Below are 204216 nucleotides of genomic sequence, written 5' to 3' on the forward strand. Positions count from 1 at the left end.
TAAAGAAAAAGATGAATTTTGTCAGGAATCAAAAGATCCTGAGTTCCGTTCCCACATACATTGACTGTTGTTTGACTTCAAAGTCCTCAGTACTGACCTAAACCTCAACCTTCTACCTAGAAGGAGGTCAAGTGTAAGTGTATTACAAAGAGCATGCAGCGCATCCTGTAGTGTAAGCAATAGCCTGTAGAATTCTTTAATGGTTTGCTGGAATGTGCTCATCCCAGCCTTACTGAGGTAGTGTTTGTTTCCATAGGAGTCACTTAAAAATGGCACATTTTTTTTAATTTGAATTCTCAGTGGGTAGTCTTCTAAAATTCGTATCAACTCAGAGTTTTAGCTTATCTTCTTCAGCAAAGTATTGCCCGGTGCCACCTACATAATATGGTGCTAAGCTAGTTTAATCAGCCTAATGAGGATCATACAATCACAGGGATAATTACCAGTAATGCAGGTTCTCTGCAGTGGCTCTAATGATTCCCATCAGATGAGGATGTTTGTAAAATTTCATAAATCTCACCAGCACTCAGACTGCTTCAATAAGTAAAAGTCTCCCACTTTGTAAAATGATGCTTCCCCAATGATGCAAAAATGAGAGCATATGTTTCTGTAGCCCTACACAGCCTGACTTCTCAACGTAGCAGCACATCCAGACCTGGGGGGACGTGGCCATATCAGCACCTGCAAACTGTCGCTGCTCTGTGTAGACCAGGAAGAGGACTGAAGAAAAAAAACAAGACTGTCAGCAATATGAATAGAAAAGAGAATTTATTTAAGGGGGTTTTAAAGATAGCATAACTGTCTAGGTTGCATATTGTACAATTAGATAGATGCTAAGATCTCACTGTTAAAACCTCATAGTTTTGAGGATTTCTGTGTTTTGGTTTGGTTTTCCTTTCTTCCCACTGAATGGCAGAATGGTTGAGGTTGAAAGGGACTGGTCCAAGCCCCCTGCTACAGCAGATTCACTTACAGCTCGTTGCCCAGCCCTATGTCCAGATGACTTTTGAATATCTAGCAAGCTGGATTTCTTTCGTGTCGTAATTCTTTTGCTTCCTTTTTCCCTAGACCATTTTTCCTTCTCTTAATTCTCACCCAGACATATAATCTAAATTTTCTAGTTGGCTTGGGAGACACAGTAGCAGCCCTGCTGTGGCTGGGAAAGCTTCTAAGGCCAAATGTAGAATTAGCTTTCCAAACAGACACATCTTGTAACCCCCACAGCTCCCATGAGACTTAAGTGACAGGTTATCCTTTGATATGGATTAGGTACTTTGGGGAGACATGAACACAGACAGTTCCTTACCAAGAGCTTCATGATACTGTTACCTAGTTGAAGGTCTTGAGCAGTTCCCTGACAGTAAAGCTTTCTGAGTGCTAAAATATGGGAGTTCAGGTGTCTCCTGCAGAGAGCATAGGCTGAGTGACATTGTATAATAGGAAAAGGAGCTTCACTGATAGCACTCTTTTCTCTTTTTTTTTCCAAGAAAACACAAAAACTGTTGCTAGGTTTGCAACAAGCCACACCAAATTAGCAATCAATAAATACATGTGATTTTCAAATAAGCACAGAAAGCTGGATATGTCCCTGCTGTCCTCTTAGTTGTTAGGAGAAAAACATTTCCAAAATTTAATTACAATATTTTAAGTTTTTAAAACTGGTATTAATATAGTCTTTTTTAATTCACTTTCATCTTAATACCAAAGGAAATAAATCTCTTGGATTAAAATTACTGGTTTAGGCATGCCTGAATTTTTTATTACTTTCAGCAACATTTTTGTATGAGCAAGTGAACACTAAATTACTTTACAACCTAAGTAATAAAATATAGTCTCTGTATTGCACTTTGTTATGGTCCTGGTTTCATTTCATGGATATTTTTCTTTCAAGAGCAGTATACAGCTACATAACACTCAGCCGTGAACTGCAAGAATAGAAATGACTGAAAGAATTTGCACACAGGCACCAAAAAAATTAAAAGTATCCCAATTAAAAAATATATTCCCCTCACAAAACAAGATTTCCTAAAAAACAAGGAGAAAGAGTCAAAAGAACAGGGCTAATTTTAAGATGCTCATGACCAGTTCTTATCAGTTCTTATACTCTGTCTGTGATATCTGAGCTCCCTGCTTCCTACCATCATTATGTTGGTGGGTTTCTCACCCTTCAGTCTTTTCTCCAAGAGAACAGTGTGCATTTTTGATAGGTCATTTCTAGTTTGACTTACTCAGTTCAAGGACTTTGCTAGAGTAGGGACCCATTAAATAATTCCATAGAATTCTACATCATTTCAGTCCTGCCATCCATTTTTCAGTTTTTCAAGTTTGCTACAGTTCCAATGCTGAGCACTGAATTTTTTAAGTTACAGTCAGTTGCAGTGCCCATTCATCATTGCCAGAGTTAAGTTACCCAGGCTTCACATGCAAAGGTGTTCTTCAGGAGTCAAAGCTGCCTCTGCCTAGCAGAAAAGGAAACTGATGACTTGGCTGGCTGTAAAAGTACTCCGTGGGTCACAAATACCGAGTGCCAAGTCAACAATTTTTTCCCCTTCTGGCTAAAATGTGATCCATATGCTCTGTACGAAGTTTATTTTTTGAGATGGCATCTGGAGTACAAAAGAGACATTACAATCTAAGAGAAATATAGTAGCAATATATGAATTTATAACAAACCTTTAAATGGCTTTCCAGTTCCCATTAAGTTTCAGCTATCAAAAATCATCCAAAATTTCTTAACCTTTCGAAAACAATTACAGAGACGAGGAAAAGTAGCAGGCACTTCAAAAGAGGTAGTATTCATCAAAACCTGGTGATGTTTTCCTTAGAAAGCTTTCTGTATTGCCAGTGTTTCCTTTCATGTAATAACTCTACAACAAAGACTTCTTCTTCCATTACTGTGATTGTTTCTATTGAGTTTGATATTCTATGCAAAGTCATTATCTGCTTCATGAAGAGCTATGAACCATTAGTCAATAGCTGACTAAATGCAGTTCTTAAAGTATCCTTGTACTTAAAAAAAGGAACTGAAGTTACATCCAGGAGAATAACATCCCTGGGTTCCTGCACTTTATAAATGAGACATTATTTTTTATTGCCAAAGCATAGCCTTGGAACATTACAAACCCCTGTTGTAAAATTTTCTGAAAAAGCACACATGCACACACACACTAGCTAAATATTGCAGTGCTCCAAGCTGTTTAAAATAATGAAGGTCTAGCAGTTCCTGACCTAGAAAGCTGTCATCTTGCTTTTTATTTAGTATTCCCCTAAAAATGGACCTGCTCAGATGACATGTTCTCAAAAGAAATTGAAGCATCTTACTTATGCTGAAATATCCAATTTACCTTTTATCCCATATCAAGTTATCTGACAGAATTGGGAATAACATCACTGGAGGGCTGATTTTGTACACTTCAAATTTATCTGGTGGGGTTTTTTTAAATGTACTCAGTAAATGATAATATATCCACAAGCTTCAGTTCAAGCAACTTCAAATATCTTTTGTATGGTTTTCTATTCACACCAAGATAGAAGCCATGCAACTTCAAAATCTGGACTTGACCCAAACTTGTTGTAAAGAGCAAGAATTTCTTTGCATCTTCATTCTCATAGAGAATTCAACCTGTGTTTTGGATATTTTGTCCTTTATACACTGTGATCTTGACCACAAGCAGCCTCTGTGGTAAAAGATTTCCTATTCTCTGCAGGGCAGGAGCTCTTGGAAACTTGAAAGTTTGCATTATCCTCAGGGTCTCAATAAGGACAAGAACAAATCACTGGAAAATCCAAGATTCATAAACCCCCACTGTGCTTAAGGAGGATGAGTGTCTACCTCTCTGACTCCTCTTATTTTCAGATGTATTCTGTAGCTTGTTTTCATTTATCATGTTCACTTTCCTGCTTCCAATGATTTGTTCAGGAATGCTCTCATCCTATTCAGAAAAAAAATTCCATCTCAACTTGAAGAATCTAGCTCATATCATATTAAAAATGCAACCATTAATAGAAACCACTGCTCTTTCAACACTTTAGTACAGCTTATATCCATTTTTAGCACCTTTATAGTTGTTTTATTTCTGTTTGGCTACACATTAACATAAAACATAAGTAGAAGTAGCAGTACTTATGAGAATATTGGTAATAGAGTTGGCTGTATATATTAAATACATTTCAATGACAAATATGCTCTGAGAATTTACTTTTATTTGCAGTATGGAAGACTGCAGACTGGCTTTATTCAGCGTTCTGCTTTGCAGTTCAGCCGCAAAGCAGAACTCTTAGTACCCTCCTGGAGATGGATTGGCCAGGTTCATATTCAGCTTCACTGACACCCAGGCACTGAAGTAATTAAATAAAAGGCTTGCAACACGAACTGACAGTTACATTCTTCTTCCTTTCTGAGGGATAAAACTATTAATTTAATTCCTTGGTAGTGACTAAGAGCATAAAATTTCAAAGCTTCAGAAACTGTTCCTTTCCCCCTCCTTCTGTATCACTGCCAGAGCACAGACTATTTTTCTGTGCACTATTGGCATTCGGGTAGTGTGGATGGCAGGAGGGACTGAACCAAAACCTTTTGGCATGTCCTGCTGTCCCAAGAGTCTGGTCTAGTCCTTCTAGCCCTCATCCAGTAACTAATACTATGCAGACTAGCCACTAGAGGGGAATAAAGAATCATACTGTTCTAACATAGGTTACTGCATCACAAACTGCTTTGCAGGGACATCTCGGCCATGGCCATGAACAAGTGCTGTATCTGACTCAGCTAGCAATGCTGCTTCATGCTGCAGCCATTACATCTGTATTCAGACAGCAAGTTTACTTAAGGGTCTTTAAACCTGTAATATGTTTGTACACTCACTGCATAATTATTATAAATGTTTGTACTGCTAACTGTATCCTAATTATTTGCAGTGGTAAAGTTTTGTAGGCTCTGAACCACCAAGCATTTCACATCCAATTTAGGTTTTTCAGGTGCTAAGCACAGAATATGGTGTTTTCAAGGGCAGGGAGGTATGGCCATCAGAGATCAGTCACAGCTAACTAGCCTAGGAGGGCTATCAAGCCTTAGGTGCCTGTAAGACCCTCATTTGGGAAGCTACTGAAAGCAGGTAATGGTACTAAAGCTGCTGAATAGTGAGTGAATGGTGCAGAAACCAATCTAGATAGTGGAAGTTTAGGACAACTGATTTTCAGGTGGTTGAGTTAGATTTTGCCTATACAACTTCAACTTCTGCTCTTAACAGTGCAAGTTAAGACCAGTGAATAATTCTTATTACCCACCAGGAGTCCATAAAAGACACAGAAGGCTCATTTTTATTACCAGAACGGACCTAAGAATGAGAAGGATTATGTTAAATGAGCATACCAGTAATGACATCCTCCAACACTTCAAAACAAAACAAAAGGAGCAGTTCTAATCCAAAATGAGGAAGAGATACCTTGAAATAAATTTTAAACCTTTAAATTTCACCATTTCAAGGCCTCTGAACTCCCCTTCTCTCCTGCTTGCTCTCCTGACACAGAGCTGTGATCTCTAGTAACTCTTTCTTTTAATAATGAAGGCAAAGATTCTGCTATAGCCATTTGATTGCAGGAAGTAGAGTCAGAGGAAAAAAAAAAAACAACACAAAAGGAGTAGTGGTAAAAAAATATATGAGTTGGCAATGCCACTCTATATTATTTTCCGGGCCTAACAGAGCTGGATTTGAAGACAATATCCAGGGACAAGAGCTTAAAAATGGAAAATTTACTACCGTAAAGATTCATATCTTCACACAGAAATCCAGGCAGGAGGTATGTATGTATTGCTTTTTAGTAAGAGGGAGGCCAGCAATGATCCCATTTAATTTCCTGTAGTAGGAAGCTTAGCAACTATTCAGTAATAATATCTCCTTAGGTGATTGCTGCTTATACTTGGAGGGATGTGAAATTAGAGGAAGTCCTTGAAATATTAATGCCATTGCCCATTACAGTCCTTGAAGAGGAAGACAAGGACATTGGACTGAATGTGCCATTGAATGCTTGCCCTTGGCAGTGTTTCAACGATCACACACACATCTGATTCTCTCTAAAGTGGAAAAAATTCTTGGCTTGGGACACATTCTCTTGGGTTGTTTCTCATGGAAAATACTGGACACAGGGTTACTTCATCATGACTGATTTGCTTAATTGGAAAGAGAGAATTATATTTCTGCTGTGAAAGTAATTGGTGTTTAACATTTTTGCATCTAACTTCTTTCAGAAAGTTTCCACTGATTTTCCTTAAGCAGGTCTTCATAGGCTGATGCCTTGATAATGAGTTGTATTTTCCACCTTAGCCATACAGCTGTCTCCCACTAGGAAGTATGAACTTGAAACATTTTAAATAATATGCATTACAATAAGAACATACATCAGACAATTAGCAAAAATGTAATTGAATTTGTCTCCTGTCTGAAAATAGAGGGAAAAGGTTGGCTTGTTATTAGTAGCATGACAACCCTAATAACATTTTAAAATGTATTTTTAATCTAGGATTAATTTTCCAGCACTTGATAAAGCAATTTAAATTTCATAAGCTTCATTGTCCTAAACAATTTGGAAATAAAGGATTATCTGCAGCAAAATTGAAAGGCTCATTTGGAGACTACCTGTGTGCCTAAGCTTTTCTATGAAAATATGTAGAGAGTTATTTTGCTGGAAACTTTTTTCATGCAAATAGAGGGATGTATTGTCTATTTCACAGGAATATTTTTGTTTGAATCATGTTCCTATCAGGAAACTTAAATTCCAGACTGTATATGAAAAGTAATAAGTGGGTTGGTACCAACTTTCCCTCAAAAGAATAAAGCACGGAAATATAGACCGCGCATAATGATATTAATTCAATGCTTATAAATAATACTGCAATTAACTATTACTTTTATTTTATAAGAGTGAGACAAGATTTATTTTTTGGTAATCACTGGCAGATCTGCTTTAAATCTTCTTACTAGCGTATTTACATAAATTGTTTATGAATGTTTACAGAGTTGTATTCTGGTTGGATTTGTGAAGTCAGTCTTGAATGTTTTGTTTGAAATATTTATGCCAATTGACCCATGTAGAATTAATGTGGGCTTTCCATAATGTGCTACAGAAATTTAGCATAGTGTCTGTCTTTACAGCAAGATCTGTTTTCTAATTACTAGGTAAGCATTTGTTCATGATTTGCAAAATTGTAATTTAGGGACTTCAGTATATTATCAAAGATAAGCATAAAAATTTGTCACAATATTTCTGGCTTTCAAGGCTTTTCAGCAAATTCTGTAGAGGAGAGATTTTTTAAAAAAGAAATGGATATTCACAATTGTGAATTTACATAATGACTTTTTGACGATATCTAAATGATGGCACTGAAGCTAAAATAACATGGAGAGAAGCATAAAGACTAACTGATAGGGAAACCACTAAGGGAGGTAACTGTGTGAGTACATAAATACCATAAACAGAGTGAATGAGAAAAGTACTACAATCATGAATTGTACCAAATTAATTTGCTGGAGAATGTGGAAAGGGTTGTAGACAACATATCATGGTTAATTTTAAAAGATATCTGCCAAGCTTGCTATACTGTGCTATGAAGACAGTTCAGCCAAAATGACAAAGGGGAGGAAAATATTCCAAGAGATTTGGAATCATACCTGCAAGATAGAGACTATGGATCAGTATCAGGTCCACAGTAAAGATAACCGGTAAAAATAACAGAAAACCTGAAGTTTTGAACAGAATTTTTAAATTTATGTTTCTGCCAGATCTGTTGGTGCAGCCTTTTTTTAAAGTAGCAATATGCTGCACTTGAGGGAGGGAAAAAAAGCATGAATGAGCAGTCTGTTGAAACTAGAGAAAATGTAAGAAAGATAACACTATTGTCAGTATCATCAACATATTGTGAGCATGTACACAAGGTACAGCTATGTACACAAGGTAAAGCTATTACTGAGCTTTGGGAAAGTGGTATTTAGAGTACTTCAAAAGGATTGGAGAATCAATTCAGATAGTTATCTGGACTGATACAAAGATGGAGGTGCTGGTAAGCATTCTGCAAAACACTTCATCCACAAGGCTGTTCAGAATGCAGTACCTGTTTTACTCATGTTTTTCCTATTTCTTTTCCTCCTGTTCACTTCCTATTTAGAATTTATGACTACTATCAAGAGTTACTCAGAATAGATAAGTGCATTTTCTATCAGACTAGAAAAGTGCATTATCTACTTTATTGTTTATTAGTAAGGATGTTCTTCAAATTCAATAAGAACATGGGGGTAAAAAAGAAATAAAATTATTAATTTTTGGAACCCAAGCACATCACACAAAATAATCCAGATGTTCACTAATAATGCTTTTTCCTGCAGTAAAATCAGCATCTCTCTCTCTTTTCCTACTTTTCACTGAGTTTTCTGTCTAGTCAGAGTAAAGGCTTCTTACATACCCCACTATCTCCTCTACCTCTTTCTTTGGCATATATAAAGCATTCCTCCCACTGAAAAAATTCTGTATCCCAGGATCTATCCTAAATATTCTTAATTCAGGCACTAAAATTGGTTCCAAGCATAGGAATCTCAGTTTTAGTTACTTTAGGCTTTGTTGTGTCCTTCTCATCTGCTTTATGCTGAAACATTTGTAGTAAAGATACTTCTGTTTATCTTTAAAGTCTCTCTTTAAAGATACTTCTGTTCTGCTTGGCACTTTCTGCAGATGTGATGTTTCAGTTCAATTATAAAGAATTTAATGAGCTTCAGTACAACTTTGTTCCAATGATATTAGGAGATATTTCTTCAAGAAATTATTTATTTAGTCTTAGGTCTCTACCACCGGTAAAGTTTGGTTTCAGTGAATCACCATTTCTGCCTTTCTACTCAAGGTCCTTAAGTCAGAAAAAGAATTAATTATCCCATAGCAGCTCTGTGGAAAGAATTAATGCGTTGCAAGTGTCCTACTCTGTCATGAGGCTCCACTCACTTCTGCACTTGTATTGAAGTTGCACTGAGGCTGAAATCCTTCAATTGTCTTTTTCTTCACCATTCTTTACTACAATGTTTCAATCTCGGTTACTGCCCTTGTTCCCTCTTTGTGTCCTCATTTACCTGTTCCATAATCTGCAACAATGAAAAGTTTATATTCTGCCTCATTTATTGGAATATTAATATTTGGCATATTTCTCCAAATAATTTCTTTCCTATCATCCCAACAAAATGTTTACTTATTTTTAACTTAAAAATTCATATCCAGTTGTTTCATTATGCACGATCATGATGACATTATGCAGAAATATATTTTCTTCATAGAGTTATGATTGACTGGTCCAAATTGATGAGTTGTTTTCTACTGCAGTGCATTTTAACAGAGATTCCAATATTATATACACCAGCACAAGTTAACAAGTTACAATCTGTTTAATGACAAAAAAAAATTTTCTTCTTAGTTTAAAAGTAAATAAACAGTAAGTATTATCTTTCTAGTTAATGTTTCTTGCCATCTGAATAAACTACTGTTTCAAATATGAATCCCCTTTCCATTATAACCCCCATTTTATATAAGTACGTTCCAGTCAAAAACTGGATAGCATGTCGACGTCTTTTACAGATTTTCTTTCAATATATAAAAAACAATTAGACAAACAAAAAACCATAACATTATGTTTCAAAATTATCTGGTTCAAATTTCTGAAAGATATTGAAATTACTTCTACCTCCTATAAGAATAATACCTAAAGAGAACAGGAGAGAAACTGCCAACTGGGAATTATTTTAAAAACATTTTTAATGTATCCTAAAGAATTTGTAAAGTAATTTTAAATGTTCACAGAAAGCAGTGCATTGAAGAGGAAGGAAATGGAAAGAAGACATTTTCCTTTACGAGTACAAAACAGAGTGTAATTTCATTTCAGTTCCCATTTGAGAAGCTTGAAAAACAACATATCAAAAATGCAAATGTATACAATATGTTTAAAGACAAATATAATGCAATTGGTCTGTGTAGTAGCTAAATCAGGAAATTGACTGTAATTGTAGTTTATTTTATGAGAACATAATATAATTACAAGACTGTTGAAAGAGAAGCTTATATACATCAAAATCAGTGGATTAAGACATAATGTTCTTATATGAAATTCTGCCCTCAGACTCTGAGGCACAGGATGAAGTGGCAGTGTGGTAATGGAGTTAAGAGCCCCACAGAGGATTAAAGAAAGCCATACTGCCAGCAGTGCTCAGCAGGCATGTGAGGAAAGAATCAGAGTATAGATTCAAAATGAATTGACACACGAACATGGAGTGAAGAAACTGCTTGAGCCCTAAAACACAACTTTTCTTTTTATAGGCTGTAAATGAGCCTTGCTCTATGACCACACAGAAAGTCAAGAGTATGAGGACACATGCAGCCTTCAGTGTCCAGCCTGGACTGGAGGATAAAGTTCCCAATGGACAAAAAGATCTCCCAACTGATTCAGAGATGAAAAAATAATATTGTTTTCTTAGAGCTCAACAATTACAGAGGATAAAACTTGCCACTAGCACTGATCACTGAGGGCAGGAGAAGCAATGCTTTTAGATTGCTTGGACATAAAAGTGACATGTAAAAGGATTAGTTCATAAGTCCTACGGACCTTCCATTAAATGTGTAGATCAAGTGAAATAAAAATTATAGGATGATTAAAGAAATTTATGTGGAAGACGACAGTGGCAATGAGCTGAGGGATAAGATCAGTTGTGTTTGCTCATATGAGCTACTGGAAAATAAGATCAGAGACTATTTTGGATATAGTCCAAGGTGCATGCCAAGCAGAGCAAAAAGATTACGAGTCAAAGGAACATTAAGAAGTGAGTGATTACAATAAAATCAGATATAAAATATGTGCAAAATGGATGCTGCAAGAAGATCTAGTATGCTTTTAATAAGTGGAGTGGAACTGAGGTTTGGGAAGATATAAATTTCAGTGGTTGGTCTATGCTAATGACAAAAGTAATGTCGATTTGGACAAAATAAAAATGAGAAATTGGGACATATAGATAAAAAATTCTCCAGTGGCAGACTAGGAATCAAATAGGTTTCATATATATTCTGTAAAATGAACTGTGATTAAAATTTGCAGTCTGATATTGATATGCCTCCCAAAAGATTTTTAAAATGCTACCCAAGGCTTTGGCAAAGTGACAGCCATAGCATAATCACATTTAAAACATGGCGTGAAACCTTTCAAAGGTGCAATCCAGCTGAAAAAAATTTGCTACTTGTTACAAAGACATTTCTGTGATGCTGTATTTTCTATCAGCACTTTGTATATGCTCACCTGAACTTCACTTCTGGATAATGCAGGAGAGCTTTTCAGTTTTTCAGAAATTTCAAATTTCTTGGGTCAGGATTCTAGAAAGAACAGTTTTCCTGTTCTGTGTTAGACTAGGCCATTTTATACAGAAAAGTCTGCCAGGGCTGACTTTTCTATATAAAAGTGTTACTTTCTACCAGCATTTGAAAAAGGCATTACCTTTTCCAGTTAGGAATTTCTAACATGTGTGCAAAGTAGATATCTTCCAGTAGGTTATAATGTGTTGAGGGTAGTAAAGGTCTTTGGTATACATGTTTCTCCTTGTAAAGCAAAAATGTACAGTTAAATGCATTACAAAAGGTGTTGTGAACTTTCCACTCACCCTACTGTTTTGTCTCTTTTTGTAAGTTAATATAGAGTAAACCACTACTAAAACTACAACTATGTAGACTTGGAAAATATATAGATTGCTTGGATTGGCCTTGTCTTGCCAAGTTCTGCAATGGAGCACATATTTATATTTTCAATAGAAATATGCAAAATCCCTTAAAGTTTAATTAAAGATCTAAAACTTAAAGAGTTTTCAGTCAGCACCTTTAACAATAACTCTTCTTGTCTATGCATGAGGTCATTTATATGTTCATTCCACAGAGTGTGGCAGGAGCTAGCCAGGAGGTAGGAAAGGATTTGGCTTTCAGAGGTGTAACTGCCTCAGGGAAAAAAAAACCAAAAAACTTTCTGTGCCCTATGTCTCCCTTTTTACTTTCCTCTGTCTGGCAGTCAGCATGAACTTTCAAATTCACAGTGAACAGCTATTGTCATATTTTCTACTACAAATGATTACTTTATTTTGCAACTTTTAACTATTGAGATGGTACTATGCATATGTTCATATTTAATTATTTAGTGTAATTAGCAAGTCCTTATGGCTTTCCTGAGTATGGTCATTGTAGTTTTTACGTGGTGGCAGAAATGAACAATAGTTGTTGTTTTGTGATCTCATCAGCTCATACAAACTAATTTAGATCAGGCTGCACCCGGTTTGGATGCTCATCCAAAATCCTTAAAGGGGCTTCAGATTTGCAGCTTGAGAATTAATCTGACATGATTTAATGCCAAATGACCTAGAAGGTACTAGATTGCTGCGTAAAGTCTTTGTGAGGTGAAGAGTTGATTCCAGCTCCTGACCAAATTCAACTTTTTTATCTAAGTAATATTATTACCACCCACACATATAATAAAAATTTACACTCACACATATATCAAGAGTTCCTGTGGACAAAGATGCTTTCTTAGGTGAATAAAGGTAGGAATTTGAGGAATATGACAGAGAATACAATATAAATCTAATAGCAAAACAGCTATTCCATAATAACTTATGGAGTTTGGTAGATTACTGATAAATATCAGAACTGGAAAGGTGAATCATGAGACAAATTTTTAAAAAAGATTTTTCTTTCAAGTGGAATTAAAAGTTCTAGCACAATAGTTTCAGTGTTTCCTTTGGGTAGTTATTTCAACAGATAACATTTGTCAACAGACAAAATTTATAACAACTTACTACCTTCAACTTCATGGTCATATATGCATTTCCTCTAATGTGCATATATGTTAATTTAAAAATCTTTAAAATCTTTTAAGGCAAATGTTCTCTATGCAAGGAAAACATATTATTAAAAGACATATAGATGTACATATATGGCATTTCTCCAGAGCTAATGCTTTTAGTAGCAGTTAGACTTTGCTTTGGTTGGGGGTTAAATAGCAAAGGCAAACAAGTTCTGCATCTGGAGAACAAGTGATACTTTGAAAAAAAAGAAACTGACATCATATAACATATAAAACATCCTAAACACTTTTTAGTTTAGATTAAAAATGAGAAGGAGAACTCAGTAATTAAAAAGTGATGACAAATTGAACAAACCTTTTGGTCATTAAAAGATTCACTGCATAATTCAGAATGGTTAGAAACTCCTAGATACAAGGCAAAATACAAAGGCACAGAGACAGAAATTGCCTACCACAAGTAGGTGGCAATCCACAGTACATGTAATGCATAGTATTTCCAGTATCTAATAGGGGAATCAAGGCCAGTAGGATCACATAGGCAATTAGGCTAGCCTTGTTGTAATAGAAGTCATAGAAATTGCAAAATTAAATAGAAGTAATATTCAGATGTTTACATTTAGGTGCCTAGAGACAGCCAAGTCCTTGTTCCTTGGAAGTATTTGTATATGTGCTTAACTCTACAGAACTTGTGGCTTCATGAGCACAGAGTGGTCAGGAGCTGAGTGATCTGCATCTCAGGAAAGGTGATACCAGGCCACGGGTACAAACAGGACAAATGGAAAAGAAAAAAAGCCAAGGCAAATGCAAAAGAAAAGATAATATTTAAATATGTGCATACACACATCCATTTATGTACGCGTGTACATATGTGTCTATATATATGGATGTATTCATGATGCCTGAGGAATAAAAAAGAACAGATAAAAAAGTACAAGATTCCATGTCTGATTATAAGTTCCTTGAAAAAATAACACCAAACACAGTTAATTTGAAGGGTCTCCATATCTCACTGGCTAGACCAACTATTATTAATATTTCCAACAGAATGTGAGTCGGAACTTTCCAGTTCCTTTTGTTTTCAACTACAATCTTCACACAAGGTAAACCTATACTTTCCCCCCCCCCCATCTACATTTGGCTGTATTTAGATCTTATATACTACACAATTTATGCAAAATCCTGGTAGGTAAAACAACAAGAATCTTCCCAAAAGCCATGACAGACAATAATTTTTATTCCTACCATGCACACACAGTTGTGTTACAAAGTGCTTAAGCTGAAATAACATTTTGGAGCAGACAGAAATGGTTTCATTGATTTCAATAATGCTGCTCTTACATATAGCAGGCAAAATTGTGTGTCTTCACATTTCTATTTTGCATAACTTTAACACAAAGTAAAACAAAACAAAACAACTACACTCAAGTCTTAAAAAACACTTTTGTGGTACTGGTTGCTTTGGTAGTAACTTTATGTTTTTTCTAAATAACCAGAAACTGTTAGTTTCAATACAGAACTTTCAACATTCAAAGTAAAAAATGAGCTTTTCTTTTCTATTGATGCCAGCAGATGTGTGAACCCCCAAATGATACAACATTAACTTTGACTGCATTTCATTATCAGGCTGTGGGTCGGGGCAAGCTCAGGTTCATGCTAGAATGTCATAACAAATTTGAAAATTAGTACTAAAAAGGGTTTTGTGACATCCTTTAAGCCATTCTGTTGTCCAAAGGCAAACTAAGCCGTATCTGTAACATATGAAATATACTCCTTATGATTTGCAGTGTGAAAGACTGCACACAAAAAAAGGTCCAAACAAACAAGCAAGCAAAAAAGAAATTGTTGAGTTCTGGTTGAAAAAAAGATTTAACAGAAAAGTGTACTTAGAGTAAACCAACTTTTGTTTTAAAAAGTGCATTTTTCTTTAAGTTAAAAAAACAATGCTTATTCTTGGCTCTCTAAGTTTCATTGAATCATTGTGCTGTCACTGGTTGCTACACTGTTTGGATGAAAACATGTATACTTTATCATCACTATCTCAGTCACCTATTGAAAAATTAATAATAGAATACAAAGACCCTTCCAAAAAGGGAGGAAGCCGTGTTTTCCAGTCCTCACCAGGAGGCCATATATTAGCCAGATTCCCATCTCTGGATTCCCTTGAGGAATCCTGTTAGTTATTTTTATTGGCAGCAAAGGAAACTAAGTTCTCAAATACTTTCTGTATTTATGTGCATACCTTATCTTCTTTTAAAGCTCTGGTTTGGGATTCTGTTCTCCATCTCTCATCCAAGCCTAAAACTTAGAAGATTTGTTACAGCTCTTTTTTTTCTGTATGCTCTTGGATTGAAAATTTTTATTATAGTAATGATATTCTGACATCTTAGTCAAAAAGTCACGCTTTCGTTGTTCAAGTAACTACTGTAGGGAACTATTTGATGGTTGTTGACTATAGTTAATAGTCTGGATTGCCCTGTTCCTCCTACTTTTACTCTTTGTTATGCTTTTTCTAAGTTATTTACTACAGAAAATGAAATCTTTCAGCTCCCATGTAGATGTCAGGAATATTTGAGAAGGCCTGAAAATGTGGTATTGGTTTCAAAATGGCATTCACCTTTCTACTTCATTTGTCATCTAATAGTTTTATCCAGAAACTATTATATTCAATATTTTTCTCTTTTTTTGCCTTTCATCTGACAGTTAAATGAAATTGCTGACACATTCACCACACATTTGAAGTCAATAGTAATAATTGGATAAGTGGCATGTATTCTGCATTCTTGGCATGGAAAGAACCATAAATATGTGTCTCCAATATCTCTGAGATCCATAAAAGGGCCAAGAGCCCAACTACTTATGGGAAGGTCAAGTTAAAGACTAGATCTTTGCTGAGCAGCCTGGCTTCACCCACTCTGCCAAGCAGCTGCAGTGCAGCTGGCACAGCTCTTACCTTGCATCTCTGCACACCTGCACAGAGGCTGCTCACCTGGCACCTGTAGAGCATCAGGGAAGCAGCACAGCCAGAGGTATCCACAGCTGCCAGCTGAAGGGCAGAACTGACTGCTGCCTGCTCCTGCCCCTCTTCCTCCTCCTGCTCAGGGGTCCATGCCATTTGAATTCTGTCTTTCTGAGTCTCCACCATTGCAGAGGATGAGCCATTGCTATGTAGACAGGAAACTTTCTGCAACAGCTGGTCTTTCAGCCCAGGTATCCAACCACTAAGCAGTTTGACACCATTCTAGCCAGGCTTCCCATCACAAAGTTTGAATCCAGAGGAGCAGGGCCACTTGTTGAACACTCCTGATGCAACTCTCCTAGCAAGAGTTTTCAGAGGCAGACATATTTGACACTGTGGCTCATGACATCTAGCACCTGCAGGAGGCCTGCGGAGCCTACTGATCAGCTGGCCACCAGTGCGGGGTCAGTGTGACTGGAAGGAACATGTGGGTGGCTGAGGGCTTCATCTAGTGGCAATTGATTCAGCAGCCAGAGTAATACAGCTCAGAGGGGACACCAAAGCCATGCTGCCTTCAAAGTTAGATCAAAGTGGTTGTGGTTTTCCAGCTGAGTGCTGAAAATCTCCAGGATTTTTTAGCCTGTTTGAGGTAGAATGTGCCAGGGGTTAAGGTGATGCATGTAACACTAATCACATTGCATTTCTCATATTTTATCTTGCGCCCATCACATCTTGTGCTTCAACTCTAAACTTATCTGAAGAATCTGGCTTTTCTTCTGCAACCTCCTCCTCACACGGCTGCATAAGTGGCAATCCTTCAACCTCATCTTGTCTGCCATGAGCTCCAGCCCCGTCTTCCTCTGCTGTACTCTCTACAGTTTGTAGACATGTCTTGACTCCCATCACTTAACCATGATATGAAGTCAGTCAAAGTTTGAAAATGCTAAAATATTTTAAAACAAAATCTCAAGTAAAGCAAAACACATTACAAAAGTACTGTAATTGTTTTAAAGTTTGGCAGAAACAACTTTCATCCTATTTTGACTCTGTCCCGTTGTTGACCTCAAATGTCAACATTTGGCAGCAACTTTCTTCATGAAAGGCTTTGGACTCAGTTTGGCAATATATAGAAAAAAAATTGTTAGTGCTAATATTTTGCACAATGAGCTGTTCTTTATAGAACTGGCCTTTACAGAAATCAATACAATAACAACCTAATGAGGCTTGGTCTAGAAAAATCTTATTTTGGAGGAGAGGATGCATTTCTGTGATTGCTTGATAGAAAATTTTATTATTTGAGTTTATTCTTCTCTTACACTTCTTTATATTTTAAAATCTTTAATTGCATTATTTCTTGTATTGAATTTGGAGGTCTCTCAGTAAGACAATATATATACATATATATATATATGTGTATATATATGCCTTATACCTTCCTGTTCAGTTTTTCACCAAGATGGAACTGTCTGCCATAGGGATATTGATTAAATCAGTGGAAATTCTCTTTATCAGTACTCCTCAAAATTTGATCATAATGAGCATATGCTGCTGTCTGGTAAGATCTCTAGAGTATATGGAGCTGTTCCATAGAAGAGTATCACCCAAAAAAAAACAAGCATAAGTGCATAAGCATTTTTTTCCTATTACTACATATATTTTCTAGAAAATGAAGGAGTTTTTTTAAAATACAAAATATAAACTGAGACAGTGGTCACAAGGGTTGCAGGATGAAGAGAGAGGCGAGAATGTTGACCTCATGTTCAGAAGGCTTGATTTATTATTTCATGATATATATATTACATTAAAACTATACTAAAAAGAAATAGAAAAGTTCTCAGAAGGCTAGCTAAGCTAAGAATAGAAAAGGAATGAATAACAAAGGAGCTCTCTCTGACTCTGTCCCAAAGAGAGCTCAGTCCTTCATTGGCCATTAACTATACACACCCAACATGGGCCAATCACAGGTGCACCTGTTGCATTTCACAGCAGCAGATAACCATTGTTTATATTCTTTTTCTGGGGCCTCAGCTTCCCAGAAGGGAAAATCCTAAAGAAAGGATTTTTATGAAAAGATGTCGGTGACAATAAACCACCTTCTCAATGTGACAAAGCTAAGAAAGTACTAGAATATCAAAGAAAATCCTACCTTCTGTCTGGCAAAAAAGCCTTTACAGTGAGAGCATTCAAAGTGTTGTTACTTAATACATAGCAGAACACAGATGCAAGATGTGATATTGACAGTGAATCATTTTACTAGAAAAATCTGTCAGACATAGTTGTAGTTTGGTTTTATAGCCATCATGCTGCAAAAAAAGCCTTGCCTCAAGAAGCTTTTTTTTTTGCTACAGGCCTAAATATGAAAGCTTATGGTAAAATACTCTGGAGTTTTTAAAACACAGCCCTGCACAGACTCACAAACTCAGCTGATATGGTCTGTTTTCAGAAATAAAAGCGTTCAGGGGCCTAAATCTTACTCCTTTTCACTCAAGACTTGAGCTCACCATTTAGAGATGCAAAGTACTCCTGCATCCAGTAAGAGGCCATGGACCATGCTGACATCCAGATTCAGTTCTGCATTATAAATTCCATCCAAAACAAGCATCTTGACATTCTGGATAAGTGCCATGACTAGTATTTCAACAAGGTGTAATAAAACTGGAGTTACTTGAGACATTAATGAGTCAGAGCCAAGCACACCTACTCTCTAAGCTAACTACCCCTTTCTCTGCTGCTTCAGTAGAGCCAAGCAGAAATAGCTTTGCTAACACTTCTACTGCACAAAAGGCAAATCCATAGAAGGATGGTGTGTTTGCCTCTGGAACCACTGGAATAGCAAACTCCCTAATCTATTGAGGCTCTTTCCTTTCCAGGGGCGATTACAGCAATCTAATTCAGATGCGTGCAGCTGTTTCTAAAGAACAAAGCTCTGGTATTCATTAGCCAATGTTCAGCTCTAGGAGACACTCCCCAATAGAGTCTGAAAAACTGAAACGATTGATGCAGTTTCCATCTTACAGCTTTATTTAAATGCTTAGCAAGTCTGCTGAAATGACAAGTTACAAGGATTTTTCAGCCTGCTCACAGCTTCTAAGATGCCAGCCCTGAGTTTTTTTCTGAGATAGGTAGCAAGAAACTTTAACTAATACAACTTACTTGAATAGAGGTGCCTGCAAATTCTTCTAGGGATGACAAGATGTGACAGCTCAGCTGCTTCCATTCATATTGGTTCCTTTTGCAACCATTGAAATTTTTAAAAAAACTGTAAGAAGAAGATTTCTATTCGTGTGTTTAATTTAATCTTGAAGTTTGAGCCAGGAAACTTCATGCAAGGAGTAGAATCTGTAGGAGCAGACATGTCTGAGAATTTTGAAAATACTGTGCAACAATGAAAAGGTATCTTTATGGTTTTTTCTAGAAGGGGTGACCCTTGATATTTTAAATGCTTCACTAAAAATATAGGTATGCACTTCAAATGAACAATGCCAGTCCTATGTACAGTCTTCATAATTTCAATCCCAGATACTTAGTAATTCAAGTTTTTCAGTAGTTAATAGTCCTTGTCTCAAAGGAGATTCTCAATATCTTGTTTATTATAGAAAACAAAAAAGTTGTTGGATTTTGTTTCCAGCAGATAAAGTTACTTGATGTTACACAAATTCTACTGGGGAAAAAACAGAAAGGAAACATAACTGGAACTAAAGTTTTATTTAGTACACAAAACTTCCTGTTCTTCCCATTTCTTTGTTCCATCACTTGCTTTTGCATTTGTAATCCAACCATACTGAAATTTCTACCTAAGTTTGGCTGGGTTTGCAGAATTACAGAATTACAGTTCATAATATTTTCTCAGCCCAAATCATAGTAAGACTACAATGCTATTATCTGAGCAAATTTGTTGAGAAAAAAGTCACCCTGAATTCAATCCAAACCCTATTGAAATCAAATTTTTCCTGAATATACAATTCTTTGTGTTCTTGCTTAGTTTCCAATCCCCATGAAATGCAAGAACTGAACTTGGAAGTATTTTATACTGCCATTCTGATAATTCTTGTAGTTTCATTTGTCAGATTGAGAGCTTTCTCTCATCTTCTCATTCAAATGAAGGCTCATTTAGCACCTGAAGACGAAAGAGGTTTTGCCACTGGATCTGAGATTTGAGCATGGCCTCTGTCTAAAGACCTTACTCATCTTACCTTACTTACCTGTCCCTCCCCCTCCTCCTCAGCTGCTCTCTTTTCCTTGCCAAGTCCTAAGTAATTTATTTCGAGGTACTTGAGGAAAGAAAAAAAGATTTTGTATGCTTAGAGAATGAGACCATGCTAAATAATTAGTACACTGATGTAAAACTTTACTTCTCTTACTTACCATGTAGACAGAATACAGAAGTATTGCTGAACATTTTTTTTCTTTTTTTGCACTTCACCCATTTTTTAGAACATTTAGGGCAAAGCAGAGCTAATTATCACCAGCAGAATTATAGACTCAGCAAATTGCACAGCTTCTCCTTTGATAGCTTCAGAATAAATACTAACCTAGTAGCCTAAGAGTATTGACAAGAGCCTGACTAGGCAGGTCTGGTCCATGAAAAGCCCTTATTATAGGAATAATCTATAGTTATGTGCTGAAATAATTGGGGCTCAGCTGTTCCTAGAAGCCTCTGCCAAAAAAACTGAGTGATTCATTACTGCAGCCCCTCTCTCAGTTGGGGCTTCTGAAAAGTTATTGATTCTCCAGAAAGTCCAGAGGACACAGATCTTCCTCTTCCGTGTTCATGGAAGTGCATATAGTGCTTTACTCATAGTAAAATCAATACACACATGTGGGCTGGATTCCCTGGAGGATGACCTGGTTATACTACCTCAATCTCAAGACGGCATGTGAGCTCTGACATTTGTATTCTGGCAAAGATCCTTCTAATTAAATATGCAGGAGAATGTCTACTTTGTGCTTTTAAAGAAGTTAAATAGATTACTAGATTGCAGTTGAGACTTGCACAGTTTTGGGCATGCCCCAAAGCCGGCAAGCAGGCAGGCAGTTGACTACAGAAGTTTACTGGTGCAAAATAGCAGAAATTTAGATGTTGGTATGAAGAGCATCTAAAACTTGGATAGAGATGCTTGGAAGCTGCATTTGAATGCTTTTATGTAGAGGAAAGAGAAAACTTAAGGAAAAGTATTATTTATGTTTTACAGATGTTGAAGCAGAACAGATTCCATGAATTAGGATTTACTCTAAGTAAATACATAAGTGCATGTTAGGTCTGAAAAGGCTTTCTAATTCATTTAAAATAATGAACTATGCTCCTTTCCTAAGTTAGTTACAACCCTGCAATAGGATAAGGAAAATATATGTGATATTTCCAGGTGGATCTAAGAATGATGTAGTACCCAAAGGACTGAACAACATAAATATGACAACTGTCCAGAAATACTTTCAGATTATTATGATGCATTTCATTATCCTCAAGGAAAACTAGTTGGGGATCTGTTCTATCTCTAATGTTTCAACAAATAACTGACCTATTTGAGTTCTGCTCTTCCAGATTATGCACAATTTTTAAAAGTCTTTGGATAGTTGATGTGTCTGATAGTGCATATGCAGCATGAATAATAAGGTTCACAGTGAGTGGGAGCTGGTCAGAGAGCCTGTCATTAGGTGTTTAGCTGAGACATTCAGATATTCAAGGACATTTTTGAAAGAAAGAGAAGAGGAAGTTCTGAATATAAACCAGAATCTTTGATTAAGAGAAAATTTTGCCAGTGAGCATTTAAATATAACTTGCCTTACACTCGGATTGGCAGCTAAGGGGAAAGGTCTCTCAACAATGAGTCAAGCCAAATTAGACAAATACATAGTAAATGGAGTTAAATACTGGAGTTTCATGTGAGTATGAAAAATGTGCATACATAATAAATGTATGTGAAAGATCAATAAGTGAAAGATCAAGCTTGTTTAGAAGAACTGGTATTTCACTTCTATTTTGAAGGTAGTTAATGACACCATTAATATTACCTCATTCATCTTACATGTTTTAGTCATCTAGATGAGATTCTTAAAGCTACTCCTTTAGAAACAGTGCAGATAGCCTGATGGGATTTTAAAAAGCATTCTGATGCCTAAGTACCATGGAAATATTTCGGATTAGGCTTCAGAAATTTTAACAAGTGTTTGTGTTTATGATTGGGTAACCAAATACAAATGCCTCAAAAAAGGATTTAAGACTTTTCTTGCAATAAACCAGAAGAACTTAGGTGCTCACTGTAAAATTACTGGAGTTTGCTAATGGACAGGAGAATTAACTTTGTTCTCAGAGTGACAGATATATCTGGACACTTAGCATTTGTTGACACCAGCACCTAAATGAGGAAAAGACAGGATGCCCATCAGAATCCAAGTTCAAAGTTTTATCCATATCTAACACCAGTTGGATATATATGTATATACCCAACCCAGCCCCAAGGCACCTCTGAAAAACATGACACAATTTTTGATTTTACTTTTATATAACTACAATTTCAGTACCTATACCATCATTTCAATGTTGCTCAAAATGGCTTGTGAGTCTCCCTAAAATCTCCAGATGCCTCCCTTCTGACTGAAAAAAAAATCCTTTGTAGCTCTGCTCAAATAGGTTGCAATCTAACTCTCATCTAAGTGCTTCTGGAATCTGAAACAAAGAAGGTCTGATCCCAAGTACATACATTCATAACATCTAATGCAAATGAGGATATAAAAATCTTAAGAGTTTTTGGCCTGGCAACTGGAAGTTTATAGTCCAGATTAAACAACATACACTCCTGTGAAGGTGTTTATCCCAAGACTGCACCCCAGTGGACTGGCTGTGCTCTGGAAAAGGAGCAATTTTTTATCTCTCCTGCTGTACCTATACAGGATATATACAGATATACAGCACTGGACTAACAAGAGCTCAAGACAGAACCACCTCAACAGCTCCTCTGCTCTGTCCTACCACACCTGCATACTATTCTGCAGTAGCTGAAACACTACACAGCTGTCACTGCAGGATGCAGGAAGCAAATTATTTTTCAGCAGACAGACTGTTAAAATCTAGGTTGACAAAAAGTCTCGTTTCCCATAGAAGCATAAAAAGTCCTGCATGGGAGGCAAACAGCAAATTTCACAAGAGAGGCAAAAGGGAAGCAGATTTCTTCCATTTCACCCCATTGCATTCAAAGCAGATCTCCTTTCATGTATCACAACTTTAAAAAACCTGTCAGAGCTTTGTATTTCCACCCTGCACTGACAGCTCTGCTCCACGACACACTTCAAACCAATTCTGAATGAAACAGAAAATGGTTGTGGTTCAGCACGTTTGAAATGCCCTCAGCATCTGTGATTTTGTTTCCTTTGAACATGAGCAGAGTCCATTTTCCATGCTGGCTCATTCTTAGTCCTTCCCGCTGAGTCTGTTTTAAGGAAGGTTCACAGGGATTATTAGAATTTTGAAACATGGAAATAGAACTCAGTAGAAGAAGAGTAGAAGGAGTTCCTCACTTTATATCAAATTCTCTACTTCTTTGGAGAAAATTTTGAACTGCTTTGAAATTTAATGAAATCCTGACTATCATGAGGGATATGTCCCCAGTTCTTTTGATCTAATGTGGCCTAAGGCAAATATAATTGTTGAGAATATCTAGGGAGAATGTAGGAATTTCCACTGGTTTTCTGCCCTTTCATTCTAAAATACAATACAGACAGTTGTCCTGCTTGTATTGTAGCTGGTATGGAATATCTGTCCTGTTCTTCTGGCAGTCAGATATCTATCAAAGACCATCAGGAAGGCTCATATTCTACTTTTATGACACTGAAATGAGTTTTTTTCTGATTAGGTCATTTAGATCATAGAACTTAGAACATTCATGCGCATGGGATGCATTTTTACCCCATTCTCAGCAGAAAGCATTTCAGTCACACCTCCATCTTCAGAGTCCTCTCTTTGCCTGACTGCTCACAACTTAGAAAAGTGCTCATGCAGGGAGCTCCAAACATACTTTGGCCATCAAGAGAGGTGTTGAAGGCACAACAAGCCCATATGATCAGTGTGACTGGAATATTAGCTTCTACTGCTCCTCTGGAAGGCATTTCACCTGGCTGAATAAATGAGTTTATTAAATGAAAAAAAAAAGGAAAATTTCTTATAATCTCATTAAATATCTTGTTTTGTTCCTGAAGAAAGTAGAGGGACATTGTTTCTCACATTAGATATAAAAATAAGAGTTATGATTAGGTAGGGGATTTGTGTTTATTTAAATATAAGGCCTAAGACTAAATGAAATTCTCATTTTCCTCAGGACTGCTGTGTGGTGAATACCCAAATAATGTAATTTAGTCCTATGCTACAAATATTAATGCCTTCTGTCAAAGTCGTGGGAAGTAGTCCAGAAATGAAAGCCTCCTGTCTGTTCTATCTGTATCAGGCCCACAAATGTCCTTTAAAATTGGCACATGATTGTAATTATTTCCCTGTTTCCTAAGCTACTAATTTTCCAGGGTGTGCTGTCAAAATTCCAAACACCTACTCAACTTCTTAATGTATAAAAGCTTTATGTATTTTCCTGTTTTGGAACAGCATCCTATATATTGCTAAGCATTCAATCAAGCTTCACTTTGTCTTGACTTTGAATTCAGCTGCCACTCAATGTATTTTGAAATGTATTACAATATGAGCAAGTAGAGCTGATTAGCATCAGACATTATTTCCCTCTTAATCTGGGTGATACTTTGTCATTAAGTTTTGTGATGATGCACTGGCTGTAGATAATACAGTGCTGATGTTAATTTGCTTGCAGTCATGTCCTGTATTAGTTTGATTAGACCCACTCTATGGCTGGTTGATGACAAAACCTCATTGATTACATGTGGTCTGCTTCTCATTTCCAGTCAAGCTTTCTGTCTTGAGACATGAATAGTTTCATTAATTAGGTGAACTAAACACGCTGACAGCCATTCAAGCTAGTCTGGGTCTGGCATAATAGTGCTGGTATTATGGATTCGTTCTCTGCAGTCAATGAAAATTTGGTTATTCATTTAAATGAAAGCAGAATCAAAACCTATTGGTGTTCCTTTCATTTGATTATGCTCTCAGAATATATCCAGTACAATTTCCTCCTACTTTAAGAGGCTGTTATACTTCACAGGGATAGATACTGATTATTTATTCCAGATGCTAAAATCCCTCCTGCCCTGATAAAGAACTCTAAATAATTAATGACTAGCTACAACCCAGAGCTTAAAAATATCTAGATAGAAGTTAAATTCTAACAATTTATATTGAGTCTTCTATAAAGCATGCAGTTGTTTATAAAACATCACCTGTGTTAAATACTTGGAAAAAGTAATGCCAGATCTTCAGGACATTCCACTGCTATGTTTACACTGCTCAGCATTTGCCTTATCTTACACTCCTCCTAAATACCCAGTGTCTTTTTCCCCTCTCTCCAATCCTGATTACATTCTGGAGGTCCATTTTAACATCTTTTTGCCAAATTCGGGATATACACATTTTTGGAAGCTACCCTTAGTCCCAAGGTTAAAATCAATGGAAGAAGCCTACCATCTATGTTGGGACTGGAAATTGGGGTTTCCCCTTCCTCCCCATTAATCTAACTAATGGGTCTGCTTCAACACAAGCCAGGAGTATGTTACACATGGACAAACCTGTACCAGCACTGGATATTCCTCCTGGGAAGCAGTAAGAGCTGGTCCACTCCCTGAAGGAGGACAAGCTGGCACTTGTGGGTGAACACAGTGCAGTGGCCTCCCCCTGAAAGGACCAGGAAAACAAAAGGCTCTGCTTGACAGTCCAGGGATGATCAGACAGGGCAAAATACTGAAGCAGGTTCAGGGTCCATCCAGAAAGTCCTATCACAACCAGCAGAAGGTGGGACTACAGGCAAAGCTAGCCATAATACACGGTCAGTGAGTGCAGGGATGAGGCTGTTTTGGGCAGTTAGGGCATTTTAGTGTCCTCAGAACCCTGGCAGCTCCACAAAGCAAAATGAATATGGAAATAAGGGGGGGGGGGGGGGGGGAGGGGCAGAGAACCAAGTACTGTCTGGGAAAGTAGTTTCAGACAATTAAGATTCTACAAGCAAGAATGAAGTAACTGTTAGCAATTCCACTTCATTAGTATAAGCCAAGTATGAGCTTCATCTATCCTCTTTCTGCATGACATAATGAGCTATTAAAAAAGCCTCCAAAGCAATCAAATGCATACTAAAAGTAAGTTTATGAGTAACATTCAAAAGAAAGTGTCTTTACTGTCAAAGCTTAGCAGACACATATTTTGATGGGAGGCAAAGATAAATTTTCTTTTTTGAGTCATGAACTCACACCGTGCTCATTTGACATGTAAGTGTATCAAGTACCTTTGCAGGCTTTTTGACTTTCAAATCATGATGATAGCAACACTATCTCATGAAAGATGCAAAATTACTGGACACCCAAGTACTACAATGGTCTAACTGATTATCTTTCTCAGCAGTTGTTTCAAAGCACTATTTATTCCCATTGTGTATACTGGTCAGGAAAATAATTCTTTGGACTTTATTTTTGAGGTATTCACAGCAGCAAGACCACAGAAATGAGGAGCACTGGAAAAAGAAAATTCACATATAATGGTAGAAAAGCAGACTGTATTTGAAATCCTGTGGTCACTTCTGCTGCTCAATACTTTAACATGTCATGCTGCCTTCCTTCACAAAATTAGAGAGATGAATACATAGACAGAATAAAAAAAAATATCTATTTTTCAAATCTAGTTATCCAGAAATATTTACATCCTCCTCCTTGCTTGCATAAGGTGGAAAACAAAAGGGATTTGACAAAGTAATTGTAGTTGCTTTCAGTCCTGTCTCCACTGTTCCTGTCAGTCCTGAACATCCATTGATCACAACCATGTAGAAATCAGAACTCATTTAATATAGAGACAACTGCTCTGCAAGGTCTAATAGTTCATCAGCTTTCAGTCCTACAAAAGAAACAGTGCAAGTGCTACTCCTCAACCCCCTGGCATCCCAAAAGGTCCCTCTAAAGGATCAGTCATTTATTGGTGTTTTTTTAGTGCAAGGAGTACAACACTCCACACTATGTATGTCAGATTACCCCTTGTGCACAGCAGTAAACAGAAAGTCCTCAAAGAAGTGCAGGAGTGGTGAATATTCTAGAGCTTCATGGAACAGTGATGGCACCACAGGGCCAAAAAGCAATTTCCATGCCTGTGTCTCTTCCAGCCTTCACCAAGTACAGCTGCCCAAAGCCATGGTCTACTGCTCATAGAGGATTCAGTTTTCCAGTGGTTATAAAGATATATTTTAATTACCATAAATGAGCCTAGGTTGGACCTGGGTTTGCAGAAGAGATTCTTATTATAAACGTTTATTTCTAGAAATTTAATTTCTGTTCTGCAGCAGAATTCCTAGGCAGGAACATAGAAAGGGCTAAAGGCTCTCAACCCCCTCCCTCCCAACTTCTTGCTTACAAATAAAGAGTTTTGCAGTGGCCATATTATGAATGGTTTTATTGCTCTCTGACATTTTGTAATACATTGTTACTGTTCCAGTTTTTACTGTGTAACTAAAAAAATAAACCATAGATCTAAAAGTACACAGTGTTAGTTTAATCCATAATCCATAATAGTAACTGATTCAAAGTATGCTACAGAGGCACTTTACAAAATAAAGGAAAAATTAATTTAAATCCATGTTCCAAGGATTTTAATTCCAACAAGCTCAACTACCCACAGAACTGCTAGTTTGATTGTTTTCAAACAAAAGCTGATTGAAACATTCTGTGTATGGCTATACTTAAACCTAATATTTCAAAGCAGTCTCCTTCTCATAATATTTCAAATGCTCTCTTGTGCTTAATGAGATGTTACAAAATATATTCATAATTTGAAAAATGTGTGCAATATGCAGAAATTAGGTTCATTTTAAAAGTGTAACACAAGTATAACCAAATACATACACTATATACATGGTGTAAAGAAATTAATAAGGCTGCTTAGATTTTTTAATCTGGCATATGGTACTGCAGATAGGACACACATACACACACAAAAGGTGTTGTGGGTATTCCCATGGAAGTCCAAATCAAAGTACTTGCAGAAATGTCCCAACTACTTTGAGCACTATTTGACTTGGAAACTGAAGTAGAAGTTATTTCTAAAGTAGATTTCTAGTATGGAGATCTATATTTTTAGAGAAGAATTTAAAAAAAAACTTGATTAGTCTCTGGACAATCTGAAATTTCTCACTGATGTTAACATCTACATGACTGTGCATGCTGTATATTCATTTATACATACATAGCAAAAAGACATATACCCACATCTAGCAGGAAAAGGGAAACATTCATAATAATAAAATTTCTTCAGGAAAACTTGGTTGATATATACAGTATGTAAAAAACCCTACACAATTGTCAGCATACAAAAATATGAGTTCAATATCTTTTTATACTTCAAAACCTAATGATGAAAAATCCAGGTATCCTGAGTCAGGTATGTACTGCACATCTAATTTACCAATGCCAGAGTACTGTTGGAGTACAATTAGAAAAGCACTATCTGCATTTATCAAGTACAGAGATAAAATACATAAGGCATTATCTTTTCATACTGTTAAACACAAATGGCACAAAACATGTGGAAAATGCTGGAAGACAAATTCATGAAGGAGCTGTAAAGAGTATGGAACAATATGTAGATGTATACTACAGTTACTGATTTTCTCATTTAAATGAAGTGAAATGAAAGACACTTTCCTTTTCTGAGCATCATGCTTAACCATGATGTGTATACTCACATTCAGGCAATTGTCTTAAATACATATACATATATAAATATACACACATACACTACATCTGACAATCAATTAATAAAACATGTTTGCTTGTGAATTTCTCTGGCTAAAAACAGATCAATAAAAGTGGTTAATTTTTTTTCCATTAAAGGAGTCTAACAAATGAAATTAGGTATGACTACTGTAAATCCTTGTTGACTGAAGTTTAATTGTCTTGGCTCTAAACCAGTAGAAGAGGAGTTCTGACCACTACTGACTGCATTAAAATAAACAAATACAAACCAATCAAAAAACCTGATGCATTTGCTAAAACCCAGTGAAATCTACCCAAAAAGCCACTAAGGATTCCAACTGTCTCAGTAGACATAAAATTGGTTGGTTGCTTCAGCTGACAGCAGGAATATTTACTTTAAAATGGGTGTCTAAACATAAAGTTTGACATTGAAAAACTGGACTATATACATTTTTATATTTATTTACATTTACAATCTACAAGGAAAATCACTATTAAAAATAACTAATTTGGGGAACTAGAGTAGATCAATGGCCCTTTCAGACTAAAGACTGTTTAACATCCTATTATTTATAAATGATGGTTACAAAGACAGGCCAAACATCCTCAGCTCTACTTAAAATCCCTGTTTTCTCCAAGCATGGATGCTGTGGCAACACAGGGCAACACATGGCAGCTCAGCTGTTCCTGGGCCTGTAACCTTCCCTTCCCAGGCTAGGAATGAATCATGGCAGTATTTGGTAATGTATGCCTCTAGATCCTTGAACTTATTCCCAGAAGAATTACACTTTCCTTGGGGGAAAAAGTAAAAAATACATACAGAATGCTTTCCCTTAACCAGTACAAGACATTGTTATAAAAAAAGGCTACATAACCTGTTTCTGTCAAAACAAAGATTTATGAAGCTATAGGTGATACAATTCTTGTAAATCATCGCTCTTGGTCATCTCTTCTTGTCACCTGCGACTTTAAAGATTTATAAGAGGATAAACATACTGTGATGAGAATGGATATTTTTTTTACTCTGCAAGTGCATCTTGTATAAGGAATAAATACGTCCTATACATATACCAAACAAGATAAACAGCTTTAATAATGAACATATGTAAATTTATATTTTAAGAATGGACAATTAAGTCCATTTAATGTAATTAGAAGTCAGTAGAATAGTGTTAGAGTGTGCAGTGTGCTCTGAAAGCAGAAGGGCAAAAAAAGCAATCTGAATACTACACAATGTTTCATACAGGCCATTGAAGAACATTTTGAGAAATCAGGTCCCTACTTCTAATTAGACAGCAAGGGGGGAATTTATGCCCCATTTCCTCTGAAAATAGGTTGGATTCGATCTATAAGTTAGAGTCAAAGATCCCAGAGGTCTTTTCCAACCTAATTGATTCTGTGTGTTACTGTGGAATCATGTTTTTATGTGTTATCTGTAATCCCAGAAAACCAGGGCTTAAGTTTCTCAGCTTCTTTGATATCAGGCTAAATAGACACTTTACTTGGCAGTATGGGTCACCAATAAAGCTCATAATGCTTAACAGGTTTTTGAAAACTGTCTCTAGAGGGGGAAAAAAGGAATAAAGGACCAAAAGCTAGATATAAAATGACCAAAATAAGAGGTCAAGATTTCTGATGCACACTCATGAAACAACAGCTAAAAAAATTTGTCCAGTGACTGGCTTATAATTATTTGTCCCTTACAAATGTCTATTATCCCACATTTTCAACAACAAAATGAAACAGGGAATTATCATATTATACACGGAGATTATTTTGGAGCATTTACACTCCTACCATTTTCAATGCTATATAAAAAAACAAGCAATTGCTAGTTAAAATAATGCATGTGCATGCAACAGATTTTTTCCTCTAGGTTATTTTATTGTATACAGGCTCAGCAGCTCCATGCAGCCAACAGCTGACTTCCCTCATAGTAAATCAAACCTCCTGTGGGGAAACCTCACAGGAAGATGTGAGCTCAGAGCTGGGCTGACAGCAGCACGCCCTTGGCTTGAGGTGCTTATGGCTTCTCTGGACTTCTGATGTCTGAACAAGCAGAAACAGAAATGACTGGTGCTTTTGCCTGGAGCAGGAATTACCACAGCCAATACTGCTGCTCTGAATGAAATACATCTGAAAGTATGAGACCCTGACTAGAACAGCAATTATGGAAAACATAACTCTTTCTTATGTGTAAGCATTAGGTCATGCTAGACAAAAGCCTTTAAAAGTAATTTTTTTGTTGTTTTGTTTTTTTGATTTTGCTTTTGTGTATTAAGTATTTTAATCAAAAAGATCATGGTTCAATAGCTTCCAGCAACTATGAAAGAGAGTAAACCTTAAAGCACAAAGGTGAAGTTGTTACTGGAGTACTCATTACTGCATGCCTTTGTCATATTTTAAGGCAAACATTACCTTTTTATTGATATGACTACATATATATATATATACATGTTAAAATGTACATATATGCACAGACATTTGTATCTGTGGATATATAAAAATATTTATTTTCTTAGCAAAGTTAAGGTCTATGTAAAAACATTTAGAATACTGAAAAAGGTAGGACCTCTAATTCCTCCTTTGGAGAAAAGTAACAAGTTCCCTCAATATCCTCTAAAAAAACCCACTCTGTTCAAGACTACAATTCCTTTTGAATCCTCACTTATTTAATTGTAGATTGATAGGTTCATAAATATTTAGATCATATGCAAAAATTATGTTGTGAGGTTTGATTGCTACAGCATAACTACAGGCCGCTGTTGTACAAAAAATAAAATTTATTCAGACAGTATGTGTCTTTCTCTAATGGATTACATAGCTACTGCTACAAGTAGAACTATTTCAGAATACAATTTTTTTTTTAATGTGCTCATATATAAAATCTCATTTGGGGGCATTTGAAAATGAAAATTCTTTGGCCAAAAGAACAGCCAAATGCAGATAAATTCTCCCTGGGCGCTCTAAATAGTTAGTACAATTCAAAATAAATCTATAACAATTACCACTCCAAGAAGTGAGATGCTATACAAAACAATTCTGACAAAATGTGGAAAATGGTAGCATAAAACATCAAAACCCCAAGCTATGCTTGAACTTGAACCAGTCCTTTCCAGTTTAACAACACTGACTCCTCTCTGCCTTATGTAGATTTGTTAGTCCAGTACTCTAGAAGAAAATACACAACTCTGGAAAACTCTGAAGTGCAGAGATGTAATAATGTAAAACATCTATTATAGAGTCTGAAGCTCAGCCTAACAATGGATGAAGATCAGACTCATCCTTCTCCTTCATTATAACGGCAGCTGCAAAAGGGCAGAACTTTAGCTTATATGCCACACCATCAGGCACTCCTAATGCCATGTAGGCCCTCCTTCCAAGCAGTGTGTGTGACAAGCACTGCTTCAGACCTGGCTGAGTTCACTGAGTACAAGCACACACCCACAGCAGCTGCCTGCAGCCATTAAACGCAATTCTGAAATGAGCATTCCATCTCTAAACCTCAATTACATTCTTGAAACAGTAAAGTTAACATTCCAAGAAATTATGATGGTGACAGGAGAAAAGCTTTCTCAGTGCAAAGACATTCCCTCTGACCAAGACTGTTTTTTCAAGCTGCTGGCTATATCTATCATGTGGCTGAACAAGACACATCAAATTAATCTGATTCCAGTGTTAAATTCCCAAGGAAGACTACTGTCCTATGAGTGTAAGGCTGGAGTGCACAGATTTCTGAAATGCTTTTGGGAAGACATCTTTCAATACCAGTAGGTAACACTTAGGGTATTTCTTCCTTTGTCCTGAGTAAAAGATTTTTTTTTTCTTATTTAGCAAAGCTGCAGGGACATTATGCTATAGTGCAGTTAGATTTTTGTCATATAATCCCAGTATCCTAAAGGCCATTACTAAGTTGTTTTCTGGAGCAGATCTCATTCTTCTCCAACAGGTGGTGGTGGTTGGCACAGCTTGTATAATCTGATAATGACAAACAAACAAAGCAATTATTATTCTGAGAACTTGGTCATTATTAAAATGAGTAGATTTAAGGAACACCAACTAAAGCTACATCTTTCTGCACTGCAAAACAAAAGGTATGAATTTAGTCTAATACTATCAAGGTAAAACTAATAAAATCTTTGTTTACATTGAAAGTGGAATCATTAAAACACATATCTATAAGCAGTCTTATAAACACATTTTAATGCAGAAAATTTTCATATTTCTGCACTAAAGATGGCTTAATTAATCCTATTAGCAGGTGTTGCCCTGGATTTCCCAATTGAAAAAGCTTCTTGGTGAATGTAATTGCCTCCAATTCTGTTTTGCCTTGGCCCAGTCAAAGCTCTCTAAAAATATTTCCCTGAAGAACTGGTGCTGTTTGAAGCACCTGAGACAGGTGTCAGACACGGGACACTAAAATGCAGATTTTAAATTCTCTCTCCCTCTGGTTCTTCGTGGATGAATTCAACAGCAGTAAGATTTGGTTCAAAATATTACCCCAGTACAGATTGAAATAGCCACTGATTTTATAAAGGTTTTTGGACTTCTATTAACCCCTTTTGAAAGGACTTGGTTTTTAACAGGTGTTTGAAACTTTACCCTAATAACAGAAATACTGAAAATAAAAGGCAATCATTCTGACCTCACACCCCTTGCTCTGTACTCCTGTCCAGCATACAGTATCTCCTCTGGAACCACAGCAATTAGAACCAGCCATAGACATGATCTCATTTGGAGATTACACATATTCCTCTGGGAAAATGTATCATTGGAGGAAAAACAAAGAGAAATCTCCACCATAATGTGTTCTGAAGATCATTGGGCTCTTCACATAGTCATATGGTAGACTCAGAAACATAAATCATTTCAGGTCACATTGTGCAGACACCAAAACATCTGTTGGGAGCCATATATAAGGCAATACACATATCTCATATTTTTATACTGATGAGAGGATAAGGTCTGATCTTTATACAGACAAGGGTGCAGAGAAGAATAAACAGGGGTTGAATTATTTGATTCTGCTGGCATAATAAAGCAGTAATGTTCAAAGCTGGCAGAAGACAGATAAAATCACAGTCAGAATCTCATCTAGAATAATTGCAGTGGGGTTAATACTTGATGATGTTTTAACAATATTTAATTCCTATGGAGCAAAGTGCAGAAAACTTCAGGCCGAAGTACTAAGGTCTGTGTATTCTTCAGGTTATAGCAGTAATCACTAAGATTCTCTTCAGAGTATGTGATATAAAGGAACTGTGAAGTAAACTATGATAACACTGCATAAATCTCTCAGGATCTGAAGTTGCCAAAGGGCAGAAACAGCCTGTTCTGGGTCAATATATATGGAGCAACTATTTGAGATGGTACAAACATCAACTGAGAAAACAGAAACAATGGCAGTTGCAGACAACAAGAGAACCCTGTCAAGTGATGTTAATTGAAACCAAATATAAAATTGTTTTCAAAGCAGAGAACTAAGAAGCCATAGTATTGTTTAGCTATACATCAAAAGCATCCTGCTGATGACAATTCTGACTTGTGCATCTAATGCCCTGACATGGAGGTCTGGGATATTCCTGTGACTTTGCTATTGCTGCTCACTGGCAAGCATGCCAGGTACTTGTGTCTATTCTATGTCCTCATCATTCTTCAGCATTTCAGTGCTACACTGTGGGAGTTTCAGCTGCAAAGAGACAGTCTTTTTTCCACAGATGCAATGCTAAAAAATCTTATTGCTAAGTTTCCATTTTTGACAACTTAGATTTTTCCTTTATCACAAAAACTCTGAATCTAGATAAACATTCTCTCATGTTGGGATGGGAAAAGTTTGGGTTGTAATGATTCTTTGGCTGTCTCCATAATTATATCATTAAGGAGTTCATTTAAGTCCCAAATCATACTGTTCAAAATATGAAAAGTCTTCACCCACTAATGCTTTAATTGCTTTTAATGTAACAAAATGCTACTTTATTGCCATGGATTCCCACAAGGCAAGACAGCTGATCAGGGATCTTTGGTCCTGCACTGCCTCCAAGCTAATCAAATTCACACAGTCATCTCTATCAGGTTTTACTAGTTCCCTATTTCCTTACTGAAATTTAAACACCACAGTGGATCAGTTTTGTATTTTACATATATGTTTAGCTCATCCAATGTGTTCTCATTTTTCAACAAAAACATTATGTTTAAATCAGTAAAACCCAGTTTAAATTAGTTCTGGATTACTCGAACCATTTTAAGATCAAATTAAGAATTTTTTGGTTATTACTATTTACAAGTATTGTGCTTTTATAAGTATTGTGCTTTTAAAGAAACATTTTTAGCACCTGCAATCCATCACAACATTAAAAAAGTTGGATAAATATAGAATAACCCATTTTTCATTGTAATGCATGTTTCAGAAAGAGACAAAGAAAGACTACATCATCCCCAAAGGCAACTAGAACATGATTTTGCTGAGATACTGCAGTACAGTATTTCATTAAAATGGAGTTATGGATCTAGTTAAGAGTATTTACCCAAACCCACTAAATATTAGAAGTGATGAAGGACTGACTCCAGTGTTTTCATAATTAACATGAACTAAGATTCATTTTTCAAAAATGGGCACATTTTGAAGTGCTACATAGCCTGGACTTCTGCAACTAATCACCTGAAGCAAAATTGTACGGCTAATAGTGCAACTGATTTTATGAACATTAAGAGCCAATGTTTACTGTTAGCTTTTGAGCAGCTAGGACTGAATTTGGTACAAAATAGACAAAACCATGGTCTAGGACACAAAGAATCAGTTACCTTGGCACAGACTGTGGCGTTCGATCCCTCACTCCTAAATTCTTGGCTGTATTTTGTACTCTCGCACCCTGTGGAAGAAGAACAACAATTTTACTTCATTTATCACACAATAAATTAGGAAATTTTCTGAGCTTTGTAGATGAACATAACTATTGATTATAATTAATTAACACATATGTTTCATCTCCCAAAACAACTAGTATCTCTAAGGTGAGGAAGAAATTAAAGCAATAAAGAAACAAAAATCTTGCCACTTGTCACCAAATAAACGCACATATATAGATCTTACTAATTTAAAAGAGAATCATTAGAAAAAATAACATTTAAGGTTTAAAACAATACAAACACATCTTGTTTCAATTTGTTTGATTTTGTCACTATTCCGTGTAGAAGTCTTTTCTGACAGGTCACTTATTTCCTATGAACTTTGGAACAAACAAATAATACAGATTCTTTTCTATGAAAATGCTCAATGAAACTAACAAAGAATGGCGTAAACTCAGACACTAAATAAGGATTAGAAAAATGCAGGTCCTGATCTTCCTTTATAATCAGAGAATCTCAAAAACAAACCCCGAAGAAATGGGCAGGAACCTCTTGAGATTGATTAGTCTAAAATCCCCACTTAAAGCAGGGACAAAAGGAAAAGTTGGTCTCTCTCTATCTCAATTGATCCTTTCAAAAACAATAATGAAAACGCTGTTGTCTCACTGACTCATCTAGTAAGGAGGAAATGGATAAAACATGCACAATATTTATATACCATGAACCATTGTGTGAAAAACACCCTCTTTTGCAAACATATCAGCTTACATATATCAAAGAACTTAGTAAAATTTATTTTTGAATGATGAAGTCTAGCTCTTAAATTTCAGTTTTGTTGCTGTAAAGTAGTCACAATAAGGAAATATCTGCTAGGCTTACAATGTTTTATATAATTTTAAGGGAGATGGAAACTACTTGTTCTACCAATAAAAAATATACTGACTCTCCATTTATTTCTCCTGTACTATGTAAATTCAGGACAAAATAATAGAGAATAAAAATGTATAACCTCAGAATTCTTACTGTGTAATCTTTAATTGATGTGAAGTATCAAAGATAACTTATATTTCTAACAGAGCTGCAGTGCCAGGTGCACATGATGTAAAATAGTTATAATACTTGATTCCAATCATAGAGTAAAATTAGACCTTTCATTTGACTGAAATCAGGTACATAGGTAATTGACATGGTATTGATTTACTGCCATAGGCTGAAACAGTATATGAAAAAGGCTAGCTGCTTACACACAGATAGGCTCTCAGACTGTCTGTAAATCAACATGTGCCACAAGAGCATACTGTGTCCTTACATTTATTTAAGGCAAAGAAAGAGTGATAAAGATAGAAAAAATAACTAGAATACATATAAAAATTAAGGCACAATATGAAATTATTTTACTTTATATGCTTCCATCTCAGTAAGATTGTCTCCAACAATTGCAAAGGCACATAACTATAGACCATGACAAACATGTCTTTCCCCAGAAACTCCTCCAGAATTCAGTCATTAGTCATTCAATACTTCCTCTCTTCATCAGAAAGTATGTGTTTAATTAACTTTAGTGATTCTCTTCTCTTCTTTCCCATCTCATCTTGTACTCAGTAATAAATACACATCACTAGCCTTGTGAAAGATCCACATCTTTGGTACAGTCTTAACTTGCTATATCAAGAATGAGAGATGGTTGGGTTGCTAAAATTTTAAGTGGTCATCTAGTCTCAACCTCCCACCATGGGCAAAGTCCCCAGATATTTCCAGGGATGAGTCATCTATGGTTTCTCTGTGTAACATGTTCCAGTACCTCACCACCCTCACAGTAAAGACTTTTTAATATACCTAAATTAAAAATTTATTCTAAAATAGACTCAATCTAAGCCCACTGTCACTTTGAAGCTATTACCCCTTCTCTTTCACTACATGCCCTTGTAAAAAGTCCCCTTCCAGCTTTCCATTCTTTTAATTTGGTTTAAACCTGACAGTTTCATTTGATGTGTTTAGCTCTGCACTGGAGAGGACAATGGTCAGTCCATACTTGTGGCACATGTTCTTTAGAAGTCTGTTATCCCTCTTCATGAAGCTGAACAGTCCTACATTATTTTGTCTTTCTGTCTGTTCTGTCTGTAAACCTTTCCCAACCATTAGCCAATATTCTCCCGACTTTCTCTGAATCTTTTCCATTATGCTATATCCTTATGGAAGGGATAAGAACATTAGATAGTTCCAAATGCAGGGTCATGACAGCATGATTTCTACTTTGTCCTCTATCCCTCCTAAACCATTATAGCTTCTGCTTTACTGATAACTGCTGCAAATTGAGCTGATGTTTTCTCCTCATATCCTCAGGTCTTCAACATGAAATGGAATGGCAAACTCACAGTCAATTATTTTGAATGTGAACTTAGGGTTTGTTTTTTCCCTAGTGCCCTTCACTTAAGAGTAATCTATGCTGATTTTCATCTATTTTATTGCTCAATCACAAAGTCCTGCAAGATTATTATAATAAATCTAACTCTTCAGAGTTACTGCTCATCTTTAATAAAAGAATTGAAAAGAGTTCAGTAAGAAAATTCAACTGAAAAACAATAGATCAGATGAATTGATTTCTTCTATCTATACAAGTGATAGCTTACCAGGGACATGATAATCAAATTTGGAATAGACTTTTTTAGCAGAAGCTGTAGCAATAGGACAACAAGTAATGATTTTAAACTAAACAAAGGTATATTCAGAATAGATATAAGAAAGAAATATTTTATGATGAGGGTGGTAGCAGGTTGGCCAGAGTATGCTAGATGCCCCATTTCTGGGAACAATAAAAATGCTAAAAGTCTACTGCTAAATAGGGAAGAAAATCTCGTTGCTAAGTTTATGGTATACTGGACAGAAAATGGGAATTGAAGGGGGAAAAACAGAAGAAAAAAGCCACTTAAATGAGGCACGAAGTAAAGCGTTGTAATGAAAAGGTTAAAAAAACTCTGGAACAGACCACATGAGAAACAGCGTGCAGGAGTCCCTACTGCTGGTGGCTTAAGAACAGATACAACAAACATCTGTCAGGAATGACATAGGTATAGATGTTGGTTACAGTTAGACATGTTGACTCCAGACCTTCTGCATCTCCAGTAGCCTTTTCTCAGTGCCATTTTCTAAAATTTTATCATAATAAAGAATAATAAATTTTTTCTAAAATTTTATCATAAGAAACCCCACCATGCTGAGACTGGCACATAATTAACAGCACTGAGAGCCAGAATATTCATATATTTGCAAAAACAATCTAAATTAATCACACGCTGATCCTGGACGTCAGTGCTGTGACTACCTCTGAGAACAAAACCAGCCTATTTTTACTTGCATCACTCACTAGACAAACTAATTTTAGCATCTTGCTCACATAATAAATCAAATGTATTGATTTACAAAGGAGTCTAGCTTTACATAGCCATGTAATTTATTGTTTAGTTAGGACACAAATTAGACCTTACCTTAAAACCACCAAATTCTTATTTCTTTTGAGGAAAAGCCCCCAAGAATTACTAGCAACTTGTTACATGACCTCTTTTTGTAACCACTGAGCATCATTATACCATTTCTATTTCAATATACTGCTAATTTATACTTCTCCAATTCTATTCTTAATTGACACTGTCTCACATGGGCATAAGGGAGAGCTGTGTTACATGACTCTAGACTGCTACCCTCTGCATACCAGTACTGCCAGAGCACTGGTGAAATATGATGGCAGTTCTGAGATATCAATCTGGACTCTCCTATATGGACTAGTATTCTCATTTCCATGTTTAAAAATTATAGGCTTATTTTCAAGCTACACACTAATTTAAGGGTCGCAAAAACCAGTCACATAGAGAAAACAATCAAAAAGCTCTAAATCAGTACAATACTTACAATAATTATTCACAGAATCACAGAATTGCTAGACTGGAAGAGACCTTCAAGATCATTGAGTCCAACCCCTGCCCCAACACCTCAACCAAACCATGGCACCAAGTGCCATATCCAATCTTTTTTTAAACACATCCAGGGATGGTGACCCCATCACCTCCCCGGGTAGGCCATTCAGTACTTTATCACTCTTTCCACAAAAAACTTTTTCCTAATATCCAACGTGTATTTTCCTTGGCCCAGACTAAGACTGTGTCCTCTGCTTCTGTCAGTTGCTGCCTGGAGAAAGAGACCAACCCCCACCTGGCTACAGCCACCTTTCAGGGAGTTGTAGAGAGATAAGGTCACCCCCGAGTCTCCTTTTCTCCAGGCTGAACACCCCCAGCTCCCTCAGTTGTTCCTCACAGGGTTTGTGTTCCCAGCCCCTCACCAGCCTCGTTGCCTCCTCTGGATGTGCTCAAGCCTCTCAAACTCCTTCCCAAACTGAGGGACTGAGAGCTGGACAGAGCACTCAAGGTGTGGCCTCACCAGTGCCCAGTACAGGGGCAGAATGACCTCCCTGCTCCTGCTGGCCAGGCTGTTCCTGATGCAGGCCAGGCTGCCCTTGGCCTTCTTGGCCCCCAGGGCACACTGCTGGCTCATGCTCAGTCAGCTCTTGACCAGCACCCCCAGGTCCCTTTTTGCCTGGGCACTGTCCAGCCACACTGTCCCCAGCCTATAGCATTGCAGAGGTTTATTGTGGCCAAAGTGCAGGACTCAGAAGTTGGACTTATTAAACACCATCTTATTGGACTCTGTCCATCCGTCCAAACATTCTAAGTCTCTCTGCAGAGCCCTCCTACCTTCCAACAGATTGACACACACTCCCAGCTTAGTGTTGTCTGCAAATTTACCAACGAAAGACTCAACATCCTCATCCATGTTTTCAATAAAAATATTGAACAGAGCTGGTCCCAGCACAGATCCCTGAGGGACACCCCTGGTGACAGGCCACCAGCTGGATGCAGCACCATTCACCACCACCCTCTGGGCCTGGCCATCCAGCCAGTTCCTAACCCAGCACAGAGTGCTCCTGTCCAAGGCATGGGCTGCCAGCTTTTCCAGCAGTGTCCTGTGGGAGACAGTGGCAAAGGCCTTTCTGAGGTCCCAACAGACAACATCTACAATCTTTTCTGCATCCACCAGGCACGTCAGCTGGCCATAAAAGGAGACCAGGTTGGTCAAACACGACCTACCCCTCCTAAACCCCTGCTGGCTGGGTCTGACACCCTGGCCATCCTGTAAGTTCTGTGTGATGACATTCAGTATAAACTGTTCCATCACCTTACCGGGTACTGAGGTCAGGCTGACTGGTCCATAATTACCAGGATCGTCCTTCCCACCCTTGTTGTGACTTGGCATCACACTGGCCAGCTTCCAGTCATCTGGAACCTCGCCAGTGAGCCTGAACTGTCAGTAAATGATGGAGAGTGGCTTTGCAGGCTCATCTGCCAGCTCCTCATCACCCTGGGATGGATCCCATATGGTCCCATAGATTTGTGAGCATCTTAGTGGCTCAGCAGTTCTCTGACTGCCTCCTCCTGGATAACAGGGGAACCATTCTGCTCCCTGGCACCATCTACCAACCCAGGAGGACAGCTGTCCTCAGGACAAACCATCTTCCCACTAAAGACTGAAGCAAAGAAGGTGTTAAGAACTTTTGCCTTCTCATCTGCAGTTACTGAGTTCGCTCCTGCATCCAGTAGAGAACAAGGATTGGTCTTGCCCTTCCTTTTGCCATTAATATATTTGCTAATAATATAATGAAAAGTACTTTTCATTATTCTTTACTAAAGTTACCAAGTTAAGTTTGAACTGAGCTTTGGTCTCTCTAATTTTTTTTTCTACATGCCCTAGCAACCCCCTTAAATACTTCCTGAGAGACCTGACCCCCCTTCCAGAATGATACTTCCTCTTTTTATCCCTGAGTTCCTTCAAAACCTCATTGCCCATCCATGCTGGACATTTGCCTCATCGACTTATCTTTTGGCACACAGGGACGGTGTGTTCCTGTGCCCTCAAGATCTCTGTTTTGGAGCGTGCCCACCATTCCTAGACTCTTTGTTTTTAAGGGCTGCTTCCCAAGAAACTCTCTAAATAAGTCTCCAAAATAGGCCAAAGTCTGCCCTCCAGAAGTCCAGTGTAAAAGTCTCATTGATGCTCCTCCTGATTTCACCATATATTGAGAACTCTATAATTTCATGATCACTATGCCCCAAGCAGCCTCCAACCACCACATCTCCCACCAGCCCATCTCTATTTGCAAACAACAGGTCTAACATAGTCCCTCCCCTGGTGGGCTCAAAATATAGTGTTGTTATTATACTTTAAAAAAGGAATGAAAATATGATTAGTCACTTAAAAGACAATATAAATTCTCTTCTGGCCTTTTCTGTTCATCAGTCTTTTAGTTATTTTTTTTCCTCAGAGCTCTCTACCTTCCCGTAGCTCCTTTCCTAGGCTTCTGTTCTCTCCACTCTGCTGCATCCTGAATTCACACTGCTGTCAGGATGCTTTACATAGTATTTTGTGTGTGCAGTTGTTTACATGAGTATATACGTAAGTTTAAAATTTTACCAAAAGATAGTTGGGATGTTTTGATATTTTTTTCTCTATTTCATAAATAAATCAAAACTGCTTAAGTAAAGCCATTCCACAGACCCACGTTCATATCCACTCTCACAAGTTTGTCTCTTTCCTTTAGTTCTCACAGACCAGGTGCTTGCTGTCTTATTATAACTGACAAGACAATTACTTTGAACATTGTTCCAACAGTACAGCTGGACCTATTATTAGTCTTGTTCAACATGATCTTGACCTCATTCAAATAAAAATAAAATCATTCCTGAGGTTATCCATTCAATCAGGTGTCTCTGGTGCACCAAGTTGGAAAACACATCAGCTTCAAGTAGAGATAATTTCCTCTTGTGGAAAGCTGATACTGACAGGAGTTAATGCTGCTGAGTAACAGATGGAATAGATGTCCTTTGACTTGCACCTCCCTGTGGCTAATATCTTTATTCCACAAAAGGTTTAGTGTGTAAATGGGATAACAAATTTTTTTGTTTGTTTTATGTGGAAAAGGCTCTTATGTATGTATTGCTCTTAACTAAATGTTCTGCATTAAGCCCCAAGAAACCTTTTTATTTCTTTTTCTTCCAAGTTTTATTGCCTACATTATGATCCTGACAGTTAAATCCTACAGATAATTTAAACATTAAATCCGAACAAGTTTCTAGAAAATACCATAGTGTGTTGTTGAAATTACTACAAAACATTTAGAATTTAATGGAGGGTTATATTTCTACTACAGAACTCCAAGACTGATTGAAAATTACGACAAAAGATTATTACTCTATTAAATGCCATAGTAATTTCCTGCAAGAGAAAGGATATGTGAAAAAAGTCTAGCTATACTAGCACACATTTTCGCAGTATCTGTGTGTGGTATTGAGATATTGGTATCTTTAACAGCTATTGATCACCTGCTGTTTTACTTCAAAGAATGCAGCCTTATCAAAAGGCCTTTTTTCACATCTGTATTTGAGCAAGTACAGCTACAGCTGCTCAAAACCATGTCAGTTTCTTTCATTTTGTCTTTCATTTTCATTACATAAATGCAGAAGATACAAAAATGAATCAGCATTTTAAAAAATGGCCTAGATCTGCATTTTGAAAATGTACAATTTGACAGAATACATCCTATAGATTTATGCAAACCCCTACAACCATATTTTTTGATTGCAAAATACACAGATCTGCCTTTGGTCTAAATCTTCAGGAGCAGACATTTAAACCTATCCATGCAAGTTCATCCATATAACTCGCATGTATAGGTTGTATATAAAGCATATATACTGCATATAAAGCAGTAGCCTTCTTTTCAAGTCAAGTTAAACTTGTAATTCCTGAGCAGATGTACATTCAAGAACCTCGAGGATGATTATTCATCACAGAAACTTAATTTATGCTTCAAAATAAGTGAAAGCCCAATACAAAAAGGAATGAGACTAAATACTCTGATGTACTAATGCTCAGCAGCAACACTTAGATACAACTGATGCAAATCTATGGTTTGAAACTCTTCACAAAATTGCTTTAACAGACCAAAGGTCACACTTAGCATACGCATGTCTTTCTCTATAGCAAGTTAGAAGCAAAGTACAGCTTTTTAATCATCTTCATAACTGTGATTGCTGCACAAAATATGTAGTAAAGTTAATGAACATAATATATTAGGTGCCATCTAGAACCCAGAAATTATGAATCTTGTCTTATCAGTGATTAATTGTTACAATATTTGATTACGGTTTTTTTCACTTCAAGATTGAGTGCATCCCGTATTTTGCTTATGATTTGTTGTAAGGTTGAAAGCTACCACAGGCTGGGATATATGTTCCATATGCATGCAGAGTGATTAAGTCCCCCCTCAACCTTTCTTTCATCACCTGAACAGATTGAGCTCTTTAATCTTCAGTTTATAAGTTTTGTCTAACAACCTCTGTATCATTCCCTTGAATTCCTTCCAAGATACATCCTTGTCAAAGTATTTTCTGATAACGAGATACTCTAGAAAATGTTGTGTTAATACAGTAGAGTGTAACTCCCCATTTTCAGTTGATATTACTTTTTAATCTAGTATTTTTGGCATACCTTCACACCAAGAGTTCATGTTGAGGTGGTTATCTATGCACAACTGCCCCTAAATACTATGATGGCCAAAGAGTGAAAAACACTGTTTTGTAATAAGGACATTGTCCTCAGGAATCTTGCCTGGAAATGAAAAACAATGGGGTTTCTTTCTCTCCTTCCCTTCTACACTTTCCCTTAATTCAGTGCATGAGTCACTTTTTACTGGCAATAGCTAATAATCTTAAGCTGTTTTTATCAATCATATATATTAAGATAAAAATTGTCTTACTCAACAGACTATTCTGATCTAAGGTGACACCAAGGCAGTTACTATACAAAAATCACTTAGTAAAATCATAAGAGAAAGCAAACAACTGGTTAAAGATAGCCTGTTTCTGTATTAAAAAATAGTAAAAAAACCACCTTCAACAATAAGGGAAGAAAATTTAAAAAAAAAAGCCAAAACAGAAGACCAAAACACAAACAACAAAGAACCCAAACTAGGATGACTCAAATAGACACTGCACAACATTAGGATAGAGGCTAAAAAATGCTTGGTCGAATCATTCCATTTTGATAACTACATGCGTTGTTTGGAAGCATGCAGGTCTTCCCTGTCACAGCATACACTGCAGTTGAGATATCCACAATATACAGAGTATCATCATACAATGTCAGAAAGCTCCAACCCATACAGAGTAACACCATATCACATCAGATATTCAGCTGTCTGCCCACACAGAACAACATTACATTATCTCACAAGGCTGCAAGCATCTGCCCTTCTTTTTCTTTAGCCCAACCTTTTACACCCCTGATTGTCCATGCATTGCATCTGTGTGCCCTCTGTTCCCTTTGGTGGTTGGTCAGTGCACCTGGGCACTCCATGGCTCGTTGCTTTCAGTGCTGTTCACCTGCTTTCCATAGCTGTAGCCCACTGCCCTAGGGTGACATTATGATGCTTGTATCCCCATTCGTGTATTCTGTTTATGCTGGATATTATGTTCTGTGCCTTCAAGACTGGCTCTGAAGAGTGAAAGTTTTGTTTTGGTTTTTTATCAACCGCTCCCCCACAGCTAGCAGGACACACAGACAGGGCAGTACATAGTGCTGCTTTTGCTTTTTGCTTGGCTTTTGGCTTTGCTCTCACTCTTGCTTCTGCTTTGCTCCTGCTCTTTGCTTCTGCTCATTAGTTAGTATAGCTAAGCAGTCCGAATTTTTCCCTGGACTGTTTTTCCTTTCCTTTTTTTGGAACAACCCAAACCTGCTCTGGGCTGGGACCTGAGAAACACCAAGAGTTTGCACCTTGTGGCCTGCAGCAGCGACCCCCAGCACTGGAGGGCCTGATAACAGAGCGACCACCCCCAAGAGAGACTTTCTGAATTTGTCATCTTTTTAGGAGCGGTGAAAGAGTGTTGTCATCCGGTATTGTTCATTTTGTGTGCTGGGGGGTGCTGTGCCTGTTAAATAAACAGGTTCCTTCCACTTGTCTCGGAGGAATCCTTCCTGAACTGGTTGGGGGGAGGAGCCGTGTGAGTTTGCTTTCTGGAGGGGCCCCTTTTGGAGGTTTTCTCCCAAATTTGCCCTAAACCGGGACACCCACTCCCCACTCCCAGTTACCACAGCTGTGTGCCTGCACTGTGGCACAGCCAGCCCCTCACCTGTTTGCGCATGACGTCGGTGGCCTGCATGATGTAGCGAGGGGGCAGCCCATGGCTCCGGGCCAGCGTGATCGCCTGCTCCAGGGTGACGCTCAGGGTGCAGCTGCAATGGGGGAAAGAGGTCAGCTGTCTCATATCTCCTCAAAATAACTGCTTTTAAATCAATCCTCTTCTTAAAAAAATTATACATAAAAAGATTACATAATAAATGTGCCTCCTATATCTCCCTCACCCATGTAGGTATTAGCCTGAACAGTATAACTTTTCTAAGATTTTGAGTGTAACAAGTGTCCTTGCTGACTTACAAACAAAGGCATTCGTTTTGTTCTTTCTTAAGGAAAAAAAACCAAACAAAACAAAACTCAACTCCCCAAAAAGCACAAAACCATACAAAACTCCCCCAAAACACAAAACAACATACAAAAACCCACACTAAAAACTATAGCTTGGCAAGTGCACAACTTGGAGAGTAACAATCCAAGAAAAAAAATGTTTTGCAATTATATAAATCCCTTTTCAGGTGGTTTCTGCATGTTCTACCTCCCCCTCCACTCTTAAAGCAGACCAAGGCTTTGTACGAGGATCCCAATCTCTTACAATTAATGTAACTTGATTATTGTCTTGGCACATCAGTGCAGTGCAGAATTAAGAGACATTTACCCCTTTCATAAAAGAAAATAGATGAAAACTGCATTCCTTCAAATGAACTGTTTTGTGCTGGTTTGCCAATCTTTTTCAAAAAACCACTTGAGGACAAAAATTGATTGTGGTTCCTCATCTAACAGAAAGGCTGTCACTGTTGTATCAGAGCAACCAGAAAAGTTTCAGGGCAGTAGGACAGACAACCTGCCAGAACACCGGGCATGAAATACTAGGGAAAGTAATTTTGAAGACTCCATCTCATTTTCATTGTTATCAGGACAAAAAAAAAAAAGGTTGTTTTCTCATGCAACCAAGATCACAGCTGTAGAAAACTCGTGGATAGAGACAAAACACCTGAGTAGAAACAAGTGCTTTTAGAAAGAACATGCTTGAGGGCTGCTATAACCCAAGAGGTGAGAGTAGCTCTACTCTGCACCAGTAAATCGCTCGATTTTTCTCTTCACAACCAAAGTGCTGCAATAATCAAATCTCTTAAACCAGAAAGATGGGTTGTACACAACATTATTCTACCTCAGCAGAACCTAACAAAAGCTGTAATTTTCGAGCTCAAATAATAAAACTAAGACACATTATTAATATATAATTTTGAGCACCCGTTTGGTGCTTCAAATCCTGACCAAAGTGTTCTGCATAGTTTATAATATGCATACAGAACAGAAAATATGTTTCAATCAAACACTTATCTTGCTGAGCAGAAGATATGTAGGAGGAAAAAAATGTGTCTGTTCTTATTTTCTTATTGAAAAAAAACCCAAACCCAAAATGACACATTTTAAAAACTGCTTAAGCTAATTTCTGGACTGCAAGAAGTTTCACAGAAGTGAGCATAGAGGATACTAAATTTGATCTGTAGCTTTATTAATGGACTTTCATAAAAAATTTATAAGCTAAGTGATTTTCCTTAGTAATGAGATCATTTTCATTCCCCAGTTTCTTGTATACACTGGCCTCAGTTAACTTGAGGCAAGAGTGTATTGATCTTTTCTTTTATGTGTTTGATTAAGGTGTAAGATAGCTAAATGTTAGATTAGAAATTCTAAACACTGTTTTCATCTTGTCTTTGAAAAGTGAAATATTGCACAAAATACATGTTCATAATATTTGCCAGCACCAAAATTTAAACATCCAACCTTCAAGACCAGATTGCAAAGGAGGCTTTGTTCTACTGACAGTGGAAAAAAGCAAAAGTATCTGAAATGTAGTTTGACAGATATAATCTAAGCCAAACAAAAAGGGCAAAAAGTTTCTCAGTAGGTATAATATGTATTAATGGGCTCAAAGTAAAGCTCTCAAGCAAGTAGTTCTCGAGCCAAGTTTCCCAGAAATCCCATCTTCCTGGAACCCTAAGACCGAAAGCATAAAAAAATTATATTCCGCATGCGTGAATCAAAACTAGCAAAGGAACCTTCTAAATGAAGGTCATATTGAAGAATTAAGTGCAATTTTGTGATTGAACGAAGGCTGCCAAGCTGCTCCCTATCCAAACCTCATGAAATGGCTGATGATCACGGACATTACGAGGCCTCTACATTTGGGCAATTCCAACCATGATTCAGAAATAAGGCTGCCAAGTGTGTAGATAGAGACATAACCAGAGTGAGAAAAGCATAGACAGAGCAAAGCAGTATAATAAAGATTTCTTTTAGAGGCTGTTATGGAGGTAGGCAACAACTACAGTACAGTTCTGAAACACATATGCTAAAATTGAATATCCCTCTCCACAGCAAGTAAGAATAGCAATTCTAAGGATAGTATTTTTAACATGTCCTATGAAATTAGTAGCAAAGACACTCAAAATGACAGCAGTGATGATGTTAATAATTATCACACCTCTTCAATAGAACATTTTATGTTTGAGGTGAAATCCTAGAGTAATGCTGGTTTGATACATCTATTTTCTCTTTTAAAAAACCTTCTTATTCATTAACAGATGTTAAAATTTGTTAAAATTGCATCAGAGACTTGATTGCATTTGAATATACTGTTTCATTAGAGGTGGAATTTAATATCACCAGATTTTGTGTTTCTCCTCTGGCACATAAAAGGTCTGATGAATGGCAGAGTTAAATATAAACTATAGATTACGGCTTTTGTCCCGTGATTAAGAAATAAGGTCGCTACTTTCTAAATAATAAAAAACAGTAACACTCAAATAGTGTCATCTTAGTCGAACACCAGATCAGTGAGATGGCATCTTCTAACAAAACTGATCATATTAACCTTCCACGAGACTATGCTGAAGGGACTCATTTATCTACATACTGGTGCTTTCTCCCAGCTCTTCAAATAGTTTTTTAAATTAGTACATATCCCTTTTCACAAATCAAACTCCCCTAGACACCTGCTGTGAAAGAAAAAATGCACACACAAAACATCAGATGGTAACATGGAAAAGTCATAACTGGAAGTACCTCAGCAATAGGGCTGCCAAGCATGGAGAGATAAAGCAAATGCAAATTTAAACCAACATAACTTCTAAAATTTTATTAAGCAATATGAAATCTGGTTATTCTCCATCTTGTAAAGTTATGATGGCCTGAGCAAAGTTCAATATCAAGGGCTGTCAGTAAATATGTGCAGTAAGTAATAACCCACTTTTCTCCTGCATTTTGAGACCTGATAAACAGATGGTATTAAAGTTTACAAAGCAATCTGGAAGCAGTTCTGACCTCTGAAAGTATCTGGTCATTTGGATGCAATCAGCCCAGACAAGCCAAACAAGGAAAATATTTGGGGAAAAACCTTCATAACATACTGTTATGGGAAGCATAAAGCCCAAATCCATAGATTTAACAGTGTAAACAGATCAAAATCTGTTCTGACTCCCTCTCTTTTCCTCTCACCTCTTTTTTATAATGTGAGAAAAACAAAAGACTCAAATTCATCATTTCAGAATTTATGTCAGTTAGAATGACAAATTCCCTGTCTTGACAGATTACAACAGCAAGGCAGAGACATTTGGATTTCCCAGGACAACAGGGCTGAGAATTCCTCATTTCATCCATTTGGTTTCCAAGAAACAGAAGGGGCTGCAGCTGCTCCCAGCTCCTGCCTGCTATCCCCAGTCTCCCATCAGTCATGACAGTATTGATGTGAAGATTAAATACAAACTTTAAAACAACTTCTGGATCAAACCATTCTGAACTTGGCTAAAAATGTAAGACTAAATGATTTTCTATCACCAATAGTCCTTTTTTTTCCGACTAGATGTGATTTTCACTAAAGGGCTGCAAATCAGCTGGACAGATGCACATCAATCCTGAAAAATGGAGTTGTAAAATACAAATACAGACTGAAATTTTCCGAGAAATTGATTATTTCACAATAGCTTGCCTAATGTCACTGAAAAGGAAAAATAATTTTGAGTTTGTGTTCACTACCTACAGAGGTGCCGTGCAGCAAAGTGCATATTTAGGTTACCAGAGTAAAAAGGATCTAAATCATCCAATTCGTTCTCAGGTTTCAATTAGGCTTTCAGCCATTCTACATCCAAAAATGCACCAAAACATCCCTTAGAAAAATGCCCTGAGTAGAAAAGATGAGGTGAAACAAATTGGTTTAGTAGTTACCACAGTCAGAGATGTCAAAATTAATTATGTTCTATGTGAATAGGAAAAAAATATGAAAAGGATGCATGTATGCTTAGTCTAATTAAAAACTAAAGCTTCTCTCAACATGTAATTTAATGCCATTATTATTATTTTAATTACTTTTCTTCCCGTGCATCATAAGCTAATCAGTCCTACATTTGGCCACTTTTTACATCACTATACTACAAGTAATCTTTATTTTCTGCTGTCATTTAAATTAATAAGTATAGAAGGAATATTATTTAAATCAGTGCATAAAGTAATAAAAAACTTAGTGTTAAAGTAAATCAATCTGGGGTAAACATTTTTTGGGCCATTTGTCTATAATTAATAGTGATAGCTGGGTAATACGCATTGATTCCGATGAACAATCTGAAGAAGAAAATAGACATGATAAAACTAAAAAGGAAGACAAATGTTGTTCAGGACTATAAAAAATGGTTGGACAAAGTATAGGCAGGCCTAATTCTAGATTTTTCCACAAGCTTTAAGATGTTCGCACTGTGGAAATGTGTCTCCATGCGAATAAAACTGAAGCTTGCATTCTCTGCACCCATAACTGAAACTCTGCTGAACAGCCCTGCTTTTCAACAGATGTAAATTTCGCCAAACATTAACTATTGGAGAGAAAATGAGCATGATGCTCATACACTAAACTAAAATACTGTTTTTCACAATTACAGTGAACTCTGCTGGAGTTCAGGACTTAGTTTTAGTCCCTTTATGAATCTCTGTGAAGCTGAGTGTGGAAAGGCCACTATAAAATCAGTGTTGGATGGTACCTGTCCACTGAAGGCCAGTTTAACATACAGAAAGCAATTATTATGCACATAAAATGTATTAATTCCACTCTGAATAAAAACCAACACTTCAAAAAGTAACTGTCTGTGGAACACACACCATCACCACATAGAATGGCCATGTGCAGCCTGTGTTAAAGGGATTTTCTGCCTTTTGTCCATTAAGCATCAGCATGCAGGGGTTTCATTCACAAAAGGCACCACTGTGGTTACACAGTTGTGCAAACCTCAGAATAAAGATATCCCAACTCCCTTATCAGGCATACCTCCACTATTCTACAACAGGATAATCAAACCCAGCTCTACCAGATATGTGCAGACACAAACTAGCAATAGATTTCTGACTTATTTAAGTGGATGGCATGAACTTATCAAGCCAGAGAATCATTCTTGGGAGGTTAGTATCTATTAGTCATATATCAAATCTACCCTTGGTTACTGAATTTTTTTGTAGGTTAAAAACATATTTTTATCAGGGTTATTTGATTCAATATTAGTAATTTTTAATAATGAAGTATGAAACACAAAGGAAGTTATGTTAATATTGTTTTCCTGTAGATTTAAAAATTATTGTCATCCCGTCTATTTCTATAAATAAATGTAAGTATCTACCTCTTTAAAACAGAGAGGCTTTCAAAGAAAAATTAGGAAGAAAAAAAGGCACTTCTTTTCACTGCATATCATCTGTCAGTGTTAAAAAACTGCAGGGACCATCTTTTCACAATCATTTTTCCTGTAAGGTCTTAGCACCTCTAGTCAGCTGGAAGTGTTGCAAGGAAGAAATTTCATTATTAAATATTCCTTGCTTGGTGAGAGAACAGCATTTCCAAAATTTTGAGCTATTCCATGCCTTTTATTTACTCATTTTTCATCATACTTGCAAAAATAAACACAATCTAAAGGCATCTGAAAGCCCAGCTTTGGCCATTATCTCTCATTCTGTGCAGAAAGTCTTTCCATTAAAGGCTTCTTCCTCTGTAAGGAGGCAAGTAAATCTGGTCAAAAATTGCAATTTACTTCTTGTCTTGTAATAATTCAAGCTCTTCACTTACCTCTCTGCCAAAAATTAAAGCAGATCTGGTTACATTTTTAATTTCAGATTGTTTGAGAGGCCCCATTTTATTTTGATTGTAAAGTAGATTTTGTACGAAAAACACAGGTTTCAAAGAACTGGACTGCAGATAAGGCAATTGTGCAGGAACTGAAGCACAAAAAGAGGATGATTCCACAGAGCACAGTAATAGCACTGTATTTCAAACCTGCTACTAAACATCCATAATGTTAAAAGAAGACCAAATAGGAAAAAAGCATACCTTGAAATCCATACTAGTAATGACTTAGATCCATCTTTTCTGTCTCACTGCATTTAATGCATTTCTCTGCATTTTCAGATTGCATTTTAAACAAAATAGTGTCACAGAATTTAAAACATGCAAGACAACAGTAAGACTATAATCCATCCAGCGTATGTATTAGACACACTAGAAGTGACAAAGCAAAAATGTACCAGATTGCCTATGAAAGACAAATATAGAGCAAAATAAAACAATTACTGCTGTAGGAACAGCATAGCACTATTTGTGCTAAGCGTCTTGCCTATTCTATTTTAAAACAAATTTTCACATATTTCAAAATTATTTAGTTGGTTTTAGGTAATAACCAGCACAGAATGTAATACCCTATTATCCTAAACCCTAAATTATCCTGCTCTACTATTCTAAATAATACTCTATTATCCCAAATAATTATTTTACACAAAGAGAAGTTTGTTTATGCCTCAGTGGGTATGGTATCATAAAAATATACTAATTAGAGGCAGACATAACATAACTACTATTTAAAAAATAAAAGAGAATCTTGACTAAATGGGAAGGTAGCAGGACTAAAAGCCCAGTTTGGACCAGATGGCTGGAGAAGGGTATGGATTAGTTTTTCAGTCTGTGCTAACCTGAAATTAGTCCCATTGATCCCTGAAAGCTTTCTTACTGGGGAGTTTATAGCCTAAATACAGCTGCAAAACTCAAAGGATTTTCTTTGTAGCATGCACTCACTGAGCTCAGAACTAAATTCTTAGAGGAAAATTTCTGAATCTAAGAGGAAGAATTCTTATGCTAGAATGTCAAAAATACAAATTCAGGGTACCTATTTTTCACCTTGTTTCATTTGATTCACAGAAAGGCAGCTGGCCATGATGGACAGCTTATGGTGCTACTCTGCTTTGCAATGTGGAAGATGAAGCAGGTTTGGCTTGCTTGCAGGATCACTGCCAGCTACAGGAGACAGCATAATCAACACTTGGCAAAACCTGCCTCATTCTTCAGCCAAGTGTCTGCCAGCCAGAACCCCACTGCTTGAAGGATGGCAACACTAAGGAGAGAATTTCTGCAGGGGAAATTAAAATTCAGAAAAGAAAATAAGACTCTGATTTTTCTGGGTTTCATCAAGATTATAGAAGATTTTTCCCTTGATCCTCCAGGAAATGCAAAAATTTAAATAAACTTGGGATTTGTTTCATTTGGATGCTTTAAATTATTCCTTTGAGCCTGTAAGGCCTATGGTCCCTGAACAGACTTCTGCAGCTGCTGCACCTAATTTCATTTTGGCACAGAAAGAGGCTAGGACATGTCTGTGCAGTGCAGTCTTGCTCTTCTCCCTCAAGCAGGAGCTAGAATCATGATTCAATAAAATTTAAAAGTGCCTTTCATCGCCTGCATTTGTACAGACTGATAGCAACTTCAAACAAAATGAACACAAGCAAAAAATGCAGAATGTTGTTTACAGGGTGACAGCTGGCTGGCAGGCAGAAATATAATTATGAAAGATAAAAAAGGTAAAATAAAAATGCAAACTATTGATTTCTCAAACTAATTCAGAGCTCTGTTCCTCTTGTTGATCAACAAGGCATGTTCGCTTATGATAATCCAAGGGGAGGTTTGTAGCACTCACACATCACTTAGGACAGTGAAGGTTAAAGGGACTTATTTTCCCCCATCCTTGGTTTTCTGGTGCTCAAAATGTATTTGGAAAGAACTGCTGTCTGAAACAGATATAGGATTGCAGGCTTTAATGTAAATTGGTAAACATATTGTCGTAATAAAAATCAAAGAAAAGCAATCACCAGCAATTCAAAATCCCCAGCATTATCTTGGATATAGGGATGCAAGTATGAACTCTGTCAAGCTGTTTTAGCCTAGTGCAGCGTAAAAAGCAATTTAATATGGATCACAGAGAAGTCAGAAACCAAGATACTGCTGATCCAGAGATCAGCAATCACTGTCAAAGCAGACAAAGCTGCTGTTTCATAGTTCTTGGCCTCTTCTGCATTGGACTGTCACCCAGTGCCTCACTCACAAGCTATCTGGGACCTGCTTCTGGTTAGAAGGAGCAGTGGCAGAACCTCCCCCTGCCCCCTTGTCAATCCCTGACACCTAAATTCAGAGCACACAGAAAGGGCCCTCCAATCAGTTCAGTAAGAGATTAGTAAATTGAGTGAGGGAAGGTGTGTGTGTGCGTATATATATATATATATATATAATTCTATTTTAAATTCTATTAAATGTATTTAAACTTTGACAGATTAATGTCTTGCTCAGCTCCCACTCCCCATGAACAAAAGAAAGATGCTGATGAGTAGAGCACCCTGTACTCTTCCAGACTCTCAGACATTCGCTCCCTTAAAGACCAATCATAGAAACTGAGTTAAAATGAGGGCTTTTAAAAAGAAAGTATGGGGGAGCCTTGCTCCAAGTTGAGATTCATTTTTAAGCTGGCAAGACTGAAAAATGAATAGATTTTGAAAATTCAATCTGCAAGAAAAATTCACATCTTTCCCCCATGTGTTCATCCAGTAGCATCTGTAGATAATGCCAGTTTTAACTCAATTTAGTATCCGTGGCTAGTGTTAAAAAACAATCATGAGCCATTGATTTGGGCCTACAAAACGTGAAGTTCTGCAACTGATCACAGTCATGGACTCCACAGTGTTTTGTTTCCAAGACCACAGAAAGCCAGATACACTGCTGAGTACAACCAGAGATAAATATCCCCTCTAACTGAAAATCAGTAGCTGGAACTCTAAGGAACTAGCTAACAAGCTAAGGAGCACGATTTTGCAACATTATCTGCCCTGATTAAATACTACTCCAACAAACAGAAGAATTTAGTCTTCAAGATGGCAGGCATAAAGCAAAATCCGACTGTCTATGGGACTTGATGACATGCAGCATCTTACTCTTTCCTCTTGTGTCCTCCTCACAGGACTTTGTGTTGCTGCAAGACAGTTTCTCTGAGAGCAGCAAGGACAGGAGGTCCACAAAAATACTGCAGAATTTAGCACTAGAAATGCTGGGCACAAAATTCACTGAGCAAACCTACCAGCTGGAAATAAAGCGAGCTTTCTATCTGGGCAAGGGCAATTTCAGAATGTCAAAAAACCAAAGCCCACTTAGTACTGGACTCTAGAGATGTGTCCTAGGGAGACCAGAAAGAGAAAACAGCACATGAAGTGACTTCATATGACTCCAAATACTAAGGAAAGTCTTCTTCATCCACCCAGTTTGCATCTGCAACAGCAATTTCAGGAAAATGTTATTAAAAAACTTTCTTAGCTTTAACCACTCAGAGGGATTTATTTCCCTTAGAAGAGTGAATTAGTCCCTTCTTGTCTCTAGATACATGAGCTTTCTTCTGAACTTCCACGTACAAATCCCTGACCCCAGGTACAAACTTCCAGGTACCTATACAATTTCTCAAGTAGCCCATTCATTTTTCCTGGAGGGCCCATCTAGAAATATCTCTGATAATGCCAAGAGTTGGTGTTATTTCTCTGAACAGATGGTAGCCACAAAGGCAGTATTAATGCACAAATGAAGTAGCAGTACCAAAACTCAAGTGGACTCACTGTAAAGTAGAACTAGTCATGCTTTAGAGAAAAGTATCTTGCATCTTTATGTAAATAGATGATGATGAATCCTTTAACATCTAGACAGAAACCCACACATAACACTTTAAATCCCATTCCCATGCTCATAATACAGTCTTTAAAACCGATATGGTTTTATACTTGGTTTTCTATTTTTTTGTGGTTTTAAAATACACTTCTATAGATATTTTAGGAGTTTTTACCTTTGAATTAGCCCTAGTTTTGAGCAGCAATTTGATGATGATTTAATTTTCATCTTAGAATAGCTCATATTCAGATTTAAGCAAACAAGATCTTATTCAGTCGCCAAATAATTCTGAATAATTTATGACCCACACACTACAGGATGATAGTTTATTTTGGTAGTTCTGACTACAGTCTTAAACTATCAGAATTTTTGGCACTAATGTATTGACAAATTCATGAAATGCTGTTCAAACACAGAAGCAGTCTTTTTTCAGCTAAAAAAAACCCGTCAGAATTATGCCCAATGCCTTTTCTGATCACGTAAGACATGAAACTGAAAGCAAGACAAAGAGAAAAGCTGTACAGCCTCATGATCTTCTGAAATAACAGTGTCATGACAGCTCCATAGCATTTGCATCTTCCTCTGATATAGTGACTAATGTTACATAGCAGAGCTTTTTCCTGCTATTCCCTAAAATTAAATACAGTATACAGTATGTTATATGCACTTGTATCATTGACAGAGAGTAATACAAATACTCTGTTGCCAGCTCTCAATGGCAAACACTGTCTTCATACAACTTAATTTTTTTGGCTGTATATGAAGCTTTTCCTTTTTTTTCATGCCTGATAATCTGCATTGCTTATGTTGCAATTGCCCCTTTTCTTCTTCTCTCCTCAAAATCTTTGGAAGAAAGGATTTTACTTAAAATCAGGAGAAAGTATTGCTCATTCTAACACAAGGTATTGGTAACCATGTCTGCTAAAATAAGGATTGCATAGATCAGAAACTAAGCAGCATTTTTAACATACTGCTACCCCTGATCTACAGTTTGGAACTCTCATGAGAAGAGCATATTTTTAGTATCAGATTATTTGTTATGTTAATTCCTTTGTTTGTTGGGATTTTTCCCCCTCTCAAATTTTAGTCTTTACTTTTTTTGGTACACTGTCCCAAAAAATTGTAATCTCCCCAGCTGAAACATAAATATATTGCTGCCTGAGACAAATATGATTAAGTACTAGAGAGTTCTGTGGTGATACTATTGTCATATATATAACTGTCTATTAAAATCTCTTAGGGTTGATGACAAAGTTCAGTTGACTATAGGTCAGACTATTTTTTGGTATTGTATTAAACATATCAACCATCCTTCAGGCTGAACCTCTCATTATCATAAGGTGTACCTGCAGAAATGCATGTGTCTTATGTCCTTGAATCAACCATCTTGTTTCCTTGAGTCAAGCTCTACTATTATTCCCTGTACCATACAAGGTAAATAAAAATTTCAGCATTTCTTGCCTGTATTAAGAGTTCAATATCATACTTACTATTCATCTAGGTAACATTTCTCTTTCTGCTTCAGCAATTAAGATTTCTGCCTTTTACTGAATTGAACGGGGAACAATTTCCTTACAACTGCACAAACCAAAAAAATTGTACTTTACTTTTCTGTCAATCACTGCAAACACATCTCTAGAATTTCCACAAATCTTTCAAGTGCACTGGCTGTTCCATGTAAGAAATTCGATATTTAGTGTAAGATCCATCTCTGAAAAGAGCAGCAGTCTCCAGCCTGCAGTGACGGAGTGACTGACTGCCAAAAAAGGAGGGGGAAAGCAATTTTCCTACCGATGGACCCCGCTGTTGCACATGATGATGTGGCAGGCTCCCAGGCGGCTGCAGAGCTCGGAGGCCACGGAGAGCAGCCCGACGCCCGAGGCGCTGCAGGCGGTGTAGGCGCAGGCGGCCGTGCGCTTGGAGCGGATGAAGGAGCCCACGAGCCGGTACAGCTCATCCAGGCAGTTGAGAGGCCTCATCAGCTGCGAGGGAGGAACAGAGACGTGTCTGAATATTTGCTCCTGAGAGCACATGAAATACTCTATCAGAGCAGGTCATCAGAGATGCAGAGAGGTAGAACACCAGGTCTGGCTGAGAAAACCAAATTCCATTACATTAATACCAAACACAGAGTCTTCTGACACATGACATATGACAACTTTCTAAAGCTTCTTCCCATCACTGACTGCTTCCTTCCCAGTCCTGCCTATGGAAGTGTTTTTCACTTCAATAGACTCGATTCAGCCATGACTGCTGTATCCATTAATGGACTGGGAAAGAAGGGAAGACATAAAGAAGCAACCCATAACTGTACACATATACAGGAAGATACCAAGATTTGTTAATTGGCTTGTTGAGAAAATCATCTTACATTTATGACAACACTGTCCTTTATTTGTCAAATGTCTAGTTCCTAATCCTGACTAACATCAAAAAATAAAAATCAACAGATGTGACAAAAACACACTACAAAGCAAAACTGGTTAACTTTGTAGTAAAACTTAAAATAATCCCAGCATTACTGTACTAAGAAGGAATGAAGTAAGGAAGGCAGCTTTCAAGCGAAAAGCTTTTGTCAGAAGAGAAGCCTTCAAAAGTGGCCAAGCAATAAAAACCAGTATCTCATGGTGCTTTGTGTAAATGAGATGTTCATAATACAAATTTTCAGACCACCTAATTCCAAATTCCCACTTCTCTTTATTCCAGAAACACTTAAAAATTGCAGCAAATCCCCATGCTACTCAAAGAATTAATCTATTGAAAGACAGATTATTTCCCTAAAGACAGTTTTAACCAGTTATAGAAACACTAGCCTCACTTGGTCCTAGTTACTTCATTGAAAAGCATAGATGTCAAGAAAATCAGCTATAAAATAAAATATTTTAACTTGGGTGCAAACAGATTTAACTTGGTTTAGGTCCTACTGGATTAACTTGCATCTATCTAAATTGATTTTAGCTAGTGTCATCTACTAAAGCAAAGCTATGGACAATGAAGTGCAAGGCACAGCCAAAAGTGGATCATGCACTCACTCTTGGCTTGCTCCAGCTGCAAAATAAATGCATTAGCTTAACCTAGCAACCCTTGGTCAGATGTGGATTATGAGATGCTTTTCTCTTGCCCTCGAAATTTTTGCTGGAATAGATAGAGAACAGGTTTAGGAGCAACAAGCACTTCCCTCACAGCTAAACGTCCCCTGCTGCACCTGTGACTGCCAGGCACGCTGCTGACTCCCCAGGGAAGGAGTGGCAAATGTCCTCCTTCCCCTGGGTGCAGCCCTGCATGGATCCAAGCAACAGGAACCACCAGTCTGTTAAAACCAGGGCTGATACTGACATAAAATTTTAGTCTGACATAGAGCTCAGCTGATGAGCACTGTTATTTCTCAAGCCATAGTAGCTCAATCACTTTCACAGGCAAGACCCCGGGAATTTCTTTATTCCCCCTACTGGGGTGCAATACAGGAATTAACTCTTCAATGAGAGAAGAGAGCATTAAATGAATTTTTATAGCCCCTGGGATCTCTCTGCCACAGAGGTTTAAAGACAGATGAAAGCATTTGAAGAAAGCCTAAATAAGAAGATTCAGAAGAAAGTCTTCTGAGCAGGATGCTGAAGGAGTATTTAATTTGGAAAAGCACTTCCAGCTTTCAAAACAAAGAATTTCTGCCTGCACCTCACATGCTCCTAGGGCAGCAGCATTGCTCTGGAAGCACAGTGAAAAAGGAAGGTAATGATTCCTCTTCTCAAATACAGATACCCAGATACCCTCCTGCCACACCTTTAAATCAGAACCACATGGTACCACCCACCCAAAAAAACACAGGGGGGACAAAAGGCTGCAAGAGAGCTCCTCCTTTCCCTGCCCCTCTCCCCCCAGCTTTAAACAATTCAATTTTTGATGGAATAAGTCTCAGTAACACAGTGTGTAACATGCAGAGTTTAATTAGGCACTTAACATTTTTATTTACCTTGTCTATATAAGCTGCTTTAGATGTAGAATTTGGAGGCAAGTTTGACTTGTCCAGGTAGAATGCCCTGAAAGAACAAATAGATAGAGTAAGGCAAAAACTAATTGTTTCAAGTCCTGAACAAAATTTCTACAAGGGACTATTCTTTGACAACATCCTAAGGTTGGAGGGTGTTTTACCTTATGGAAAGAGAGGGTCAAGGAGTAATACAATAATCAACAGGCACAATCACTCCTTCTTTTAAATTAATTAAATAAAAAGCAATAAAATAAAACCTTTTTATTATTCTGGAGACAAAAATCTGTCCCTCTGCCCTTTGGAAATACCGTGCAAAATTTTAACATCTAGTCACAGGAAAAAAAAAAAGGGGGGATCTCAAAGTGATTTCCAACAAAGCTACCCCTGGAAAAAAAATGTCTGTGGCATCTGTACAGATTTTAAGGGTGACTTTGGGAAAACTGGCATAGAAACAGTGCCTGAGCTTCACATTCTACAAGCTTTTTTTATATCTTCTGTATATAAGTGCAGTAACATAAAAGCAGAATATCCAATATGAAACACAGTACTGACAGAGGAAACATATACATGTTCATAATATAAAAAGAAACAAAAAAGCAGAAACCCTACAGGGGACAAATTGCATTATACATGCCTTCAATTCAGGAACCCTAGAGGAATTTTTGTTTTAACTTTTCAACTTATAAGCACATTAATTGCTCACCACAGAGATGCAATCATTAAGCATCTCATAGGTAAATATCACACATATCTTTGTGATAAGATAACAGGTTTTATTGCCTCTGCAGCAAAACTGAAATAAGTCTGTCACTGCCACAGCAGTGAAGTTGGACCAGATGATCTTTAAAGGTTGTCTAACCCAAACCATTCCATGTTTTTCTGATCACAAAACTCATTCTGCTGGTAGTAAAGCTCCTAAAATCTCCAGTGGTAGCTGAAAATAGAAATATTTGGTAGGCCTCCCTACCTACCAGTGAGAACCAGGCAGTAGCCACTAATGCAGAAACTCTGGGCAACATTTAAATGAAACAGAACAAGAGAAACCCAACTGAACTGTGGCACACATAGGGAGAAAAAGAGATTCTCCAGTGACAACCTCAAGGTATCACTGTGATCTATCTCCACTGTGTGTGCCCAAGGCACAGACCTGACTGAAGGCCACAAGTGAGCCACAACCCAGGCTGGAACTAAGGAGTTTGGCAGCCAAATTTCAGTTGCTCTATAGTATGAAAAAAAAAAATTAAACATTGAAAAAATTTGTCTTCTTGCATCCTAGCTCTCAAACAAGAGGATCAGCTGGATCCCCCAGTCATTAAAGCACTGAATCATGTAGTACACAAGCCTAAAAATTGCTCGCCCTCTTATTTTATTATTTCATCTAGGAGAGAAGTTACATTGCTGCACACTTCCTGGGCAAGGGTGCAGAATGCAGATCTGAATACCTGTTACTCTTCAATAATCTGGCATAATTTACTTGATTAAATAAACCCATCTTTTATTTGTTTGTTGTTTGTAGTTTTGAAAAACAAATTCTCCCAAATTTAAGGCTTGAATTAATTCCCTCAGAAAGCACAGCAAAGATAATCTAGTGCTGTTATTCCATTAAGCCTGTTGCATGATCTGCAATGCACTCTGTGTCAAAGGAAGCCGGACACCATTGAAAGGAAAAGAGGTTTGTAGAGAAAATTACTCATAAATCACTTTGAGTGGCCGCAGCACATAAAAGCTACCTCAGCAGCAGCAGAACAACCTTTTTTCTTTGTTAGCAAAGCTACAAAACAAAGCCTCATGCTGCTCTCCCCTGAACATTATCAGACTGGAAGCCTATACTGCCTTTTCCTGCCATACAATAAGAAAATCTGCTTCATTCAGATTCTGTTCAGCAATCCCATCTCTTTGGACTGCAAATTCCAGCAAATTCATCTGCATTCAATAAAACCAGAAACCAAATATGGAACAGTACACTAATTAATGGAGTACATGGAATATAATTAACTCAAGAGTATAAAATGAAGCAACACGGACACTGGAATGGAATATGTGGTTATAGGAATTACTCCATTAATTCAGGCAATTATTCACTAACCTAAAAAACCCAAACAAAAAATCAACTTTACACAACATTCATTTAAAATATAAAAATATCCTGTTACAAGTGAAACTATTCCTTCCCCATCAGATAACACTCCCAGATGTTTCTCGAGTGCTTTATTTTTATTGCTTTTCATAAAAACTGTCTTCAGTATTTTACAGAACATGACAACCTGTGGACAGCATATAAATTTCCAAAGCACTTCGCTTAATTACTAAATGCTTGTTAAGGTCCTTAATCATATTTTATGGGAAAAGTTAATGGCAATCTTGGCATGGTGCCCAATTTGGACAATATTTTCTAATCCATTTGAAAGGAACCAGAATGAAATCATAGTTCTTTGTCTCCAAATGTGATATTAGTTTAGCTTTTAAAGCCTTGCAATTTCTCTAAGATCCAGCAGAAAAGCCTTCCTTTAAAAAAAAAAAAAAGAAAAGGTAGATAATCCAATACACAATAAATCTACTGAGGATTATTGCTGTGTTCGACTTTTGTAAGATATCCCCTACGCAGCAATGTCAAATAAGAGGGACAAGTATCTCAGGGAAAACTAACACCAGGATAAGGTAACAAACATCTTAGGGTTCAAAAAGTAAAATCTTTCACAAGATAAAGGCTTTCCCAAGATGTCTTCCCACAACCTGAGTACAAACGAAATGCAGAAGTACTGATGTTTTCTTAGTGATGCATTTTACAGGGTACCCTCCAAAGCTGACACAGACATGTATGAAGTCCTGAAAATTGAAATTTTGCAAATAGAAGCCTAAGAAGGTTTCAGACCTGTAGAGACACGCATTTCTGAGTAACTTGGAACAGAAAGATAATTCAAGCAAATCCAAGTGTTTAGTCTTATTCTAAATTTCTTGTGCCAGTAAGCTCACAGGGTTATCCTAGGTATTGCTAATCTTTTTTTTTAAAAGGATAGTAAAAAAGTAATTGAAGAGGAGTAGGTAACTGGGTTATGGCATTAAATACCACCCAGTTTTTGGTTCTGCTCTAGAAAGGTTTTGCTTTGATGTTATAGCACAGAAAAATTAAGCATTTTATTTCCAGAACCTGTGTGGCAAACATACAAATTAGTTCCTACTGTCTTCAACAGAAGCATGGAAATGGATCTCAATTCTACTAGATTATTTTATCCCTCAGTCACAAGATATTAAAGACCAGCTAGAAAAGCACAGTCAGCAATCTGAGAAAGGACACATCAGATCTGAGGTGGGGAGTAGGGAAGTGTGGGAATCCTTAATTATTTTCTTCAGCTCAAATTAAAAAGCACTGATTTATGACACAGATAAACAGTATCTCTGTATTTCTGCATCTATGTGCACACATACAGAATTGTTCTTAAAGAAATACAAAAGTATTTCTTTAATAACAATTCTGTATGTGTGCAAAAATACAAATACAAAAGTATTTCTTTAATAACAATTTAATAACAATGTTCTGCCATCTAGCTTTTAACTACACAGGTGAGAGTGTGTATAACATGCTTATGTATATATGTGTGTGAATATAAATTAGTACATATACATTTGTAAATACATTTATATACATCTAATATATATGTAAAAATTCCATTTTTTCTGTAGTAAATGTGTCCGTTTTCTGTTATAGAAAATTATTTCATGTATTCTTGCCACTAAATGGCAAATCTCAATAAATTATGATTACCAAGTAGAATTACCTTCTCAACCCATGCTAAGACTCAGCAATTTTAAACCAAGTCTCCTAGCATCTGTCAGCAATACAATCCTACATACAGCATCACCAGCATCCTTAGTAGTTAGAGAAAGTTTTAATTTTAACAACTGAAAAGCTTTGTGAAAGTACCATGATATTAAATTGTCAAAGAGCATATACAGTAATATTTTGACCTCTCACAACTATTGTGAAAACTGAAGTACAGAACAGAAAACTTTAGTACCATGTGACTTTAGTATCATGTAACTTGTATTTCATGAGTAAGCACGTCAGTAAGCCCTACCCTAGTACTTGTCACTGGTGAGGCCACACCTCCAATCCTGTGCTCAATTTTGGGACCCTCACTACGAGGAAGAAAGACCCTGAGAGGCTGGACTGTGTCCAGAGAAGGGCAATGAAGATGGAGAAAAACCTGCAGCACAAGTCATACAAGGAGCAACTGAAAGGTGGGGTGGTTTAGCCTGAAGAAAAGGAGGCTCAGGGGAGACCTTATTGTTCTTCTTGTAGTGAGGTGGGGTTGGCCTCTTCTCCCACACAGCAAGTGACAGAACAAGAGGAAATGGCCTCAGTTTGGGCTAGGGAAGGATTGGATTGGTTATTAGGAAAAGCTAGGACAGTCTGCCCAGGGACATGGTTGAGTCACTATCCCTGGAGGTATTCAAAAGATGTGTAGATATGGCACTCAAGGACGTGGTTTAGTGGTAGACTTGGCAGTGCTGGGTTAACAGTTGGACTCAAAGGTCTTTTCCAAATCTAAATAATTCTGTGATTCCTGGCACAACCCCATCACAAAGTGGCAAACCAGCTTTTGTCAGTCCCTACTGATGTCATGGTTTAGGAATTGTATTCTCCAGTTTAGCCTTCCCTCTGAAACCACTCCAAGCCATGCACCATCATTCGCTCCCCCTTCCCCTGCATCAGGCTGGAGAGGAGAATTGGAGTCACAAAAGGTAAAGATCACAGGCTGAGACAAGAACAATTTACTAGAAACAGCAGTGGGGCAAGAAAACAAACAGTAAGAGCCACAATATTAATAACAAAAGTGTACAAAATGGTCACACAAAAATGGTCTCTGTGGAGCCCACAATCCAACCACAGCATGCCCCCCCATGCTCCCCCTGGCGCAGGACCAGTGCCACATTTACTCCAGGAGAAGGAACCTCTTCTCCTTGGAAGAGACTCCCTTCCCCTGAGCCTGGCAATGATGGAAGGTGGCCTAGAACAATCTCCAGGTCCTAGCCATGTCCTTCCTGGCTGCTGCAGAAATTAACCCTGTCCTGGCTGGGAACAGGACAACTATTATTTCCCTCTATTGTGGGAAATAGTGCAGGCTTTGGTGAAGGAGATGTGATTGTATGGTGAGCCAAGAAATATACATAGAGGAGAGAAAAATTAATCAGATTTAATAATGCATTTAAATACTTACAAGTGGGGAGGGGTATAAAGAAAATGTCAAGAAATGAAACTTAAGGACTTCCTTGGCAAACATCTGCTTTAGTGGATTAGACTGGGAGTACAGCAGGGACACAAACTCTCAGCTCTTGAAAACCAAATTCCCAAGAAACTAGACACTTAAACTATGGGGGGGAATCTTCATATCCTGATTTTCTTTCAAGACTGCAGTATCTGGCTAAACTACTGGTCTCCCAGCAATTTAAACTATCTTCAGCCTATGAGTAAGGTATATTGAGCAACTGGCACTGAATGAGCACAAGTATCTGAGGTAGAAACAGAGGAGGATGCTTGCAAAGCAACAGTCCTGCTATCGAAGCAGGCCTTTCACAGCCCTGCTCTTAAACCTTTGTAAACACAAGAGCAGGGGATTACATAAATGTAAGCATAGAAATGTGAAGACGGAAAGTCATGGATGACCAAAAAATGGGAAAAAAGGTCCAGTTTGCTCAATGTAACACTGCCCACTTTTCACCTGTTTTCCAGAATTTAGTCTCCAGTGTCTCTACCTACATCCAAGGGCACTTGAAACCATCCTATTTGTGATGTGAAATGGAAGTTCTTCAACCACAGACCAGTTACAGGTGCCCTCCTGCTTCTCCCATCACAGTCAAAACAGCCAAATCCACACTGAACCAAATAATGCCAAGCAATTGCTTCCACATTTCTCTTTCAGACAATGGATATCTCCTTTTTTGCTTTGGATATTCCAGACATGGAATACACTGTTTAAAGAGACAACATGCCAAATATTCATCATGTGGCTGGGTTTCGACTACTGCAGGCTTGGATTCCTATCAGTGACCAGGAGTGAAAGAAAAGGTTCCTGATCACTGCAGATCCACATTCCATGTGCTTGCAGCAGTTAAGGAAACAGGATGAACCTGATGTCCACCTCACTGAGCAAAGAGTCAGTACATATAATCAATCAAGACTCATAACTTTCAATTACAGAACACTATTGATAATAAATACTGATCCTATTCTGTCTAAAGTCTAAAGAAACAATTAATTTACATTCAGTGAATGAGCACAGCATGGAAAAAGGAAAAAAAAAAATCCCAAAGCTAAATTCAAGCCATCTGGCAATATTTTTTAGACCAGCTAGACAAATTTCATTTACTTTTCCCAGGATCTCTCTATTCTCTCTGGTCTTGCTTCACTTACATGCAATGAATCTTAATTTCTGTTCTATGTAAAGAACTTCTTACTAAGTTCATCAGGAGACAAACTTAGCTAGTATTTCTTTGTTATATCCTTCAGAGTGAATGCTTAATTTTCAATTAAAGACTCTACATTTAGAGAGAGTTATGTCACAAATTTCTATACATTTGGAATCACATCTTAAAAATCAAAGAGCCATTAGATTTCCAATGTTTATAGTCTTAGGAAATACATGATAAATTTGTAGTATTGCAGTCCTGCTTTACTGCTGGCTGCTGCTTTGAGTACAAAGCTGCGTATCAAATAGGTAGTATTGAAGGCCAGGAAGCAGTTTTTCTATGTCATTTAGAAATATCTCACTGTAACAAAAAGAAAATATTATCACTGAATCGCTCTCTGACACCCCTGAGTCTCCTCACATCACTCTTCTGAACTTGATGGCAATGACAGAAACTGCTAGTTGCTCATTAACATGTCACTCATTGAGCAGAACAGACATGAAGGAAGGACCCACCACAGGATAAGAGTAGCACAAGGACAAGCAAGATAAGCTCCTTGACCACTTGAGCATTTGCTTTGGAAAAGCTTTCCACTGGAAACAGTGGGGCAAGGAATCTGTCAGTCTTAAGGTGGATTTTAATGTATTTACTACAGGAATTGATAGATGATCTAGCCTTTTTGATAATGCAGGTATTGCCTAGAGGCTTCATCATTTTGTTTCAGAGACAAACAAGTTCTTTCTTTCACAGTAATTAACTACCTTTAAGTGGATACATCCTTTATGTCATTGTTACTCATTTACAGCAAAGCAACTATTAGAGAATTTTAGTTGAGCCTGAAGCTATGAGTGCCATCACATCTATTTTCTGCCTTGACTAAATTATACAGGATAGAGAAAGCATCATCCTGCCAAGAAGCCTGCAGCTTGAGAGGCTGTTGTGCATTTATACATGTGTGAATAAATAAAAAAAGATGTTACATTCCTGAGATTTTGTTCCATGTTTGCAGATATTCTATTTTCTTTTCTTATCTTTCTGAAAATCAAAAGAAACAAGAAACCCCAACAACATGAAAACCTCCTGAATTGTAACATTCCTGAATAAAGAATTCAATTAAATTTGCCATTGCTCTGTGGAGGATTACTTATGTCATATAATAAATACAGGAGGCTTCAGACAGAAAAATTGTTTGAAGTTACACTGTAAACGAAACTCTTTAAAATGACAAATATTACCTTCAGTGTAATCAGATGTTCAATGTAATGAGGGTAGTTAGCTAAATCATTTGTCGTTAGATTCACTGATTATAATTGCTTCCTTAGCATAACAGACTTGCATTTACCTCCCAAAATGATATCCAAGAAAGCAGCAACATAGGGACAAAAACCCAACAAAAAAACCCAAGAAAACTCAAACAAAATCCACTTCCCACCCCCCCCCCCCCCCTTTACTGCTTGCTTTAATTTTTCTTCTATTATGGCTGTACAACAGAGTACAGAAGTAGCTGCCAATAAGCCTGGACACAGCTGACTTCAAAGAATAGTTCCAAATCACACAGAATGGTAGGCAGGAAGGAAGGAACATTTTTTCCAGACTTTCTTTCTCTATTGATGCACAGGCGAGTTAATTACTATCCAGTGGTAATTAACACCCACACCAGTGGTGGGGATGTGCAGCAGCCCTCAGCTGTCTTTCCCACAGCATGATCCTATCTTTGGAGTAAATAACTGGGTCATCACATAATCAGGGGTGTCACAAAGAAAGTGCCATGCTGAGGATAAGAGAAAATTAATGGAAAAGCAGAACTCTCCTGACCTCACCTTCATCTATTATTTTTCTCATTTTGTCTGTACATTCCCAATCCTAGCCACCATAACACCAGAAAACAAATTTTGAAGGGGTTTAGATATCTAAATACGAGCATACATTTCTGAAGAAGCATTAAAATTGTTCATCTATCTAAAAACCATTAATTTCTCTAATTTCTTATTAGCTAAAAATGATCTGCATAGACAGTTTTGGAATCCAAGCACGTCTATTGATGTGCAGTTTTCAGCACCTATAGACCACTGTCAGCAATGAAAGCAAAGCACACTGCAGAGGCACAGAAGCTGGAAGGAGGCTTGGTACAGCCACAGCCCTGCACCCTGCTGAATGACCTGTGCCCTGAACATCCTCTCTGCCTTTGTGATACATCCCCTCCGTGCAGACGTATCCAGGAAAAAACCTCCAATGGCACAGTTGTGCGTGGACTTTTCTGATTAAGCAGCTAACCAGAAGCACCTGTAGAAAACTGCATTTTAATAGAATGTCATAGGAGGGACACCTTTTACCCAGAATGAGAATTCACACTACAAAAAAACCTAAACAAACTATTACCACCAGCAAAAAAAAAAGATTAATCTGATAAAACGTCAAATACAGAGATAGGAAGACTGAAAGATCAAGTTCTTTTTTTTCCTACTGCACACTCAAATTCCCATTCTGGGCCAGCAAATCCAAACCTATAGTAACTTGGACAAACATTACAGAAGTTTTCATTCTGACACTGAAAGTCCATTTTCAAAAATGGCTCATTTTTTGCAGGAAGCAAACCCCAAACCCCATTTCTCTAAGGATAAAAACTGTTCTCATATCCAATTAAATGTTTTACTTGGAAGTCATTGTTCAGTCCAAAGACTGTCTGAGCTATGGCCATGCAGCTAACCTGTCTGTCAGGGTCTGCCCCAACTTCCAACAGGCTTGCATCACAACCAATCTGACCATCACAGCACAGACCATAAGATTTATTTCTATTCAATGCAGTAAGGGCTAGCATACTGAACCCTGCTGCAGGAAATAGACCTCTATCAGTTATGAAGACCATATTCAAAGGACAGAATGTATTTTAAACAAATAATGCTTAAATTGTAATTTTGAAGCATTACTACTTTAAGTTTACCCTCATGTTTTTACAATTACATGGCTCAAGACTTGCAAGACAATATTTAAATCAACCAAGCAGTCTGAGTAAATATAGTGCATTTGTGAGATTTTGTTATTCCTACTGGCATTTGTAATAGTTATGGATTTGAATACCATTGTGTCCTGCACTGTTGAAGCAAAATAAAGCCTGGTATCTGTAACAGCAAAAGGATTGATTCAGGACGAAAAAAGCCTGTTTGAAAGTCAAGGAGTACCAAAGGAGGGAGATGGGGACAAGCAGAAGGAGGAAGGAGAACACAGAAAGGTCTCACTTAACACTGACCTCCATAGTGATCAGATACACAGGTACTTTTTAGTCTGCTGCTAAATCAGAAGACAATTGCTGAGCTATCAAACCCATAGTAATAAAGATCTTGAAAATCTCTGCTGACCTAATTACTTTCACTTGGATGTACTGAATGTTCGTGATTAGCAAAAAATTTGATCAGGTTCAAGTTACATTGCTGGCAACTACTAGCACCAGCCCAGTTCTCAAACAGAATTTGAACATAATTTTATTTTCCTTACCAGTGTCACAGAAACAGAATTGGTGAACTATAAATATTAGTGCAATTTGAAAAAAAAAAAAATCCAGCATGATCAAGAATAATTGTGGGTTAGATGCCAAAAATTTTTCAACAGATTGAAATCTCATAAACTAGATATTGGTTGTTTTGTTGATTTTCTCTAAATAACATTTTTATTTCAATGAAGCACTTCCCACATACTGCAGGCATAGAGGATGTTGCCTCAGGAATTGTATAAGAACTTGACTTGAGCTCATCTTGGAACAAAAGTTCCCTTATTTTACTAATACGATTCAAATAGCTAGGGTTAATTCCATTCCAAAAGATGGAGGAACATTTCCTCCATTCCACATAAGCACGAAATTCTATAACCAATTTTCAACTGTCTTTCATGCATTCTCATAAAAATGATGATCTTATCAATGACTATTTCACAGCTGAGGTAGTATTTGAAAAAGCCCCAAAGCAAGAACCATGAAAGACAGAGGGTTTTTAATGATGTTCAAATCAGTGTCAAGGAGGACAATTTTGCACCTGGATTTATTGCATCAGTTCTGATACTGTAGAAAAGCTGGTCAGAGTTCCAGAGTTATGAATGACCTCTGCAATAAAAGCAAAGGTTCAGCTTCTTGACTTAATGGCTATCCATCCTTCCTGAAATCCACTCAAAATTCCCTAATATATCTTTTGATTCATTCAAATAAATAACCTGTATATTAATCCTTTTAAAGCACATATCAGTATGAAATCCATTACCCAAAAATATTCTATGTACTAAAACTTTAGGAAGACTTTACTACAAGAAATTAAGAGGTAGCTGAGCAAAGATGCTACTCATTTTTTAATTTACTCTCCTGCTTGGATACATACCAAGCTAGGTCAACATCTCTGTTTGCAGCTGGGACCACACACAACCAAGGGGTCTTTTTTATTTCACTATATTATTGGAACATTATTAACTCAATGCATCAGGAACAAGAGAAGTAGACATTGCTTCCTGAGTTCTCATCAAGGGATGCCTGGGCTGCAGAGTCACTGCCAAACATTGCTTTCTTTCCCACTAGTCCCACACTTTTTCTTCTCCCACACTTTTTCCATTGCCATTGCTCCCACTTGCTTTTGGCTGCTGTAGTGATGGAGAGATCATAAAATGGTCATCAGATGGTCATCAAACAAGCAAGCAGCACATTCCTTTTCTATGGAGAAAGAACAGCTTCAGGGGTCTGTCTTAGATGACTTATTTTATTACTGATTAAGAGGTGCTGCATGGAGGATTTCTTCCACGTGAAGTATTATTGCACTTGAGTATATTTCTAGGGAATATTTAATTTCCTTTTTTTGTTTTTCTTTAGAGCAATTATCCAAATGTTAATATCTTTTGCTGCTGTAGTTACTTCATTAGATTCTCTTGGCCAAACACCTACACAGGCTAGCAAATAGCAGAACAAGAATGAAGCATCTGCTTTTCTGTTTTTCCTCTTCACATTTTGTCAGTTATTTCCTGAAGCTGTTTGTGCTGCACTTAAGAAATGGGTAGAGTTCACCAGAAAGCAAACAAATCAATTACTGAATGTTCTAGTCAGACATTAGAGAACTGAAAAAAAATAAATTCTTTTCCTGTTCTTCTGCCTGGGCAGAGATACCCATGGTAATTTTTGTTAATGATAAGTTTTTCATGATAACTTCTTATGAAACTAGGCCTTGAAGCTTAGCAACTCATCAGAGCTGTGAGTCACAACACTGTAAAGAGGAATGTACCTCATTACAGCCACAGCATGAATGAAGGACATAACTCATGAGGTAAGCAAGGTCAAGGAACATTAGAGCATAGAGTCAGGAAGAATTTATTTCAAGGATTTTCATGGGAGGTTAAATTGGTCCTATTCATAGAAAAAAACCAACACAAAACGTCTTGCCTTGTCTAACTGATAGACTCCCTTTCCAAAACTAGCTGATTTCATCTAGGCCAAATACTGGCATGACCAAAGTTCTCTGTAAAACTGATTTATAACAGAAACCTATTTTTTCCCCAATTGGAAGTGTGAATACAAGAAGATGGAAAACAGACTAAAGGAATACATTTATCATTGACATACAAATGCAGACAGAGATGTCACACAGAAAAATCAAATATACCATACCTACTGAATGAAATTGGCTTTAAAATCACTTTTGCTATAGCAGTACTTAGATTAAAACAGAATCTAGAAATCCCACTGCTTTAATAACAAATAAGATAAATGACATTGCAAGGTCCATGAAGAAGAGCCTCCAGAGAGAACCAACAGGTAAAGGAATTGCAAAGAGATCCTCATTTATCTTCTTCACCATTCTCCATTGTCCTTGAGATTTTTTTAACTCCTGTTCTCTGCTGCCTCTATAAACTGCCTAATTGTCCTGGTGAAATGACATTTCCATCCAATTCAAGAATTTTAGAAGTGAATAGATGTGGTTTTACCACAGTCCTTTGCACTCTTCAACTCACGTGGCAAGTAAGAACACTCAAACAGGTGTTTTGCACAGACACAGCGAGACACAAGAGTCATCTATGTACCCATTTTCCTTACTTTACTTCATAACTAACAGATTTTGTGAAATAGAAATTCTGTCTTAATGAAACTCCTTAATGAAATATGTACCAAAACACACAGCTGCATAATTTCTACATACACTGGCAAGTATGCACTCTGTAATCCATAGCCATTGCTGATGCAGGCATCCAAATATGTCTGTATTCCCATTAGTATGGTGTGGTGTGGGGAGAAAGAGCAGGAAAAGAACATTATTTTTCAAGTCCTATTCTGTAGAAATTAGGTAAATACAGTCTATAAAATCAGATCATAATGTGTAGCAATTCTGATACTCCACTTGTGATCAAGTAGACATTTCCTTCTCTACATGCGTTATTACAACAACCTGGAGGCAATTACAGCTAAAACTTTTAGGATTAAAAAAATTTTTGTAAAAGTAACTAAACAGTACAGAAATCAAAAAAGTCAGAATCATGAATCTTGGATCTTACTCAATTGTGAACCCAAAGCCAATCACCATACAACAGATTTCAGTTTAAAGCTGTGTCACAGAAACTGAGTTGAAAAACAGAACTCTGTAAGCTAATTGCAGGAATGCTGGTTTATTACCCACCGTAGCTTCTGGTTATACTGCTTGACTTTTTCTAGTGAGGCAGCATTAATCTGAGCTTGAAATTCTTCCACTGAGACACTGTCCCTGTAATAGTATCCTTCCATGCTCTCCAATGCTGCGAAAAGAGAAAGGAGAGTGGAAAAGAGAGAAATCAGTATTAAATATTTAATAATTGCCTTCTTTGTAGTTTTGTTCACACAAAAGTGAATTACTTTTTAACCCTGAGGCTGTGACCCTACTTTGAATCACTGAGCTGTTTCCATATGTCATCAAATTCATACAGATCTCTCTTAAAAATTCCATTTACAAGAAAAATTATATTTCTTGCCCTGTGGAAAATATAAGAGAGAGCACTAATTTGAGTTCCTTTACTTTAATTAAAGTACTCCTGCCTTTTGAATGCAAATGTGAGGTTTAATTGTGATACATCCTGGAAGAAAACAGTAGAATGAGCTGGGGTAGTGGAAATAAAGGATCAATGTAACTCCCTAACAGAGGGAGACCTAATAACTTCTCATGAAGCCTGATTTTGGGAGATGTGGAGCACCTCAGAGGCCTGGGACTCATTACCTAAGGGTTCCTCCAGTTATAGTCACTGATAATGTGAAAAATTTCTTCTAGATCAAGTAAAACAAATTTTTCTGGATCTCTGAAAATTACCTAGAAGTTCCTTTTCAAGGTAAGTAAAGTCAAATACTTGTCTGTGTCCACCAAACCAAGGATGAATATTGCTACAATAACTCAGGAACTAAACAGAAACTTCAATGAAAGGATTCTCATGAAAATTAGGATTGAAAATATTAAGATCTTCATATTAAGAGGTCAACCACATTAAAACATAGACTTCAAATCTTGGTGAAATATCTTTTTTTTTTTTTTTTTTTTTTTTTTTTTTTTTTTTTTTTTGTGGAGAAGCATTAGAGGCTTCACAATTGGGAACAGTGCCACTTCAGAAATCTAAACACATTCTAAGAACTCATCACCCCATCAGAAAATGCAAGCCATAAGCAGAGTTTTCATGGAAACATGCTGCTGCCTTACAGCTTCAGCTGCACACAGAATATTAATTCTGCTTGTATTGCTTAATATGACCAGTTAATAAATAATTCATTCATTGTGAAAGAACATGCAAATTGCACTCCACTTCTGTGCTTTCACAGTTTGTAATTCTACTTCTGTGCAAAAAATATTAAGTTTCAACAGTCAGACTTGATTCTTCTTTGGTTCTAAGTCACACCAGAAAACTCAAACAAAAATATCCACTGAACTCAATTTATAACAGCATGTTAACACGAACAGAATTGATAATCCTTACTGCTTATTTCACTGGCATGAAGTTGGTTTTATTCAATTAGATTATCCAACCGGGAAACTCAGTCATCTGTGAGGCCTGGCAGGAGCACAGAGCTCTCAGAATTCTGCCTCTGTGGGGCCACGCTCACAGGTGCAGCAGCGACTCCCATGCTCTCTGCTTTGTCCCTGCCCTCTCTGCAGGATTCAACATTTTTCTACCCAGTACATCAGCAAGTTCTTTTGTAAGGAAGCTTTCCTTACAAAAACGCTTTCTATGGCAGTCTTCAATCCAGGATAGGATATTATGGTGTGAAGGCACAGAATTGGGAAAGCAACCTGGAAGAATGGGTGGAATCAGTGGCTAATGGGACCTGGTCTGCCCAGGGGCCCACTACTGTGCAGCCTGAGCAGGGCATACCAGGTATCTCTGTTGTTCAGTGCCTTTATCACCGACATGGAGGAGGTAAGACAGGTTTGCAGCTGATGCCAAACTGGGATAAGCAGTGGATTGCACCCAAGTGCAGGGCCACATAAAGAGCCAGGCTCTTCACAATGGAACAAGCCGACAATCCACACAAATTGAAACAAGAGACATTTCAACTCAATAGAAAGAAAAACCTTTTCACCACTAGGGCAGTAAAGTAGAGTAACAGGCTGCCCAAGAGGTTTTACAGTTTCTGTCCCTGAGTGCTTGCAAGACACCCAAGCCACCTGGTTTCATGCTGCAGCTGTTGCTCTTACGAGTGGGAGGTTGGAACAGAGGTCTCCTGAGGTCCCTCCCCATCTGAATTATTCTAACACTCTATGAAGAACTAAAAAAAAATCTAAAACTATATATAATTACAACACTATGTAACAATTTTAAATAAACAGAATTTTCATTTTATATAGCGTCTTTAAATTTATCGTTGGGATCTTAAGTCTAATGAAGGAAAGGAGAGATCTAAATGCCAATAGCAATATCTCAACCACCCCAGTCCTGCAAGCCAGGATCCTTTTGAATGTGTACGCATTTGGGTATACGGTTGAACAAAACTGTTTTTTACAAATGGAGAGACAGATAATACAGCCTGGGTAAACAACAAAAATATGATAGTGCAAATAATGTTAAATGTTGACTTGTAATTTTAGGCATGGAGCTATGACACTCCGAATAGAGAAACACAGAGATAAACAGTCTGATGTGCACTGACCTGTGCCTCTGACAAAGTATCCCAAAAACATGATTTTCTAAATGTTCCATTTGAAAATAACGTCAACCTTTGTGTTTTAGGCAGGAAACAACTTATTTATGTTTAGATTGGAGGAGCAAAAATTCACTTCACAAAGAAACTTAAATAAGATTTCTACATTAGTAGCTAATAAATTTCAGTTACAGGTGGGAATCTACTGAGTTAGTTTGATGGCAGGTCAACCAAACCTCATAGGAAAAAAGTGAAAAGTAGAATCCCAATCCACTCATTAATGAGGTAAAAAACCTGCAAAATAATGATTTTTACACTAGGATTTAAAGACTTATCCAGGACTTCTTATTCTTGGAGTCTGTTGGACTATTTTAGAGGATGCACATTGAAAGTTAAAGACATTTGATATGATAAAGAAAGAAGAAACTTTCCATTCTACTGAAAAATATTAAGCAGTTGTAAACACTTGAATGGGTCCTTATCCTTTATCTGACTACAGATATGCTCATCCTAAGAATCAAAATTTTTTTGACTATTGGAAACAGAAGTGGAAAAAATTTTGCTTAATAAATCCCATAGCACACTAAATCCCCTCCCCAATCTAAAAAAACCAGCATTTCCAGGAATTCAGCTGAACCAAGGTATTTTCTGTTCTCTCTAGTGCTTTTTTTGTCTGCTCTGCTGAAACTTGCCTCCTGCTCAGTGTTCTCATTTCTCCCTATGACTGAAATCAATCTATTCAAAAGAAAACCACTGAAGTCTTCATTAGCTTGTTTAAAAATCTAACTCCAGAGATCTTACTTGTAAAAAGTTGTGTGTTCTAACTTTATTATAAGTTCATCTATGTATTTATGTTTCTGTGCACTATTTTCTTTTACATCCCCCTTGTCTATCAGAGACCAAGCTCCCCGCTAAAACTTCATTTGTATGCCTGACTTCTGCCTGTGCCACAGAGACCCTGGAAGCCTTTCACAAGGTGTGGAGTATTTTCAGCTCCCTGTGAAATCAAAGGCGGCTCAGGGCAATCAGCAGCTCACATTCACCATCTCAGTGGAGCAAACTTCACACTCCTCATGGCTGTAATGACACTGCAGCTAATGCAGGCTGCCTGCAATTTATGAACAGTCTGAGCATCAGCGCCACCATTCCTCACTTTGTAACGTTTGCAGAGCAATAGCTACACAAGCCTGAAAATACTATTTAACTCTTCTTAACATTTTCAGGAGACAGAATTCTCAGGGGATAACAATTTAGTCCTCAAATATGAAGTAATGGGAAAAGATTACGATAGCATTTGAAAAGCAAAACACTTTTAAGGGCAAGTTTCATGGCCTGACTATTGTCCATTAATGGCTAAAAAGAACAAAACAATGTTGATAAATGAAGATTCACTCTTTGTGGCTGGAATCATGTAACTGGCATAAACTTAAAAAATAGAGACATGGTTATAAATTTCTACTGCAGACATCCGAATTTCTTCAATTTACATTTTAATTCCAAGTCCTCAAAAAATGCCCACATTAAACAACATCTAAATATAAGCACTGTACCCTTATGACTATGGAGGATTCAAATCAGAGTAAATAAGTGGGAGTTTAAAGAGAGTTAGCTATTATGTGAAAAAAGCAGGGCAGGGTGAATTTAACCTCAAGTTACCTTGTGAAAAAAGCACTGGGTGGATTTTAAATCCTCCTCCATTCTTCAGCCTTTGTGGAAGCTGTTCAAAGTGGTAACCATCAAGGTAGAAGTAAACCTTCAGTGTTTGCCGGCTTCCTTCTGCTTGGTATGTGATTGGTACATCTAAAAATACAGTCAGTGTTACAATTCGATTGTAAGCAATGACACATTCTTTTCCAGAAACTGCTGCACACAAAATCCATGCAGTTAGATTAAAAAATCACTGCAGACACAACATTCAGTATTTTTCATTATACATTGTTTCCATAGATGAGTCTCCAAGTTGAAAACAGTAACAACAAACATAGTGACTTGTATTAGTATTATTATTACTACGCAGTTTTTTTTACTGTGAGCATAAATCACATTGTACCTAAATGGTGAAGATTACAAAGGAACATTTTCACCACTTATGATATTAAGAAAATACTTTTCTCTCATAGATTATGGAGAATCATAAGCGGAAAAAAATAAAACTCTGCCAGTTCTTGGGCTACTGTAAACATAGAGTGACTGTGGTGGCAGCATTTAAACCAAAAGAAAATACAGAATTCATTACAATCCTTGAACACATGGTGTTCCTGTTTATTAGCACAGACACCTCAGTTGAATGACCCTGCAATATGAACAGTTCATGACATAGGTACAGCATTAACTCCACATTAGGAGGCCCCCCTGGAACTGCATTTCCATGTTGTTATTGGATTTAGCAGGGCTTCTTTCGAAAACACTCTGAGCAGGGGTCATACTTGAATCAAACCGAAATAACTATGGTCTTACACAGGCTAAATCCTACCTGACTATCAGCCCTGAGCTACTGAATTCTCCCAAGCAGAGGCAGCTTTGTGGAGAAGCTTTCTGTCTTCTGGTTTTGGTTACTGCAGAAGTTCTCTCCGGTGTGGTCTTAATCCAGCAAAGGAATTGTTTCAGAAGGGCTTGATGTGAAGCAGACGTGCTTTCCTCCCTTCTCAGGGGACTTATGAGACAGGAAAAAAATGAGGCCTTTTTGCTCACTGAACAAAGTTCACTGCAGGACAATATCTACTGGCTGAACATATATTAATAAAGGAATGGCTGAAAATGAGCAAAGTGTACAAACAGGAGACTGCAAAGACAGTCCTTTCCTGCTGAGTTGGGCAAGTTTTGTGAGGAAGGGTTCAGGACCCTGATCATCTGCAGCAGCAGGTCTCAGAGAAAGCTTCTTGCCCAATTTAAAGTGGTCCTAATAGTGCCTGTCCTATCCTCTGAAGGAACTCTTCAAAGAGTCATTTATTTTTCACACAACAAAATGAAATGTGGTTTATGCTTCTTCGTCTCATATCAGCTGCGTTTCCCTACCAAGACCTTCAAGCTATTTTTACACACTTCTTCAACAACAGCTGGGTCTTCCAGGGACTTTCCTGATTCAGTCACATACTCCCAATGTTCATACTCCCAAAATTCAGCTAAGCAAACAATTTTGCCCCCAGGGTTACTGACATTGCCAGATAATGATTCTGCAGTGTCACCCATGACAGCAGTATTTCAGCACATTTAGGAGTACCAGGAGAGCTATACACATACTTATTCTCCATAATTCCAAGTTGTATAAGATTCCCTGTGGGAGGTGATGTTCTAGGAACAAAAAATGTTACAAAACCAGAAAAACCCAGATATTAATTACTCACTTGCAACTAGTGGTTCTGGCTCTGATTGTCTGAAGTAGAACGTAACTTTTTCCAAGTCAAACAATGCAACCAATGTATCTTCTAGCATAGCTTGTTCATCAGCCTAAAAAGGGCAAAATAAAAATTGGAAAGGTCATCTCAGCCAGATGTTTTCCCTACCAGAAATAACATAAGAGAGCAGAACATAAAATTAACTAGAGTGTTGCACAACATTACCCGCTGCAGCATATAACTATTTAACTCCTAGATGAGGTAAATACCTTTGTTTCCACTGGCATTTTCCCTTTTATTACTAGTTCAGGATTATTAAAATAAATTTTATCACACCATTTTACCACACCAATTAATAGGTAATTTATAGCTACCATTATTTCTTATGTCTTTCAATTGAGTCATTCTGTCCTTATTCTGTAAGACACCAGATTTTGAATACCATAGACCTTGTCTTGCCACCACATCTATCTTGTAAAGCAATAGAAGGGAAATGTGAAAACTATAGTTTTTTAGCAATTTTCTTCTAAAATTTCCATAACTTTAGGATTTCACTTACAAACAACATATAAGAGTTTATTGTATCCACTCTAAACACCAATAATTGAATCAGGGGCTCAGAGAATTTACAGCTCAGGATGACTTGCACTTCACCTGCAAAACTCTAGGCACAAATCAAGTACACAGACGTGCCAATATTCTGATTTGCACCTATAGTTCACTCTGTGTACCCCTTAGCTAAAGAGATAGTTAAAGAGATCCAGGATTTCTCAAGACAATTAACTGAACCTTTAAAAAGGAAAATAGTAATCTACAATTACGTTTATCTTGAGTTAATTATGCAGACCAGTTATAGCTTAAATCAATAATCACTTAAAGTAATTCTATTCCTTATACAACCCTCCCCTGGCTCTTTAGATTAGCAAGAGCCAAAAGGAAATCAGAATTGCCCGTTTTTCCCCCTCTAAGAACTGAAACAGTAGGATGACCAAGAATAATAAAAAGCTGTCCATAAATTGACAATAAATTACAGTTTACAGAATGATAGAACAGAAGAAAAAAACCCCATTATTTTCCCTGATCTATATAGTGAAACAGCTTTCCCCCTGGCATTTATGAAAAAGCAAATCTGCTAGAAATATCTGTCTTCTGGTTCAATTTATGAAGTCTATGGACAGAGTGATTTTGTCAGCAGAATAGTCTGAATACCACAGAGCAGCGTGGGAAACTCTTGCACAACTGCTCATTCTTTGCTGAGGTCTGGCCATAATGAGTGTAATTTCCTTCAAATACCCTTGTTTAAAATAACACAGATCATTTGTAAGACAAATAGTGCTGAGAAGGTATTGAAAAAGCTGCCTTTAAATACAATTCCCTTGGTTAAAAACTGTTAGGCAGAAAAGACTGAACTTAATTTTCAATTGGACAGTGCGCATTGCAGATATCTGATTATATGAAAATAGTTGAGTAGCAGATATTTTCACTACAAAGGAAATCACTGCAATCTGCAGTGAAAAAAAATCATTATTCAGAGCTGTAAAGACAACAATTGCTTTGTGGTAACATAACAACAAAGCACAAGGAAAACATTAGACAGACACCAATGGAATTTACTCTTGAGCTATAAGTATTGCACCACCTGTTGCTACTACACATTGTCAGAAAGCATCCAGGACTCAAGACATGACTCCAAGTGCCTTCTCTTTATCCACATGCTCCTCATGTGGACAAAGAGTTCCCCTATTTCTCTGAGGCCCTGATTATATCCGCACACACCCATGCAAACCCACGTGCCACAGCTGCCTGTGAGGTAGTTGGTCACACTGGCTCACCAACAATAGCATAGACTGAGACTCTATGACTGTGATTTAGAAATACCTTTATTTGTATTGTTTTTTTCCTGCTTCTAAGGTTTCTCATGTCAGCAATTTGCTGCCAAGACAGACAAGGACATCTTTGATATTAAGAACATCATCTGTTATTTACACAGTGTTTAATTTTTAAGGACCAACTGCAGAAGTAGACAAGACTGTCATGGAAAAGGCCATGCAGACCGTTTCACAGTTCCTCTAGTTAGCAGGAACCAGTCTAGTGTGAGAAGCATCTTAAATAGCTAAAGAAGCACTTTGGATAACTGAGGATTAAGGGACTACAAAGCCATGTCCCATTTTTAATTGTTTCTTAAGCCACGGCTCTTTGCCAAGCCTTGTGAAGAAACAGTCGATTTCCAATTACTCTGACAGGCTACAAGGATTTTCCATATGACAGGAGCAAAACAGACCAGCACGTTGACTCCTTCAACTACTATACACCTATAGTTTTTTATGGAAAAGGGTGATAAAATTACCTAAAGCAGGTATTTTATTTATCTTGTATTGTTGCTAATTGCAAAATGAAGTTCTGCTAATCACCTAATACTACATTCAATCCCAGGGAACAGCTACAACAGCAGTGGGGAACCAAGGGTAAACTCGCTATCTGCTAACTCAAAGCAAAGAGAATACTGTCTTTGTGGAAAACTTAGTTCCCATATCATAGCCAAGCTGTAATTATGTGTATCAAATCCCAAATCTGTAAGTATTGGAATGGTAACTTTTCCAAATAGCCGCTAAGTACCAAGATTAGCAAAAAGGACACAGAAAATCAGATTTACATCTGAGACTATTTAACCATGTCCCTGGTTCCGGGAATGAAAAGAGGCTCTGACCAAGCATGAGACATGAAGAGTCTTACCAGGTTTGGAGAGAGCAGGGACTGGAAATGAAGGAGAAGACCTGCACTGGCAATCTGTTCCAACCACCTTCTGCTGGCCTCCAGGGTCTCCATCTCATACTCCTTGTTGTTGTCAAACATGTGATTTAAGGCCACCATCAGCTGCTCCGAAAAGGCGCAGACTGTGGCCACCAGGCTCTGGCAGAAGACCATGTCTCGCCTCAGCTGTATCTCACTATCTGCAAGGTGTAAAAGCCAAAAGCAAAATTAAACAGGAGATAAGTTAACATTAAAGAAGCTAGGCTGGAATTCCTTATCTAAAAAACATGAATTTTTTATGTCACACAATTTGCAAGTTTACAGCCTCATGTTATCTCTAGTTAATAGTACTCCGTGACCCAATTTGCCATTTTCCTCATTAAAATATTATAATACTAAAATTGCATATGAGTGCATTTAAAATCTGGAATTTAAAGTATTTCTTTATAAACAATGTACATTTCTCTCCTAGATTTTGATGAACATGCCATAAATTCTATGTACTTTTAATGTCACAGGACAACGGAGGCAAGTCAGATCTGTTTGCTGCAATGTGGGAGCAAGCTGGGCCCACAAACATTTACTTACCACCAGAAAGCAACAACATTCAGAAGCTCTTAACATGACTGCATCATCTGGCCTATTCCACAGCTACCAGCTGGGGAGGGCAGATGAGGGCTGTCTGCTGGAAAGCACAGCATTGTTACCAGAACACAATCTATCCAAATAAAATTTATATGAATGTGAATCTATAAAATAAGTACAGAGCAGCACCACACATCCAAAAAACAGCAGAGATTTATGGTGCCAAGAAAGTCCAGAAAAGGTCTGTAGGTAGATAGCTATGAAACATTAGCAGGTGATTTAAATTAGGGACTAGCTAACCCATCAATTTATTCTGAAGGGCATAGGTATTAGATTAGTAAAAGGTCAAAAGAATTAGAAAGGGAAACATATTCCCAATAAAGAGCAAAACTGTGATGATAAATATTCAGTGCTTCTTTCTCGTCCTCTTTTCTGAAGGTCTTCAAGTAATTTTATCATTATAAGCTGTTAGGCAAACATCAATCACAATGGTACAGGTAGACTTAATCTTTCTCAGAGCAAGAAAAGCAGATCAGGTGATACAGAGGTCTTTCTGAAGCCTAAAACATTTGTCTTTGCTACTAGATCGCTCTGCCTCTAAGAGGCTTAGGTCCTTTTCCAACTTTTCTATGGAGCTGGCAAGAATTCTGATGACTGGATAAGTCAGCAGAAATTATTCGGTAGTCACAAAGTTACTACCAAATTTAAAAAATGTGCTTTTTGGACTCCAAATATTTCTCAAAGTAACCTCATTCTGTCTGTTTTCCTCTGAGATCATCTTCGGTTTTTTTTCTCAGCTACTGATAACAGTGAACACTCTTTTGCTATCATTTCTATTCTACTTGACAGTTTCTCAGAACCTTGGGAGTATTTTCCATAAATGGCCAAATCACTACTGTTTATGCACTATGACTCAATGGTTTTTGTTGTTGTTGGGGTTTTTTTCTTGTTGGGTTTTTTTGTTTTGGTTTGGTTTTTTTTATGGTTGGGTGGGGTTTTTGGGGTTTTTTGATTGTTCAAATCAACCTGTCTCTCTCAAGTTGTGCAAATCCAGAACAGAGATTTTCATCTTTAAAAACTACACAAATCTCCAGCTTCAAAAATCCCACTGGCTTCTCCACAGTCAAAAAACTTCCCAATGTTCCAACAGTGCTCAGGATTTGAGCCCAACACACATTGTTTCCTCACTTTGCTGAGTTTTATCTCTTTCTTTCTAACAGCAGCTGGCTTCCTCTCTATTTCCTGCTCCTGAAGCAGCCCTCCTGTGTCTCAAACACATTTCTGAATCTCATTTAATACTACTTGAACGTCAGATACTGAATACAAGAGCACTTTGGGGTCCTTTTACAAAAATATTTTTATACAAAATAAACCAGAGAGTCTACCAAGTTATAAAACAACATAAATAGGGAAAACTACTTTTAAAAAATCAAGTCTAGGACATTTCCTCAACTCACTTCCTATTTTACTAAAAACTTTTCTAATATTTTGAAGAAATCTGACAACAAAGAAAGATTATAATCCCCTTTATAAAATTGCTTTTGTGTGTCATAATAATAATTAAATCACACATTCATGCAGTGCTGTAAGATGGCCAAAATAATGAGCTTTTCCAGTTGAATTGGACTGCCTACTCGAACATTTAGGCACCTACAAACTGTAGGGAAACTTGTGCCATAGATATTATTTTTTAAATACCGATTCAGTGACACTAATTTTGCAGACACACATCCCTATTTTGTGTATTTTAAGCTGTACGCTGTATGGCATGATAGTAGAATTAATACAGAGAATAATCAGAGTCCTTCCAGAAAGAAGGAATTTAAATATTCTCTAAAAATAGATAAAAGGAAAGGCACAGGTTAAAATAGCAATACAAATCTGGAAACAGATGGGAATGAAAAGAAAAACAGCAAATAAGGAAACGCCCAAAGAAGAAAGACAGCTGAGACACTGTGCTAAAGCTGAGTGTTTAGTTCTTGCTTTATCTGCCAAGATCTAGAGTAAGTGACCAGATAAGGTATTTTGCATTGAAAGAAAAAAAAAAAAAGAAAAAAAGAATGTGCAGTGTTTGTTAAAAAAATCTGAAGCTGTATTCTTCAGAAATCCTTACTCTAAGCAGTGGGCTGAAGTTGCTGATTATCAGATTTTATCATATCTGGGATTTCCCCCCTTAATGTAAACAGAGTATTTCTGTTCAAAAGCAAAAATTATCTCAAAACCATCCACATTCACTTCCCTCCCTCCCAAACAAGCAAAATTACCTGTATATTCCAGAAGTGCCAAGAGTATTCGTGCCTTCACCTCTTAAAGAAAAAGAAGAAATTATTGTCAGGTAATGGTTAAAAGTGTTTTCATCCACATAATATTGCATTTTCAGTTTCTCATTTCATACCAGCTAAACTCCAGCTTCTTTCTAGGCAATGCTGATTCATACCTACAAAACAGTAATGAGTCTCAACTTCACTTGATTGTACATATGGCTTGATAATAACTGATAACAATCAAAAGCACTGAGAAAGACACACAAAAAGGCAGCTGCTATCTCAGAGCATGGCCAGACCAAGTCCATACATGATGAATTCCAGCCCCAAAACTTTGAAAAACAAGATTAGTTTTCACTGATTCTCACATTATCCTAATTCTTTCTTCTCCTTCTCTTGCACTCTTTTGTTCACACCCAAAAATCTCAAATTATCCCTATTTTAATGTGTACTAAAGCCTTTAGGAAAAATACATCAGCATTTTCACTTTGCTTCCAGCCTTCAAAGGCTGCAGACAGCTGAAGGAAGGGCACCTTATGTACCAGATCGCAAATTTAAATATGTTAACCAGTGCTGCAAGATACAGGAAGGTTAAAATGTGCCATAACCTTATAGAGTGCCAAACTTGCAGCACATCACTTGTCCTACAGGCACTACCTGGAGGAGCACAACACTACTTCACATGCTTTCACATCCTTCCAAACCTTCTTTCACACACCCAAGTTTCTCTACAGTCCTACTCAAAGCCCTGCTCAGTGCACAAGCAGGGCTGAAATTGGCTATATGTACAAAAATATAATTTGATAATGTATTTCCCCCTACACTGTGACTGCCACAGTTTCTCAAATACCAACTCCCAGACATTAAAAATTACTAGTTATTCCTGAAAATTCCTGGTTCTAGGTCATTGTCTTCTGTCTTTTGAAAAAGAAAACACAACCCCTTACAGAGATTTATAACCGGGCATCTTGGAGTCCAACCATAACTTAGTAACTGAAAAGAGAGTGTGGGGAAATACAACTTTTATCTGAATAACTTAGATACATCCAGGCTATTACTTGCAGCTTGTTTTACACAAGATTTGCTGGATCTCTGTATTCAGAAGAATTTGAGGTATCTATAAATAATGATTTCCTGCTTATGGGAAAATCACAGGACACTGCAACTCTCTTTTATCACTGCTATAAGTCTTCTGTGCTTCAAAATATTCCCACAGGCAAAAAAGTATTTTTAGATTATTTGTCTACTTACCTGGGGTTAAAAGTGAACCTTGGATGTCAATCATTTGCTTTTCAACAAATACCAAATGCTATGAAAGCTCTCACTCCTTCTTGCTACATGGTGTATGGAAAGGAATAACTCCCTAGCAGTTTCTCTTACATTCTGATTTGTAATGCAAGATACCTTCAGTTTCTTTTATTTTTAAATATTCTTTTGTACTTTATTAAAAAATAAAACCCATGTTATCCTGCTATTCTGATCTTTGCCAGGGAAGGCTAGATTTTAGTTTTATTTTGTTTTTCACACCTGAAAATGTTTCAAAAAGACAGATATTGCACTGCATGGTTTATTATTTAAATTGAAATACACTTTTTATACCTTCATAAACCGAAAGGCTCTGTCATACCTCACTCCTAATTTAAAATATATGAGAACTTTCTCAATTGCATCATATTTCCTGTTTAAACTTAAAATTACAGTGCTAGAAAAACAACTGCACTTCCTCATGTAGTTACATGACTAGCTGGCTAGAAATCTGACTTGTTCCAGAACATCTCTTCCTTTGATCAAAAATCTTTCCGATTTTTTCTGCAGGAAAAAGCAACTACAGAAATGTTTCCTTGTCTTTATTTTGCTTACACCCTTCTGTTGTTGAGTCCCTTTCTTTCCATCCACCTTGTTTGTTTTCCTGGTTCCTACTCCAGTCTTTTCCTCCTGTGCTTTCTGATTCTTGTGTTACATATCTCACACAGATTCACAATCAAGTACCTACATTATTCTTCCTCTGTTTGGTGGCTGTCCAATCCCTGCGCTGACTGCTGCCCTCCCCACCAAAATCAAGTACTTCACCATCAAAGTTCTGCCAGTGCCAACAGCTTATCTTTAGCTTGAATGGTTTAACAATTTATTAGGCCCAGTCAATCCAAGAAACAACTTAATTCTTTTCTTTAGTTACTTAGCTCCAGATAAATCCTCCTAGAACCTGCATATTACTTCAGAGACTCTTCAATGCTAGCAACTAGATTAGCTCTCTAGGCTGGACTTTCAGTGTAACCATTGAAGTTTTTTCTTTCTGTAATGATATGATAAGTCGAATGAAATGAGACAAAGCAAGGTACAGCTAAATTTTAATTTTACTGTCAAGGAAGGCTTGGTTGGTTTGATTCTGTTTTGTTTTCTTTTTTTTTTTTTTTCAATCTGTGCAAACCTTCATGGATTTTTTAGTAGTTCTCTGAATTTAAACACTAATAAACAGAAAACTGACAGACCAGAGCAATCATCCTCAAGGCATTCTGAGTTTTCCCATTTCATCATATTTATTAAACAAAGTAAATATAAGGAATCTTAGTATCTACGACTTAAAACATTTCATCTTTGGGAGGCTCCCATGTCTCCTGCTTTAATGCACTAATCAATCGAATCTAACAACAGAACAGTGAATAAAAAACTAAAATATCCTGTGATACTTTTATAAAAAGAAAAATGAGTCAGTTTTCAACAAGGAGATGAATTTATTGGATTCATCCTTACTTCAGCACTGAACAATAATGGTTAAGTATGTTTATAACAACTGGAAGTTTTAATTACATTTTTTTGCCCACAGTGAGTGAAGCTGTATCTGTGGTCTCCTTTGTCTACTTCCTCTTAGAAGAGAAAAATGTATCTGCTTTCCTCAATTACTGACATATTGTCTTTTACTCAAAAACAAACAGGAAGATTCTTCTAAAATCCAAAGACATTGTTCAACTTGTTCTCATAAGACCAGCTAAACTGTCATATCAGGTGGCACCCTTTGGGTTTTTTCCTAAATCAAGTGAATAAGAGAGGAAATGGGGAGACGAGTCTCTGTGCCATGTCTTAGGTTTCCAGCCATACATAGCTCAGGGCAGTACTGGTGGCTCTCCTAGGTACCCAGACCAGCTGTGAACACAGTGTATGATGGCAAGACAGGAAGGAAGAAATCAAGAAATGAAGATACAAAGGGAAAATGGAGCTGTTAAAAACATTGTGAACCCTGGTTCTTGTTCACCTGATTTCAGGTAAATCCAGTTGCTGGTTACTTCTCAGTACTGAGCTGAGTACAGTAAAAATAATTTTTATAGTAGAAAGAGACAGTAAATCATTTGGATTAGATGAACTCTCCCACAAGATTTTGAATAATCTCAGCTCAATATTGAGAATATATGACCACTGCTCAAATGGGTTAGGTCTACTAATTCTATTCATGGGCAAACAAGTTTTGTGAAAATGATCTGGTGAGCTTAGCTTCTGAAAGGGGCCAAGGAAGGATTGTTCACAACACATTTCCCTTCCTCCTCAACTTTGAAAGAAACCCTGATAAATACTTGAAAATACTTCCGTTTAAGCTGAAGAAGGATCTGTAGAAAAAAAAAGGGATTCAAAACTATTTAAACTATTTATTAATTTTTCACTCAGTGACAGCCACCATTAAACTAAAAGGAGTATTCTTAGTATTAGAGAGTCAACCCACTGTGATTGACTTCAAAAAAAGAGACATTTATGTGGTTGTTTTTATAATTTTCTAATGCAGGATCTGAAAATATGATGTATCTCCAATCAGAAATTCCAAGTCAGAGAGGGAAGAGTTTGTTTGATTTGGCTGGTTGGTTTTTGAAAGTTTATAATAATAAAACTTATCACAAAGTTCTATCCCATTGGTCTGATATTTAACAGTTTCTCTAAGGGACACTGTAGAAACCAGCCCACAAACAGAAGAAGCTAAACACACACACACACACACAAATAATTTGAAGCTAGTCCTAAATTTTTGTTCCCACGCAGAATCCTAGCACAGGCATTTTTATAAAAAATAATGTTAATTCTTTATTTCTGTTTCTTTATCAAGCAGCACAGGAAATAAAGCAGGAATTAAAGGCAAGAGATTCTGGAGGGAAAAGGCAGTTACTTTCTTATGAAGACATCAGAAAAAACCTAAACCTCAGCTCACACTGTCACTTGGTGATGAAGAGAAGCAGAGTACTTGGTAACTTCTATACACTGGTGGAAGGGAGGCAGAGGAAGAGTCCATCCACCAGTTGGGATGGATTGAATGAAAACCAAGGCTTCACAGCAGAAGGAGAGATAATGGCTCCAGAAAAGCACAGAGAAGAGCAAGGTACAGGAGAAAAGCTGCAGAGATTTTATCTCTCCAGTTAAGACAGTGGGGAAAAAAAAGTTTAATTTCAACAAAAGCCTCATTCTGGTGTATCAGTCCCATGATGTTCTGTGATAAATCAGACAAGCCTACTAGACTGAAAAACCTAGCACACTGAAAGACTTAGCACATCCAACATATGGTTCCTCTGTTTCCATTTGTCAGAAGAGTATTTTCTCTTCAGAAGACTATTTTCTCTTCATTATCTAAAGCCAACAGGCTAAGTACAAGATAGCTGAGATAAACTCCACTAACCTTGTTATTGAGAGTACAACCTGTCTACAACTACACTGCGTTCCACAAATCTTGCCTAGAAGCAGCAGGAAGCAGTTGCACCTCTCCTCTCCCCTTCCCTTCCCCTCTTTATCATAAATGAAGTGATAATTTAGGATCAGGTTGCACTTACTAACCTTCAACAAATTTCCTGATATTCTGGGCCAGGCCCCGGACGCTGCTGGGGAGGTTCCAAGGGTCTTGCTTGATGTGGAGTCGCAGCCTCTTCGGACAGCTTAGCTTCGGTTCCATTTCTTGCTGAAACTCTAAGCAGGGACAAAAATAGTATTTTTCTGCTGAAGCCTCCTGAGAAAGTCACAGTAAGACATTTATTTTTTTCCCAAATGTTTTCACTGCTCAAGGAGTTGGCGAGTTATTTAACTCTAGTTAAAGCTAGACAGATCTAACAGTCATCTGAGCTCCCTGTTCAAGTCTAAGGAGAGAGTGAGCATCCCCAAACATGATTCTTTCTGAAGCAGGTACATAACACAAAAGGTGCATGGTAAGTGGAACCCTGGAACTTTCAGAGGCAAAATTGTTTTAATCAGAAAATTAAATTGGAACCAAAATGACTTAGTAAAAAAACCAAAACAAAAAAAAAAAAAACAACCAAACAAACCAACAAAAAACCCACCCAAAAAAAGAAAGAAAAAAATAAAAAAGTTATATGCTCTTTCATGCAAATTCATTTAGCAGTTAGTAATTCAGGCCTTGTAAAACCTCATAATTGGGGTAAAAACCCTCTGACCACCTAAAACCAGTATTCTTTGCTAAAAGACGTGTGGAATCAATACACTTTACTAGTGACATTAATAAAACATTCAGGTTCCCATTGAACTTCTTTTTTTTTAAACTCAGTCTACTGAAAGAAGTCCTTTCTCTTTTTCATCACTTATGACCACCACCTGATGCTTATTCACACCTTTAGACTTAAGCAACCATACAAGTGGTAGTGGAGTGCCTGAATTTACATACAGGATATTTCTTTTTAAGCAATCAGTAATATTTACATAAGTATATATTTGGCATAAATATTGCTGTGACTATAAATCACAAACTATTTATAAAACAACTTCAAACATAATACAACTACAAAAATTATAAAAATATGGTATTAGTAATAAAACAGATCAGGAATGGCTTCAGTAGTTCTGACAAAAAACCACCTGCAATATATATAAAAACACTGCTTCTTGCTTCAAAAACCTCAGCAATACAACAGTCAGTTTAGAGTCTAAAATTCAGTTGAATTTTAAATTTTTTTCTACATTATGCAATAAAATATAAGGAGTCAGTTTTCAACCAAGAATTAATATCTATTTAAAATAAACTTCAATAATCAATTATTGCAGAATATACTAAGATTAAGCAAAATCAGTCCTTTAACACCAGCTCAAGGAGTGGACAGCCATTGCCATGGACCCTTCAAGCTGCCTTTTCATTCTCATAGCTGGAATTAAATGTTACCTTGGAGGCCTCGACCTGGTGTGAAGTACTTTGTCTGCTCAAAGGCTCTCATCACAGCCGGTCCTTTCAAAAGATTGACGATTGAATCGACCTGTTGGGATCAAGGTTCTGTGAGAAAGATGCTTTTTTTACAGCAACAATTAGAAATTCTTTCTGTAAGAAATGTGGACTCCTGACCAGCAACTTGGGATTTTTTCTTACCTAATGGCTCTAGTTAAAGTAACAAACTGGAGAATGTTAGACTAAATTTAAAGGCCTGTTTAATTTGCAGTTTTGGACTATTTACAGAAAACTGAGGGAAAATGAGTAAATACATACCATCTCAGTAAACAGTAGGAAGGAAAATTAAAAAGAAGAAGTATTTTCTAAAGACATTTTAGCTCAAGCACAGACATCAATATCAAAGCCAAGAAAAATAATCTCATACTTGACCAAAGAGATGCTCCAAGCAGCTATGGAGCTTGTCCTGTTTATCATGTGAGATTCGAACACTTATGGGAAGCTCATCCCCTGAAAAATATTTTAAAATGAGAAACTGTTTAGAAGCTTCAGCATGTTTCCCAAAACCTTTGCAGCTTAGATAATCTGCTTTGCACACAGACTGATGCTAACACTGTCAGGACTACAGTAACTGCTCTCCCCACATATTTTGCATTTATTAGTTACTTGATAATACAGAAATAGCTCTTAAAGAAAGGACTATATTCTAAACCCAACTGGTAATGGTTCTGGAAGACCTGCTCTAGATGAGCCTGCTGGAAGGGGAGACTAGACCAGATCATCCTAAAAGGTCCCTTGAAACCTCAAGAGTTGCGTGACCAGAACACGCAATTCTTCTCTTCTAGAACATACTTCTCTTCTAGAGAACATACTAGAACTAGAACTCCAGACTAAAGGGCCAAGTAGTGTGAACCTAACACAGCAGACCACAAAGTCACTGAAAAGCATTCAGTGTGAAGTTTTTATAAGGACTCTACAGATAATTCACAGTCCTAATGCTCTTGCTAACTGAATGGTTCTGAGATTTTCGCAATTCAGCAAAAATACAGCACCCAAATTATTTGACATGAAGCTTTTAGCAACACAAAGCACATAATTTCCTAAGAAAGTGCGAAAGAGAAGGACTCTTTTAGGTCACTGCTCTGTCACTTGCTCTTTCAGACAACAGGCAACATACCTTGAACTCTTTCAAAAAAGGTCGAAAATTTGAGCTTAAAATTGGTTTTCCTCCCTGATATTGGTTACAGACAAGAAGTAGCCACTTGATAATTTATTATTCAAATTTATTCAAGGTTAATCTAGACTCATTTTTCTTATGTCAGTGAAACACTTTAACGGCACTTTTTTGTCCTTGATTTTTTTTAGCTCCTCTAGTTCTTACAACCATTATACTTCTTCACAGGATTTAAATTGCAAGAGAACACAGTGCCCAAAACCCCTGGTCTGGAGTTGACCAGATTAGCATTGGAACCAGCTGAAAATTAAGCCAGCAGAGAGTGTGAGTTTCCCTGAGCAGCAGTATTTGTCATCTAAAGCACTGCATCTGTGCTTGGCTAGCCAAGACATGTTCTTTTAGGCATCAGCTTGAGGCTACACAAGACTATATCAGCTCATTCTTATCTTAAGCTGAAGATATGGACCCTGGGTCTCTCCTCTTTTATTAACAATTATTATGTCCTTCATCCTTTACTCTGTACTAGCTTTGCTGTCTAAGTATGTATCATTTCTGGAAATGAAATTCTGTCTTATTCACATTACGCTGCATAATTCAGAAGGTATCTCAGATACCTAGCATAATGTCTTAATATTTTCCTGTTCAACTGAAAATATCTCTCCTGGTACAATGAACAATAAAAGATATGGCCAGGCCTCACTGGGGGTTCATATTCATAATATACTCAGTTTTTTTCTTTCCCTACATCATTCCCAAATGATAAACTCCCAACTTAGAGCAAATATTTTTTTATTATTAGTCCCTGAGTATATGACCTCCTTCTCCATGCAGTTAAATTCCATCCCATTCCTATTAGCAGCTGCAATTACTTAAATGCAATTTGTCGAGGCATAAACAAGAACGTGCTCCTATGTGGTCTCACATTCCTTCCTATAAACACACACAGAGCCATATCCTGCTGCCTAGGTGCTGACACTGGCCAGGAGAGCATTCCCCACTCACCTAAAATGCTCCTCACTCTGTGCAACACACTGCACTGTCAAGACATGGAAGACACGAAAAACAGGACTCCAGGAGCTCTAATACAGCCTATTCACAGATATAATGGAATGTTGCCTCTCTTTTACAGAAGGATTCCTAAGTGCAGCACTAGCTAGGCAGAAGCAAAATTATGAGCTTCTATTGCTAAGGAGGATGTGATTTTTAAAATGAAAACAATAAAACTGCCTGGCGAATGAAAATAATAAAATTTAATAAAAGGAAAAGAAGACAGATTCATAGATGAATTTTCTAAACATACCTGAATCCATTTCATCACTGTGAAAGTAAGAACTGCACTGACTGCTACAAATGCTGGTGAAAGAGGCAATGGAGTTCCTATTGCTGTTGCAGTCGCTAGAAAATAAAACACAAAACAAAAAAATAAATAAAGCTATGTCCTTTAACACAGGCTTTGTAAAAAAAGTTATGGAAATTCTTTCCCCTTCCCATCCTAAATTTAATGATGAGATGGTCTGTGTAATTCTTTATACACAATGAAGGTCCCTGTGCTTACACTTTCATTTAATCTGCAGTCCTGCTAAGACTCAGGAGACCGGATTCCCAAAATAGATGCTTCAATTATCTCCCTTCCCCTTACCTGTGAACAAGTACTTGCAGAATAGTAATACAGACTTTGAATGCAAAACAACCAACTTTTCTTGCATGAGTGGTAGTTTTTGATTCTGTGGCCTCAAATGTTTCAGTTACTTCACGTTTTCTCCCAGTGCACGGCTAATACAAACATTGAGTCTTTACAACTTGCATAACAGAGTCTCACTGTGGGTTTACAAGAGATTTGATCCATTTGAGTAGCACCAAAACTGAAATTACAAACTATTTTCCTTGTCAGCCAAAACAGTTCATGATCCCATCTCTTCCAGCTGTTCCTTTTTTTAGAGATGTATAGACATTTACATCTGTGGCTTCAGTCAAAACTTCTATGCATATGAAATCTCACCCACATTGGTCTAATAGGGAGATTTTGGGATCTAAATTTGTAATTTTTTTCTGTTTTCTCTCAAAAAAATTTTTTTCTGTACAGAAAATACATGGAGATATACCTACTCCTGCAGTAAAACCAGAGTGAAATACAGACTTTTGTAATAAAAATCCTATGAAGATATATTTGAATTCAAAGTCTTCAGAGTTGTTTAGCCATATGAAAATCATTTCATTTCAATGCAGGAGATGCTTAAGTAATTATCCAGCAGAGGGAGTCTTAAAAACCCAAGTGAATGTAAGATAATGTAAAAGTGTACCTAAGGGAGGTTTATACATAATGAGATGGGTCTTGTTTTATGGTTTGGGTGTACCCACTCACCAAGATTAATATATCCATTCTTAAAATAACATTGCAGTTATACATGTGCTCCCTATTTGTTTTCTTTATTTGTGTAGATACAGAAGTGACTTTTCACTAATTTAGGGAGAGTGACTTACATTTCCTGGCTAATGTACATGTTTTGGACCTGTAGTCAACGAGGTAAGTGAAGGAGTTAAACTTTTAAATGAAGCAATATGATGTAATTACAATCATAACCATTAAGTAGATGAAAAGACATCAGTAACAACATGTTCCTAATAGTGGGTGAACAGTCCCAAGGAGTATTAAAAATTTCTGGCTGGATATTAAGAAATGTTTTCTAACTAACTCTATTCACTTATTAAAGTCTCCAAAGGGGAGATGAAGGTTAATTAAAACTGAGTTGTGCAAAGCATGAGAAAATAAAACACAGGAAAATGAGAAACAGATTAGATGCATTTGCTGTATCATTCTGCATGATTTTTGTGTTGTGTTCTAAGGTTTAGAAGCAGACTCTACACAAAATGAGAGCATTATAATGGCTGAAATTAGCCAAACAGTTCCAATAATAACCACTGTGGCATTATGAGAGCTGGAGATTTTTCAGTATTGACTAATACAATTATTTAAGCAAAGAAAAAAACATTCTAATCTCACTCCAAGACTTGTCTTTAATGCACAAATTTTATGATTGTTCTGCATATGGAACCCTAGGTTTTATTATTCCTACACAGCCAGAATGGACTGTAAAGGAGAGGAATCAGAATAAAGAAAATGTTTTGAACAAAGAGACACTCATGTCCTGGGTCACACCTCCTTTCTCCACATACAAATGTTGTGCCAGCTGGGAAACCTCTCAACAGGAGCAAGCACACACCACTGGAACAGCTCTGAACAGTCAGTTTGACACATCATGAACATGCAGCAAACTCTAAATGTGCTTCTGCTGGACCAAGAACTTTGCCTCTATGTTCACCATGGAAAGAACAAAATGAACTTATTCTGTGCAAACTATCTCTGTGTTTACATCTGTGTAGTTCTCTTTCTACTCTGATGAGGAGCTCATATGTACCAGGCTGCAGTAATCAAATACAGCTTAGGGAAGAGATCTCAGTAACACAGAGTTCTGTAGAAGAATGATAAACCTACTGAGATTCTAATTTCTGAGCATGATAATGATACTGAATAATGAACTCTCATTTTACTCGCAGCTAAAATTTGAATTTCATTTTTATATCATTAGCCAATTTTCTCTAAACAAGAGAGTATCCTCTATATAAGAACTATACTTGCTATAATTACTCCTTCCTTTTCAAAATTATTAATCTTCACATTCACAGTACGCATTTCAAATTCCAGAGGTGAGTTGATGCTACAGTATTCAGAGTGAAAGAAGGTGAGAAATATATGTTGATAAATATTATATTTTTCTTTAGATCATATAGAACCCCCATCACAGTGGGTCTATCACCTTGCTTTCCATGGTAGATATTTTGTTTGTTGTTGGAGACATAAAAACCAGTCATTTCTAGTTTTTGTAAGACAGGTAATCTAAAGTAAGGTTTTACATCTTTAGTTGTGATATCCTATCCAGATTTGGATGACCAAGATATAACAACTAACCAGGACTCATAGGACTTTATTTTACATACCCTGAGGCTAGTTACTCCTCCATTAGTAATGCCAGAATCATATTCTAGTCGTCTTCATAACCACTTGATACTTTACAAGCTTCCATATTTGATTCAGTTGAAAAATAAAAATATTAATAATAAAGTTACCTGTAAGAATCCCTGTTACTGATGGTATCATGACCAGAATCTTCTTGCTCATCACCTGTTACACTGAAACAAACTTTCTTCCCATTCCTTTCCCCCTTTTCATTATCACTGTCTGCTGGTATTAAAGGCTCAGGTGTTTTGCGTTCAGATTTGGGAGAATATGTTATTGAAGAAAGAAGGCTGTGAAACACACAAAAATAAAGGCAAATTCATGTTTTTCAAAAGTGAGCTAGCAACCAGACAACATTTCTCATCAGCATCCTCCAATTATTATTCTATAATATGTGAAGGGAATATCTTAATTCAGTCAATATCTATTTGAAACAAGGGAAGGAACTGACACATTCCGTTGTCAGAAAGTCTACCAGTGAAACCCACTAACCTTACCAAATACTTCATCATGTATGAAAGCAATGATTCCAGCTGGAGAAGAAATACAGCACATTCTTGGACACTTGGGGTCAAACTGCATATTAACATAACTATTTTTAAATATGAATCCTGCACTTAGCACAAATCAAGAAAACAAATGAAAGTAACTGTATGTCTGTGCAAAGCATGTATTTTCCCAGTTAATACTGTACAAGACATGCCAGTGTGCACCACAAACTATTCTACTAGGGCATTTTAATGATCTTTATTAACATCTCTGTGTACTTCGTGACATTCAAAGTGTCTGAGCCATTATCACTAGTAAAACTGATGATTAATATACAGGCGTCTGTGATGAGCACAAAAGTGACATCCAGCCAAGAAGAGAGAACAGTGCAGATTGCTACTTTTAGAACATGCAGAAATACTGGCAGTGAAAAATTCATATTCTTGGATGATTAATTCATACTGAGATGCTCTAATTTACTTTCAAGATCAGAACAGCAATAATGGGCAATTGTCCTTTAATTCCTATTGCTCAAACACTCCATTAAAATCACATTTTCAAATTATTGTTTTGATTTCAAAAGCAGCATTTTTCTTGAAAAAACTACTTGCTAACTACCTGAAATCAGAGGACACTGAATTTTTCCCCCTTGAATTACTTAGAAATAGCAGCAGAGTCTTATTGAAGGAACTGTCAGAATGGTCAACTGGCAAACTTTCTTACCAGCTACATGGTAGGATTCAAAAATAGGTTACATCTTCTTACATGAAATTCTCCCCACTGATGGGAATAGACAGATTTTATCCCACACACAGTTAAAGATACTGACCTGAACTGCAACTACAATACAGAACAATTATACTAAAGGTATAATTTCACCAGAATTTAAACTCACCCCTCCAATAGACTGATTTCTTTTGGGCTACATTATGCCCTAACACTTCATAGCAGTATGAAATCACAACTCAGTTCTTTCCAGTCACTGACAAGCATAATTCCATGAGCACAGGAAGAGAGATGGGACCCATATTTTACATCAGTGTTCAGTGTAAATCTCATGCTAGAGCATATGTGGTTTTGAACTTGCCCTAAAATAAATGTGTTATGGAAGCAGAAACCATAGGAAATCAGTTCTTCATACCTGTAAAACTTATTTTCTTAGTAAGAAATATCTAAGGGGTTCAAAAAAAGATTAGACAAATTCATGGCAGAAATTCTAACACTGCTCTTAAACCAAAAGGTCCATTCCGAAAAGACCATCTAGTTCTGCCTGTTGAAAGATGAGATAAGAACAAAGATAAATCTATACTTTTGCTTCTTCTTGTGTTCCCACTCTCATCCACTTAAAAATAAAAGTTAATTCTAGTAACTTCTCGGGGATTTTGTTGTTGCAAGAAAATAATCAAGATTAAGAAACAAGTATAATGAACTGCAATTTCAGCTCCTGCAAATACCTTCCCCTGAGTAATTATTTGTCAAGACACAGACAGACTATTATAGGCCCTTCTTTTATGTGACTGTTTAGTCACTGCTGCCAAGAGCTCAGTAAAAGACTGATTAAGGTAGCTGGATCTTTTCCTAAGGGGGCTTTTCCGTTTCTCTCAGCAGGCACGCTCTTCTTCTAAGGAAAATTTTTTTGCTGAACTATCACGAACGAAAGATGGAACTTTGGATTACCAAGTCCTGGAGAAAGTAGTTACTGAAGTCACTGATGTGCTCTAATAAACTCACTCCAGGGAGTTTAAAATAAAAAGCCGGATATATGTCCTCCTCAGTAATCTTGCTTAAATATACTTTTGTTTTTCTTCTTAAACACAACACATGCACAATACATTTTCTCCAGAGATGGGCCTAGACCAAACAAAATTACCTTAGATATCTAGCTCTCATAGAAGAAGAACTACAAGTGAATAGTAACTAACAGCTAGAGAATCTCTATGAAGAATATTTCAATGAAACACGGAAACTTAAATCTTAAAAAAAAATCCTCTCCTGTGGAATTACTCCTATGTGCAACCCAAGTCAACACAACCCTGACAAACAAAACCTGCTATGGTTAGTCAAAGAATTAAAAAAGGCAGTAACAAAAAACCTTCTCTGCCTTTTCCTCACTCCTCAAGGCTTGAAAAATGTTCAAGCCTCTTGTATGGTCCCAAAAGACATCTTTCCAAAAAAGAGCTGGGATGGTGGGAGAGCACTGAGTGCATGAGCCAAGAACCCAGCAGAGTCACAGTATAGAAAACAATTTGAAAAAAAGGACTTATTTCTGTGTAACACCTAGCAGCAACATGGGGTATCTGCAGCATCACTAAAGAACTACTGGGATTCCATTAAACTATTTGAATGTGAGCACAGTGGAGCCTGGAGAGGCTGTGGAAAGGGGATACATTTTCTGTGGGTATTTCTCTCTCTCTCTCTGTCAGTACTACATCACTTATCCAGCCAAAACTCATCAGCAAACCGTCTTATAAACTCCTAGGCAGAAAATATTAGGAGTACCAAATCTTCTCTTAAATGTTCCCTTGCCATAATCCATAGGCTGTCATAGACCTGCTCTTCAGATGAAATACTCATTTTTTAATTCACTAACAGACAGCAGAAGTTGAGCAGATAACACTGCCCCAAGATTTTGTGAGCTGAAACACAGACCAGCACTGACCTCAACACAGAGCAGAGACCTCTAGTAACATGCATGAGCAAGTTTTCAACACTAAGTAAAGGCTACCAGTTATTCAGTAGTCCAATTTTTCTGTCACACAATATCAACATAAATTAAAAATTGTGATAGATACCATGTTCATATTAAAATAATGAGGATTGTTTACGATAATAATCAAGTCAATAAAAAGAGACAGTGATTTTATTGTTACTATGCCACAACAGAAAAAATAAACTCTACTGTGCTTATAAAAAGCACAAAATCAAGCGTTTCCTCCCAGCTGTTTAAGTATGAAAATTTCTAATTAAAGCATGGCTGTTGGACTATCTATCATGTCACTCTATCTTTTGTTTCTTTATTCCTAAATTTCAAGAGTTAATTAGCATCTGTAACAATGTTCTAATATACCACACATCTCTGAACTGCTCACTCTTCCCCGTTCAGCACTTTTAAGTAGGTCTCTTGGCTATCCTGTTTCCTCTTTAGAACTGCTTTCCTCTACAGTAATGACTCACTGGCAGTCCACTCAATGTCCATGAGGAATAAAGCATGAAAAGTCAAAGTCTTAGTCTTCCAATCAGCCAAAGGTAAAATTTGCTAAATACATCTGTGCACCTCATACAAGATCAGCTACAAGGTCAGTGTACAGAAAATTTAGGAATGAAAAAAGTGAACCCTTGTGTTTGTGCACAATTTTTCTGTGAGTGTGTGTATTTATATATACATTTATACAAAAGAAAGGCTCAGAATTTCCTGTGCATCACAAGCTCAAGGGAGTCGAAAGGAAAGGTGTGGCATACTGGCAGCTGAACTTCCTGAAATATTGAATAAAATTCCATATATAATATTCTGACTTCCATGAGGAAGAGAGACAACACAGGCTTTACAGATAGTAATTTCTAAAGTGCACCCAAGCACTGAAATTATCATGAATTTAATTAATTTACTTCATCTTCAGCGTGATAAGTAGCAGAACTATGTAAAGGCACAGGAAACATTTTCTTAAAAATACTAAGTCAATTCTTGTTTTCGTTCCCACTGCAGTATGTGATACATTACAATTACTTATAATAATTACAATTACTTACATAACTATTACAACTACTATGAGAACAGTAAAAAAAAAGAAATCCCACCTTAAGTACACATGAAAGGACACATCACACTACAGTCTTCAAGACAGCATGAGAAACAATGACACACCACTCATCTAAACTCAGATCCTGACAGATTGTCTTTTAAACTCAAAAATGTTTGCTGTTTTTTTTTTTCAAAATTAATTTCTGAAAGAAATTTGAAATTTCTTTGAAATTTCTGAATTTGAAAGATTCCCACACATATGGGATCTTTCAAAACTTAAACAATTCTTATCCTTCTGTATCATAATCCCAAGAAAATAGCCCAGGAGTGAACTCACTCACTTTACTAAAGAAAAAGCAAGTTATAAATCCTTATCCTCAATTAGGACTAACTGTGATGAGACTTTGAGTCTCTCACATTCAAGCCAGATGTCCTAATAACTCCAGGGTGGCTCTCCCTCAATCTATAACTCTTCCTTAAGGTCAATTTGGTTTTGAAAAATTTCTCATAAACTCATGCTCTCCCTGCAAGTGAGTAATGTCTCACTCATCTGTGGGACTATTCAGCAATACCTGAAGAGCTCAATAAAGGCCATTTTTATACCTCTGCCCTTTGTTTCCATTCTTAGTGAAATTGTAGGTGACATTGTGTGCCTCCTATTTTCCTCACTTCAAATTAATTAACTTCGCTACATTCTAAAGAAAATCTACAAAATGGAAAAAAACTACAAACTGTGGGGAAAAAAAGTCAGGCATGCTGCAAAAAAGATCAAAATACAACATTAGCTGCACTTAAAATTTTTACTTTACTTCGATTCTGTCTGAAGTTAGCATTGAATCCTATGCTACACAAAAGCATTGCCCAGATTTATCATTTTCTTCTATGGAAAAGTTAAAGACAAGTCCAGATGGTAACATTTACTTACTCATCTATTTGGCAGACACACGTTTCCACCTCTTTCAGTGCAGCTTGTAATTTGAACAGCAACTTTTGATAGACGTCTTGTGTTTCTAAGTCTTCTTCTTTTAAGAGGTACCTCAGACCATGGCCCTCCTGCTGGCCAAGAGACTGTCCTGAAGGGGCAGCCATAGTAGTAATGGTATGCTGGACATAAATCATGGGACTCAGTTTACCTGGGAATAATCCAAAGGGATTTCATCATTATCTTTTCTTCAACATAGATTTTGAAGTTAGTAAAATACCTAACAGACACTGAAATATTTTTCTGTTTGCATTTTATTTGCATTTCAAAGTCAAGATATTTAGGAAAAAGTTATTGTGAAATTATGACTACCCATTATTATCCTGTAAAATAAAAGTAAAAATCAAAAAAGGGTGATTTCAGAAAGATTTCTGCTCAATTTTAATATTTGAGCTATAAAACTAAACTTACTACCTTTTAAAACTCTACATCAGGAGCACAGGAAGTAGCTCTTTCAAGCTCAATTAACTTACCTTGATCAGTGTTTTTATTTTCCTTTTCATGGGAAGAATGTTTTCTGCTGTCCAGCTGAACACCAAAGGCACTACCAAGGGAAGTTGAGGTCTTAGGGTAAGACACTTCCATCACATTGATATGGCAATTGGTTGGACAGAAATCACTGCTGTGAAGTGGTGAAATCTTTGACTTAGCTTGTTTGAAGGTGGGCCAAGCTCTGTTTTTTAATACTCTTGAAAACTAGAAGTAAGAAAGAAAACCAAATTTTGGTTATCAGCTCTTCTTGTGTCTGCATGTAGCTAACAATTCTTGTGTACTTAGCTAGAAAATAAAAGCTTAAAATATTTCAGTCATCCTTGACTTAAGGTGTCTTGACTCTGTAATTTCCATCTTTCTCTAAAAGGGAAAGAAAAATATTTTTCACTTTACATTTTTAAGGGGTTGTTTTTTGAAGCAAATTATAGTTTAAGATGTATAAATACCTTTGTAACAGAGAGATAGAATTTATTTCCCCTGGAACATTATAAAACATTAACTGTCTTTCTGGGGAACAAGTCTGAAGTTGCTGTGTACTGCTCATGACATTTATAAACACCTGCTGACATATTCAGTATTTTCCAAAAACCCATGAAATTTTTGTCTGAAGCTATAATAAAGACAAAATCAGAAACTATGAATTCTGGATTTCCTACTTGGGAAGGAGGAAGTCCTCTTTAATAAGATATATCTTATCCTCCTGCATTAGGAGAAGCATTGCCAAGGGTTGGAGGGAGCTGATCCTGTTCTTCTCCTCAGCACCAGTGAGGCCTGCCCTCGAGTCCTGGGCTTCACATAAATAGACATGGGCACACTGGAGAGATCCCAATACAGGTGAGCCCTCTGAGATGATTGAGGGACTGGAGCATCTCCTGTGAGGAAAGGCTGAGAGAGCTGGGGCCCTCCAGGCTGGAGAAGAGAAAGCTCAGGGGGAAACACATCAACGTCTATGAACACCTGAAGGAATGGGGCAAAGAGGACAAAGCCAGGCTCTTTACAGGGCTGTCCAGTGCCAGGACCAGAGGCAATGGGCCCAAACTTAAACACAGGATTTTCCTCTGAATGTCAGGAAACACTCATGCACTGTGAGGGTGATTGAGCACTGGCCCAGTTGATCAGAGAGGTTCAGGGAAGAGAGGTCAGATCTCCCTCCTCAAAGGTGGTCCTGGGTGATCATCTCTAGGTGGCCCTGCTTAAGCAGGGTTGGCTGGACAAGACCTGCAGAGGTACAGTCCAACCTCAACCATTCTCCTATTTTGACTGACATTAGGAAGCTGACAAGCACTAGTACATAAAAACTGCAAAAAAACACATTTTTCAGACTTTCCTAACCCAACACCTCTTCTCCCTCCTGTATATCAGCTCAGCAATGAGGAATGTTTTTTGTCTAATTTTTGGGCTAATTCTGGTCTAATTTTTGTTTAGGTTTTGGTCTAATTCTAACACAGTGCTTAGCCTCCTCTCCTTGACTCTAACATCTAAAATTCTGTGCAGTGTCTTGAATAGGCTTAGAGTTATTTGGTTTTTAAGATGAGGAGATGTCAACCCAAAATGGTGAGGACAGAACTGGACACTCAGCCACTACATCTACGTCAGAATCAAGTAATCTGATCAAGCTCTTCAATTGGAAAAGAGATTTGTCAGTCACAAGTAGGATTTCTGTCAATATGTGTCATTTTCAGTGCAGTTTGTTGTCAGGGAAGGTTTTTTTCTGGAAAGATGTAATCAGTGTTTTAATCACAATATCTCTCCAGTCAAAATATTACACAGACCTACTTTAGCTATGAACCACAGCTCATACATAAGAATATTTTCAAAGTTAACTTGCAAAGTTTCTTCACTAATGAATGTCATTAAAAATTCAAATCAGTCAACTTTTTACTAACACTTCAGTTGAATTAAGACATATTCCTTCTGCAAAGTGAGATGTTTCTGTACTGGGACTTAAATTTCTGTTTATTTTGGTGTCATATTACTTCAGCCTGATGAACACTTGCTGGGATAATTACATTTAAATCTTTAGATCACAACAAGATCTGGAGGGTTACAAGAAATCCAATTATGGAGTTGTTCAAAGGCTGAAGAATGCACAAATTGTTAAGAAGGCTACTAAGGACATTCAATGATGAAAATATTTCTGCAAGCAGTACATATTTCACATCTCAATCTCCCACACATCCTGCTCCAGAGAGACCAAATACTGGCTATGATTTAATCAGGTCATAAGTCAGGACCAAGATTCTTCTCATATATGTGTTGAGAAACATCTGGGACTCATGACACTGGAATCGAGGTCTATTAGGAGCAAAATGTTCTGATAATAATAATAGTAGGAACTGCAGAAATCCACAAGATTTTTATTTATAGAATTAGAACTTTCACAGTAAAACCAGGAGCCAAGCTGGGCTCAGGCACTCCGAAAGTCTCCTGTAACTATGGTTACCTTTACCTTGCCAAGAAAATGACACATCTATTCCTGAAATCCACTGCATTACTAATTGTCATTAAAAGCTGCGAAACTACTGATTTTTGAGCAGATGAGATCTAAAGTGCAGTCTGTATCAGGAATATCTACTTCTAGACAGTGTAAGAACTATGAAAACTTCCCTGAGGCTGTTTGTTTCACATCCAGCAAGCACAACAAAATTTGATTTACTGTCTTGGCCTCCTCTGTAGAGGCTATATATCACAGTCAATTTTTTCAGCTACAGAAAACATATAAATCACCTGCATGTTACTTGAACTGTAACTGTTAATATGAAAACTAATTGAGTTATTTTTTTTAATGGTAACTTGAATTTTAACCAAATTGGAAACATGGAGGTTTGTAATTCAGGCAAACAAAGGAGAGGTCAGATTTTTGCTAACAGTACCAGGATTCTTGTGATGTCTCCATTGACACAACTCAGTTTATTCCATTTCTTTTTAGAGAGCACCTTGAGAAGTCTGACAAGCTGCATTTTGGCTTTCATCCTACTGACTACTGACCTACAGGTATTCCTAACAGTTTTCCCTACTTTCCTTTGAAAATGGAAAAATCATTATCTAGTCTTTTAGCTTCTGCAAATGTGTGAAGCTCCTGTATTCACTTTCCTTTTCCTTTGCTTTTTTTCCCTCTTTCCAAATTTTAAGTATAAACTCTTAGAACCGACCAGTTTCTAAACGTCACAACTCAGATCCCCAAATGAGGTAAGACAGGGCAAACTCACTTTTTTGCAGCCATTTTGAGCCTATTACAAAGTAATTTACCTACCAACAATTAGGTTCCATGAGAGAGGAATTAGGGGTCTGGATGAGAAAATGAGTTTGCATTAACAAAATGGCAAATGGTTGATTCATTTGCACCCTGCTTGGTTAAACAACTATAGAGAAATGCACAGACAGCAACTAGAGGTCATAGTCTGGGCTATTTATTCATTTACATATCATTAATTGGGATCTCAAGCATATGAAAATCAGCGCCTTCTCCATTTTTCCATGCTATAATGTTTTATTAAACCAAGTGAAGCTAATAAATTACAGAGATGCTACTTTTAAGAGATATGCTAGGGTCTAAAAGTTGAATAAATGGGTTAAAATCTGGTATTTGAGTTGCACTAGAAAGAAAAAAAATTCTGTTGCTATTGCTACATTTTTGGTTAACATCTGCAAATTCACTAGAGTATTGGTTTAAGACATTTACAAGAATGATGGCCCTTTTATGGAAATATGCAGCTGATTGTCTCTGCAACTGAACACAGCAAACAAGAAAGAATACAAACTACACAAAGTCTAAAACAGGGATAAGAAAGAGAATGGCTTGAAAAAAATTGATACAATTACTCAATTAAGGCATTCATGCTTCAAAATAGCAAACTTCCAGCCACGTTTTTGTCACTGCCATTGACACTCTGAAGAGTTATTCAAACTGTACCACATTCCCCTGTTTCTTCCTTAAAAGACAAATATAATCAAGCTTAGGACATGCAGGGCATACCTTTTTATAGCTAGAGATTCTTCTGTAGATATGCTCAATTTTCTCACTGCAAATGACACTGAATTTACTTTGAAGTTCCGTGGGGATCACGTCATTTAAGGAATTGAGGCTGTTGCAATTCTGCACAAAATGTTCATCGCTTTTTGCCAGTGCTTCAAGAATCTAAGATAACAAAAACAAGAAAAGTATGTTATGAAATTAGGTTGACTAAAATTTCCCCTTACTAATCATCTCTTTTAACTAAAGCTGAAAAGCCTGATAACATTACAGAAAATGGTGCACAACAACAATAAATGAAGCTTGGGATGGGATGCAAAGAGGTTTTCTTAAATCTATTCCCTGCTAAGTTATACCCATAAGTATTTTTGCTTGGCTTCTCATGACATTGTCTGATAATGGATTTACTACTAATTTCCTACTAATGTAACCACTATGGCTCCTCTGAAATACATTATCTGCTGTATTTACTTGATCAGCACACATTATGCAGAGCTGCTGAATTAATTCATTCATTACTTCTAGAAAACCTTCCATTTGGCAGAATACTAACACATTGAAAAAGCTTAAAAGAAAACTGAGTGCCATACTCTTGTATATTCTGCATAAAAAGGCTAGGAAATAGGGCACAGGACAAGCTGTATTGCCCAGCAAAGACTGAAGCCTTGCTATAATGGTGAGAGAAAACTAATTAAAAGGCATGTTGAAGAGATGAGGGTAGTATATAGCCTTTATAGATATTTCAGTAGATCTTGTACTTTATTTCAAATTTTATTTGATAAATAATAAATAAGGGAGAGGGGCAGGAGGAATGGAAGACTTTGAAGATCTTTTAACTTTTTTTTTTTTCATTTAAAGGCTCAATTTAAAATTACAACATAACTCTTTTTGCCTCCTGAGCACACAATCATCCTCCAAAACATCAGAGAGATAAGGGTGACCAATCATAAGGTATCAAATGAAAGACATATAATCATAAGAGTAAAAAAATCCACAAGTTTCTCCGCTGGTATTAAACACAAGAAATATTAATATACAAAAAATGCTTCACACCTTTGCAGTCAAACTGAAAAATCCCTTTGGTTCAATCATTTTTTCCAAGACATGGCACTTGATTCCAGCTGTACTGTCATACTCATAAACCACTCCATACTCCAGATGAACATTGTCAACAGTCAGACTCACATGATCCTTCTTCCCATCAATTATTGCCATGGTGTTAAATTTGTCAATTACCTCTAGAATAAATAAACACAAATCAGTTGACAAGTCCTGGCCACCGAATGAACTATAAAGGACACAGGCAAACATTCTAGAAAGAGGTATTTTCTGATCATTCTATTTAAATACATTCATTAAAGAACCTGGCTGAACAATATAAAAATCAGAACATCAGTAGATTTGTAGATGTTAAAATACTGGACTGCAAAACAGGCAGTACTCTTTCTTTACAAACAGTTATTTAAGAGGGCTAATTCCATTTCATTTATAATCCAGACACATTAAGAAAGACCCAAAAAAGGGAAAACTGAGTATTTCTAAATAAAGTAGAAGAAAATCACTATGAAAACTGTCAACATTCAGAATTGAAACCACAATAACTGCATTTATGAATGCACAGTTCAAGTATTAACCGTCTTTTTAATTACGAGTTGCACATGAATGCAGTTTCATCTAAACATTAATTGCCTGAAAATAATTTGAAGGATTGTTGTGTTTTTATTTCCCATGCAGTAATGACTACTGTATCTAATTTGCCATAAATGATTACTGGAGGTGAAAATAAATCAGGTAATGCCTAGGTTTAGGTTTCTTACAAATGAAATTAAACAGATTTTCCCCAAAGTATTCTCAGAAGTATTTTCTCTAAATGGGAAAGATACTGGTTTTCAAAGAATAGCATGTAAAATTTATATGTTTAGAATATATAAGAAAACAAATTCTTCTGTAAATCCCATCTTATGATCTGCTCAAAATTTCCTGTCTGCAAACAAACCCAATGCCTACATTTTCCTTGTATTATAACAGCATTCTCAGCAGCAACCAGATCAAACAAGCATCACATACCTTCCACTTTACAGTCAAAGGCGTCGCCTCCATCATCTCCAGAGGGTTTGGTGTTTGCTTTCTGAAGATCTTCCTGTGCACTTTCAATGCTGTTGTAAACCCACTGTATAGAATCTTGCTAGAAAAACACAAAAAATACACAGGTAGAAAAAGTGCAACTGATGGCAACTATTTTTAAGGTATAAGTTAAAAAAAAAATCCAGAGAATTTTGGCAAGTTATTTTTTATTAAGGCATATATTGTCATGAAACAGTATGAAGTCTGTGACAGTATGACATCCATAATTTTTATGTCTCTGTCAAAAATAATTTAAGATATTTCAAATAAAATTGCAGATTGAAAAATATTTTTCTCCAAGAAATCATGGGGAAAAAAACAACTTCTGCTTTCCCAAATCTGCTGTGCATCCACAAATCTGGTAGCAAAAGTTATGAAATATCAACCAATGACAGAGAATGTCCAGTTAATCCTTCACCATGTGTCAATGGCACAAACAACCTATACTACAGCCTTCATTACTTATTTCTGCCTTGACTACAAATATTTTACTAGTGTAGTAATAAATGTTTTCCACTTTTTCCCAGAGATTAGCACCCCCCTGCAGCCCTGCAAAAGAAAAGAACCACAGGCTCCAAAAGTCCACCATCTTCTGTGGCTGAGTGACACATGAACACAGCATTGGTGGCTTATATGTGTCATTCAACCTTAGAAGAAGCCACGTGTATTTCTTACATCTTCTACCCAGTCTGTAACTCAGCCACATGTCCATCACACCCTGGTGAATGGTCCTATCAAGCATGGTATCCCCAGATTACTCTTTGTCCTTTACATTTTAAAACAAGCTTAACAGTTAGTTAATCACTCCTTCTGCAACAGCTACAGCAGAATAAATGACATGATTGTGACAAATCTGAATTCAAAAAGAAGTTCCAGGAAAAACTCAAAGTTAAGCAAGGATGGCAAACATTTAGGCTGAATGTTAAAATGTTCACGCAAAGTGCCAAATACATCCAGTTATCCTTTGCTAAAATATAACAATCAGCTTCTATCTTTACCCCATTGGTATGGTGTTCTCTAGGTTTTCTAGATTCATCTATGCCTTGCTTTTCGCTCAATGGCATGAAATATTTGAGCAAGAAAGCTTAACTTTCAGAGCTCTGTTGATTGCTGGAGGACATCTGTGCAGAAGCTGATCAACAAGAATCTTTCTGAAATCCACACTTCTTCTCAGGTTCACCTCAAAGCTTGGTGCTGAGTTATGGACTCAAACTCGATGCTTGGTAGCACAGAGCCTGCTGTGCCAATCTCTAATAGGAAATACTCACTTCTCAACCTGGAAGTCCCTTTTCCAAAAGTTAACAACCAATCTAATGCAATATGACTTCGAGCAATGTTCTTCAAAATCATTACAGGAGAACAAACTAAGCATAAATCTGGCGCATCACGATTAGTATCACTGCAAAGAAATTGCAATTCCAGGAAGTAAAATCTGGTCTCAATTTTCTTTATTCAGACAAGACAGAAGATAAACACTGTCCAACAGAAATTATGCAGTTATTGACTGAAGGAATCTGAAATGAAGCTTCATGCTCCAGGCAATTAGGAAGACTTTTTACCCTGAGAAGTAAAAGATGTAAGAACCAGAAAAATATTCCCTTTCAATTATGCAATTGGGAACTACAGGAGAGACTGCAATATTCTGGGTAATTAAATTATAGGCTGTGTGCACTGTACTTACAAAATAGGAGAAATCCATAGTGATTTTCCAAAAATAATAAAAGCACCCCACCAAATTTCTGAATAGGAAATTAATTTTAGCTGTCTTTTCACCAGTGGGAATACTACCATTTACTTCAGTCTAGACAATTCTCACATAGTTTTTTGATAATACTGCATCTTAAATGAAGTTTTTCTTGCCTGTCTAAGGAACTTCAGTTATCTGTGATTTGCTGAATTACAATCAGCTACTTTTTAAAACTAAAAAAAACCTTATGTATAGGAAAAAAATTCAATTTATTATACAAGTCGATTAAAAAACCCAAAGTAATTTTTTAACGTCCAGGCATTCACACCAGCCAACATTAATCAACTATTTTTGGATGTCACTAATATCCATAGGAAGTCTACAGTTATACACAGAGAGAACAAAATTGCTATAATGAATTTAATTTATCTTTTGTACTAGCCAATTTTGGTACTAGTGATAAGGACATTTTTTCTTTAATAGAGTGCATCTTCCTTTAAAGAACAGGTGAGCTTGATCTCTATATGCCATGTAACAATTTAAATTCTGTATTATCATTTAAACACACACATCCCAAGAACATTTTCATAAACACTGTATTTATAAGACCCGGTTCTAACTATATAATTCTTATAACTCTGCAGTAGGTGTGGGAGAAGGATTCAACTCTTAATTTTAATTGGATTTTTCTCCTCAGTAAACACGTACTTGAAGAGTTTGTGAAGTTAATTAATAATATTGGTTCACAGTTTATGAAAAACTTGCAGAGAATTGGAAAATTACATTATAGAATCCAGATTGGTTTGGTTTTTCTTACTAAATTTGAGTCTTGGATGCCTGAGATTTTCTCCTTAACAAATATGACAAAGATAACAAAATTTGCATGCATTTAAAAAAAGGAAATTTTGAGTCCTTGCATATATACTTATTCTCAAGACTGAAATGTGATGGGAATTCTTTTATGGATGGAATATATGCACTCTGCTCTCTGTGTACTGAAGTGTAACAAAATTCTGTAAGATCAGTTTTATGTATTCCATTCTCCTGCTGCTGAGCAGGCAGAAAGCTCTGTGATGCCCTCTCCATCAAGATGAGATTATACCTCAAAATTCTTTCAGCATAGGACTGCAGAAATGCTTGAAACAGCCCTTTAAAAACACCATATAAAAATTATCTATGATATTTATTTCACTGCAGAAACTAAGCAGATTTTGAACATCACCATTGAGCAATCTTCAGCTTTTATACTTCAATTGGCTTTCCTTCAGTTTTATTCACCCCTTCCTTCCTCTCATCCCACTCAAACACAGCAGATATATGCACAGAGATTAACACCACACTGTTTACTTTGACCAAAAATAGAAATCTAGAAGAAAAAGTGCAAGGGCACCAAATGAGACATACCTGCATTGGCCGCCTGTACTTCCTGCAGGCTGTGACATGAGCAATAACACTCGCATGAGTCTCCTTGCTGACATTAATTCCATTCACTTTGATTATGCACTGGCCAGGGTGGAGACCTGCTGCAGCTGCCACTGTTCCTATTAATAAAAACCCACACAGTTAGCAAACTTCTTTTTCTGAACACCTCCTTTCAAGCTTATAGTCCAAAAAAGCTCTTTTTTTAAAAATCAGAACCTGGTCTGACTGATCCTTACATACTTCCCTTGACCACAGAGTACTTCTGTAGACCAGTTGGATGCCAAGAAAATGGAGTTTGCCAGCAGATGTTTCCATAAAAGAGACCAGACAATTTCCGAAAGGCTGCTTTATAAAACAGCAAACATTGACTAGCAATATGAAAATGTGGAAAATTCACCTCAAAAAAAGGACTTCAAAAGGATAAAATGGCTCTAGTTTGAAAGTCACTAATTACAACTTAGCCTATTTTTATATGACCCAAGCTTATGAGCTTCTTGTTTAATTCAGGTCTTTCAATTTTACATACAAAACAGAATTTTGCTGGCAATACATAAACCATAAGAGCGTACTAGAGTATCATGTTAATCATTAAGTGAAATATCTAAATTCCAAAGACATTTCCAAATATATTGTTCTTTTTCAATCTTCCCTATCAACATAATTATAGCAGGGGGCCTTAGAGCTTTAAAACAAAATCTCCAAGACAATTAAGTAGAATATCTCAAATTAAATTATCAGAGAGTGGGACAGGGGGACATGCACAACATGACACCAAAACAAAACATTGTCTTTAAGCTACATAAAATATTTGGTTCAGTAACTTATTTTCACAATTGAATAACCACATTGGGAAACTCTAGTGACTGAATAGGCACTACAAAAAAAGCAGCTGTCTCCAGGTCTTTTCACTGCAATTCAAACTCACTCCTGAAAGACAGAGTGCTGGAGTATGACCTTAGTTCCAGCTACCTGAACATTTGCCTCCAAATGCCTCTTGATACTGCCAGAGAGGTGCCAAGGAAGTAAAAATCGACTGCCTAGAGACTGCCAGACTGGGCTGCAGAAGCTAGGGGCTGTGAAAGAAAAGGCTAGACTGAATCTGCAGGGCTGACAAGTAGAAAGCTTGTCACGACTTCATGACTTGCCAGTTGAGCATATCTGACAAGGAAATAACTCACAGAATATACATAAGCTTCCCTCATTTTCAGAATTATCACTATTAGATTAAAGCTGTGTTTAAAATCTAATATAAAAGAATGTCATTGGAAATTACACTATTACCAGCTATTGCAATCTCCCCCCCCCCCCGCCAAAAGACTTAAAAATAAACATGTAAATAGATCTTATTTAATATCTCAAAAAAAAAAAAAATCCAAATCTCTCTTCAGAAAACACCAAGGTCCCAATTCAGTAAACTATTTAGGCACATGCTTAAAGTCTTCCAGGTTTAGCAAATGACACAAACAAGCACTTGCATATTGTTGGGGCTAATTGGAATAAAGTATGTGCCTAATGAATAATGATAGGCAGTTGACTTGAGATCCAGGTGCAGAAATAATTAACACATCAGCTACTAAGTCTGTAGTTTATTAGTCTTTCTTTTGAAAATCTAATTTCTGGCACCACAACCTAGAAAAAATGTCATCAAATTCTGTTCAAATCTGGCTGTTTTGCAGATCAGTTCACTTTTCATGCCTCAGTTACGAAAGCAGGAGGGGGGAATGAGACACAACTGTCCCACAATAACTGAAAACACAATCTGCTCTACCACAAGCAACATGAGACAGCAAGAAATAACTTCTTTTAGCACAAATGCCCTGCTCAAAAACATTGAGTTAGGTTAGCAAGTGTCTGAAAATCACATCCCAAAATAGTATTTACATGAACCATCTGCAATTACTAAGACAAAGCCACTCTTGAAAAGATTTGTAAAAAGCACACTTCTTAGTAAATGTTTTCAGACCAGTGCAGAACCACATAGCCACCTAACAAATTAACACACAGGTTCCCAACATGCAGTGGTATTGCATCCTTCCGCTACTCCTTAATCTGCAAAGAATGCACAGCTTTAACTGAACTTTCCTACATTGGTACAACTACATTTTTAAATGACAGCTGGAAGATGCATCCAAGCTTACAGAGTATAAGTACACAAAACAATTACATTTGAGTTTATTTAATATTGTTTGTTACTTTGGGGGAAAAAAAAATCTAAGATGGATTACTGGACCTAATTTTGACTCATCTCAACCAAGTCATTTAGATATTAAACATTTATTTAGCAGTACCATTGACAGCTCTTACGGCTTACCTCTCCCAACAGCATGGACAACAGATGGGCCAAAACCCCGGATTTGGAATCCAAGTCCATCTGCAGAGTCAGGAATCTTCACTGTCCTGATACAAAGAAAGATTTAACATGGATGTAGCAAAAGGCAACATTTTGTTATTCAGCAGCATGTAGGTTACAAGGGTGTAAAACTCCACACTTTTATTCAAATCAGGTTTTAGATTTTGCAGCATTCATATTCCAAATACCGTGCACCACCAACATCAGAAATAAGGGCAAGCTGAGACAGCAAACATTCTATTTCACAGGGAAATTGAATATGCTGGTTATAATCAGAACACCACCATAGCTTTAAAATTCCTCCCAAACAGACTGGTCTTTAGCTAAGTTGCCATAGCACAGCAACACTGAAAGCCCTGGAAGGCAGGCAGTCTCTCCCAGCCAAGAGGACAGAGCTTGGGGACCAGAGATCACAGCAGGTCTGATCAGAGAAGCTGCAGAAGGCTGCAGAACTCAGATCCATATTACATTTTAACAGAATCACAGACTGTGCTGAGTTGGAAGGGACCCACAAGGATCATCAAAGTCCAACTCCTGGCCTTTCACAAACATCCCAAGACTCACAGCAGGTGCCCAAGAGAACTGTCCAAGAACTTATTGAGCTCTGTCAGCCTGATGCTGTGGCCACTTCCCTGGGGAGCCTGTTCCAGTGCCCAAACACCCTCTGGGGGAAGAACTTTTTTATAATATCCAACCTAAACTCCCCTGACAGAATTACAGGCTTTTCCCTCAGGTTCTGTCACTGGTCCCCAGGGAGAAAAGATCAGTGTCCACCCCTCCTTTTCTGGAAGTTGCAGACTGCAGTGAGGTATCCTGTCATAAAAGGAAACTTTGTTTGATAAGTAGGACATTCCTCTCATGAAGCCATGCTGGCTGTGACCAATGCCTGTGTTGTCTCTCAGCTGCTTTTCAGTACCTTCCAGAATAATCTTCTCCATAACTTTGCCAGGCACAGAAGTGAGACTGACAGGCCTGTAGTTTCTCAGGTCCTCTTTCTTGGCCTTCTTGAAAATTGGGATGTTTGCCAGCTTCCAGTCAGCTGGCACCTCTTCAGATTCCCAAGACAGTTCAAAAATCATCAAGAGAGGCTTTACAATGACATCAGCTAGTTCTTTGAGGATTCTCAGATAACCCTCATCAGGCCCCATACAGTTGTACAGATTTGTACAGTTCCAACTGCAGCATCAGATCTCACACTATTTCAGGCTTGGATGAGAGCTGATCATTCTCACAGTCATGGACCTCCAGCTCAGGGCACTGAGACCCCCTTTGGACCACCACCCATGTCAAAGATGGAGGTGAAGAATAAATTAAACACCTCTGGGTTGTCACCTCTGTGAGGTGACCATGCTATAACAGGTCAATGTTATGGTCAATGTTATTTTTACATTATCTATTGCCATTAATATACTTGAAAATCTCCTTATTGTCCCCCCACGTTTCTGGCTGGCTTCAACTCCAGTTGACTTTTGGCCACATGAATTTTCTCCCAGCAGCAGTGAGCAGCATCTCTGCATTCTTCCCATGTCACTTGGCCTTGCTTCCACTGGGCTTACACTTTCCTTTTTAGCTTTATTTCTAGAGAATATTCCTGTTCAACCAAGCCAGCCTTCTACCTCACTGCTTGACTTCTCAATTTGGGAATTTCCTGCTCCCGTGCCATTAGGAGGTGATGTTTAAAAAGTGACCAGCACTGATGGACCCCAACAACTGCAAAGATATTTTCACTCGGAAATAATAAATCCCACAGGTGTTATAGTAGACAAGGTGTTGAGTAGATCATCCTGTGGTCAACAAACCCAAAATCTTTCTGCTGACACCAGCTTTGGAGCCATGTATTGACATAATGGATCTGCCTAATTCTATTGATATTATAGCTGGTCACTGGAAGAATCAACAAAATCAACTACCATGCTCCTGATCCCTCTATCAATTGTCCCAGGGCACTGTAGTCTTTTTTATTGCCCTTGGACTTCCCTGTTTTATTTCATCGCTGCCAGTTTGAACAATCCTTAGCAAAGAGTAATCAGAGGGCCTTAGTAGACTGGAGAATTTTCCAGTAATATCCCTTATCCCAGGCCCTTGGAGACAGCAGACTTCCCTGTGAGTTGGGTCAGGTCTGCATCTCGGCCCCTCCACTCCCCTGGGAAGGGAGTCTCCTATCACAACTTCCCTTCTTTTCCTGTTAACAGAGGAGGTCTTGATGCAGGGTGCAAGTGGTGTTGTTTCAGGAGGCCCCACCATCCCAGAAGGATCTTGCCTCATCTCATCAGTTGTTTGGCCTTCTAGGTCCAGAGCACCACACCTGTTGTAAAAGGCACCAGTCCTACTTGCCAAATTCAGAGAAAGAGGAACCTCCTTGTGGTACATGCTGTGATGTGCCTCCAGTCTTCATCTTTATCAGACCCCAGCTAACAGTCCTTTGGCTAATTACCCTGCAGGGCTCTGAGTCTGTCTGCTTCTTCACCACAATGGAGGTTCAAGACTCCTGGGAGTCTGAGACTGTAGCATTGCTGAAAATAATTGATCTCTCTTTTGCTCATTCACTCAAACACTGCATAGCCTGTTCAGTTCTTCCTGTAGCTCCACCTGCAACACAGCTCCTCAAACACAGCACGCTTTCTGCAAAATAACTCCTTGTAGTCCCCAGCCTTGCAAAGAGGCATCAGGCACTCCCAGCAGCCCGTGCCTCTCCTTGTTGAGTTTTCTTGAAAAAATGTTTCATTGCAGTTTTTCTGAGCAGCGACAGAAAGTAGCTACTGAGTTTTGTAAGGTAAGAATCATCCACTGTTCGCATGACTTGTAATAAACTTACCAACAAATCTAACCAACAAAAACACAATTCTGACAATCAAAATTCACATCTACTCCTTCAAATTAAGCCCTGAGCTCACTCGAAGTAAACTAGCATACTCTCATGATATCAGCTCAGGGTCTACAAAAAGCGACACAGCTGCATTAGCCCTTATCAGACCCAGTTAGGTCATGCATAACAGTGCACTGATTTAACTTTGCAGCCTTTCCATCCAGAGCCAGCTCTGTTATTATTTCAGAGATCTTTGCCCCAAGCTCCATTTCCCATTGCAAAAGCAAACAAATTCAAATTGATGCTGAAAAGTGATTTTAAAATACATTTGGACTGTAGCAAACTTGATTTACAGGCAGTTTTGAATAAGAGAATTGCATCATTTCTTGCACTTTTTTTTTTCTAGTATACATAATATTACATATTTGGAGATGATTATCATCAGAGATGGGATCCAAACTTCATTGAAGTATATTTTTTTAAATATAATAATATATAGAGATTAATAATTTTTCACTTGAAACATTTTGTAAGTATAACATCATTTAATGTACTCATATATTCACTATTGATACCATCTATTTGATTGCATTCTGAAACTGCTTTGAGAACATGCAAATAACAATGAAAGACCATCACTGGCAGTTAAGGTAAGAATACAGGAGAGAATTGTCTTCTGTGAACTCAGTTGTGCTAGCAGCAGCTGCTGACAAAAAGCAGGGAATATGAGAAACAAATTTGACTTCTGTGAACTCTAAACCCACTAGAGTGATGTGGATGAATTTCTCTCAACCTTGTAATTCATCCACAAGTTGAGTCAGAAATTAAACCAAGATTTGCATTACAGAAAGGCCAAGATGCTTTTATGCTTTCTGCAATCCTGTGGTCTGGGGATTTTTTAATTGTTATTTTCGTTTGTTTGGGGGTGGAAACAGGTGTTGAAGTATCAGTCCAGATAAACATCTTTATGCCTTATTAATTTTTCTTAGCTCTTTTTCCTGTTCTGGGTGCCATTTTACTTCTCAAGACACCTTTGCTTATCAAGAGGAGAAATAGATCTTCAATCTGCCACTTAACCAGAGCCATTCCTGAGCGAGGCACCCTGTATGCTGTATGGTAACAGAGAATAGCACCTCTTTATTCTGTGGATTTTGAATAAAAAATTACTTCTGAAAAATTTTTCTTAGTCTCCTTCTTATTTGTTATGTATAACCTAGCAAAAACTGCATTAACTTTACGAATAGACTTATGCTCATTTACGTACTCAGTGAACCCAATTATTAGGCCCCGCTTTGTATTTCTTTTGCGTAACAAAACTTGTGTTTAGGGAGGAATGGGCAAAACTGTGTACAGAAATGCATCTGTTTGACAAAGATGAGGAGCTGTTTATTTCCTCCTGCTGTTTACACAACCAACACACCAGCTGAAGGGGCCCATGGGACCACAGAGTCTGACAATGACAAACCAGCAACTAATCCCCAGACGCAGGAATTTGTTTAGTACACACAGCCAGAGATAAGTGATCAAAACTGACCATATAGTCCATGAAATTGCATTTAAACTTGCAGTATCTGCATGTACTTACAGTGGCAGAGCTGAAGATCTAAGGTACTCATGTGATTCTTTTGCTGACTCACAAATAGGATAAAACAAAATCAAGGCAAATCAAATTGCTTGACTTTGCAAAGTCAGATCAGACACAGCATCTAAAACCCCTTTACAGTAGTGCTGTCTGAAGACCCACTGGTCTGAAAATTCCCTTCAACTGTTGTTTGTAAAACTTCCCAAAGGAATGACAACTTACTCTCGAGGTTTGGTGCTCACAAGAACCCTCAGGGGCTTTCTGCTGTTTAAACAGGCTTTCAGGAAGCAATCCACTTCACTGAAGGGCCGCAGGAAAACCAGGTCACCATTAATGGCAAAGATTTTCTTCCCAACTTCCAAGCCTGCCATCTAGAAAATAACAACAGTTGTGTACATGTTTGCTTCTGTGACCACTAACATTATGTTTTCTTCTGCTGGCATGCAACTCCAATAGAAAAACTGACATTCACATTTTCTTTACATTCTTTATGACTCCTTCACATAGCATGCACAGGGGACTTACACCACGAAATGTTTCTAAAACTGGTAAAATTCATGTGAAGGGTAAGTACTCATTCTGAAGAGAGCTAATTACAAGACCTGGTATTAATCAAGATTTTGTGACAGTATTACAATATCAGTTCATTTTTTTAGTAATTAACACAACAGCTTTGATTGAGCCATTTATTTTATGACAGTACTTAATTTCTCATCCACCATTTTCCAAAGGAACTAAAGCTTCTTTTCATAAAGACCCAACTAATATTTTAGTCAGTGAATATTTGTTAAGCTCCAAAACAAAGAGTTTTTAAACTTTGGTCTAACAAGAAAAGTACAATTACAGTAGAACTACAGGAGTACAAAGAGTGGCTCAGGGTATGGGCAAAGCCCAAGTGCCATCTGAGAATATGGCAGAACCTGACTGATAGAAATCAGATCATATAACTCTGTGGCTGAATTATATTATTCATTTGCTTGTCTATTTATAATTTAAATTTATACTTCACTATGAGATTTAGAAAGCCTTGAAATCTAAGTCCAAGTTTTTCTCTTATGAAAGAGCATCATACTTTATCTTTACATATACAGAGACTCCCATGCTCCTCAGTAGAATCTTAATTAACCCAAAGAGAATCTAAAGCAATGCTACCAAACAGGAAGGCTGTAATTTATTCATTCAGGGTCTCAAATCCCAGATTTTATCTACAGCTTGATACATCCTTTACTATGAAATATGTCAACGGCAACTCACAGACTGGCTCTATATCCATTTCATATTCTACCAATAATGCTGATTTCAATTATGATTAATGTCATCACTGGAATATTATAAAATGCATAAAAATAAAATGACAACTTTTATAATATCAATCAATATGAAAATTTAGCTGAGCAGAAAATAAGTGTCAAAATATGGTCAAAACAATATTTTAAATAAAAATAAAAAGCTAAAAAGAAAATGAACAAACAAAAACAAACAAATGAAAAAAAAAAGGAAAAAGGGAAACAACTCATAGGCACAACTTTCTTGGTAAGTGTTCACTGTCACCTACCACTATAGCCTTTCCTACATGATGTACAAAACATACATCTGTGATGAAGTAAATAAAACAGGGAAGATAATTTATAATATTCCATACCTCAGCATTTGATCCTTTCTCCACCACTTTAATAATTGGCACCTTATTTTTATCTTCTAAACCAAAACCATAGGTTCCTTCATTAGAATTAATCTGTAAAATAATTTTAAAAATAATGTTCAGAAAGGCATTAATAAAACTGAAGTATGCCTTGATTAAATAACAATAAACTGTCCTAATATATTGCCATTATGACCAATTTTTTTATTAATCAAAGCACACAGTGATGGTGTTTCACTCACCAGTAATGACTTGGCTATGACATTTTCCACTACTTTCAGATCATGTTTCATGAGTCTGTGCTTCATATTTGATCCTTCCATTTCTTCATCCGCATAAAAACGGAACAGCAGTGGTTCATCTTTAAATTCACTTTTCTCTAACACTGTATGACAGAAACCCAGACATATTAATCTTGATTTTCTTTTCAACTTTTGAATATCATGTCTTTCATGAACCATTAAGTACTCAACATGCATACACATATTGAATGCTAGCAAACTATTGTTTGTGTGTGTGAATCTAGGTAAATCTTTTAACATAGACAACAATTGTTATTTGGATTCATTACAGAGAGACAGGTATCACTAAGCTCATGTTTTCAACTAAAACATCCAGATTCCACCAAGCTGAGAAAGATGTATTAGCCTGAAATCGTTTTAGTGAAAATACTAAGCACAAGGTTTCTTCCTAAAAGGGATTTTAAAACATGATTTTGAAAAGTTCTGCAGGACAGCTGCTGAAGATGCTCACCACCAAGTTCTGGCATTCTCCAGGCAGTGTAGCATCCTGGGTTTAGAATTAGAAACAGGTTTGCTGGGGATGTGGAAGCAAGCAGAACAGCCAGTAGATGCAGTTTGTGAGTTCATAAGTCAAAGGAAAAAGAATGAACAATACAGGAGACTATGTTCTCAACCCTTTGTCTAAACAAACAGATAAAAAGTATTTCTTCCTCTTTTCATTTCAGTAAATGACCTACTACTTCAATCCTTCCTCTGAAATCTTCCCTCTGATGGTATTAAATGGGTCCCTGTTCACCTTAATTTTGGTGCTGCACATATCTCTGGTCTCCTCTCCCTTCTTTGTTCTTTACTATCCTTATGATTTTGTCATTTTTATCCAATCCGCTTTCTCCCACTTTTTTGAAGCCATGATCCTTCATATCTTATTAATTCCCCCCAAAATCTCACATTTCTCTCCTACATGATTTTTTTATTGTCTCATCAGTGCCAACAAGCATTACTTTCTTAAGACATTTCTTGCAAAGTGACTAATAAAACTGCCCCCACTAAATCCTTTAGCGGATTAATTCCCCAGCACATGCTATAAAATTGGATATAATTTTCAGAGTATACAATAGCTATTTTTTTCCTTGAAGACTGTAGCATCAATCTCTTTAGTGATACAATAGAAGAACTTTCCATCTGTTCTGTAATATCTTTATCAGCCCCTGCATTTCCTTCCAACTGTGCAGATGACATTAAACAGAAAGTAAGCATAGCTTGTACAGAATGTATTTACTTACCATGGTGCATAAACCCATTATCACAAAGAGCTACACCAAATATCATAGCTTCCTCCCTGGTCCGGCAATCCCCCTGTTAAAACACAGTACATGTTTAAAATATACTTTAAAATATTAGCAAAATGGAAACTGTGCACAATGGCATCATCCCATAGGGATGGCAATTACTGTAGATTACATTTACCACCACCACCTTTATGTATACATTTCTAGCATATATATATATATAAACCAGTATATACCTGTTTATCATAGAATCAGAGAGCAGTTTGGGTTGGAAGGGACCTTTATATGCTATAACACTCTATAATTACAAATAGATAGGAAAAGACTTCAGCAAGGCTGCATTCTCCATAAAAATAGAATGTAATAGAAGCTATAAGCACCAAAGTTTTAAACTTTTATTTTATGGAACTAGTGCCTGTTGACAGAGTGAGCAGGATATCATGTTGTTTGTTTCTTGTTCATTTAAAATGAAACAGAATTGATGGCAACAAATTGGTACTGACTTTTGCTCATCTAGTTAGTAATTTAGAGTTTCTCATTTCATTTCATTTTAAGCCTGGACAGTGTTATATGCTGAATCACAAAGCTAAGTGCCATCAAAACATTTCAATTCAATTTCAGATCAGAAAGATAAGCGCTATAGCGATGAAAAGCATAGTTGATGACAGCTGATTTCTGCTGCTTTACTGGTTTAAGAGGATTACACTACATAAAGTGTTTGTATGTTGTTCTTGATATATCACTAGCTTTCAAGTCAGAATTTAAATGAAAACATACATAAATCCAGAGGTGTCTACTTGCCTGGGCAATCAACCAATCTATGAATTTGTTCGCCATAACCACAGATTTGTAGGTTCTCAAGTGATAGTCTTTATCCCTGTTCAAAATAACACAAAACAATTTTTCAAAATCAAACAAAAGCTCTGAAGAAAGAGAAAAATACTTGTCATTTATAAGCAAGTTAGTGGAAGCATGAACTGAGCACTTAATAATGGTTGAGGAGTTTTCTCTGGAGGAAAAAAACTAGCAAATGAAGCCTTTCTTGTAGACAGAAAGAAGGAGGCTGATCACAACTTATCTGGGTGATATTGCCAATGGAGTATGAAGGCAGGTGTGTCGCTCTGGGACTATTCTAATGAGGTAATGGTGTATTAGTAAAGGAGTGCACCAATATATACAGGAAGCATATAAGCATATCCATCAGGACCTAGGAGGCTCTAGAAGTCCATTAAAAAAGTTATATTGAGCAGAGTTGGCAGCCATTTAGTGGTTCAGTTATGCTTTTTGTCTTGACAGCGTTTCAGTCTTATCTGATTGCTCTCAAAAGACCAATCATGAAAGGATGGGTTAGGTTCCTACATTCAAACACAGTATCTTCAGATCATGTACTTCTTCCAAATGACTCCCTCAGGATTTCCCAATTGCACTCACCTAATTACTGGGGTAAAGAGACTGTGAAGGCGACAGTACAGTCGTACACCCTGTTAAAGAGAAAGAGGTGGGTGAGTCAACCACACACTCACACAGACAAGAGGCAGGGACATAGTAAGGAAGTCTGAATGCTGTCAGTGGATTTCACTTTCATATTAAAAAGATCTGTTCAAATTTCTATGTATTTTCATGTGCCAAAACAATGTTCCCCGATAACAATATTAATGAATAAATTATGAGAATGAACACATTTCCTATCTAACCTAAGCTTACTGAGACATATGCGAAACAGATTAGCTTTAAGGTAGGATTAAAAAATTCTGAAGGTTTGAAATACTTAGAAAGAAAAGCACACAAAAAATAAATCAACATTTCCATGCATTAAGGCTGTCCCAAACAGTGGTTGCTATTCTACACACAGCTGTGTAATTACAGTAAAAACCACTGCATTTCATTATATGCATCAATACTTTGCTTACAAATTAGAATTATAACTAATCAATTTTTAAAATGCAAAAAGATTTAAATATTAGAAATGTTTTCTATTAAAAGCCAATAAATTATACATCTGCAGTAGTTTAAGAAACTACCATCGGAAAATTGTATTTTAAAAAATAAAAACACATTAGTATTACTTAGGAAACTATCAAAAAGCAATTATGTTTACAATATGCAAGTATAATGACTAAAAGTTGTGTCAAATTAGATTCCACCCTACTTTGCTCTGCCTGGGAGTTCAGTATTGTAGATTCCTCCAGATGCACTTCATATTAACAAGTGGAGCAAAAATTAAATTAGCCTGCAGCAAAAATTAAATTATACTGCAGTGTAATACCCAAATGCAGACATTTTCTACTGACTCCAAATCATGACAGATTTGAATATTAATGAGTTTAAAGGAAAGTTTGATCAATCTTTTCATTGTTGCCAGTAACATAGATGAGTAGTATAACCTATTATGTCTAAACATCTATGTGACTATAGATTTACTGCCTAGTTAGGACACTAACAAAGGACACTCAGATTTTAGAGAAATCTGAAAGCAGTTTCCTACATATATCTTCATATCTATGAGAAGGGACTGAAAAAAAACCAGACTGAACCTCAGCTTCAGGATTACCCAGAAACACAAGCAATGCATCCTGCATATTAAACCACTGAATAGCAACTATAACTACATAATAGTAAACTAATTTTGTATTTAAAATGTATAAAAATTAACGAAAAGCTTACAAATGGAAAACTGAATTTGATTCACATAAATATAGATTGGTAACAGTGAGGGGATGTTGTTTATCCCAGCAAATCTTACATTACTTTTCAAGCAGAATCTCAGTTTCTGATGTGTTCTTTCTAGTAATAGCAACTTTTATTCTGTACCTTGGAGATGACATCCTGCATCTCATTTCTGGGATAGTATGTTCCATCATCATATCGGAATCTGTACAGCATGTGTTCAGGTTTGAATTGGTGCTTATCTGTAACTAAATTAAAAGGAAAAACGCATTGTTGGATGACTTTCTGAAGAAACCAAGGAGAGAGGAAGGTCAGCATCATTTCTTTTAATAAGAGCCCTAAACACATCAATAGATATATTTTAAACAGGGAGGCCAGGAAGCCCAGTTAGATCATCTGCCCTAAGCTCCTTTAAGCCACTGATGACAATTTTTTTTACAACATTTAAGTAGTACAGAAGAAAACAAACAGTTTCAAGTCACAGGGCAAAGAATAAGGAGGACAGTCAGGGGACAGCATGAAAAATGAGGCCCTCAATTCCTTTAGTCCTCAGTGCTTTTGCAGAGCTTATCTAGCAAATAGCCAAATAAGCCTTATTTTACAGCTATTAATATTATTTTTCCACATTATGATCTGTCCTCATTCTTGATGAGGCCAACCTCAGATATACAAACATTTCACAACACAATTGACCAGTCTTGCAGTGGGAACAAAGGAGAGAGGAACATCTCCCTCCACATAGAGCCACCTAAACGTTGTAAGTGCAAGAGACTGGCAATTGTTATGAAGATGTTAACAGGTGGAATTCCAGAGTTTTACAAGGTTCTGGCAACAAACCTCACAACTTCAAGTGTTTTGTGAAAACAGGTAATATCTTAGGATACAAAAGTCCTCCTGGAAACTGCACAGCTGCAAATCTTTCTGAAAAACAGCTGATCCATTTGATGGTTGAGGACAGGCTTAGGCACTATCACCACCCTAAGATAACTGCTTTATTAATTACAGCTTCACTTGCAGTTGTAACCTTAAATTTTGAAAGTCAATTTACATGTCATCAACTGATAAAGGAGGGTGCTGCAATGTCTTCATTTATCAGAGTAACACACCTGAGAGAGCTAGGTAATTCTGTGCATGTGTTCCTATAACAAGTGATTAAGCCATCATACATAATTATTTTCCAAAAATTCAGTTAGGCATCATAAACTTTGTATAGCGAGGTGCCTTCCGTCTGTGTCATTTTTCATGCCCCTTCAAGCTCCTCAGTATTTCCACACAGCATCTGATACACAGACATAAAAACTGAACTTCATATATGAAGTGTCATATGCAAGAGCAAAATAACATCTCTACCTGCATTTGAGATATCTACAAATAGTAAAGCCCAGGACACTATTCCAATTGCCTTGAACTGAATTATTCAAAATAATTCCTAAGCTCTTTCACATATCATTGCCTCTAAATACATGAGATAGACTACAAAATTTTCACATACCATGCCTAACATAAGTATCTACGTGAATTTTAATGAATTGTGACCATTTAACTAAAAAAACCTCCACGTCTTCTAGCTCTATAATTAAAAAATATTGTTGAAGAAAATACTGTTGAAGAAAAATAACGTATTCCAACAGATTAACAAATATGAAAGAGTTCTTTATAACCAGCAAGTTCCGAAAACAAAAAAAAAAAAAAGCCAAGACAGTTTTCTTAAAGCCAAATTATTCCTCAGTCTTACAGGAATGTGCTGGGAGGGAAAGAGGATGACAAAGCACCTTTCCTTTCTTACATGCCCATGACAGACAGAGCAGGCTATGCCCTCAGAGGAGCACATGTACAACTCTGTCTCTGTAGTCCCAAGTTACCAAAGTGCACCAGAAACTAAGGGAGTAGCTCCACAGAGCTGGGACTTGCTGGGTTTCAAAAACTTGGGCTCACAAAATGCTGCATTACCACTAAATAAGGAAGGCCAAGTTGCTTTGTGTGCCATTTCCAACACCATACCCACATTTATGCTGGGATATGTATTTATATGGCATACACTACATAAAGGGAACTGATCAAGATTTAAACTGGTCTTTTCTTTTAATTTTTTTGCCAAGGCAATTTAAAATCAGATCATTACATCAGTCCAAGGAACAGCAACATAAATACCTATTCATTTTAAAACTATCTGATATTCAGTTTATTTTTGTAACTACAAAGCTCCTTAATCCATTGAGACAAGGTTTCCATCAGCTGCAGCGAGAGGACAAAGTACCTCACTCCATTGAATGGTATCAGTCATTTCAGATATCAGAGAATTCCACAAGGCAGATTTAAAATAGCAGCATACAAACAGATTTTTCCCCTTATATAAAAGGGGAGGGGGGAAAAAAAGGAAAAACTGTAACTTTTCTGCTTGCTAGAGTTCACACATCAGCAAGTACAACAATGTCCATCACAACATGATTCTGTCACTGCTAGAATGAATTCCAGCACAGTGACAATAATGGCCAGCCTACTGAATATGCAAGTTCTCAACAAAGGCCTCTACAATATTTGCAATGTAAATAACAGCCAAACGTTCTTCCTCCCTTGCTCCCTATGTGAAAACAGATGGTTCATTCAACTTTATTTTAGGAATGCTATTTTCAGTGAACTACAGCTGGATTCACTATTCAAAGTAGCATGTCTGGCTCACATTTCTATGCTCTAATATAATTACCCTTTTATCTCATGAAGTCACACAATATTCATTTAACTCTGCATTGATAAAATCTATGGGTGTATTTAGGATATAAATTACAAGATCAGGAGAAGAATCTCTGACAACAGAATCATTCCATTGAAAACAGTTCAGTGTGTGTAGTAAACATAATAGCATCTGACATTTGAATGATTGTGGAAGAAAATAATGTAGACTGACATTAAAGAAATGACGACTACATGACTACTGATTAATAACCTTAATATTTTTCCTCCTACTTTGCATATGTTTAAAACACACTCAACTCAGTGGCACTATGTTTCTCTCACTTTCTTTCCAGTCAAGGACACTAAAATCATTGCAAAGAACTTAAGTATTAAATTACTTGCTGGCTGGAGTACAGAGGTATTAAAATGTATATTATCAGAGATTCCATCTAAATTTACACCCTGGATCTATGATGGCATGGTAGCTAACTTGACAGCTTTGTTTTGAGTGATTGTACCTATGATATCGGATTCTGTAAAACATGGCTTCAAATAAGTTTCTCCGGTTTACTTCTATGGTCCTGTTAGATTCTACCTTGTAATAACAACAGAGATAAGGACATGTTCTAGTAGGAGAAAAATGTTGCCAATGCAAACTACCTGCAGAAATCAAACCTTCTTACCGGCTAAAAAAACAATGAAACCTCTGAGTGATACTTTTCTCCACAATAAACTAAATGCAGAGAGTTGATTGCAGATTTCAGCATCAAAATAGCAATTTTAGTAACTATACAATGTAGTGAAGAGAAGGCCTTAAAATGCAAAAGATTAAATTGTTAGGTTACAGATTCATCAGCTCCACTTGTACCATCCAACAGATGAGCAGGCTCATTTATCAAAACAGCCAGCTGTGACTCACTGTCATGTAAAATTCTTAGCTGAACACCTTCCCTAAAATGCCTGGCCTTAATAAAGGTTAGAATCCGTACAAGCAGTGTACTACTCTGTGTTTCCCCAGAATTTTTTTTTTGATTACAAAAAAACAGCAATGTTTCTCTATGTCCTTTTCCCTGATGCTGCGATCCCAACAGCAGAGAGAAAATCTGATTAAATCAGTGGAGCCTTTCCCAGCAAATCTGCTATGGACATGGGCAATGGCCCCATGAGGCCCCTGGAAGGATATAATGCAGATTCCACAAGCTGTCTTGTGTTAACAAGACCATCTTTTAGTCAAACAAAATTAAGTCCATTCTAGTTACAACAATCATCTTGAAAACAAGTAAGTTAAAACTAACTCTATTTACCATGGTGAATAATGCCGTTCTCTAGTAAAGCTTGGCCAAGATGAACACCTTCTTCAGACTTGTGTATCTCTCCAATTTCCAACAGCCAGGACACAAATTCGCTGAAAAAACAGACAAAGAAAACAAACTTTACATCTCATACCACCAGATCTACTGCATGTTCCTCTCCATTACTAGTGTTTCTTACTAGTCTTGTAAATGATTCTTTAGCCCAATGATCCGCCACCTGTATGTCATACCACCTTTAAAAAAACTCACTCTTTACAGCTTTTATTTTGACATAACCACAAACAGTTTCCCTTGAGATGTCTTTTCTGCTCAGAAGTTTTCCATGCATGAAGTTAACCTGGCACATAGTAAAGATTTTTCATGTTTTCTGGGAGACCCTCAACTGGCATAGCTGCACTTGGTCAGACAGATAAGGCAACCCCAGGCATTCCTACTGCACCTGTCCAGGGCAGGCATGCCATGGTGGCAGAACAAAACCACAGCATGACAGAACAGTAGGCTTGTTACTTCCAAGGTGTCTCAAACATATTGACATCCAGAGCTTATCTACTAAGTATATATTCACATGCAGAAAATGCCTGGCTTCCACCAAAGCAAAGCTGATGCAGTCCAGAGACATTGGATCTACAGCACATAAGATGTGCACGTTACAAATCAAAAGAAAAGTGCAATGAGGTAGTGCAACCTTCACATTCGTGGGTTTTAACTGGTGACCCTGGGACCAGCAGAAGCATTCTTCAAAACAGTTCACTCCAAAGATAGCACTGAAAAGAAGCCATTTGATGGTAGATTCAAGTGGCTCCTCAGCATGAGTGTGTTCTTCACCTGCATCCAACTTCACTGAGGAAACATGATTCTACCATAACTTATGGTAGAAGTTTGGTAGAATCATTAAACTTAATCTTGATTTCATTTCTCTTCAACTGCCTCACTTCCAACAGCACATAAGAATCTCCCAAGTTTTATTTCCCCTTTTTGAACCCAGTAGTATCTTCTCAACAACTTTTTTGTGCAAAACGCGCTATTTTATAAAAATGCTTTTCACACTTAACTTATGGCTGTAAGTACTTATCTTACAGCCAAATACAATAAGTGATAACTCTTCTGTCTCCCAAATTATTTTTTTTCATAGACACATTTTAAGGCCATCTATTTCTTTTTCAGTCTTCTCGAACCATAGGCATAGTAAGGCATTATAAACATCCTCCTGATAATTTAAAATGTAAACCTTATTTACTAACTCTGTTCCTGACCTTCAAGCAAGAGGAGGACAGAAGCTGTTTTAAGAGACAAAGATTACTTAGGTGGAATAAATAAAATTTTACACTCCAAAATAGTAATTCCAGAGACAAAATGAATTTTAAAAGTTGGGCATTATTTTTTGAGAGAAACTAATTCACTTGATGCATTTCCATATTTTCACCATGTCCTCTGGAGCCTTGTCTCTTTAATAGAACTACTTTGAAAATGAGAACACATTCATATATTTCAGGCAGACCATTTTACATTATGGCAAAATTCTGTGAGGCAAATAGGCCTAACAGACATTAAAAATGAAGAGCAGTTTCTACAGAATCCCAAAGAAGCTTTAAAATGTGGGTTTAGATGGCAAGAATTCACACTAACAAATGCATATACTACCTTCCAAGAAAGCATTTGGGGAAAGTGGTTAATTTCCTCTTCCTGTCTTTGATGAGATTCCCTTGTTTGCACATCATTTTGTACAATCTTTCTCCTTGTTCAGAGATCATCACCCAAGTGTCCTGTTCCATGCCCAATTTTAAACCTGCCAAAAATGCATTAACATTTTATGAAGTGATATTGCCATTATATCTCAGTATCTTCCCTGAAATGGAAAAGCAATACTGATACTTTACATCAAAAAAAAATTGAAGAGCTGGTTTGCATTATTTTCTCATGATCAAGTTAAACCACAAACATCTGATCTTCATAAAGCCTAACCAAAATATATTTTTCTCACAGAGAAGTTAATTTGTTAGTCTATCTACATCATCATTTATTTTGCAGTAATAACAGACATCAGTATATGAACACTTGCAAGGGAGTAATCTTGTCTTCACAAGTGTAAAATAAGGAGACTCAGTTTTGCACTGACCATGTGATAATAAAAAGATCTGCACTGAAAGGAATATTTTTCAAACTTCCAGTTAATAGTAGTAACAAGTTATCAGGTATACATATGCTAGTTTCACATAGATATTTCACCCCTTTTCCACAAAAACATTCAGGCTTGGCAGGGGCGTTGGAACTAGATCTTCATGGCCCCCTGCAACCCAAGTCATCCTATGATATTCCATCTGAGTAAGGGTCTGGTACTCTTTAGTTTTGAAAATACAGCCTGAAGAAATGTGTCTGTCATGAGAAGCTAATGGTGATACTGGGAACAGAACAAGGATTGTCTCTCAACATCCAGGAACCAGATAGCAGTGATGTCACACAAACAAATCAAACTTGGAGTACCCCAGGGAAAAGAAAACTTAACTAATATACTACTTCTGGAGCTTATAGGATGTTGATGCTGTTATTTGTATTGACATTTCAAGTAAGGTCATCACAGTATCATCAATCTTAAAGATGACCACCTTTGAAATAAATTTCTGAATGCCTCAGGGGTTTACAGGAAAGTCACCAAATTGACAGAAAATTTCTGCAAGAAGTTTCCAATACATCTTGATTTCCTCTAGCAAGCAAATACTGTCTACAAAGTGGTCCTAGTTCATGATTTTATTACAAAAGATGAAAACTCTGCTAAATCACTTAATTCAGAGCATTGCTTCAGCTCCTTTTTGTTCAGCTTCTGCTACATGGATTCCAAGTAAAAGTAGAGGTTTTGTTTCTCTCAGTCCATTGAATCTCTGAATCTTCCAACTCATTTGGTTTTCAACAATTCTGTGCTGCAGTCTTAATCTATGTCAGTCTCATCTCCTCCTGGTTTCATGGTTTTCAGAGTTTTCTCCTTGGTAGCAAGACCACTGAGAGCATCAGGACCTGAAAGCCTCCACAAATCATAGGTTGCTAAAATCCTAAGACATGCATTTGGCTTTGGGATGGCTACCTCAGACCTCCAGCTTGCCAAGTTTAGCTCCAACTCATTTCTCTTATCAGCTGCTCAGTTGATTAGTGTGAAACAGTAAGAATTCATCAACATAAAATACAACTACTTACTCTTTGTATTTCTTGCCTAAAGCATCAAGAGCCTAAGGGAGACATGAAACTTAACAGAGAAGTAGGATTTACTGAAAACTAGTACCATACAAGGTGTTATACAGAAGCAGACAAACCTGGGGTTTTTGCATTTGGCACTATGTCTACCACACTGCTTTTTCATTTTTTAAACATTTTTCATATTTTAAAAGTGTTGACAGTTTAGACCTCTAAGGCATTTTTTATCTTTTCTGCTACAAATTCCTGATGTCACTACTGATTAGCCAGTGCTGAGACACCCTACTTGAAACTCTGATCCTACAAGAGATTCTAGAACATCCAGTATTCAACTTTAAATAAACAAAGAAAATATTGTTAGTGTCCATCTACAACAGAGGCACAAACCAACAATTACTGCAACAGGTGATGGAAAATCTACAAAAATCAGGAAAAGAATCACAGATCTGAATACAAGGTCATATTTTCTCTCAACATCAAGTCTCCAAATAGCATTACTAATTAGGATATTTGGGGTTTCAAATGAAATTAGTTCCAGAAAATGATGATGCATCATCTTTCCCAGCTTCTACTTGGTGCTGGGTTCACCTTGAACATGTGAAGTTATTTGTGGTCACATTTGAGATCAGGATTATATTTCATCCAAGTATTCTTCCACCTTAATTCAGTCACTCAGAAAGATAGTAGTTTTCCAAAGGTGATTGGAAATGGTGATTACTTTCTTGGGTAGGAGGTAATACATCCAAGATGGAGTTGTTAATGTGTTGTGTACCATTTCAGTTTGGATCATCTGCATTAAGATCCAACAGAAAAAGCCTGCTCATTTAGGCGATTCCAATGGCCAGTCACAAAGGAAATCAGTGCATACAAATCCCACTAGGCATCTAGGATAGACCCTCAGATACCACAAATCATGGTAATAATACACTGGTCTCAATGAATTTATGCCAATTTATACTGGTTGAGGATAAACTGTAAAATCACAGATTAAATATCTCCCCATTTCTCAAACAGCATTTACTACCAGCATACATGATTCAAGACATTATGCCCTTCCCAGTACAAGTTTGATTCATTTTTCCCAGACTGGTATTCATAAATCTGCAGCTGCACCTGACAGGACAAGTTTGCCTACCAGCTGGTTTTGCTTTATACCCAAACATAAAAATACAGTATGGCTTTCTGGAGGTTTATTGACCTACCTTTTCTTCTCTCTCGCTCTTTCAAAATAGCTTCCAGCCATTCTTGCTTCTCTTCAGGGGTTTTTGCCATGCATACAAACCATTTATTCTTTGCAGTGTTGTGGATCTTCCAGCCATTAATAACAGTGTGGCCACTGCTGTGGTAGTCAGCTGGGAATAGATAAAATTGCTTAAAGAGCATCAATTCATAAAAAAAGCAATAGCAATAGTTGCCACAATTACTAAAAACTTATCACCACACATAAAAGTCCAGAAAATACAGAAGAATAAAATTTAAGTTTAAGTTATCTCTGCCACCATGAACTAAGCTATAACTTAGTAATCTGTAGTTTTAATTTTTATAAATAGTGTCCTTTGTAAAGTGTAACAGAGATTTGCCTAGCATAAGGAAGAAGGTATAAAATCAACACTAAAACAGGCAGAGTCCCATTAAAAGAAAAGATAACGGTACTTTGGAGGGCTTTTGTGTTAAACTGAAATAAATAATTCCTTAAACAAGCAGCATTGCTCTTTTCCCCCTTAAATTACTGAGTTGCTATGCTGATTGACTTGATTTGCTATTAAGTGTAAAAAAGGACTAAATATGGAAATACAATTTCAATTTCACAAATAATCAAAGCACAGACATTTGGAGTATCTTTACTGGTTACCTGAATAAGCAAGTATCTACCCTTACTAGTTTAAACAAACTGGAATATAACAAAGATGTTCTGATCTAAAAACCAAATGCATAATTCCTGAAATATGTTCCTAACAGCCTTATGTTTGATGGGCACATTATGAGAGGTAAGGGTTGCTGATGCTCTTAGATAACTAGAACTCCTGACATGTAATATGTAAAAATATCTATGCTATAGAAATCAAATTATTCACTATTTATTACTCTATATTTACCTCTATAGCAATTTATTTTACCATGCTAGTCCATAAATCTCATTCAGAAATTCCAAAATTAATCCCCTAACTGTCCTTCACTAGGATTACATGAATTTCCCGGGGAAAAAACTGTGAGGGATAAATGCCTTATGATAAGAAATAATCTTTTTTCATAAAACACAGAATAAAAAACTAGAGCTAGCAACTACAATACAAAACACTAAGAAAAATCAAAGGTCAATATTTTCTCACCACAAACTTTCATTAAGTGGCAAAAAAGTCCTAAGGCCAACCCTGAACTAGTGCAATAACCACACAGCTTTTCATTTAGTAAATACTTTTTCAGCCCTATTTTTTATGATGAGATGAGATTTTCTGAAACTGAAACCCTTGCTGAAATGCTTGCTAAGATTTATCATAAATCTCAGCAGACATGCTAGTATCCTTTCAATAACTTTGCATTTTAATTAGATGGAAAGCAGCCAAGCTTTGTGTACTGGGCTGGGAAATGTCAGGAACTACTAGAAAATCATGAGACTGATGGCTAATTTCTAAACCAACAAAACTTTCTAGTACTCAAAGCACGTTAAAAAGTGCAAGCAAGTCTATGACAGGGGAAAAAAATGAAGTTATTTTTTCAACATCATGTTTATGCCACTCATTTATCATATTTTCATTTGCATAGCCTACGCATAGTGTCCTTTGTTCCTTTAAAAACATTGTTTCTTGAAAATTACCCATCATACTATTCATGCAGTCTTAGAAAATCAGACCCAAAAGTCAAGGACAAGAAATAAACTCTGGACTGACAGATTGCAGTCTGACTGGGGATCAGAGGCAGAAGCGCTACTGGAGGAAGTTAAGGTTCCTTTGTTTATTTATTAAGTTAGAGGTGAATACATATAAAAATACAGGGTCATAATTTCCCTGTGGTCTTTGCTATGGTATGTTATCAGCACAAGACATGTTGTGTAGAGAAATGATTACTGGTTCACTGAACCATAGCAGTTAAAATTGGCCAAAAAAAATCAAAAATGAAGGCTCAGACTTACAAATGGATTCAGATTGCCCCACTTTGGACAAAAAGTTGGTGTCAACTTAGTAGCTTAATTCAGAAAAGAAAATGGTGTGCCCAGACACTTGAATCTCTCAATGTAGAGATGAATTTTTAAATATGCAGCTTCCTTGGCCTCTGAGGATTTGTAACTGCAGAGCGAGGAGCATCCTGGCTGTTTGGCCACACTCACCTCATTCCACCACAAACTCCCAGAATTCTGGGAAAGGCCCAATCACCAAGCCAGGGATTATGACTGCCTAATGCATACAAGAGGGCACTGAGCTCAGGGGCACAAAAACACGTAGCTGTTGTCCAGCTTTGCTGTAGTACCATCCTGCTGTGATGCCCACTTGGACTTCAGCCTCTGTCTCCAACTGCTTTCTCCCTTGCTCTTTACACTCACAATTCCTACACACACACAATTCCTACAATTCTCCAAGGCTCCCATGAGCAATTTGTTCTCCCCAATACACCCATGCCCCTAGTCAAGAGCAGTTCAGCATTACACTGTCATCCCATATAAACTCCTACCTTCTCTGACCGGGCTATTGGGCAAAATCTGGTCAAGAGCTGCTGGCCAGCCAGGAGGTCTGCATGTCCTGCCTGCCCAGCTGCTCTGCACATCTGCACACTCCTCACATCAATGCAATCACAGCTGGCAGCCAGGCTAAACAAAGAATTTCAAAACCTGACATAATGATTACAGAAGGAAGAAGAGCACGAGACTGCTGTTTGCTCCATGCAGTCTGAATGAGCAGGATCAACAAATCATTAAATCTACAACTTCCCTAGGAAAGGTGATGAAAGATGACATCATCTTTTAATGTGACTTGGTAATACGTTACAGTTTGTAATTTGAACTGCAGTATATTGTTCAAAATTCAAGACTCATATCTTTGAGTGATGAATAAGAAGCAATTTGTTGCAGCCGTATACAAAAGAATTTTCTTCTTCCCTAAAAAAAACAAACACAAGTCTCTGTACTGAACTACTTTTACATTTCTTAGAGATTCTCAGGAGCATCAATGCTTAGAAATGCCAAGGAAATAATTTCTGCACAATATCAACTGCCACTCTCTATGTGTACTTTTTGATGCAGTTTCCAGCTACTTTTATCATGTTGCATTTTTTCTATATCATGCCTCAGCTCAAAACTAGAGAGGACAGAACTACTATATTAGAAGCAAATATAAATCTGGTAGTTCCTAAGTCTCAAGTGCTTTTCTTCATAAACTAAGTATCATTCATTTAATGGCTGATGAATGCCTTTAGAAATGTATTTTTCTCTCAAAAGTGGATTTTAGAAACTGGTACAGAAAAAAGAATAAAGTTACTATAAAACCACCTTTCTAATACTTGCAAGTGATTGTGTAGCCACATTATTTTAAGATCATAAATAGTTGGCCCTGATAAGTAAAATGCATTCCACTTTAATCAGTGCAATCAAGAAAAAACAGAGTGCTTCATGGTGCTGAAACAAAAAAAGAAAGCTGACACCAACTGTACTGCTCAGCCAAGGCCTAATTTCATCAAAGAAAAATTGCTTTTCAGAAAAAGCTTTGTTAATTTCTGTAGGCATTTCATTAGCATGATAATAAACCACACTGGGAATCTGTTTTGCTATTTCTATGCTTCTGCTCACAAACAACGAAGATTACATTCCTACATCTATCAATGCTGGAAGCAAACACTCTCAGTTGCCCTGTTCCCTGGAGCTCCATGGTTCCTTACATAAAGTGAGCAGGGGATCCCAAAATCTGCAGTAAGGAACTGTGGAAGTACCATCCAGACTCAATGGTCTTTGATGTCTTTAAAGAAATCCATCGGGAGTGCATGACAAAGAGTCCTGCACAGATATGAAAATATAAGCACTCTGCACCCAGAGCTTCCACTCTAAATCAGGAATTACAGAAATCAATAGGTAATAGATTATTAAAGAGAATAAAATAATACAATACCAAAAAAAGCACACACAAAGCTATTTTGAGTGACACTAGGACAGCCATATCATTCCTCTTGGGAACACAATGAGACAAAAAGAAAACAGCAGAATAGTACTGGGCTACAGCTCAAACATGGATGACTACAAGGGATGAGAAACAAGACATCTGGGTGGAACAAATGAGAACAGCAAAGAAAGCAGGACAGACAAAGGTTAAAGAAGGACATCAAGATTTGAGTGAAAGAAAAAATATCTGTGTGAGGAAAGGGAACACAGAAATCTCACAAGGAAGGAAAAGAGCAGGTAGAGTTTAATAAAAAAAACCAGGGTGACAAGAAAAAGGCAGAAAGATGTCACAGGCCAGGGAATTAACACAGAAATTTCCACATTTCAAAGAGAACCACAGAAAGGAGGGATGAAACAGCAGAAATTAAAAGAATAAATTTGAGGATATTGAATATACTGAGATGGAAAAAGCAGAAAATGTGGTGCTAAGGAAAAAAATGCAGATAAAAAGAATCATAGCATAGTTTGGGTTGGAACAGCCCTAGGAAATAACATGCAATGAGCAGGGACATTTTCAGCTGGATCAGGTTGCTCCAAGCTCCATTCAATCTGACTTCAAATGCTTCCAGGGACTGAACATCCATCAACTCTTTGAAGTTAGAAATCAGACTAATCAAACTATTAATGATGTCACGGAAGTGTGGAAAGGAGTATTGATTCTGGAAATAATATACATATAAAAGTGAAAAGTACTGATGTGGCTCAGGAGAGTAAGGGGGAAGGAAGCATGACCCCTCCAGGACTGGGTACAAGGCTATAAGAAATGGGGACAGTAGCCAAATTTCCTGGGGCTGAAGGAAATTAGACCACTGGTGTCTGCATAGAGGAAGACTATTTGTGCTGAGCCACGTTATAATTGAAGATTCATTGAGGAAGAAAACAAACAGGCAGGAAGAAAAATGAACAGTGTGAAAAAGATCAAAGACTGAATAGCTAGAATGAGTAAATGAAGAAAGGTAGGACAGATAGAGGATCAAAGAAACATTTCCTAAAGCCAACACTAAATCCATAACAATATGTGGGGAGGAGTCAGTTAAAGATGAATAGTTACAGAATTCTTGGAATATTCATCAGGAAGAAGATGGTGGGTATAATCCTCTGGACACAGAAATGTTAATATTTAGAAGCAAAGAGATGCTGTCTTAGAAGGTGACATGATGCAAACAGGGAAATTGTCTTTTATTTCTAAAGCACATTTAGGAAGATGAAAGAAAATAAATGAAAGGAAGTCAAAGAGTACATGACAGGAAAGACTGAAATAATCAACTCTCTTTTTTGCATAAACAAAACCTGAGATTTTATACAAATAAAGCTAAACGTTGGGCAGTGATACAGGCTGGAAAAGGGGAATAGCAGGGCAAAGAATACTGAATAAAATATATTCAGCTCAAAGAGGCATGAAGAAATTCACTGCAGTGTACCCATAGATAGCTTGAAATCACTAACTAAATCAGTGGGCCTGGTGAAGGACATAACCCAAAACAGATGTCAAGGAGTTCTTAGAAAAAATGTCTGGTAAGCAAAGACAATGAATCAAGTGTGACATCACAGTGCTCTACCTTATGTTCAGCATTTTCGCCATTTTCATGAATAGCTTAAATGGTTCAGTGGTAACATTGTCCATGGAACCAAGTCAAGAAGCATTGCAAGAGCTTTGGGGAACAAGATGTGAATTCTGAATACTTAACAAATTGTACAAATGGTGAGATAAAACTTCAGAAAAGAAAGGAATTATCAGTTCTACTTTTAGACATTAATACACTATAAAATATAATGGGATAGGCACCAGTACTGCACAAAATGCTCTGCTCTTCTTGGACAATGAAAAATAATGCTCTCAGAAAAGCCAAACAATCCTGGGATTAGTAGCAGACATCCCATGTTGCAGCACTACAGTAATTATTCTGGCACTGGTAAAATTTCAGCTCTAGACACTTCAGTCATGAATTCCAAGCATTTATTATTGTAATTTCTTTATAAAATTTAATGAGAATGACAAAAGACAGAAGCTCATCAAAACACAAATCCAAAGGACAAAAATAAAATTATAAAATAAGATAAAATAAAAACACAACACATGAAAAAAGGCTGGAAGAGTTTAAAATAAGAGATGGAGCAAAGAGACAACAGTCTTCCAATAAACTATTTTGTTGCAACAAGAACAATAGTCTATTTTTTCTCCAAGTCAGCTCTACTGTCTAATCTGGAAAAAAACAAGTGAGCAAACTATTTTGAACACAAGAAACTCAAAACAGAAGAAAAACTTAATTTTAAAGAAATATTCAATTCCTATAAAGCTTACTTAGAACTAAATTAATTGTTATTAATGCTCAATTTTAGAACAAAATTACATTAAGAAATGCTTAGAATCCGTAATAGAGGACAAACCTAACACTATTTTAAAATATCAGGAAAAGCAATATATAACTCACAGAAATTCCCTCCAGACTTACATATTTGCTATGCCACTACTAGTTTCACATACCACTTTTTTTTTCCACTTTACATTAAAAAAGCCCAAAATATTTTAATTGCAAAAATGTAAATATCGTTAAGCACAAAGGTTAAACTCAAGTTTCTAAAACAAAAATTGACGTGTCTAAGAATACTTTGGGTTTTCAGTTTACTGATGCATATCATGAAAATTTCAAGTAATCTTATGGCTTATACCCCTAAAGACATTTTTTAAAAACCTTCCTTATGTTACAATTTAAGCATTTATAGTGTTTCATCCCAGTAGAGGTAGGTTTTCCACTTGCTGCTATAAACATACAATGTACCTAAGTTCTTTAAGAGTGCAGGAATGCTGTAAAGTGAGGTTAAGTATGTAATTTCAGTTGAGCAATAAATGTCACCTTATTTTATTGCTCTGTTCATGTAAGCATAAAATACTCATCTATGGCTGCCCAGCTAATAATGGATGAAAGCAATGATGTGTCACAGAAGCAGAATTTTGATATTAATAAATAGTGCTTTTAAAGCAGCATCTTCCACTTTCCTTCTAAATACAAGGAGCATTCTCTGTTCTCAAAGAAATTATGGAGCTTCATTTGATTTCATCACCTCAAAAGACAGCTCTGGAAATGAGCCACACAAATTTACTCACCTGCTCCATCATCTACCCACACAAATTTACTCACCTGTTCCATCATCTACGTTCTCCACTTCCATCACTTCTGTGTTTATTCTGCCCCGGAAAAGGTAACGGTGGCCATCTGTAGATGCTTTGCTGTTCTTCAATCTCCTGAAAAAAGAAAGAGCAGAAGAGAATTGTTATTCACTCCCTTGTTCTATGTTTCTGCACTGCTACCTGTACATGCAGCCTCTGGAAACCACTGTAAGGATCACAACACCTTAATACCTGTGCAATTGGACTGTGGAAACCACTGCTGAATGGGACACTGCTGATGGAAATGCAAAGATGCTACAGCTGGTAAAAGCCAGCTGCAAACTCCTGCCTGAATGAGAGCTCATCACGAAGTCTCACTCTGTAAAAGCTCTGCTCCAACACTTGGGTACCTATATGCTGTTGTCTGCCATCCAAGACAAAAAAAAGGAGGGCCTTTCCTCCTAGCTGATGTGGTGCCCCTGTTAGTCTAGAAATTCAGCAAGGGGGTAATGTGACTGAAAAAAACCAAATGAGGACATCTTTGGATAGAAATCTCAACCTACATACGTCAGCATTGTAAGTGGGATTTATGTAGGGAAGAAAGAAGGCAACATCTTTTCTTCCTAATGTAAGAGTTAACAGAGAATTGTAATTAAGGAGTGTTGAAGTTTGTGGCAGTTTCACTGCAATATGTTCCAAAGCACCTTGCATTGCTGTAACTGTTCCCAGTGAAGCCAACGCCTTTGGAGAGCCCCAGTTCTAGACATCTTTTCAGACCTCAGATAAACTAGGGATTACTGTCCATCCATTTTTGCCTACAATATTTAATACTGCATACCAAACAAAGGTCAGTTCCTAAGAATTAAGGATCTCCTGAATTTTGACCTTCATCCACTCCAAAGAGGTAGTAATTTTCAGAAAATTACCTGCCTCTCAATTATTACTTTATTACTGTCTTATGAGTAACTCTATTACACCATAAATGAGAATATGGCTACAAAAATATGCAACTTAGTGGAGGGCAACTTAAAAGATGCTATGTACCCAGCAACTTATTTGGAACTGCTGGACAACAACAAATAGCAGAAAATTTTAAAAGAAGATGTGTCATGTATCCAGGAATCTATCGAATATCTACCCAGGGATATGTATTTAGTGTCTACTCTAAAACAACTCCTGGATTAAAGAGACAAATTTGAGCATCAAGAGGGATATTTGTACACAGGAGAACCCTTATTTCTCACAACATTATCTACAGAAGCTTGTTGCTGAACTAAGGAATTGCTCTTTGGAATGCAGCAAGCAGCAGCTTTCTGGTTGTTTTCTCTGATTACAAATATAAGGCATGAAACTCTTGTATATTTAGAGACTTATTTTATTGCACAAGCTACAATACCAATTTGTTTGAACTAAAAATTCAGACTGTTTACACTTCCTAGAAGAGAGTGAGGCCATCACATATAACCTGCTGTGGAAGGCTGACAAAACAGATTCTTTTGCCCTACACTTCACTACTAAGATCCTACACCCATAAAATTTTTTTTCAAACTGCTTGAATTATATAATTCTCTTTGGTTGGTAAGTTTCTTCTAAAAATGTTAACTTTTATGCTGTGGTTCTTATGGAACACCATAGTCACGATTAGCTCTACTGTGAGAAAAACACATTATTTTTGAAAATAATCATTTACCTGTGCTTTTTTTTGCAGTAGACCAGAAGATTATCAAAAAGAAAAAATATCCTCTCTTGGATATTTCCTGCTGAAATTTTCAGTAGTAGTCCACTTCGCAGCATTTCTGTACACGTGTCTGTGATGTTGGACCCCTAAAATTGAGTGGAAAGAGATGATTCTTTTAGTAAGAACTGAAGTACTTTGCATCAACAAAGGAAAAGTTTCTTATACAAACTCACAAGTATAGCAATTATCTGTAAAGAAAAGTCATGGTAATTGATTGCATTGTAATTATGCAATCGTCTGTAATGATGCTTAATACTAGCTTTGTGAATAGACACAGTTTAATCACAAAAAGTTTCCAAATTGTATTACTTTTGTGCAAAGATCTCTCCTGAAAATCAGGCCAACTCTATCCAGTAACTCCTATCCTCAGTAACTTGATTCAGAAATGTGTGAAAATGGGGCTTTACAAGACATAATCTATGCCAAGATGAAACTGGAAGCTGAAGCAACCTGGGACTTGAACATGACTAAGGGGAGATACTTCTACACTAGATTAGGCTAAGCACAGAAGCAAAAATTAAAACCCAACAAGATATAAAACTTGGGCAAAGCTAAGAGTGGCATGTGCAGCTAGGACAGTCTAGTATATTTCCTCCTAACGTACTCCAAAGACATCAGAATTTTGGTAAGGTTTAGATGTTTAGGATTAAACTTCCAATGCCTCATTTTTGCTTCAAGACAGATCATTCATGTGAAAAGGCTGTCAGGCATTTTCGTAAAATTTAATGAAAGAGAGGCAACCTTAACAAAGGAAAATATTTTCCAAAAACAATATATGAAAAATTCATGGTACTTCTATGTCTTGTAAAGAGAAATTTATCTCACAAGGAAGCCTCCCTTGAATTCTGAGGTGCATTTTGCTGGTCTGAAAAATCATGCTCCTATGGGGCAGAGCTGCTGTCCAAGTGCATGCCCATCCAGACATGCAAGCCTATTGTTAATTTTATTTTCTATTGTGCTGGCTGCAACAAGCACACACCCAGGGTTTGAAGAGTTTCCTGACTTGAGGGAGTCAAATCCAGCTTGGAAAACCTGCAAAAAACCAGGACTCTCCTGTCATCTACACATGTTCTGAATGGTTTAGGCATGTGATAGCTGCAGTTACTTCCTCTTCTTGATCTAACCACAGCAGTCCAAAGAAAAATGGATTTAATTAAGAGCCAAGAAGCAAACACACATTCTGCTCTCACAGTTCTTCATCCTTCTGTCCATCCTTTGTATGTCGCAGCTGTGAATATTGAGCAATAGCTCAGGCTGTCCTAAGGAGAATGCAGTCTGTTTACAGAGATAAGTGAGATTGCACAACCATCACACTGGAACACAATCCAGGTCTCCAAGCAAAGCCACTGCAGGGTCTGTACTAACTAACCACTACAGCTTCCAGCCAGGATCAAGTGATCAAACAAGCCAAAGATGAATGTCACCTATAGCCACTACAGCACATTTCCCTTCCTAAGACAGCATCAGTAACAGCATGCTAATTTTACAGTTTTATTCAAAATCAAACACTGAAACATTTTAAAAGCACACTTAGTGATATAAATTAGGCATAAATTAGGGCTGTGTGTAATGCTTGTTGACTATAATTACAGAAAAACAGGTCACTTATTTCCATTCCATTTCATTGCTTTTGTGTATTAAAGAGTAAACAATATCTTATTCTGTGTTTCAAATTTGCTGGAATAGTACTTACTAACAATTTGCATTTTAAAAGGTTGGATACTTTCTAAAGGGTCTCGGTTTGTTTTTTACACAAAACTTCAACTTGGCAGAAAAATTGTAGCTTTTTGTAAGGAAGCCAAAAAATATCAGCTTAAGGCTTCAGAATTGTACAAGAAGTTTAAGCTTTCTAAAAAAAGGATGGAATTCTTTTCATAGAAAGGATTTTATAAAAAAATTTTGTCTTTTCTTATTGAAGAATTTCATTTTCAGTACAGAAAAACACAACCTTTTCCCAACAGTCCTAACAAGCTCTGCTACTGTGTCATCTTGTCATAAAATAACACATTTAATACATATTTTAAGTATATATAATTCAGGCTACCTGACTTATTTACAATCACCTCATTCATTATTATTCAAGTTTCATGTGACAGTGTGGCAGTGAGGGTCATCTGTCCCACATTATTACCCTTTGTTATCCTCCTAGTTTTGTTCCCTTCGTAGAATACGCTGCTAGGTGATAAAAACAAGGTTCTAGAGGTACTTTTTTCCCTCTGAGACATCATCAGTTCATCCAAAGACTGAACAGTGTCAATGTCACTTCTCAGATACCTTCTGACAAGATCAAAACCCATGCTGGTGTGATTGCAGGTCAGTGAATTTTGTTAGGGCTGTTTTATTTCCTGAAGTCCAAGGGAATAAGAAAACAGGACCAGAAGTCACATCTTGTTGTCCTCCATAACACTGCAAGTGCAGAAAAATCCACTGTCACTCCCCTGCCTATGTAATACTTAGGACTTGCCTGTTTCTAGACTTTAGGTGGGTATGGAGCTGAAATGGAGAAAAATGGAAGTGTATATTATCTGAAACACTGCTGTTTCTACATCTGGGGTGAGCATGGCTCTCCACCACATCCCTTGGAGATTAAAAACATGCCTGAGGAAGGATGAAGCAGAGAGCACACACAAGCACTGCCATGTCTACCGTGCAATTCAAAGGGCTGACAACCATAACAAGCTTTCATGGAGGATGGAGCTACACCTTAGCCCTCCCAGGGGTTCTCACCAGGAGCACCAAGCTACAGCTGATATCCAGCCCAGTAGGACAATTCACTCATCCAGCTCCAAGCTGTCCCTCTCATGGGGTTAGGGTCAAGGCTGCAGTAACAAACGAGAAGTCACCCCCATCTCAGAAGCAGGTCAGACTTTCTGCTGCACAGCTAAAACTGAGCTACACTACCTACAACATCTATGAAACAAGTATTACCAAAGCTTTCTGATACAAATGTGTTTTCATTAAGCATTCACACTGAAACTACCATAGGAATTTCCAATATGAGCAACTTGAACTCAAAAGCAATTTGCTATTTCCAAGTTTTCATGGACATTTAAACTCAGCGCTCGTAAGAGGAGATGGTAGAGCTGCTCAACCTAAATGTAAAATCACTACTACTATGTTATTCATGTCTCTGTATATTTAAAGTACCTGCGAGTAGAAATCATGGGCTATTTTCAGTGAAACCAGTGATTTTGTAATCTGTCAATTTGAAAATGCCATGTATTGTAGAAACAAACCTATTTTAATCATCTTCCAACAAATCACATAAATAATTCAGTTGGGGGAAAAAACAACCTGCAAAGCAGGCTTATACTGTGAATCTAGACTAATTTTGCCTCCATCTGTCCTACTGGGTCACTAAAGACTGTACAGCAATCCTCTTCTGTGGGTAGCACCCCAACCAAGTACTCTGTGCCCTTTGAGGGTAGCTGGTATGGAAATTAAAAGCCCATCAAATCTCGGAGCCTGCTGGCTATTTAGGTATGACTGACTTCTGAAAACCTTTCTGATAACCACAGGTGTCATCTATGATTCTAACTAAGGAAACAGCTCAGGTGAGAGGTCTGAAATGTGGGCTACCATGACCATATCAAAAAATAAAAAAACTGGAAAGACAGAGACTGTATCTCAGGTAAAATATTGCTTGATGATATGGAATCACATCAACAAGTACTATTTGGAATGGAAAGGAACAGAATACCCCATGCTACTGTCACTAAGTGGCCTATGACTCACATTGGGTTGTTCAGCTTCCAGCTTACAACAAATGCAACAATTTTTTCTTCTCTCACTGAAAAATCCAGGCAAATTTTACTGACCGACTCCTTGAGCTGCTGAGCCATTCTCCAACTGAGACAGCCACCTACACAAGTTCTGAATTCAGGCCAATAAATTAAACCACTTAGGAAATTAAGTGAGAAAGTCATCATATTCAAAATCATCTTTCTTGAAACAGATGTTCCTTTTTTTCCACGAATCCGTATTTTTATCATAATAAACACAAGCTACATTTTATGACACTTAAGTATAGGAATTCAAGTCATGCTTTGATCAGATTCTAAAAATAGTCTTTATTTTTTTCCCTTTCCTTCTAGTTGGGGCCAAGCAATGTGCTAAGCATTTCCTTCTGGAAGGAAATCTCCAACAAGTTTGCCTCTTTTATTTTCAGCATTGCAGAAAACCAGATGTTTATTTAATTAAATCCACTCTCAAACATTGCATTCAGGAACTTTTTTTTTTTGTAGTTGTTGTTGGGAATCCTTCAAGTACTGTTAGCTCATATACATGTTCTGGAATTCTTACCATTTCAAGGACTAACCTTATACTATGTCTGAAAAAGATGCACATCTTAAGATCAAGGCAATTTTGCCAGATTGTGCGCCCTGTGGTTGCCATATGATATCAAACCCAATCAGCTAAAATACAATAAACACCACATAACCCTACTGGAAACATCCTATTTTAAGACAATGGCACTCTTTCAGACTTCAAGCCTACGTGAAACCCTAAAATGAAATCTAGGAAGAGGGGAGATGGAAAAAATAAAACAAAAAAAAACAAAACAAAACAAAGCAAAAAAAAAAAAAAAAGAAGAAGAAAAAAGAAACCACCAAAGCTGGTAGGAAATTACTTTGTTACAGAGTAGAGAATACATTCTGAGCACAGGGAAAATAAGTCTTTTTCAAATGGTTATGCCCATACTGTTACCATTCCTTCTTTATTGTTACCTTTGCTCATTAACACATTTCCAAAAGCAACCATATTTCCTACCAGATGTTTTACCTAGAATTCAGAAGAAATTTAAGGCAGGAAAGGGTATTCCCTTTTCAGGGATAGAGGTTTGAGAACAGTAAGTTCTTAACCAACTGATATGACTAATAATGCATTGAGTTAATAACACTGTAACTTTATACTTGAGTGTGTTCATTAAGAAGGATTTGAAAAATATCTATGACTCAGACAATAGAAGCAAGTAGAAGAATTTTAATCACTTTAGTGCAGTAGAAAATTTAATTGAAAAGGTAAAAATAATAGAAGGAATAAAGTGGTGATAGACAATAAGGATTATTTAGCAAATTTCCTTGCCATAAAGTATTGAGCATTTAACTTGCAATTGGTTCTATCATGAGGTTATCACAGAAACATTTAAATGTTGAGCTATACTAACCTTCACAAGGTACTGCTGATAATAGCAACTTCAAGCTAATTTTAAGAATAAACACATTTTCACCTAGTCTAGAGGAGGAGCTGTTAAGTTATGTTAACTAGAGCTCCTCTTCATTTGAACATTTAGAATTTTACTTTCTATTAGTCCTCTCTTTTTTAAAATCCTACAAACAATACGATAGCATTTGCTTTGAATTATTTTCCTTTATTTCAGATGGAAGGTTACAAATAAGTGCAGAAAGTCGTGCCTGAATATGGACCAGCAATTATATCACTTTTCTATTTGCTAAAATTCCTTCTCATGATGCACAGTGAATTTTAGTTGTATTTCATAGTGACCATCCTGTAGCGAAACATTACAGTGCAGTGAGCTCCAGCATGAGATGATTTGCCAGAAATGGAAAAGCAGTTCTTGAAAATGCCTCTACACAAAGAAAAAAATACCTGAAGTGGAACATTTCAAATCACACAATGCACTGAAGAAACATGAAGAATTTTGATTAAAGTAAAATTAGTCACTTAATCCACATTTAGAATGAACCAAATCTTCCTACACTACTCAATTAACAACAAACCACACGTTTGCAAAAGTCCACTGATCATGAGATTTCACATGGAGCATACAGGAGATAATTATGTGGTGTCATGGGTAGTATTTAGGGGGGGGTCTTTGTCCAGATCTCCTTTCAGACAGTGGCTTTTTCTGCCGAACCCTTCTGGATGACAGGGGAGAGCTAAATCCAGTACTGCAGAACCAGAGCACATTCTTAGGCACAGCAAAGTTCAAGAAACAGCAGGTACAGTAGAATCAGGAGGTGTAGGGAGGGAATAAAGCCATGCACAAACTATTTCTTATTTCTGCTTTTTTACCTACTACTACAAATATCTACTTAAAAGTTGTCTATTCTAGTCAGTGTTCTAATTGTTATTTGTCAGACTTTGTGGGGAACTCTCTCAAAGTTCAGACTGGTTTGTCTTGAGGCTTTCTCTGCTTCAGTGTCCCATCTGTGTCCCATGCACATCCCCAACCCTTCCTTTCCTAAGCACCCTACAAAGGAAATTTCCCACTATATAGACTGAGGTCTTTCAGTACCAGACTAACATGCAACAAACACATTTTTCTTGCTACATCTCCCAGTCTGCAAGCCTCCCACAAAGCTCAAAGAGATAAAATCTCTTTCTCCAGTTCTTAAGCAGCTTTCTCGGGAAGAGAAGTAGCATATTTGAGCAAAGTATTCAAAAAGCAAAGGATTGCTTCCAGGTTAAAATCTGCCTCTTAAAAAGCCGGGGTACTTTTGGTTTTTTAAGTCAGTTTTGAATATGGTTACACTGTTTCCTTTATATTTCTTTCATTGAAACTTTGTGTTTGCCTTCTACTCCAGCGCAGTCAGCTCAGACACATCAATACAAAAAAACAACCAAGGGAATTTAAAGATACACTTTTATCTGCACCTGTCTTTCCATATGAACTAATTATGGTGCTCAGAATAGTTAAAAAGGAAGATTTTGATGCTACAACTACTTAATCGTGGCTCTTCTGGTTACTACTTAAAATTCTAACTCAGAACCAGATCTATGGTTACTTCACAAAACTTGGTTGGAGCATTAAAGTTCTTGCATTTGCAAATCATTAAAAAACCCCACAAATCTCATACAGATTCCACTGAATGTGTTTAAATTAGGTTAGCTCACTCAATATTAAGAGACTACCAACAAGCTGACAAAAACTTACAGGTTCAATGCTTAACCAATAATAAACAATAAGCAAAATATTCTTTGATCAGACCAAGTGCTGCTAGGCCAGCATAGACAGCAGTAAAATAAAATCAGCATTTAAATTGGGATTTATAAATGTGTCTGTGTGCACAGATATATGTTAATACAAATGCTAAATAACTATCTTCCCTTGAAGTCTGCTATTTCATACAGTCATGGAAAACTTAATTTACAGAGTAGATCTCAAATGCGGTGACTTCACAGATCAGTGGACTTGACAGAACCTCAGGATCATAAAAACAGTGCAACGCACACTGGTGGAAAGCTGTTACTCTCTCCTCAACAGAGAAAGCAACAAATCATGACAGTAATGGCAGTACCTCCCATCCTTCAACGTGAGACTGCCATTCTTCCAAAAACTCTAATTTTTCCATTTGTCTCTTGGCCTCATTTATGTTGGAACAGACAGCTTTCATGGCCTGGAGAGCTTCCATTAGGGCTGCATAGTCACTGTGCTTCCTTGGAGTTCGCTTCAGTAATTCCTATTTAGACACAGAAAAAGAGGAAAAAAATAAAGGAAAAGAAAAAAAGAAACCAGTCTTTGATCTCTAAAGGTCCATTACAGGAGACTTAAATCAAACCAGCATACAAAAAGAAAATATCCACTCTTCTCTTTTACTAAGCAGAAAAGAGGTAACCCTTCTACAATGCTCCTAGTAGGACACTCAAGAGTAACTAATTATTAACAATACATAATCATCACAACTTTGGAAGAAGTTTGCATTTCAGCTACTTTCTCCTCCAACAATGTTTCTTCATGTTGAGCCTCAAGGTTTGGGTTTGTTTTTTACATTCTGCAGGATACAACTGTCACGAGCAAGGATAACAACTCTGCTTAAACAACCAGTAGATCGCTCATGTCAAAATTAACACCTGCCTTTCTTGCAACTCAGGGCCGAAAACACATTCCTTCAGCTCCACACCATTGTTTAACCTCATGCAATGCAGCAAAGCAGTGAACAATAGCTTAGGTGACTCACTGATTTCAGATGTACTGGCAGCCATGCTGATAAACAAAAGTGGAGCCACCAGCATTTGTTTGAGATTTCCCATCTCAAGCTACCAACTCCCCATTTACAGCTGGGCTGACTGAGAACAGCCTTCAGCAAAGCCCTAACCCTGCTGCCACCACACCCTGTATTTAAATTTTTTTTAATATATTCATTTCATTGCTCTAGAGTAATTCATTAGTCATTTTTCCCTGTTTTATGTGTATGCCTTTCAAAAACAGAATAGAAAAATAACTTCAGAATAGACCAAGGGAACTGTAAAGCCACAGTTATCTCAGATGACTCACACCTCATTGTAATGATTACATTTTTAATCTGTTTTAAAAACTTTTTTATTCTGACCTGTTTCTTACTAGATTTTTTTATGTCATATGCCTCACAACTGGCAACATGGCAAATCAACACTCACACATGCATTGTGAAAAATACTGTCCAATAGTCATTTTTCAGGTAGCTTTTAGAGTAGAATCTGCTCCGGTTTTCCTCTCAGAGTTTGGAACAATAAGCAATACAAGATCTTAATTTGTTAACAATTTGCTTAAAATACTTACTTTCTTTCTTGTATTTTATTTCCTAAGAGGGTAAATTGCAAATCCAGATGTTTGAATATCTACATTTTATCACCACATTATCATTTTTCATTTATTTAAGCTGTCACAATATGATAACAACAAACATATAATTGTACATAAAACCATTTACAGCACCTGTTACTCCACAGTTTTTCTTGTAAAAAAAAAAATCCATTAATATTTTTCATTTTCAGTTTGTTGATGGTAAATTAGCATCATCAAAGTACACCCCCAACAAACTCTGCTATCCCAAGCATTCTAAGCAAGGGCGCGATTGAACCCAGCTGAAATGAGTCTCATTAAACTCTCCCCAATGGCTCACTTCTGCCCAACAATGGGGAGGCAACCTTACAACTACAAGCAGAACAGAGCTAATCATCTCAATCCAGCCAAGCTCCTCAGTTCTTTTAATACTGATGTCAGAAGACTTGCCACCAGCTTTAATGGGAGCAAGGCTGGGTCCAATATCTTAATAAAGAGATAATTCACTGCCTAGAAAGATTGTTCCTGGGGTTCAGAAACATGCTTAGCAACCAGTTTTATACAGGAAGTATAAAGTCCTCAATAAAAATCTGGTGAGTACCTTCAAAAGAAGGGGATACTTGCATATTCTCTGTATTGGCGTCACTAGATATCCCTCCAGGGGTACATCTGTGTTCTTGCGTCCTCCAAGGAGCATGCAGTTCTGGAGAGGGAACGGGTCCACAAATTATTGAAAAATCCCAAGAAAATTATCAGAAATAAAGGCAAAGGCATAGGTATATAGCAGTGTTTGGCTAAAGCATACACAAACTGTGTAAATATATATATATAAGGAGGGAGGTTTGCAAGACTGTCAAAAGCACAGGCTTGAACACATGCACAGGCTATCACACATGACAAGGAAGTCAAAAAGGCAGAATGCAGGCCTCTCACATTAGTACCTTCTTCATCCAGTCTGATGAAGAGGACTTTTTCTTACAGTTTGAAACTAAAAAACAGCAAAAATGCTCAAAATATGCTTTCAGACTTCAACAAACAAAAATAAAAATATTTCAGGGTGACCACTACAGCTGACACTGTTTCTAAAAAGCATTTGCAGCATTAAGTAGTATCAAAGATGGTTTGAATGTTTGAATGTGGCCATCCTAATACACACCTCAAAGAAAAATGTTCTATTTTCATGCTTCTATATTTAAATTTGATGTGCAATGAATAAAATATCCTGAAGTTATGGGCAAAAGGCTATTAAAAAATTTTGACAAGACATCTGATTATGGAAGCGGAGAGTAAATTAAACAGTAGGTGGAAGTACCCAATAAAAGTAGCTGAGAGAGAGAAAAGAATAAGGGCTTTTGGGAATAAGAAAACACACAAAGCACATCCCAGCAAATATTTGGAATTGCTGGAATTAAAGTGTAACTACAAAAAGACCTAAAGTAGTAATTATTTTATGGAGAGATCAGAAGGAATTGTGATGCAATGGCATGAGATAATCTCAGCTTCAAAGAAGAAGTTGTCTAAACTGAGGACACTAAAGAAAAGCAGTTTAAGGCAGCCAGATGAGATGTAGACACAGGCCACAGATCTGGATGCGGACACATTGTTGATGGAACAGAGGCTGCACAACTGGCTGGCCACTCAACACACCTCTCCTACAACCAGTGCTGCTGGGGGTGTCCACACCCACTCTTAAGTCTCTGCTTTGTACTCATGCTTAACCAGCTTCTGGCCTATCTTAAAGGATGCTTTGGCCTAAAGGATTTCACTTCCAAACACAAAAGCTTTACTGATAAAGACCAAGTAAGATAATGGCAATGCAGACTATAGTTGTTACAACTGCCTCTATACTCAAAGCCTCAAAAGTTCTGGTTTCAGCTCCCAGTAATTTATAGATAACCACAAGTCTAATAACCTGAATCCTTTGATGTGCCCAGAAGGCATTGACAGTGCTTTCAAATCATGCCCTAAATCCATGAGGGACCTAAACCAGATGAGAAAGACCTCTGCATGCAACCCAGAGCACCTAAAACAGACACACCATGAACTGCCACAATGGCACACTTGGCTTCTTTTATCACAAAACAAGCTCTTTGCCATCTTTCTCCAGTATTTTGCTTTTTGCCTCTGTAGTCAGCATTCACCCTTTCTTCTTGAGTCTGGCCATGCTGCTCCCAATACAAGAATCACATGTATGAAACTCCCCAGTCTGGGACAAAGTGACAGATATTGTGTCAACCACTGAGGAAAAATAGAACAATTTTGAAGCAGTTTTTAACTGTGAATCACCATTTCTGTGTAAGAGATTCTTAGCAAAAAGGCAGATGGTGCCTCATGTCACACAGTATCTCCCACAATAAGGAAATTCCCAAACTGCTCGTTAACTTGGCTGTAAGTAAGTGCAGCTGGGGAGTCAGCTCTGGTATCTTTCAAAGCATCAGTGTGATGCAATAGGACTTCACCAAGAACTCTGTCAACAGCAGTAGTGCAACCCTACTGCATGCTAAAAATAATTAATAAAATTAACTGAAGACTTGTGATACTGTCAGTGTTGGCAGAATCTTTTTTCCTCAAACACATCTGTGATGCTTTGCTGAAAGGGTCATTTGTTCTCCAGTCCCAAAACACAATGATCAAATCTGATCACTCCAGAATTTGATAGCATATCCATGGACACTTGCTCAGGTATTTAATTTTCAATATAGTAGACCACTCATTTCAAAGCTAACCTTTTTACCACAGGACACCATGGAGGAAACTCAAAAGTCATTCCACACTGAATCCTGTTTTTAACAGCTAAAGTCAACTATTAGCAAACTCAGTATTTACATGAAAATTTGTTTTGCTGTAGAAAAACCATGAGGACTACCGGACTTAACATTTTCAAACCCCTCCTTACTTGTCTTATAAAGTGAAAGACTACTTGTGGAGCTGTTTCTTTCACCTTGGATTAAGTCAGCATCTAAAATTCAAATGGCTACTTGATGCATAACAAAAGATGTTTCTGTCTGCAACAGCACTGGCTACAGTAGCAGAATGTGGACATCCCCTTCAGAAGTTCTGCTGAGTTCTCCAGCTCCTACCTACAATTCCTTTCCCTATCACTCCTCATCTATTTTATCCTATTCTTTGCCCTTTCTGAGAGTCACACCCTTGTATCCCAGCCAGTATCTTCAAGGTACACTGCCTAATTCTGTATTACCCACAGATCCAAGCACAGCAGTGAAAATACGATTTAACCACCCCCTTCCTCTGGAAACACCACCCCCACCTGAAATTGCCTGCTAACCACTTGCAGGTGTGCTTGTACTTGTTACATGGTGGAGGTGAAAAAAAAATCTAAAAAATACAAAGTTAGAAACACCAGCTCAAAGTTTATTTACCAAAAGAAACGTCCGCACTGTTCTTATTTTGTTCAGGTCAAGAAGAACTTTCTGTGCCTTCTCGTGGTTGCTACAGTACTCATCATAGATACGGAATTTCTCTTTCTGCAGAAACAAAAAGAGACATTGTTTTTAACTTGTCACTTTGATTTTTTTTAATTAATAAAACATGGAATGAACTCTTTGTAAAGCTAATATGGCCTTCATTCTAGAAAGTCAGCTCTTCTTCATACATTTATTATTTGAGGTCTAGTCTCAAATTATGAACAGTCTGGAAGCACCACTTGGGAATTTCAAACACATTCATAGAAAACAAGGTTGAAAGGGACCTCAGGGATCATCTGGCCCAACCTCTCTTGGCAAGAGCATGGTCTAGACAAGATGGCCCAGAGTCCTGTCCAGTGGAATCTTAAATGTGTCCAATGTTGACAAATCCACCACTTCCCTGGGGACATTATTCCAATGGCTGATTGTTTTCACTGTGAAAAATTTTTCTTTGGTGTCCAATTGGAATTTCACCGGGAGAAACTTGTACTCATTACCCCTCCTATTATTCACGTCAGTCTGTAAAATGGGAGTCTCCATCTTTGTAGCCACCTTTTAAATACTGGAACGTATGATCCATATGAACCATGATCATCCTTGTGGTTCTTCTCTTAAACCTGTCCAGACTGTCCACATCTCTTTTGCACAGCAGGGACCACAGAATTCCAGCTGAACAAAGAACTCCAGCTGTGGCCTGACAAGCACTGAGCAGACAGTGATAATGATCTCTTTATCTCTGCTGGTGATACTCTAACTGTTGCAACCCAGCATGTTCTTGGCTTTATTTTTATTGTCACAGCAGCACACTGTTCAATCATATTGGGATGGTGGTCCACCAGAACATTGAGGTCTCGTTCCACAGAGCTGAGCCCCAGCTGGGTGGATCCCAGCCTGTGATGCACTCCCACAAACAAACAGAATAAAAACATACATGAAGAAAATGCAAAATGAATGTTGACATTATTACCCAATTTGCTGCTAACACTTGTTTTCAAATATGATCCATTTTTCTGCAAAGCTAAAAACTCATGTTACTCAACTTCTGTAAATTGTTTCCGCTAACCATTAATAGATTTCTCCTGCCACAATGAATAATTAAAGACTTAACAAACAAATAGGACTCTAACCAGAGATAACAATGAAACCTGGACTTTTTGTTAGGTCTACAACTGAAAGCAAACCAATTTGTCTTCATTTTGCAGAGCTCTGTAACAGTAACATCCTTGTTTTGCTCCAACAGGAAAAATAATACTCCTAAAAACCAATAACTACAGGACATACAAACACACTTGTTTGTAGAGGTACTGCAGTTGCTGGAAATAAAATGTCTTCACAATCCAGAACCATGGAGGTATTTGATCCAGTATATACAATTCTTTACTCAATATTCACATTTTTGCATAGCACTAAGGGGGAACAAAAAGATAGTACTACTCTTGCTGCATGCAACCTTGTACCTCCATCTGACACATAGGAACAGCTTTGCCCAAGTTGCAGGGCTCAGTTTGTCAGCCTGAGCTGATCTGGTGAATGTAAAAATGATGAGATACCAAAAGTGTCATTTAATATGTTATTTCTTCGCTGTCCTCCCATCTCTTTCTTTTTCTTGGACATGACAGTAACCAAGAGATGAACTTCAATATGCAATCCAGCCATAGTTAGGCTTCATGACTATGCACACTTATCATAATGATTGTAATTAATAAAAGCAAAAAATAAAAGAAAGACATGGAAAAAAGGCTGAAATAAAAGATAGCGTACATAATTCAGAAAGCAGGTTCCAACTTCATGCTGTGCATTGGGTTCTGGCTGTAAACAGTCCTCCACAAGGGATAGGAAGTTTTTGTGAACTGCAAGAATATCTTCAATATTTGAAAACAACATCTGCAAAAGAATAAAACATACATAAGTGAAACATCAGATACAAAACAGAAGAAAAAAATGCAATTAGGAGACCAACCTTAACTGTTTCTTCTGTGACATTTTTATCCACTTTGGCTGCAGCACATTGGATCATCCGGTGAAGAAAAGCCTGCATGAAACAAGACAAATAAGGAAAAAGTTATTTCAGGAAGATTTGAACAACTTCTGGCATGTTATGCTTTAATTTGTTTCCCAAACTGGATATAGAGCCATATCAGAATATTATTCAAAATCTAAAACAAGCTCTTTATTTATAAATAATTTAGTAGTCCTGTTATTCTAACATGTTAGAAAGACCTATCTACACAGTGTTAAAAAGAGTAAAATATTAATGCAGCTGAGAAACTGAACATTCTCTGAAGTACTATTTCCATCCTGCACTCATATTACAATCAAGCAAGAGAAAAATTTATTAATTTTCAAAATCTCACTCTATTACTTTACAAATTGAGCACAAGACAAGCCAAAATAAGATGCTAATTTCCAAATTAAACTAATCAGGAGATACTATTACGTCATGTTACTTTTACCATAGCAACCAAAAGTCAGATTTCAGACATATTAACAATCAAACTTATTTTAAAGTAAATTGGCTTAAACAACAGTCAGCTGCACCTGGTTTTGCTTAACGAAAACTCTTCTGTCTTGCCTCCCCAAGAACCTAATCCCCAGTGATCAAATCAGAAATTAGTAATACCACCAATGAAATACCAAAATTGTAAGTTTTCTTTCATTTTACATTCAAGAACTGGACACAAAAAGATTATGTGTACAGAAAGCAATTCCTAAAGAAATAAATGTCTCAAGTACAGAGAGCAGAATTAATTTTCATTAATCCCTTTCATTGCAAAGATATTGGTACGTCCTGAAAAGTATCTACAAACTGTAGACTAAAATCTTACATTGATAATTCTTCACACAGACATGCATATTCTTCAGTCATTAAAACCTGGCACCATGAGTGCACAAACGTCATGTCTTTCATAACCATTTAGCTCCGAGTCACTGTGCATTGTACACTGTACATGAGCTCATCTAAATTCTGGCGTGGTGCAAATTCCATAAAAGAGGCAATAAATAACCCCTGTGTGGAAAGATAGCAGTCACAGCAGCCCTTCTTGCCCTCTGCTGGGACTTAAACATTTTCATTCCCAAGCAATGCTCCTTTCTCTGCTGAAGAGGACTATGTAACTGGCATTACACATTTTTATTACTGAAGAGTCAAATCTAGTTATCCAGGACATAAACTGAATTAAGTTTGGAATACTGCCAGCACACTGTATGTTTCCTATCGCTCTCTACAGCGATGTAGATTTTCTAGTTCATTAAACCCGTCTTTTTCCTGACTATTTGTGCTTTCTTTTTAATGTTTTACTGGTGCTAAAAAAATGCCATTAACTCATTTGCAGCAGTTAACTGATCGTGGACGACAGCCCTTTACATCATTCCTCGCTAAGAATATCCCCAGGGGTTATGGCAAATTTGCTGCATATATTATCTGTACAATCAATCCCATAAAAAGTGAAAGCCTGCATGACTTTAGTTAAATTTTGGAAGTTTTCACTAAACCATGCAACACCATTAAATATGCTTTAGAATCAAAGAGGAAAAAATAATTACAAGAACTACCTCTGAAACTCACATCTATTTTTACTATCTGTAATATCTCTCTGTTCACATTATTTCCCCATAGACCAAACACACTGCTCATCTGCACTTATGTTATCTAAGAAGATCTTCATTTCCTGTAACTCTGAAGGAAGGTGAACATTGAGCTGGCTGATAGTGAAACTAAGAAGGAACTGAGAGCTGAGGCATGAGTTATTCCCAAGTGATTCAAGATGCTAGATGGGAGTCAGGAGGTCAAGAAGAGAATATATCAGCTGCAATAAACAATTGTCCAAGCAGCACTGTCCCAGACATCCCATCTGCAGAGGTTATCAGAAAATAAATCCAGGAAAATCCAAACTTTTGCAGAGCCCAGACACAAATCACTAATTAAGGTAGGGAGGTCTGGGACAACTTCAGTCCCTTCCTGCAACTTCTTGGAAGCCCCTGTAATATTTTGCTGTACTCATTCTGCAGGGGTGGTGTAGTCATGAGGCCAGTTTTTTCCCTAAGATTTGCCACCTGTTCACAGTATCACAGCATCATGGAACAGCCTATGGGTTGGAAGGGACCTTAAAAACCATCTAGTCCCAATTCCCCTGGGCAGGGACACCTTCCACCACACCAGGTTGCTCAGTGCTCCATTGTTCTCCCTATCAATGCAGATTTGCTTCCTGAAAAAAGATCATTGTGCTGTGTCTCAAAAAATCAATGCATGTGACAATTTGAGTTTTTCAAGCACATACATAAAGTTCTACAAACTGCATATATTGCAAAGTAATTGGAATAATTCATATTTCCTAGAAGAGTAGTGTTAAGAGAATCAGGGGAGCAGAGGTAGGGATGGATGTGTCCACCTCCAAGGCCAATCCCTGGCAAACTTCACCCGTTGTGGAGTGAATAATGCAAAGCATTGAAGAAAGCCAGGTTTCTAGAACATAAATCCCCTTATCAATTCCCTTCCTGGAGCACAGAGACACCACAGACCCCACACACATAACACCTCTGCACTGGTACTTTCCTAGGGAGAATGGACAGCCATCATCAGGCAAGAGGATGGAGAAGTAACTGCCTTTTTTACAGTGTAAAATAACCTCAATCCAGCACTGCAACTATGAAAAGACTAATGTCTCTGAACTCACGTAAACACACAGGTCTCAGAGAGGGCTGACTACTCAAAAAATCTCCATAATTATTTAATCAACTGAGGACAACCATAAGCATTTCTGCAAAAATTAGTAGACAGAGAAAAAACAAGTAATTTGCAGACACAACTGTAAGGAGGACCCCAGCACAGAAATTACAGACTTTAAAAGGAAAATATATAAGGATGGACAGAAAGTACTCAGGAGCTGTCAGTTCTTCAATTAATGGAAAGAAATAATTATATAAGCTTTTGAAATCATACCACATAAGCTCTAATTAACCATACAAAAAACACATATCTAAAAATATAGAGGTAGAATGGACATCTCAGCCAATTTACTATTCACTAAAGAAATGGACACTTAAAAAACCAAAAAATAAAAAAACCAAACCAAGAAGTCAGGAACGCCTCTGAAATAGCACTGAGTTCCCTGTAAAACTTTCACCATTACTGCAAGTAGGAGACTCCAAGTCCACACTCGTTACTAAGCACCACATTATATGAAGGAGCAAAGCAATTATTTCCTTGCAAAAATTGCAAGGAAACAATAGGATAGATCCTGCTCCTGAACTGACCAAACAGCTGTAGGAATCAATGGTCATACATGATTTCCATGCTTACAAAAATCAAAAAAACAACAAAAATCACCAAAAGTGAAAAATCAGTTCAAACCTAATACATTACATCAAACATGCATGTCAGTAAATCATGACTCATCTGTGTTTACTATATCTTGCTGGGTTTACTTCAATATTCATCTGCATTACTGTAGATGTTTCATAGCACTAGAACAAACACAGAGAATAACAAATATCTCTGCGCACTCCAGGATCCCAGGGCAATGTCACATAGACAGGGATCCTCAACTTTCTCAAAGCTTTCCAAGCAGATTCCACAGTTTCTCTTAGGTTCCTTTCAGTTCTTAATTTTCTAAAATAACAGCAAGACATATGGTATAAAACAAAATGTAATTCTCTAGATTTTCACCTTGTGCCAGCAGCATTCTATCCACCTTGCTATAGTATAGGGATTCAACCCTCCAGCACAGCAAACAGCAATTCCTGGCACTTTCTGACAGCCAGATCATTGGTGATTTTTCTTTTAAGAGATCTCCATGCAACATTTTAGAGCAGCAACTTGGCTGGCTACCATAAAGAGCAGTCAAAATTTCAAAGACCAGATGAAAAGCAAATATAAAGGAGGATGTTTGTTACCCACATTAAGAAAACAACACCCAGTTTTGTTTGTCAGTTTTTAGAACTGTTTATGGAAAACTCTGTCACTCTAGGAATATTCTTGAGTCACTCAGAGTGCCACAACTCCTGCCTCCACAAAGCTTGGCATTCAAACTACATACCTAAACTTTCTAAAGCATCCTCCCAGAAACTTCATTAACACAAAATGGCATCTGCATGAGCAGTGCATATCTGCTTTGGAGAAGAAATGCCCCAAAATATTGATAAAATTCTAAATATGGAGAGTCGTATAGTAAGAAGTTTTATGATCTTTACAAGTCTGACAAACTTGCAGACAAAAACATGGGGGTCCAATTAAGTCCTTTGGAATAGGGGAGCAACTACATAGGAAATATATAAGGTAACAGTTTAGTGCTAAAGTTCCCTGACTCCATTCAGGTCCTATTGGGAACATAAAAATGCCCCTATGTGTGTGACTCAGGATCCCTGTACCATGGTGGTGTAGAGAAGAGTAATTCCCTCTACCTTTGAGCAATGTGGGAAAGAATAATTTGGAGATGATTCCATGCTAATAATAGCAAGGAAGCTAATTACACACTTTGTTCATCTTACCTGTGAACTGTTACATACTTTCTGTACTATTCCCTGGTCTAACTCTTTTATCCTTTGCCTGGCATTGCAGTAACACAATACAGGAAGCAATGGGCATGAAAATGAAACCATAAAACACGGAAAATCCAAATTCAGAGAATTATAAAAGAATTTCTTCATGATGACAAAGAAACAGTAATGGTTTTGCCTGTCTGCTGATCAGCTGCCATTTTGTGATTTTATGAGGCAGCATTTTTCAACAGAGAACACATACTGGGTTCCTGTTATGGGGATTTTGACTTCTGGTCTTATCAAAATAAGAGTTGCATTGTTTGTTGTTTGGTGGGGTTTTTTTCTTGATGGTTGCTTTGTGTTTAGTTGGGGGAAAAAAAAAAGGCAACAAAAACCTACCACTGCTATAGATAGCACAAGAAGCTGCCAACAGCACAAATGACTTCTCTGACATCTGGAATGAAATCAGGGAAAACAAAGAAGTCTGCCTGCAGAAGACTCCCAGGGCACAAAGAGTTTTTGCCTTCTTTACAGATAAAAAGTCCAGAAATTATGTCAGAGCTCCTGGATCACAAAAAATATGTAACTATCTTTCTGAAAGTAATAATCCTACTTGGGATTAAGCCTATAAATTAATACTGGGTTTTATCTAAAAAAAAATTAAATAGTTATTTTTCCCCTCAGAATTCTTTTAACCCCATTTCTAGCCTTAAATCTACACTGCCAGAAACAAAACCAAGGTGAACTGCAAAAAACATATGTATTTTTAATAAGGTTTCCTAAAGTGAAAATGTGCAGGAAATTACCAGTTCAAGTGAAGTGCCCAACCTATCATAAAGCCTTCTGAATAAAGCTGTTATGGACATGAAAATTGAATACAATTTTATTTTGCACAGTGTCAAAAACAAACTCCTGTAAAGATTATAAGGAAATTATAATTCATTATTTCCTGCATTATAAGGAAAACCTTTCTGTGCCTATGATAGTAACCTCATCTTCACAAATTTAGAAATACAATAATGAAATACTTGTAGTTTCCATGTTCTCTCTTTACATTCTTAATGTAACTGTAGGCATCTGGATGGTGGAAAATATTTTGGTCTTTTCACAATATTCCAAAACAATCCTAGAGAGAACATGAAGATCCATACTTGGGAAGAAAACTGCTCTCTGTCATAGCTGACAGGCCTGTTCTGGCTAATTCAGTTCACAGGCATCGAGGTAGCATTTAGCACAGCAGTTTGGCACACTATAATTAATACACATCAGATTCCAAGTCCCAGAAGAACACCAAGCCAGTTTTGTTGAAGCACTTTTGTTTGATTTCGCCACAAGGAGGAAAAACACAAAAATCAATAGAGAAGACTCCAGCAGCAGTAGCAGCTGGGGCAAACACTGCGCTCCTACCCTCCTCTTCCCATTAACCTGTGCCAGCAGCAGTGGCAGTAGCTGCTCAGGCTGGCTTCTGCTACTGAACAAAAGACTCTTCTTCTCTCTCCAGTGATTCACCAGCTGAGGCACCACCTGTTTCTCCCATCTTGCCTGCAGGACTGGATGAATCACAACCAGCAGCGAGAGCATCAGCCAAGGTCAGATACATTCCTCCTCCCTGCTGTACCTAGTGCTACTTTCAAAGCTGGCATCATATTCCAGTGCCTGTAAGTACAGAGGGAATAGATGGGCAACATCTGCAATGTTTTCTGTTCTAGAGATAATTTCTTTTCCCAACCTACCAAACAATCCACTTCTCCATTCATCTGATCCTAGGGGACAGCTGTCTGCCTGAAAGAGGATCCCTGACTTAAAGTAAACATGAATTCATAAGTACACACACAAATAAAGAAACTAATGCTTTGAAAAAATATGTGTCTTCATAATATTTTCATACATTATTAATATGATGACACATACTGGGATAATCAACCCATTCTCCATCATGCATCTTTTTTTCCCTCTCTTGTATCAGAAAATTTCTAAGAGTAGAGCAAAAAAAAACCTTCCTCATCCTTCTTTAACCCTCAATCACCTTTTCTGCATTTTGTGGTCACTGATGATATTTTTCAACTTTTTACTGGACATATTGTTCTTTCTTTCATGCACTTTGACACTTTTCAGTCAGTTCCCTTCTTTGATGAGGAAGCACCCCTTAAACTCATGTTCCCCACCTCTAAAATCACCTGCGCTTTCACTTTTGATCCCTTCCTTCCTTTCAGCTCCATTGCAGATGAAAGTAAGAGATTTATAGTTAAAGTCCAGTTCCACACAGCCAGGCAGGATGTCCGATGTCTCCACCCTCTTCCTTGCACTGAAGCCATTCTCAAAAAGATTTTGTATAACCTTTTCCTGGCCCAGTTTAGAAGACATCCATTCCTTTTCTTCCCAGATGTCAAGAATCCTGCCACTAAAATAAGGATATCTAGTACCCTCATTTTGGGAGGCTGTGCTCTTGCTGGTCAACAGCAGTTTGGTTGATGAGTAACAATGGAGGCACTCGCACACTTGCAGCTGTGATCATTGCAAATCTCACCAAATCAGAGGCTGAGGTCTGGCTGGCTCACACATGCTCCTGTGATCTGATGCCACATACAGCAAACTTTTAGAAGATCACCTAAATTTTTGCTTAATTAAAATACAGCTTAACCAGAGCTTTAGTAAAAGGCCATATATTGGCATACATGATGTACCCCCACCTGCAAGATAAGCAGAATGCAGTTTGTCTGATATTTTTGGCAAATATTTTATGTAACATGAATTGCTGCTAACCAAGCCTTTATCCCATTACAAATACAAACAAGTTACATTTCAGTCGCCAAGAGAGGTTCTGGAAAGCAAAAAAAGAGATTGGCCTGACCCCTTTGAATTTCTGAACAGTCTGTTGGGATTGCAACAAACTGACCAAACAAGATGCTTCTAGCATGCCAAGATTCCTCTGAATTACATTTTGAAGATTTTTTTTGATAAATAAGAATCTGTACTAAAAAACATTCACTTGTATGTGGAACTCCTAGTGGCAATGCATCCTATGGTCCTGTTGGTGTATGTTATGGAGTGAATAATGTACTGCTAATCACATAACTGATCTTGTACCACTCAAGTTGAAATGGAAAAGAAATTACATTTACCATTACAGCTTACTTCTCATAAAAGTCAGCTGTTTCCTGAATTTATAGAACACTAGGTTCTTGTTAGGAAATCCCAGTGAATTCAGCTGTCTCCACTACCAGCAGACCAAAACAAGAATCTAGGAAACCTCAGAACAAGTGTACATCTGGAAGTAACAGTATGTTCCCATTATATTGCAATCATAATTAGAAAAGAATTTGTATGTTTGAAACCTTTATACTTCATACTAGAGTTTCTGCTTCTTTTATGCAAGAATATCTTTCTCTGTTCAATTTGGGAAAAAAAATCCCGATTTTTTTATTCAATTATTACTCACAAAATTAAGATATTTCTAAATTTTTTTTTTTAAGAGGAGAAGACCAGTTAGGAAGAACTCAACATTCCTAGAATATTTTTGAAACAACTCTTCAATTCTACATCACAAATTTTAGTTCTTTAAACAAATCAGTAATTTCAGGAAGTGTTAAAGATGAGAAATACATGTGAGGACAAGATGAGAAACACTTTTGTCAAAAATGACCTCTCCAAAAGAAGTATTTAGATTTTCTGGTTCAATTCAAAAATAATGGTTTGAAATTTCACAAATATTACAAGAAAGTCATTCTCTGTACATCTCCTATAACCTTTTAAAGTCCATTAACATGTTTGAAGACCAGTGTGAGTCTTTTCTAACTCAAAAATATCCACCAGAACTAAGAAAGCCATGATCTTTATCACTTATTACAAGGAGGAAACCTGAACTAACATATTATATCTCCACTTTCAGAATTTAAATTTAAGTATTAATTCCTATTGTATCTGAATAAGGGAGGAAAGTTGCACCAATGTAAACAAATTATTTGGTCCTTCATGATTAATGCAGCTTATTAAAAAACAAACAAACATTTTTACATATAAACTAAGGAAACGTGAAAATACTGACAGGCAATCATAATGGAAGCCCACCAACCCCTTTTTACATGCTCAATTTTCAACAAAACACTTTTTTTCTAACATTGGAATGCACAGTCCTTAATGATGAAGTTATTTAATGCTAATATGGCTAGATGCTAATTAGGAGTTAAAATGCTTGAGAGAGCTAAAATTTTCATTTTCAGAGTCGTATAAATAAAATGTACTCTCAAAGACTGTTCATTGCCAGTTCTGGCTGCCATTTGCATTTGCACCCATGTGCCAAGAAAAACATGAAGGAAGAATATGAAACAGCAGTTTTCTTCCCCAATTTCAGTTCTTTGCAAAGCCTGCAGGGAAGCTGTAGTGAGTATAGAACTTCTAGAAAGTGCTCGCTCCTGATCACAGAAAAAAGCTGAAACATCCCATTTAAGTTCTTTCCCAATCAGGAACAATCAGAACGCTTCCCTACATAAGGAAACATGTTTTGGATAATTCCTATTGCTTTCCCTTTAAACAGGTCCACATTTACATACTCATATGCAACGATGTCTCAGTTCATGCAACCATCATTTAATTAACAGTGCAGTATGTTATAAGTATTTATTGTTTTTCGATTTGAAACAGAACTTTCATTTATTATACAAATGATATAACAAAGGAGAAAAGTACTAGTTTCTGAAAATTAGATGCCAATGTTAGTTGTCTTAATTCCATTCCAAAAAGAATACAATAATATAAAAATTTAAATTATTTTACACACAGTTTCATACAAACAAAAGATTGTTATATGTCTCTATTCTCTATCCTGAGATGGTCTTATGAATTTCCAACTGCCCATATGGTTTTGAACCAATTTCCATGAAAAAGCAATAATTAATATTATTTTTTAGACTGTATTTGGTTCATGGGACACTTCAACTGTGCAAATTCAAAGAATAGTTCATCTTTTATTTCTTTACTGGTTTGATAACTAATAAAAAGAGTAGATGATAAGACAAAATAGCTCTCTTTTTCCTTTATGCTATACACAAAGCAAATATCTACACATCTGTACATTTGCTGCACATTAATTATACCACAGGATATCTACATGCTAATCACCATTTACATCCATCAAAGAGGTCCCACATCTTGAAGGACACAATGACCACTGAGTACATGATTTTAGAAAACTAAATGGAGCATCTTAACATTGAGAATATATGGTGAACACCATCTGAATTTATCCACATTAGCTGGATTGTCTTACTGTCAAATAAATTCCTAATTTCAAGAAATATGGACCAGGATTCTACAAGCATGCTAGGGAGGAATAACCCCTCACTCATTCACAGGCTATACTTCTCTCACTGGTCCTTTCTTTTCTCCTTTTGCTATTCAAGCACAGATTCTTTTTTTTGTCTTATGTAGGTTTATGGCCTGTCTTTGGCTTTGATGAGTTCCCAGCATAATTGCACAACACACTGCCCTGTCTGTGAAGCATGTGTTCCTCAGGAACACAGGCTGCATGGCTGTTCTTGCCCCTTTCATTCATTTTTGTAGGGAAACAAAAGACAAAACCTGATTGAAATATCATTTGCTTTGCCTTAATGAAATTTTTGTTCCAATGTTGGGACCCTAAGATGACAGAGTTTATTACTAACTTTTCCTGAAATAAGAGCATCACTCTTTTAGGCTGTCAACAAAAGCTTTAAACTATCCTCTGGTTGAAGCAGAAGTAGAGATATCTTTTTTTTAGATATTAAACCTGTGAAAATAGGTTTAATATCTAAACACCCAGTCAGTCCATGGGGACAGTCTGAAGGGCCACTATTTAAACTAAAAGGAGAATATTCAGCAGCCACAGCATCCTGCAAACCACCCTCCTCACCAGACTCCTTGCACCATAACTGCAGACAAGCACAAACAGAGCACAGTGGTGGCAGATGCCATCTGTAAATACTCAACCAGAGTTTGACAGCACTGAATACTACTCATACCAGGACACATTGCTGCTTACCAAAACACCCACGTTGATTGCACAGACTGAAGTCTCACTAAGTCTTTCTACAAAAGGTTACATAAGGAAATGGAACAGTTTTTAATTCACATCTTTTACTTCATGCATTAATTTGTTGTAAGCAACATCCTTTCAGTCCCCATTCTCCAAAGTAAAAACAAGAATTGTCTAAACCATTCAAAGCTCCAGATACCAGATTTCTAAGAACAACACAAGGGAACAATGGGGTTAGTGGGACCAGGAAATCAAGAAACCATAAATAAATATCAAATATTGTTTTCCAGCATCTTCAATAGTTCTGGATCCTGCCGTACATGCTTCCTCTGGATGAGGAAATGACGCCTCTGCAGGTTTTCCTTGTTTCCATAATAGGCTGCTACAATTTGCCATACAGGGGCCAGCCAAAGGCATTGCACTTGCAGACAGTGAGCCATGCAGAGGCTCATCTCCTGGGCAACAATAAAAGCTACTGTATCACAGTCTCATTTCTGGACCACAAGGTGTTGCTTCTCCACTAGGAAGCCTGACTTATCCCTTTTAAGGAATAGGTTATGGGTGGCACAGGTTATGGATGGCACAACTCATCCAAGCCGTGGGACCACCTGAATGTATTGGTAGAGATGGCTTGGGAATGAAGGTAAAATAGCTTCAGGAGCAGATCCACAGCTATGGAGTAGCTTTAAGAAGAGACCCAACATCAAGATCAAGTTTCAAAGTCTTCAGTCTCCACATCATCCTGACAGAAACACTTTCACCTTCCTTCTTCCCTCAGATCCTACACATGGGAATGAGAGGGAGGCAAGCAAGCAGTGAGGTCAGTGCAAGATGCTCTCTCTACTAACACTATTCCAGGTGTTCAGTTCTCACAATTAGATCAAAAATTAAGGAAGAAAAAATTGCAGGAAGATGGGTTCACTTTTAATTATGAAGCACAAGCCCAGACAAGTAACTAATACTTCACACATACAAATGAAGCAGACACTACACTAATTCTGTCAGAAGAAAGACAACAGAAAAGCAGCTTGCTTGATCTTTCAGGCTTTATCTCATTTTCTCCAAACTGCCTGTTAAAAATTACTAATTGTTAAACTTTGATTTTTTTTTTCCAGCAGTATGTGAAAAAAACTGGGATAAGAACAGAGGGAGGTTGCCAAATCCACAGTTAGAAACTTTCCACAGGCTTTTTTTTTTTAGAAAAAAACAGAGTTTCATTTCAAAATATTTTTCTAGCCTCTTCTACTGTGAAGATTGCAGAGCAATAATTTACAGAATGGATGCTATCTCTATAGATAAACAAAACCATCATTCACAAGAGATTTGACCTTAACCCTCTGTCCTAAAATAGTATGGCCAATTACATAGCAGCAGCAGCCCACATCCTTAAAATATCTTTGACTGAATTATGGAACTAAGTTCTCATCTTGACTTTTCAAGTTTGCTACAGACTGCAACTAACTAAAAGAATAAAACATACAACTAAAACAAACAGCTATGTTTGTCAGAAAATAAATTCCAGCAACTAAATGGTGAAGCAGAAATATGTACTCTTGAATTTGTTGCTCTTGTTAAAAAGAAGAGCTCGAAAAAATGCACAAACTGAACTTATCATTACATCAACTTAAGCAATAAACTAAAAGCTTCCAGGAAGTTTATCATCCTGTTTGCTGACTATAATTTGGCTTGTTTTGTTTGGATACCATGTTCCTGTTCCTTCCACTCATGTCCTCCAAATCAGGCGAAAGCACTGGAATCTCACTGCCTATACTCCAAACACTTACCCAGCCCATATATTTTGTGTTATAGGGCAGAAGGAGCTCCCTACCTTCCCTCAAATCTGAGGGAAAGAGCAAAACTGTGGCTCATTTGACTAGAGAGGGGTAACAAAAACATATGTCAAAAAAGTTTCCTAAACATACTGGGCATTTACCAACCCAAGCCAGTGCAAACATTTAGGAAACAGGATGTTAGTTTGATATAGTTTCATTTAAAGAGAAAATCACTGTGGGTCCAACAAACAAGAAGATTTAATGTTTACAAGAAGACCACCATTTGTCGGATGTTATGATATATTTTAATCCTATTTTTAGCATCATTTTTATGGAATTTCCTTTCCATTAATACTGTACTTCACCAGAATTGCCAGCAGCAAATGTGCAGAAGAGTACAAATCCAAAATACAGAGTCAGCACTAATATTGTCACTATCATTTCTGTGACAAGAATAACTCATTGATGACCAACAGGGCATACTGCTCACTACATAATTGATATTTTCCTGTGACTTAACTGTTGTTTTTAAAAATCTGTTCTAAGTCTGGAATAGTGGGGTTATTTCTATCACACAAAACAAAAGAAAAATTTAAATCTTACCCATGATTTTATAAGCCCTCTCTCGATGATCACTTCAAAGTAACAACTTTTGAAACACAATAGTCATCACAGAAAATTGTTCTCCCTTTTGTATTTGATAAATCTGGTGAATAACACGAGTTCAAATATTAGCATGAGATAAAACCTAATTTGGTATTAGGGAACATTTCTCCTTTGCAGTCTCTGTCATTATCTACAAAGCACAGTAAGCACACATCACATTTTCCTCTCTGTGTAATCAAACTCAGCATCCAGGACTAATAAGAGTGAAAAGAAGTTTGATAACATGCAAATATTGCACAGCACCCTTTCAATCCCTGAGTGGACAGGTATCCATATAAAATAGAAATACAACAACCATTGCAACAGAAAAGCCTTCTAGAGATGCCTTCAGACAGTGTTAATGATATGATGACAAGGCCTTAGAGCACAGAGCTGTCCCACCTGAGGGTGGAAACTTCCAGATGAAAAAAGTTCCAAGGAGGAACACAGGTCACAGGATCCCATCTGGAAGCACCGTAAAGCTCGTCTCATTTTCCAAAAGGATGGCTGACATCCAGATATTGTTTTTCAACTATCCTTTCAGACAGCAAGGACACTTCTTTTTCACTGTCATTCAAAGAAATAAACCAAAGGAAAAGAGCACAATTTCCTGTCTATTTTTAAAAATCAGAGTTCACCTAAGGAACAAAGGTGGGTGGAGGCCCCAACACTACTGTGTCCTTCTAGACAAGAGTAAGTGCACGGAAGTAGGCAACATTTAGAGCAATCAGATCATGCTCAAATAAATAATCCTGACAGAAAATAATTTTTAATTTTTTTTTAAAGTCTCTATGTACAGAAAAGGTGGGCCAAACTGAAGCCAAATCCCCAGTGAAAACAGAGCTGCTCTTGGCTGAGCTATGCCTTAGGAGCTCAATACACCAACACACTTTTTGAGGCCAGTGCAAGGAGTATTTGTAGGATTTAATGGCCAAAGGCATTTCCTGGTCATGTTGTATTATCAAGTTTTGGTGTACTTTCAAATAGAAGGGGGTCTTAGCCATGGGCCTTTTCCATAGGCTAAAGCATGAAAAGGATCAGATCAGCAGCAAGATCAGACTGAGAAGTCAACTAGAAATATACACCCTATCTGTCACATAGCCTGTATGTAAATGGGTAAAAGTGAATGGCATGGCTTTATACAAATACCTACCTGTGCAACAAACTATGTTCAAGGCAGCAGGACTAAGTCATTCTCTAAATATCCCAGAATAATCTGTATTTTTACTTTCACTTCCCAAGCCAGACATGAAATTGAAAAGATTTCATAACATGCTCCCTTTCAGCAAAAGGATAACTAAATTATAACTGCACAGTGTCTCTTTTTGTCAAATTTCTTCTGTACATGAAAAATTCCCACAGCAAAATTCTGGATTACAGCATACTGTGAAACCAGAAGGGTTTCTGAATGTACCTTGCACAAGTCTCAATGGAGTGTTGTCAGTCTGGCAGCTATCCCAAAACTACTTGATATTCTTCAATGAAACAGCATGCAAAGATCTGGAAATTTCTCAAACTAAGGAGCAAGCAAAGTTGTCAATAGACATGACTCCTGATCCTTCACAATCAGATTCTTTCATGGTCACCCCAGATTATCATATCATGGAATTATATGAGAACAAATAATAAAACTCTCTTCCTCCTTAAGTGTTCAGCGTTCATTGGAAATAAATGTGTGTTTTCCTTCCCCTCACAGCAAATGAGAAAAAAAAAAAAAAAACCTGATTGCTTATTGCATTTGTCCTGTTCTGTTCATTTCCTTGTTAATGTAGGAACTGAGGCAAAGTTTTGCTCTTATGTCTGAAAGAGTGAGAATTCCATGATCTAGATCTAACTCTTGAAGTTCACCTCTTGTGTCCCACAGCCTCCTTTCTATGAACAAACCAGGCTTCTGTTTATCCATGGGATCATTCAATATAGGACAGGACAGGCAGATTTGGCCTCCTAAGGTCCAAAACCTCTTCTGCATTCAGTTGGAAGTCACTACCTAAGGCTGATCACGGTAATTCATAGTCTGTGAGCTTGCTGAGCTATGGGTTCTTTAAAACTTTTCTAGATCAGGCAGTAGAATTTTGTAATTCTGATAAATTAACGAAGTCTGAAGGACCAGCGGGTTCAATGTCCATGTGAAAGGTCCTGCAATCTCCAGAAGAAAACTTATCAGCAGTTCCTTCAGGTTAGTCAGTCTCAAAATTTCCAGTGCCGTAAAATCTGCCCAAAGGTCTGATGTGTCTAGTTTTTGAGATTCCTGAGCACTAGAGACAAGCCAAGTAGACACAATCCTTCCAGCTCCTATGTTTAGACTATGTATGTGCTTTTCAATCCCCATGAATGCCAATGGATTAATTTCTGACCGCAGGAAAACATCCGCAGCTTTACTGTTTGTGTCTGTTTGGAGCGAGTGCTGCAACAACTCTGATGGGCAGGAGGACCTACATGTCTGCTTTTGCTTTAATTCCAAGAAGCAAGTCCTGCTCTCAGCAAGGAACTGCATGCCTTGTCACTGATTTTCGGCAAAAAATTATTGACTCTGCAAATTGATAACGGTCTTTTCAATGTTTATCCTGCAACAAATTCTGTTTATTGACCACTTTGTGAATAAATCAAATTGGATGTTGCTGAAGCTGACTTTTCACTGTGTGTATGCATAGAGGATTACTACTGCAAAGGGCTCTGTCAGCAGCCTGCACACTCACAGGAGCTGATAAAGAGTCAAATGAATTGACTGTTATAAGATCCACTACCATGCCAAATAAAATCAACACTCTTTAAGTACAAAATAACAACAGGACTTCTAGCAATTTAAAAGTGACCTGGAACTTCCAAGAAAGACAAACACCTGGGTAACAACAACAAAGACTTCAGAAGCCCAGAGCAGACTTCCTACCTATTTAAGTCTAAGAAATAATAATCATCAAGCACTTTCTTTAGAATTCTCTTATATAACACAAAGAATTCTTCATCAATCAGTTTGAATAAGCCTTCCAAAGAAGTAAGTGGTACAAGGAGGCAGGGGACATTAGTATAATACCCTCTATTACAAAACCCAAAATATGCAAGTGGAATATTTTCTCACTGGGTAAATCTAACCTAGCATGGAGGCTAGATTGTCAGATTATACAGATTACAAACACACTGTTTGAAATGAGGAGGCCCTATAGGTAAAACTAGTCAGCCTATGATTTAATTGATGCATAATTAGGAGGGTATTTTGCTCCAGGTTTTTGATTTTCTAGTACTGTCACCACTGTATAGAACAGGTTTGTGCCCTTGTTTGGCCTTCTTGGCAAATTACATATTCCATCTGCATGGTTGAGTCCTACTCCTGTAGATCTCATGCTATCAGATGAACCTCAGGTGAAAACAACTGAATTCAGCCACATATTTTCAGTAAACGTCATGTTAGCCATTTAAAGTATGTTACCTGTATGATGTTACACCAGACTACAGTAAACAGAAAGCAAAGTGTCATTTTTAGATTTTGTTAGAATATTGATGCTCTGTCACAAATGAAGTGAACAGTAAGGCATTTTTGGAATTTGGTTTAGATGGCTATGATAATTTTAGAACATATTTTAAAGTTTCTTTACATGATTCCAAAGACCTTACTGGGTTTGAACTTGATGAGCAAGCTGCTTTGCTAATTTGGTATACTGGTCATTCACTCCTAGAAAGGACAGAATCTCTTACTGAAATATATTCTTCGAATGTGACTTGTCAGCCAAGTCTACAAGGCAAAATCCAGCTTCAATATTTTACTCTTCTTCCTTATCCATAGGAGTGTATGCTAAAGATATCAGATTCAGGTCTCCAAAGCCCATTAAATTGCTGGTTTGGGTAAATAGATGTTTGGGATGCATAAAGCACTGCTTTTCCCACATAATTTTATGTAGTATTCTGGAAATAGAGTAACCCTCAGTAGAGTATATTAATCTAACTAGTGTGTTCTTACCTTTTTTCCCCCTTCAGAACACATTGGACTGTACAAGCTTTCAAGATCCAACACCTTCTTCTACACTTTATAAAAACAAAACCCTGACAAACATTTCACTCAATTTCACTTACAGGGTTAAAAAAAAGGAAAGACCTGCAGAAAGCAGCCAGAACAATAAGGATGTGCTGATGCAAGCAGGAACTCAACTCCTTTTTTCCATGTTAGAAGAACAAGAACACTCCTCTCAAAGAGGTTTAAGGTCAGAGACCTCAAAAGCAGGAGGTTGGTAGCTAACACTCCTGGCTGAAACAATGTCAAGGACACACTAGAGCACACCCAATGCTTGTGATTCAGTGTCAGGGAATTAGTATTTCTACCCCCTTTTACGCATTAGTCAATTATGTTTGCAGTTTGAAAACAATGTAGAGTTCCAGATTAAACTTTAAAGATTATCCAGGTTACACCTTAAAAGTAAAATACCAAGTAATGGGGGAAAAAAACACCACTACAAACCAAAAACAATCCTTAAATCATTTAAGGTTTCCGAGCCACACTTTTAGAAGCATGTGCAAAGCCCCAGAGGGATAAACCCTGGATGTTCCTTTTCCTGGTTTCTGCTTGCCCCTCCTTTTTTCTGGTTGTTGGGAGGAGGAGGAGGGCTTAGTGGTTTTTGTTTGGTTTGGGCTTTGCTTTTTTTAGGTTTATTGGCAATACAACTAGAAAAACCATCAGCTTCGGAATAACAGGAGACCAATTATTATGTCCCTTATCTAGACCTATAGTAACAACAAAATGAGCTTCCAACTTATTTGCAACATTCAGTAACCTTTTCTACATATTGTATCTGTAGAAGCTAGAAGTGAAAAGGGGTGCTGCAACACATCTGCGAAAAAGGTACAGCTGTGTATCTACCATCAACTGGCTTTCTTTACAAAGAAAAGTGAGTTCTGCAAAGATGGAATTAAAAGTCTTAATTTTCCATGAAGAACAACCAAAATTGAGAGGACGAAAGCCACAAAATCAACCAATCCACTTATGTGGACTTATGTTCATCTGGAATACTTATTAAGGCCCATATTCCTGTAATGGACCCACATAAATGTAAATATATACTGGTATGAAGTCCTTGGTGCCTAATAATTCCAGATTGCACAGAACACAGACGCAGATCTGCAGCAAAATAAACTGGAAGCATCACATGTATTCACCTTCTCTACAGAATTTCAGTATGGCTGTACAAAAATCACACAGACAGGGCCTTGGAACAGATTGCTAAACTTCAGCACGATGGCTACACAGGGCATTTCTTCTCCCTAGGCTCCACACAGCTCTCTGCAAGTAATGATCTTATAAATTCATATTTTTATAAAAAGCCAGAGCATAACGAACAAAAAAAATTTAGTGCATAGCCAGTGGTTGTACAAGAAAGATTTCCTGATGTTCCTGCAGGAAACAGGGCACATTGCTGTCTCGGCTACCTTCCGCCTCAAGTGCAGAACCCATTCTTTTATTTTGTCAAGCCTTAAAAAAACAAAGCAAAAAGAATATTCAAACAAAACAACAAAACAAAATAAACAAGCAAAAAAGAGAAAAAAACCCCAAAAACATAGCCTTCCTGAAAAAAAAATCAACCACACATGGTTTTCCCCTCCTGGAGGAAAGATGGAAAAGCAAAAACCACAAAAACCATATGACAACTGTTAGTATTATCGCTTATGTAAATGGAAGAAAATCATCATAATGGATGATTTTCATCCATTCATAATGGATGAAAATCATCAAATAATCATTCTTGCATATGTCCATAATGCAAGAATTTATCTGGGGCTAGAAACTTTAGCAAAGTATTTTAAAACCCATGCAGAATTGAATTTCCATTAGTGTCCAAATTTTTCAGAAGCATGCAACTTGGAAACCATCTTTTTAACACTTATGTTTCAGTGTTCCTGCATTCTGTGCAGGAAAAAGCCCATTTTAGAAATCAGTTAATTCATGCATCAGGATTAAGTTACTTGTATGCATTTTCTTTTACAAAACTTGCAACAAGTCTGAACTGCAGAACTTGCTAGTCTACTTCTTACTAATTGTAATTTTTTTCCTTTAAACTGCATGAAATATACAATAAGTAAAGTATCACACATTTCTCATAGACTCTTCTGCAAGGTTTTGAAGTGAATTTTATATGAAGTTTTTTACTTTAGAAATTAAAATATCATTAAGCAAGGTTTTGGGATGTGGCAATTTTTATGTCATTAACTTGGAAATATCAAGTGTTTCCTTTCTTTCTTTGTAACTACTAAGAATTTACAATAAAAAAATAGGTCAGAGTCATGAACCAATATTATAGTACTGATTAACTGCTTCCACAGAACAGTGGGAGCACTGGCTAGAATGGTGGGCCATTCCTAAATTCACAGATCACAGTTCTATAGACACCAGACCACAATGGGTTACATTTAGCATATGATATAACAGAAAGAGATGCTCTGTAAATCTAAAAAAAAATATAAGCATTGGTAATAATCTCCCACAAGCTCATTGAATTATAAAGCTTCGAAAAGAACTCCCAGGTCATTGAGTCCAACCTTTGACCAAACACCACCATGTCAATTAAACACACCACTAACTGCCATATCCAGTTGTCTCTTGGACACTTTCAGGAACAGTGACTCCAGCATTTACCTGGGCAACCCATTTCAATGCTTAGCCACCCCTTCAGTGAAGAAATTCTACCTGAAAAAGCATAATGATCCAACAAGATACGTAATGTCATTCCGTTTTTCTCCATGCATTCCCAGTCTCAAGAATCAAGGATCAATAAGGCTGAGGAATACAACTTTTTTGGGATGATAACTGTGATAAGCCATTTTGAGACTACTGCTGAATCTTACTGTCTTTCTAAGAACAATTCACTCAAAGTGCCCAGGAGAAATATCATCTATTGCAAAAGCAAATGAAATTGAGTTATGAAGGCTTTCTTCAAGACAGTTAAAAATCCAAAACAGAGTACACCTATTCATCCTACAAACAACACCACAGCTAAGAACACACAGGAAAGAGCTGCCTTTGCAACAGGAAGATTCACCATTTGCCTTCTCCATACAACAGAGGAATGAGAAAAAATTCAGTTTAGGCTTGAAATCACCAATCACAGCAGCTCTATGATCACATCCAAGGAGCCAGGCATCAGTTCAGACACACAATTTATATAAAAATCACGGAAAAGTCTATAGTGGATTATTACTGCTTGTATTTTCTTTTTTATTTCACTTTTTAAATGTCAGTATGAATGAAATGAGACTTCTTCAAAAAGTAAGAACTCACTATCTATGACCTTCTTAACCAGCACAGAGCTGTATTTCTAAGACCAATGTCAAATGATGAGTACAATCCTCATTTGTCCTATAAAGGGCTAGTATTTGAGAATTCTCTCAATATGCTTCACAGAAGATTTCTGACCTGCATACACCAATCCCTTCAAGAGATGATTCCTTATTACAGATGATCTCTCAAGTCTGAAGCTGTGTGTTTGTTCTCTCAAGACCAGCACAGCCAGTGCCTATCTTTGACCTTATATACCATTTATTAACATATTCTCAAGTACTAATAGTTCCTACTTCCTTCTGATAATAATAGTATCTCTTGCTAGATGGTATTATCTCACAAAGACTCCTTTGCAGGAGAACTCACAGGTTGACACAGGAAGATAGTGCTGCCAAGAGATACATACATATATATACACGTGTATATATATATGTTTTACTTTTTTGTTGTTGTTGAAGGGGGATTGGTATAGCAAATGAAGGAGTTGAAGGTATATTACTGTTCCTTGTTTATAATATCAGTAAGTTGCCATTACTTTCCTAATAAAAAATAATTTTTATGCTCCTTTGCAAGCTAAAGAAGAAAAACCATTATAAATTATTACCACCTGATAACAAAGAGAATTTGTAGCAGATTTGTTCAAAGAGCATTTTTATCAATATCTATTATGTAAATACCTTAAATCCTAAGGTCATCATCATCTGCAATACCTACAGTTCATTGTTAATTAGTAAGCACATACAAACCAGATATTTCAGAGTTAGAAATTTATTGTGCTCCTAAAAACAGGTTCTATCAGTAAGCAAATCACTCATTTTAATGAACTAGGTGGAGGAATTTACCCACTGAGCAATAAATTTAAGAGTGCTTTTAGTCAAAAAGACTAAGAGAAATTACAGAAAGATTAGGAGAGGAAATGCATACTTACAAATGCTAATCATCTGCCTGTGGACCAAATTTCAAAGACATTAAGTTTAAATTTGGACTTCCTTCATTTACTGTAGCAAGAAGTGTATCCCAGCCCTCTAAGGGTTGGTGCTTGTGAATACCATGATGCTCAGAAACTGACAGCATTCCTCATTACCTGTGGAGCACAGGAATTCTGTGCTGGAGACGTTTGTTAACAGCCTGCTTTGGAAAAGACACTTACCTCTGAAAGTCTGTCTGTAGGTAACACCTGACACATATGGATGTTATCTCTAAATAACATAGAATTCTAAAGACATAGTCCTCAGAATTTCTGGACCATCTTAAAAAAGCCAAGGCTTCATTCAAAAGCAGTGAAACTAAGTCTGGGCAATTAAAGTATTCCTTTAATGAAATTGTGACATTATCAAGAGTAAGCAATATATTCTTTCTCTCAAATTCTTGGGTGTTACATTGAAAAAGAGTTTAAGAGGTTGAAAAATTTAAAAAATATGAAACTAGAATTTTTTCCCCAAACGTATAGGTACAAAACTAGGTAATCCATGTAGTACTGCAAGGAGTTAGAACTTTTTGAAGCATCAAGAGGAAAAAAAATGTTGCATCAGAATTTGTCTTTTACTTTACATTTATAACTATTAAATCATATAGCAATAAATCAAAGAAAATAAATACTTTTCAAGCACCATGAAGCAATGGAAAAAAGATTCCCAAACAATTCTGGATATACACAGCCTAATTTTTTGAAAATGCAAAAAAACCCGTTAAATTCTGTAAAAGCCGTTGGATTTTGTGAAAATTAAAAATCCAAGTAATTTTACTATCACAGTGAGCTTTGTAAATTAATGTATATGGTTCCAAAAATCTCTGACGTTCAATTCATGACTTATGGCACATAAGGTGCAGCACACTGCATTTCAAATATGTTCAAGACAACTTTAATGCATCACATCTGGGGGACAAAAAATAACAAACCTAACAAAAAAAACCCTCCTAAACTTTAATGGAGAGAATGGAGAACCACTACAGCCCAAATTGTATCAGAAAGGAAAATGCCAGAGCATAATTATTTTTAATTAGGTTCCACTAACAATGAGAACACTTCTTACCACTTGAAAAACCACAAAAAATAATACTCTAACCATCATCGCTCAGGGCACTGCCGTAAGCACTGCTTTGTTTTCATATGCTTTTTGGGGTCCTTTTTCCTAAGTGTCTTTTCTATTGGTTGCAAATAATTTAAATACCACCTCTCAATTTTGCTTTAGTACAGTTGAGTATATTCAAGGACTAAACAAAACAGCTACACAAATATTTTAATTATGAAGGCTTGTTTCCATTTTTAAGCATCATAAGAAACTGCAGACAGCTTAGTGCAACAGAGGGGAAGAAGAATGTCCTCAGACAGCAATAATAAACAAACACCCTTTTATTCTGGTCAGACCTAGTAACAATTGGGCAAGACAGTACTTAGCTCATCCTATGAATTTAGATCACTAAGATCTTTTCTTCTGACTCATCATCATCTTTAATTCCTTGAAATACTTAATTTTTTCTCATGCGCTGGACCCATAACTGTGTCATCCCTTGAATGTTTCCAACTGCAGTTTGGAAGAAGTTTTGGGACCCTTTACCTACCAGCCAGTGGGATGTCAAGCTCAGAAGACAAAAATGAATCTTTTGTGGTGGTAATTGCATCTTACAAAATTACTGAGACCTAAATTAACCCAGCATTTGATTGCATACATCACAGTGATCATGCAAAACAAGCCACAATACTAGAGAGAAAAGCAGCATTTCAAGAGAGACTGTTACTTACACATCTAAGTAAAGTAGAGAAAAAAATCTGGTCACTTTCCTACCTCTACAAAATCTATTCAATCCCAGCAAGACAATGATAGTACAGGAGAGGATTATTTGCTCACATATATAAAGAGCCAGTAAGCAAGTTCATTTTCTAAGTCATACAGACTACTTTCATCCTTGGAGCATTAATAGCTAGTAAGTCGGAAGGCCTTTTGTAATATTTTCAACTACCCTCAAAACTCTTTCCTTACTGGAAACAGTTGTCTTCCAATTAAGTTTTCAGTAATTAACATAATTTGGAGTGGGGGAAAAACAGCCAGCCCACAAATTAAAAATTTCACCGCTCTAATTAGAGATGGACACAAAAAAGTTACATGTGAAAACAGGTATGGATAGTTTTCAAGGTTAAAAAAACCTTGACAAAAAGCTGATTACAGTCACGCCGATCATTAAAGCTTTATTCTAAACCTTGCATAGTTTTTCCTTTACAGAAACAACAGCCACACAACCCATACTTCAAACTGAAATCACATTAATTAGCTAGGCTGCAAAGTTTCAAAGCATACCAAATGCTTACTAGAGCCCACTCTGCCATTGTGTTTAGCTTTGAAAACAAGTGGTGATGAGGGAAATCTACATGATAAGCATACTTCAGCTATAGCAAAAAGGTTTTAGTCTGCCTAGAAATTGGCAACCGCTGGCTGTGTTTTCTATACTTTATGTTATGTTTCTCTGCTCGCTGGAACGAATTGGCTGCTATGAATGAAAAGAAACTTTGCATCTAATCAGTGGCATGAATTTAGACTGAAAGCTGCTGTGCGGGACTTGTATGAAAAGCCTGGGCCCTCTGCCATCCTTGTGCTTGTGAATGGAGCGGCGTGAGCCACATGCCCTGCTCCTCCTCCCCCCCGGCTGGGGCCTTCGCCCTTCCCTGCGCTGGGGGACTGGGGAACCAGCCCCTCACTGGTGCAACGACCATGACCCAGAAAGGCATTCAGTGCCATCAATGCACTGATGAGAGATCTCAGCTGCGCTTCCCATCCTGCTGCTTTCACTCCTGCTTTCTAAATCAACTCATGAACCAATGGCGAGGGAGCCCCCCGTGCTCACTCCCTTGATAAATGGGCCCCTAAACTGATCTCTGACCTCCCTGCATACTTTTCCTAAGTTACTGCTGACCCCAGAGGCTCTGCAGCCCACTGTCCTCAAAGGTTTGAATTTGGGTTTGTGTCAGGACATACTGATCAAGAAGAAAAAACAAACCCATGACTTTATTACCATACAATTACTCTAACAGCAAAATCCCATACAATTACTCTAGCCCTCTGGGAGCAAAATCCCTATTCTTCTATTCACTCATAAGGACTACCATATGCTTTTGATTACAGCACCACATCCAGTGAGTTTTCAGGACATACAAAACAATATAAAATCTATTAGGTAAATAAAATTTCCCATTTTCTTCAAAATTATTATTAGATGTCCTACTTAACAAAAAAAAGTTCATAACACACTAAATTTTACATATTAACTACTACTGCTATTAAGTAATTCAGAGCTGAGTCAGACTTGGAATACATGCTATTAAAAATTCCAAAGAACAATCACAATGTCTGTTTCAGATGTGTATTGTTTAGTTCTCTTCTACAGTCTATGTTCAAATAGTGCTTAGATTGACTTCAATAAAGCATCTCTCATATTTAAAACAGTAGAACTGCAAAATGCCATCTTTTTTCTGTTGAATACTGTATTAATGGTTTTCTTCCATTTAAAATATTAATATACTAAGGTGCCTAGCACATAATTCAAGCTTATCACTTCAGTTTTCAGAAACTTCTCTGTATAATATCCATGTTGTCCCATTCCAGAACTGCTCTTAGTATATGCCTACCCAAAGAATTTATCCAGATATGTTTCCATTCAGAATGTAAATATAATTAAACCCCGGCGCTTTTACATGTTTCATTAATGCACATTTCTCTTTTGCTAAATTACTTTTAAAATCATCCCATTTTATTAAACAAAATATACTGTAGTGCATCTCAAGTAGCCTACAGCTAAATGAGGACCTGAACAGATCACTCCCAAACTGTGAAGGAAGCTTCTGACTCTGAGCAAGAGGAAGGTTACTGATCTCTACTTCATGCAAGGAACCTTTCCCAAGCAGAGGACCAGCAGGACTCCAGAGGAAGCTTCCCTCATCACCTCTCTCCATCCAACCCACATGGCATCTCGTTGTCCCTTAGTCAAAGATGCATTAGACAGCAAAACTACAGATGAAGAGTGAAGTGCTTTGCCAAAAGCTGAGAGAGAGGATACACTGGAAAACCAATGGACTTCTAGTGAGATCGCTCCCCTTCCATGTCACATCAGTAAAACATATTCCCTGGCTGTTGCAGAAAAATGGGACTGGTCAAGCACAGACAACCATGGAAGAAAGCAGAGTGAGCACTAGTATATTGGTTTGGTTAACTGAAAGAACAGGGACTGGCAACGTTGTGCCTGATCTCATAACACTGTTGCACAAATTATGTCTTTATCTACAACACTGGGAGATGCTCTACAATGAAAAAAACCTACATATGATGACAAGGAAATCACCCCAGAGGAGTAACAGAGTTAGCAGAAATTCAGCAGACACCAGTCCCTGGCACTGTGAGGACAAATCTTCCCCTGCTCTTCTCTGTCCAACAGACCCGCATTAACATGAGCAGCAACGTACAACTCCAGTAATTGTGTTTAAGCTGAAAAACATACATTGTGACACGTAAACTGATACTCACCTCTGCATAAGTCATTAGCCTTTACATCCAAAGCACAAGTCTCTACTGCTTCAGACCAGCTGGTAATAGTAATAGATTAAGTACGCCTTGGAGTTTACCAGAGCACGGAATTTCACTTTCCTAGTATTTCATTACTATTTCTAAATAACCAGGAACAAACAAGACGACCTAGAAACCCAGAATTTCAGTGCAAGCTTTTTATGCAGAATGCACTCAAGTGTTTTTATCTTTTGATTTCTGCTTGCAATTCACTGGCTTTCTTTTGGCCTGCTCTTGCTTGCTCGCTGTTTCCACTGCTATAATCCACTCCCAGCTCTTAATTCAGTTGACTTGTGCTATTTTACCCTTTTCCCCTGATCCTGCATTTATGAACATACTCATCATGTGGGAAAAGAGTCAAATTCTTTCCCAATCCAACTTTCAGGTTTGGTACTGAAAGGGTGCACGCTACCAGAGATGCAACTGCTTGGAAAATCCTGCTCAAGCCGGTGGCTCTGGACTGGAACAGGCACAGCAGCTGCAGCAAGGTGGCAGATGAAGAGTGAAATCAGTGCAGTGGTGCACAGGGTGCCAAGAATACTGAGTGCAAACAAATTCTGTGGGCAGTGATGGTGGAGGCTCCTAATTAGCCTCCCCTGTAGCACTGCCGAGCTTTTCGCTTGGTTGAACTGACTGGATTCGCACACAAGAGTAAAAGCCTGGTCTCTGACATTAGGAAAATAACCCCACTGCATCCTTCACTTTGTCTCTCCCTCATGTTTAATGAAATTCTATGAAATATGAAGGGGTCAGTTTCCTGACCAAACAGACAGAAAATTATGTTCTTGCACTGCATCTGTTTGTTAAAAGCAAATGTACTGTGCTTTACTGACTTGGCCACAAAACAGTAAAGATAAGCATTTAATTTGTGCTAAGTGCTTAAATATATGCAGAAGGATGTTAACACCCTGTGTGCTGCACAAAATCAGCATTATCATGTTTTCTCAATATTATGAAGTTATTAAAATACAGAACTTTAAAAATCACTTTTAGCCTTAAAAACTTTAAATGCTACACCATGAGATCAAATGAGTGGGATTTTTATAAATTAAATCAATAAAGCACTATCTAGGTATACCCCTCACTAACAGAGAGCACATACATCTCTCTGAAAGTCATCAGTTTATATTTTAAATATTGTTAACACCTGAAGCACTGTGCTTTCTCCTATCACACTGCTGTATTTTCCCTGCAATATCTTAAAATTAACCAGACCTCTCCTTCACCTGTTTCAAAAATCAGTTACCTCCTCTAGGCCCTCAAAGCCTGCTCCTCTTTCCCCCACCAATGTTGCTGGCTACTTTTTCGTACCACTGATCCTGCTCAACTGAATGGTGGAGCAGCCTTTCACATCATGTTTTCTTGTACTGTGGTAGGCCAATCTATGTTAGAAAGAACTAGCTAGAGGTTCAGACATGTCACTAAGACAATTAAATTTAGCCCTTGTGCTATTTCTCTAACCAAATCCAGGACACCCATAGAAAGCCTCCAGCATTCATAAGTACACACTCAAACTTTGTTACCCAGAACTCTTTAAATGCTTGGGCAAAGAAAATAAAATTCTAGACACTCAAGTCTCCTATTTTGCAATTTGTATTTGGCTGGGCTAGGAGTTTTTGTAGCATTCCTCAGCATCTGTCTCTGCTCCCTCCCAGCTTTGATTCAGCAATGACTCCAGATGCCAGTTGTCAGAATACCCACCTCACAGCAAGTGGCACCTCTGACAGGAACAGTATGGATTGAGTTCCAGTTGTTCCAAACAATGGAAGTCTGAATGCACCATAAACAACAGGCAAGTCTCAGAATAACTCTGGCATTTTGAGAATGCTTACCATTATGTGTTATCCAGCACTATTATCAGGATACACAATCTACAATACACATTAAGAGTCTTCTTAGCTAATGTAAATTTGGACATTCAAAGTAAATATTTATTTAAACTAAGACAAAGCACTTCCATTATGACACTAGAGTTCCAGGATAATGTTAACTTCTTTTTGCTTTTTTGAGCATATACAGTAGCTCCAGTAAAAGCCTTTACAAACACAAACATTAAGTACGCTTCTGGAAACAAGTATTTTATTCATGGTCACTTAATGAACTCATTTTTTGGTTACCAAAGAGAGGTGGCAAAAGCTGTCTTCTTTCATTCATACTAGAAGCAGGCACAAAAGACTGAAAGTAAAAAAAAAAAATAATATGAATAAAGGAGTTCTTCACAGCATAAGGAACAGTTTTCAATGGAAATCTAAAGTGGTAAATTTATAGATAAATCTGGCAGAAATCTTCTGAAGTAACAGGAAATAGGGAAAGAATGCCAGGAGGCCTGCATGGATGAACAAGTAGCCCTTGGACAAACTTAAACACAAAAAGGTAGCTTAAAATGGGTGGGAACAGGGAAAGGCAGCCGAAGAGGAATACAGAGAAATTCTCCAAACATGATTAGAAAGTTAAAGTAGTGGCTGAAGTAAATCTGGCCAAGGACATCAATGGTAACAAAATGAGCTTCCTTAAGTACCTCAGCAACAGAAGAGTAGAGAAAATGTGGGGTCCTCTCAGGAAGGATACCACTGGTAACCTGGTTACCAGGACGTGGACAAGGCTGAGGCACCCAATGCCATTTTTCACCTCTGTCTTCACCAGCAAGTATCCCGGCCACATTACCCGAGCTGCAAAAGGTGGAAGCAGGAACTGGGAGAGTGAAGCTCTACTCACTGCAGGAGACTGGGTTTGAGAAGATCTAACAACACACTGGAACAGGCTGCCCAGGGAGGTTGTGGACTCCACCTGTTGAAGGCAGACTAAAGGAGACTTCGACCAACCTGATCTAGCAGAAGGTTTCCTGCCCATGGCAGGGAGGCTGGAGATAGATGATTTTTAATATTCCTTCCAATCTAAATTATTCTATGATAACACCAATAAAGAAACAAGGGACAAATCTATTATTCAGCTTTTAGGAAGGGTATTTAACTTAATTCAGTTATGTTAAGCATAATAACTGAGCAAAAAAAAAGGAACAACACAAAGCCTCCTACCCAAGTTTGTCTTCATCTATTTACTAGCAAGATAAACAACTCCTGACATAGGCATCTCTAGTAAATGCCTCTCATTAGGACTGACCCCCCCCAACCACTCTCATAGATATATATCAGAAAGCCATAATTATATTTTTATTCATATTTAGCACAGCTTTACATGCCTCTAAAACAAAACTGAAAAGAAAATTTGTATTAGAATGTCAACAGCAGCTCATTCCCTACCTCACCCTAAAATCTAAGGAAAGCTTGTTTTCCCAAAATTTCCATTTCAGTGGACATACATAAGCAAGTATGAGCATACAAATTTAGAAGTCTGTTGTGTAAAAGTTCACTTTCAGAAAATTTGGAACAGTCTAATGTACTTTCATTCTTCATTTATCAAAGTACTTATCACTGAAGACATTCTCTCTCATTAAGGGAAAAACCAGACAAAGACTTTTTAATTAAAAAAAAAAATCAAAGCCCCTGTTGGGCAGGAGCAGCAGTATCTAATTCTCCAAGGCCAGGTGGCAAAGACCTGAGTACTAGCTATTAAAAGAGCAGTAAAAAGGTAAGAAGTCAACGTGCATGCAAAGTGCCTTGCCTAAGTCTGTCCCCATGTGAATGGGGGTGGGTAGCAGAGTGCTGGCAGTTTTTACTGAACAGTTTTCACTCTGCACCAGAAGCACCGGAGATCTGAGGAGAATCTGAAATGCAACCAGCAGTCTGGTTCCTCAGGTCTTTGTCTTAGCCTGGGCACAGAATCAGGCTGTCTTACAACTTATGTTAACCATACCCACATCTTAGGTCTGGTCATGATTCATCATGGCTTTAAATCTATTGTAATATTTGGTGCATGCATGTAAATCAGAATTAAATATACACTCGGAACAGAGTGCTAGATATGTCTGTATATGACAATCTGCTGAAGTAGAAACTAATTTATAAAGCGAAGGGACAAGTCTTTACATAGAAAGGCAGTATTTGATAGCACCTCATGTAGCCACTTTTCCTAAATGGGAAAATTTGTGAAACAGTAGTCCCTCAAAATATTGGGGTTTATTGTAGCAGCAGAAACTTTCAAAAGGCCAAATATATTAGTTTAAAATGCTTCAATTTCTCTTCAAACCTTACTAGTGGAATTTGGTTGCATGTGGAAAATCTGCAGTTCATGTACATTTTTCATTAACCAAAAAAAAATCTCAAATCTTTCACTGTACAAGACTTCATACTGCAATAAGGATATTAATTATGCTAATATTTGTTTCCCATCTATAGTGCACAGTAAGGCTACTGCTGCCCTATTGACAATGAATGTTGCAGGAGATGGTGAATGGTTATTGATAGATGACTGGACTTGAGATAGGTGCAAGACAAAACCAAGTAAATAAATTTGAAAAAATGGAAGAGTAAAGGGTCAGCAACAAGAATTGCTGTGATATACTGGTAAATTCCTTTTCAAAGTCTGTGACATAACTGTAGTAAATGCTTTTTTTGTTACCACTAGTCAGAATATGAGAAATATTTACTCTTATTAAAAAGCAATTCAAAGAGTCTTTTAATTTTAATTTTTTTAATAAAAAGTGAAACTAAAAGTTTTAGAAAAAATACAAAAAAGTCAAAAATAGGAAATTCAAAGCACTGGATTATCCCAGAGCTGTTTGGTGGCTGGGAAACAACAGGAAAAGGACTGGAATAGCCATTACAGCCTTTACTGCCATGGTACATTAAGAAAGACAACAGCATACAAAGAACAAACATTTTAGACACAAAATAACATTTTGCCAAAGCCCTGTTTTACATCTAACAGTTCTCGCAGTCAAAAGCCAAATTGCACTTGGCAAGTAAATATGGGGAATTTTTCATTACAAAGATATGCAATATGCAAATGCATAATGGTCGTCATGGTGGTCATATTTTAATATTTTTTTTCTTACTGTAATAAGAATACCTCATTTGGTCCAAACACCAAGCTTTTTTATTAGCAAAATCTACAAGTGCAAAAATTGTTACTTTTTGTGTTGGATGCTGCTGCTGTGTATTTCCAGTACACATTTCTCACAGGATGCCCAAATAAACTTCAGTTGGTCCTTCATTTTTTTATCCTTCACGATACAGCAGCTTCCAGCATCACTTGCTCACAAATACTGTATAGTGGTCTACATAAAATCTGTTTAAATATCAGGACAACTGAGTATTTTATGTAATACGGCACTGATAACCATTTTAAAGTGGCATTTGTATACCAAATAAATTTGACAGAGAAACAAGAGAACCTTGGTTAACTACTTCACCAGAAAATTTTGACTCAGACTCAAAAAAGTGTGTGAAGGAATCATAAATATTTCTCAGTGAAGAACTACCCTGCAAATTTCTTTGGAAAACCTATGCTTTACTGGATTGCATGTGTTGAAAAGTGCATTACTAAATCAAATTTAATAACTTAATGAGATTGAGTTTTAACTAGTCAACTTAATTACTTGTAATTGATAGTGTAACAGATGATAAACTACTGTAACTATGAAGTCCAATTTTACTTACAAAAAAAAAATTTTTAACTTGAAAGTCTAAAAGTTTAACTTGGTCTTCAGAATGAAATTATGAAGTAATTCTACCAGTAGTACAGCTCCTGTTCAAATTTATCTTCATGTATTCCAATTAAAATAATCTTTAATCATGGCTGATGGTCATCTCCCACAACTCATAGGAATGTTCTATAACACAAGTATGTGAAATTTAAAGACATGCAATCTCTTTGGAACTTACAGGCTGAATATTGACTAAAAAGATTTTCACAGTATTTTCGGAAGGCCAGAGTCTTTGTCTTTCCCTACCTATGGAAAACCACAGCTTATATTGTAGCAGTATCAGCATAATTTATCCTCACCTTCACATGAAAATTTCAACAGAGTGTTTGCTGAGACACTGATTTACCAGACTTCCCCAGTTTTGTCCTGGCACAGCAGACTAAAAACAAAGCATGTTTCCTTTTTGCAGTTCAAATCCTTACTACTATGAAATCTTCCAAGTCTACTAAATTTGTATTCTGCTCTGCCTTCCTTTTGAGGATATCAGCCAGGCCCAAGCTTTATTTCATCACCTATCTAAAACTACTCTAAACACAGCATAATCTGAGTGTTTAGAGAGAGGCAACCAGAAGCATTCCCTGCTGTCAATTTGCTATTTCTAAGTGCAAATACTGAGATGTAATTGAGACGGATAGAACTGATGGTAAATTGCCTTAAGACATTTTAAGAGTGAAGCACTGTGTTTCAAGAGAGATGGCAGCATCTTCATACAGTAATGACAATTCAGTTCTCTGTGCAGCCAGAGTGGGAATGAAGATCTTCCTTGGTAAGGGTTGAAGACCACTTCATTATCTGCAGAAAACAGGAAACTTTCCTTGCCATTGTTTCTGTCTGGTCTGATGATTGTAACAGTTCAGTACAACTAAACACGGGAAAAAGTCCCTTTATTTCCTGTGAGGACAACCTTGTAGCATATGGGAAGAAATTAACACACTCATACGGAATATAACTGCCAACTTCCAGGCATTATTCTTAATAAACAGGATCTCATGCAGTGTCAAAGAGATAAATGAACCCTTAAGTAAATTAAAAGTTATTGCTATCAGCTCTTCACTCTTCTGGCCCTACCCACATAAAGAATCCTTCCAGGTATATTACAAGATATTTAAATGTGGTCTACAACCAATTAATTTAGTAATTTCCATTCATTATTTTCAGTATCATTATTATTCATGGTGTTTATGTGTTATTCTGTGTAACTGAACTACAGAACCAATATCTTAATAGAAAATGAACCTTTCCACTTAGAGAAAACAACGGACACAATCCTTGTACCTAATATGTCTCCACTGTAACTCTAAGCCACAGAAAGATCTCAGCTCTGCCAAAAATATTTCCAACATTATGGAAGTAATCTACAACTTAGCACTTTTGAAATGTTCCATCAGGCACACCCTTCTGAAAACCTGGAGGTCTCTTCCACTGATAAAAGAGATTAACTAAAGAGAGCTCACATGCTGCTCCTGCCAATAAAAAAATTCTCAATTATCTCTTGATAATTATTGAAATTTCATACTTTATCATAAAAGCAAATTAGCACACAATAACCAAATTCAAAGATAAATGGTATTTTCACACCTCAAGATGACTGTATCTGCAGATGTCTAAGAAACACTGCAATTGTACTGCTCCACACTCACAGCAAACATCCAATAACATAGTTAACTTCTGGGACCATGAGCAGCATTTAATTTGACACTGCAAAACCCAATGATGCCTGCCTTATTGACACACATACTACAGTATGACGAAATCTTATCACATACTTGCCATGTTTCAAAGGGGATTTTTGTGCAAGTTTTCATTTTCAGAACTAATTTTAGTAACCCTTTCCTCTTCCTTTTCAAACTTGCTAGTGTATTTTTCCTTTATATTTTCTCCTTCCTATTTCCAGAGCACAGAAATGTAATCTCATAACTCTTACTGTTCCTAATTATTCCTGGTTGGCTACTTAATCCTTCACTGAGATCTCTTTCTAGATCTTTTCTCCATTCACACAGCAAAACAGAATTGTAAGAAAAAGCAAATGGCAGCTGCAAGTCATCCTTCAAGAATTTTGGCCAATCTCTAAAAATACCACTTTTGAAATTTAAAAGTAAGTATAGAGGTAATAAAGGGCCCAAGTAAGGTGCTAACTATGCACTGCAGAAGGATAAACAGAATTCTAACACCTTTCAGTCAAGAAAGATGTTATTATGACAAGTATGAGGTACTGAATTATGACAAGAAAAGTCGTAATTCAGTACCTCAAACATCTATCACACACATTTGGGGATGTTAGCTCTTGCCCTCTGAAAACTGCAAAAGACTTAGAACAAAACTCGGCAGAAGATAAGGATACTGACACCAGAAGAACTTATCACAAAGGAATTGGAAAGATGATTAAAAGTATGAAAGGGGTTTCATAAAAAGAATAAATAGATTTCCAATGAGAAAAATAGCTATGTAAGTACTTAGCACATTTTTGAGACAGGATATTTAAAATGCGCAAAAGGAATTCTTTTATGGGACACACATTCAGAAGTTACAGGTGCCAAAAAAATACACAAATACAAAAATAAAGTAATCAAACTCAGAAATCACTTAGTTTGCAGCAAGGTACTTCACCTACACTCTTCAGGAGAGACAGCCCCCAGTCACAAAGCACAGACTCTCCAAATAATGCTACTACTTAATATTATTAAAAAAAAAAAAAAAACAAAACTACTGTGTGTTGTAGTTTAGCAATGGTATTCCCCAGTTTAGTGCTCCCACTGAGACCACACATCACTGATTCACTGCTCCCTGCTCCCCCCTCCCCTTGTGGTGGGCTAAAGAGGAAAATTTGAAGCACAAAAGGTAAAGATCACAGGTTGAGATAAGAACAACGTACTGGAAACAGCAATGAGATAAGAAAATAAACAGTAACAGCAACATCACTAATGGCAGAGGGCACAAGAAACAGGTGAATGATTCAGATGGAAGCAGCAGCACCTGACCACTGCCTCCACCAGGCTACCCTGACCAGAATGGACCCCTTTATCCCAAGAGATTCCCTTTTCCCCTCTCCCACTGATGATTTGAGATGGTAAGGAATAATCTCCATGTCCTAGCCATGCCCCCTCCTGTCTGCTGCAAAAATTAACCCTGTCCTGGCCAGAATCAGGGCAGTGGGCTAGACCTTTTCTTAAATCTGTCACAGCAATGCACAGGTTCCTTCCAGCCCATCTCATTTTAGTCATTATCATACTCTGCAAGTTCATTTTTAAGTAGTATTTTATCATACCTTTCATGAACAAAAACCAACAGACACTAAAAGGAAGCAGCTCTCATTATAAATGTAGGGTGGCCATTTTTACAAAGGCATTCTTTGAATCAGACTTATTTATTGCCTTCCTGCTTCTTATGGCTTCTGCAAAATAGCTCTCCCTCCCAGACAACAAAAAGATAAATACAAGCTATTCAGCCACAAACACTTTACAAGTGACACAACACTAACTCTAACACTAACTAAAAAAGGTGTGTGCCAGTTTTTTCCCCTCCACCTTGCCAGGCTGTGGTATCATTTGAAGGAAAGTGGTGCCTATACACTGCAGAGCTCCAGGTGCTGCCACATCCATTTAAGTCTCAAATGCCTCTGTGACTCTTAGAGCAAAGACCACACTCACATTACACAGTCAGAGGATGTCTCAAAGCATTCAATTGCATGCTATTTCTTCTAGGAATACAGATACCTTACCCAAAGAATATAAGGATATGGAGTAACTTAGCACATACTAAGAAATAAAATGAAGAGGTTTTCCGGCCTTGTTGCACAAATTCATAGCATCCCAGACATCAATCACTCTGTCACAACATATTTGATTTAGACATAAAGAGACTGGGATTGTTAAGTCAACATGTAGGAACACATTCATCCCTCACTCTAGGAATTACTCCTTTTAAACAGCCTTAGAAAATTAAAAATTTATTTCAGAGGTAAAATTATGAAGTATGGTTTTAATTTAAATTCACCATCATATTAATTGATACTGGTCACTTACTCTAGTTATTATAATAGGCAAAAATAGATTTAGAAAGTAAACATGCCAATACATATCATGTATTTAACATCCAGGCACAAGTATCAGCAGCCACAGAGAAATCTCATTTTGAAGTGAGAATTCAAATAAAACTTCCCTAGGAAGGTCAAGGATTAGATTATTTATTCTGCTTCACTCATCAAGATATTATCAATTTGTCAAGGGGCCTGCATCATACAAATTACACTGAAATAAAGAAAGCCACCTTACTACAATGCATTATGTTTTTTCCAGTACTCACTTCAGTTCTGTTTCTCCTACGCATTCCCTTCATGTTCTTCAGCCTTGAACTTGAAAGCTCATCAGGGATGCCAGATGACTTGGCAGCCAGACTGCCAAAAGCACAATGGACAATCTGGAGGTCTCGTGGGGTCTAAAATAAGTGTCAACCAACCCCTAATTTCTCAGTTCTGTCCCTACAATGGGATAAACTCAACTGTGAGCAGCCTATGAGACAATCCCAGGAGCAATCAAGCTTGCACAAAATGAAGCTGGCTTTGAACAGTTGTCCTTGCAGCTTCTCAGACATTTTAAGCAGACAACCATTCTTTTAGCATCAATTATATATGAAGGGAAAGAGTTGCTTTGCTGTCAGAGTGGTGAACTGGGAATCAAGACATCAGATTACATTTCTGGTTCTGGCACAAGCTTCCACAGGGAGCCAAAAATCAAGATCTAAGTTTCCCATTTGTAGAACTACACAGGTTTGATTTATTCATGAAAGCAATGCACTAAGATATCTCTGAATAGAAAATAGTACAAAAGTGCCAGATTATCTGTTTCCTGAGCAAAAATAATACAGTTGATTTTTTTTAAAAAACCCAAAACTATGTACCTGAGTTTTCTCTTAAATTTTGAATAATTGCTTGCTGAACAGTACAGCCTGGCAACCTGCATTGCAATTTCAGAGTATAAAGGAAGTAGAGATGCAACCCTGAAAATTCTGTTCTCCTGAAACTGGCTGAAACTTCAAGGCAGTCAGCCTTTTTTCTGTCATAGCAATAAATTGCAAACTGATGACTCATAGAGGTTGGAAAGGAGGTCATCTGGCCCAATTGCTTGAACAGAGCAGTGTCAACTAGAACAGGTAGTCCAGTCTTGCCTAGATGACCTTTAAGCAAAATTTTAAAAAAGCCTCTGAGCAACTTATACCAGTTTTTGACCAGTTTTATTGTGAGCAGTATTTTTTCCTTTCACACCACGTTGCAGCTCCCATCTTCCATGGCCTCCCCTTCTTCCACTGTGCACTTCTGAAAGGAACGGGGCTGCATCTTGCCCACACCTATCCATCAGGGAGTTGTAGACAACAATAAAAATTCCACCCAAGCTTCTCAAGGCCAAAGACCCCTTGCTCTCTCAGCCTCTTTGCAGCAATATGGTCCTGGCCCCTCCTCACCTTGCTGGTCAGCACCAGATTTGTGTCAGTAGGTATAACTATTTCCTCAATTAGGGAGCTGAAAATGTGACTCTCAGAAGCCTCACACATGTAGAGCAGAGGGTAAAGAGCCACCTCCCTTCACCTGCTGGCAACACCCTTGCTAGAACAGTCCCAGGATGCTGATTCTTTCCTGCACTGAGAGTCTGCAGTGCTGACTCATATTCCAGTTCCTGCCCAGAAGTACTCCCAGAGTAACCCCTGTAAAGCTGCCTTCTAGCCCCCAGCCTGTACAGGTGAACTAGGTCATTCCATCCCAGGAACAGGACTCTACCACCAAAACACAGCACCCAGCACCAGATTCAGACATCTCCCGAACACCTCCAGGAGTGGTGACTCCACTTTGCTATCTTGATTCTTGTATTCCTCCTGAGTAGCCAATCCCACACCAACCCACATGTTCACCAAAGACAGCAACAATCCTGCTCAATCCCAAACAGAAAACTGAATCAATATACACATAGTTGAGTCCTAAAGCAAAAACAGTTAGATAAAATTTCTGTAAAAGATTATGCATGAGGATGTGAGTACAAGTATGTGAGTACAAGTGTCTTCTTTAAGACACTTGTATAAAAAGGTAAAGTCTTAAATAAAATTCATTACCTTGTTCAAGTCTGTATTTCACTCATGGGAAATCCAATTCCTTTCCAAACAGGGACATATACTTTACTTAGATATACACAGTTATAGCCTTCTGCAGATTAACAAATCATGCCAATCGGTATCTTAGGTCAACTACAGCCAGCTTGGATTTATTTTGGCCAAAGGACAGCTCCTTTTGGTTTCCCATGCAAAGAACTTTTCAATTTCTCACATGTTGTAATACTGTTACAATGACTGCAACCTTGTCTAATTGACAAAATTGCTCTTCATGCTAATCTTACCAAATAAATGCAAATCAACCTTGGGATGCCTGGTTTTTAAGCTTGGTGTTCATAAAATGGTGACAAAAACTACTACAAAATGGAGTTTAAAAATATGTCTCCATAAGTACTTGAAATTGTTGTCATTACATTGCAAAGGTTTCACATCATCGTCTCCAGGGAGCTTCATATCTCCTTGATGCTTCTTGTAGGCAGCTCCTCTAAGCACTGACTCTTCCTTCTCACAGCAGCCAGCAGACTCCAGATCCCCCACCCACCCAATCTGCTCTTTTATAACACTCTTCTTACTGGCTATAGGTGTGGCCTGTTAACATCAGGCCTGCTCCTAATCTTTAATAATTAACCCAGCTGCAACTCTTTAGGGGATAAGATTACTTTCTGTACTACCTTTATTTCCTTATATTCCATCCCCCTACATGAAATCACTGCAAACAGCATACTAATGAACAGCATTAGGCTGCATGGAATAACTTAAACCTGGATGTCCTGATCCATGGTCCCCCTCAAGTAGCCTCTTCTAAATTAGCAACTCACACTACAAATTTGTGAAACACATGTGCCAGGAGAGTTAGGACTGAGCTGTAACGCAGAGGAAAGAAATAAATGGAACACTGCAAATATTATTTATAAATACAGATAAATCATGAAGTTGTACAACATTTCTAAGCATATTATAGGCTTCAAAAGATTAAGTGTTAGTCTACAATAAGTCTTAAGAACAGATAAGTTTCTTAAATGCTATGGAACAAAGATTTCTCCTTTCAGTATTTTAAACTTTTCACTGAACAGCTCAACAAACCACCTTTCTTCCCAAAGAAGAGTTTTTCACAATACAATCTAAGTGCATCTGAGAGCAGTAAGAGGAAATACATTGAAAAGTATGAAACATTTGTCATTGTCTAGCCTAAATCCCTCCAATTCCAAACAAGATAAGATATGTACTCAAAAATTCTTCTGAAAAAACTCTGGGTTTTGCCATTGTCCTACATTGCACGAATTCTGTGCTCACCTAATAAAGACACTCGCACGAAAAAAAATCTTTCTTGCTAATCCACTCCATCAAGCAGAGTGTTCAACCTTGGGGCAGGTATTACAAAGAAATAAACAGCTTTTAAGCAGTTACCCTTACTCTGATAGGGACCACAGGTGGTGCCATGGATACAGAGAAGCAAAGTCAAATAAAAATAGAATGCCACACTCACATTTTTTGTTAACACTTCAGTAAGTTAAAAACAGAAATTGGAAGTGAATGGAAAAGATATTGACTTTCTATGGTAATTGTGTTTGCACTTCCTTTTGACTTTTCATGATGAAGTAGCCATAGAATGTTGTTTTTCTTTTCCTGAAGAGAAAGGAAATCACATAACCTTATCAAAAAATGCAGCCAGCTAAAACCCTTCCCTTCCATTCATTTAAATCCCTTTTATAAAATATAAATGCAATTATGAAAAGCACTATGAAGCCACTAATCATCACTGTAATTGAGATATACATATAACATATACAGTGAGTGGGACCAGATGATCCTTATGGGACCCTTTCAATTTAAGGTATTCTGTGATATATACACACATGCACACAAAAACAATACACACAGACACACTGTTTTTATATAAAACCACAGCCATAAAAGATCATTTATAAGTTGGGGTTTTTTTGTGGAAAGCCCAACATCTAACTTTATTATATAGCATAACTATTTGAGTAGCTTTCATCCAGAACATAAATCCTCTATAGCTAGCCAGGCTTAGTAACACTGAATTTGACTATAAAGGTTACCTGAAGTCTCAATTACTGTAATCACTTCTCCAAATAATTAGTCTGCTCAAAAATCAGAGAAATATTTATTGAGCCAAGAGACAGGGAATGTTCAGCAGGGGAACACAGAAGCCGAGGAGTCACACAGACACTGAAAAGGCTGCACAACAAACCTTATAAACAATATCTCTTTATACCAATTGAAAAGCAAGGATTCAGCTTCCCTTAACAGGGCACATTTAAAGAAAACCAACCATTTTTTCACTTTAGAGCAAGCAGAAGACAGTACAGTAGGTTGTAACAAAATCAAACTGATACTTGAGAGTTAACTGGCAGAAACATATATATTCACTGGGAGACTCTGTAAACCATACTGTAGTCTACATAATAAACTAGCTTTGTTTTTTTCCCCCAGCTGCTTCAAGATCTAACCAGCAACCCCAGCTGAGGCCGTGGGGAAGGCTTTCAGGAGTGCCAACATCTGCTTCTATTCCCATCAACGTCAAATTTGTCAGAACACAAAACTGTGCCAGAGAAACAATCGCTGCCATAGGAAATTAAACTCTACTTCCATGGATATCCCCTGAAGTACCAAGTGTAGCAGATTGATTACATTTCCAATTTCTATTCCAAAATAAAGTTTCTTTCTAAAAAATAGACATGTGTATTTTAAATGTGTATATGTATATATGTACATGCATCCTAAGATTCTTTATAGCCTGGTTTACCTTAGTGGCCAGTCAATTAGTGTAAATCACAAACATAAAAACTAAGCCTTATATCAGGTAATAAGGTGACAAATTAACCTAGCCACTTTTTAGCAACTCTTTACTATTAAATACTTTTTAATGTCTCATCAACCACAGCTTTACTGGTCTCTTTACTACTGCTATGTTGACGATTCAAGTGAGTACCCTGATTACACACTAAATGAAACTTCACATGAAAACACTCAGCAAATTACAAAAAAAAACCCAAATATTTTTTTAAGACTCTCATTAAAAAATCATATATATTCCCCAGCACAAAATCACAGACCAAGGAATCTTAGAAAAGTTTATGCAGTTTTGCTCCAGTTAGCTAGCCATAGAATAGAATCATTAATGTTGGAAAAGACCTCTAGGACCATCAGGTTCAACCAGTAACCCAGCACTGGCATATTCTCCACCAAACCATGTCCCCAGGTGCCACATCTGCTTCACATGTTTTGTGAACTCCTTCAGGGATGGCAATTCCACCACTTCCCTGGGCAGCCTATTCCAATGCCTGAACACCCATCCAGTGAATCAATTTTTCCTAATACCCAATCCACACCTTCCCTAGTGTAGCCTGGGGCCATTTCCTCTTGTCTTGGCACTTGTCAGCTGGGGAAAAAAGACTGATCTTTACCTCACTACAGCTTCCTTTCAGGTACTTGTAAAGGGTGATAAAGCTTTCCCTCAATCTCCTTTTCTCCAGGTTAATTGTGCTTAAAGGACAACGTAGGAAATGTTCCTTATGTTTACACAGATCACAGTAAATATATATTTGGTCATTTGCTATAAAGCATGAAGGAGATAAGGTACAAATTGATAATGTTACAACTTTTTTTAAAGCATATTTACTATAAGTACTTTACAATAAGTACATAAGGTAATTATTAATTATTCAGTCACACAGTTGGATGACATGGAATTATTTTATACAGTGCAAATATTCATCAACTATTACTTTCTGTCCCCTCCAGAAAGTTAATTTTGATAAGAAAGAAAGATTTTCCTCTATTCTTGCAAGTAAGCCTTCTCTTTCATTGGAAAGCAAAGATTTTGCCACAGGAAAATGGTATTATCATCAGCAAGAACATCCAGAAGCAGAAAAAGTCCAATTGCTAATTTAGCCAATAAAGCATCAACTGTTCATAACAGAATATTGTAGCTTAGTAAAAATATAAACTTCTGTCTACAGATATAATTTTAAAAGGTCTTTTGGTGTCTTAAGTAAATTCTTCCATCACTTGTTACTTTTAAGAAATGCTAGAAGGAACAAAAACTCTGATATTGCAATGGCACTCTAAATGTTATAATGAAACATCTGAAGGAAAAGAATAAGCATGAGTATATTTATTCATAATTTCCTGTGCATGCCTCCTCCTTCCAACATTGCTGCAACTACTGGGTGACTTAAGTTTATCCACCTCACTTATGTTTACACATCCCACTGCAATTGGCCCAAAATTGTTATTGCTGAGATCTCAACACTACTACAGTTTATTACTGAAAGATTCAGGAGACACAAAAGAATAATATTAATACAACCAGACCTTTTTCACTCAGATTTCTTTTGTGATGAGTGCAGACGTAAAACAATATACTGTATTTGCACAGCACAAAGCCAAAAAAGAAGAGGTGAATTAATTCACATGGGAATGACTACTCAGCTACTTCTACCTAATAAAGTTACATGTATATCAAATCTTCTGCTTTGCACCTTACAGTGTTACAGAATTTTGACAGAACATACAAGCCAAGCTACTTCTCACTGATAAGTGGAGGATGAGCAATCATAGAGTAGGAGGGGAAAAAAGACTTTAAATAACCAACCAGAAATCTGTTCTTTAATTACAACATAAAAAAAAGAACCTAAATAAATCTAGCATATAGTAGGTATGTTTCCAGAGTAGGAAAACCAGCAAAGCATTTCCCATGTTGACACAGACCAGCAAGTCACTTCCTCCTTATAACCTCTTCATTCTCCAGCCATGCACAGGGATTTTTTCATTTATGTAAATGAATACCCTATTTCCTATTAACTACAGTGAAAACTGCAGGTACTCAGAGCAAACTCTCAGGGACACTATAACTGGCTTCACCATCTCAGTCATAAAGGAAAGGTGGTTTCCACACAATGAGCTCCACTGACGACACTGAGATGACCTGGAAGTCCAGCTGTCAACTTTGGCTGGAACCATAAACCCCTCACTCAGTGATGGGTTTGATGGCTTACGTAAAATCAGTGTCATGGTCTCCATCCTGGCCCTAGTCCAGTGGCCCTCACAAATCCATCACTACACCTGATCTCAACAGCAGACCTAGCAGGTAGACCAAAGGAAAGCTCAGAAAGCTCAAACAAAACTGAGGTACAATTAGAACATGTGGCATTTCTCTGTGAAGGATTTACATCTCTGAACAGTCACTTGAACGGTGTCCACAACTGTTAATGAATCTGAAAAGTTGATGTAGAACCAAGTATTTAACACCAACCCTTCTTCCTTTCTCCACATGATTTATTTAGATCATCTTGATCCAAACTGCAAAAAGGCTTATTACTGAATGCAGTGTCTGGATAGAACTTGAAACACAGATTCTGATCCTTGGGAGAATTTGAGCACTTACTGCTTGAACTGAAATATCTATCTTATGTCTAAAACCTTAGAATTCAAAACTAAAGATATTACAAATTCTTCAAATTTGCTGAAATCCAAGACTCTGGCATACACCAAATTTGTGGGTTAAGATAGAATATGGAATAACATTTCCTTAGAAAAGTTTTTTTAAAAGTTTTTTTAAAAACCTGACCATTAAATGGAAGCAAGTAAAATAATTGCACACCGTCTTTTTCAAACATCCATCCTAAACTTAAAAAAAAAAAACCACCCCAACACATTGGACCATTTACCATTTTTCATGGTGCTGCTGAGGATAAACATATGGAGAAAATAAGCTACTCTGTAGATCCTATTTCACTCCAATGTCTGTGCTTTTATTCTCCCTGTCACAGCCAACTTAAGAATTTCCTCTTTCATGGTAATAAGCAGAAAGTCCACAATTCTCAAGGCAGCAAGGCAGGAAGTTTGCAGTTGGAAGGATTTCCCCTCTTCAATGGGACAGGGGAAGAGAAATGTATGATGGGGCTACTGTGAATACTTTTGCAATCTGAAGCAGCTGATTTGAACATATTTATCACATCAGAGCCCTAAAGTGATGCTACCGAGATCAGGCACAAAGGAAACACTGGCCACATCTGTTCTGCAATAATTTGTCCCTTTGACTTTTTGAGTGAGAACTCCTGCCTTTTGGACTAGGGTATTACCCGGCACCAACAATCCCATCAAATGTAGAAAGAAGCTCAAACAGTCCCAACAGAGCTCAGCAGAACGCAGGACGTTCCCAGCTGACCCCCTATCACAAGACGGGAGTGAACGCCACATGTGGCTTTAATGCCAAGCAGCTGCTGCACACCAGCACCCCCTCTGTCCTGCTGCCTCCCCCCTGCACCGCTGGGTTTCCAAGACTGTCGCAAGTAGTGGATACCCTACGGCATCCTAAAATGAACACAGGCCCCCTCGCCCGATAGGTTTGGGGGAGCCCAAACCCATCGCCCCCATCCGCTTCCACTCGCGGAGACGCGAGAGCATCAATGCCAAAGCGCGGCCGGGGCACGGGGGGCGAGGCGCGGAGGGAGGAACGCAGGACCCCTCTTCGGCTATCTCCAGACCTGTTACCCTCCCTCCCTTTGGGCAGCAGCTGGGGCTCAGCCCTGTCCCGGCTGGGCGCTCCCTGCCCCGCGGGCCCCGGCGCCGCCGCTCACCGACACCAGGAACTCCAGCGTGCCCACGTAGTCCCGCTCCGTCTTCAGCAGCTCGTTGAGGACGCACACGCGTAAGCGAAGCTGCTTCTCCAAGTCCTTCCCGCTCTCCCCCTTGCCTTCCCCCTTGCTTTCTTCTGTCATGGTGCGGCGAGGAGGATCGGTGCTCCCAGCCCGGCGCCTTCCCCGGCGCTGCGCTGCGGACAAGGACAACAAAGACCCCGCCAAGTTACACAGCGGGGCCGGGGCCGGGGCCGGCCGCTCCCCACCGCGCAGCCCCGCTCACCCCGCTCCGCCGCCGCCCGAGCTCCGCAGGCGACGAGCTGCCCCCGAGCGCGCTCCTTTCCCGTCAGGAAGGGGACACAGCCCGGAGGAAACGAGCGGTCACTGGTTCCCAGCTCGCCCTGCTAGCTGAGAGGTTGGAGAGCCTCCGCGGCAGCAGAGACTTGGACATTAATCAAAAGCTTTGTATCCATGTGACTCCAACCCCTTCCCCCCCTTCGCTAAATCTCAGGAAAAAGGAAAGGAAACAACTTCAGGGAGGATTGCGTGCCAGCTGCCTGTTTCGCACACAAGCTGCGATCTCCAGTTTGAGGCTAATTGGAGTCCTCCAACAACAGAGTAAAAGAATTATAAAAATGTCCCAGCGAGCTGGCTGGCGAGGGAATCGGCAGTTGTTTTTGTTTTGATTTTATCATCAGCAAAGAGCCATTTCAACTTCCCCTTCCACACCTTCCCACGAGATGTGTATTACAGCGTGTATCATAAATACGAGCTGTGATATTCTCCCGAGCAAACATACAGAGCTAAGCGTGTGCTGAGCAGGTACAGAGAAGTTCTTTGAAGATAGTGAGGGGATTTAGGTTGGCTGGTTTGTTTGTTTACTGAAACAAAGTGCTATAAACTCTCCAGGTTATACAGTTTTCCTATCTGCCTATCAGATTTGCATGATACATTAAAAGGATAAAAAATAATTCTGTAGGTATTTCAAACAGCCAGCAAAAAGTATACAGCTCCTTTAGGTGAGGGGAACTGATTTCTTGAAGACTGCAATATGTCAGGATGCTACCATGAGAATTTTAAGACCACTGATGGAAGCTGAAGTTTTCTCTGGGTAGCTTTTCAGTTTGTGACTGGAAAGAAAATGCAGGTCTTCAAACTTATAAATTCCATATCAACTATCTTTCTAAACTTGCAACATCCTGAAAGGACAGAATAAAATGAAAACCTGAGAGTAAAACTCTTCTACAGCTGCAGAACAAGTTGAGGCAGTGAGAGGAGTGAGAGGAATCCTTTGGTAGGAGAGAATAAGCAAAGACATTTGTGTTCTGATAACTAGTCATCATCAGGCTGTCTGCCTCAGACATTTCTTGTGAAACAGAGGATACACTTCCCACAAGACATTTCCCAAAGAGCAGAGGAAAAAAAAAAGCCTATTTCTTTGAATGTGACCTACTTCCTTGCATCCTCCCCTTCCCAAACACAAACAGCTCCTGTGCATAAAGCCAAGGCAAGGAGCAGCAGTTGCTCAGGCAAATTCTTCCATATGTATCCTGCTCAGTCATTTATGCTTGTGCAGATAAGCCTGGAACTTGCCTACTGACCTCAACATAGCTCTTTCCTCAGTATGGGGCTAGTCCATCTCAAAAACAGATACTAATTTTCATGAAAATCAAAACTTCACATTTTTTAGTACCTCATGGCCCTGCTAAATTTGGTTTAAATGGACTGATGGGTTGAAAAGCCAAACACAGCTTACTGAAGCCTCTTTCTTTAGAAAACCTGTTTAAAATAGACAGCCTGTCTGATGATTAGCTCAAATCAGCCTCTTGCTGGGCTTCATCAGTGAGACATTGTCCCAAAGTCCTGAGGTTCTGTGGCATCTGCCCTGAACCTATGGAGGAGATTAGGTGTTTCACAATTGCTTGCATTAGCATCAAGAAGGCTTCTTCTAATCACCCATGGAACCCCATGATGAAGTTCTCAAGTGATAACCAGGAAAAAAGATCCAAAGCTGCTGGAGCAGAACATGCTACTGCTTTGCACTCCTAAATCCTTGTGGGTGCCCTTCTCCAGGGGTACCCTACCCTCAGTTATAGCCTAATACCTCAAACTTGCTAAGTTTCCCATCAAAAAGCACCCTCTCTTTCTTTTAGGAGAGCAGAGATAACATTTCTACATTTTTTTGGTTTCAGACACCCCCCTGTGCTCTCAGCTTCAGCCGTGTGCCATTGGTTGTCACAATCCCCATGCACACGCACAGACCAAGGTGACAGCTAAAAGAGGCAGAAGCAGCAGCTCAGTCTTTCCTTCCCATCATCTATAGAAGTAAAAATAAAGAATCCTTTCCTTTTACATGTTTGTATCTCACTGCCAGGAGACCTTGGAGCCAAAGTGATTCTTGTCCTAGTTTACACTCCTGCTGCCCTCACACAATGCTTCTTCATTGAAGCAAGCAGCTCCAGATATCTGGGCCAGCAAAAGCATTAGGGACAACACACAAGAAACTTTTATGACTCATCTAAAGCCACTGAACCCAGCAAAACCCACAGCAGATGTGCAATGATAGGAAAAGTCAGTCTAAGTACCAGACACAATCTATGGAAAACATACGTGCCTACAGGCTCAGCCAATTTTCCTGTCAACCTGCTTGAAGTAATAAAGACACAGGGCAAGTTACACTTTTCCCCTAGTTTCAGGAAAAATCTGAATTGCTCCAGTTGTAGTTTTCACTACACCAAAACTGAGTAAAAAAAGGATGAAACAGAAGAAAGGTAGAATATAGAGACAAAGGATTTTAAAAATTTAGCCTGAACAAAACATTTTAAGCAACTAAACAGCTGATTTTACACTGTGATGTACCAGGAAACTTGGCTAGTAGATACCTTGTTTCTGTATTTTAGACAGGTGCTATGTAAAACAGGGTCTTGATTATGCTATCATGTGGAGACAGCAATGCTTGTTCCCTATGTGGAAAGACACTGATTTGGAGGAACTGAAAAAATCATACTGTTCCCATGGAATGTTATAACTCTGGAATGCAAGGAGAACTATTTTGGTCTAAGGGTATTTGAGGCTCAAGTTGGATTTCTACTTAGAGTTCCATTGAAAAAAATATGGCAACACATGTGGCCCATACACATAGCTGAGGATGGATGTGACCTCCTCAGATCTGGTCCAGCCCTCCTGCAGCAGAGTGCCCAGGGCAACAGGACAGGTTGTCCAGCCAGGTTTTGAGTAACTCCACAGATGGAACTCCACAGTCTCTATGGGAAACATGTGCTAGTGTTTGACCAGTATTCTACAGTTAAAAAAAGAAAAAGTCTTGTGTTCAATCAGAATTTCATGGTTTCTAATGTGTACCCATTGCTTCTCACCCAGCCAGCTGGCACTACTGAAAAAAATCTGAGTCCTTCTTCATTATTCCCTCCCTTCAAGCATTTAGAAACTAGGATAAGATTGCCCATGAACCTTCTCCCTTCCAGGCTGAATAGTCCCATCTCTCTCAGGCTCTCCATGTATGAGAGATCCTCCATTTCCTTAGTCACATTTGTGGTCCTATCTGATGATCTGGACCAAAATTCCATATTAAATATCCTATGCATGACAGATGAAGGCAATTAAACTCCAATGATCTGCCATGACACTTAATGGCCTCTATGGGAAAATCCCATGGATTTGTTTCTGTGTTGAGACTGAATGATGGATATCAATGCAAGACAGCTCCAGTAGCACACAAGAATATAGTCAAGTGTTCTGCAGGACACATTCTCTTGTATTACAGCACTGTAAAGGATTCCTCAATCCAGCTGGGAATTTAAAATTGTCTTCTTTTCAGAGAGAGCTGAAACAAATTTTTATATTAAAAAAAAAGAGACAAAAAACTCCTTAAGAATTACTAAGAGGCCCATGCAAAAAATGTGATAGCAAAGGCTAAAAAAGTTCCCCAGGATAAAAACAGTTTCTTTACAGGTGGGTCTAGCTCCATACTGTGCCATTAAAAGGTTAATATGTATGGGACTAGCTGTAAAGTGTTATGAAGTAAGTGTTGGAAAGTAAATAAACTGCAAACTTCGCCTTTGACACATAACTGTCTGTTCATTCACCACAGAATTTAGACCAAACCAACTTGTCAACCACAGGTTTTAAAGCGAAGTGATTATATGTACAGAATGAACCAAAATAATCAGTTCTATAATCTTCCTTTATGGCATTTTGGAAGAAAGATGGAGGTACTTTAACCACATTTAAATGGTCCCAAGCATAGTAAGTTATAATCTTCACTGTAAAGTAATCATCAACATAACAAGTGAGCCCATATAATCAAAAGCTTTCTGCAAGTATTCCGAATACAAGCTGCTCTCCTTCCCAAAACCAGACCCTTTTACCCCAAGCTGCTACACCATTGCTCTCCCAAGTATGATTGCCCAGGACTTCACCACAAAGCTTTTCCAGGAGCTTCTTATGATAGTGTGTTTCTATCCACAAGGCTTTTAATACTTTTATTCCCACCAGCACAAGGAACATAGCAAACATCTGTAGCAAACAAAATCTTAACATTGAGCTATACTCAGCATGGAAAGAACAACTGATGCATGATACAAACCTGATTTATCAAAAATTAAAGCTAAAATTACATATAGAGATTATAGTTCTTAATAAGAAGGGTGATTTGCAGTTCACTTAAGTGAATGTATTTTATTTTCCCCATGGGAAATAAATTGTACCCTTAAGAAATCCTGCAGTGAAAGCCACCCAAGTCCTAGAATGACAAGGGATCACTGCAGATGGTTTTTCTTCAGAAGGTCATCTAGCATGAGCCAGCATGCACACAGAATCCCAAGACAAGAACAGAGCAGTTCAAATATCTTTTGACTTTAAATGACTATGTATAAATGCATGGCAAGATTTCTTCAAGAAACTAATTAGTTCAGGAAGAAATTGCCCTTATCTGAAGCCACCATTACTACATAAAAACAGTCTCCACAAGGTTCAGCCCAAACTTAGGTACCCTGATGAAAGCTATTTAAACTAAAACCTCACCTCCTGTAATGTCCAAGCAGAAGAACAGAAAGAACAGCTGCACACAATTACTTCATCTCAATTTGAGGCCATCTGATTACAGCTTCTTCACATTAGCTTTTTAACAACATTTTTAAAGCTAGCAGGGAGTTGAAATAAAATTCATTATAAACCATGCAAACTGAAATAAGAATATTGTTTATACAAATAATGTTGAAAGACCTATCTTGGTAAGAAATACAAGGTCTTTTATGCTGCTAGCCATCTTTATATCACCATGGATTCTACATGGGAAGGAGGCCACAGCTGATCAATTAACTTGATTGATTGATCAACTTTTCTTGATCTGCATGTGGGATCTCTGCAGAGCAACCAAAGAGATATTGAGCAATAGGGATTTATGTGGAAACAATGACAGAAAAATAAATCAGTAACACTTCTTTGGCTTTCAGCAAAGAGACAAATAAACAAATTATGATACAAAGAAAAGTGTAATGAATTTCCATTTGGTTTACTTTAGTGTAAAAATAAAAACAATCTTATAAAAAGAAGAAACTAACTTTCAAGAATAATGTTAGCTGGTGTACAGGAAGTTCTCTAAAGAGCGTAGCACACTTGTTTGCTTAAATTTAATCACAGGGCAGTAAATCATCAATAAGACTCCAACACTACTTGTTGAACTGTTATAGAAATGTGCACAACTATTTTGAAGGACTTAGAAGGTGGAAAGAACATTAGATTAATCAGCTGGGACAAGCTATAAGACAGATCTGTATCTGGCTTTCACTGGCATCCATTATATTTTAGCAAGTACATTATGTCTAGACCCACTTGAAGGCTCTTTTCAGCTTGAGTACCTTTGATACAGGAGGTATTTTTATCACATCTTAGTAAGGAACTTTTGTTCCTCAGAGTGCAAAGACTTACTATTGTTATTCAGAGGTTAATACATGTAATATTTTATTTAACAAAAACCCTTGTTCTGATTTTCAAAAAGGTTGGGGGTTTTTTCTCTGGTATTTTAATATTCTTACTCTTGAACAATGACTTAGGGGTTTTTTTTTTTATCTTTTTTTTGAAGTGTAAAATTGATCAGTA

General features: G+C 37.4%; 1 protein-coding gene across 1 annotated transcript; it reads right to left on the minus strand.

Annotated features, from left to right (window-relative positions):
* Positions 1–32238: 32238 nt before the first annotated feature.
* Positions 32239–198488, minus strand: PREX2 (phosphatidylinositol-3,4,5-trisphosphate dependent Rac exchange factor 2). The gene is made up of 41 exons (XM_054285170.1): positions 198383–198488; positions 198100–198293; positions 154037–154108; positions 153838–153960; positions 152032–152136; positions 149253–149354; positions 147408–147569; positions 140098–140231; positions 138439–138542; positions 131358–131507; positions 128614–128758; positions 126964–127064; positions 123131–123234; positions 121751–121800; positions 121121–121196; positions 120314–120386; positions 119031–119173; positions 118789–118881; positions 117369–117517; positions 112720–112805; positions 110391–110527; positions 107243–107360; positions 106229–106413; positions 105179–105340; positions 101184–101406; positions 100654–100861; positions 95611–95790; positions 92786–92880; positions 90739–90821; positions 90312–90402; positions 88982–89110; positions 84176–84217; positions 81309–81526; positions 78585–78687; positions 76897–77040; positions 72764–72878; positions 59703–59769; positions 57524–57714; positions 45731–45833; positions 35451–35518; positions 32239–32627 (listed from the first exon to the last, which is right to left on the minus strand). Exons 2-41 carry the CDS (start codon positions 198238–198240, stop codon positions 32582–32584), a joined length of 4821 nt encoding a protein of 1606 aa, XP_054141145.1. The 5' UTR covers positions 198241–198293; positions 198383–198488; the 3' UTR covers positions 32239–32581.
* Between the last annotated feature and the right edge of the window lie 5728 nt (positions 198489–204216).

Source organism: Melozone crissalis, unplaced genomic scaffold (assembly GCF_028551555.1).
Source record: "Melozone crissalis strain CALT ecotype California unplaced genomic scaffold, PUWL_Pcris_2 ptg000042l_1, whole genome shotgun sequence".
In the NCBI taxonomy this organism is placed as follows: domain Eukaryota; kingdom Metazoa; phylum Chordata; class Aves; order Passeriformes; family Passerellidae; genus Melozone; species Melozone crissalis.

Bases quoted from the DNA above. Each gene is read 5' to 3' on its own strand.
- PREX2 (XM_054285170.1), bottom strand. From the start codon at position 198,240: ATGACAGAAGAAAGCAAGGGGGAAGGCAAGGGGGAGAGCGGGAAGGAC. The intron at 100,862-101,183 runs GTAAGTTAATTG...GATTATTCCCAG, and splicing joins AAATAAAAACACTGATCAAG to GTAAACTGAGTCCCATGATT. The intron at 57,715-59,702 runs GTAAATAAAAAT...CCTCCCTCGCAG, and splicing joins AAGCAGCTTATATAGACAAG to CTGATGAGGCCTCTCAACTG.